Below are 265259 nucleotides of genomic sequence, written 5' to 3' on the forward strand. Positions count from 1 at the left end.
AATTGATCTGGTTCTAACAGATCAAAGTCACATTTGTAGTGAACCGATTACTCATGCTGATTTTGACTCAGATCATCTTCCTGTAACATTCAGACTTTCCAACGAAGCTATAATTAATCCAATTAGTTCTATTTTCAACTATCATAGAGCAAATTGGTTGGATTACAGATCTCACATTGAAAATCATGTGGATCATGAAACTATTTTAGAAAATTCTGCGGATATCGACACAGCAATTGATAATTTGAATCATTATATTATCGAAGCTAGAAATCTTTCAGTTCCCAAAGCTCAAACTAAATTAAATGCTCCTATCATCGATGACAATCTTCAACTGCTCATTCGGTTGAAGAATGTTCGTCGACGACAATATCAACGTTCTCGTGATCCTGCTATGAAAAACATAGTTAAGGATTTACAAAAAGAAATTAAACATAGATTTACTCTTTTGCGAAATGAAAATTTCGCTAAAGAAGTTGAACAAATTAAACCATATTCTAAACCTTTCTGGAAACTTTCTAAGGTTCTTAAGAAACCTCAGAAACCTATTCCTGCTCTCAAGGAAGGAAATCAAATACTTCTTACAAATGGCGTAAAAGCTCAAAAACTTGCTCAGCAGTTCGAGAGTGTCCACAATTTTAATTTGAACGTTGTGAGTCCTATTGAAAATGAAGTCTCACTGAAATATGATCATATTTCAACCCAAGTGTTATCACACGATGACATTATTGAGACGAATTTTGATGAAATTAAATCAATTATTAGAAAACTTAAAAACATGAAGGCTCCTGGTAATGATGGAATTTTTAATATTCTTATTAAAAATCTTCCCGATGTTGCCTTGAGACTCCTGGTTAAAATTTTCAACAAGTGTTTTTCATTAGCTTACTTCCCAAAAAGATGGAAAAACGCTAAAGTAATTCCTATCCTAAAACCTGATAAAAACCCAGCAGAAACATCAAGTTATCGCCCAATTAGCTTACTTTCTTCTATCAGTAAACTTTTTGAAAAAATTATCTTGTTAAGAATGATGACTCATATAAATGAGAATTCAATTTTTTTTACCAGAGCAGATTGGATTTCGTCATGAACATTCAACTACTCATCAACTTGTCAGAGTAACGAACATGATAAAATCAAATAAATCTTCTGGGTTATCCACTGGAGTTGCTCTTCTAGACATAGAAAAAGCATTCGACAGTGTTTGGCACAAAGGTTTAATAGCAAAAATGTCTGATTTCCAGTTTCCTATTTATTTGATCAAAATGATTCAAAATTATTTAACTGATCGTACTCTTCAGGTTAGCTATCAGAATTGTAAATCTGAATTGCTACCCGTACGAGCCGGTGTTCCGCAGGGTTCGAGTGTAGCTCCAATCTTGTATAATATTTTCACTTCTGATCTTCCAAATCTACCCGTTGGTTGTCAGAAATCGCTATTCTGTGACGACACAAGTCTGTTAGCCACAGGTAGAAATCTAAGAGTGATCTGCAGTCGCCTACAAAGAAGTTTAAATATTTCCAGTGATTATCTGTCAAAATGGAAAATTAAACCAAATGCAGCAAAAACGCAATTAATTATCTTTCCTCACAAGCCAAGAGCTTCTTTTCTTAAACCAAACAATAATCACATTCTCAAATTGAATGGCTTGGAATTGACATGGTCTGATCAAGCTAAATACTTAGGTTTAACGTATGACAAAAAACTCACTTTCAAGGATCACATTGAAGGAATCCAGGCAAAGTGTAATAAATATATTAAATGTTTATATCCTCTTATAAACAGAAATTCTAAGCTCTGTCTAAAAAACAAATTGTTAATTTATAAACAAATTTTCAGACCAGCCATGCTTTATGCGGTACCAATTTGGTCAAGCTGTTGTTCCACCAGGAAGAAAACGCTTCAAAGGATTCAGAATAAAATTCTGAAAATGATTCTGAAGCGTCCTCCCTGGTTTAGTACAAATGAGTTACACAGACTCACAAATATAGAACCATTAGATGTAATGTCACATAATATTATAAGCAAATTCCGACAAAAATCGATGCAATCTTCAATTGAATCGATTCGCTCTCTGTATTAGTTAGTAAGTTAGTATATAAGTTCCTTTTCCCCATTACACAATACAAGTAGGTTTAGAATTTTCCCTACACAAAAATCTCAGAATTGCGGAAGCAAATGATGTCTTCATGGTAATAACCAAATCATATATATATTTAACAGGGCTGAAAAGTCACCACTTGTGGCTGAACACCCAATTTAAATCTTAATAATTTTAACTCATATTCCAATAAATAGTTATTTAAAAAAAAAAAAAAAAAAATTGAAGCATAGCAGTTTCATCGCATATTATATACATAAAAAAGCAGTCATTTACATATATTGCTGGGATCTGAGCAACGAAAACAAGCATTTGTTTCCTGATTGTAGCTGAGTTTTTTGTGACGAAGGCATAAACTTCTACGGATGGAAATAAAAACTGACGAGTGATTTTATTCCACATAATTCAATTTTTCTGTCGGCGGATTTGATCTACGAGTATAATTTGCTTGGAGTGCTGGGGCAAATTTCAATTTCGGTGAAGTATAGAACTGATCAAGGTACGTGATTTTTTTTTATACCAAAAGCTTTCGTTTTGTTTTAATTGTATTTTTATTTACCATACAATATTATTTTACACTATCTGACAATTTGTTTATTTGGTGATTTTCTGTTTACATATTTTAAAAAGAATGTCGGTGTCAACGACCGTAGAACCTTACCTACCGAATTCAATACCTTTTGCTCAATACATTGAACAACTTGAATACGTTTTTATCAACAACAATGTGCCTGAGCAGAAATATAAGACTTCCTTCTTAGCCGTTTGTGGTGTTACGGTTTTTTCTGAGATCAAAAAGCTTTTTCCTGGTCATGATATTAAAAATTTGACTTACCAGCAAATAACGGAATCATTGAAGAAAAGATTCGATAAATGCGACTCTGAAGTGATTCATAGTTACAAATTTTGGAGCAGGCGACAAGGAAAGTATGAAAAATCTGAAGATTTTGTAATCGCAGTAAAAGTTTTAGCCGAGCAATGTGGTTTCGGTACATTTAAGGATAGAGCGATTCGTGATCTTTTAGTAATAGGTGTTTATAACCGAGATATCCAAAAGCGGTTATGTGACGAAGATGATCTTACTGCTACCAGAGCAGAGAAACTAATTTTAAATCATGAGATTTCTAATAATAGAACGAGTGTCTTAAAAGAAGACGAAGATCATAACATATCAATAGTTGCTCGTTTGGGCAGGAAAGATATTCGATCTCGTTCAAAACAAAGATATAGGGATAGAAGTAGAAGTCATAATCGAAGTGTATCCTTTTCGCCTAGAAATAAAAAGCACGGATACGACAATCATAGATACAACTCAGACAAACCGTCTTATTTGTGTTCCTTCTGCAAAAGAAGAGGACACACACGAAAGTTTTGTTACAAATTATACTACAAAGGCAAATATCAGGAAGAGGTCAAGTTTTTGAGCCCTCCAAAGAAAAATGGTAGTTCACTTGAACATTTCAAAAGACCGGAACATACCAAAGAAGAAGATGATGATGATGATGAGGATATGTATTGCATGATGATTTCCTCGATAAATCTAATAAACGAACCTTGTTATGTTGAGGTATTAATAGAGAGAAAGAGTTTGGAAATGGAAATTGATTGCGGGTCGGCAGAGACTGTTATTTCTGAAGAACTATATTTAAAGACATTTTCATGGATCAAGCTTTTACCTTGCAACAAGAAATTAGCTGTGATTGATGGCAATAGGTTGAAGGTTCTTGGGAGATTAAGCGTATCGGTACAATTGAAAGGAAAAAAACAGCAGCTCTATTTAATAGTTCTTCGGTGTAACAAAAATTTTGTACCACTGCTAGGTCGTACTTGGCTTGATTGTTTCTATGAAGGATGGCGAAATATTTTTTCAAAGCATGGTGTCCAGAATGAGCATATTCACAAACTTGGTGTGCAGGATGGTATCGAGGAGTTGAAAAGTAAGTTTTCAACAGTTTTTGATGGTGATTTGTCAACTCCAATAGTTGGGTATGAAGGAGACCTTGTTTTGAAGGAAGCTAAACCGGTTTTTAAAAAAGCTTATGGAGTACCGCTGAGATTGAGAGATCAAGTTATTAAACATTTAGATTCACTAGAGAGAGAGGGGATAATTACACCCGTAGATACAAGCGAATGGGCGTCTCCGGTGGTAATTGTGTTAAAAAAAGATCAAAATATTCGTTTAGTTATCGATTGCAAGGTTTCTATCAATAAAATGATAGTTCCTAATACCTACCCATTGCCAGTCGCTCAAGATATTTTTGCCTCTCTATCTGGGTCTAAAGTTTTTTGTTCGCTCGACTTAACGGGGGCCTACACACAACTCTTGTTATCACACGCGTCCAGAAAATTTGTCGTTATAAATACCATTAAAGGTTTATATGTTTACAATCGTTTACCTCAGGGAGCAACATCTAGCGCGTCAATTTTTCAGAAGGTGATGGACCAAATACTTTGCGGCTTGGAAAACGTAGTTTGCTATCTCTACGACGTTTTGAATACGGGAAAAAATTATGGGGAATGTCAAAAAAAGCTTTATTTAGTTCTAGAAAGACTAGCTAGAACTAACATTAAAGTAAATCTAAATAAATGCAAATTTTTGATAAGAGAACTGCCATATTTGGGACATATTTTGACGGAGAAGGGTTTATTACCTTGTCCAGACAAGATTGAAACTATTCGCGAAGCAAAAGCTCCGCGAAATGTTTCGGAACTCAAAGCATTTCTGGGTCTACTGAACTATTACTCCAAATTTATTCCCAATCTTTCATCTCGAGTCCAATGCCTTTACAAGTTGTTGAAGAAGAACGTTAGATTTATCTGGACAGAAGAGTGTAAGCAAACTTTTGACGATTGTAGAAGATTTCTCCTTCGACCATGTTTATTAGAATATTTTTTTCCCAAGAAACCAATTGTTGTTACTACAGATGCCTCCAGTTATGGTTTGGGAGGCGTGATGTCACATGTTGTAGATGGAGTAGAGCGCCCTGTTTGTTTCACATCTTTCAGCTTAAATGACGCACAGAAAAAATATCCAATTTTACATTTAGAGGCATTGGCGGTGGTTTGCGCTGTTAAAAAGTTCCATAAATTTTTATTTGGAATGAATTTTGTGATTTACACCGACCACAAACCTTTGATAGGGATATTTGGAAAGGAAGGAAAAAACCAAATGTCTGTGACAAGATTGCAACGTTATGTTATTGAACTCTCTATTTATGACTATGAGATTATTTACCGACCTTCTTCTAAAATGGCAAACGCAGATTTTTGCTCACGTTTTCCTCTTGCACAGCCGGTACCCAAAGCATTGGATCGTGAATACGTGAAAAGCCTAAATTTTACAGAAGATTTTCCGTTAGATTACAAAGAAATTTCCAAGGAAACCTTGAGGGATGACTTTCTGGTAAAAATTATGGAGTACCTTAAATTTGGATGGCCAGAACGTCTGCATCGAAAGTTCAGGGATATCTATTCACATCATCAAGAACTTGAAGAGGTGGAAGGATGTGTTTTATTTCAGGATCATGTAATTATTCCCGATAGCCTGAAACAAAGAATTTTGAAATTACTTCATAGAAACCATATTGGAATAAATAAAATAAAAAAACTGGCCCGACGAACCGTATACTGGTTCGGAATGAATAAAGAAGTAGAAAAATACGTTAGATCCTGTACAACATGTAACGAAACGACACCTATTACAAAACCGACAGCTTATTCACGTTGGCATCTAACCAACAAGCCTTTCAGCAGAGTGCATGCCGATTTTTTTCATTTAGAGCATAAAACGTTCCTGATAATCGTTGACAGCTATACGAAATGGATAGAACTAGAATATATGAAACACAGTACGGATTGCAGGAATGTGACTAGAATTTTTCTTAATATTTTCGCCAGATTTGGTTTGCCGGATGTGCTTGTTACAGATGGGGGACCACCGTTCAACTCAATGGATTTTATAAATTTTTTCAGCAAACAAGGAGTGCGTGTAATGAAAAGCCCGCCTTATCACCCTGAAAGTAATGGGCAGGCAGAATGTATGGTCCGAGTGGTAAAAGAAGTTTTCAAAAAATTTCTGATAGATCCGGAGATAAAAAAATTGGATATAGATTTACAAGTTTCATATTTTTTGTTAAATTATAGAAATACCTGTTTAGAGGGTGGTGGTATCTTCCCTTCAGAGAGGCTTCTTTCATTCAAACCAAAAACGCTATTGGATTTGATAAATCCCAAACACAATTTAAAGCATAATTTAAAAATAACTGATGATGATCTCTCGCCCAGTGTTTATTCGTCAATTGATAATTATAATGATCATTTCATTAGTCTGAAATGCGGCGACCTGATTTATTATAAAAACGCGAACAAAAGCGACATAAGACGATGGTTACCTGCAACCTTTCTCAAACGAATATCAACTACTATTTTTCAGATTTCGCTCGGTGGCAGAATGATAACAGCGCACAGGCGACAACTAAAGGTACCAATTGATTATCGTCGAGGATGCGATGGCAGATTTGTGGTGCAGGAAGGAAACTGTATGATTGGTTCCAGCAAGAGAAACAGAGAGGATGACGTCGAAACCGAAGAAGAAATTTCCGACCAAGAACAGGACTTTTACGGTTTCGCAGCTGATTCTTTTATTTTTGGAGAAGATACTCCGTTCGAAGATCAACTAGATAATAAACCAAACGCTCAACAGTTCAAAGCTATCAGAAGATCAGGGCGAGAAGTGAAGAAGAAAAGAAAAATAGATTTTTTGTATTATTAGCTAATATTTTGAAAATGCTTGTTCAGGTTATTAAGTATTTGAATATGATATGTTGAATTATGTTTCATTCTTGAAGAATGGAGGAGTTGTTATGTTATACTAGTTCTCAAGAGAGAGTTTGACTCGCGAGAGAGAAAAGTGAAACTCATGTCAGAAACGAAGTGAGGTCTGAGATAATAAACTCATTATTAGTTTGTACTCCAGTTTAACTAGACGCGTTTTTATTGAGTAGATACTCTATTAAACAGTTCTACAGTTCACTTTGTTTTATCGACGTTTCAAGGTTGTTTCAATGGGGTTGCTCGAGCTTTTAATGTGGAACAAGACAACCAAAATTTTGCATGATCGAAATTTTCAATTAAACAATCCAATCGGCACATTATCGCAAAACTGAAATATCAGTAGCGACACCTGCCAGTGAAAAATGAAACCAAGAAGAAGGGTCCGAAAATTTTCATACCGGCAGTCGTGATTTGCAGTGTTTTTTTGGTTTATTCAATAGTACCAATAGAGATCAGCAATAAAAGTAAACCCGGAGTGGAAGAAAATCGATTTAAAAGTGATTACCACTACTTTTTCTAGTGTAAACTACAATTAAACATGGAAAAAGTTTTAAAAATATTTGTAAAATTGGGTGTTACAGCATATGCCGCAATTTGATATCAATCATACCCATCTCATATTGATAGGCAAGACAATCAGTTAAATAAAGTACTTTGAAGTATATTGTTGATTTCTCAAGTAGTATAATATTCAGCGATCTAGTACCATTTGATTATTTGTTATTTCCGTGCATTCTAAATAAACGTTAATTTTCGCACAAATAATTAAGATCAACATTACCACCTCAGAGTAAAAACCTTTTCATCAATTTCTAGTATCATTTTTACCCATTTTTATCAGAAATCGTTGAAAAGGCGAAGTAATTAAACATTGTCCTACCGAATTGACAGCTCTTCCTGAATAAGAAACGTCTCTACATTGTACCAATCAGTCGTCATAATAAAAATTAGAATACCTTTAACCTCTAGAACAGGACCAGACAACTGGCTTCTATTTTCAGAAAAATATCTCTTCTTAATCCGGTTGCTCTATGTTATAAATTATGCATCCCTACGCGACCACTGTGGCCAACAGAGATAGTTTTTTGCATATTCTGAAAATTTTCTCCTCTTATAACATGCGGTTATCTATCAATTGAAACCGTTTAGACATAAGTTATATCACGCAAAAAAATAGCTTTGGATTCATTTTGATCAGATGCTTGTTTTAAAAAAACGTTTAGTTGAAACAGCTAATAGAAATATTTCTAAAACACTTGTTTAAATTTATTAATTTTGGCAGCTTTATTAACTAAAATATCCAACATATGCCATTTAAGAAACATATTAACAAACAGAAGTATCGAAAAATTTGGTGCTATTCTCAAATACAACCAAAATAATCCATATTCTCGTCCATATCACATATCGTGGTTTCAGGCTTTCTCTTTGTATCATCCAATGATTGTGAAATGTAATCGTTACCGATTTAGATATGATTATAAGGAAAAGTTTACATGAGAAATAAATAAAGAAAATAAATTAAAATTATTAACAAATTGAAATAAGAGATTAGAATCATTAAAAGTTGAAAATTATCGATAGAAAAGATGATTCCAATATTTTATTAACTAACTGTCATAAAAACTTTTAGCATTTAGAGTTTCTGACAGGATTTGTCGCAGATTGACAAAACTTGTCCATCAGACCCTTATTCTGAATAAAGACGTATCGTTTTTTCGATCGTATTTTATTCGTATTCCTAATAACGCTAGCAAAATCAAAGGTAGCTAGGATTCGACCGAACCATAGTCGATCAAATAACCAATACATCATTATTCAGAATAAGGACGATAACCTATCGTGAAAATTTTCAGAAGTTAAACTGGAAAAGTTTACTAACGCTTTAATTTTTTACATACCTATACATAATAAAAAAAGGCATATGCTAACTTTTTTTCATTAACAAACGTTTTCCATTGATGCGTTTGATGTGTTCAATATATTTTTTCAAACTCGACCAACCTACCCCGGCTCAGTGTTTGGTTGGACGATTTTTTTCTTAGCATTTATTTGGCAATAACTATTTTCTTGATTTTTATTCTGGAATGCAAAATATCACATATGTGCTCAAAAAGTTCATCTTCATGACAAAGCAAACCGTTTATCAAAAAGGCCAACCAGGAAGAGTATAGAAATTCTGAAAGCAAAACTTGGTCAACCAACCCCGATCTCCCTTACTAGTAGGAGACTCAAACCCGTCAGTCAAATTTGTTGAGAGTTAGGTCGTTAGTGATGCATTAAACATGTACATTAAATGTAACTCATCATTAAATGGTAACTGCCAATTAGTCATTTGCCAGTATCTACTTTGAAGAGCAACAGCAAACGATGACCGCCCGAGTATTAATTTCTACAAGAGATGAATGAAAAAAATGTCATGGCCCGTTAACAAAAACAACGTGGGATTTTTTTATAATGGCGTTCTCGTTTTTAATTTGCACTACACCGATGCAGTGCTACACCGAGGCATGAATAAACGAACAAAAATGACGAAAACATAAACAGTAACCATTGACTACAATAAACGATTCCATTGCACAGAGCTACACCAAACTTTTGATGAGTGCTACACCAATGGTATCGGTGCAGAAAAAGTGTAGCACTGGTGTAGTGCAATTGGCAAAAACGAACGGTTTCAGTGCAGCTTTCGCTACACCAGTGTAGTGCATTTCAAAAACGAAAACGACATAAGACTTATTGAAATAGTCCCCATAAAACGAGTCCCCTCGAATCGTGAGCGCAGCCAAAAGTGGAATCATTCGTTCAGCAATGCAGCCATGTTTCGATAAATTATGTCATCGGCGTCTTCTTCGTATTTCCATCATTCGCCGCTCTAATCATCGCGCGTGTCATCCGTCATTTTTAGTCAAGAGAAATTCTCTTTTCGTTCATTCGTGTTCAGCGGTGGGCTGCGAGACGGTGCCCTGCGTGACACAAAATCCTATTTTCGTGATTTTCGATCTATTCAAACAGTTGAATAGTTATTAAACGCATCGTAAAGTGATAGTAGCATTCAAAAGTGTCCACTAACCTAATTGTGCACGAAGTCGAAACGGATAACAGTACAATGGCTGGAAAATCAAACGAGGAAGTAGAGGTAAAAATCAGTCTTCACGCAACAATTCGTAGCGGTCTAGTGTCCAATCCGGGTTCTTTTTCTTATTGGAAATGTCAATTTATAGAGGTTTGATCCGGGCATTGCATTCGTCAAACTTTTCCAACCGGGTCGGCCTGGTGAAACGATACTAGTTGCACTTTTTTATTTGCATAATGTTCCGTCGCGTTACTGCAACCAAGCAACCATATTGAATAGTCCACGAGACGAATGTCAGTGCGTTTCTTTCCCTTTCGCACTTTGGATTCACATCATTTGGTTTGACAGCAAGACAACGTACGCAAGGTAACGGTCGGAGCGACGAGTATCGTGAGGGGATTTTTTTTTCACTGAATACTTGCTCATTTTTGGGGTAAAACCTGGGCAGATGATTTTTTTTTCAAAACTGGCATCAGTTTTACGGGATGTGCCAAATTTGACTAATGACCTATTTTACTAATTGAAAAGCGGTTAAGAGCAATGCACTACGTAGATAAGGTAGCGGATAATTACACTAGTTCATTGGTTTCACATCATTAATATCTATGATTTTTTTTAAATCGAACAGTTGCATGGTTACTATCCGTCAGTTTAATCCGTTTCCATCAATTTGATGAGTATCGTATTTAAATATGAATCAGGAATTTGAGGTCAAGTTATTTTGTTTTGTTTCTACCCCAACCAATCAACTGCAAAAAAACGATCACAGCAACCCGTGCCTGATCGGAAAATTTTTCTTCTATTCAAATTATGGCCTGTGACCCGTGTTAATGCGTGAGCAGCCAAACCGCCAAAAAAAGTAATCCTGGAGTCTGAAAATTCCGAAATCCCCACGCTTTCATTCCGCATTTAGTGCAGACAATTTGTGGCGCAGCAAAATTCGATTTACTAGAACCTGATCGAAGCAGAAAACAATCGTTTGGGTAGTAGCATGATGCTTAGCAGGAACCGATACCGACGGCAGCAGCTGCACCCGACTGTCTACGATTATGCCCAGATACGGCCACCGATGGATGATTATTATATGTATCCTTATGAAAACTGTGACTATGTAGTTTGGATTCGGCGTGCAAAATAAGTTCTCGAGTGTTCATAGAAATTTCTCTGATTGCCTAATTCCAGAAACAAGCAGAAAGTACTGAGCAGAATCACGCCGATCAGAATGCCGTAGTTGATCCGGAATGTTTGATCAAACACCCGTTGCAGTTCACTTGGACACTTTGGTATCTGGAACCAGATCGATCCAAATCATGGGAAGATACCCTGAACGAGGTGACCAGCTTCTCAACGGTAGAGGATTTCTGGAGTCTATACAATCATATTAAAAGCCCATCCGACGTCAAGGTGGGCAGCGATTATTGCCTGTTCAAAGCGGGCATTCGTCCCATGTGGGAGGATGAGGCCAACAAACGTGGCGGCCGGTGGATGGTGAATGTTCCCAGAACACAGCGTCAGGATTTGGACAAGTATTGGCTTGACACGGTGAGTGGATTGAGTTTAAATTTCATTTCTTATCAAGCTTAAAATGATTGTTTTTTCATGTTCCTGGATCACTTCTAACATCAGATTTTATGTTTGATTGGAGAAGCTTTTGAAAGTGCAGACGAAATTTGCGGCGCAGTAGTAAACGTTCGTCCGAAAATAGACAAAATAGGTAAGTAGTGGACTGGCAGTACAATGCTTTGATGATGTACTCATTTTCTCACACCCCACAGCAATCTGGACAGCAAGTTTCCAGAATCGAGATGCTATTCTATCGATTGGACGAATCTACAAGGACCGTTTGGGACTGAAAAGTACACTGACCTACCATTTGCACAAGGACACCATGGTGAAATCCGGTTCGAGCGTTAAAGCCGTTTACACGATAAACTGATAAACGCTAAAGCACGGTTCGCTCGCCATCCCCAATTTTTCATCGTCGTTTTTTCTCTTTATTTTTCTATTCTCCCAATACCATCATTGTACGACGAACGCGCGAAGCTCAGTCTACCCTACTCCTCTCGCTTTGAACCGGCTCGTAGTAAGGATTCGACAGCTAAACTTAAACCAGGAACACGTATTTATATTCAAATAATAATAAATAAATGAATTTATACAAAATGCAACGTTGACAAAATACGCGCTCGTGTCTCGTGTTTGCCACCTCGGGGGACATCTTGGACGGCGGCGGTACAACAGTGCGGTGCAAGAAAAGGATTTGTTTTTGTTTTCGCGTGAAAGCGAGTCTTCACCTTTGTTATGAAACCATGAAGTCAACGAAATTTAATAGGCTTGGAAAACCAGTTGAACATAAATAAATATAACAAGAACTGCAAGGATCTTGTGTACGATTTTTCTTAGCGCTCCGGAAAGCAGTTAAAAAGGTTGATTCAAGCGGAACAGTTTGAAATTGTTTTAATTGTAATGGATTATCATTTACTATTGTAATAACCTAATTTTTATTATAATCATTATGGAATAATTATATCGTGTAATACCACCCATTATTTTTTTCAAAAAAAAAAAACGATCTACTTCTGGAGAACGCATGAAAAGAAAACCGTCAACTTAACAGTTTATCAATCTTCCGTTTCAAATCTCTTCGCCTCGTGCTGATCAAAGCTGTTCCCAGTAAATCCACGAAATGCTGTTCATCCACTTGATCCCGCTCTGCTTCTTCTAGGATATCGTGAATTCGAGCCTTCACATCCTTGCCACAGCGTTCCTCGATCTCGAACAGCGTCGCAGAGCTCAGCTGGAGATGTCTCCCCAGGGTATTCCAATCGCGACCAATCTCGTTGATCAGTAAGTTGTAGATCTCTTTCCGCCGTTCAGAAAAAGCCGTCGGTGTGGGGTTTGTACTTTCCGAGTGCAGATGATCTCTCGGCTTCAGGTCTCCGGCAGCATAGGCTTCGCCCAGTTTAATATGTTCGATTTCTTTTTCAAGTAGTGTTCTTCTATCACGACGGCGTAGATCTGTCAATGAATGGTCTGTGAATTAAAGTTGGACAAAAAGTAAAGAATTGCAATACCTTCTAAATAGAATCGTCTGATTGAACCAAAATTCTCCTTCAGCATTACTTCGTAGTTACCTAAGAGCTTCGCGAACTCCATATCTCCGATGAGCGGTTCAAGCTTAATAAACAAGTCGATTTTTATCATGCTTAGCAAGTTCCGGGTTTCCATGAGTAGCAACAACTCTTCCGATCTCTTTATTCGGCTCAGTTTCCTATTTGAGCAAATATCCGCTTTGAGAGCATCCTTATATTTCTGAAGGTACTGTGAATCTGCACAACATTTGCAAACAATAGATTTCATAAGCAAATAATCGCTACTCAGTTGATCATATTTTGAACGATCTTTCAGAATACAGGACGTCATTTTAAGGATTCAAATCGGCTTCCGCTTCCGATCAACTTGATTCCAATTGGAATACCAGTTTAAAAAAATGCAAAACAAAATAAAAAACAAAGTATGCAGCCAGAATTAGAGATGACATTCAAATGAGAATGGCTGCGAAAATGTGTGTCTCGACTGGAACCTAACGAAGCATGAGAGCCCTCTCAGCAAGCGGTTCTATTTTGTTGGTCGTTGAGCGCTTGTTGAACGACATACTGGACGAAATATTCGTTCAGTTTGCTGGATCCGGTTGTTGTTGATTTTTCTCTTGTTAAAATAGTGTGAAAATCAGATGTTACCTTCATATAAAAAGAAAATTGTTATTATTCTACGTGAAGTAGAAGCATTGTGCAGGTATGTAGTGTTAGTTTATAAAAAATAAGTGGAAAATCCTTCGAAAACCTCCAGTAAAACTAGTCCAACGGGTCTCCAACTCCCCATATTAAAAGTGGCTCAACCACAGACTAACAGACAGGACACTCAAATTTGATTCTTCAATCATTTTAACGGTCATTTCGAATATTCCATTATTTGGGACAGTACTCACATGTGTCATGATGGCGCCACGTTACCCTATCAAAAACATCATGTCTGTCATCTAGACTGTCTTTATTTTTTTCATTTACCAACAGAGTTGCCATTCATACAGAATTACCTGTAATGTATTGATTTGTATACGTCCATGCGAATTTCATGCAGGATACAGATTTAATACATATTGCCAAAGATAAACTGAAGATTACAATGTTCCATACGTTTCATTGAAAAATGTTGGGTCAGTAATCGTGAACCAGTTGGTTCAGTAATAATGTAATTTTATTGACCCTCCGTTAACAAGCGTCGACTAGTTCCGACAAAATGCCATGGAAACAATACAAGTTAGAAAGGAAGCACACATATGTTTACATTCAGCATATAATGATTTCTTGCCACAACTGATGCTTCATGGGATGAGGCTATAACAAACTAAATAAATTCTAGACAATGGTTCTAAGTAGTTTTCACTTTCTTATTCTAAGAATCACTGATATAAAGCGAAATTTCTCAATATCGTTCATACTGTAACTTGATATTTTTCCAAACATAAACAATCATTGTCATAGTTACGACGCATCTAGTGATCAGACACTTGTTGTTTTGCTTCAAAATACTCAAATTGACAGTGAACCGAGCTCATCGAGGGGTCCTATTCAAATGATACCTAAGAAATCGCAGACTACTCTATCTTGAGTCTTTGATATTGCCTAAACTATATACATAATTGCGCCTACTTCTCATCCTCCAACTCAATAAAAAATCGAACCCGTTTTGTTACAATATTTACTTGCTTCTGGTCTGCCGCCACTTAATTTCGGGTGAAAACTACCAACACAATAAAAAATAGTCTAGATGAACAAATTTGAGTCGAATAAATGGTTACCCTCCAACATCAAGAAAAAGTTAAATATATTATCAACGTAATCCAATAAATCATTGTGACGATTCATTTTCAAATATTTTGATGAAATCAGGCATCCCTGCAAGCAGCTGATCGGTGTTGACAAACGAGGGGAAACCAACTAGTAAAAAAACTTTTACATAACACAAGGGGTGTACAGATAGTAAATAGTTCGCGCAGTACAATATAGGTGAAACTAGTGCATCACGAAAAATAATTTTTATTAGAATTTACTCATACTGTCATGTCTGTTAGTCTGTGGCTCAACGACGGACCTCTGTCTGCAGGATTTGTTGAACGAAAAAATGGCATTCGGTTCAACGGTCTGTTTCAAAATCGACAAACAAAGGTCAACGTGTTGGCCCCCCGTTGAACGATTGATTGAACTTTCATTGGACCAATGATCCAATGTATTGGACTAACGATGGATTACCGTTGAACTTTTTTTTTTTTTCTAAGAGAGGTTTTGAACGCTTCACACCACACCCTCTAAGAAAAAAAAAACGTCCACGGAGGCGGAAACTCGACAGAGAGGTGTCCATCGTCGAGCCATTTTAAAAAAGAGTTGTATCTCCGTTGGACTAGTTTACCGAAGAATTTAAAAAAATTCCATCCGCCTATTTTTTAATAAACAATAAATACCTATAGAATACTTCTATTTCGTTTATAATACCAACACTTTCTCTTTTTATATGAAGAAAATGTTTCTCCATGCTTCGGAAAATCGTTCTTGAACTTGAGCGAATTCTACTCCTAGTTATTATGTCGAATCTTAACAAAAATTTGGAATAATTGCATTTTTCATGATACTGTAAAATTCGTTAAAAATCGCCGATTTTACACACAAGAATTAATATTGCATACGCTCGAACACAAGAATCCATATGCGCCTCTATAGGTGAATTGCTACTTGGTGATTACTTTACCGAACAACCAATATTTTTTTGACACACGTTGAAATCTCAACTCTCAATGAGAAAATGAGCTGACATAAAATATAATCACTAGATTTTCGTTTGAGCTGTTAGTAGAATATTGTCACTAATAGTACTGTTGTATATATAATGTTCCCCATCCTACAAAAACTTTAGTTATATGGAAAAGAAATCAATGAATTAAATAAAATAAATATTATCAAAAAATATTATTTTAAAAATCCTTGTACTACTTTTCACATAACTAACATTAGATGTGTGATAATTTAAAATCAAATCATTAGATGTGTTTATTAAATAATATATGATTAAATTAAAAAAATATATATTAGCTGTTAATACAAAAACGTGTATGGAAACCAAAACACTCTTCTATTAAATTAGCATACACTCATTTTTACAAAATTTTACTCTTAATTACAAAAGTTAACCTTCCAAATTGAAAGAAACTATCAATTTTTAATAGCTCTTAAAATAAGTTAACGCTCTCTGCAAATAAGAACCAAAAATTGAGAATTTTACCAACGTTCTCCTTTAAATAAGTTGTGTTATTTTTCTTGTGTCTACAAACCGGATTTGGATGAAAAAAGCATGTGATCAGTTCGCGACATTCTTGTTTGTCGTGAACTTCCATACATGAAACTTCTTTAGCATTTAATTAATGGAATTTCAATGTAATTTAATGTTAGCATCCTTACTCTTTCCTGAGTTCAACCAATAGTCTTACCAATACTTTAAATAAAAGTGATGCACTGATACAAACAAACCTGAAATAGTTATAAGATTATGTACAGTATATACATGAATAAATGTTTTTTTAAAAGTAATTTATTATAGCAAATCGTTTTGATAAAAACAGTGTTTTTGAGTAGAATAACATACTAATATGATATTTAAGGAAACTAGCAGTAATATGTTTTATTGAATACAAATCGTTGTGCTTGTATTATAAATATATTAGGTATAAAGTGCTATGTATGGTGGGACTACGGCGAAGAAAAAATAGTGTATATTGCCTTATGAAATGAACGTCAAACAGATAAATAAAATGAAATTAATTCGATCAAAATTCGTAAATTCTTCCCTAAAACCAATCAAAGAGATAAAATTTCGCTAGTATGTAAACAGTACCCAATTACGTTTATTTCAAATTGATATTTTTTCACGATTTATCCATAAACAATAATCAAATATACCAAGGAAAGTCACTGAAAGATTCGTGTTTGAGTAAGGAGTTGGCTGGGTTCGTCATTAAGATTTTACCGATATTCTCCGTGAAACTACCTACAGAGTAAGCGGTTAGATCTTGTTGGGCGTTGAACGTTTGTTGAACGACTTGGACTTCTTCTTGGACTTCTTTCAGTCGTAGACCACGTGGGTTGCTGCTGTATACAGGAGGCGTCTCCATTCAACTCGGTTCATGGCTGTTCGCCGCCAACCTCGCCAACCTCGGTAGCGGGTCCGCAGGTTGGTCCTCCCAGCAACTGGTGCAGTTCATGGTTCATTCGTCTTCTCCACGTACCGTCTTCCATCCGCACTCCACCTAAGATGGTTCGCAACACCTTCCATTCAAAAACACCTAGTGCCCGTTGATCCTCCGCAAGCATTGTCCAGGACTCGTGTCCGTAGAGGATAACCGGTCTAATCAGCGTTTTGTAGATAGTTAACTTCGTACGACGGCAAATTTTGCTCGATCGTAGCGTCCTGCGCAGTCCAAAGTAAGCACGATTTCCTGACAATATGCGTCTCTGAATTTCTCTGCTGGTGTTGTTGAACGACATACTGCACAAAATACTCGTTAAGTTTGATGGAACGGTTTTTGTTTTCTTTCCTACAAAAATATTGTGAATAGTAAGTGTTTCCTGTATATGATAAGAAAATATATTGTTAATCTACGCGATGTAAAAGTGTTCTACAGGTATGTAGTGTTCATTTAACAAAAAAGGGAGTAGTTAGAAACTTGAAAAATTCTCCAGAAAAACTAGTTCAACAGGGTTCCAAACCACATATCGAAAACGGCTCAGTAATGGAACTTTTTCTGCCGAATTTGTTGAAAGAAAAAAAAATCCGCGCGGTTTTAAAATCGGCAAACGAAAGTCCTGAATCAGCCTCCCGTTGGAAGATTTATTGGAAATATATCGCACCAACGGTCTACCGTATTGGACCAACGGAGGATTTCCGTGGGACCTTTTTTTTCATAGATGTTAGTCCGTCGACTGCCTGCCGAATTCGTTGAACGGATCGCCATAAATTATTCTCGCTTCAATTATTGGTTTCAAAATCGATAAACGTAAGTTTTTTATTAGGCTCGGTGATTTTTTCTTACAGGGTACAGTGTGCATTTATTGAACGTCACATGGTTAAATCGAGCATCACATGCACCACATCCATTTATTTTTCGTTAAATGTTGATTCCATGGTACCTTCGAACGCTTGATTTTTGTTCCATCGAAAACCAAAACAAAAATCCATGATCTCAGAAAAGTGACAGCCCTCATCGTGGAAGCATCGGTCGCGTAGTTCGTTCGTTCGATCGGTCGTCGTCGTCGTGTGGGAAGTTTTTCAGCTCTTATCACAAATTTACTCAACAATATAAGACAATCATAAATATGTAAAAAAAATAGTAGCTACCCAATTACGCTAGAAGCTTTGCTCATTCCATTCTGTGGCAGATGCAGCAGCCGGAGCTGAATGATAAGATAATAATAAATGGTGCACCAGTGAAGTGGAATCCCCGTAAGTGCGCAAATATTGTAAAATACTGGTTTAGGGCGTAATTCGCTTCTGTGTGGCTTGCAAGAGCTTCTTTTTACATTTGATCGTTTGCCTTCTGCACGATCCGTGGGAAAATAAATTGTTTATGAAGAGATGTTTTATATTTATATGGGGATGAACTGAAAATTTGTGTGCTACGACCATATTGACGGAGGAGCATTTGGATGATGGTGACAAAACAAAGGTAAGTGATAGGTAGAATTATCTTTCGGTTTTTGCTGATAAGTTTAGTCTTTATCCTCGATGGAATTGTTTCAACTTGGTTAGAATGTTCAACCCATCAGTTCTGTGGCCTTTCTTGTTTGTATTAAAACACTATATTGTCAAAAACTTAGCACAGAATGAGAACGAAAACATTTATCACAAAAAAACAAAAACCCACGGGTGGAAGCAAGATGCAGAAGAGCGCATAAAATCGATAAACACCAGTATGTAGAAGGGGGTCAACAAACAGGCTCTCGAGTTCGTGAATGCAGTTTCGTTTTTTTTTTCTTAAGGCCTTCGGTGCAACATAATCAACATACACAAACATAACTGCGAGCTCGTCCTAGATTACATGCTCACTCTGGGCGATCTACACCAGTATGCGGGGCATGGTAAAACGCACATTACTTTCAGTGCAGTATTTCGATGGCCATCGGCACAAACGGGGATTACGTATTCGCCTCACGGCTTGAGATAGGTGTGCAATACCGATCTATTCTGCGGTTTGCTTGTTACGAAGTAAAAAATATTAACTGCAATTGCAGTACTCACTAGGTATTTTGTGTGAATTTTCATTTTTTTCTGAACATCTCGACCGTATTTGCGTTTGCTTTTTAATTTTATTACTTTAATATTTTAATAAGTGCTTAGTAATCAATTGAAATACCTGGTGTCCCATTCCGGAAATACCAGGAATAGAGATGACAAATTCGAAAATAATGAACTCACTTCAATTCATCGGAAACGATAGCACCAATTTTCATTAACTTAAATTCAAATAAAAGATTTTAAGATTTCTTCCATTCCATTTTATACGGATCCGACTTCCGGTTCCGGAATCCAAATTCCAATCCAAACAACGTAAAAACTGGGCTAAAAAATTTTCCAACTTGTTAGTTGATGGTAAAACGAAACGGTTTTTGCTATATTGGTCCCCGGTTTTCGGTTCCGGAAGTACCAGAAATAGTGATCAAAAACTACAAAGAAAACAAAACTCATTTTGATTTCTCAGAGATAGTCAAACCGATATTCACAAATTTAGATTGAAATAAAAGGTTTTAACGTCCCATGAAGTATAAGGTAAAATGTGTTTAAATGTCAAAACAGCATTCCAATAACGATGTAAAAATACGTAAAACATTTTAAAATCTGATTCATTAAATAGGTCTTGTTAGTTCATAGCTATACAGAATTTCTTGGCTATTCTGATGGTGGAGAATTGGCATCGCTGGGAGTACGATGCGGTATCTAAGTGCCTAATTTCAATGTAACTTAAAGTAAAGTAATTGGTCGAAACAATTATTTTCAGTGATAGTTCAGCTGTGGCAAGCACACACATTAGTGAAAAATGTTAAAAGTGTTATTTATTGAATAATGCTGCTTCGCGCAACTAGAATATATTCAAGCAACGGATACTGTGAATTTACCACTCAAAAATAAACGATGTTAACCAATCGAAGCACCATCTGCATATCATTGTAGGTTTTGTCAGATTTATATGGCATGTGAGAAAATTTACCGGTTACTCGTGTGATTCAAGCTGAAAATCTAATATTGGTTCGCGGCAAACCCATTCGCGAGTGTTTATTTAATTTTATTTTTTCATTAATTGTGTGTCTTCTCGCGTTGTTTACAGCAATGCGCATAGGAGAATCCGAATACTGGTAGGATCGTTCCTTAAATATTTCCAATTTTTCTTATTTACAATGTCTTATTATATTTCTCCTTACTAAAAAACGGGCTAGACTAAACTCCGTCAATTATTCGATCTATTTTTTTCGGGTTAAACGCTCAGTTCAAGACAAGCGTGAAGTTTATAATCTTGCAGATATTTCTTGCAACAATGCTAAACTAGGACGTATGTGGATATAGTTTAGACTGCGAGAAAGTATTTTATTACTTTGGTTAGGGAGTAGACATCGACATTACTTCGTATCGCTGTATTGCTGTTCGATTGATGGTGATCGAGTGATATATTGTCAGTATTACGATTATCTATTGAAAAAAATCTACAGGTGTGTAATGTCAGAGACATAACTGGGTGTCGTGAATACGAATAAAACTGACACGATTTCTTTACACTTTCGAATTCGAATTGATAGTTGATCGATTGTGTGAATTGCTTTTTGACTTTCCCCCTTTTCACTACTAAAATTTTCAACGATTTTTGACGTCGATTATCTCATTTCGGATTTGCATATTTCATTGAAAGAAACTATCAAGATGCTGCACAGGATTCATTTCTGCCTTTTAGAAGGACCAAATTGTGGAATTCTCTACGATATTTAGCACAGTTCGGAACATTTTTCTCGAACGATTTTCGCACAGCAAAAAGTGCACGAAGCACATCAAATTATTTTGGATTTTCACTAAACTAATGACTTTTACCTGCGATTTGCAAAGAAGTAATCTTAATAGCTCTTTAGATAACATTTAGAGCCATTAGAACGGCTGATTTTATATAATGTTGTCCACTTTTCTTTTCTTGTTTTCTTTCTCTCCAATGCAAACGACCAGCAGCTGATTCAATTGTTCTTGCTTGAATTGAAACTAGCTTTGCGTAGAAACCGATACATCCGCTCGCAGTGCCAAACGATGCAAAACTGGTTTAATGCGTCTTCTCGCCTTGACGACCGGTAGGCACGTTTTTTTTTGCATAAATATCTGTTTATTAATCTTATTTTTGTGTATTAAATCAACATTTTACATTTTACAGTTAATTATTAATAAAATATCTACCTACTTATAACTATCCCTAACCTAATACGTACAAATTTTGAATTATTTGTATTTCAGAGATTGAGCACCTCTCTTCAAATTTCGTGCAGTATTGTTCGAATTTTTGTTCTAGTATATCCAAGGAGGCCATCTCATGTACTTCACTAGTCCTTGTCCAAGGGGGTAGATTTAGAATCATCTTTAAAATCTTACTTTGAATGCGCTGAAGCCTAAGTTTGTGTGTTCGTGCACAGCCCCGCCAAACAGGGACTGCGTATTCAATTGCGGGATAGATGATTTGTTTATAGACAGCCATCTGATTCTTCAGGCATAGTTTAGATGTTCTACAAATCAGCGGATACAGAGACCTAATGAGTATGCTGCATTTTTGAACGATTTTGTCAACATGTGACCTGAATATCAGATGTCTGTCAAAGGTGAGTCCTAGATAGATAACTTCATCGGACCATTGAATGACCTCATCACCGAATCGTATTCGGCATTCGTCTGATGGAACAAGTTTTGGAGATCTTGAATTTGGAAACAAGATGACCTGAGTTTTTGCTGCATTGATCACAATTTTCCAGATTGTAAAATATTCAGTTAGAGCGTCCAGACCTGCCTGTAGTTTATTCTTCAGAGCATTAATGACACGACCTTTGTAAAGAATGGCAGTATCACCAGCAAATTGTGACAGAACACCACCACCCGGAAGAGGTGGAATGTCTGATGTAAAAATGTTGTATAGAATGGGACCTAGAATACTTCCCTGGGGTACACCAGCAGGAATAGTAAATCTTTCTGAAAGTGCATTATTCAGAGAAACCTGGAATGCTCTATCTGCAAGATAATTTTTGATAATTTTAATAAGATACATGGGAAAATTATCCCTATGCAATTTAAACACCAGGCCATCGTGCCACACATTATCGAATGCCTTTTCAATATCTAATATTGCCATGGCAGTCGTTTTGGACACTGGATGACGTTGTTAACCCTTGTGAGTTGGTGGATGGTGGATCTTCCTTTCCGGAACCCAAACTGTTCTTCCAGAAATATATCCTGTTCATCTGCGAAAGCAAGAATTCGCCTTTGTATGATCGATTTTCGACCACGGTTCCCCTTTTATACGCAGTCAGTTGAAAATATGTGCCTGACTACCTCAAAATCGTCGTCTTTGCGCGAAAAACCCAAGCAAAAGTAAAGAGTTTTCCGCGTTCTTTTCAAAGTTTGAGAAAACTTCATTTTTGAGTTGTTTGTGGTTATCTCACACTGTTCAATATATTATCCTAAATTCCTGATCATATTTTTGATGAAATGGTGAAAGAATTATGTTGCTGCCATTAATACAAGTGGAGATATTCAAGATTAAGTTCTGCCCATACTTCCATATGGCTAATTTTGAAAAGGCACCCCATAGTAAAGTAAGTCGTATTCACGACAAAAGAATCTACCGTGAAGACTTCAAATAACTCAGATAAACCGTTATAGCACGTTAAAGGAAAGTCACATTATAATACGATCACTAGCAGTAGTGGTGCTAAATATATTAAGGAATGAGCCATTGCTCGGACCTTGTGTCGGTTTTCCTTTAATAACTTTTGTATAAATTTCGGATTGTTTTGCGGTCTACGAAGGTTTTCTTCCTCGTCAATTTTCTTGCAAAAATAACACAATAACACAACCTTTTTTGTAAAAAGTCAGTTTCCCCATACTAAATCCCATACAAATTTTAAACCGTGGAATTATAGTTTCACCGATTGAGCTAAAATTTTTCACAGTCCTTATGGGACTCAAAAGAAAAACGAAAAGTTTGGTGGAGCTGAAATCAATATTTTGTCCCACCCTAGTGCACACTAAACTTCACCTCTCCCTCTATAACAAGTTAATTAACAAAATAAAAATTTTCATAATAGCTATTTAGTGAGCTATTGTTACAAAGAAGATTGTTTAAGAAAAATATAATTAATTCGATCAGTAGAACTGGAGATAATATCAGGTGTGCAACTTTGCTCCCGTCGTTTTCCGATAGGTGGCTGTACCGGTTGAGGCTGGTCAAAATACATAGATGATAATGCCATTAAAGTGAGTGTGTACAGTGTCTAACGAATTGTCATCGCCGTTTCAGTGACAGTTGTTCTTGTTTTCGTATTATTCACGCTACGTTAGAGCAATCCGTTCTGCGAAGAACAATGCAGTGCAGGAGGAACTTGCAAGTTGTACTGGCGATTCGAAACGGTTGTGGAAGCGGTTGAAACAGCTCATCAAACCAGGAGGTATTGCTCGTGAAGAAATAAAATTCGATGGAAATGGTGCAGCGTATAGCGACGAAGAGACAGCAGAACGGTTGAATACCTTCTTTATCCAAAACGTTAAGACTATTTATGATTCTATTTCGCCGCCTAGCCAGACCCCATTAGTGTCTGATGCAACAGTGCGTTCTCCAGTTGACGCTGAGTTCCACCAGTTCCAGCCTGTTACCATGCCTCAGCTTGTAAAGGTGGTTACATCCCTAAAGCCTTGCTCTGGAGTAAATAAGGTTACCAAACGAGTTCTCGTCGACGCACTTGACGTGATTGGTGATAAACTACTGGATATTATCAACATGTCTCTGACGCAAGGAGTTTTCCCAGACGAATGGAAGGAATCGATGATAATTCCAATACCGAAAGTGCCAAATTCAACTCGGGCTGAAGATCGCAGGCCAATAAACATGCTGCCTCTTTACGAGAAAGTGCTAGAGATGATAGTGAAGGAGCAACTATCAGCCTACATTGAGGATGCGGGAATAATAGTAGAGGAACAATCAGGATTTCGGAAACAACATTCCTGTGAATCGGCACTGAACCTTCTCCTGCTCAAATGGAAGCAGGCAATCGAGCAAAAGAAGATAGTGTTGGCTGTTTTCGTAGACTTGAAGCGTGCGTTCAGACGATAGACCGGAGAAAGCTGATTGGAGTGCTACAACACTATGGCATAGGAGGAACTGTACTGAACTGGTTCAACAGTTACCTGGAAAATCGGACACAAGTGACTAGATACAATGGGGCGCTATCCTCGGCAGCAGCGGTAGACCTTGGTGTTCCACAGGGAAGTGTGCTGGGTCCATTATTGTTCGTGTTGTACATAAACGATTTGAAAAAGACGTTGAAAAAGGCACAACCCAATCTCTTCGCTGATGATACCGTAATATACGTCACCTGTGACGGTTTTCGTGAATGCTACGACGTGATGAACGATGAACTAAAAGTGTTCGCTGATTGGCTGAAGTGGAAAAAACTGAAACTGAACGTCAGCAAAACGAAGTGCATGGTGGTGACTACGCGATCAAGGAATGAATGCAACGGAGTGGTACAAATAGATGGTGAGATAGTCGAGAGGGTCGATGCGATCAAGTACTTGGGTGTAATGCTGGACGAAATGCTAAATTTCAATGAGCATGTAAACTACACAATCCGGAAGGCTGCCCGGAAGTTCGGCGTGTTGTGTAGAATCAACCGCTACCTCACATTCGACAACAAAGTGATGGTCTACAAAACATTGATTGCTCCCCATTTCGACTACTGTGCCTCTATTTTGTTCCTGGCTTCCAAGCAACAACAGCGACGTATGCAGATTCTCCAAAACAAGGCCATGAGACTGATCTTGGGATGCGATCGACGAACACCGAGAATTTTTATGCTTGACTCTCTACAGTGGATGTCGGTGAGACAACGCGTGGAGTATAATACAATGATTTTTATTTTCAAACTAACGAACGGAATGGCTCCCCGATACCTCTTACACACAATTGTGTTCGCGAGAGATGCCCATCGCTATGAAACAAGACGAGCCGGAGACCTAAGATTGTTGAATTTCAGAAAATCCTGTACACAGAACTCGCTATTTTACGCTGGATACAAAATGTTCAATGAGCTGCCTAACGAAGCGAAGCGGACCAACAATCTTAGAGTATTTAAAGATCTCTGCAAGACTTTTGTGAGACAGAGACCCTTGGATTAGCGATGGAAGAGAAATGGATGGGTACACGGAAGTGCAGTAGACGAAACTAAAAAAATATCGAAAGATAACAGCTGGTAAACCTTCCCTCTACAAATGAAGTGTATGGGTGTGGGTGGGCCATCTAAAAAAAAAAAAAAAAAAAAAAAAAAAAAAAAAAAAAAAAAATGTCTGTTTATGTGCCCAATTCTCGCCATTTGCGGGAAGTTTTACTTTTCTGTTACATTCGAAAAAAAATGCAGCTGAAGCGCATCGAATGTTCTCAGAAACTTACGGTGATGCTGCTCTGAATAAAAGAACGTGTCGGGAGTGGTTTCAACATTTTAAAACTGGTGATTTCGATGTCGAAGACAAACATGGTGGTGGAAGAGAAAAAACCTTCAAAGATGAACAACTAGAAGCATTGCTTGATGAAGATTCGTGTCAAACCCAAGAAGAGCTTGTCGGGAATGATTCAGAAAAATGGAAACTAGGTGCCGTACGAGTTGAAACCGAGGGACATCGAGCGCCGTCTATTTGTATGTGAGCAACTGCTTCAAAGACAAAATCGTAAGGGTTTTTTTACATCGAATCGTAACCGGTGATGAAAAGTGGGTTCGATACGATAATCCTAAACGCAGAAAATCATGGGGAAAGCCAGGGCATGCTACTTCGTCGAAGGCAAAACCGACTATTCACGGCTATGATTTGTATTTGGTGGGATCAGCTCGGTGTGATTTACTACGAGCTCTTAAAACCGGATGAAACCATCACAGGAGATCGCTACCAAATGCAACTGATGCGCCTTAGTCGCGCGCTAAAAGGAAAGCGGCCACAATATCAAGAGCGACATGACAAAGTCATCCTCCAACACGACAATGTTCGGCCTCACGTCGCAAATGTGGTCAAAAAGTACCTGGAAACGCTGAAATGGAAAGTCTTGCCTCACCCGCCGTATTCATCAGATGTCGCTTCTGACTTCCACCTATTCCGTTCGATGGCACACGGCCTGGCAGATCAACATTTTCAATCCTTCGAAGAGTTGGAAAAATGGATTGCTTCATGGATAGCGTCAAAAAAGGACTCCTTTTTTCGAGTCGGGATCCGAAAATTGCCGGACGGACAGTACTTTGAATAGTACATCTGTAAGCACGTTTTCGCAATAAAGCTTTTAATTTTGAAAAAAAAAAACGGCGGAAGCAAAATTGTACACTTCGATAGTCCCACGACAAAAGGGCCTAACTGCAAATGAGAGCCTCTCTTTGTTTACTTTCTCTTTTGATTATTACGGAGCCATTATTGCAAATTCTCTTAAGTTTCCAATATAAATCGAAAGCTTGTAGTTTTACCTTGAATGTTTTGCGAAGAGTAAAGCGTCAAATATAAAATCAGTTTGGTAAATCGCGAAAGAAAAAGTAAACAAAGAGAAACTGTCATTTGCAGTTAGGCCCTTTTGTCGTGGGACGGTCGACTTGATAAATTTCAAAGACAAGGTGATTTTGCATTTTATCTGAATCCAGCAAAGCTTTAGGGAAATATAACAGATTTTTTTTCTAATCAAAAATGCCGACACATGTGTCTAATAATTTATTATATAGAAGCTGAACAATGATTTTAAAATGTGAACTTGTTTTTGGTGTACGGTTGGTTAACGAATATTGCATACGAGGAAAGACAACAACAAGCTTTGTTTGTCGCATAAATCGACCGATAACAAACCGAAGAGAGCTCATAAATATGAATGAAATTCGATTCTTTTGATATAGACTCGATTGAAGCAGAGTAGAAAACTTGTTTTGCAAATTTTCTTCGGATTTGAATGAAACCCCTTAAATCGTTTATAAATGAATGCATATTTTATATTATATTCCCAATTGAGTTTTGACCTTAAATTTTGTGTACTAAACAGTCGAACTAAATTCTCAATTTTTATTCCTTTCCTTTGCAGACATTGCCGCCAAATTATCGGAAAATTTTCAACACCGTCGATTCGGATAGCGCCAAATTACTTGGTCCTCGGGTGAACCGTGGAAGGTTTGTGTGCATAAACAGCGGTGGAAAATAGAGAGGAAATTCCTGCAAAGCAGAGTATGTGTCGACACGGGTGCTTTATGTAACCGAAACACATACCGTTTCGTGTGTGTACTTACGCGCATTAGCAACCAACAACCAGCAGCAGGTAGAGAAGGCAGGCAGATAGAGATTTGCAGTGCCAGAATGCGTTCGGTCGAGGCAAGTGGCTTTCGAGTAGTTCAATTGCAGCCACTGGCACTGGCAGTAGTAGCAGTGGTAAATGAATCATATCGGTATTCTCTGTAATCGCGACAGTGAATGGAAGTGCTTGTTCTATCCCTAATGGAACCAATGACGGATGAAAAGATGTTCTGGTGTTAAACGGATCCTTACAACGTGCAGGATCGTATAAACATACTTTCTAGATTAATTGGATGAAAAGGTTGTGCTGTGCGGTGACTTGTTATGAGAAGAGAAATGTCGGATACGTGCGTAACTAAATTGCACGAGCTAAAAATATAATCAGAAGATATTCCTCCTACCGTTGGCGGCCACGAGAACCGTGTGAGAGGCCGTGTAGGTGGTGGTGGTGGTGGTGGATCAAATATTCATCGTGCTTCCAGCAGCCGAAGGAACGTGACGTCATTCTTTTTTTTGTCTCTACTCTGTCGGAGAAAAGTTCACATAACAGCAAATCACAACGATGTCGATATCGAATGGGAAAACGTCGTCCGACATTGAGAATGCGGAATGGAATTCGACCGGAATGCTGACCCACACCAGGTAAGGGGGGGAATCGTGCCGTGGCGATGCAGAAACAGATTCTACAAGTTTGTTGTTTGCTTGAGAATGTTTTAGACAGCAGCATAACTTAGATAATACGGAAAGTTTTCCCAGTGTTCAGCTTCGAAATGTGCTGCTTTGTGACCCGATAAATTTGCTACTCTCTACTGCTCTACTGTTACTGAGCTGATAGAACTGGATTCATGAAATTCATGATGCTTTCAGTGAAGTTGTAATTCGAAGGACACTTATGTTAACAATCAAAATGAAATCTTTTAATCGATTTTGTCATCCAGTTTTAAGCAATGTCACAAAACTGGACTGGACGTAACAACCAAGTAACAACCACCCAAACGGCCGGGGATCAAGAAGTTACACTGCTACAACACACACATTCACATCGTTTGAATTGCGTAACAGACTGAACCGCTGGTTGGTACCACGCATGTGTTGTAGCAACGCAACCCTCTGGCGGATTAGTTGATACTCGATACGACGGTGATCCGTGCCGGTCTGATCCGGAAACAACGGAGTTCAACGGACCCACCAACGGCGTTCGAAAGTCTTCTGTGGTTTGCGGTCTAGGTTTGACCTACACTCTCCGGGTTCAACTTTCCTATGGCGGTAGCCGGTTTTCAGTGAACGGAACGAAGGCAACCGAAGACCTGCCTTTGCCCTGTTGACTATGGCCTTAACCACTCTGGCGGGGGAATCCTCACCATCGTGTGCTACCATAGCGAAACCACTGTCTACCGGGTGGACCTGTGCACCGTGTGTCGGCTTAGCCTTGCTCAGAACTCTCGATAATGATCAGTTTATGGATGGCTTGTGTACACTCCAAGCCGGTATGCCAAGTTTGCTAGCTCTCGACTTGTGAACGGATACGACAGTGACTGTTCAACTCTTCGCAAAGTTGCGACTGGTTTAGCGCCCATAATCGTCGGTCGGTCGGTTTTATGGCCCAGCGAGAAGCTCGGATAGTTTTGAAACCGTTGAACTCAGGCCAGCACCACCGTGAACCGGATTATCACATTTTGCCGGTGCGCTCTGGTACTAATTGAATTTACTCGCGGCGGTACAAAACAACGACAGTTTTCATCGGAACTTGGTCATAAAGTCGCTTGTTTTGCTTTGGCTCGACGAATAAGTTGGTGCCGATGGGTACAAATTTTCTAGAGCCTGTTAAAATTGTAGAACTGTGTTTGGATGATTTATAAAATGCAAACCTGTATCTTTGAATTTAAGTACTTCGTGCTTAGATCTGTTGATCATTGAATAAGTCAACCGATTGATGAATTTACCTGTTTTTGGTGGTTGATGTTATTTCGGCCTTCGCGAGTAAACTTTTGAAATTTAGATGTAACATGGGACGTCGGCAGCGGGCTACCCCGTAATATCGTTTGGCGCAATGCCAGTTTCGCATAAAGCAATTTTGCATAATGGTTATTTAGCATAATGACAACTTGGCATAAGACCATTTGTGACTGTATTGTCATTCAAGATACTGAGTATGTGTGCGTGAAGGATTGTCGGTATTCTTATCCTTGATTGTATCATCAGCTAAACCATGCATATCAGCGTCTGGAGAATCCATTCGAAATTATTGTGACTGTACCAATAATCATGAAGTCACAAAAACAGCTTTCGTATTCTATTTCAGCAACCTCGGTCATGTTTAGATTTGTTTAAGCAGACTGTCCGGCATTTTATTCAAATCCGGCTTCAGCATCTCGAATGTTCTTGGGATGTGTTTTTGATCAAACTAAAATTTATTTTTTCAGTTTTACTCGAAGTTATCGTCGAACATGTTTTAACACTCAAACGCTCGGGCAGGGATTTTCATCGAACTTATTTAAAAAAAATCATAACTTTTGAAACCGTTGATCAATTTCGATGCGTCCAGTGTCAAAAAACAACCAGATTTTCTTCTAGTCCATGCTGACTCATACGGAACCGCAGCGGTCCAAAAACACCGGAGTTATTCCAGATCGCGTTGGGGTATGTCTGTTCTGCCGATAGAAGTATGCTATGAAGGTGGCAAAAAGTAGTTGATCAAACAGCTCTAAGTGGAAAGTACTTTGAATTTACATCAAAATCTCGAAAATATGCAGATCAACTAAACTGGAGTTCCCAAATTAGTTTTGAAAGTCTTTTAACAACTTGAAAAGTCCTGAGATGAAATGCCATGTCAAATTTCAAGCACAATTCTATGGGACCACAATCCGGATTTACATTGCATTTTATGAGCTCTAGTAAGTCCTTCACATTTTATACAATTTCCGTATTAATCCCATACTAGGGGCTGGGGTCCACTAGGAGATTGATAGTACCTATTAGCTCTCTCCGGACAGTACCAGCCTAGATGCCGTGTGGAATCCGGCGGAAAAAAATGAACCAAGAATAGATCCACTGGGTTCCTGCTTCCATGTCGTAAAAGGCGACAATTGCAGGAGTTTCTTTTTCCTTTCAGTTATCAGATATTTTCAATGTTTTACTTCTGATTACTCTATTTTACTAAATCATCTCTCTATTCAACCTATCAATTTCCGTCTAACTTCGTAGAAAAGTTTTATTAGGAATGATTTCTTCTTCCATGTTATTGATTGTCTTTCAGGATTATAAAATGAATGATAAAAATCAACCATTGCGCAAATCCGTTTATATTACAAAGTTCATAACAGAGATGACATGTATTGAATACATAGTAAAAAACACTTGATATTAATATTTCAAACAGTAAATTAATGTTTTTCTCGGTAGCCGGCTCCCCAGATCAACTAATATAACCAATTAATAATTAAAATAAATAATTAAAATAATAAAGCGGAAATAATAAAGAATCAAGACGCGTGTGAAATTTGTTGACCTTTGTTTGGTGATTTAAAATGATTTTATAATAACTGTTTAGAATATTTCAATGCAATGAATCAACTTTTTTGTCTAAATCCTATTCGCTCGTTTATTTTGTATCACGTAGTTTCATTTATAGAAACTTGCTTAATCCATCTAGCAGTGAGATGATACCTTTTTTTTATCAATCCGAATGTGTTTTTTTTGCATGACTAAAAAAAACGCGAAAGGTAGATGCATAAACGAGTGACTGCATACTCGACAGCCGGCTGTCCGGAGTTTTGTCAATTTCGGAGATTGACTGTTTCGTGCATTATATTGCCAGCACAAAGTAACACTTAAAATGATAACACTTTAAAACATTCTTGGTAGCCGGCTACCCAGAGCAATAAACACATGATAACATTATCAAAACATTTACTAACAAAGTATCCTCTCCTGTGATGCATGTGGGAATGCAGAGGATTCCTCGGTTCTTAGTAGCAACATGCATCGAACTAACAATCCTTTCCCTCCCAAGTAGATCTGCATTCGGACGTGGCCGGCGTCGGTATTGATCAGCATGCATGGTTCAATACAGTTTGCACAGTGTGAAACAATGTGTTATTCCCAAACATGTTACTTCAAAAAATCATTTTGCAATCTCAATTGGTCCAGATCAATAACGGAGTAGCAACACACGGGCGGTCTCTAATGCTAATGCTAATGCTAATTTCCGTATTAATCCCATACTTATATAAAATTTTATGTATCAAAATCTTCTAACGGCAGAACAGACATACCCCAACGCGATCTGGAATAACTCCGGTGTTTTTGGACCGCTGCGGTTCCGTATGAGTCAGCATGGACTAGAAGAAAATCTGTTTTTTTTACACTGGACTCATGAAAATTGGTCAACGGTATCAAGAGTTATGATATTTTGAAAAAATAAATTCGATGAAAATCCCTACCCGAACGTTTGAGTGTTAAATACAGTCTCGTATTTGATATTTCACTCAGTGCAGATTTAAGATTTCATATATTTAGTAATCCATCAACGAGAAAGTAAACATTCGTTAATTATTAAATATTTGCCATGGAAGATCCCTCCACTTTGAGTCATTGAAGACCAGACACATATGGCAAAAATGAGTTTGTTTGTTTGCCAAACTTAATGTACATGCTCAAGCGGGTACCCAGGATTTTTGTTTGGGGGTGGGGGGGGGGAAGTATATGTTTACTTCAACATTTTTTGGTTATAATGTCTTTTGTTGGAGATTGTCCTTTTTTTAATTGACTTAAATATCTAAAGAAAAGAGTTTTCATAATACACTTAAGTCTTTTTTATGCGAGTTTACGTACCGCATAAAAAACCGCATAACTCTGAAACACAAAAAAAACCGCAAAAAAAGACCGCATAAAAAAAGACCTCAGTGTATAGGGGAAATCGGGGCTAATCCGGACACTTTTTCAAAATTGATAAAAACATCCATTTCAACTGAAATGAATTTCCGATCATTTATTGCTAAAATCGAAGCGTAACGCATATTACATTTGTGGATATAACTTCGGGTGTATTGGAGTTATCATGGTATTCTTTGTAGTGCACATTTAGGCGTCATGTCTAAAAATAAGAAATTGCAAATGAACGGTTGTTTTCGAACAGCCAAATAGCGAGTCTCTTCAAAAGCTTAATATAAATTTATGTATGTTTAATCATTTTCAGTATTCAAGCATTGAAATATTGATTTTGAACAACGACGCAAACACAGTGTGTTCTCTAAACAGATAGTTGTTTTGTCGCGAATACGACTTACTTTACTATGGGGCGCCTTTTCAACATTAGCCATATGGAAGCATGGGCAGAACTTAATTGTGAATATCTCGACTTGTATTAACGGCAGGAACATAATTCTTCCACTATTTCGTCAAAAATATGATCAGGAATTTAGGATAATATTTTGAACAGTATGAGATAACCTCAAACGACTTAAAAATTAAGATTTCTCCAAATTTGTTAACAACGCGGAAAACTCTTTTCTTTCGCTTGGGTTTTTCGCGCAAGGACGACGATTTTGAGGTAATCGGGTACATATCTTCAACTGATCGATATTTTCTTCTTGTGCGTTTTATAAAAGCAGATGTCAGGGCGAGAAGACGCATTCAAGCAGCGGCATCGGAGAGCGCACCTTCTGCGTGGTTGAGAAAAGAAACGCACAGGTCATACCCAGGTAACCAGTAAGCACTAAAATGGCATTAAAATGGCCTTTTATGAGCACCAAAAATTCTCATAGCTCTATATCTGAAATCTGAAAGCCCATCTGTTGTGAATCAACTATAATTCAGCTTTCAGAATGCACACCAGTCATAAATAAGCATTATATATGAATAGCCGTATATTTTGCCAAAGTCGGCCTGAATTTAGTCTCAAGTGCGATTGAAATGCCAATTAGCGATTATTTGCTGTCATAATGCGGCATTAGTATGTGCTTATTGGTTACCGGGGTAGTTCTCATTTGCCTTCCGGTCGTCAAGGCGAGAAGACGCATTAAACCAGTTTGGCATCATTTGGCACTACGAGCGGATGTGTTGCGGTTTGTTCGCAAAGCTAGTTTCAATTCAAACAAAAGTGATTGCGCGTCATACAGCAGAGCTGCTAAGTCTAAAAGGCAGAAAAGAATCCTGGACACGGCATCCATCGGAATTCGAACTCAACTCGTCACTCTCCATCACGAACGCTTTCATAAAAGATTCTATTCGGAGCCACCATTATTTTATTATAAAGAACGATACTGGTTATTTCGTAATATTTAATTGTGCCTCAGAATGTTTTATGTAACTAATTTGTACTTAAGTCTAGGTGCATCGTTTAAAATTCTAGTAGTGAAAATGGGGAAAGTTTCACAATTCACACAATCGATCAACTATCAATTCTAATTCGAAAGTATAAAGAAATCGTGTCAGTTTTATTTGTATTCACGACGTCCAGTTATGTCTCTGACATTACACACCCGTACTTTTTTCCACTCCAGATATGCTTTCATACTTTTTTGCACAGATATTTGAGAATCCAGTTTAACGTCAATAGTCAAACATATTTTATATTAAAATCTTGCAAATAATGCGATATTGCAAAACCGCGGTGTAGCTGAACCTATTTTTCGTATAAGCCACTTGAAAAATGATTTTAAAGATATATAGTGTATACCTTTCTAACAAGTTAATTCAGATATGTACAGGACAATATTGCGTAGAATCTGACTGTATTCTGTGGACATTAAACTGAGTAGTTAGGCAAGGACGTTTTTATATATTTTATGAGATATTGTTCTTAATTCATAATCGAATATATTTTTATGTCGAAATGTTTTTCTAACAACAATAAAAATATAAAAATCCCTTCAGTTGTAATTATGAAAAGCATTGCTTTAGTGTTTTCCGAATAAAAGATGTAACCGTACTTAGTTCATTCGTAGTCCTATATGATGTCAATTGTCTTTCAGTCGGACTAACCATAAACACAATTAATTTCAAACTATGAAGTAAATATTTGACCGAATGAAGTACACAATAAGTGCTTTTATTCCACTGCCTATTTTTTGTCGGTCAATTAATCAATCAAACATTATATCACATTGTAACTTAATTCAGAAGGTTCAAAGTGATATCCGGTAAGAAAAGTGGAGTTACGAGTTTCGAATAAAAAACATTCCGCAGGTAACACATATTAGGATCATAAAACATTTTCATAAAAGTAGAGCTATTGTCCACTGTTAGGATTTATGATCGAAATCATGAAAAATCGTCATGATATAATGATAAGACGAAATGATTGGTTTCCTGATTTTTAATCATGCCAAGGATAACGGATTTCTTTCCGTGTACCCAAGTTATATCTACCGTTGTCAATTCAACCTTCAGTTACAATTAGCATTTTTTTATTCAGTTTGGCAATGACTGAGCGGAAACATATATTGGTGAAGCCAAATGAATGAAAAACTCACAGAAAAGATGATTTATTGGAAAAAGATACGCTCAGAGACAGGACTCGAACCTGCGTTCTCATACATTCCGTGCATACGCGCTACCATTTCGCCACTCTGAATCTGGTTATAGACACTCTAAAACACCAGTTAGACATAGTAGAACGTACATCGAACATGGTCTAACATCCTGGCCGTCACCCGACCGATACCTTACATCCAAACATCTTCTTTATTAGTTTTTATTAGTTTTCGTACCAAGTCGCAAAGAGGTGACCAACTCGAAAGCCTTAAAATCACGGGGCTAAACCAGGCTCGTTATGGGATAAAACCAGACTATAATGGTTAACACAAAAATGGAGAACGAATACATCGAGGTGCCTTAATTTCAACCTTTCGTGCCACTGACGTCTCAACTCCCAGCTAACTGTGACGTCTGTCTGTCACATGAAAGCGCGTTTATAAAAATATTCAAGCTTTTCGGTTTACCCCGTGTACGGTCTAACCCCTGTCTCACCTAATAATTTCTTCAGTTTCAAAAGAGGAGGTCGGTGCGAGGGGGATGTGAACCTCTAAACCACCCCCTCCCCTGTTTACGCGCCTGAACATGCAGCCTAAAACAATTTGTTCCAGTTTACTCGGATTTTTAAAATTCATCGGCCTGCTGTCCGACTTCGAAGCATTAATTAATTCGCTCGTTCGGAGGATTGCTCCTAGCTTTGAGTAATCTGAGCAAATGCCCGCAACTAGATATAGGGGCGTTTTCTGCGGAGCGGGTCGCCAGCTCACTCGCGACTTTTAGCCGTCTCGATCGGAATCATATATAACGAACAGAATATTCTGCTGACACTGAGTGAGTTCATTTAGGGGTTAGCCAAATTTTGTGCTAGGCCACATAACCGCTTTTATTATTTTTACATTTCGTCTTTGACTCATCAGTGCCGAGCAGTTCAAATTGAACTGCTTAGTGCTAAACTCGACAGTTCAATTTGAACCGCTAAGCAATGTTGCAAATATTCTTCGTGTAACTAATTCATTCACGCATCCTTGCTGTGATTATACTGCCTTCGAATATGCCAGTCTCGAACAACGTTGAACTATTCACTGCTCGAAAGAGAGAAGGGTGCAAAAGGAATAAGCAATAATCGTAGAGAACCCGAATATACTAATCCATTCTTCGCTGCTGGTATACATCGTGCATGTTCGTTTTATACATTCGTTTGTCATTCGTTCATTTATTTTATTCTTCGAATTGGTTCGAATAGCGTCACGGCGAAGATCGTTGGTTTCCATTCTTCGCGAAGCATTTTTCATCTAATAAATTCATCATATCTCGTTCGATAGCAGTAATGGGAGAATGCTGGAATATGGTTCATCACATACACATAAGACTATGGTAATAGTGCGGGGGGAAACATCTTAATTTGCATGTTACAAAGACAGCACGAACGATCATCGCGAATTAGGTTTGGCGATGATCGCTGTATGAATATTCGTTCGATATTCGCGTTAAGTCATTCGGGGGTATGTCCAATGCGAATAACAACTGCAAGGAATAGATATTCGTGCAAGTAACGAAGCAGCGTCGGCTTCGTTCGCGCCCGAATATACGGACAAGTCCGAATACCAGAACGATTATCGAACAAAGGCGAAGGAAAGCGAGCGATGATCATAGACATTCGTTGTATTTTTGATATTCGAGCAACATTGCCGCTAAGCAGACGTAAAGTTTCTGCTCCCATAATTAATATAAAAATAAAGATAATAGTGGATGCACTAAACTGTGACAAATTACAAATTTACTGTACTTTAAGCGCTTAGATTTGTTGCGTATGGTAAAACTGAATATTAGATTTTTTTTTCAGAATAATTGATTCTATTCTATTTTGATGTTTTTCACAAATATTTACATTGTAAGGAATTGGAAAATAACCCATAAATGGAAGTAAATTAGGATGATTTCAAAGTTACTTAACACATGGATCAATAAGTCCCGAGACTAAAGCAGAGATGGCGCTCGTAGTAAACCAGTAACCACGTATTTCCAGAGTACTAACCTTTGCTTGAAACGGGTCAAAATTTTAAGTCGATCCGACCAGAAACAGCTGAGTTATGGAGGTTGGAGTAAAGTCGTTTTGTGATTTGTTTAAAAAATGGAAAAAACCGAGTTTCGTGTTTTGATAAGACATTGTTTTTTAATGGGTAAAAACACCGTTCAAGCGAAACAATGGATTGAAAAATGTTATCCGGACTCTTGTCCATCAAATACAACGATTTGTCGGTGGTGCGCCGAGTTTAAACGTGGTCGTACCGACACAAATGACGCGGGACGCTCGGATAGACCTGTGGAAGCCGTTACTCTGGAAAACGGAGTGAAGTGACAAAAATTATAATGAAAGATTGTAAAGTGAAGCTCCGTGAGATTGCTGAGATGACACAGATATCATATGAAAGTGTATTTACTATCCTTCATGAAAAATTGAGCATGAAAAAGGTTTTTTTCCAAGTGGGTGCTGCGATTGCTGCAATGCACCCTGCCACAAGTCGATGAAAACAATGGCGAAATTGAACGAATTGGGCTTTGATCTGCTTCCCCACCCCCCATACTCGCCAGATTTAGCCCCCAGTGACTACTGGCTCTTTGCTGATCTTAAAAAAATGCTCCAGGGAAAATGATTTGGCTCAAATGAGGAGGTCATCGCTGAAACTGAAGCTTATTTTGAAGCGAAAGATAAATTTTTTTATAAACATGGTATTGAAAAATTGGAAAAACGTTGGAACCATTGTATCACCCTAAAAGATGATTATGTTGATGAATTAAAAAAAATTGCGATAAAAAATGTTGTTTCCATTGTTAGTCTCGGGACTTATTGATCCATGTGTTAAAAGATCAATTTTTGATACGAACATCCTCAAGATATAAACCTGGACAAATGGAACGATTTCATATCGTAATGATAGTTATCAAGAAAGAGAACGATCAGCGTATCAAGAGGCGAAATCACCTGAAGACCTACTAGAAGCAGAAAATCTCTAAACAAAGTGTAGAATAGAGAAGCGAGCTGCAACAAGGGGTCGGAAATTGTATTCGCGTCTTTTGCAGTGTCCGGATGCATGCGTTTTGATGGACGATGAGATTTATGCAAAGGAGGACGCAAAAACCCTTCCAGGTCCACAATACTTTACTGTCTTCGTTGGAGAGGATGTGAGCGATGCGGACAGGTCGATTCAAGTGGAGAAATTCGATCAAAAGGTACTGATTTGGCGAGCAGTATGCTCCTGTGGTTCGAAGTAAACCATTTTTTACACTACCGGCACTATAAATGCAAAAATTCATCGATCTGTGTCTCCAGAAGAGATTGCTGCCTTTATATAAGATTCATAGTACATCTTCACTGTTTTGGCCGGATTTAGCGTCGGCTCACTATGCCAAAACCACTCTCAATTGGCTTGCGGAAAAGGGTATAAATTTCGTTGAGAAAAATATCAATCCACCAAATTGCCCTCAGCTTCAACCCATCGAACGTTATTGGGCAATCGTGAAGTGGGTCTTCAAGAAGACTGGTAAGTCAGCTGGGAACATGCAGGAGCTCAAAAAAAATTTGGGCTCAAGCATCCAAAAAAATGCGATGCAACAATTGTCCGGAACTTGATGAAGAGCGTTCGATCAAAAGTTCGAAAATTCGTGAAGGAATAACTTGAATTTCATCCGGTTTTCATTATGCTCAAGTTTAACCTCGTATCAATTTTTAGTTTGAATAAAATATCGATTTTTATCATAATTTGAAAGAAATATTTGTTGATAGCTTATTGAATTAAATTAACAAATTAAAACATTCTTAAGCGTACAATATTGAAGCTCTCGAATCAATAAAATGAGGCAAATCCATCAACAAATCACCGAGATACAAGCTCTTCAAATTAGGTCCGAAATTCTATCGCAGATAATTCTAATTTTTTCTGTTAGTTACCGGAGAATCGAAATAAAATACTATACTGAACACATACAAAAGCGACTATCCAGCTAGGGAATGGATGTGATTTTCAACCACTCATTACTCAAACACGTTCACCGGCCCACGAGGAATGCCGCAGAAGTAACAGGAGCGCAGGTTATCGCAACGCCAATTAAAACGATGCGCCTGTTGTGTGTTTGAGACATGCTGGCAATGCTGTGCTCTTGTTACTTCTATAATATAGTAAAAGTGACTACAAGACAAAGTTAAGTAATGACTTCATATCGGTTACCGTATCGTTGTGATTCTACAAAGAAATACGAATACAGTGTCGGTTGAAAGCTTCCATACATTTTCCCGGATAATAATATTAAAGCAATAAGTAGAATAAGTAGAAAATTCCTTCAGTTTAAAAATGGGCTATAATCAAATCTGCGCTTATACGCAAATGTTTGCCGGTATAGTTGCGAAATAAACTTGTTTCGTCTTAGGAAGTACATTCTCTCTACCAGAGATAATATTTGTACGCTTTGTCACGGCAGTGTATGCATGACAAAAATTCATGCAATGGCTACCATTATGACCAGGGATTGAAATATTCTTTAAATAATAAACAATATGCATTTTTATTCATTGCGTTCGGTTAACTGTTTTAACTTTGGTATATGATAAACTAATATTAATTATAAAAAAAATCTTTCTGAACACATTTCGACTTTTTAACTGTAAATTTCATATGACGGGATGAATATTATTTTGATCAATTTCACCATAAATATCGAATAGTACTTAGATTTTGAGTAGATATAGTTAGTTTAAAGAAGATTGAGTTCTATATTTTAGTTCTTTATATTAGAAAATTATTGGAGCGTAGTGGAAATTCAACATCGAAATATCGTCGGAGACTCTTATCCCTTTCGGTTATCGCTTCAGCGATATTTCTGTGGGTGAGAATTCGTCATCAAGTTTCGCTGACACAAAAAATCACTTATGAACTTCGAAGTTCAAGGGTTTTGTGGATGTTTGTTTCATGATTGAAAACCTCAGGAGTAATTTTTTCAGTCACTGAGTGTTTTCAGAAAATTCGGATCCTGATTTTCCCAACACTAAATGAGACTTTTTGAATGACAAGATAAAGGCGGTTGAAATCAGAAATTGAATGATAAATTTGGATCGAAATTGATTTGGTTCGTTTGTTTGTTAGGATTTAGCATCATACGTAAATTTAATTATTTGTTTAAAATTTTTCGAAATGCATGGAATTTGTCAAAAGCATCGCCATCGCGCTATCTCTCGAAATAAACACGACGATTGGATTGTTTAATATAGAAAAGAAGCAATCATTTTTCGAAACGGCGTCTGAACAAATAACTGAACGCAACCAGAGGGACACATTATCTGCTTCACTGCGTAGAAAAGCTTTCACTCACTAATCCCCTTGTCAGTTTTGCTATTCGCTAGAAAGAAAAGGTAGGAGGTATAAATTTTCGATGAAGAGGTTTCGGATTACATCAGTCACCTCCAACCCTTAGCCTAGTCGAATGTGAACCGTGATTTTCGCTGACTGATTTCGAAGTGCACCGTTTCACTGTTCTGTTGTACATCACATCATATGACCTAGATAATACGCAACAGCAATCCGAAAGGCTATCACGTGACCCGTTTCCATAGAACCAGTTTCGCTAGCAACCGATCAAAAGAAGTCGCATCGGTTTCGATGGCGACGGATTTCCACAAATCATAAAGCACTCAGCCAAATAGCATCAGCACTAAAAAAACAGTTTGTTGTGTTTTTGCTCGCACTCTTTCTCTTTCTCTCTCTCTCTCTCTCTCTCGACCGAGCACTTACTGCATTGCATAATTTATTTGAGGGCTTGTTCTGTATCAGTTGGATAGATCGTTCGAGACCGCGTTCTGGCCGTGCTAGCGCCGGAGATTTAATTATGTGTGACCCGGGAAGTGCTGTTTGATGAAAAGATTTTCAATTATTGGTTCGAATGGAAAGTTAAAGAATTTCGAACGTATCGTCTAATTGATAACATAGCTATAATCGAGTTCACTGGTTTAAGGGCGGCTTAAAATTTACTTTGAAGAATGTTTCTGTTTTTTCTCAACGTTTGAGTTTTATTTACCTACTTTTGAGACTTTTTAGATGTCGCTGTTTAGGTAGTTGTCAGGAAAAAAGAGCAGTACCACTTAGAAAGTTCAGTGCGGGAAGTTGAAATTTGGCGAACCACATTCAATATCAAGTTGAATCAATAAAACTTAACTGATAGCCATTTCGACCTCTTTTACTTAATACAAAGATTCCTAGACGCAAAAACTTTTCTGTTGGATGGGAAGCACATAAAATTAAGCAATGTAGATAACGAAACGAGACTTACAATTACACGTTCAAGTATAGTTATGAAACTGTGCCAATTCAGTCTACCAAATCGGTAACAAGTGAATGATGCGACAATGCAAAACTGAAATCATAGCCTCAACGAAATTCAACACTAATCAACGATCGTATTCATTCCGTTTTTCATAACTACTGATTCGTGGAAACATTTCTTTCTGTCATAATGATTTAATGATCTCAGCAGTTACCTCATCGTGGGGGTAGCGTCAAATTGTTTGCATTGTTTAATTGTTTATATTTCGATACTGATTCTGGAAACATTAATAACGCGTAAATCTGATAGACCGATACTCTTTCGGCGAATACTTTCAGCGAATACCAGCGAATACCAGCGAATACCAGCGAATACATCACTGGTAAGTGATGTTCCAACTGACTTTGCTAAAGGTTTTGAATATAGAGTACATTAGATTTTCTCAAAGACCACAAGACTGATAATGTTACACTTAACTTCAAACGAAAAGCCTTATAGTATCATGTTTTGAAATGAAATTATATTCAGATCCGACTTTCGGCGTCGGAGTAACTAGATAAACAATATGAAAAATCTATTTTAATCCACCTAGTGGTGTAATGATGCCTTTCTCGTGTCGTTCAAACAGTCTCGTAAAAAATTGTTTTATTTGATTCGGTTAGCAGATTGATTCGGTTAGCTCACAAAAGCGAACTACACTGCTTACGTCGCATATCTGACAACATTATCGAATCCTAAATTATCAATAATTAATACATTTGAACCGCATTGTTAATCAGTTTCTGAAAAAATGTGCGAAATGTGTGGAACGTGTACTATCTGTACTGTGATCTTTAAACTTGCTCAGTGATTCAGTAGTAGCTTTCAAATAAGCTTATTGAAATTCTTCAATCGTACTGACACTGACAATCCTCCAGGTCGAGGCTCGAACACACGATAACTGTAAGACCAGCGCCATATGCAACCAACCCGGGGTCGGTAATTTATATCATAATATCTCTGAAATCAAAAGTGGTATCAATTTCGAAATTAATTCACATATCAAAATGAGCTTTCGTTGAACTCCGGAACCGAAAGTGCCAGCAAAATTATCTTCTAACTTGTTTCACAACCCAAAAGTAGCTTTCGAAAGAGCCTAAGCTTGTTGAGATCGGCTCAGCCATCTCCGATTAAAAGTCGTTTTTTCAGCAATACTACTACTTTGCTATAAAGAATTGCTAAAATTGTTCATTGAATAGAAACAAGACAGTTTGTTCGATAAGGTTGTATAGCGATGTCTTTCATGCAGCCTATCTGGGTTCGATTCTCTATCCCGAACATTGGGTCAGAAAGTTTTTCTTACTCGAAAAGGTGAATGACCTTAAGGTTAAAACCTCTTTAATCGAAACAAAAAACATGGTAGATGGGATGGGTAATGTCATAGATATAACTGGAGGACGTGAATACGAACAAAACTGACATGTTTTTTAAAACTTCCGAATATCAATAATCGTTCGTATTAGTTGTGTGAATTTCGCAACATTCACTGCTTAGCCTCCAGAATTGTAACGGTGCATATTCTACCACAAGGTAGAACAAAGGAGTGCTAAAAATTAAAATATTATGTACGATACACGATAGATTACATTGCATTAAAATGAAATTTTCAAATTCATTCACAAATATATTCAAATTTGAAAAATCGCAACGATTCGCTTGTCATAATCGGGGATTTCTAAATTGAAGATAGAAATAAACATGACAATAATATAAAAAAAATTCTTAGACAAGCTCAACTCGAAACACACAAATTATGCAGAGATTTAGAAGAATATCTACAAACCGAAAGCTGCCATCTTGGATTTTAAGAATTCCACCACTACAAATAATGATATGCACTCGTAAAGCAAAAAGTATCCATTACAATATTCATAACAAATAACCTAACGTTAATCTACCTAGTACTGTAACGACGTCTTTCTCATATCTCTTATATTCTCGTATACCGTAACCGTTTTCAATATGTTTACGTTTCGTCTTTAACTCGTCAGTGCATAGCAATTCAAATTGAGCTGCATTTTGCAAAACTCGGCTGTTCAATTTGAACTGCTAGCAGACGTAAAGTTTCTGCTATTTGCAGAACACTTTTTTGTTTTTCATCGAAGTGCATATTGATGTGCCGAACGAAAACGAACGAATTTTCTTTGATTCTTGAACAAACAAAAAAGTCGGAATCGGAAACCGGGAGCCAGGTTAACCGGAAACGCTTTGTTTGGTTGTCTACTGGTAATGGTTATCGATTGGAATACACTGAGATCTTCTTTTACACAGCCCGTATCTCCGCGTAAAAGAAAACCTCAGTGTATTCCAATCGGTAACCAAAATCGCAAAAACTTTGGAAATCCGCGTAGCTTCGGAAATACAAGTAAAAAACCGCATAACTATAACTTTGTGTAACCTCAAAAAATCGTTGAAAAAAACTCGACTTTGGAACCTTAAAAAAATTTGAGATCTCCGGAATCAAAACTTTTCTGATGCCAAATGTCTTAGAAATGCATAAAACGTCGAGATCTGATGTAGTCTCAGAATATTTTTTTTTAAATCGTTGACTTTAATTTCGGGATAACACCAGATTTCGACTTCTAAGACAAAACAAGAAAACCGGATAACTTTGATATTCAGTTTAGAATTTTTTCACGTTTTTTATTTTACCGCTTTAAGTGACGATATAAATGTTTTAACACATTTTACCCTACAATTCCGGAACCGGAGGGCGGATACAGGCCCAGGTTGGCGGTTCAATGCATACGGTGCTGGTATTACAAGTCAGTGGTCGTATGTTCGAGTCCCGACCTGGAAGGATTCTTAGTGTCAGTAGGATCGTAGTACTAGACATGCAATGGTCCTATACGGCTATAAATCGGCTGCGAAGTCTGTTGAAGCAGAAAGGCAAAATTCTACAAAAGGAATGTAATGCCAAGATTTTGCTTTGAAAGTCGGATACAGATGAGTTTAATTTGGGACCATGAGACCTTTCATTTAAACCTAAGCTTGTTCAAATCGGTCAAACCATTTCTGAGAAAAGTGAGGAAGTATTTTTAAATTGGAATTTTTTACACTAATCAGTCACCCTGTGACTCCGGAACCGGAAGTTGGATCGATTCTGAACCTTTGTATGAGACATTTAAATCTTTCATATGAATCAAAATTTCTGAGAAAAGATAGTTTTCATTTTTTGCTCATATCACCTCGTAATTCCGGAACAGGAAGTCGAATTCAAATAAAATTTACGAATTTTGTATGGGGTTACAAGACCTTTCGTTCGAATCTATGTTCTTGAAAATGGGATTAACCATTTCCGAGGAAAGTGAGTGCAAACAAAATGTTACATACATACATACATACATACACATACATACACACTCACATACACACATACAGACATTTTGCGTACTCCACGAACTCAGTCGAATTGTATATGACACTCGGCCCTCCGGGTCTCAGTTCTATAATCGGGTTCCATAGTGATTACATAACCTTTCTATATAAGAAAGGCAAAAACTCTTCTTAGTCCACCTTGCGGTGTGATAAAGCATTTCTCTTACCATTTAAACAGTCTCATTCAAATATTTGTCACATATAAGCTTACATCTCTCGAATCGGAAATGTTCGCTATTACCCCTTCCAAATTGGATTGACACTGTTAGCTCCCAAATAAGCCTGAGTGTATCGACATTTGTTGAATCTTCTTCAAAAAAAATTCAGCCGGAGATAAAATGTGTGGTTAGTCGGTTATGTCACTTTTACTATTAAATCTTCAGAACCGGGAGTGACAATTAAATTTTCAAGCTTCATCCCAAATTTAATAGAGCCTATACTTGTAGAAATAGGCTGAGTCATCTGTGAAAACAACGCGTTTTGTCGGTCACTTATACCATTTTATATCCGGAACCAGAAGTGAACCATTTGATCTTTAACTAGAGATGGGCAACTCGTTCGTGTACGGTTCAAAAGAACTATTTCTTGTGATAGAATGAATGATCGATAGTTTTTTTTATGAGAACGATAGCTCTCTCCAGTGCTCAAAATTATGACAGAACTCGACAAGCACAGACATAATAAGTTTTCCTCTTTGATGCTCGATTACACAAAACATTAGCTTCGTAATATTTTTCGTTTGAGCCCAAGCTAGTGAGAATCGTTTATTTTATCTCAAAGAAAACAAAATGACGTCCTTTCTGTAGTTTTTGACCACTATTTTCGACACATCTGGAACCGTATTCTGAGGACCGGTATAGCTGAAGACGGTTCGTATGACCAGCAACTAACACAACCTATAAATTGGAACAGTTTAGAGCCCAATGTAAGAGAATTTTTTCCTGATTTTCGTCGTCACTCTATAGGAAATCGTGGTAAAAATGGTCTTTGAGGACATCATAGGATATTCCATGAGAGAGCCGGTGGTGTTTCGTCGTGCACTGCACAACCAGTCAAATTGAAAGATTTAAATTGTCTACAACACAATATGCACAAATTCGCCCTAACCAATTTGCGCTTGCTGATCAATGACATCCGAACGAATTTTGTATATCGCATTGCCGTGGCCAATACGTGGCGCTCTGAATTGGAGCACTTTGTCTTGTGCGACGAAATCGCGTAAATACACGCACATCTCATATACATTCAACTTAAAATTTCATGTTTCTTTTGTAGCAGTGTTGGTGTCTTTTCCATGCACATCCGTTACTGCACAGATTCAAGAAAAGAGGGAATTACCCAGCTCAGCTCTGAGATTTATTGTTCTCTCTGTCACGTTTGGCTCTGTGAGAAACTATATGCACACATTCCGGATTCGGTGACTTTTGCTTATGGTGGTTGAAAACAAATTTCTGTCTCAGTTGCAACTTCGAAGCAATTTAATTGATGAAGTTATTGACAGGTTTTCTCGACGTGCAGAGCGCCGAATTCTTTTATTGTATCGATGATACGCAATAAGTTTAATAGAAACTTCCCATCCAAAAGAATATTGTTATTTCATTCTTTAAAACAAAGTCTAGAAGCGAATATTCGTTTTGGAATGATATCCGACTGACAATATGATTATGGTTTCTGTACACAAGATTCTTACACTCTGTATTAACTGTAGACCAAACAATATTCGGTCCGACTCATTCTTAAAATTTTAAACAACACAAATTATAATTTCGAACCAAAACTTATGCACAGATGCCCTGACTCCCGTATAATTTTCTTCAGAACAAAATACTTTTCGAAGTTCCGAAATTACAGGGTGAGATGAGTGAATGAAATTTCAAACTGTCATTTAAAAAAACGGTCTTTAAAATAATTTAATGAGAACGAAAAACACCGAAGAATATTCATGCAATAGAACCATGCGGATTGATAAAAAAAATGTATCATCTCACTGCTACGTGGATTAAGCACGTTTTTGATTGATGTTCGAGCTTCGAGAAATCAAACGTTTGTTTCGTGAATCTACTGACAACGTAATTTTGTATAAAGCGGCCGGACTCATTTATCTCTAAACTTAATACAACTTACAATTATTCGTACAAAAGTGCAATATAATCCATATTTTGGTTTTAGTTGATAACAATTTCTTGATCGAGTTCAATCAGCTAAAAGCAACACTTGTGAGACGGTTCTCTAAAGCGTTCCCATGATTACATATTTATCGAGAGGCATTTAACCGGCAATCATTCGGATGGTTCGAATATACAGGTTAGCTTTGCAACCTGGCAATAAACAATTTTCCTACATTCATCCTACACGTGAGCGATAAATTGAAGCCGAACTTCTACCGCCACTTGACTACACACTCAGTCAGTACACGAATCACGAGCATCAATCGGATGAAAACATAATCCATTCGACAATATCCATAATTTAGCAACCCGGCAAATCATCCGGTTGAAGAAGAAACAAAGCACCGCTTAAAAACGGATTCGAATGTAAACTACAACCGATCTAACGAAAACCCACCAACCATGGACCGTGTAGCGCTCGAGTGCATGATGCGAATCTGAATATTCAGTCAAGCGTGATTTTCGATTTTGGAGCCATTGCTGCTATCGATCGCTGTCTGCTAGTACTAGTGGGAACGAACATTTCCACCTCGGTTCTCTTCATCACCCACAAGCACGCACGTGACCATCGGCTTGATGTGGGGGGGGACTACCCACCTTGCCTTCCACCAGCCACCAACCGACATTCGAGAACAAATATTGTTCTCTTTGTGCAAACAATCGCCCGGAGCGAACAGAATAGGTCAGGTATAAGCGGATCGGCTTTGTGCTGTGAACGCAGGATGTAATCACAAAGTTGTATTACACACATTCCGTGGAAGAACCAGATTGCCAGTTGGTCCCATTTGTATTGGGAAGCACTCGGCGAAATGGGACAAACATGCGACCAACAGGCAGTAAATTATCCGACTGCCGAATAAAGGTCATTGTATGCGAATTCCTCGGATGAAATATCTGGAATTCGAAGCATGAGGTTGTTCAGTAAATTTGCGCTATTTGAAAAGTGCAACAATAACTTCAAAACAACTGGTAAAAGGTGTAAAATCGGTACAGCCAAACACGATTTTTATGACTAGAAATCTTGAGCCAGTTTTGAGCGAAATACACATTATTTACGATTTTTGCACCATCTTTTTACATAACGATAAAAAAATTTCAACCGCAAGTCGGACCCGGATTAAATTCAATAGCACGTTCTGAACAATAAGAACTTTCATTCGAATAGATGTTTGGGAAAAGCGGTTTCTGAGAATGAAAAAAAAATTTTTTATGTCATTTCGTACATTTTACCTCGTTACTTTGGAGCCGGGAATCGAATTCAAATGATATTCCACAGGAGACTAAAAAACTTTAGAACCTTTCATAAACGTTTATAAAAATAGGTTCTACGTTGTCTGAGAAAATCAAGAAATCTGAGAAGTCAGATCCGGATAAAATTGAATGGCAGGGAATGGCACCATAGACGAATTTCGCGCCAAATCTTATTCTCAGTTGGCAACATTCTCTCAGGTTTGAATAAAACTTTGTGGACATGTAGACTTTGTCACAAAAAGCAATATGGAAAACTTTTTTTTTTTTCAAAATTGATCTATACGGTCCTTTGAAAAGGGACAAATCTTTTTAACCATTTTTTCAATAGTTATAGTGGAATAACGACAAATCCTACAAAATAGTATTGTACTTTTCAAATCCTACAAAATAGTATTGATTTTCACAAAATCAGTGAAATTATCGAGTAAAAATACTAGAAATAACCCTTAACACTCCTAATACCAAGCCTAAAAAAGTTACGCGAAGCACCAAGCCTCAAAAAAAGTTGGGACGGTAACTTTGCGCTATCATAGCTCAGTTGTTACTTGACCAATTTCGATAAATTTTACACCCTCGAATTTTGTGAAGTTTGTAGATTATTTTAAGTATATCATTATTGGCAATCTTTTAGGAAAAACTAATGAAAATCAGATTTTTCCCGTTTCAAGTTTTTTTTCTAGCTCAAAACGTGCCCTATCTGCATTCATGCGGCACCTGCATTGCGAATCGGATATTGAGAACTTCAAATTTACCGAGTCATAACTTTGTTGTTAGTCAACCGATCTTCAAAATTTGTTCACCATTGGAAAGGTAATATTTCCAGAAATAAAATGCACTGAAAAAAACGAAAAATAGGGTTGTCTACCCAAAGTTATAATGAAAACTGTAGATAGATGACCTAAGAAAAGATGAGACTTTTTACAATGATCGTAAATATCTCGAAATTCAAAGCGATGACATATATTTTTACACATCATTCGATTGCTAGTGGTACCAGCTACAATTTTCGCTCAACTACCATTCTTGCACAATCAAAAAAAACATTGAGAAATCGATGAATTTATAAATATATATGAATTCTTCATTTTTTTCACATGTTTGTATATAACTCAAAAATTAAAGCGATGACATGTACATTTTTTTTATTCAAAATATTAGCATCATTACCAGAAACAATGTATTGATGATCAAAATTATATATCCGTTCAAAGAATCTCAAGAAATTTGGTACAAATACAGAGAATTTGTGTTATTGGGAAAATTTTGCCAAACAACATGAAATCAAAACTTTTAAATTTTTTGACATATAGTTTTTTATTATTTTAGTTGGAAATTTATTATAAACAAAATTTACAAAAAAAACTGAAACTTGGATTTCACTGAAAATTTTAAAATTTTTAGTAAATATCCAAAACTCTTAAAATATTTTTGTATTGGACAAACGATCTAAACAATTTTTATGCACAACCCAAACGCATTTGATAACTACTAAAATTCTGATTTTGTTGTAGGTTTGCCGTAGAATCTCAAAAAATAGGTAAAAGATCGGAAATTTTAAAATTTCCGTGTTAAATTGCATTGCACAGTGGTCCGGATCCACAATTTAGGGGAACAAAAACCTTATGCTTTATAGCTGTGATGTCTTCAAAACAAATGATCAGTGAAGATAATCCATATGTCGATGTACATGGTATTAGGGTGGCTCTTATTATTAAGGTGATCCAAAACTTATTTTCCGGATGTATTGAGATAGAGGACTGCATTTTTCGGCAAAATTGTAGATAAACTTATATCGAGCAGCTTTGCTGAGGACACCATAGTAGTATCTGCAACGGTTTTAGTGTTACAGCTATTTTTAAAGAGCAACTTAGGGTGTTCCTCAAAAAATCAGATTTTTTGCTCTTTTCGTTTTTTAATCTTTGAACATCTTTTAGAGTTTGTTAAAACCAATTTTTTAATGACTGGCGTGTTCAGGTATCGTTTTCTGTACCGAAGTTATGAGCAAAACTAGTTCAAAAACAGGTTATTTTTAAACTGCTATATCTAACATTGAGGAAAACGAAAAAAAATCCTTTCCGTTCTCCGTTTCACGTTATTTTCGAGCATGTTTATAAAAAAAGGCGGAGGAGATATTTTTTTTAATTTTTTTAAATTATGTTCATACATTGGGTTTTTTCGTTGAAAAATATTCGTATCAGTCATTTATTAGCTATATAAGGTATTTTTGTCTTCTGAAGTGTCAAATTAATTCAAGTGCATATTCGGGAAGAAATCGTTCTGCATTCTTCGGGGAATGCAGAATGGTGTCGCTTTTGCAAAATCTCTAACGCCTCTCGGTAGTTGGAGGTTTTATCAACCGTGCATTTTGGCACCTGCAGATCGTTCAGCATCCTTTCGAGGATGCAGGACGACTTATTCTCAATTCCCTTCCCATCAGGAAGTTGATGAGAAGCTACGGCAAGGCACGATTCTCCAAATAACTAGGGGAACATGCCACTTGAGCCAATTAGTTCTGATAACATAGGTGTAGGGTTTCATTCAGTAAAAAGCATTCAAACGGAGAGGTTGTTTTTTGAGACGAAGACAACTGTAAGCTGCAAACAGATTGGTTGGTTAGTGCTAATCGCAAAGGCTGCTGCAAAGCCAATATTCGGGGCGATTCCAGTTTCATAAGTACCTGAAATAGTGGAACTCACTTTACTGAGAAAGATGGCCTAACCGATTTGAGAACTGTTTCATTTTGTAGGTTACACTAGTTTATGCACTAGCCTTCATGTTTTTCAAAAATCAAACAAAACTGTTTGAAGAAAACATTTTTATATGAGAATAAGAGAGATATGAGAAAGGCATCATTACACCACTAGGTGGATAAAAACAAGTTTTACTTAATTTCGTATGATTTTTTGTGCTAAATTCAGAATTCTACTTTTTCTGAATTGTTTACTAATAGAAAATTCAAATAATTTTCGAATTCTATACATTCCGAAATTATTCTAAGTTTGTGATATTTAAATTCTAATATTCTATCGATTATAATTTATGTCGTTTAGGATAGCGGAAAATTTAAGATATATGTTTTTGTTCTTAATTGCTTGTAAAACAAAAATCAAGCAATAATTATTTTTGTAATTGTAGTCGGTTTCTTTTGCCATGGGTTAGTATATGGAATTCATATAATTTTACGTTCTATTTCTTTTTGTACAAAGCCATTGAAATAATTTAAAATTTTCGTGTTGTCACAAAATTTATTTTATTAATAGAAACAAATTCTACGTCTATTTGAAACAAATGAAATCAAAACGGATTCCAATATTTTCACTTTGATTTGCAGAAACGTTGGAACGCAATATATATCAGAAATTGTGAAATTTCCGATCTTCTACCGATTTTTTGAGATTTTACGGAAAACCTAAAACAAAAAAAACCTAATTTTATTAGTTAACAATTCCGTTTGGGTTGTGTATAAAAATTGTTTAGATCTTTTGTCCAATACAAAAACATTATTATTTTTAGAGTTTGGGTATATTTACCAAAATTTTTAAGATTTTCAGTGAAATCCAAGTTTCAGTTTTTTTTTGTAAATTTTGTTCATAATAAATTTCCAACTAAAATAATAAAAAATATATGTCATAAAATTTCAAAGTTTTGATTTGGTTTTGTTTTGGCAAAATTTTCCCAATAATAGAAATTCTCTGTATTTGTACCAAATTTCTTGAGATTTTTTGAACGGATATATAATTTTGATCATCAATACATTGTTTCTGGTAATGATTCCAATATTCTGAATCAAAAAAATGTACATGTCATCGCTTTAATTTTTGAGTTATATACAAACATGTGAAAAAAAAATGAAAAATTCATATATATTTATAAATTTATCGATTGTTTGATGTTTTCTTTTGATTGTGCAGGAATGGTAGTTGAGCAAAAATTGTAGCTGGTATCACTAGCAATCGAATGATGTATAAAAATATATAGATCATCGCTTTGAATTTCGAGATATTTACGATCATTGTAAAAAGTCTCATCTTTTCTTAGGTCATCTCTCTACAGTTTTCATTATAACTTTGGGTAGACGACCCTATTTTTAGTTTTGTTCAGTGCATTTCATTTGTGGAAGTAGTACCTTTCCAATGGTGAACAAATTTTGAAGATCGGTTGACTAACAACAAAGTTATGACTCGGTAAAGTTGAAGTATTCAATATATTCTATGCGACGTTTATGCCAAAGGAAAGAAAATTTGAAAGCAGATAGGGCATATTAGGCGCGTGAAAAAAACTTGGAACGGGAAAAATCAAATTTTCATTGGTTTTCCTTTGCCAATCGTCTGCTACAAAGTTTTGGAATCAATCTACGAACTTCACAAAATTCGAGGGTGTAAAATTTATTGAGATTCGTTGAAAAACAGCTGAGCTATGACAGCTCAAAGTTACCGTTCCAACTTTTTTTGAGGCTTGGTATTTGGAGTGTTAATGAATCCTACACTGAAAAAAATTGACTTAAAAAATTTAAAATCGTTTTACATAAAACATTTTTCAATTTGATAAAATTAAAGATGACTATGTTTCACCAACAATTAATGCATTGCAAGATGGGTACTTTGAAGGAAAAAAGTTTTTCTAACCAAAACTATTTCTTGTACAAGCTGAATTTTTTTATCTAGTGTCTTTTTATCGAAAACTAAACTAAACTGAAAGTCATTATCATCCAAGCAAAATTTTACCCTTTGACTACCATATTTGTGAAGTTACAGTAGTTCTTGTGATTTTCATTTTATTTAAATTTTCCAAAAATCGCTTAAGCAAAAAAATTGAAAAAATCCGAAATATTTTAGATATTATGGGAAAACTTTCCGATTTTTTTCAAACTTTTTCAAAATGTATTTCATTTTTTTTTTCATTCGCACTTACAATTTTGGTATCATTCCAGATTTTGCATCAAAAATAAATATTTTATGAGTACATTACTCTGTCTTATTTTCAGATTTAAAAAAAAATGGACGTGTATTATATCAGACTTTTAAAAAAATATGTCAATCAAGAAACCATGCGTCTCCATCAAATTATCATCTGATGGAGACGCATGGTATTTAGTTCTGAAATCATACACCATTCACCTTCAGAACTAAATACGATGCGTTTTTATCTACAACTTTGGCGTGCGGGCGTGTGTAAATAACATTAGGAATGAATTTCTTTTATCATTATTAATTATTTCAATACCTAAGACATGAACTCTAGTTGTAGATGAAAACGCATCGTATTTAGTTCTGAAGGTGAGTGGCGTATGATTAAAATGAACTATGAACTAAATACCATGTGTCTCCATCTGATAATAATTTGATGGAGATTAAATTTTATAAACACGTCCACATTTTTTAAAAATCTGAAAAAAAAAAATCAGACAGGTTTTCCATAATACCTACAATATTCCTGAGTTTTTTCAATTGTTTTGCTGAATCAGAAAAACCACTCAAAAACTCCACAAATAGGGCAGTTAAAGGGTTCAAATTTTAAGAAATTCATCTCCAATACAAACCCTTTCAAACAGCTTATATCAATTTAATTTATGTTTGGGGGCAGTTTTTTTATGCAAACCCGGCTACATCCTCTGATTGAATACCATATTGCTAGTTGCCCGATATTTGCCGAAAGTATCAGTGCTGAATAAGAAAAAGGTTTTGTTAGAAAAATTTTGTTCTCTTTAAAATGCCCTTTTTGAAATATATAGAGAATTGACCAACCTTGGAACAAAACTTCATTGAATTAGAAAAAGGCCACATTTTACGATTTATCAAAAACCGCTGAGCAGACGTAAAGTTAATTCGATTCGTAAAACACTTACTTAATAAAATAAAGTATGTAAAGTGGATTTTTGTGATGGTTTTCACGTCTAGAAAGTTTCATTCAAATTTGAGAAAGTGCTGTCAACATTTGTTTGATTTGGCGCGAAATTCGTCTGTAAAGCTTTTCACTTGAATTTTGGCTTGTTAAAATCGGTCTATTTTTTCATACATTTTACCCTGTTAAACCCGGTTAATTTATATGAAATTGATATTTTTACACTAATGACCCTGTATCTTCTGATCCGAAAGTCGGATCTGATGAAAACACAGTTCTTGTGGGATCTTACGGTCACTCATTTTAATCTTAGATGAAGAAAATCGGTTCATCTACGTGAAAAAAATGTGACATTATTTTAATTTCATTACACATATCATCCTGTAGTTCCGGTATCAGAAGTCGGATCCAAATGAAATTCAAAAAACCTTGTATGGGAGTACATAACTTTTCATGTGAATCTATGCTGGTAGAAATCGGTGAGGCAATACCTGTGAAAATTGAGTGAAATTAGTTAGTAAAAGGTTTTTTGTACCACATGCATACCGGTTTTGTGCTAATAAGTGTTTTGTAAATAGCATCAAATTTTCGTCTGCTCAGTTGTTTAAAAATCGTGTTACACTTTACTACTAAACATCTGCTGCTACTGCTTAAATAGGGGAAAAATTCGCTTACATGAGAAAATTTGATATATCCGTCAAAACGGACGGATTTTAACAATCTTTGATTTTTTGGATACACTCCAAAAAAATTTAAATTTTACAGGTTACTTAATCCCTCATACGATGTAATTCATAAAGAACTAATTTGTCAAATGACGGAAAATTTCATTTGTGATGATTTTATGTTAGATTAGCTTGAATTTTACTGGTTTCGACTGCAGTTTGCGTTCTGCTAGCAGGTGCGACTGTATGAATTTAAATGCACTTTTTACCACCTAAACAGGTGCATGCTTCTGTGGCTCAGTCGATTAACAGACGTACTTGCGATCCAATGATTCTCGGTTCAAATCGTGGCGGTTGCTATCTCTCATTTTTTTTATTTCAATGGATTGTCATATTGTCATGGAGTTTTAGACACAATATTAAATGTTCTTCCTCGTAAATTTGCGTGAACTGCGACGCTCCATTTATGTGCATATAATAAGATGTAAAATCACAGGGTTTTTTAAGTGTGTAGCTATTATCGAGTGGAATCTAAGTCTCAACACATATTTTGTTTACAATTGTGACAGATATTGTCAAAAACTGAAAATTCACAGCATGAAAGATATCGATTCTGGGAGATAAAAAGTAGGTTGATTAAATATTATCGTTACCCGAAAGATTGAGAAGTTCATCCAAAAGGTTGGAAATTTGATGCCGTACAGCTTGAAGCCAAGAGGTGTCCGAAGCCAATATTGCATGTCCGAGTAACATTGCATTGGTATAAAAATAATGCGTATTTGGACAATATTTTCTCTGGTGACACAGAGCCTGTACAGTAGGGTGTCAATATTTTTGGGTCATCTCTAATTTCGTTAGGCAGTAGTGCTCAAAAGATTAAGCACCTCAAAAAAAGTCTGCATGCAAAATTTGAGCTAAATCGGAACGGGTTTTCGAAATCGAAAATTTTGGCGTCATCTCGAATAAAAATTGGTTTGAATAATTGACTTTCTGGGACGTTTTGAGTTTTCTGAACACGCAATTTTTTTTTGGTGCCAAATGTCTTAAAATTTCAAGAAACGTCAAGATTTTGTGTTATCTCGGGTCCCTTAGGGTGATTTTCTTCTCCTGGGGCAGACTTTCCAAGGCCAAAAGTTTTCAAACGTAGACCGCCGGGCGGTACCTAATTTAGCTCAAATCTTACATAGGAACTTTTAGATGCTTAAACTTAACCGCTTAACGAAATTAGAGATGACCTCAAAATATTGGCACCGTACTGTACAGTCGTTTCCGGTACATTCGTCTAGGTTTTTATATACTTCTTGAGGATTAACTGTTCGTCTTTTGTATTTCCTTTGGTCTTCCAAATTTCATGCTTCATCAGGAATTTTAGAACAGTTTTGTGGCATAAAATCTACTAAAAATCTATTGCCATACATCGTGGCAATGAAGTGGCATGAAACCAAATCAAGCCAATACATCAATTTTTGCTCACCGTTCATGGTGCCCTTGATCACGAATGCCAATTTTCCACAAAATTAGGAAACGAATTCCAACAGATTCTTTTATTTCAAATCATCAAATTTGTATTTACCAGTGAAATACTTCTGTCCCGGCGATTACTTCAATGTAGAGCTGATTATCAATACTGGTAAAAATTAGAGATAGGCAATTCGTTCGCAAACGATTCTGAAGGACAAGTTGATGTACTATAGTAATCCTACGTGCCGAATTTGGCATCTGTTTCGTAAACACGTAAGGGGCTGTCCATAAAAGACGTCACGCTTTTTTGACGATTTTTGACTCCCCATCCCCCCTTTGTCACAAATTGTCACAGAAGCAAAGACCCTCCACCCCCTCTATGTCACATGTCACGAATTCAAAATAAATAAAGTTCATCTCAATACCCACTCAATATGTATGACAAACCATACAAATATGAGGGAAAAATAAATTTATCACATGCTGTCATTAGATTAAAAAATATCCCTAAAACTACAAAATCATCGGAATTATTTTATTAATATCAATTATATAAATTAACAAAAGTATTTGGTGGAATTGATGAAACATTTAAATCATCTGTTTTATTCCTCCTAGGGGTACACACACTCTAAAAAATTTTGAATTTAACAGGTGACTTAATTCCTCATACGATGTAATTCATAAAGACCTAATTTGTCAAACGACGGAAAATTTTATTTGTAATGACTTAATGTTAGAATAGCTTGAATTTTACTGGTTTTAACTGTAACTTGCATTCTGCTAGCAGGTGCGACTGTATGAATTTAAATATACCTTTTACCAACAAAGCAGATGTATGCTTCTGCGGCTCAGTCGATTAACAGACGTACATGAGATCCAATGATTCCCGGTTCAAGTCGCGGCGGTTGCTATCAGTTCTTTTTTTATTTCAACGAATTCCATGCATGGAGTTTAAAACACAATATTAAATGTTCTTCGACGTAAATTTGCGTGATTTGCGACGCTCCATTTATGTGCATCTAATAAGATGTAAAATCACAGGGTTTTTTTAAGTGTGCAGATATATTATTGTTTTAGGTAAAGAATAATATTTCCTTAGTGTAGCATACAGCGCTGAGAAAATAAAGACCAAAACCTCATCAAAACGAGATCACTGCCGGAGAATCTTTTCATGGTCAGTTAATCAGTGAATTTTAAATCACATCGATCAATATCGGTACTGATATTCCGTCACACAATGGGTAGTGATTTTGAGCTGAAATGATTCTTGATTTATGTAAGTTCAATCATTATATGATTCGATAAGCTTTGATGTTGGTGGAGGAAAATCACATATGATCAAAATAAGACATGACATGATCTACGTCTGAAATCGTTGATCTCCCGCCCTTTTTCAAATGGAGTACAATTGAATAAACTGCATCAGAATCAGATAAGAGAAATTCTTATGATATACTATTATCAATGCTAGAAAATCAAATTACTGAAAAAATTGTCAGTGCATAACTTATGTTAAACCGTTTGAAGGCATCTTTTTCTTTTTTACTCATATTAGGCAAAATTTATTAATTTCGCTAATTTACTCGCTCCTCCGTGCACTTTTGCTGATCACAACAGAAATGAAGAATTACAAGAAGAAGCTTCTACATCAACAAATACACATTTTCCTATAGAATGTAAACGTTTATTGTGGAGATTTTTTTTAGGAAATAGGGCAAAGCAGTAATATAACTAAGTATTTCAAAAATGCGCTCATTGAAAATATTGGACGTCACATTCCAAAAACCTCTCCCCCTCCCCCCTGTCACAAAAGGTCACGTTTTATGAAACACCCCCCTCCCCCTGGCGGCGTGACGTCTTTTATGGACAGCCCCTAATCCAGTGACACTCCGATTGCCCAATAAAAAGACATTTATCAAGCTTTTATATATATATATATATATATATATATATATATATATATATATATATATATATATATATATATATATATATATATATATATATATATATATATATATATATATATATATATATATATATATATATATATATATATATATATATATATATTGATAGGTTCTGCTGTCATATTCAACATTTCAAGACGTTAACCTTACAGTAAATATCTATAACTGCGTCAAAGCTTTCTATCATCGTGAATCTCTGAGAAAAAAATCCTTATGCTCCACCCTCAAGTACGCTATTTGTCCGGTTATCCTTCGTGACCAACGATAATTAATGGACGATGGGCGACATGACGAACGCTTTCGATATAATTGTTTTCTACGGCAGAAAAAAAACCAGATTAGCAACGACACGCGAACTGTACCATGTCATAACACTTACACCTACAATGCAGACTGATATGCGTCCAGACCGGTACTCAACCGCTGATTTGCATTAGTGATTTATGATTTGCTGATGGTTTGCCTGTGACGATGATTGTCACCGTCTGATCTGATGATCAAGGCCATGAATGTGTCCAACAGGCTCATTTTTCATTCTGTTTGTCCTGCAGTATGTATCGAATCGATAAGCCGCTTGCCGTGTTCTCAGAAACTGATGTAATTTTTTCGCAGCAACATTTATGAGATTATTGTGACACGATAGAAATTTTATGATACAATTTTTCAATTGGTATTTGTAAAATTTGTTCTATCTAGTTGAATTTCATTGCGATAAAATTTCCAATAATTACAATCTATGGATAAAGTAAAGATTCTCAATGAAGCCACTAAAAGCAACGCACAACCTTGGAAAATCCGAAATTAACAAAGTTCTACTTTGCAACTTTTGGACATGGGATATCAGCTCAAAGCTTGAATTGAATGAATATTAGAAAAAAATAAACAGGTGATTCTAACGTATTCCAAAAATCGGGAAAAACGAAAAAAACTGAAAATTGAAATCGGCAATTCGTTTGCCATCCTGAAAATAGAAAAAAAGCTGTCCCCAATGTGTCACTACTCCCCTGTACGACTACAACGTAATGCAAAAATCATTCACGTAAATCACGTGTGTCAATGCTATTACATTATCTCAATTGTAGCTGGCTTATCCACATGTACTTTGTACTTCACTCACCTCAAACAAAATAAATTGAAGTGTTATGTAGCTCAATCTGAATGGAAAACTGACAAGTCCGTAGCGGGAAATGGCCCACTTTTCGAATTGCTTTTACGTGTTCCGGTAATCGTCACATATATATTACAGCTGGATTTCTAAAGTTGATTGGAAAATGAATAAACTGCCATGGGCTTTGTTTCCGACCGAAAGAGCATCCCGTTGATCAGTTCTGGATAATTCATGATTTTTTTTTGTTGAGTTGAAAACTTTTTTTATCGCCCTCCTGGCTACTACATCACATAAAACTAAATGATATAATGTCCCTTGGAAACGATGGTCAGGCTCCAGGTGGTCATGCACTACCAGAAAGAATATGATATTTTTCCACAAGAATCGATTCACCCTAACTCTGACAACCATCCTTACATCATTGCCGTTTCAACCTTCCGAGCGAACGGACGTGATTTGGATTTACTGCGAAAGCATTGAAAACCAGTTGTGTGTGTGATAAAGTGATCGGACGATATAGTGTGATAGACAATAGTGCTTTTTCCTCTGAGAGGTTTTTTTTTCGCATTATATAATAGAACAGTGCCTTATTGCGAGCGGTCGATCGAAACGGTACCGTTAGCCGATTATTGTTTCGCCGATCAAGGCCAAGTGTGAGGATTATAAACAAGCGGCCATTGTGTGAGGATTATAAATAAGTGTGCCTTTTCCTCTCGGAGGTTTTTTGCACATCATCAAAGCGGCGATACGCCGATCGACGAAGTCCAGCTTGGTGTCCCCCGTTGGATCTTAGTTAAGTACCTTTACTTCGTTTATTTTTATTTCTTTATTATATTTCCCCCCGAATCATTTGTTTTTGCGCGGAAGTAGTTCCGCTATGTCTAATTTAAAACCTGTCCCCCCCGCTCCCGATGTTCAAATGGAGACTTCCCTTGTCAGTAAAAAGTCCCGCATAAAGAGCTATCCTGATGGGCTCGCACTACCGGCCGGGCCTTACGCGGTCTATTTCCGGACCAAATCAAAGGAAAAAAAACTGAATATTTTAAAAATATCGCGGGACCTGAATTCGCGATATAATACCATAAAAAGTATAGATAGAATACGGCCAGACAAGCTCAGGGTCCTGTTTACCAGCTCAAAACAGGCTAATGAGCTTGTTCAAAATGATCCTTTTACGCTGGAGTACCGCGTCTACGTGCCAGCTCGTGAAGTCGAAATCGACGGTGTGGTCACCGATTCGAGTTTGACTTGCGAGGATATTCTTAAGTACGGGGCGGGTTGTTTTAAAGACCCCTCACTTAAGAATGTCAAGATACTGGATTGCAAGCGATTGCATTCAGTATCGATCGCCGGGGATGGAACAAAGTCTTATCCCCAATCAGACTCCTATCGTGTGACCTTCGCCGGCTCGGCATTGCCCAACTACATCCTCTTGGACCGGGTTCGTTTGCCTGTTCGTTTATTTGTACCCCGGATAATGAATTGTACCAATTGCAAACAACTGGGGCATACAGCTACCCATTGCAGCAATAAGCCACGTTGTGCTAACTGTGGGGAAGCTCATGCGGACGGCTCTTGCGGTAAGGATGCTGAAAAGTGTCTCTACTGTAAGGAGGGTCCGCATGACCTCTCTGACTGTCCCGCTTACAAACTGCGAGGAGATCGGATGAAGCGTTCCCTGAAGGAACACTCCAAGCGTTCCTTTGCCGAGATGGTTAAGAGTGCCACCCCTCCTAAACAGGCAACGAATCCATATGCCTGCTTGTCAACTGACGAGAGCGATTCTGACGACCCTTTGGAAGGTCCATCTTCAGCGGTCCTTCATAGCTGTAGGAAAAGAATGAATAAATCTTCTCATAAGCTACCTAGTAAGGGTTCGAAGGTGTCTTCCGAAGGGCTTCGAAAAGTTACAGCTAACGGGAATCGGGAAAAATCACCGAAGCAAAAAGCTCCTGGTCTCGGAAAACTCAATTCCGAGATGGAATTCCCACCGCTTCCAGGGACTAAAAAATCCCCAAGCGTCCCTGAAAATCCACCAGAGAACCAACTAGGTGCTGGACTTATAAAGTTCTCTGATGTTGTGGACTGGATTTTTACAACTTTCAATATTTCAGACCCTCTTAGAAGCATTTTAATTGCTTTCATGCCAACAGTAAAAACATATTTGAAGCAGTTGACTGCAAATTGGCCCCTTCTTTCAGCGATTGTATCTTTCGATGGCTAAATCATCCACCGAGGTCACGGATCTAATCACTGTTTTACAGTGGAATTGCAGAAGTATTATCCCAAAAATAGATTCATTTAAATTTCTAGTATACAATCTGAAATGTGACGCATTTGCATTGTGCGAAACTTGGCTAACTTCTGAAATACCCTTAAACTTTCACGATTTTAACATTATTCGTCTGGATCGAGATAATCCCTATGGAGGAGTACTTTTGGGGATTAAAAAGTGCTATTCTTTCTATCGCATTAACCTCCCCTCGATACCAGGTATTGAAGTTGTCGCATGTCATGTTACAATCAAAGGTAAGGACCTTTGCATTGCTTCCATCTACATTCCCCCAAGAGCCTCGGTTGGGCATCGGTGGCTCAGTGATATCGTAGAGCTCCTTCCTGCACCGACGTTGGTTTTAGGAGACTTTAACTCACACGGTACGGGATGGGGCTGTCTTCACGATGATAACAGATCAACTATGATCCATGATATCTGCGACAACTTCAATATGACAATCTTGAATACGGGAGAAATGACACGGATTCCTGCACCACCAGCAAGACCAAGTGCGCTGGATTTATCCCTTTGCTCGACATCGCTACGGTTGGATTGCACGTGGGAGGTAATTCCTGATCCCCACGGTAGCGATCACCTACCGATCGTAATATCAATCACCAGCGGCTCAAAACCAGCGAAGACAATCAATGTTTCGTATGACCTCACACGAAATATTGATTGGAATAGCTATGCGACCTCGATATCTGAGAAACTTGAAAGAACTCAACAACTTCCTCCGGAGGAAGAGTACACGTTTTTGGCTGGCTTGATTCTCGACACAGCGACTCAAGCTCAGACGAAACGTGTACCCGGCGCGAAAACTAACATCCGTCCTCCCAACCCGTGGTGGGACAAAGAGTGCAACGATTTAAACGCGGAGCGAGCCTCCGCGTATAAAATATTCAGAAAAAATGGAACACCTGATAATTACCGGAATTACGCGGCGTTAGACGTTAAAACTAAGAACTTGATTAGAGCCAAGAAACGCGGTTACTGGCGTCGGTTTATAGACGGCTTAACGAAAGAAACATCTATGAGTACTCTTTGGAACACAGCCCGACGAATGCGCAATCATAACACCACGAATGAAAGCGAGGAATATTCCAACCGCTGGATATTCGATTTCGCTAAAAAAGTATGCCCAGACTCTGTTCCGGAACAGAAGATCACCCGCGCCGCGACACCAAATACAAACGAAACACCGTTTTCGATGGTAGAGCTCTCACTTGCACTCTTGTCATGTAACAATAAAGCCCCGGGATTAGACAGAATAAAATTCAACTTGTTGAAAAATCTGCCAGACCCCGCCAAAAGGCGCTTGTTGAGTTTATTCAATAAGTTCCTTGAGGACAACATTGTTCCACATGACTGGAGACAAGTGAAAGTGATCGCCATTCAAAAACCAGGAAAATCAGCCTCCGATCACAATTCGTATCGGCCGATTGCTATGCTTTCCTGTATCCGGAAATTGTTCGAAAAAATGATTCTCTTCCGTCTAGACAATTGGGTCGAAACTAATGGCTTACTTTCAGATACACAATTTGGTTTCCGCAGGGGCAAAGGAACGAACGATTGTCTTGCGTTGCTCTCAACAGAAATTCAAATGGCATTTGCTCGTAAGGAACAAATGGCGTCAGTTTTCCTAGACATTAAGGGGGCTTTTGACTCAGTTTCTATAAATATCTTATCTGAGAAGCTGCATCAGCATGGTCTTTCACCAATTTTGAATAACTTTTTGTACAATCTATTGTCCGAAAAATACATGTATTTCGCGCATGGTGATTTGTCGACAATACGATTCAGTTACATGGGTCTTCCTCAGGGCTCATGCTTAAGCCCCCTTCTATACAATTTTTACGTAAACGACATCGATAAATGTATCAACACATCTTGCACGCTAAGACAACTTGCCGACGACAGCGTTGTGTCTATTATAGGACCCAAAGCTGGCGATCTGCAAGGGCCGTTACAAGATACTCTTGTCAACTTATCCACATGGGCTCTTCAAATGGGTATCGAATTCTCTACGGAGAAAACTGAGCTGGTTGTATTTTCGAGAAAGCGAGAACCAGCACAATTACAGCTTCAACTAGGGGGTGAAACCATAGCTCAGGTCTTCACATTTAAATATCTCGGGGTCTGGTTCGACTCCAAAGGCACCTGGGGATGTCACATTAGGTATCTGAAAAGAAAATGCCAACAAAGAATCAACTTTCTTCGTACAATAACCGGGTCGTGGTGGGGTGCCCATCCAGGAGACCTGATCAGGCTGTACCAAACGACGATATTGTCCGTGATGGAATACGGATGCTTTTGCTTCCGATCCGCGGCGAACACTCATTTCATCATGCTGGAAAGAATTCAGTATCGTTGTTTGCGTATTGCCTTGGGTTGCATGCAATCGACTCATACGATGAGCCTCGAAGTGCTGGCGGGTGTTCTACCATTGAAAAACCGGTTCTGGGATCTCTCATATCGTTTGCTCATTCGATGCGACATTTTGAATCCTCTGGTGATTGAAAACTTCGAAAGGTTAGTTGAGCTTAACTCTCAAACCCGTTTTATGTCCTTGTATTTTGATTACATGGCTCAGAATATTAATCCTTCTTCGTTTGTTTCCAACCGTGCTCATTTCTTGGATACTTCTGATTCTACTGTGTTTTTCGACACATCCATGAGAGAAGAAATTCGTGGAATTCCGGCTCACGTACGCCCTCGAGTGGCCCCTAATATATTTTATAATAAATTTAGAACAGTCAACTGTGAAAAGGTGTTTTACACTGATGGATCAAACATCGACAGGTCCACAGGCTTCGGCATCTTCAATCAAAACATCACCGCTTCTTACAAACTCAGTGATCCGGCTTCAGTTTACGTCGCAGAATTAGCTGCTATTCAGTACACCCTCGAGATCATTGAAACATTGCCCAAAGACCATTACGTCATTGTCACGGACAGTCTAAGTTCAATAGAAGCTCTCCGGGCAATGAAGCCAGGAAAGTATCCCCCATATTTCCTGGGGAAAATACGGGAACACTTGCGAACTTTATCTGAACGGTCTTATTCAATATCGTTAGTCTGGGTCCCTTCGCATTGTTCCATTCCGGGCAATGAAAAGGCAGACTCATTGGCTAAGGTGGGCGCATTACAAGGTGACATTTATGAAAGACCAATCTGCTTCAATGAATTTTTCAGTATCTCTCGTCAGAAAACTCTCGAAAGTTGGCAAACTTCATGGAGCAATGACGAACTGGGACGATGGCTACACTCCATTATCCCTAAGGTATCGACGAAACCTTGGTTCAAGGGGATGAACGTGAGTCGTGATTTCATTCGCGTTATGTCACGACTCATGTCAAATCACTATACATTCAACGCACATCTCCGACGTATCGGGATCGTGGAGAACGGGCTCTGCACCTGTGGCGACGGTTATCAGGACATCGAGCATGTCGTGTGGTCGTGCGTAGAGTATCGCGACGCCAGGTCAAAGCTACTGGAATCCCTCAGGGCCCGAGGTAGACCGCCTGAGGTTCCGGTTCGGGATGTGTTGGCGAGTCGGGATAGTTCATATATGCTTCTCATATACCAGTTTCTCAAACACATTAATATACAAGTGTAATCTGTTACATCTGGCTTAGAAAGTTCCTCCTATTTATCGACGTTGTTTCAACTGTGGCTAAGAATTATTTCTCAACTGCAGGTTCGACACTAACTTACGCCGATTATCCCGATTCCTCATCTGTCCACCATCTTCATCGGAACTAACAAGATCTTTTTGCTGTCACTAACCTTCGCTTCCCCCCTCCCCGTCTCTTCACCATCTCGATGTCAACTAATTAGATCTCTGTCGTTTTAGTCATTTCATTCCCATATCCCCTTTTTACTCCGTTTTACGCAATATTTACTTCGCTATATTTTTTTTTCATTTTCTTCTGTAACAACACCATCATCGCCCACGGAAACTTATCAACAGCATGCGGGCCACCCGCCGGGTATTCGTAACCTGGGGGTGTTTCCCGCGGACCCACACGGACCGAAGAATGCGGCCAACATGAATATTCACCAACGCCATATGGAAGACTCTCATGAAATATTCAGATCACCGGCCGATCACCACATGAAGGCTGGATCTGCCAAAGTCAACCACTGCGACCCAAATATGACATTACTTAATGATACAACCCTAGTTTTAAGTTAGTCGTAAATTTTAAATTAGTAAAAGCCCTTGGCATCTTAGAGCTTAAGCAGTGTGCCTTAAACATTATATTCTTGAATAAAAAAAAAAAAAAACCATCCTTACATCTCCACAGCTATATATGATAAATAGAAACCGTCCAATCGGTACTCTGAATTCGGTGACCTAGATGGCGTCTTTTTCCATCGCATCATCAGAATATATAGTATTAACAGAAGGACGAAGAAAAAGAAAAACAGCCAGCTTCTGCCTGCCGAGGCTCGTGTTGTCTGACATTATAATTGTGGTGATGAAACAGAACCGAATGAGGAGCGCCATGGTGGTGTTCCTGTACCATGTCCCCACCTCCAACCCTCAACCGAAGACAATCATCTACCATACATCAGTCGAACCGACACAATTCAAAACTAGTTCGGCGATGAATGGCTTCCGTTTGATCGACTGCCTGCCGGAAGGGACCACACCCGCACTGGGGCTTCTCTTCCTAAGCGGATTATTTGGCTTTTAGGGTATTGGCACTTTCGAGCAAGTTGTTTCGAGGACAGAAACGAAACGGTATTGTTCTTTGGATAGACACAGCAGGCGCCGGCTGATTAATTGTCCTCCGATGAGCAATAGAATCAGTAAACTGCGGAGACATGAAAAACTCGCAAAAAAAGAAAATTTAACATCATTTGTTTATTGTGACTTTAGGCAGCCTAAACAACATAAAGACTACCCCGGCTTCCGAGTCTACCAAAGATACGCTTGCTTGAGATGACAAACAGTGCCAACCAATCGTAAAATAATCAACCAATGCACCAAAGTGGGGAAATATGGAAAGCGACGAATGAGACGTTTTTTTTTTTGGAGTCATGATACAGTTAACCAAAAAGTCGTTTTTGATGTGGATCACATCTTTGTTTGCTATATAGGGATGTAAATTAGAAACTCAAGAAAGTAAACGTACAAAGGTTTTGAACATTTACTGCTCAGTCACTTTTATTTCTTTTTGTAATATTATTTCACCAACTGATTAAAAATATTTCTTCGCATCGATTTGAATGAATAAATCCACGTATTTTCATGTACATATGAATGAAACCAATATCAATTTTGCCTGCTAAACATATAAACACTTGATGGCTTACTGGCTTTCCCTAACGGAGACGATAGTTTTGAAGGAGTAAGTGACATCTCGGTTAGGCAGCATCAAAAACAAAGCAAAGAAATTGCGAAAGCACTCGAATCTATAAATATATTCGAAATTGTAGCTAATGTTTCAGTCGCACACTACATTTGCCAGGGGAAGGATGCAAGCTGGTAGCATACGTCACGAGAAGCGATACAAAACGATTGCATGCTCTGACAGGCTTTCTTTGGATCGACTGTAATTTTCTCGTATTTGCTTGTTGATGTGATAAGCTTGGTGATTAAAAGATTTCAAAAAGGCTGGTGAATAATGTCACAGACATGACTGGAGGGCGTGAATACGAAAAAAATATCATTTATATTGGTTAATTGTGTTAATTACGCAACTTTTACTGCTTCGCTTCCAGAATTGTAACGGTACATTTATCTAAAGATTGAATTATTTGCGACAAATATTCTCAACCACAAAATTAGATAACGCGGAACGAATGAGAGTAAAAAATAGCAACAGATCAGAATTATTATATCGATTACATAAAATTTTGATGAGAAACATACAAAATTTTGATGTCACTTAGTATTTGCATATTTCAGTGATAGAAAATATCACAATACTGTGCGGGATTCAATTCTGCCATTCAGAAAAACCAAATTGTGGAATTCTCTACGATATTAAACACTATTCGGAGCATTTTTCTCGAACACAAAGCAGTCAAATGCTGGTTTTATTCGCACTCGTTTGGTGCGAATTTTGCATTGTGAAAAGTGTACTATGCTAATTAATTACTTTAGATTTGCACTAAACTGATGATTTGTATCTCCGATTCGCAAAGAAGCAATCTTTGTTGCTCTTTAGATACCATTTGGAGCCATTAGAAGGGCTGATTTTGCATAATGTTCCCCATTGTTGTACATTTTTTCGTTGTATTTTGTCCCAATACAAACGACCAGCAGCAGGATGACCCTCCCATTGGTTGGTGGGCTTGACGGTATTGCAAACATCATCACATACAATCAATTAGCGTTACAATTTGATAAAGATATGCGTTACAGCTTTTAGTTTCATAATTGAATTAAATGAATAATATATGGAACGACTTGAATAAGATGTTGATTGCATTACGCTCCAACATCCGGGGTTGGAGAGGCCGGTAGGGCTTAACTGAGCTCTTTTTTATGTTTTATTTTCATACTACCGGCCCTTATTACCAGTGTGAAGTGAAAATTAAGTAGAGTAAACGTATCCCAATTGGGTTCCATAAAATGAACGGTAAATGAACGGTAAATCGAGTCCATCTTTGACGTTTATTGGTGGTTTATGTACCATGGAATACTGTGGAATGAAATAGAATATTGTAGAATATAATAAAATAATAATGACCGAACCAATGAGCAAACCACTGATAGCTGTCAAAGGATGTTCATCCAGTTTGTATTGTGAGGATGTATCGTTTATGACCTGATAGGTGAGATGATGTGTGAATGAAATGTAAGAGTAAGTGCATGCAAGAACTTACCGTTCAGCTCAGGACTAACGATCGACCAATAGAAGAGATAGAAATTGGGTAACGGTACCCCCATTCATCTCAAATCCATTAGTCATTTCATGTACGAAAACCATTAGTTAGAGTGAGATCTGTTATCTCTGTTTGATAGATTAATTTCAAGAGTAACATGAAATTTGGAGCATTTTTTTTTTGTTTTTTTCGTTAAAACAGCAGTATTGAATCATTTCCGAACTACTTTTATGTGCCATTGCTTCTTACAGACGAGGCAAAGATTTTGTATTCGATTTTATCTCAATAAATTTATTGAAAGTCGAGTAATCGGTAAAATAACATGGTGACTCTACTATTGAGATGACTAAAGGCACACAAATTTTAGTTAGAATCTATTAGAATAGAAATAGTAACTCAATGTTGTGATGCTTGCTTGTGGAATACATGTAGGTATATATGCATGTGTGTATGCGTGTGTGCATGTATGTGTTTTTGTGTGTACAACATACATTATACCGTTTCCTCGGGTGCGTTGTATCAAATTGGTTGTGACACATTTCGATTGTGAGTCAGTGTACCAGATGTTCAAAAGTGCCTGAGCGGATGGTAATACTGTCAAGGATCAACCGAAGATAACGAAATGTGAACATGCTGTAGCAATACTAATAAAACCCAAGTGTTAATATCATTTAAATAAAAACGCATGTCCTCAGTTCTTATCCGTCAAACCATGATGAGCTGCTCTACAAAGATCAAACAAACACTAATTTTTTTTTTGGAAACGGATGACTGGATGAGGAACAAGAAATACGAAAAAGCTGAAAGAATTAGAAAGAAATATTGGTAAGAACATAAACACCACTGTATACAACTAACTTTTACATTTAAGGCAACAACATAGCATGCCAGCGAAAGTACGGAGTGAAAAATGACAACAAAAGACACTTACGAATGACAGCTGAATAGAACACTGGAATTAAGGTAAAACAGAATATAAACTATGAACAAAGGTAAGAAAACCAACATGAATAAATAATAGAAACTGTTGGGTAATAATATAATTTCCTCATATTGAAAGAGGCGTTTATATGGCGCGCATGCGCTAATTCGGCCTGATACAAATTAACGGGGAGGGCAATACATTTTGGACAGGGCTGTAAAAAGCTGATTGGAACCCTTTTCCCACCAAAATGTAATATAAGGAAACTATAAGGAATACAAACGACCAGCAGCAGGATAACACAATCGATCTTCTTTGAAGAAAAACTGGCTCGTCCCGCAATTGAATCAATACTGAACCTAATTCTTGGTACTGGTGCAGTTGTTTCATCTCCTGCTCGGTGAACTATGCAGGCTAGAACGAACGAATTAATGTGTTAACGAGAAAGGCGTCATGAGTTTTTCTCTTTGATACCAAACACTTCAGAAAACTTTAATTTTGAATTATTTGTGATTATGTCTGAAAATATTATCATAAAATTATGATCATTTTTCCGATGGCATACAATAAAAATGATGGTGATACGTTACATACAACAAACGATATTCACGATCAAAAACTTGTCTCAGAAGGTAAATTTTGAAAAAGCACGACAAAATAGCTCTTGAATACTCAAGATTAGTTTCCAATTTTCATTGCTGCGTTTTATTAGGTAAATATTTTTATAGCTTTCACTAAAATCGCGGACTGATGAAGCCATAGTGCGAACTCGAATCGCTGTATAACGTATTCCCAAGCGAAACTTAACGCTAAAAAAATAATTGCATGCATGCGAAACTTGACCACAAATTTGGTGTGAAGTAAGTAAAATAAGTGGTTGAATACCCAAATCTCATACACTTAGGCAAGCACTATGTATAAATATAATTGCATACATCTCGGCTGCTGGTATAATTATATAATATTCAAGTAATAAAAACAAATATACCATAAATGATTAAGGTCAACATTGTGTCCGGTGTTTTTCAAACTTTTACACAAAAACTGAAAGACTTACGTTTTGACGTTCGTATAAATCGATATACAATTATGGGTAAATGAGTATTTTGACGACTGATTGAACTGTTCTATAGAAATTATCAGTCATTCAAATTTTTGGTAGCCTTGGCTTGAGCAATCCAATGCGGCTGATTATTCTAGTTTTTGTTCCAAAAATTTGTGTTCGATCCAAAGATCGGTGTCCACTTTCCATAAGTACATTGCAAAATGGGATCCATTTGATGAGTGAAATAAAATTGTCTCGGCATTTTCAAGCGTCCTGTCGGAAACACTTTGTCACTGTGTTTTCCCTAGCAAATTGAAGAATTTCAGGCGCTTATTGTCGTCTGTGACCGCTTTTGGAAATCTGTGAAAATATGTGTCTTTTTTTTTCAAATATTTAAAAATATTGAGAATTTCGGTGCATTAAAAACTCGATAGGATTTGTCGGTCACGTCACATACAAGATTACATCTTTCGAGTCGGAATTGTTTGCCATAACTAAAATTCATCAACATTATTAGCTTTTTAATAAACCTAAGTTTATCGAAATTCGTTGAGTCATCGTCGTGAAAATTCAGCCGATGGAAGATGTGCAGTTACGTCACTTATACCAATATATCTCCGCAACCGAATTTGATCAATGATCCAATAGTAACTTTCAAACGAGTCTAAGCTTGTTAAAATCCGTTCAGCCATCTCCGAGAAAATGGAGTGGTCAAAATATCTGGTGCACACGCACATACGTACACATACAGACATTTTCCGATCTCGTCGAGCTGAGTCGAATGTGTCTCTGGAGTTCCGGTCAAAAGTCGGTTTTCCCTGTAATTCTATTGTTGTGCACTGATTATATCAGATGTAACAGTTCATTGTAAGTGAAAACTAAAGATTGAAGAATTGACATTCACCTGTACAATTTTCAATATAATGAAATATCGATATACTTTCTGATGGAACTTTTTTTTATTAAACCTATTTCGTATCATCAATACAGTAGAAGAAATTCGCGCGCTTTACGTCAAGCAAATCTGTCAAAAATGTCATCAATGAAACCGCTTCGACGTTGCAACTGAGATAGCCAAGGATGCCAGATCATTTTTTTACAAGGTCTCACAGCGCCAAACGTGACAGAGAGAGCAACAAATCTCAGAGTTGTGCTGAGTAATTTCCTCTCTTCTTGAATTTGTCCAGTAACTTATGTGTACGGAAAAGACAATAACACAGCGACAAGAGATGCTTAAAATTTTAAGTTGGATGTACATAAAAAAGTCCTGGCATTACATTCCTTTTGTGGAATTTGGCCTTTCTGTTTTAACAGATTTCGCAGCCGATTCTTAGTGTACAGAATATCATTGCATGGCTAGTACTATGGACCTACTGACACTAAGAATCCTGTTGGATGTACATAGCATGTGTTTAAATACACGCAATTTCGGTGCGCAAGTCAAAGTGCTCGAGTTCAGAGCGCCATGTATTGGCTAAAAATAGAATGCGGATTGGGATGCAGTGAATTCCTTCAATTGGACCGGTTGTGCAGTGCACGGGGTGCACATAAGGACGAAACGCCACTGATTCACCTAGTAGTGTGGTGATTCTATTTCTCAAATCAATCGTATATGATACTGTGGTATTCTTCTCTATAGAAAGGTTTTTAAAATTAAGTGTTTTCAGCATGAATCGCAAAGTATTGTTTACAATCGTCAAATTAATCAAAAAGATATTCATATTCAAACATATTCTTTTTCATAATTTTTCAGTTCACGATTCAGCACAGCAGATGCTCGTGTAAATTACACGAATCATGTTATGTCGTATTACCGCAATTCTTTTCATAAGTCATGTTTTTAGTTAAACTTTCTTCCATATTCCGAAAAGAGGTTGATTGCGGTTGAACAAAATCAATTTATATTATGTAGAAAACTTTTCGAAGTAGGTTACAAATAGCTTCAATGACAGTTCGAATCATGTTATACCGTTTTGTTACCTCGATTCTTCTCATAAGTCGTGCTAAAAAGACTAGTGCATTAATTCCTACTGTATGTACTCGGATCACTGAAGTTTTCTACGTGATATGGGTCAATTTCGATAGGTTGTACTGGATTGTAGATCAAAATTCATCTTGAAAAATTAAAATTTATTTTATTTTATGTTTCGTGTACGACTCATCAGTGCATAGCAGTTCATGTTGAGCTGCCACGCTACTCAGGATTTCAACATAAACCGCTAGGCAGACGTAAAGTTATGTCTACTTGAGACAAATATACTGTCCGAGTTACAGAGTTTTTACTGAAGAACGTAAAAGAATACCTCTGAATGGCCACAGTTTAAGGAACGGTACGGTCATGAAAACTATCTGTAATTTACGTTTTAGAGTTTCCGACGTAATATAAATTGTGTTTGATCAACCACAATCAGCCTCCTTCCGGAGAACAGAAGAAAATTTAATAAAGATACGAATCATGAAAATAATTGGGGTAAGCAGGTATTACATGCTTCCTAGAAACTATCTGTAATCTAATTTATGAAGGTTTATACGATACATAGAACCATTATCGACCCAAAAACTCGTCAGTATTTTCAGGAAATTTATTGAAGAATATGATTTGGGGTCTTCGATGTAATGTCTGAAAAACTTGAAAATAGGGAAAAAACGGCCAGGAAAGTGAATTTGGTGACTACTTTATCATCAACCGATTCTACAGGTTGGCCATTTGAAGTGGAAGCATCGGGCAACCCAGTAACTTTTGACAGAATCGACTAATGACATACCGTGTTGGAAGCGTCATCCCAAGACAATTTACACACCAAAAGAACTCGCCGAAACTGTTTAGCTTTACATTCAAAACGAGACCAACTTTTGACGTCATGTCAGACGAGGCACATTTCACGTTAAATGGATGCGTTAATAAGCATTCATTTAAAGTAAAATGTAAAATATGCTGCTAAAAACCCTCAATTATTTGATGAACAACCGCTATACGACCAAAAAAAATACAGTTTGGTATAGTGTTTGTGCGGATATGGTGATTGGTCCCTTTTGTTTCCAAGACGTTGATGAAGCAACGAAAATTGTTAATAGCGATCGTTATCGAGCCATGATAAATGATTTTGTGATGCTCATTGTTCGTGAAAATGATTTGAATGGCTACTGGTTTCAACGGGACGGTGCAACATGCCATACTGCTCAACTAAAAATCGATTTGTTGCGATCATTGTTCCCCGGACGAGTCTAGCGAAAAACGGCGATTTTGACTGACCCGCGAGATCACCCGATTAGACGCCACCAGACATTTTTTGTATGGCTCTTTGAAATTCAAGGTATAAACGATAAAAAAACCGCAAATCGTTGTGGCCATTTACGCGATATCATATTCAAAAAATAAGTGTAACATATCTCATTGAACAGAAATAAATTATAATCGAACATAAAATAAATAAAAATGTTCTTTTTTAATATTTTGTTCAGAAACAAATGCTTCTATTTTAAATTGCCCACCCTGTAGTAGCGAAGATGCGTAAAAGATACCTACATTCAAAATGATTTCATGGATTTTTATTAAATTATTAATAAAAGTCACGTTATTTTTGTCCACTGTGCAATGCTTTCGGAGACTTGCAACCAACAAAATACGTTTCTCGCTCCATTCTCGTCAATAACAAGTTTCACAACGTGAAGCATTTTCGTTCTATTATGGCAGTTATAATGCCGCTATTAAATAATGTCATTTAAAACGGTACCCAATATCGAATGCATGTAAACACCTCACTAGTGTAGCCGGTGTCGACAACAATTGAACTAAGTAGCAATTTTTTTTTCACTCCCGGTGCTTGTTATTAGGTCATTAAAATATAATTTGCAAAAAAAAACCCTTTCCACCTTTTGAATAAACAAACTGATGATGGATGGCAGTGGACAACGAAGCGGATTGATGTGACTGAACAAAAAAAAGGACAATTAGAATGCAATCTAGTGACCGATGCACAGAAATGTCGCAGTTCGCTGGGAGACGGTGCAGTCAGCCCTGCTGCATGTCATTCCGATGGGAACCTGTCATTAATCATTTCACCACGTACCCGGCTCGTTCAGCTGATGTTGGTTGCAGGTGGCGATTCAATAACGCCACCATCCGTCAACGAGGGACCACTCCAATTGAATAAGCACGTTCTCCCGTACTCCCCGGAGGCTCATTTGCCAGCCGCTGTTCCCGGTTTAAAGGGGGTATCAAGATAAATACTTGTTTGCTATCGACGTGTGTTTGACATGGTTTCGAGCTAACTAGCCTTGTGCTAAATGCGTCACAGCAACCGACCGACGACACCTGAGTGAATGAGAAGGCCACTCGGGGGGATGGAAGTCTCTGGTGGATGTATGAAAAGTCGATAAAAAGGGTTCCTATCTTGTGCATATATTCATGCACAAATTATGTCACGTTTTAAGAAATGGGCTGAGGGGTTTTGGCAAGACGTTACGTCATGTAAGTTTTGCTTTCTAAACCTCTTCGATTTTTATATAGTCATATTGACAAATTTACTATTTTACAATCTCAGAAAAACAGCCATTGTTGCAAAACAAAAAAGCAGTTTTCTCCGATGTGGATGAGTGAAAATTTAAAAGAACAAAGTCAGTTCATTTTGTTCATTTTTTCGAAATAAAATGATGTTTTGATGTGAATACGTTTCACTTTACTATCGGGCGCCTTTACAAAATTCGCTCTGTGGAAGAGCGGGTAGATCTTAATCGTAAGCATCCCGAGTTGTACTAAACGCAAAAACATAATTCTTTCACCATGCCATTAGAAATATGATCAGCAATTTATGATCAAATTTTCAACGGTGTGAGATAACATTAAATAACTCAAAAATGAAGTTTTTTCAATTTTTTGGAAACAATGAGGCAAACTCATCATTCCCTTATTCGTACCAGCAATGACGATTTTGAGATAGTTAGGCATATATCAGTCCCGATGTTCAGCTGGACGAATATAAAAGATAATATAAAATCGATGATTCCTTCTTGTGCTTTGAACGAATCTGTACGTATTGGTGAGGACCTTCCACCAACAGCAACAATAACAGAAATTCGGTGTGTCGAACATTTGCCTTCCCAACTAGTAGCAGAAGCAACATTATCAGTAATTGCATCGCTGCAATTTGTAATTGAATTCTGAGAATGTCCCAGGTTCTGAATGTAGTCCTTTAAATTCAGTTTCAGCTTTTAAATCCTGAATTTAGAATCATGTAAATTTTATTCGCATTAAAGACCTCCAGTTATGTCTGTGGCATAACCCACCCACCTTTTGTCGTAAATAAGACTTACGAGGTCTGTTCAAAAAGTTCCCGGAATTTTTTAATTGCGCGCGTCTGGAGAGTCCGGTGGTCAAATTTTTTTTTATTGTGTTGGTACATATGTCCCTAATGTATGGTGAAATTTTCAGCTGTATTCATTGTTTACATTCTGTCTTGTAGCGGCTGGTGTAGACGTGTTTTTTTGAGCTCGGCGATTTTTGTCTGACGTTGGGTGCTTCCACGTGGACGATTGTGCTTTTGTTTCGATATCATAAACGTACACCCATGTTTCATCACCAGTTATGACCCTTTCAAGTAAATTTAGATCGTCGTTGACGTCGTTTAACAGCTCCTGAGCGATGGTAATGCGTTTGTTTTTTTGATCAAAATTCAGCAGTTTTGGAACGAATTTTGCTGCCACTCGTTTCATGCCCAAAACATTTGAAAAAATATGATGGCATGAGCCAACTGATATGCCAACTTCATCAGCAACTTCTCTAATAGTGATTCGGCGATCATCCATAATCATTTTTTCCACTTTTCCCACATTTTCATCGATTATTGACGTGCTGGGTCGACCGGAGCGTTCGTCGTCTTCAACGTCTTCGCGGCCATCTTGGAAACGCTTATACCACTCGCAAACACTTGTTTTTTTCATAGCAGACTCACCGTAGGCTCTCTGTAACATTTCGCACACTTGGTTACACTGTATTTCATTTTTCACGCAAAATTTAATACAAATTCTTTGACTCTTCAATTCTTCCATTGTTTAAACTAACAAAAATCGCCGAGCTCAAAAAAACACGTCTACACCAGCCGCTACAAGACAGAATGTAAACAATGAATACAGCTGCTTAGCGGTTCAAATTGAACTGCCGAGTTTAGCACTAAGCAGTTCAATTTGAACTGCTCTGCACTGATGAGTCAAAGACGAAACGTAAAACTAATAAAAACGGTTATGTGCCCTAGCACAAAATTTAGCTAACCCCTAAATGACCTAACCTGCATCGGCCAGAAATAGTCGAAAACACGTTTTCGTTCGGCACGTCAGAAAAGACATTGCACTCCGTTGCAAAACAAAAAATGTTCTGTAAGTAGCAGAAACTTTACGTCTGCTTAGCGGTTCAAATTGAACTGCCGAGTTTAGCACTAAGCAGTTCAATTTGAACTGCTCTGCACTGATGAGTCAAAGACGAAACGTAAAACTAATAAAAACGGTTATGTGCCCTAGCACAAAATTTAGCTAACCCCTAAATGACCTAACCTGCATCGGCCAGAAATAGTCGAAAACACGTTTTCGTTCGGCACGTCAGAAAAGACATTGCACTCCGTTGCAAAACAAAAAGTGTTCTGTAAGTAGCAGAAACTTTACGTCTGCTTAGCGGTTCAAATTGAACTGCCGAGTTTAGCACTAAGCAGTTCAATTTGAACTGCTCTGCACTGATGAGTCAAAGACGAAACGTAAAACTAATAAAAACGGTTATGTGCCCTAGCACAAAATTTAGCTAACCCCTAAATGACCTAACCTGCATCGACCAGAAATAGTCGAAAACACGTTTTCGTTCGGCACGTCAGAAAAGACATTGCACTCCGTTGCAAAACAAAAAGTGTTCTGTAAGTAGCAGAAACTTTACGTCTGCTTAGCGGTTCAAATTGAACTGCCGAGTTTAGCACTAAGCAGTTCAATTTGAACTGCTCTGCACTGATGAGTCAAAGACGAAACGCAAAACTAATTAAAAAATTCCGGAAACTTTTTGAACAGACCTCGTACTTCGCTATGGGGCGCATTTTCAAAATCTTCCCTGTACAAGAATGGGTAGAACTGATTCTTGAATATCCTTTGCTGTATTTAAGGCAGCATTATAATTTCTTCTCCATACCATCGGTAATATATTCAGTAATTTATGATAAAATTTTCAGTTGTATGAGACAGACAGACTTACTACTCCCTCCTCGTTATAAACAATCTTATGACATCATTATTTCTACGTAATCCTTCAAGATTTTCCATCTGATAATGATTATTTCATAACGAAAGGCTGTTTAACATCATAACTACAGTCGTACTATAGAATAACTTTTTTGTCGTGAATACGACTTACTTTACTATGGGGTGCCTTTTCAAAATTAGCCATATGGAAGAATGGGCAGAACTTAATCGTGAATATCTCGACTTGTATTAATGGTAGCAACATAATTCTTTCACCATTTCATCAAAAATATGATCAGGAATTTAGGATAATATTTTGAACAATGTGAGATAACTACAAACAACTCAAAAATTATTTTTTTTTAAATTTGAAAATAATGCGGAAAACTCTTTACTTTCGCTTTGATTTTTCGCGCAAGGACGACGATTTTGAGGCAGTCAGGCACATATCTTCAACTGAATGCGTATAAAAGGGAAACCGTGGTCGAAAATCGATCATTTCTTTTCGTGCGTTCGGTGGAAGCAGACGTCGTGGGAGTTGAACCATCAACCAGCAGCGACGGAGAGTGCACCTTTTGCGTGGTTAAAACCTCAAACGCTCAGGTAGCAACTCTCATTCGCTTGCTGGCCATCAAGACGAGAAGACTGCTCAGGTAGCAACTCTCATTTGCTTTTCGGTAGTCGTAACGAGAAGTTCAAATTTCAGATATTAGTTCCGCAATATAGGTTTAGTATTCAGAGCCTGCGTGCTGAAACTGTATTCCGGAACTAATTTCAGTTTCGAAATTGCAGTTCTAGAATTCAAACTGGATTCTGAGTCTGTTATTGGTTCTAAATTTAGTTCTTGAACTCAGGGTCCAGTTCTTTATTCCAGACTTCTTCTATTCGGTTCTTTTTAGAACCATAATAATACTCGTAAAGAATTATGCGGAAATTTACTTTACTGTACTCTATACAACTCATTCTGGTAGTCATGGCGGTCTTCAAATTTCAGAGCTTAGTTTCGGAATATGGGTTTAGAATTCAGAGTCTGCGTGTTGAACTAACTCAACTCGTCACTCTTCATCACGAACGCTTCCATAAAAAGTTCTTTTCAGAGCCACCATTTTTTATTATAATGAACTATACTGCTTATTTTATAATATTTAATTGCGTTTCAGAATGTTTAATGTAACTAATATGTAATTTAGTCTAGGCGCATCGTTTAAATTTCTAGTAATGAAAGAGGGGAAAGTTGCACAATTCAAACAATCGATCAATTACCAATTCGAATTCGGAAGCATAAATAAAGCGTGTCATATTCGTATTCACGACATCCAGTTATGTCTCTGACATTACACACCCGTACTTTTTTATATAATTCAATTAACCCCGGCTTTAACTATTCTGGTCGTTCACCCAGGAGGAAAACCTATAGAATAACGGTTCAGTTAATACAAATGTTGTAAACTTTTTTCCATAATCTTCGGTCCACAGTTTCCTCAATTTACATAAAAAATGCACATTGGTTGTATGATTTCGTCAATTCAGATCAATGTTGAGAATCTTTATTCCTTATCATACTATTATATTGAGAATACTTATCTCCTCTTGTGAATATTTTTGTGAACCTTTTTTCATCAGCCTATACTGTAAAATCTAATAAAGATACAAAAACTCGTTCAAGACTTGAAATGTGCGTCTTTTCCTTAGCTTTCAAATAAGCGATTCCAAAAAAACAACCTTTGAAGTTAGTTTGATGGAAAAAGTTAAAAATTATTAAACAAATAAAAAAATTCAAACTTGGGCATAATTTTTTTTCTGTTTTTCAAATTGCCTTTTTAGAATGAACCATATTTGCCCTCCGGTTATCTTACCGAATTGAAACAAAAATGTTTTGCTAGAAAACTAGAGTATTCGTAAGACAGCGCATACGATGAACACATCAAGATATTATGTTACGAAAGTAGGTAATCTCGTGGGAAAAAAGGATTATTGCGATTCCGAGAACAAGTAAAAACTAATTTTTTTAATCAAACTTTTGATGTCTTTATATTAAAGATCATGAATGTTCATATTTTACAGAAAAACAATTTCCCCTGAAATAATAATTAAAGTCATACAATTTTACACGGTGCACACAAAATATCATTTGCTTGCAGAGAATCGAATTTCTCAAGAAGAGACTCGACACAACGAATGTTTTTGATTTTTGAATTCATCTTTACACCACGATCTTAACTGAAACGTTGCTAATAATAAACTGTCAAAATTAGCATTCGATCAGTGGCGCAACATATGTCGACAAGTTAGGCTTGTATTCGAGCGAGTTGCACTGCAGTACGCTCCGCACGTGCGGGTCGTGATTGAAAAATTCACTGCTCCGAAAGTATTAATCTTTCCACTCTGAAACTTTTCCGACATTGAGTTAAACCCCTAAGGCTTCTTTTTTCAACTAAAAAAAGAAAAAAATAGGCCCAAGTTGAAATATTTATTTTATTTGTTTATTAATTTTTAACTTCTTTCATGAAACTAACTTTCAAGGTTGTTTTATGGAATTGCTTATTTGAAAGCTAAGGAAAATACGCACATTTCTTGTCTTGGACGAATTTTTGTATCTTCATTAGATTTTACGAATCCGATCATCTCATAAAATGCAATGATTTTTAAATATTCTAAAAATTTTTGAGTTCAAGGTTTCAAATTCAAACAGCCTAAGATTCTAAGAATTTTTTTTTTCGTTGTATCTTCTCATTTTTAATTTATGAGTTTTGTATACCTGCATGTTTCAGATACAACAATTTACCATAAAAATGTTTTGACACTTTCCAAAGGATACCTCTGAAAATACAAAAATTCAAAATTTTGCGTCATAAATCAAAAATATTCGGTTTCATTTGATTTTTTTACGTGTTATACGTCGGTCGTCGTCATCATTTTATTTGCAGTGTCATGAACAATGGAATTATTCCAAATTTTTAGTAAGATTCGAAATAAATGTATTTCTATTATGTTTGTTTATAATAAATAGGCATAGAATTCGCTTAAAAAAAATTTTTTTTTCGAGGTGTGGAAAGCATGTCAGTTGTTTTATTCATATTCACGTCATTCAGTTATGTCCCTGACCAGAGCTTAAAATTGTCACACATTCTCATTGAAAGAAACCATTCCTGCAGTCTCATTTTCAATGTTTCACTGTCTCATTCGTAAATGACCGACACCAGAACAAACGAAGAGAGACGAAGCATTTTCGTTTCTAATCGAAAAAAATTAGAGAACATAATTGCTAACGTCACTCTTTTTTCTGTGACAAGACGAAACCAAACTAACGTCTTCAAGTAGCAACAGCAGAATTTCAATTCTCATTCTTTCATCGATGTATTGAAAATATGTGACGCTTGGCTATAAAAAGAGACTAAAATATGGCAAATCAAAGTAATTACATCCCAGAACTTCTTTGGAAACCAAAACTACTACAAATTCTAGCACCAACAGATAAAACTTATCGTGAAACCTTTTTCTGTCGTTTTCAATTCTCACAGCTTTGGTTGAATATCGACACTGCATACTATGGGATTTTCACTGAAAACTGCAAATGACTGAAAGGGCAAATGAAAGGAAAAACACAATTTTGAAACTACTGTCCCGTTTATGTCATTGACTGGACATGGATTTCGTTCTCATAGTTTGCAAGCGAAGCTGAGAGTGACAGTAATTTCTTGTCATTTTCGTCTATTTTTCAGTCAATGAAAATTACTTTTATTAACTCTGTCCCTGACATTACCCACCCGTACTTTTTTCACAAAGTTTTTTCTAGTGATAGCGGAGGAAACTGCTTTTGCGTTTTCCAACAATGGCTGTTTTCCTAAGGTTGTAAGTAGAACCTTAAACATTCCATTTCTCATTGAAAATATAACACGTAGGTCAATAAGTCTTCGATCTGTCAGACAGACGGCGAGACTAATAAAAAATCCCTCTAGTGTTCAATAGAAACACCCTGTAGATGTCATCTGTTAAAATTCCATGTCATTGGGTTCACTACCCGATCAGATGCGTTTATATAAATTGTATCAAATTTTGATTTTATAAATAACACAAAATCCATCAGAATTTGATATAAATTCACTATGGATAGTTGTTAAAATATCAAGATTTTATATCAAACATTTGTGTCATTTGTATCTGATTATATCTAAGATTATTTTAATGTGAAATAAGATTGTTATATCTTAATTGATTTGAAATTGGGTACAGTAGATTGAAGTTCATTTAATTTTTCTTTCAGTAAGAGAAAAAAAATTATAATTTAGCTATAATGTTTGAAACACAAAATTTCTTGATCATATTTTTATATATAAATAAATATCACTACTGTAAATCAAATTTTGGTACAATTTACACCGAATTACCTATGGAGTGCAAAACTGTACATCTTAATTATATGTCTTTTTTGGTATAAACATCAAAACGAGATACAATTTCAATACAATTCAGATATGGTTTTCTGATCGGGTAGTGTATTAGTTATTGTGGTTTCACTGATGCTACTTCTGAAATTTTAAAAACAATCGAAAAACAAATGGAATGGGAATGAAACGGATCAAATGAAGAAACAGCCCTACTTAAAACAAATCAATCAAATTATTTGCTGAATTTAAACGTGTACGTGCAAATACCGTTGTTTTGTTAGTTGCCTCGTTTTCTCATAACTGATCACAATCATTAACGTGTTTGGTCATGATTGAGTGTCATAAATTGGAATTTTTTACGTCGATTTATTACAATGGATGAAACGTGGATCCATCATTTTACATCGACAGTCAGTCGAGTGTACAGCAGCTTATGAAAGCCGACCAAATGAACAAACCATTTTCAACAGGCTGGACGATTCATTTCGTTAAGTATGCAGTTCAACAGACGCTCAACCTCCAACAAATTCTTCCCACTTTCTTACTGGGGAACCAGCGATACGGAGTGATAATGCACTGTACGTAAAGTATGTCTTAGCGTACCGGTGTTAATTTTAGAACCAATATTTTCAGTAAGTCTACCAGATGCCAAAGCAAATCCTACGTTATCAATCGAAGAATGACGTGCTTCGTAGTATCTAATTGAAACAGACGTGGGATAACAAGTATCAGCCTATCAGATGAAATATTTTTCGAGAACAGAACATTTGCGCAAATGTGTTGTAATATGTCGATTTTAAAAATCACGATTAGTAGCATTTTTCATCCATTTATTTTTTCTTTCTTTCCCTCAGATACGGTTCCAGCAGTAGTCAAGCATCCCAGAGCAGCGGTGACATCTGCCGCATATGTCACTGCGAATCGGACCCGCTGAATCCGCTGCTCACACCGTGCTACTGTTCCGGCAGTCTCAAGTTCGTGCACCAAACCTGCCTGCAGCAATGGCTCACCGCGTCGGAGACAAACGCGTGCGAACTGTGCAAATTTCCATTCATCATGCACACGAAAATCAAACCATTCAACGAGGTAATTTATGTTCGGAAGCTACTGGATTATCGTCATATTGAATATTCCACCAAATGCAGAACCGACAATTCGAAATTTTAATGATTGATAACACGATTTATCTGCATTTATACTTTTTTTCTGTACTCAATGCCGATTAAGCCGATAGATATCTATTTTCAGGGGCTAGGGTTTTTTTTCAACGTTTCACATCTAGTTCTATTTTACTAAACTATTTCGTCACTTAAAGAACAGTGTTTCCAAAAAAATTCTCTCATAATTGTACGACACACTTTGTAACACTCATGGAGAATATTGTGAAAACTTTCCAATGACACCCTCCATGACGGGTATTTTTGATGAAATTTTGATGGAAGTCACAGAAATTGTTCACTTTACTTACAAAAAAACAAATTCTTTTCGATAGAAGACGAGAACTGATATACTGCAGAAGGATGCAAATAGCACACCGAAATACTGGTATCTGTCTCTGTTACTATTTCGTGACGTTAGTAGCGAAATAGTGAAGACTCTTAAATATAATGGAATCAAATGGAAACAATTTGTTCTTTCGATCGATTTAGTTCATTCCATTAACCGCTGAAAAAAGTAATTTTTGGTTTAATTTTTTCCGGTTCTTGCATTTAAAGTTTTTCTGCCGTCTGTCACTGTGAAACGCAGCATGGATCAAACCGCCCGTAACAAACAAGTAAACCATGCTTCGTCCGCAGCGGCAGTCGGTAAAAAAACTTTGAATAAGTTACAAGAACCGAATAAAAGCATTGGTTTCGAAAGAATCGGGTAATTTTTTGTCTGGTTTATGCATTCAACGTTTTTTGTTTGTCCGGTTCTTGCAAAAAAAATGTTTTTAAACGATTGTTGAATAGCGAAATTAGTGCTTGGTTTTTGCATTCAATGATTTCACCTTGTTTTTGCCTTCCAAAATCGGGCAACGACTTTCTATTTCATCTGAGCTTCTATTTCCATCTCATCCCTTCATCTCATAACTTTGAACCTGAATCATATTTTTCAGCATGCCTGAAAACAATGAACTTCTCATAATATTACGATTTTTTTTTCAATTTCCATCAACAAGTATTTTTTTCCGTGACATTAGTTTCATTATATTATTGATATTTGTATTTCAATAAAACAGTTTCGGCTTCGAATATATGTAGAAAAGTGCTTGTGGAAACACGTACCGCGCAAAATAATACCATCAAAACGTTTCGTGCGGCCAGTGTACACTCTTCCATTCGATTCATTTTTACTTAAAATCAAGCTATTTCATTAGACCGCACTCGATTTCGAAACGCTTTAGTTTGTTGACCTATCTCAATTTGTTCATGAGTTACAAAACTCTTTGCGGGTTTTCATAGATTTTTTCCTACTGTACGCTGGTGAGTGTGTGTGTTTCATCGGTTGTGCATCTGATATTTTTATATTTTTAAAAGGACCACTCCAAATTAAGCTTACAGTAAAATTTTAAATGTAAAACGAAAGAAAAAAACGACCCAATAATTATTAAAAGTCGTACTAATTCCAAATTAGTTCTAAAAATATCGTGTGTTGTCTCACAGTTGGCGTTGGCCCCTTTTAAAAATAATTCTGACTTTTTGAACCTACCTGTTTGTGAGAAAATTTGGCAGCCGGCAGAAGCCTGGCAAGATTCCGGCTGCTGTCGAAATTTTGTAGGCGAAATTACGTCCTTCTCTCGCCACGTCACGTCTTGCAAGATCACTTTTCCTTCCTTGTTTTCTGTTCGACTTCATTTGATATTCGTCAATCCTGCACGTAGGGTAACGGCTCCCTATTTCATCTCATTAGTGAAAACCTTATATCAAACACCTGATTTAGCCAACCAAATCAGCAAAAAGCACCAGTCTGTTCCTAATTTCATCTCAATGGATTTTTATTCCTTCTATCGTTGGCCCTATATTCATCCTATTAATTAGCAATTGCGATAGCAATCAAAACAAAATATTGCACTATTACACTCTCAGTTTCAAAATATCAATACTCTTTGTAAAAGGACTCAAGGTCTGAGGACGCAGGGCCACGTGTTGGGTTTTAAATCGACCACGTGGCTCGCTCGATTTCCTTTGCGCATCGTATTTCTCTTGTACTCTCTCGTATATGAGCAAACTGTACCGGGCATACATTTTAATATTTTGATCAGAAGTTTTATCACATTAATCTATCGTATGGGTTGGACATTACATGGATTTCAATGAACAATAAAAAAAATATTCAACTTTCACAAAGATTGAATCTGTGTGTTTAGCAGCCTTGTCGAGCACATTTTATTTCTCTCTCTTTTTTCAGAATGCTATCAGGAAACCAAAGAGAAAAAAAATGGTGGATGCATTGAAACTGACTTTGTTTCACAGAAAAATACAAGACTTTATTTTTATCGCGATAACATATATGTTTTTATGTACTAATCGCATCTAAACTAAATTATCTAGACTTTGTCACGGTAGATTTATGATGCAAGCCTTCAAAGCCGAGATATTCGATGAACAAGTAGAGGTATGCATTTCCGAGCGTTCCAATTTTCAGCAGTTCTTCAGTCAGAAAAAAATACAACACGACCGCTAAACTCAATGAATCATTCTGAAAATTTCACAGAATATTCTCAACTATATTTCGAAGACATTGTCAGGTGGGTTTTTCTATATTCTGCACTGTTTCCAAGAAAATTGAATTTGAAACGGGAAAATAGCAAAAAACCTACCACTTAACGGTACTGTCCTCAGCCCTTAACGCCAACTGTGAGACAACACACAATATTTTTAGAACTATTTTGAAATCATTATGACGTTTAAAAATTTCGGTCGGTTTTGTTACCTTTAGTTTTACATCCAAAATTTTACTGTAAGTTAAATGTGGATTTTCCCTTTTAAAAATATGAAAATATCATATGCACAGCCGATGAAACCAGAAATGCCAGATTTATCTCTATTATTCAGATTTTTACTTGCGAATGCAGATTTCAAACAGAACACAGATTTTGTTCAGATTTCCTGAACTCAATACAGATTTCACAAAAAATTGGATGGAACAAATTAGAGAGCTCTTTGGTAGCAGTGATTAGATAAAAGTTTCGTAATCAATGGACGTATCACAAATTGATCTGAAAATATTAAAATGGTGATCAAACCCCACATCAAATTACCAAGTCAACAACTTGAATGTATATGAAATTGATATCATATTTTGTTGATTCTGATTGTTGATGACAAATTGCAAACAGGTAATTTCGTCGTCGTAGAGTGAATTATGAATATTGAACGCTTATTGAATTACTCATTTTGAATCCATAAAATGTTGGAATAACATTACCTCAACATATTTTCTTTATAAACATTTCGATTATATAGTGAATACAGATAAACACAGATTTTTCATTCAGGGTAATACAGATTTTCTACGGAAATATCTGGCAACTCTGAATGAAACACACACGCTAAAGCAGTGTTATGTTGGCATTTATCGGAATAAAATCAGTGCTACTAGATTTACCATTATGGTTTCTTCATTCGTATTTAACGCGCTCTTTCTAGTAATATTCAAAGCCGAAACAGTTCTATTGAAATATAAATAACGTTAATATAAGAAAAATTATGTCTAGAATACTAAAAAATAGTTGTTGGTGGTAATTTAAAGAATAAAAGGAAAAAATAATAATATTTTTTTAATAAAATTATTAGAAAACTTGGCAACCTTGCATTACGAAATCAGATGAAACCAAAGCGCAATCAAGTGAATTAAGTGCAAACTTTCATCTTATATTTTTGAAGATATTCATTGCTTAGCGGTAATTTTAGATAATGTTTTGAGACGAATCAATTAGTAAATATTCAGAAACATGACGGATTGTAAAACTTGAGACGAAAATGTTTCCTAAATTGGAAGTGAATTAATTTTTAAATGAAATAAAACGATAACTGAATGATTTAAAACCATTTTTAATACGAAAGTGTGGCTAAAACCTTAATAAACCTTTGAAATATTTCACAGTTTGGTTCAGGTACGTTAAATGATATGATTCATGTTCAAAGCTATGAAATGAAGGAATGAGATGAAATTAGTAGCTCAGATGAAATAGGGAGCCTACATCTAAAAATGAAAACGAGTCTTGAGACCAGGTAAATGAAATGAAAATACTGGTATATTGAGAGAAAAAGCTTTGCATATCATGTTTGTTAGTGCAAAAGCTATGTTATTGCCGTTCATCTAAATTTCCAATGAAAAAAATTAAACCAAAGGTGCCAAAAATTGTAAAACTCGATTCAAAACTGTCCTGGCAGTCTTGTATGGCAAAAATCCGGCAGAACGGTTCTGTGTTAATAACAACTAGGCGAAATTCTCTGCCGGAAAAGCTAACAGGCCACATGCAAGCGGGTAATAATTCAATATTTTGTTTTGATTGCTATTGGCACATTGTCGCAAAGCTGATTTACCTGTAGCGACACCTGCCAATGAAAAATGGTACCAAGAAAAGGAGGATTCTTTTGGAAATTTTCATATCGACAGTAATGATTTGAAACATTTTTATCGTTTATTCAATAGTACAAATAGATATGAGCAATAAAAGTACACTCGGAGTAGAAAAAAATCAATTTCAAAGTGATTACTACTACTTATTTTAGTGTAAACTACGATTAAACATGGAAAATCTTCAGAAATGTGTGAAATATGGTAAGGTTAGGTTTTTTCGGATCAACATTTTTTTAAAACAGAAACCAGTGTAAAGTTGATTTCTTGAGTACTAGAATGTATAGCGATCGAGTATTATTTATTTTGGATACTTTATTTGTTATTTCCAGGCATTAGAAAAATGCTATCAAACCAAGTTTAAGCACAGACTAACAGACATGACAGTATGAGTAAATTCTTATAAAAATAATTTTTCGTGATGCACTAGTTCCACCTATATTGTACTGCGCGAACTATTTACTATCGGTACACCCCTTGTGTTACGTAAAAGTTTTTTTACTAGTTGGTTTCCCCTCGTTTGTCAGCACCGATCAGCTGCTTGCAGGGATGCCTGATTTCATCAAAATTTTTGAAAATGAATCGTCACAATAAATTATTGGATTACGTTGATAATATATTTAACTTTTTCGCGATGTTGGAAGGTAACCATTTATTTGACTCAACGTTGTTCATCTAGACTATTTTTTATTGTGTTGGTAGTTTTCACCCGAAATTAAGTGGCGGCAGACCAGAAGCAAGTGAATATGTATTAAATCTGTATCCTGCATGAAATTCGCATGGACGTATACAAATCAATACATTACAGGTAATTCTGCATGAATGGCAACTCTGTTGGTAAATGAAAAAAATAAACACAGTCTAGATGACAGACAGGATGTTTTTGATAGGTTAACGTGGCGCCATCATGACACATGTGAGTACTGTCCCAAATAAAGGAATATTCGAAATGACCGTTAAAATGATTGAAGAATCTAATTTGAGTGTCCTGTCTGTTAGTCTGTGGTTTAAGGCTCTATTCTGAATAACCGGTAGATTTCGCACAATGAACTAAGATCAACATTACCACCTCAGAGTAAAAACTTTTTCTTCAACTTTTACTATGATTTTTCAAATGAATTTACCCGTTTTCATAAGAAATCGTTGAAAAGGTGGAGTAATTAGAAATTTTCCTACCGATTTGACAGCTCTTGCTGAAAGTATCATCTCTAAACAAGCAGCGCCTCTACATTTCAGTATTGCGACAATATGCCAATTGGGCATCTAACGCAAAACTATTTTTTCCTGACGCGCCATCTAAGTTTCATAATTTGAACCTTTCTTAGGATGACGATTGAATTTTGCACGGGCTGTAATGGGGAACTCATATAATTTCAATTAGATTGTAAAATTTAGGATTTGTTACAAAAACTGTTCATTTTCAATGTAAGAAAACTAATTTTCTTTTATTTCGTGTAATCATTTTTGATTTTATAAGATGATATGTATACAAATTTTGAGATCCGGAATTTGTTTCGGTTCGGTTGAGGTTATTTTGAACTCTAGAGGAATGAATCAATAGGCGGTAAAACACTATTTCTCATCATAATATAACATATTTGGTTCGGTTTGCGCATCTATACGGTCCTTTAAGTAACATTTCATTATGTACGCGACGAATAAAATCATTTGAAAATGAGAGGTGAAAAATGAATTTTCTCACACTTAAATTAATTTTTCGCTTGAACAAATGCAATCATCATCCTCGCACACGTACGCCTAAAACATAACGTTAGATGGCCCATTGACACATTGCCGCGAAACTGAATTACCAGTAGCGACATCTGTCAATGAAAAATGGAACCAAGAAAAGGAGGGTTCTTTCGAAAATTTTCATATTGGGGGTAGTGATTTGCAGTGATGTCGTTTATCCAATAGTAAAAAAAGATATCAGCTATAAAAATAAATTCAGAGTAGAAGAAAATCGATTCCAAAGTGATTACTACTACTTGTTCTAGTTTGAACTACGGATAATCATGGAAAATCTTCAGAAACGTGTGAAATTGGGTAAGATTAGGTTTATTCGGACCAACATTTTTCAAAACAGAAACCAGGGTAGTGTTGATTTCTGCTTAGCGATCGAGTACCATTTATGTTGGATACTTAATTTTTGATTTCCGGGCATTTGAAAAATAGTATTGAATCAAGTAAATGCTTCATTCTAAATAAACGTTAGTTTTTGCACAATAAATTAGGATCAACATTATCACCTCAGAGTAAAAACTTTTTCTTCAACTTCTACTATGATTTTTCAAATGAATTTGCCCGTTTTTATAAGAAAGCGTCGAAAAGGTGGAGTAATTAAAAAAATTCCCACCGATTTGACAGCTCTTGCTGAAAGTATCATCTTTAAACAAGCAGCGCCTCTTCATTTCATTTTAGCGTCATTGTGCCAATCGCAAATAGATTTTTTACCGTCACTGCTAACCCCAATCAGTCGAACACATTTTGACAGTTCAGCAGTACTGTTTGTAAACAGAAGTTTTTTTTTTGCTGTTGACAAATTGGATGAGACCATTTACGGTCCATATAGCCTGAATAGAGTTTTAAAACATTAGTTCATGTTTGGATACGGTTTGTTTTTGAGATTTATTAAATAAAAGTAACTGGTTGCAAAGTGTAAAGATGATTGTTTAAGATGTGTTCTTCGATTTTTGTTTGCGCTTGTTTGTAAACAGTACCGCTGAACTGTCAAGGATGAATGCTTGTTCATTCGTGACGTCACGATAAAAAATCTAATTAGGATTTGCACGAACATGACATAACCTCACAAAATGAACTTTTTTTTTGACAGTCGACGTGTATTTGTTTATAGTTTAAAAGTTCATCAGAGATTCATCGTTTGAATGTATAAATTGCAAGCCGCCTGACACTAAACAGATTTATACAAATATCGCTCCTTGATGCTGCAAACACATACAGGACAATCTTTTTAGTTCTTTTCACTGTGGAACACGTTTTCAGCAGGCCCTTTTCGTAATTTTTTAATGTTTAATTTGCAGTTGCAAAACAAAACAAACACACGGCAGCTGTCAAAGATGAACTTGATTCATCGGCAGTTCATTTGTGTCGTCATCATGCAAAACCTGATATTCATCCTATTAATTAGGTTTTGCACGAACATGACATAACCTCACAAAAATTTTGTTTTTGTTTAAGCTTGTTTGTAAACAGTACCGCTGAACTGTCAAGGATGAATTCCTGTTCATTTGTGACGTCACGATGAAAAAATCTAATTAACACGTATACAAATTAGAATGAACGCAATGAACACATAAACCAACCACTGTTTGCGGTCAAAGTTAATTCATTTTGTTCATTTTTGTGAGGTTATGTTATGTTCGTGCAAAACCTAATTAGGTTTTGCACGATGACGACACAAATGAACTGCCGATGAATCAAGTTCATCTTTGACAGTTGCCGTGTACTTGTTTTGTTTTGCAACTGCAAGTTAAAATTTGAAAAAATGACGAAAAAGTGACTGTTAAAAACGTATTCCACAGTGAAAATAACTAAAACGATTGCCCTGTATGTGTTTCCAGCATCAAGGAGCGATTTATGTATGAATCTGTTGAGTGCGAGGCAACTTGCAATTTTTACATTCGAACGATGAACTTCTGATGAACTTTTAAACTGTAAACAAGTACACGTCGACTGTCAAAAAAAGTTCATTCTGTTCATTTTTGTGAGGTTATGTCATGTTCGTGCAAAACCTAATTAGATTTTTAACGGTACTGCTAACCTCCATCGAATGAACACATTTTGACAGTCCAGCAGTACTGTTTGTAAACAGAGTTTTTTTGTTTGTCTGTTAACAATTTGGATGAGACCATTTACGGTCCATATCGCCTAAATAGAGTTTTAAAACATTTGTTCATGATTGGATACGGTTTGTTTTTGAGATTTATTAAATAAAAGTGACTAGTTGCAAAGTGTAAAGATGATTGTTTAAGATGTGTTCTTCGATTTTTGTTTAAGCTTGTTTGTAAACATACCGCTGAAACAGCTATCAGTGGTTTGTTTACATATCTATTAACACGAATTCAAATTATAATGAACGCAATGAACCCATAAACGAACCACTGATAGCTGTCAAAGTTGATTCATTTTGTTCATTTATGTTAGGTTATGTCATGTTCGTGCACAACCTAATTGGCAATTAATGATCCAAATGGTATGGAGAATTTATCATTAAGCCCTTACACGTTAATTAAATTCGTTCTTTAATTAATAATGACATGACTGGTCTTCGTGTAAGGTTCGCTTTTCACATTTGAAAATGAAGGCAGGAAACTTGTAGCTGCTATAACTATTAAAATTCTCTAACGCTGTCCATTCCAATATACCATATATTAATCCCTCTACTCACAGCATCGGAAAGGGCATCATCTGAAATGACCTGCCATTGCCGAAATGGGCAACTATTGCAGTATGGAACTGTTATCGTAATCAGCTTTTGGGTCCATTAAAATTTATGAGTGTCGCAAAAAAAATGATGCTTGGGTCGTTTTTTTTTGTCTTTGTGCCTCCAGTGAAAACAATTCGACTGATTCGCAATCATCGACGAAACTGGCGAATGAACGATAGGATGGATGGAATTATGGGATTACTGAGCGATTTACGAATGAAATCCTACCCCCCCAGTACAGCAAACTAGCATAATGAAGTTACGGAAATAATGCCGTTCCCCGTCTCCAAGAGGATATACTTAATCTGTTGTCCCGTAATCGTATTAAAGTTGATTAAATTTGTCAACCATCAGCGATCAATATATCATTTGTCAGTCACCCTATAATAGGAACAATAATTCACACGTGCCGCTGTGCAGTAATAAATACGATTCGTTACAATTTCCTAATTACTTATTAACCGTATTTGTATCTCTGTTTGTTTCCATTTCCATTTTCCGAACGCAGTGGCGCAGCCTGGAGATGTCCGGCGTGGAACGAAGGCGGCTGTTCTGTGCGGTTTTGTTCCACTGTGCCGCCGCTCTGTGCGTGATTTGGTCGCTTTGTGTGCTGATCGAACGAGCCGCTGAGGAGGTACGCCGGGGGTTGATTGGATGGCCCTTCTGGACGAAGCTGGTGGTGGTCACGGTCGGCCTAACCGGTGGCGTCGTTTTCATGTACATCCAATGTAAACAGTATTTGAACCTGTGCAACCGGTGGCGTGCACGAAACAGGTGAGAATTGGTTGCAATAGCAGGTAAATAAAATCCGATGACTTGTTGTTTTATTTTTTGCAGGATTCTATTGATTCAGAATGCTCCCGAGAAATTCCATCCGCCACAGTCGCCAGTGATGCAGCAGTTTCGTCGAGTACGCACCGCGGCAAGGTGCGGTGCCGGTGGAACTGGACAGGGTGGCAGTGGAGGGGCAGGTAGTAGTACTAGTAACAATTCGGTCACGATAGGACCGATGATTCGCGGGTACGACCAGCATCTCATCGGATCGATCGGTGGTGGTGGTCATCCGTGTGAACTGCAGATCAACCACCAGGGACAGATTATTGCTGCCAACATAGAGAATAGTTCAATAAGTTACGATCGCGACTGGACACTGGATGATATTAGCCAGATGTCGTTCAAACCATGTCCGCAGGGTAGCGGTAGTTTAACGCCGATGCCGTTCCATGACTCTACACATAACGTTTGCGAGGGAAGCGGCAGTGGCAGTGGCGTGGTTGCGGCCACCCACCGGTATTCTGCAATCTCCGGTTCGTCCCATACTGTTCACGAGGAAGCACAGATGCAGCAGAATGCCAGTATTAATGAACAAAATAGTAGTAGTTGTAACAGTAGCATTAAGACGGCCGATTTAAACTTGTTCAAAGTGCCGCAGAACGCAGAACTGAGTAGTGTTAGTAGTAGTAGTACAGGCGGAGTGCCATCGGTATCGAACAATGCACCACGGTATCCAAACTCAGCGATATTCCTAGAAAATCGTGATATCCTGAATGATCCGCCGTATCACGAGCAACCGGTAGGTCCACCAAAATCCTACAATCGCCGCTCAACCGTACTTGGTGGTATCGGTGGTAGTCACTACGGCGGTCACGAAGATCCGCGTCATGATATGAGACGATATTCCGATACCAAACTTCTCCAGCAACAAACACTAAGCTTCGTAAGTGAACAACCAGCCGAGTACAGTCCTACCAAAGAACAGTTGCTTCTCAATCCGAAGAGTATCATTTACGACATGACAAACCTGCTCGGTCCCGTCATACCGCAAGAATTTGAACAAAGTCCCACGAACTCGAACCATCATCATCAGCGACATCACTACCATCATCATCACATGCTGCCGGCAACGGACAGCCCTAGTCATCTGATCCAAACCACCGACATTCAGTTCGATAGCCAATGTGACGAAGAATCGCCTACCCCTCGACCGTCCCCGTACGACCCGTTGGAGCTCAACATACAGGAAATGCTCGAACTGGACATTGCTAATATTCAACGGCTGCACGAAAAGCAACCCTCACTCGGTAACATTTCGCAGCATTCATCCTCCTCGTACTACCAGGACGACCCGTCCACACCCTGTCTAGGGTCGGCGCAGCAATCTACAGTGTGGCCGACAGTTTCCTCGTCAGCATCCTCGTCGGCTCGTTTGGTTCACGTTGGCGCCACTGCCACCACGCATAACCACAGACAGTCGATGCCACCTCAACAACACAAACAATACACAACCACAGGACAGGACCGGGATACGCAGTTCCAATTAGCACCGCCGCCGACGCAGCAGCAACTACCGCCTCCTCCACCGCCACCGATTGCGGATAGCATCGGTCAATGTACCAATCGACTGAAACTGTTCAAATCGTTGCCCGATCTGAGCGCTAGCAGTGAAAATTTGCTACCTCCACCGAAACGGTTCGACTAATGTGTCCAGTAAGGCCAAGCAGATTTCCGACACTACGTCTATCATGATGCAAATTCGGTTGGTTTAGCACCGCAGTTGTGGTGCGCGTTAGCTAACTTTCGTAGCTATACCAAGTTGTTCCCGTGGAATCCTTTCGATAGTTTTTGCATCTTTCGTTGGGGAAAAGGGAATATGGTACAAATTTGTTGAAGCAAGTATTTTCTTCGAATTTTTCATTTTGCTGCGCTTCCAATGTAAATATGTTAGGAAACGAAAAGTTGATTCCAACTATTCGGTTCCTTTTGTGGAAAGGCGTGAACTTCCAATTTTACGAGCATCTAATTAGTAATGGCAAGAAGCTACTGAAGTAAATCTTTCGAATTCGTAGGCGTTGCAGTTTTTTTTTCTCTCACTAATCATACTGTTCTGAAGGCTGACTAAAAGTAAATTACTACACTCATAAAGACCTGTGATTCGTTACGTTTCTCCTGTTCGAACGAGCGAACCTGCCTGTTAATGGTGCCCACCAGCACCCGCACAATGGAAAACGGACATGAAATCAGCGCATTTTTTCGAACTTTGAGCAACTTAGAGGATTCATTAGTTTGGGGCATACCAAACAGCAGTTACAAATATTGGTCAAAGGCGGATTCCCTTTGTTGGTTCTACAAAATATAACGCACTTCCACTTGCCATACAAACAACAACCAACCGTGCCTTATTCGGGGCTAGAATGAAGCGTCATTTTGAGCATAGACAGAATCACAAATTCAATTGGTGTAGTGACCTTATTTTACAAAATGACGAAAGTAATTCATTTTTGTTAGTCTGGAAATCTTTTCCACTGGGATTCCGCTTTATTTTTATTATTACTAAAAAAGCACACCATGAGAATACAAACATCGTTTTATTATTTTAGATTTTTTTAGCAGTATTTTTGCCCGAATATTTATTTTTTTTTAGCTGAGATTAGCTGCGTTCACTACTAGGCAGCTCACCACCTCAGCCTCACGTTGGCGGTATAATGAGTACTATGTTGGTCCTGCAAGCCAGTTGTCGTAAGTTCGAGCCTCGACCTGGAAGGATTCTTAGTATCGGTAGCATCGTAGTACTAGCCATGCAATGATGCTGTACACTATTAATCGGCTTCAAAGTATGTTGAAACAGAAGGCCAAATTCCACAAAAGGAATGTAATGTCAAAACTTTTCTTTGACAGAACTACCTTGGAGAAGTGGCAGCTAGTTAAATCGCGCCAAAATACAACTTTACCTCTGGGTTTGCGGATGAGCGGAAACACAATGAGGTTTCTTTTTACGCTCTTTTTTGGGATAAGATTCGCTTAAAAAAATCACACAAAAACACCGCGTAACTTCGGAAATCCTCGTAGAAAAAAAAACAAATAGAAGATTTTTTTATGCCAAATATCTTAGAAATGCATGAAACGTAAAGATCCGGTGTAATATAAAATTTTTTTTCTAGAAAATCCACTTTCTATTTTGGGACGAGTTTTAGACCGCATAACTTCGAAAATCCACGTAGAAAAAAAAATCCGTAAAATGGAAGAAATACTTTTTACTATGCCAAATGTCCTAGAAATGCATGAAATGCTTTCCCAGACATTTTTCGATGTAAACTTGGGATATTATCGTCGAGGATGTAACGGAAGGTTCCGTTTTCAGGCCACAACTGCAAATCGCTTGCCAAATCATGGCCTCCTTCGCAAGCTTATCGGTTAGAACAAACTTGAACCTTCCCGGCACGTCCCCGGAAGCTGCTTATAATTGAGTTTGACTTATAACAAATCGTTCAAAAAGTCCCGAGACCAACTAGGAAAACAAAAATAATCTTTTTCCGGCACTTTTCTAAATTTTCCATGTCGTGCTTAAATTATGGTTTGTTCTTAGTCTAAAAATAGGCTTCAGTTGCAGAGTTTAACTTTCTCATTCGAGCCAAACCTTTTTTTTAGTCGCTTGGGGCTAAATATGCAGAATATGGTGGGAGCCCAATTCGAGTTTTTTTTCGATTTCGCTCTTCAAACGCATCAATAACTTAATGTAATTAATAGTAACAATTGATGGTTCTTCCCATTCAAGATTGGCGATATAAACTATAACATGAGCATGCTATAAAAAAAAATTTCTATGACTTTTACATCTGCATGTTGGGTTTTCGGACGCTTCGGACGACTTTTTTCGGCTGCTGCACGTCATTCAGCTTACTACCGATTCGACTACGGAGTAAAATGATGGATCCATGTTTCAACTACTGTCACATATCGAACCAATCGATCTTATTTTTTGCGGCTAAACAGTGCCAAACTGCTCTCTGAATCGTTGATTCGTTGCAGCTTTTGTTTAATTGTGAATTGTTGATTATGTTTGATTGTGAGCGAATGCGGCACCCATTTGAAAAAGATCTTTTCATTCACAGATTATCGCGTTAAATCGCAAAAGCACTTTCTGTTGATGTGCTAACCGTCCCAGCAATTTCACGAGCTTCGAGTTTGCAGTCATCTATCACGATTTTCAAAATTTGCCTGATTTTCTCCGAATTGACTGCTTATTTGGCCTACCTACGCGTTCGGCATCCCTTGTATCAGTACTAGTGATCCTCCAACCAATGAATTGCAGAAAAAGAAACCGTAGATCTGGCAAACGAGATAACAATAACAAAAATTCTGACAACACTTACCATATTTTGAGCGCTCGGATTACCCACCGAATGCCCGATATGTTGGCTGCGATAGCACTTGCTAGAGCGACTTATCCTCGGCACCGGTCTGGGTCAAAATTTTCGAGTCGTTGCTGGGCTAGCACGCTATTTTATCCATTTGAAAAGCACTGTTTTATCACAGATACAGGCTAGAACAAAATTTTTCAAAATCCATGTAAACAAGGGGTTCGCTACCTACTCGACAATTCGCCGCGATATTTCAAAACGTTCCACTTCGTTCCGGAACGATAACAAAGTTCTCCAGCCTGTTATAGAAATATTCCAACTACAACAATTTGAACTCTTCTCACACGAGTTCCCTAAGTATAAAATGCTATTTTATTTCCATGTCGTCTAAATCACATGTCGATTCAATCGGAATGAAACAATAATAAACTTAAACAGCAAAACATTTAGCATGATGTGAAAGCGCCACCCAAAATAATGTTAAATGTGGTGACATCTGCAAATATTCGTCACGATGCTCATTTAAAATTTCACACACAGTTCATACGCGAACCTGTATATCTGTTTTCTGTGGTTTTATCAATGCACGGAATACATTTCTTTCCATTTTTTTCTCAATTGTAAAAGTAACGTTATTTATATGCCGGTAGTTTTTTTTGTTTGTGATCCGATTGACGTGAAAATTTGACACGTGTCATCTGAAGGCTAGTACTTTCCAAAACAAAGTCTGACATTACACACGTCATATCTGAGTCAGTCCCGGGGCTTTTTAAACGATGTATTATTTCGTCAAAGTGCAGCTACTTAAGAGGGAATCGCGTATCAGTTGACGGTAATGACCGTCATGTAAAAATAAATGATGAACTTTGTCATCTATGTGGAAACCAAGCGCAGTTGAAGTGGTTATCAACAAATCAAAATGAATCCTGAATTTGGCTTTTTGTTTCCCCTAAATCTGACCATGCGTAGAACAAACTTTTATGCTAGTGGATTTAGAACACTAAACATTTCGAAGATTTTCTCTGAGTTAAAAAGAACGTTTATTCTTGTTCGATGCGAATGTGATCGTTTCCCGCATCGAACTAGTATAAACGTTTGATTCGCTTAGGCAAATAAGGGTGTATATCTGTGAATAATGGAATACGTAAACAAGATAATGGTAATATTTTTTTTCTTGAAAATAACAATTCTTCGATTATGGTTGCCATTTCACAACAATTTTCAATTAGGTTTGGCACTGAATGAACATCATGTGCTAACGGTGGATTGCTCACGTGTTCATTCTTATTTGATTGTGTTATTGCATCTGTCAAAGATTTCCGATTCCCGACACTAGAAGCGTGCTTGTGACGTGCGAAGGGCGTACCAATTCACATTTAGTCAGCCTTAAATTAACTACTTAATGATGGAAGTTATGGCCCTAATCACTACACGGTTAAAATCTAGTGAACTGATTGTATTGCAGCCGTTCGGTAGGTTCCAGATAAGCTTCAAATACAATGGATGGAGAGGACAATTGGCAGTTTCACGTCGAAATGAAACGCATAACGCTATGCCACATTCCAGTAAATCTGCTGATTCCCCCGTCTTCGATTGGGTGCGCAGTCCGGTCTGCCCCTCACTTATTCGCATTGGTTGTAGAACACATTTCCGTGCATTGCCGTCTAAAACAAAGGACACGTTTTTTTGTGATATATTCCCGCAGCAGCCATTTATGTAGTTCTCTTATCGAAAGCGTGATTGACTTAATGAAAAAATGTATAAAATAATTAATAATACTTTACTAGTGATTTCGCAAACATGACACAAGCGTTTGTTGTGATTCATTGCGCATTGTTTATTTTTTCAAATTATTGAAAAAAGGGAATAATACGAAAATAAGCATTTTAACAGGTATAATGTATATTATTAGAGAACAGAAGTTAATCGAAGCTGAACAATACTTAAAAAATTTCTAAAGGAGCGTAGCAGGGCGTGTCGATAGCCGCATAGGAATCCAGCATCAATTTAGAATGATTGAATTCTGTGAGGGTGTGACAAAAAAACAGATTGTACGTTTGGTGCAAGGTGATGTAATTCAAGACGGTTTATAAGAGGACATAGTTCGTAACGTAAGATAGTATACTGTAAATTATAGAATGCGAAGGTGTCACACAATTATGCAATTTTTAATTGACCGTTTGAAATAGAGCTACCTACCACACGTCAAACAATAAATTTGCGATATCCTGAATCTGCAGTTTTTTCTTCGAAAATGATCCTTTTCCTAAACCGTGTTCGATTTACCGTTCGACTGGAGTGGGGGCAAGTAGTCGTCGGTTGGGGGCTTCACAGGTGTGACATATTCAACTATCTTCTTCGGTTTACTATAGTAGTATGGTACTTTGAGATCTGATCGAACGGTAGACAGCTGATACGCAATTCCGGTGTTTGCATCAATCACAGTTTCAACCGCGACTGGTTTCGTGTGCAGCAAGGTTGGTTCCGGTGAGGTAAAAACAGTGTAGGGTACTGCAACGGGTTGATCCACGATGATACTATCGTACAGGTGAAATCTCGAAGCATGATTGTTGTAGCGGATATTCGGTGATGTGTAGTAAAGCGGTTGTACTTGTGGTGCATTGAACGCATAGGACCGTGCTACAACGGGTTTCACATCTTGAAGCTTTGAACTCTCACGCAAAAGCTCACTAACATCAGCTGAAACTGTTCAAAGCATTAGTATCTACTTTTACTTTTATTATTTCCGCTTACCTAAGCAAATGAGCGCTAAAACTGTGACTAGTTGCAAGGCCATCCCGACCGTTTGTTCCGAAGGATGAGAAGTCGAACTGATATAGAAGAAGTTTAACCGATTCTTTTTATAGCCGAAAAATTTTAACCATTGCCCATAAAAACGTATACAGTGATCATTTGTTTGCTTGTTTGTTATCGATCAACAGAATTATTGGTCGCAAAGTCGCGAAATCGATTAATTCATGATTGCTCTGCCTAAATACGGATTGGGAGGTACAGTCATATGTGGAAAGCTTCAATGTCAGCACGTGAAGGCCAACTAATTCAGAATTCTGCTTAGCCGATTGAGAGTAGCTAAATAAACATAAATGTACATAATTATTCTACCGTTGCTTTAAAGACTTCCGAATTCGTTTGCATACATCAAGAGATGTACAGTGGGTCAATAAAGTATTGGCACACCCCACATTTTCTTCAGATCTAGACTCTCGTACTTATTTCGAAAATTTCAACATCACCACGTAATTCCCCGTTCAAAATAACCCCAAATCACTCATTTTCAATAAATAATTTTATTTCGATTAAAAGAAAATGCAAAAAAAACAAAAACAGAAACCAAAAAAGTATTGGCACACTGCCGGAAAATAAAAAATTAACGCTAAAATTCAACAAATAAAACGGTAAAATGATAAAATGTAGGACTAAAATCGATCTAATACTTCGTATTCAAGTCATTAGCCACGATAACGGCTTCTAGCCGTCGTTTCATAGAGTTTACAAGCGATCGAGTGTAGTCTGCTGAAATCTTCTCCCACTCCTTCAGTAAAACGGTTTTCAACTCTCGAAGGTTGGCTATGGTGTGTTTTCGAATTGCCCTCTCCACCGCTGACCATAAATTCTCGATTGGGTTAAGATCAGGTGATTGTGGCGGCGTGTTCAGTTTATTTTTAACATTGTAGAGTAACCATTCTCGTGTCACATACGCTGTATGTTTTGGATCATTGTCTTGTTGAAAAATAAACGTATCGAGAATATTCAACTTAGCCGCGCTCGCATGTAGATTTACTTTTAAAATATCGATATATTGTTTAGCATTCATTTTTCCGTCGATAAATTCTAAATTTCCGACGCCATTTGCCGACATACAACCCCAAACCATAACGTGACCGCCGCCGTGTTTTACCGTTTTTAAAATATTTTTTTGAAGTAATTCAGTGTTGGGTTTTCGCCAAACCACTTGATGACCATCGGAACCAAACAAATTAAACTTGCTTTCATCTGAAAAAATAACATTATCCCAGAATTCTTGAGGTTTGTTAACGTATTCTTTTGCAAAATTCAAACGTTTTATTCTGTTCGTTTCAGAAATCAATGGCTTCTTACGAGCTGATCTACCGTAATAACCGGCTTTGTGAAGGCAATTTCTGATTGTTTGTGGGTTGACTTTTTTATCTGAAGTGTTTTCAAGTTCGTCGGCCAAGCTTTGGGCACTTACTCGAGGATTTTGTTCGACTACATGTAGAATACGACGTTTTTCTCGTGGCGTAATCTTCGCTGGTCGGCCACTTCTTGGTTGATTGAAAACGGTTCCAGTTTTTTCATGTTTTTTTATGATTGCCCGTATTGTAGAACGACTTATATCCATTGTTTTTTCGATATCACCATAACTGTAGCCTTTTAAGTGAAGATTAATTATTCTTTGACGAGTATCCGACGACCATTCTCCAACTTTAGTAGAAATCATATTAATTTTTTAATAAAAATAATCGAAACGTGACCGGACAGTGTTTAATTAACACGTAGACAAACTTTTTCATGTTTGCAACAAGTGTTTGTGAAAAAAACAAACAAACAATGTGATTTTTTAGCAGGGGTGCCAATACTTTTTTGGTTTGTATATTTGCATTTTTTGTGCTATCTTCTGATTAAAATGAAATTATTTATTGAAAATGAGTGATTTGGGGTTATTTTGGACGGGGAATTACGTGGTGGTGTTGAAATTTTCGAAAAATGTACGATAGCCTAGATCTGAAGAAAATGTGGGGTGTGCCAATACTTTATTGACCCACTGTAGATTAAAATAGATGCTAAAAGCTTAGCAAGGCAGGTTCGAATTCTTTTCCACCAGAATCTATCGGATCAAAATCTATTATCATCCAATCTATACAATCAGTTAAATGTTTCAATTGATATGCAGGCTCGTCGCCCACCGCAGTAAGGATACTTCTTCGGTACCAACTACGGATCAAGGCGTACCGTAGTTTGAGTTTCTACCTACGAGCAGAGATGCCATATATTTTCATAGAAAATCTGTATTGCTTTGTATAAAAAATCTGTATTTATCTGTATTCCCTAATCAAATGAAATTTCTACTATAAAATGATGACGAATCTCTCATACAACTCTCAGTCTGACAATAAAGTTTCATTATAATACAAATGTTTTTCAATGTTCACCACTTGGTTGATCATCAAATATTTTCGGAAAATATTTACATTTTAATTTGTGATTTGTCAATCGATTAATAAACTTTTATCTCGTCACTGCTATCAAATACTCATAAATAGTTCAGACGAAAAAGTTTTTTTTCTCTCATACTTTGTGTGAAATTTGCCAAAATCTGTATTAGGTTTAGGAAATCTGTATAAATTTTGTACTCAATATTCAATCTGTATGCGCATGTGAAAATCTGTATAATACAGATAAATCTGTATAAATGGCATCTCTGCCTACGAGATCTCATCTCAAAACGGTCCTGTTTGTCCTAAGACAAAAAAAAACAATTTTGAATCTTCGAATTTCCGAGACCCCTGAAAAAGTCTACGCCCTTCCTCTCGCTCCCCTATCGGTTGCCCTGGGCCATCGCTCTAATATCTCGCTCATTTTCACTGACCGTTATCGCTACCCATGATGGTGAGGACAGGTTATTTGATTAATTGTATATATTCTAAAGCATTTGCCAGTGTAAATTTCTAATTTGCCACCTACTCGACTATTCGCCGCGATCTTCCAGAAAGTTCCACTAGGTTCCGGAATGATAACAAAATCTTCCTGCCTGTTATAGAAATATTCTAAATACACATACTTCTTATATTTTTCACACGATTTCCCTAAGTGTAAAAGACAATTTTTTTCCATTTCATATATATCACACACTCAAGCAAATTAAGTAGTGAAAATCATGAGGCAAATCTTATGATGCATCGAAAATCACCAAAATTATAATTTTATAAAATAAATATGAAAAATATACCTCTGCAATATACATCTTATCTAACACTATTATAGTTTTCATACGAACAACTTATGAACTTCACAATCTATGAGAGAAGTTATGTTTATCATAGAAATTTCACACAATGTTCCTAAAAATTTCGTATGAATTTCAAAAGGCGTTTTATTGGAATTCCTATTTTCTGGATTTCATAAGGTGGTCTTATGATTCGCTTACGATATTCTTGTGGCTAAAAATCATACGAAATCATTATGAAATTCCATATAGTTTTTGCCTGAGTGCACACTTAAATTGGATTACCGACCTCAGCTGTCAAATCTCGGTAGGTGATTTTATCGGTAAAATTCACGTTTTATCACTTCGGTACCTTGAGGTACTGCTGTCAACAAATGTTCATTTGTGCTGATATATCTGTAGAATGGAAATATTCGTTAGTCGGCTGTTTAAAACTCGTCAAAAGAGGCAAGAATTACCGAACGAGATTAAGTGTGTAAGCCTGTATATCTTTTTTTTTCCCATAAATACGTTTTTTTCTTAAGGCAGTTTACATAAGTTTTTCTTCGCCGTAGCATCACTTTTACATAATATTCTTATCCTAATTTAATTCTAACATAGTCACAACGTTTTGCATTTATTAAAACATATTCTCTTATTACTTAAATATCATCTTAGGTAACTCGTCATTAATTATGAAATCTACTCGGAAATATTATTTGAACCAAACGATTAACTTCTATAAATTATAAAATAAGCTTTTATTTTCAGACATTTTGTTAATAATTTCATAAACTGTTTCGAGTTTGTTTGTATCATTACATTATTTTTATTCTAATTTAGCTATTGGTTGAACTCATGGACGCAGCTGGGATCAGAACTAAGTCTTGAAAGGGGCCTTTATTAAATTGAAACTCCAGTTTTCTTTATGAAATGATAAATAAGTTTCATGTATGAAAGGTCACGACAAGCAAGAATGTCTCGAACTGGGATATTGGATAGTCTACCTTGTGTACGCAAAGAATTTATTAGTTGAGATCTGACATCACGATACTCCACGCATGTCCAAACGACATGATCAATATCTCGATAACCTTCGCCACAAGCACAATGATTAGTCTCGGAGAGCCCAATTCGAAGGAGATGTGTAGCCTGTATATCTGTTTTCTGTGCAATAACAGAATCTTTTTTTTTCTATCGGAAATAAATTTACCGAACATAAAAAAAGTCAAAGAAAAAATAAGAAGAACACACAAAACTTCATTCGGCATCGTTTCCATCTTTTGACGAGTTTAGAACAGTCGAACTACCGGACATTCTTATTTTACTGATATATCAGCAAAAATAAACATTTGTTGACAACAGTACCTTGAAGTACCGCTGTGATGAACTGTTAATTTTACTGAAGAAATCAGCTAACGAGGACGGAACAGCTGACATCGGTAAACCAATTTAAGTGTGAAGAACGAACATTTTCACATGCAGTTCTTGTCACTTTTCTGACAGCAATATGGAAAATGGATGGCAGCCATGTCTCCCTCAGAACCGATGAGAAATCCTTTTGAATACGGTAGTCTCATTTAAGGGTTATGTATGCCAGTTTTGAATTTGACAGCAAAGCTGTTCGAATAAATTACTCTAAAACGGCTTGCCATCCCCACACACTTAATCTCGTTCGGTAATTCTTGCCTCTTTTGACGAGTTTTGAACAGCCGAACTACCGAGTATTTCCATTCTAGTGATATATCAGCACAAATGAACATTTGTTGACAGCAGTACCTCAAGGTACCGCAGTGATAAAACGTGAATTTTACCGATAAAATCACCTACCGAGATTTGAACAGCTGAGGTCGGTAATCCAATTTAAGTGGGCACGTTTGTTCCAGATTTAGTTCTATTAAAGATCTTCCATATAAAACTCCCAGCTGCTGAGTTTACTCTTAGTATGGAAAGTGCCTGAAGCAGAGTTCTTTAAAACAAAACGTTCTTCCAAAATCCTTTAAAAGGCAAGCCTCCAGATAATATGCATTCCATACTAGGGAACGTAGTCTACGTTGCTCACTTGAACACTGAAATCGGAGCTATCATAAAAAAAAATCGCTTGCTACTTTTTTGTGTACTATTTGATGAGCTATTTTTGTGAACTGTTTGATGAGCTCAACTTATAACTATGTTTTCAATGAAGCTAATTTCACAATATTACTATTCCCCACTCAAACAAATTTCTCAGTTGGTTGACCAGTGCACTATGGTCCGAAACGAGAAATTAGCGTGACAAAAATATTTTCACTATCAAATATTAGTTTTTTGTAGTTGGTGTCTTCACAAAAGTTGTTTGTAATCAAATGGCGCTCCCTTTGATGAAAAATGTTACTAGGGTGGTCCTCATTTAGATTGAAATCTGAAATCTAACTTTCCTGATTGAACTCAAAAATGATTTTGTTTTACAATAAAGTTGTAGGAAATTTTATTTTGAGCAACTTTGCCGAGAAAAGCACCTCTCTAGCTTTTCATTTGATCGAGTTACATGAATTTTCCCGAGTAAAAGTAGGGTGGCTCCTGAAAAATCACATTTTTTGTTCTAACTTTTTTGTGAAACGTTCTTCGAAAATGTTTGCTTCAGAAGAGTTGTTGTACTAATTATTGCGCATAGTTTTGCTTAACCAAGCATTTTCATATGAGCTACCAGTAAAAAGTTATGATTATTTTTTCATCAAAAACTAGTCAAGCTTCAAATATCAATATTCATTAGATGTCAGATCGATAAAAATGTATCCTATGTGGTTCCTTAAAGGTCATAATATAAATAAAAATTTAAGAGAAAATTGGAAGGGTGTTACTTTTTTAACTTATTTAAATTTGTCTTAAAAATACCTTCAAAAATCTCAAAAACATTGCATAACTCTTAAACGCCTTAACGTATCAACATACTTTCTTCAGCAAAATCATAGTATAGTTTTTGATGAAAAAATAATCATAACTTTTTACTGGTAGCTCATATGAAAATGCTTGGTTAAGCAAAACTATGCGCAATAATTAGTACAACAACTCTTCTGAAGCAAACATTTTCGTAGAACGTTTCACAAAACAAGTTAGAACAAAAAAATGTGATTTTTCAGGAGCCACCCTACTTTTACTCGGGAAAATTCATGTAACTCGATCAAATGAAAAGCTAGAGAGGTGCTTTTCTCGGCAAAGTTGCTCAAAATAAAATTTCCTACAACTTTATTGCACAACAAAATCATTTTTGAGTTCAATCAGGAAAGTTAGATTTCAGATTTCAATCTAAATGAGGACCACCCTAGTAACATTTTTCATCAAAAGGAGGGCCATTTGATTACAAACAACTTTTGTGAAGACACCAACTACAAAAAACTAATATTTGATAGTGAAAATATTTTTGTCACGCTAATTTCTCGTTTCGGACCATAGTGCAGTGGCGTCTCGTGACAAAATGACTAGTTCTTTGTTAATTTTTCAAAAGGGCGTATAAGCAAGTGACAGTTTCTCTTTGTTTACTTTCTCTTCTATTAATTACCAAGCGGTTTCCACGTTTATCACTCAACTCTTTGCATGAAATGATACCCGAAACTTTCGACTTTCAAACAGAATAGTTATATCAAAGAAAATCTTTTTAATCACATCACAATAATCGAAAGAGAGTGATTAAAGAGAAACTGTCACTTGCTTATGCGCCCTAATGAAAAATCAACCGAGAGTGTGCACTGCGTATGTGGTATGATAGCAGATGTAACAGTTCGTTGTAAGTGAAAAAGTGAAAACTAAAAATTGAGGAATTAAGATTCGCTTGTATTTTTCAGATAACGATATACTTTCGGATGGGACTTTTTATTAAACAAACAAATCTCAGAGCTGAGCTGAGTAATTCTTTCTCTTCTTGAATCTGTGCAGTAACTCATATGCACGGAAAAGACACCAACACAGCGACAATAGATACAATGTCTGATGTATATGAGATGCGTGTAAATACACTCAATTTCGGTGCGATTCAACCTGTTTTTATCGAAGAATCCAAAAAAATAATTGAATTTCGATGGGGTTGGGGACGCAGTTCTACTGGGTTGACTAACACCTCACACTAATATCAAAACAATTTCTTTCATCACTTATTCAAGTTACATGGTTTTCAATAGGGTATAGCTGTTAAAATATTTTCATTATATTCGTGTGAATAAATAAACAACTACAGATGCCTTACTAAATCATTAACTCGAGATCGAAATAAAGTGAAAGCTCAAAAGTTACTTTAAAACTTTCTGAAATTCAAATTGTTTCAACCAATTTCAGTAAAAGAATCTCATGCAATTCTAACAGTAAATAAAATGATTTGGGAATTATGAACGAACAAAATAGAAACCCTGATGTTTGGAAATAATTTGATTTCAACAAATGATATGAGGGTTTCAATAGATTTCCCAATCTAACGGATTGCTATTTTATATTAGTAACCCTTGAAAAAGGTCGAAAGACTTCAGAAAAAAATCTTGTACGCAGCAGGTTTTTTGAATTTTAAGAAGTGAAAGGCTCTGATAATATAACTGGAACCAACATGATATCTTTCCCAAATCTGAATTTTAATCGGTTTTCGTTTCTTAGTAAAGGCCCGAGTCCATATTACCCAATATCTGCTTTTACCGAACAAACTCCTATTCTGAAAGAACAGCAATGCAAAATTTGGCAGTTTGATTTAATGATTTGGTGGTTCGTTTTACGAATTTGATATTTCATTTAACGTTTCCTCCATAAATCTGAAATCAATCATGCCGCAGAAAGTTACAAAATCATTAATCATTATGTTTTTTTATCCAATTGTGTATAGGTTTTTGTATGTTACTAGTCAATTCATGAGAAAGAACATAATAACCAGCAAATTTTGCAAACAATCAGACAAAATCTGAAGATTATCATCATTGCTTTCTTCTAATCTTGCCACTTGAGCAGCGCAGCGATCGCAACAGAGTTGGCCGGATTCCTCAACTCTTCTAAAGTCCCACGAGAAAAGGCCTAACTGTAAACGACAGTTTCTCTTTATTTACTTTTCCTTTTCAAATTTACCGGATTGATTTTATATTTGATGCCTTCTCTTCGCATAACTTTCAAGTTAAAACAACAAGCTTTCATTATTTTCACTTTCGTCTTTGACTCATCAGTGCAGAGCAGTTCAAATTGAACTGCTTAGTGCAAAACTCGGCAGTTCAATTTAAACCGCTAAGCAAACGTACCGTACTCGGCGACTATCTAGATTTACCGTATGAATTGTATATCTATTTACAGAATTATGTAATGAAAACTTACGTAAAACTGATCGTTCGGTAAAAATTTGCATTATTATTGTAAAATAAAACTCATGTACCGAAATATCGGTCATTTCGATTGATTACCGAAAGTTCTCGTCCAAAATATCACCGAGCAAAGGAATTAAATCATAGTGTGTACACACTTAAATTGGTTTACCGATGTCAGCTGTTCCATCTTCGTTAGTCGATTTTTTCAGTAAAATTAACATTTCATCACAGCGGTACCTTAAGGTACTGCTGTCAACAAATGTTTATTTTTGCTGATATATCAGTAGAATGAGAATGTTCGATAGTTCGGCTGTTCTAAATTCATTTATAGATGCCGAATGAAATTTAGTGTGTATGTCCCCTGTGTGAATAATGAAGTTACGCCCTCGCGCATTTTTCGTGCATTTGGCTGGTTTCCGCGACTAAGACAAACCTACAGGTAATTTTAACGTCTCATTTACTATACCTAGTAATGAAAAGTTCTGAAACTATCTAAAAAAAACGAAAATAAATAGTTTCGCCCTTCCTTTCTAGCAATTGAGGTTTCTATGCCCGGTGAAAAATGAACGGCGACCATAATGGAAAATGGGTGGCCAATATATTCCCTGATGAAAACAAAACAATATGTAGAAGCGATTCACACGTGGCATCAGGGGACTATCACTGGCATGAGACGTTTACGGAAAAATAACATTAATTGTAACGATTTATTCATTTTAGTTGGTTTGACGTAAAGTCGCAATAACTAAGTTCAGTTTTTGCAATGACTGTATGGAAACAAATATTGGAGAAACCAAATCAATGAGAAACTCACAGAAAAGATGATTTTTTGGAAATAATGCATGAAAACGCAGGTTCGAATCCTATCTCTGAACGTATAATTTTCCAAATAATTCGCATTCATTTGGCTTCTCCAGTATATGTTTCCACTTAGTCATTGCAAAAGCTGTACTTAGTTATGGTAACTTTACGTCAATTAATCTTGATGCCTACCGAAGTTGATTGATCGTCTGAATCTTGTTCAATGCTGACGTTTCCTGGAGAAAACAAATCTTATCAATCAATCTTATTTGCATTTGTGGTTGTAAATCAGCTGTCAGAAAGGCTAATGGTTCTGTGTTTTACTAAGATTGAGATTGTTGTAGAATCCGAATTTTAATGCAAAATTGTACGATTTCGAAGCGTTTACTCGTAGGAAAGAGAAATAGAGAGTTAGTCGTAAGTCTCTTCCGTCCCGTGTTCATTTTTGGTTCTCTTGCATTGTTCGCGACATTGTGATGAATATTTCTCAATAATAAGTTGCCGTATAATTTTAAACTGTCTAGAATACATACACTGAAATGAAAATCTTATTCATATTCATTAGATTTGTCATATGAATCATATGCAGAATATGATTCATAGAAATTATATGGAAACTTACAATCTTTATTTAATGTGTACGTAAAATCTAAATGGACGTTATCATAATGAAAGTTAAAAAAATATCCCATATAATTTATATGGAAATCCGATGAAAGTCGTGAATAATTGTGTCCTCGATAGTCATCAACTGCTCCAGACCATTTTTTTCAGAACGTTTCGCATCTCAATGTAATTTTAAATCGCTGACAAGACAGCTCATCCAACTTCGTTCAAGGATATGCGTTAACGGACCATGAAATATATATCCGGTACATTTCATTACTCTATCTGTCTAGTAAGATTCATTGTTTTATTTTCAGTCTCGGGATCTCACTTCTCTTTCGCAAATATCATGAGGTGCTCCCTTACCGAATGGAATACTAGTATAGCTTGAATCCTCAAAGAAAAGTAGTAGTTGGCAATTATCTGCTATTCGTATGACCTATATTGAAAGTTATATATATATATATATATATATATATATATATATATATATATATATATATATATATATATATATATATATATATATATATATATATATATATATATATATATAAATTTTATAAAACTGACTCAGACTGGAAATTTCATTCGTTATATGGAAATCCTGTAAAAATAACGTTAAGAAGAGTTTTATGTTTCATAAGATTATCTCATATATTTGACATGATGTTGAACACATCTTGTAACTATGATTGGAAATGCTAATAGTGCAAAATCATTAGAATATCATATAATGTGAAAAAGAAAATTTAGCTCAGTGTATGAAACATGCTGATACCAGCGTAATTTGAACGACGGTGTTCTATACAGATATTCTGTGTGGTTCATTTTTTGAAGTCATATTTAACTCATAGTTCTTCTGCAATCATTGTGAAGAAAAGTTTTAGTATCTTCATATTCAGGAGATAGTGACATTTTCATTTTGATTTTTTATTCAAAATTCTATCATTTTCGTATACACAGTTTTGATTTACCGATTCAATTTACGGATTTTTCTGCTGAAAAAATACAGATTTGATACCTGCCTATAATTTCTTTCCAAAGTGTATGTCTGTTATAAACTGACTTATTGACCGTTATCCTAAAAACTGTGACAGGTCTTTTTCAAAATACGTCCGTGATGCTTTTAGACGGTGCTTTCAGCAAACTGTTTGCAGAGAAGATAACTAAAACTATCACTTTTTAAACGACACTGAAGAAATTATCGAAAAATATAAAACAACTGAAAAAGAAAGAAAATCTGTACTTGAACTTAGGTCGTAATGAAAATGCAGTACAGAATTCACTTGCGAACGGAAAAGTGAAGGAGCGCTGTATTTGATACCAGAATGACGTCAAATGACAGCTCAGTACACTGTCGTTAACTGACATTGTTTTATTTACTCTGTATGGTCTGCTCGCAACACACATGCGCGTAAATGTTTATCAGGCAAGCTGAGAGTCTATCTTGCACACATCGAAAGGTTTCTTCAGATTGAGTGTAATCTCGATAATGCTTCAATGTACAGTCGGTACGGAACAAGAATGATGCTATAGGTGAGTTGCTGTGAAGTGGTATGGCTAAATAATTTACTTATCTACTCTGTTTTGTGTTCATTCATTCAGAATCTGCTCTGCCGTAACCGTAGGAACGGACAGCAAAAGTGACTTTGTATTATCGCAGCGAGCGTGAAAAACACTACAAATCAAAGTAGCCGTGTACGAAGAGTGAACTCAATTGCGAACGGATAAGATTGGTGTGAAGTTCTGAATTGCACGGAATAGTGATCAATAAAACCATTTGTCGTCCTGGGTGTCCGTAGAACAGTGCTTGTGTTAATAACCTCTAGTGTCCCGTTATCCTATCGGCAAGTGCATTTGCGGATGTAAACAAAGGGAATTTTTTTTCTCGATTGGCCCTTGAGTGCTCGGTGTGTTGAATTCGTGGGCCACCGCAGTTCGAATCGCTGTTTGCATGATTCTCGTTTTATCGGGAGTGGAAAACATCAGTTTACTTTGATCAAGTAATTTTAGAACGGTCGTTCTGTGGTTACTGAGCAAAGTACTGTGCATTAATATTTGTTCACAGTAAAGAAAACGATCTGGTGCAATTTAATCGTTGAAAGTTGTGTTGAGCGTTTGTTGTGAAGTGCATTGGGAAGGACGAGAAAAATGAGTGCCGAATCAGAACTACGTCACCGAAATATTGGCGATGAAAATTTTAGCAACGATTCCCAGCTGAAACCGAACGATGGTAGTAAACAACCCGCACAGGAATCGACTACGGCAGAAAGCTCTGATCATGTAAGGAAACTGGAAATTCACCTTACGTATTACTAAGTAAAAAAGGGAGAATCTACTATCACTTAACTTAATGTGCAAAACCGGATGAGTTTATCGATTTTTCTGCAAAAGTTCCTTTCTCTTAAAGCTTTCCTCTCACCCATTTCGATTGATTTGGCATTATGCTTAGCGCTTGCCTGGTGTCTTATGTTTTATATTTCTGGCTGATATCCATCTGTACGATACCCGCGAAAAGAAAAAAAAGTTTATTCTAGGGGCTGTTGTTTTATTATGTAATGTAAGCAAGTTTAAGAGAATATGATGATTACGGTGATTGGTGACTTCGGGGTACTGGTATGGCTTATTCGAAAATTTGAAATGTATCATCACGATGACAAAACACAAATGTTTTGATCCATTAACCCCTGTTAATGGCTGCACAAATTTGATCCAAGATGATCGGTTCCTTTATTGAATGTGTTTTTCTTGGCACTTTCGCTCCAATTAGCCTAATTGAATTTACCTGGACAATGTAGAACTAATCGATAAAATGAAAACCTCCGCGGTAATCTCCACCGGGAGTTTCGTAACACAGTCTGACTAAATCCAATCAACTCTACGGCTACTATCAGAATGACCTTTCCATACTGGAAGTACTATAATTAGTTAACGAACTAATTAGCACTATACAACATGATTTGAAACCGTTTGGGACAACGTTTGCAGACAAAGCAAGCAAGCAAACAGTTGTCAGACCTTATCATCATAATGAATACGATTTACGAACCGCATGATAACTGAAACTCGTCGCTGTTTACTGTTATATGTGCTTCAATGAGTATTGTGATCTCCTTTTGGATCTTGAAACGGGTTATTTAGGATTTTGACTTTTTGGTAAGTTCCTAGAAGGGAGGTGTCCTTCATAACACATCCGTAATAGGGTAAATTTCATTAACAAAATATTGAGACAAAGTGGTACTCAAAGGATTGTCATAGCCTAACTCTATTTTTTGACATAATTCCGAAAACAAAATTTAATCCACCTAGTGGTGTAATAATGTCTTTCTCATGTAACTCGTGTTTTCATAAATTCTACTAAAGAATTTTTCAAATAACTTATTTGAATTTTGAAGAACGAGAAAGCTTGTTTGAGCATACAATAGCATAACTTGATATAATTTGGTTTCGCATTTTCGTTCTACATGTCGGCATGAAATTTAAACACATTTTACACTGTTGTTTCGGAACCGAAAGCGGCATCCGAAAAAAGCTCAATAGACCGTAAAGCCTTTTATTTGAGTCTGAATTTTTGAAAATCTACTTAGCCGTCTCTGAGAAAATGAAGGGAGTTCCGTTTGTGAGTTTTGGACCACTATTTCCGGTGCTTTCAGAACAGGATGCTGTAAACCGGTATAGCTGAAATCGGATCGTTTGGCCTGCACCTAGCAATACGTATAAATTAAAACAATTTTGTGTCAAATTTAGAAGAATTTTCACTTTTTTTTATCGCTCTAAATGACTTCACCCTATTCCGGAACCGGAAGTCGGAGCTATTAGAGAATAATTTACTGCCAAACTGAGTAGGATATTATTACAGTATATTTCCTTGCACCTTTCCCTCGGTTTGTTGTTAACCTTTTTCTTTTTTTTAATAATAAATGTAACCAAGAACAGAATTGAAAAAGATTACTCGCGTAAGTTTTGCTGATTTACTTGGTCCGAAAGTCATCCTGCCCAATAGGTTATGGGCCCAGGAACGATTCCTGATCGCGTATCGATTAATTTGAGTTAGTTTCGGTCGAGGATCGCAGAGAAATGTGCGATCAAGAACGAGACGTTATTAATCGCGTGGCGGTGTTTGACGGTACAAACTTTGTGGCCTGGAAATTCCGGATGTTGACGCTACTGGACGAATACGACTTAGCGGAGTGTATCGAGGTGGAAATTCCGGATATGGCAGGCTGAAAATCGAAGCGACGGATTCAGAAGCTGTAAAAACACGGAAAGAGAAAGCTTTGGAAGAACGGGAGAAGAAGAACAAGAGGTGCAAGTCGATGCTGGTTGCACGAATCCATGACGACCAGCTGGAACATTTGCAAGGACGAGAGACGCCCAAACAAATGTGGGATGCACTAGTTAAAGTTTATGAGCGAAAGAGTGTTGCAAAGCGACTTCATCTGAATAGACAATTGCACGAGTTAAGGTACACGGAAGGTTCGCTTCAGGAACATTTTATAAAATTCGACCGTCTAATTCGTCTTTATCGCAATGCTGGTGGTCAGATGGATGATATCGATGTGGTTTGCCGCTTACTTCTTTCGCTGGGAGGCGAATACGATGCGGTCGTTACCTCTATTGAATCACAGCCGGAAGAGCAGCTAACGATGGATTTTGTGAAATGTCGACTGCTTGATGAGGAGATAAAAAGAAAAAGTGCATCAGCAGACGTCTCGAATGCAAAAAATGAATCGACAGCGTTTTCCGGTACTACAGCGGGGAAACAAAAGCAGAATAGAAGGATTTTTAGATACTTCGGATGCCAGAAGGAGGGGCACAAGCTGCTCGATTGTCCTGAGAGGAAGAAATCTGCAGGAAAACCTTCAGCAAACATCGCGGAAGAAGATGAAACCAGTGTAATGTTCCTGACTGGTGGTCCTGATGATGTCAAAGAAAGCAGCCGTATCTTGTGGTACATAGATTCGGGAGCAACCGAGCACATATGCAACGATAAACGTTTATTCATCAAACTGGAGGTGCTAGCCCAACCGATGAAGATTGCCGTAGCGAAAAGTGGAGAATGGGTGACGGCGAAGTATGCTGGTGATGTTCCGGTTCTGTCGGTGGTCGCAGGAAAAACCATCGAAGCAACGATAGCTGGTGCTGTGTTCATTCCGGAAGCGAGATGCAATTTGTTTTCAATTAGCAAAATCGAATCTCTTGGCATGAAAGTGGTGTTTGAAAGAGGACGGGTGGAGATTCTACGCAACTCGGTGGTAGTGGCCACCGGTCAGAGGCGAGAAAAGCTCTACGAACTCAACTTCTACACACGAAATGGTGAGTGTGATTTATTATGTTTCTCTGGTCAGATTTGTAAAGCGACGGAGTTGTGGCATCGTAGATACGGCCACCTCGGCGAGAAAAATCTTTCATGTTTGATAAAGAGAGGAATGGTAAAGGGTTTGAAGGAAGTTAACAGTGATAAAACTGTAGTGATTTGTGAACCGTGCGTGGCGGCAAAACAAACGAGAAATCCGTTCACGTTGCAAGAGATCCGTCATTCAACCCGGGTTTTGGAGCTTGTGCACTCCGACGTCTGTGGACCGGTTACACCAATCGGTTGGAGTGGGGAGAAGTACTTTGTAACGTTCATCGACGATTGGTCTAGATTCACCGTAGTTTACTTAATCAAAACAAAGGATGAAGTAGTTGGTTGTTTTAAAGACTACGACGCTCAAATGACGGCTAAGTTTGGTGTAAAAATATCTCGTTTTCGTTCCGACAATGGCGGGGAATACACAGGTAAAGCGATGCGGTTGTTTTGTAGAACCAAAGGTATTAAGATGGAGTTCACTGCGCCATTCTCACCGGAACAAAATGGAGTTAGTGAACGAATGAACCGGACGTTGGTAGAGAAGGCCCGTTCTATGCTCTTTGACTCAGGAGTAAACCGCAAGTTCTGGGGACAAGCAGTGCAAACAGCTGCATTCTTAGCTAACAGGAGTCCAGCTAGTGCGATCAATCAATGGATGACACCGTTTGAGTTGTTCGAGAATAGAAAACCCAATGTTTTGAAGTTAAAGGTGTTTGGATCCCCAGCATACTGTCATATTCCAAAAGAGATGCGAAGAAAGCTGGACGAGAAAACATGGAAAGGAATTTTTGTGGGTTACGGAACAAATGGCTATCGCATATGGAATCCGCGGACACGTAAAATTGTCACCATTCGAGATGTTATCATTGATGAAATGTCAAGAGTACCCGATGATGAGAAGAAGCAAACTGGCTGCTGTCCAACGCAACCTATGAACACTGATGAGATCGATCCAGTTGCTGCTAATGATGATCAACGATTGGAAGAAGATAGTGATTGTGAGGAAGAGCTAGTAAGTGATCATAATGAAGAGTCTGAAAATTTTGACAGTTGTGATGATAATATCGAAGTGGAAGCTGCAGATGAGCAGAATATTGTTTCAACACGTAGTGGACGAAAAATACAGCCGCCTACAAGACTGAAGGATTACGATATAACATTCGCTGGTTTTGCTCTCAGTGCAACTGAGTTCGTTGAAAACCTACCGAGCAGCATAGCCGAGATGAAAAAGAGGTCCGATTGGCCAAAATGGCAATCAGCAATTCAGGAGGAAATGGATTCACTCCAGAAAAACAATACGTGGACACTAATGAAGCTTCCAAAAGGTCGGAAGGCGATTACGTGTAAATGGGTACTCCGTATAAAACCCGGTGAAGGCGAGGTACCAGATCGATACAAGGCACGTCTGGTTGCTCGTGGCTTCAGCCAACGTTTCGGTTTCGATTACACGGAGACATACTCGCCGGTTGCACGATTAGATACATTGAGGGTGATGCTAGCTGTAGCCAACCAGGAGCGCATGTTGATCCACCAAATGGATGTACGAACAGCGTTCCTATACGGAGACTTGACTGAGGAAATATTTATGACACAGCCAGAAGGATTTGAACGAGGAGATGAGCTTTTTTGCCGACTGAACAGATCACTCTATGGTCTCAAGCAAGCTTCTAAAGCTTGGAATAATCGTTTTCATTGTTATATTTCTAAGCTTGGGTTCAAACGAACAAACTGTGATCAATGCCTGTATGTTTGCGATGATGGACTAAGGAAGATTTTTTTGATTCTTTATGTAGATGACGTGTTGATTATCGGCCATGATCTGGATGAGATACGAAGAATGAAAAGCTACCTGGCGAAAGAGTTCGAGATGACAGATTTTGGAGAAGTTACAAATTTTCTCGGAATGAAGATAGACAGGATTGCAGACAAACGTATTATGCGAATCAGTCAACGCAGGTATTTGGAAAATTTGCTTCAAAGATTCAACATGTCAGAGTGTAAACCGAGTTCCGTCCCGATGGAGAGTCGTCTTCGGCTACAGAAAGGGGAGGAATCGAATCGAACGTCCAAGCCGTATCGGGAATTGATAGGCTGTTTAATTTATGTGTCTTTAACCACCCGTCCTGATTTGGCAGCTGCGGTGAATTATTTCAGCCAATTTCAAAGCTGCCCGACGGATGAACATTGGACGTACCTGAAGCGTGTTTTGCGGTATATACGAGGATCTACAGACGTAGGTCTGGAGTATTCTGGTCACGATGGCGTGCCTTTGTTGATGGCTTTCTGCGATGCCGACTGGGCGAATGATGTCGTCGATCGGCGCTCAGTAACAGGTTATCTTTTCAAGGTATTTGGGTGCACAACATCCTGGTCAACAAGAAAGCAGCGGACTGTATCCTTATCGTCCACTGAATCAGAGCTGGTGGCACTTTGCGACGCGACTTGCGAAGGAGTTTGGATGGTACGGCTACTCAAGGAATTGGGGTTTCCGATGAAGAGACCGGTGTGTTATTTTGAAGATAATCAATCAGCGATTAAAACAATAGAAGAGCCGAAAAATCGTAGCAAGCTAAAGCACATTGACGTGAAGAACATTTTTGTGAAAGATTTAGTGCAAGCAGGTAGCATTGAACTAAAATATATACCAACAGAAAAACAAGAAGCGGACATATTGACCAAAGGTTTGGCTCTTGGGTCATTTTTGCGACATCGCTCAGCAATTGGTCTGAGAGTTTGTGTAAATTAAGTGGGAGTATTAGGGAATAATTTACTGCCAAACTGAGTAGGATATTATTACAGTATATTTCCTTGCACCTTTCCCTCGGTTTGTTGTTAACCTTTTTCTTTTTTTTAATAATAAATGTAACCAAGAACAGAATTGAAAAAGATTACTCGCGTAAGTTTTGCTGATTTACTTGGTCCGAAAGTCATCCTGCCCAATAGGAGCTGGATAAAATTATACATCAACTTATCGGAACATAATACTTTTCATTTAAATCTGAGTTTTCTAAGACTTGAAGTCTAGCCGTTTATGAGAAATTGGAGTGATTTCCGGTTTGGAGCACACAAGCACTTTTCCGGTACTTCCGGAAACCGGAACGATGATCCGGTAAACCCAGAAACAACGTCTTTGATCATCAACACATCATACCTGCCTAATTGAAGAATTATACGGTATAACGGCATACGGCATTTGAATGTAAGGAGTGTATCGAAAACAAGCTATCCACATACATTGGTGTTGTACGCTTGTATTTGTGATGGTTTTTTATGCTCAGATCACACCATGCTGTGCGTTTGGCTGTCAGCTTTCGTTTGTTTACTTGTTTGTGTGGTTGTAGTGAAAGGTCATTTTTTGTGAGCAGTTCTTCGGTATTTTCCGTTAACTGAGTGCAAATGAAAAAATATCTGATGTGACTTCATCACATCGTTTTAGTTCGTGTGCTGTCCGACCTCGCCACCGCCCGCTCGTTTGGGTCAAATTAAAGCAAAGAAACCTAACCTTGAGTAGACCGTGAAATGGAGGCAACCTTGGGCGTTAGTGTGAAGAGCTTATATGTTATTTTGCATGAACATTTAGTCGTGAAAAAAAATTGTTCACGACAATCGCTCAAAAAAGACGTTCATATCGTTTATTTAGGTTCGGCTTTAACCATTATGGTCGTTCGCCGGGTTCGTTTTTTAGCCAACTGTTGTAAATACATCGAGAATCTTGTACAATCAAGTGGGCTTTGAAAACTTTACTTGTGTAATTCCACAAATCGTATTTCTAGCTCGATTAGGATACGGTCGATTAATCGTCGTCGTCTAAGTCTAAGTGCCTAAGCGCTACAAAACAGATTTATGTCTTAGCGTTCCACAGCTTCCAATCTCTTATCCTTTACATCTTAAGTGACCAACATGATGTCAAACGATTTTCAGACGGACATCATCAAAACCGGTATTTCCGTCGACTTCGACAAAAATAATGATGACATCACAATTGCCCAACTGGATGAATTTGATACGAACGTCCTTTAATGGATACAATCATAATTATGAAATCGTCATCTTGCGGTTAAAATGGACGATTATGTTTCGGAAGATGTTTTGGGGCAACATCCGGACTTCCGCAGGGAAGCCATCTTGGCCTTTTGACCTTCTTGCCGTACTTTAACGCTGTTAATTTTTCGCTGGACTTTCAAATTCAAATTTTGTATTCAAAGCTTTATGATTAGTAGATCAACCTGCATCAAGCATCTTGGTGTTTTTCTTGGCGAGCAGTTGACATTCAAGCAACAGCTTCGTGATAAGGATGACCAAGCATTTTACGGATGTTTACAGCTTGAAATTATGGAACCGGAAAACGTATCCAATTAAAATTCAGCATTGTTATACAAGTATGTGAGATCTTTCATTTGAATCTAAATTTGTAAAAATCGGTTCTGTCATCTACGAGAATATCAAGTGCATATTTTTTGCACACACACAGACATTTTGTGAACTCGACGAGCTTAGTCGAATGGTATATGACACTCGGCCGTCCGGGCCACGGTTAAAAAATCGGGTTTCACAGTCATTGCATAGACTTTTTATATGAAAAAAAAAAACAAAAATAATCTTAAATTGAAATTTTTACACTAATCACCTTGTATCTCTGAAACCGGAAGCTGGATCCGAAGAAAAATCAGGAATATTTTATGGCATCTAAAGACCTTTCATTTGAAGCTAAGATAGTGGAAATCGGTTCATCTCTCTTGAAGAAAAGTGTAGATTTTTTTCTTATTTTTAAACACATCAATCTGTAATTCCGGAACCAGAAGTTAGATGCTGATTTTTATGGAACCTTAACACTTTTTTACTTAATCTGAGTCTGTGAAAATCAGTGTAACAAGAATTAGTGTTGAACAGAATTACATTCTGCGCAGGTCGTCAACACCGTGAAGAAGGTTTCAGTACACGTCAACAAATGGACCGTTTGTGGATTTATTTTGAGCGCCGCTCGTCTCGCGCAAGAAAGGTGCAATCATTTTCATCGAAATTCTGCTGGTTCTTCACATTCGAGAAAGATGATAGATGAGCTGGCTCATCGAGCGCGGGATAATTTTTATCAGCACTTTTCATCACCTAAAATTCTACAGGATTTTTGTTTTCGAAAGTATATTTCGCATAGATACAAATATGTATATAAGGAGCACAAGAAAAAACTAGGAATAGGTAATGCCAGAGACACAACCGCGAGATTGACGTAGGACTGCATTCGAGATGTGTAGAGATATTAATTGATTTGATACCGTTTGACCGTTTAAGATTTTGTAGTGCTGAAAAGGACAATTTGGTTTCCAAAGATTGCGTTTGCATTCTAGGAGGTAGGGCGGCGATTTAAGAGAGTTTTGTTAATACGTGCTTTACGTCACTTGTGGGGTTCGGAAAAGGACCGTTAGTGGCTTTGGAGTACTGGAAAGGAATGTTTGGTTGCGGATGATTACGACGTTTGTATTCCAGGAAGTAGGGAGTAATTTCAAATCATTTGCAACGTTGAGCCTAGATGATCGTGCCACAAGTCGTACAATCGTTCATATGTTTTATTATTTCATACAACTTAATATTTGAGTCAAAGAAACCTTCAAAATGCCGATCCTAATTCATTTTTAGAAGGACTCGTTTGGTGCGAATTTCGTACAGCGAAAAGTGCACAAAGCTTATCAAGTTATTCTAGACAAACTGATGATTTTTGCCTTCGATTTGCACGGAAGCAATCTTAATAGTTACTTAGATATCAGGAATCAGAACTGATTGGCTCGTTCCCCTAGTTATTTGGAGATTTGTGCCTTGCCGTAGCTTCTCATCAATTTCCTGATGGGAAGGGAAGGATAAAACGAACATGGAAGAGAATTGTGAAGTGGGTGAGGTGAGAAACCTGCAACCTCCGAGAGGATTTAGAGATTTTACAAAACCGACACCACTCTGCATTCCCGGAAGAATGCAGAACGATTCGCAGTATGTATGAGCAGAAATAAATTCGGCACCCCATAAAGGATGCCAAACAATCTGCTAAAACCTTTTTGAGGTCAATACAGAAAGGATTCATTCACTCCAGGAAGAACGATGAATCCTTTTGACTATAGCTCCTTACCACATTGGGTGAGAAATGATAGAATATCCTTTAATTTTAGCTCCGCATACACAGTCCTAACCATGTTTGGAGAACCAAAAACCCGGATACGTAGTTGCGTCAATGCGGGACAGTTACATATCGGATGATATGAAGTACCGTAATTGCATTCACACAAATCACACGAATAATACTCAGCACGTTGAATAGTAGCCAATTGATAATTAAAGAAAGACGTAGTCCTACGTTAAAACTTCTGCCTAAATATTCAAAACAAAGATTGACAGTGATTTTGCAATAGTTATGGTCCCATATGGAAAATCGGCATGTCGAGAAAAAGACTTCAAATAAAATTTTGTCTCCGAATTTTTTGATTTATGGTGCTACCTAATGCTAAATCATGGTATTATTACATGAAATATCCAATATTGCAACAAATGAAATGATTGAAATTTGCACTGAATGGGACTGACATGCCGGTACTTTGCTTATGGGACAGATCTGAGTTGATATTTTTTCACATTTCACTGAACAAACCCTCAACTTTTATTGCAATTTCTGAGAGTATATTGAAGATAGATCTCATTCCTCAAGCTAACTTAAAATTGGCGAAAATCGATATGGGACTGATATGCGAGTATTGGCAGTGTAGTCCTACAGTTAACAGTTCGAAACCCTAATGGCTGTTCCTAGTACTAAATTTAGTAGAATTATTTGAACACTTTCACTTTTGTGTACCATTTGATACACTGAAGAAGGATGTAATTAACATTCCGAAATACGTATCTACATTAAAGACTGTTCCAGAAAGTGTGGACGCAACCAAAAACCGCTGCCATTTCGCAATGGTTCAGAATCGGTCAATTTTTATGGCTGTCCTGTTGTTTACACTCTTCTCTAACCACTTGTGCAGTTGTTTATTCATTTTCATTAGTTTGTTTCGAAATGCGTGGACTTTCAGCAGAACAACGTCGAAAAATTGTGTAAAAATGGTGCACAGAACGCGGACTGTCACTGAGAAAGATAGCAAAAATAGAAGGAGTAAGTGAAAAAGAGGTACGAAATGCAATTAGGAAGTTCGGCAAGGATAACACCTTTGAGGATAAACCGAAAACGGGTCGAAAAAAAGGTCCTGCTAACCATCAGTTGGATAAACGTATACTGAAGGCGTTCGAGCAAAAGGAGGAGGTTTCAGTTCGGGATGTGGCCAAAAAATTGGGCACTTCGAAGTCAAATGTTCTTCGTGCTAAAGAACGTTTGAATCTTCGAACCTATAAGAAGCAGAAACAACCAAAACGTAGTCCGAAACAAGAAGCATCGATCAGGCCGAGGGTTCGAAAGCTGTACAATACGATTCTTGCTGTAAATTTGAACTGCATAATCATGGACGACGAAACCTACGTGAAACTCGATCACAAATCTTTGCCGGGACCACAATATTATACGGTGCGAGAAGGGCAAGTGCTAAACCAGTCCGAGACATCGATTGAAGTCGAAAAGTTTGGTAAGAAAGCTATGGTCTGGCAAGCAATTTGTAGCTGCAGTAAGATTTCGGAACCCTTCATCACCACTGCTTCAATGAACAGCGAAATATACATCAAGGAATGTTTACAAAAACGACTTCTACCCATGATTCGAAGCCACAAGGATCCTGTTGTCTTCTGGCCAGATCTTGCTTCTTGCCACTGTCATTTTCGTCCCAAAAGACCCACAACTTCGACCAATTGAGGAATTTTGGACATTAACGAAGGCACATCTTAGGAAACATGTCTCGGCAGCCGAAACTATTTAACAGCTCGTAAAAGATTGGAAAAAAGTGTCAAAACTTGTCGCCAAGAAGTCTGTACGGAATTTAATGAGGAACGTTCGCAAGAAAGTGCGCCAGCTGGTCTACAATGGCTAAACAGCAAATGTTGAGAATAATATTCTGTTGTTGTAGTCTAATATTATCAGTATATCGAATAAAATTTGAATATCTAACATTTTTGAATTATTTACAGCGAAAACAACGTGCGTCCATACTTTCTGGGACAGTCTTTATAACGTTAGTTGTACTTCAGTAAATGTTCAGTGACTTTTGTGATGGTGTAGTGACGTTAAATAAAATTAATACAGTAGAATTAAATAGTACAACAAAGTAAAACTGTTCCTAGTAGTTTTTTACTCCTGAAAAGTTTTCCATTCTATTCTGAGACACACTTTTGGGGGAGTAAGTCACAAACCAAAAATAAAAACCATTGAACTCTGACGTGCCTCGTCCGATCGATGTTATGTAAGCGAACTGTTATTGTCTAGAGGTACACAACTTTTGAATGATTTTGAAACCGCTTCATTCAATTTTGAATGCCGTAATGCTCCCTATAGTATATTGATCGAATTGGGGCTGATTGAATAACTTCCTATAGTTGCTTGAAATTCTTATCAGAAGTATCGGTTGATAAAACGCGAAACCAAAAAAAAAAGCGACAATGTGTTCGCGTAATTTTCAACTACTCATTGATAAGAGCCGTCGAACTCATTCGTGATAAGAAAACTAGATTTTGGGTGCTACCAATCTAAGCTGGAAGTAGAATCGGATGATGCAAAGTCATAGTTCTAACAAAACGTGATTGGGTCTATATTTGTTTCGTTTACTAACATCGTGAAGATGTGCGCCTAGCTTAAAAGCTATGTCTTATATTAGCGGTTTCAATTGCTTTCCATACATGTACTGTAGTAGTACGTCAGTTTACTACAATTGCAAAGTGGTGTGACGATCTAATTGAGTGCTTGTTTTGTTCTATTTTGTACAGGTTGATTCGGAGGAGGAGAAACTACCGGACGAAAAGTATGTCGAAGAATTGGCAAAATCTTTACCCCAGGGCACAGACAAAACTCCAGAGGTTCTTGGACAAGCGCTGAGTGGATTACCGGACAGGTGAGTGAAATCGGACGCTGAGGGACGCAATCCGTGGAACGCAATGATATCCTACGGTTGTTACCTTTGCTATTCTGACGCCCGCAACGCTAGACAAACAGCTCGCTCTTAATTTAATATCGCGGTTAAACAAAAAAAAACTATTTAATTACCACATTTATCGACCTTAACGAGCATTACTTGCTTTACTGGTTATTGCTTCTATACGCGAAAGCTCGAACTTTCCGCTTACATGAGACACCGCGCGAGTCAAGGTCGAGCGAAGCCCGTGCATGTTTTAAACGTTTTAAAATTAACCGGGTGTTGCATTTTACAGTGCGCGGAACGATGATTAATCCTGATTAACCGGAGGGAAGGAAGCGCGGGCTCATTTGTAAAAGTCAACACTGCCGAGTGTCACTTTCGGTGAACTTTTGTCTTTTGTTCGGTAATCGTTCGCAACCGTTACTGCTTTGTTTCACTTTCAAACGGCCATTTGACCGGATTGGTGGCGTGGCCACACAACACCAATGAGTCAAATGAGTGCGAACGTTGAATGGTGCTTCCAATAATCTCAAGGAAAACCATTCTATTTTTAGATTGTTCCTTGGTGAAATGGCGAAATGTTTGTAGACGTTTGACACAGATTGGATGATTGTAAACATTACGAGAGGCGTTCTCCAGCGATGCGCTACGGTACGGCGTCTCTATTTTTAGCTAGTCTTCATATTTTTATTGATTTGATTGAGTAAGCTTTTCTCGGTGCCGTTGGAGTTGCGGAAGTGTTGATGCTTACATTGCAATTTAATTTCTTCTGGGTGAGCAAAATACTCGTGGCAAGATTTTATTTACATGCAATGTTTGAAGATAAGCCTGCTTCTGTTTAACCTTTGCGATCTGAAACTGTGTTGAATGAAAAATAAAGAGTAAATATGATTCAACATTATTTGACAAATCAAACTAATCAGGTCAGCAACTGGAGTCGTTATCCTGACTTGCTAGCCGTACGAGAATGCGTTCCTCTAGGTTCAAGTGTGGTCTCAATCAAAGACATCATATTACCAAGATATTCAATTCTCACATTTCACGAACAAATCGCAAGCAACATACTTTTTTTGCGAGCATGGCGCCCTCAGGCGAGTTCGCACCGAATCTTGTACCTGGAAGTAGGTGACAGAAATGTCAAATTCGTGCGCGCCATAATAGCAGCACTGCGCACCCATACAATTGACATGTAATGTTGAATGTGATGCCGTACGATGTGATGGCGTTGCGTTGATGAACTGAAGATTGATCTCGCTAAAAGCTGACAGGGTCTGTCTCAATCCTATTCAAAATTTCATCTCTATGGATCACTCTACCCGTTTTTTTTTTTTTCAATTATATAATTTATTAAGGCACACTGCTTAAGCTCTAAGATGCCAAGGGCTTTTTCTAATTTTAATTAACAAATAACTTAAAACTAGGATAGTATATTAAGATAATGTAATGACTTTGGCAGATCCCGCCTTCAGCTGGCAATCGGCACCGGCCGGCGTACTGAATGTAACACGTTGGTAAGTATCTTGGTATTAGCCGCTTTTTTCTGTCCGTGTGGGTTCGCGGGGAACACCCCCAGGCTACGAATACCAGGCGGGTGGCCCATATTCATCTCATAGACTACAGCGGCCGTCCGTGGGCAATGATGATGATGTTACGGAGGAAAATGAAAAAAAAAAAAAAAAAAAAAAACAAAATATACAGAGAAGTAAATATTACGGAAAACAGAGTAAAAAGGGGATATGGGAACAAAATGACTAAGAACGACAAAGATCTAATTAGTTGACATCGAGATGGTGAAAAAACGTGGGAGGGGGAAGCAGAAAATTTAGTGACAGCAGAAATATCTTGTTAGTTCCAATGAAGATGGTGGACAGACGAGGGATGGGGAGATTCGGGCGGATGTTAGTGTCGAACCTGTGGGTGGAGTTTCTTCTTAGCATCAGTCGAGGAACAGGGGTAACTAACGCAGATTACACTTGTATATTAATGTGTTTAAGGAATTTATATATGAGAAGCATATATGAACTATCCCGACTCGCCAACACATCTCGAACCGGAACATCAGGTGGTCTACCTCGGGCCCTGAGGGAGTCCTTTAAAACAGACCTGGCGTCACAATACCCCACACATGACCATACGACATGCTCGATGTCCTGATAACCGTTGCCACAGGTGCAGAGACCGCTCTCCATGACCCCAATACGCCGAAGATGTGCGTTGAATGTGTAGTGATTAGACATGAGCCGAGACATAACACGAATGAAATCGCGACTCACGTTCATCCTCCTGAACCAAGGTTTCGTCGATACCCTAGGGATAATGGAATGTAGCCATCGTCCCAGTTCGTCATTACTCCATGAAGTTTGCCAACTTTCAAGTGCTCTTCGACGAGAAATACTGAAAAATTCATTGAAGCAGATTGGTCTTTCATAAATATCACCTTCTAATGCGCCCACCTTAGCCAATGAGTCTGTCTTTTCATTTCCCGGAATGGAACAATGTGAAGGGACCCAGACTAACGATATTGAATAAGACCGTTCAGATAAAGTTCGCAAGTGTTCCCGTATTTTCCCCAGGAAATATGGGGGATACTTTCCTGGCTTCATTGCCCGGAGAGCTTCTATTGAGCTTAGACTGTCCGTGACAATGAAGTAATGGTCTTTGGGCAAGGTTTCAATGATCTCGAGGGTGTACTGAATAGCAGCTAATTCTGCGACATAAACTGAAGCCGGATCACTGAGTTTGTACGAAGCGGTGATGTTCTGATTGAAGATGCCGAAGCCTGTGGACTCGTTGATGTTTGATCCGTCAGTGTAAAACATCTTTTCACAGTTGACTGTTCTAAATTTATTATAAAAAATATTTGGGGCCACTTGAGGGCGCACGTGATCCGGAATTCCACGAATCTCTTCTCTCATGGATGTGTCGAAAAACACAGTAGAATCAGAAGTATCCAACAAATGAGCACGGTTGGAAACAAACGAAGAAGGATTAATATTCTGAGCCATGTAATCAAAATACAAGGACATAAAACGGGTCTGAGAATTGAGCTCGACAAGCCTTTCGAAGTTTTCAATCACCATCGGATTTAAGATATCGCATCGGATTAGCAATCGATATGAGAGATCCCAGAATCGATTTTTCAACGGTAAGACGCCCGCAAGCACTTCGAGACTCATCGTATGAGTCGACTGCATGCAACCTAAGGCAATACGCAAACAACGATACTGAATTCTTTCCAGTTTAATGAAATGGGTGTTCGCGGCGGATCGGAAGCAGAAGCATCCATATTCCATTACGGACAATATCGTTGTTTGGTACAGCCTGATCAGGTCTCCTGGGTGGGCACCCCACCATGATCCGGTTATTGTACGAAGAAAGTTAATTCTCTGTTGGCATTTTTGTTTCAGATACCTAATATGACATCCCCAGGTGCCTTTGGAGTCGAACCAGACCCCGAGATATTTGAATGTGAAGACCTGAGCTATGGTTTCACCCCTTAGTTGAAGCTGTGGTTGTGCTGGTTCTCGCTTCCTTGAAAATACAACCAGCTCAGTTTTCTCCGTAGAGAAGTCGATACCAAGTTGAAGAGCCCACGTGGACAAGTTGTGGAGTGTATCTTGTAATGGTCCTTGCAGATCGGCAGTTTTGGATCCTATAATGGACACAACGCTGTCGTCGGCAAGTTGTCTTAGCGTGCAAGATGTGTTGATATATTCATCGATATCTTTTACGTAAAAATTGTATAAAAGGGGGCTTAAGCATGAGCCCTGAGGAAGACCCATGTAGCTAAATCGTATTGTCGACAAATCACCATGTGCGAAATACATGTGTTTCTCGGACAATAGATTATATAAAAAGGTGTTCAAAACCGGCGAAAGACCATGCTGGTGCAGCTTCTTAGATAGAATATTTATAGAAACTGAATCAAAAGCCCCCTTGATGTCTAGAAATACTGATGCCATTTGTTCTTTACGAGCAAATGCCATTTGAATTTCTGTTGAGAGCAACGCAAGACAATCGTTTGTTCCTTTACCCCTGCGGAAACCAAATTGTGTATCTGAAAGAAAGCCATTAGTTTCGACCCAATTGTCTAGACGGAAGAGAATCATTTTTTCGAACAACTTCCGGATACAGGAAAGCATAGCAATCGGCCGATACGAATTGTGATCGGAGGCTGGTTTCCCAGGTTTTTGAATGGCGATAACTCTCACTTGTCTCCAGTCGTGTGGGACAATATTACCCTCGAGGAACTTGTTGAATAAATTCAGCAAGCGTCTTTTGGCGGTGTCAGGCAGATTCTTCAACAAGTTGAATTTGATTCTGTCTAACCCCGGGGCCTTATTGTTACATGACAAGAGCGCAAGTGAGAACTCTACCATCGAAAACGGTGTTTCGTTTGTATTTGATGTCGCGGCGCGGGAGATCTTCTGTTCCGGAACAGAGTCTGGACATACTTTTTTAGCGAAATCGAATATCCAACGGTTGGAATATTCGTCGCTTTCGTTCGTGGTGTTTTGGTTTCGCATTCGTCGGGCTGTGTTCCAAAGAGTGCTCATCGATGTTTCTTTTGTTAATCCGTCAACAAACCGTCGCCAGTAACCTAGTTTCTTTGCTTTGACCAAGTTCTTCATTTGCTTATCTAGCTCTGCGTAATTTCTATAATTATCAGGTGTTCCATATTTTCTGAACTTTTTGAATGCTAAAGATCTTTCCGCGTTCAGTGATGAGCACTTCCACCACGGATTGGGAGGAAGGATGTTAGTTTTCGCGCCGGGTACACGTTTCGTCTGAGCTTGAATCGCGGAGTCGAGAATCAAGCCAGCCAAAAGCGTGTACTCTTCCTCCGGAGGAAGTTCTTGTGTTGTTTCCAGTTTCTCAGACATCGAATTTGCGTAATATTTCCAATCAATATTTCGTGTGAGGTCATACGAAACATTGATTGTCTCCGATGGTCTTAATCCGTTGGCGATTGAAATTACGATAGGTAGATGATCGCTACCGTGGGGATCGGGGATTACCTTCCACTTGCAATCCAACCGTAGCGATGTCGAGCAAAGGGATAAGTCCAGCGCACTTGGTCTTGCTGGTGGTGCAGGAATCCGTGTCATTTCTCCCGTATTCAATATTGTCATATTGAAGTTGTCACAAATATCATGGATCATAGCTGATCTGTTATCGTCATGAAGACAACCCCATCCCGTACCGTGTGAGTTAAAGTCTCCTAAAACCAACGTTGGTGCGGGAAGGAGTTCTATGATATCACTGAGCCGCTGATGCCCAACCGAGGCTCTAGGGGGAATGTAGATGGAAGCAATACAAAGGTCCTTACCTTTGATTGTAACATGACATGCGACAACTTCAATATCTGGTATCGAGAGGAGGTTAATTCGATAAAAGGAATAGCACTTTTTGATTCCCAAAAGTACTCCTCCATAGGGGGTTTCTCGATCCAAACGAATAATATTAAAATTGTGGAAGTTGAGAGATATTTCAGAAGTTAACCAAGTTTCGCACAATGCAAATGCATCGCAATTCGTGGTATATAATAGATGTTTGAAGGAATCAATTTTTGGGATGATACTTCTGCAATTCCATTGTAAAACAGTGATCAAATCCTTGACCTCATTGGATAAATTAGCCATCGAAGGATACAATCGCTGAAAGAAGGGGCCATTTTACAGTCAACTGTTTCAAAAACGTCTCAGCTACGGGTACAAAGGTCATCAAAATACCTTTCAAGGGGTCAGAGATATTGAAAGTTTTAAAAATCCAGTCCACTATATCAGAGAATTTAATAAATCCAGCATTTGGTTGATTCTTTGACTGGTCTTTAGGGGCAATTGAGTTTTTATTTGTCTTAGGAATTGTTGGAAACTCCTTATCAGATCTCAGTTTTTCTAGATCAGGAGCTATTCTTTGCTTCGGTGTTTTACTAACACTACCATTAGCTGTTACTTTTGGAGGCCCCTCAAGGGCCACCTTCGAACCCTTACTAGGTAGCTTATGAGAGGAAATATTTCTCCTTTTCCTGTTGCTACGAGGGATGGCCGAAGATGTGCCTTCGAGAGGGTCGTCTGAATCGCACTCGTCTGTTGACAAGCAAGCATAGGGATTTGCAGATGGGCTTGGTGGTGTAGCACTCTTTAGCATTTCTGCAAATGTGCGCTTGGAGCGTTCCCTCAAAGAGTGCTTTAGCTTATCTCCACGCAATTTGTAGGTGGGACATGCTGAGAGATCATGCGGACCCTCACTGCAGTAGAGACACTTTTCAATGTCTCTTCCGCAAGAGCCATCCGCATGACGCTCTCCACACTTCGAACAACGGGGCCGATTCGCACAATGGGAGGCTGTGTGTCCTAATTGCTGGCAATTAGTACAGTTCATAACCCGCGGCACGAAGAGACGTACGGGTAGACGAACCCTGTCCAGAAGGACATAATTTGGCAAAGCCGAACCAGCGAAGGTCACACGATACGAGTTCGATTGAGGATAAGATTTTGACCCATCCTCGGCGATCGATACTGAATGCAAGCGTTTGCAATCCAGTATCTTCAGATTCTTGAGTAAGGGGTTTTTGAAACCGCCAACCCCGTGCTCAAGAATATCTGCGCAAGTCAAACCTGCATCTGTGACCACGCCGTCTATTTCGACTTCGCGGGCTGGTACATATACGCGATAATCCCGCGTAAAGAGCTCATTTCGAACGATCTCATTAGCCTGCTTTAAGCTGGTCAACGAGACCCTGAGTTTGTCGGAGCGCATTTTTACTATTTGTGTGATAGTCGGGTAATGTGACGTCAGGTTCTTATTTAATGTCAATAAATTCAATGCTTTATCTTTAGATTTGGTCCGGAAGTACACCACATATGGACCGGTCGATAGCGAGGGTTCATCGGAATATTCCTTAATCCGGGGGGTTTTATTACTGTCAACAACAGGCGGATTAGGATCTGTCTTCATTTCTTTGTCTGGAGGGGGAGGACTCATTTTGCTTACTGTAGCACGAGGTTATATTTAGGCAAGTGGTAAATTATAAGAGGGATGCAACAATAAACTGTAATAAGGGCAGAATAAAGAAAAAAGCAATACTTAGCTTGTTGTACAGTTGCAAGGAACGGTCGCCAAGACCTGCTCTTGGTCGATTGTCACTTCAATTGATGCCAAAAAACCTCTACGAGGAAAAGCACAAAGCACCAGCTAACGGTTCGGTGCGAAGGTGCAAAAAACCTCACCGAGGAAAAGGCACAAATAAACTGTTTATAGTTTGTATGGACTAACGGTATCACTTCACTTCAATGTTCGATCACAATCGACACAGGGAACAATGGCCGCTTGTTTATAATCCGCACACTTGGCCTTGATCGGCGGAACAATAACCGGCTAACGGTACCGTTTCGATCGACCGCTCACAATAAGGCACTGTTCTATTATATAATGCGAAAAAAAAACCTCTCAGAGGAAAAAGCACTATTGTCTATCACGCAATATCGTCCGACCACTTTATCACACACACAACTGGTTTTCAATGCTTTCGCAGTAAATCCAAATCACGTCTGTTCGCTCAGAAGGTTGAAACGGCAATGACTCTACCCGTTGGTTGGTTGTTAGTAGTAATGGAAGAGAAAGAAGGCTAACCTAATAAATAAAAATAAACTGAAACTCCAACCGTCTTAATGAAATGATAAAGAAGTTTCATGTATGGAAGTTCACGACTAGCAAGCAAGACTGTTGCGAACTGGGACATTGGATAGTCTACCTTGAGTACGCAAGGAATTTATTAGTTGAGCTCTGACATCACGATACTCCACGCATGTCCTAATGACATGATCAATACCCCGATAACCTTCGCTACAAGCACAATGATTAGTCTCGGAAAGTCCAATTCGAAGGAGAAGTCCATCTAACGTGTAGTGATTGGACATGAGACTGGACATCACACGAATGAAGTCCCTACTCACATCCAGTCCCCTGAACTATGCCTTTGTTGATATTTTAAAAATAATTGAGTGCATCCACCCGGCCCAGATCCTAAGAAACTTACCAGCTGGCAAGTATCCTTTGGAGAGGTGCGCTATAGTATTCGTTAAAAGAATTCGGTCACTCATGAATCCTCGAGAGCACCACATTTGGCTAAGTTATTGGCTCTCTCATAACCTGGAATGGAGCAATGAGTTGGGACCCATACTATAGTGAATTGATGATTATTATTCCATATGTCGGTCAGATACTCACCCCTATTCTGTATTTCGATCGAATCGGATTTTTTCGAACGAATGTAAAAATTTTGCATTCTGTAATTCGATCGAGTGATGCTTCTGTCTGGAAAACTCGAACTCTTTCGAGCTACAGAATGCAAAATTTCGTATTCGATCGAAACAATCCAATTCGAACGAAATATAGAATCGGAGTGACTGTCTTATTTTGCCCAAGAAAAATTCCCAAAAAGCGATCTTTCAATGGAAGAACTCCTGCCAGAACTTCAAGACTCATTGTATGTGTCGAATGCATGTAGCCTAAGGCAATTCGCAAACAACGATAATGAATTCGATCAAGTTTGATAATATGAGAGTTTGCAGCGGAACGAAAGCAAACGCATCCATATTCCATCACTGAAAGTATCGTAGTCTGTTACAATTTTATTAGATCTTCCGGATGAGCACCCCACCAAGATCCTGTTATTGTTCGAAGAAGATTTACTCTTTGTTGGCATTTCGTTATCAGAAACCTAATGTGTCCTCCCCACGTGCATTTGAAATCGAACCATATCCCAAGGTATTTGAAAGTCAAAACCTGCGCGGTGATTCTTCCCATCATATAAAGCTGAAGCTGCGCGGGATTATAGCAAAGTCCTGGCATTACATTCCTTTTGTGGAATTTGGCCTTTCTGTTTCAACAGACTTCGCAGCCGATTCTTAGTGTACAGAATCATTGTATGGCTAGTACTATGGATCCTACTGACCCTAAGAATCCTTCCAGGTCGGGGCTCGAACATACGACAACTGGCTTGTAAGACCAGTGCCCTATGCATTGAACCACCAACCCGGGCGCGGGATTATGCTTTCTTGAAAAAACGACCAGCTCTGTTTTCTCCGCAGAGAATTCGATACCCTGATGAACAGCCCAAACGGACAAGTTGCAATGCAAGGCAATCGTTCATCCATTTATCTCTACGGAAACCAAACTGAGTATCTGACAACGAACCGTTCGTCTCGACCTAAATATCATTGCATTTTTTAATGCAGGACAACATTGCTATGGGCCTATATGAGTTGTGATTAGAAGCTGATTTATCCGGTTTTTTGAATAGTGACAACTTTTACTTGCCTCCAGTGGTACAATATTTTGCTCAAGAAAATTGTGGTGAACCAAGGTGAATTTAGTTCTGTCCAACCCAGGAGCATTATTGTTACAAGACAAGAGTGCTATAGAAAATTTCATCATTGAAAAGGGGCTGTCATCGTAATCGGTCTTGTCCCCTACACAACCCTGTAATTTTTTGCCCTTGTGTGTTCCTCCTTATAACATAGCAAGTGAAGCATTAAAAGTTTGTAAAATTCACTGAAACAATCCACTATTAAGTTGGATTATCGATTTTCGGAGGTGTGGATAAAGCATGTCAGTTTTATTAGCACTCACGTCATCTCTGACATTACCCACCCTCCTTTTTGCTCTTCTTATATTCACTTGTAGTAATGAATATTTTTTATTTTATATATATCGATAACAATAACTTCAATCATAAACTAGTGGGCCTATTATAATATTTTTTTCCGACGTGGGATCTCTATTTAAAGCTTGATTTGAAGGAATATTATAAAAAACCTGTTTTAATCCACTTAGTGGTGAAATGATGCCTTTCTCATATCAATCATACTATCATATATAATCCTGTGGTATTCTTCAAAATAATTTTCTTCGATTCTTAAAAGAATAATCGAAATCGGTTTGTTTGACCATCTACTGATGGAAAGATTTGAGGTCGATTTAAATTTTTTTTGCGGTTTTCGCCCTTTTCAGGGATGGTATAAATTTTTTAACACACTTTACCGAAAGTCGGATCCGGATGAAATTCAGGAATTACGTACCACAGGACCTTTCATTTGATCCTAAGTTTGTGAATCGGTAGCGCTATCTAAGAGAAAAGTTAGAATATATATTTTCATTTTTTTGCACATTTTACCCCATAACTCCGGAACCGGAAGTTGGATCCGAATAATATTCAGGAATTGTGTATGGGACCACAAGAATCTAAGTTTGTGAAAATCGTTTTTGGTTCCAAGAAAAGTTAGTGCAAAAAAACTTTAAATACTTTCGGACCCGGACCCCGGGAACCGGTATTACCGAAGTCGGTTCGTATGGCCATCAACTAACATGTCTATATATCTATATGTTTTTATTCAAGTCTAGAAGATTTGATATGTTTTTGGAATTATACTCTTAACGATGGTTTAAATTTTCGTTGCATACGAAAATGCACTACTTTTTATAGAAGTTTGGGAATATCGGTTTTGATATCTCTGAGAAAAGTGAGTGAAGATCCATTGTGGAACATAGGTCTCTTATTTCCGTTGCTTCCGGAATCGGAAACCTAGAATCAGAATAGCCGAAATCGGTTTGTTTGACTGTCTACTGATTATGACAACCGATTGAAGTAGTTTCGAGGCCAGCCTAATTTTTTTACGTATTCTACTTTGCCGCTTTGGAATAATTAATTTTATATAAAATTTTAAACTAAGTCGAATGATATTTTTACAAGATTTGTTATGAGAAAGGCAAAACCTGAAATTTTTAATATTTGCAAACCCGGAAATTGAAATCGAAAATCGACTTGCCACTCTGTAAATTATATACTTATTTTAGTGCTATAAAAATGTTAATTCCAATCATTGTATTTGAATATTACCTAAAACAGAATAATGTAAATGCATCATCGAAACAGTTTTAAGTTATCAACATCTTATGTATGATTATTTTTTCTATTTACAGATGGAAAAACTGGGTGATACGAGGAATTTTCACCTGGATAATGATCAGTGGATTTTGTCTCATAATCTACGGTGGTCCACTCGCACTAATGGTTACGGTAAGTGTTTGATATGCCATTATATATACTTTTTGTACACAAGACAAAGGAAAATATCATAGCAATAACAGTCCACTTCCGACTACTTTTGTGTATTCACTTTGCAACAGAAAATGGTATTCATTTATTGTTATTCGTGATTCGTTTAGATTTTGTACTTGCTTATTAGTTTGTGTCGAGGTGTCGTATTTTGTTAGGCGCTTGATTAGAGCTATACCGAAAATCTAACCAAGAGATGACACTCACTCATAGCTAGCTTTCGTTTATTCAGGAAAGCATTACATACTCGCCAGAAAGAAGACAGAATCATCGATTTTTTTTTGTTAGTTCTTATATATTTTTCGATATCGCAGAGTTATTGGTAATAATATCTAAATCATATACAGTACTGGAAGATAAATAGCTAAGTGCTCCCAGTTTCAAAAGTTTCTCGAAGCGAACATTACAGTTCTAAGGCATCCATCATTTATTGCTAGTACATAGTCTTATCCTACGAATATCATAATTTTCAAAGCGGAGTTTGGCTCTTCGTTGTTGCAGCATGCTGTCCACACAATCCTATTTGTAAGAAAACTCTTTCAAATGGTTATCCAGCTGCTTAGCACACTTGGGACAGTTTTCGAAACTATTCCTGAAATGATTTTTAAAAAACCATGATTTTTTCGGCTCGATTCCGACGAAAACTAACCCTTACCGTATTACATTGGTCAACACCTTATTCCTATTAGTTTCGCTAGCTACCTTGGCATGCAGGGCTGCAATTAGCTCGTCTTTGGTCTGAAGCTGCTGCTTGAGATGCGCGATGGTTTCTTCTTGAGCTTCAAAAATTATCTAAAATCAAAAGCAACGATTAAAGTACAGATTTCGGACCGATTTGGGGCTCATACTCACTCGAGATTCCTCCATGCTTTCCGAGTAGGTGGGCGGTTCATCGAGACAGAAGAATTCCCGCACCGTCGGACAGGTCCGCATCGCGTCATCGTCCAGGATGGTGTTGATGAACTTCTGCAGGCCCTGTATCCGGTTGTCGATGAAGCCGCTGTTGAAGTTGTTGCCGAACCATTTCTTCTTTGGCAGTACAAGATTGCAGTGCGGGAAGAGCGTTCGCAGGGTGATGTGCAGCCGGACGAAGTCGGTGTACCGTCGAAGCACTAGCCAACACGTGTGCGAGATACTGTTTTCGATGCGCAGCTTGAAGATCTAGTTTCCGGTTTGTTGGTTGGGTGGGGTGTAAGCGCGTGAGATAAACGAAATAAATAGGTTAAATTAGTGGCGCTAGCGTGAATAAACACATTAGTTTACTTCTAATAAATTAATCTAATTAATTGCGGTTCAATGCACAGGACGCTGGTCTTACAAGCCTGTTGTCGTATGTTCGAGCCCCGACCTGGAAGGATTCTTAGCGTCAGTAGTACTAGTAGTACTAAGTACTATCATTAAAACTAGTTTTATCATTAAAAAAAAAATGATTCCTTGGCTAGATTTTGGAACTGAATTTAGTTCCTTAATTTATACTCGGAGTTTGAATCTAGAATTCTGATTTAAGACTTCAATTTCAGAACTCAACGAAATTCAGGATATGAATTTTAGACCGGAAATGTAAAACTAAATATTAGATCTAAACTCCGAACCTGAATTTCGGAACTGACTTCTGAGCCAGATTTTTTTCAAAATTTGGTTTATAATTTAACTCCTGAATTCAACAAATTCTGAAACTTAATGTCACAATTCATTTAAAATAAATAGAACATGCGCACTTTTTTTTCACCGATGCCTAAAAAAACGAAAAAAATCTAATTTTGGCTCAGAATTATTTTGATTTGTAGGCTATGATAGTTTACGCCCGAACAAATTTTTCTTTTTCTATTCCATTAGCATTTTTTTTAAAGAATTCGATAGTAATATTTTTTGAAAATATGTGTAATATGAGAAAGGTATCATCACACCACTAGTTGGATTGAAACAGATATTTTGTATGTAACGCTTGATATTCGCTTATTTTGTAGTAAATTTCTATATCATGAACATTCGATGTATTTCAAATAAAAAACATCGAAAAAAATGATCAAAACATGAATTTTCGGATTATTTTTACAACTTTAATAGTGGTTTTCTCAAAGGTGTCCAGTTAATTTTTTAAATATTTTTAAAATCAACTAAAATGTTGGTTATATTATTGATATAAAAAAATTAAATTCTATCATTCTTTAACGTATGTCAAACAGAAGTTGAAGAAGAGTAGAAAGGTGATTCGGGATATGACAAAAACAAAGACAAAACAGTGTAGCGAACAATAGTGTCTTCAAACTGTACAAAAACGATATACCACAGCCTGAAATTTGGCCATTGCGACAAAATTCAATTTGTATTGATTTCAAGGGCTGTAAAGTTTGACCAGCAGCAATCGAAGATAAAATGCTAGAAAAAGAACAGATGCATCTAGACGTAAAAGATGTTTATGAAAAACAACTCATAAACAACAACAGAGCTTGTAAATCAGTGTATATTATGCTCAGACGTGAACAAGATGCAATTGCATTCGCTTCGGTTAACAACGAGGTGTGGTAGACGGTGCAATAAAAGTGCGTGTACATGACCTTCCTTCGCAGGTTACTGAACATTACGTTCGATAAAATGTGTCAAAGTCAGTGATGGCATTTAACTAGAGTGATACACCAATGCGCAAGTTTCAATTCTACACTGCGGATGCATTCGTTTTCAGAAAGCACGCTTCTCCTCAGTGTCTATTAGACAGACTATGAGTGTGTGCTTGTGTTGAAGGAAGCTGGTGCGAGAGAACCACATGAACTTCGCATGAATCGCTCTCACGTGCTATCGTCCAAATACACCCAAGTGACCACTGGCGCGTGATGGTGAGCGAACACTTCTGTTAACTTCAATGAATTGAGAATAGATCTGGCTTTGCTATAAAAAACTTGCAGGGAAAAACGTAAATTCAACGATAAATTGTTATATTTTGCTGGTTTTGCTTGTCCCACGCTTTTTCTACGCAAATCATACACCATAGTGTTCACCGGCGTGTACACCTCTGTGAAAGTATCTGCATCCACCTCAGAGAATTTGATAGCTTTGCTCTAGCACTTTGGTGCGATTCAGAGCTAGAGGTAAAAGAAACTAAACACGCGCACTCATAATGCGTGCACACTTTATACAACAGTGTTGTGTATGTGTAAAAGAGAAGAGCTCTCGTTGAAGTTGTCAGTGCGAGGGACGGAATGTTGGGGAGCTTGTACACGGGCAAAAATCCGATTCTAGAAATGAGCGAATCGAGTCATGATTTGGGAAAAAATCAGGGTGGCAAGTGACCGGGAAAATCGGGAAGAACCGGGAAAAAGTCGGGAATTTTAGTGAAAAAACCAGGAAAAATATTACTAGCTCAAGTAAGAGTAACAGTTGCAAGCATCATGATGTTTTTTTCAATAAGTGCAAAGTAGGAGACAATTCCCAATTCCGCGTTTGAGCGAGATGTTCAGTAAAAGTGTTGAAACAACTTATTACCTCATACAGGTTCTATGTTGAACATTCCTTTGGAAATTGGGCCAACACCCCAAACCATTGGACGAGACCAATTATTTTTAAACCCAATTAAGCAATTTTAAATCAATCAGAAAGCATCAGAACTTGCTTAGATGTTATCAAGAATAAAACAATGAAAGCTCATCTTAAAAAAAGGGATAAATAGGATGCTTCTGTTGGCTTTTTAATAAGTTTTAGAATAGGTATTCAACACACTAGCAAAATTGATGGCGTGAACTTTGATCTTATCCACCGTTTTCAGGAAGTATTTGAGTTTCTTCTTTGAGAGCTGAAACTGATTTCTGAGGACCAGTATAAAATCTAGAAAGTTTTAAAATATGGATTGATTTATTTTGTGAATCTATGTTTAGTTTTCTTTTGAAGGTTCTCAACTATTTCATAGTAGGATCACAAGAACATTGATATTGATGTAGATGAGGGAGAATTGAATTTAGTTTGAGCTTTTGGAACTGATAGACTCCTAGTTTCAATAATGTACTGATTTCAATTATGTATGGCTGTATCGATATTTCCTAAAACAATTTCAGGGTTTTACATTGTCTTTGATATGAGATCTGTATCCTGGCCGTTTAGTTCTAAGGGGTTAGAATATACAACTAATTGCATTAATCATTGCTTAATTTGAAACCCTGAATGTTATTGGTAGATGATATGAGTCAAAATCAGTTCACTACAAATGTTACATTGATCTGCTAGAATCAGCTCAATTGTAGATGGATTACTCATAGAAGATAAATTAGTTGGGCTATTTGGAAATAAAACTGTCTAAAACCAGCGGAGAAGAACTCGTACTGTCTGATTATTTCACGAGAGATGCCTAGCATTTAGAATCCTGTTAGGGAAAAATATATCGATATCTTGTGAGTTTTTACAGTTATCATTTTATTTATTTGCTCATCAACGCATGCAACGCATGTCGTAAATATGCTGCATCTCCAATATTGTTTATTGACTAATAGCTAATAGGTACATTAGAAAAAAGTTGGTGTTTTAGAAGAGCAAGTCGTGGCAGCCAAACGGTTTTGCTAAATATTAGATATATGTACATCTAATGATTCAAAATAGAATTTTATCACATGAGAATTAAATTATTTTTGTCTGATAGGACATTGTCAATAATTGATTGTATGGTTTCCATCACAATCTGAGCATGACAATTCATCTTCATTAAACTGATGTGCCTGCCAGCGAATTACTAAAATTTCAACAGCCATATGACAATTTGTTGTACCATGGTCGAAGCCCTGGCAATAACGATATTGTGTTAGGTTCGCTGTCCCATCATGTCGTTTTTAATTTTCCCGCCGAACTAAGATTTTTACTTCCACTTCCGGAAGGAACGAAGAAAGCTCTGTACAAAATGCTTTGAAGGTGCAGGCATAGATTGTTGTTAGTTTTCCAGAGTAGCAAGTATCCATTTTAGGGATTGTTATTCCTTATTAATTTATTTTCAATCATATGTATACCAAAAATAATAAAGCCCGCCATGTGCGCTCCGAAAAAAAACAATTACGTGTAACCGAAACCCCTGGATGACTAGAAAAAGGCTTCATGCTATTCCTGTGTGCACTAGTAATAATGAATGTTCCCTATTTATACATCGAGATTTCCGAAAAGTATTTTAATACTCAATTAGCGGACCTACTATAATGTTCTGTTTTGGACATGGAATATCTGTTCAAAGCTTTAATTGAAGGAATATGCAAAAAAAAACTCATCAGAGGCGATTTGAATCTATTCCAAAAACCGGGAATTTTTATCTCGCAAACCGGGAAAAAACCGGGAATTCGAAATCGGCAATTCACTTGCCACCCTAAAAAAAGTTTATTTTTATGTTATGATAATACATCATGATTGGAAGTTCTCGTATCATGAACTTTTGTCAAAATTTTGCAAATACCAAATATAATACTTTTTTCAAAAATTGTCTGCAAAATCATCTTATTTTAAATAAATTTTATTTAAAATCATCATGACTTCATGAGAAGTTAAAATGATTGGTTTTATGATTTTTTAACCATGACAGCAGTAACGGATATCATTCCGTGTACGCAATAGGCCTGACTATTTTTTTTAATAAATAAAGGAATAATGGCCATTCAGTTCAGGCTCGTTTGGCTAGTGTTCAAAATATGATGAGTGGTATTAGAAGGTAAGTTAGAGATTGTTTCAAAAGCCAATAAATCGGAATTATTCGATATTTTTTCTCTCAAATGAGCTTTATTTCAAGAACTCAACATGAAATAATTCACATAGTTTCTAGATAAATCATTTTTTTGGGTTAAATTCAAGTTAAGGATTCATAAATCTTATATCAGATTATTGGTCTTTTTCATCTTCAATTTCAAACTGTATTGGGACAGTTTCAAATATATCCGCTGATTTAAAAAATGATCGATGATGGAAATCTTTGGAAAAATACAGTATAAAATCAATAGACTTTGAAATAAGTTATAAATCTTCTTGAAATTCCGATTAAAAGAAGAATTTTGATAACTCTCATTTAGAGCTTGGACCAGATTTTAAAAAAAAAATCCCTAATAACTGTGAAAAAAAGAAAATTTGCTATGAACTTCGAAAGACTGCAAAGTACATTCCTTTAAGCCCGTTTTCTATAAATATAGAAACATGAAAACAGATTGCGATAATGCGAATGAAAACTCACGACAGCGCACTAATCAATCGGTTTGGATACACGCTAATACGACGATTACCGTCGCGAGCTTTAGTAATAGCAGATGCTTGGAACGATAGCATTGACTGCCTCGCTCTGCTCCGTGAGATAATTATTAAAGTATGTACACGAGCTCCCGGCAGCAACTGCATCATTTATGACGTTAATCATTTAATCGAGTATCATTTGATTGGGTTCGTCTCTGAGCGATTGTTTAGATCTTTTTTCAGGATAACATTTCACATAGTGTTCGAAATTATCATTCAGATCACTGTGTATAAGTTGATGTTCCACCATAAACACCGCCTCTCGAATGGCAAACAAATTAACATATTGTTGACTACAGTCTGACACACCATTGACTGATACTGTTATTACACGATTGCAAGCTCATTTGTTCTTTATGCTGAAAATATTGAACACGCTATCAGTTTCATGTTCGCTCAGCATTAGCGATGTTTTTTTTTGTTGCTCGCTATTAACAGTAGAAAGTGCTGCTAGATGATGATTACTAAACAAGAAACAACAACATCTTGCCAGAAAAAAAAATGCGTCACTTATGTATGTCGAAGTTTCGGTTCGTTTGAATATCAAAACAAAAACATCCCAAATATCGCCTTCTTCTTTGCCTCCTTTTACAAGCAACCTAACGAAAACAAAAATAGCCAACACTTACCGTGAACCGAGCTCTCTCCTCCATGACCTCATAACCGATGATCGGGATCCGCAGGGCAACGTTGTGATTTATTCCAGCATATTTATCCGTTCGGCCCAAATCAGTGCCGCTACTGTCGGACTGCCGTCGACTGCTTTCGTACATCCTGGGGCGGTTCCCGACGATGGCGGCACTGTTACGAAACGGTGCTGGTGGTTGGTTGGTACTCTTCACAGCCAACGTTTTAAGGCACACTTCGGATTTGGCACCCAGGTACAGATTGTTGGAACTAAAACTATGGACCGGATCGCTGGATGCGACATTTGTTGTGGTCCCACCGGGGGACACGACGTTTTCTAGATCGCTCTCGGATTTAGTGAACCGTAGCACCATCGACGGGTGATGCGTGTTGCGTTTCGGCAGACTCGGACAGGAAATAGAGCGTTTCGTGTGATTCAGCAGCCCTACGATTGCCGCTGAAGATGGTATGCTGGCGGTACTTGAATTTCTCCACTTTTCATGGTTACTACTATGATGCTGGTGCTGATGATGGTGATTACCGTGGCCGCTGCCAGTAGCGCTAGCACTAACACTACCGCTACTACTGCCAACTGTGCCTGTTGAACCCCCGACGAAGCTACGACTTTTGTTGATAAAGTGATTTTGTTTCTGTTGCGCAGATGATAATTTGTTCCTGTCCCGCTTCTGTATAGCTCGAAGTGACATCTTTGCTCCTTGTCGAACCTCTGTGCTCGTTCCTTGAGCTTGTTTGTTTGGTATGGTTGTAGTTACTCAGAACGGCTGTAATCAAGCAAAGACGATTCTAACCTTCCATCCCGTGATGTGTTGAACCAACCTATAAACACAGCTACACTTGAGTTCTATCGTAAGTAAAGTATCACCTTGAGTTTGTAGTTGAACTTCGCTTCTTCGTAACGGAGGAATACTCACCATTAAGCCAATTTGTTTGACAAGTACGAAATACTGAGCTTCTTTGTCTACTGTCCGTAAGCAATTGCCAACACTGTAGAGATGGGCAATTCGCTCCTGAGCTGTTCCAGTGAATCGAATCATTGAAGTGAGCTGACAGCTCACAGCTCTTTTCAAAAGAACCGCAGCTCACCAGCTCACTAATTTGCTACCGAATTCACTGTATTATGACGAAAGGAACACGCAACGAGCTGATCGGATCTTCGGCTCTTTGAAAGATTCAATTTAGTCGACATCAATTAAAGATAAATTAATTCGCATTGCATTCATTGCATCATTGCAAATCAATGATTCAATTTCGATCATGCATATGAAAGAAAACCGGCATAAGAAAAACGGTGCACAAAATGAACCTTAAGTTTAAACTAAAAGAGCTGATGAGCTGATACATCGAATCGATTCACTTTGGTGAGCTGATCGGTTCGGAGCTGTTCACCAAAATGAGCTGTTTTGCACACCTCTACAACACTGTGGGCAATTGTAATTGTATAGTTTCCGTACTATATTGGACACCGTTGATTGGAAGCCAGCCAGACACGAATTAGAAAGCAAAGAAAGACTGACTATTATTGCTTACTGCAGATCGTATGGTACATGACTTTCGAGTTTCGAATGCGACTGCTTTGCTGAGCTCGCTCTCCGCCGTGAGTCACACACAGGTTTCGGTATGTCTGTGAGTGCACAGCGAAAAACAAAAACGAAACAAGTAATAAACAACATCATAAGCAACTGAAGTACGCGCTGTGTGGAAGTGCCCTCTCTATATTTTGTTGAGCCGAGTAGGCCGTGGAGCTAACATTCATGGCTGTTGAATGTTTTCATTTTGAGCTTGCCTTGCACGCGAGGCAAGAAGAAAGATCATGAATCGGAGCCCGTTTCGTAGTGGTGAGTGACTGATGGACGGAATAGTAATGAACACTCACTTTTGAGTGGGTGAGTATTTTGCTTCTTCTGTTTGTACCTATACTTGCATACGATGAGCGAAAGATGTTATACTATGTTGGAAGAGAATTGATTCATTATTCTAGATTTGAATGAATGCAAACCAGAACTCGAGAAGCAATGAAAATCACAGTGTGGAACGAAAGTATTCGAACAAGGCACTAGTCACATGTTGCAACAGTTGGCATCAACTTATGAGATCTACGCATTAGAACAGTTTTGAGCTCAATTTGGAAGATTTATTTACTTTTTATTGCATCAGCGCTACAAATTACGGATTGAAATTTTCAACATTCTTAACCCTACACACTAATATTTAATTCCTTTGTTCGGTAATATTTTTGACGAGAAATTTCGGTAATCTATAGAAATGACAGATATTTCGGTACATGAGTTTTATTTTACTATAATTATGCAAATTTTTACCGGACGATCAGTTTTACGTAAATTTTCATTACATAATTTTGTAAATAGATATACAATTCATACAATAAATCTGAATAGTCACCGAGTACGGTAAAAACCATACTGTCCGTATGGTAAAATTATGTTCCAATAACCGAACTTCTGTGAAAACTGATTGTCGTGAAACAGTTATTAAAATTTTCAGTAAGTGTCTTTTTATTAACCAAACGAAACAAATCTTGAAGAGTTCATCGAATGGATTGAGGTACAGGTGCTAAAGTCTTCAAAACATTAAACCACTAAAAGCCTGTTTGTTTACTCATAGGCAAAAAACAATTTTGTATCATTTGTCCATAGCCACAACAGGTTGGAATTTTCTTCATTCGTTTTTGTGAATTTGTGTTATTTTTTGAAGTCAACAAAACGCTTTCAAACCAATACGCAAAAAATCTGAAAAATTTGCGAAATTTTTTAAATGAAATCTGTCAGAATGTAAACCTTAACTAAATTGATTATTTTCACTTCCGATTTTTATATTTCAACAGATTAGTAATTCTAATAGCGATTTATTAATACAGCTGGTTTGACGAAAAGTCGCCATATAACTAAGTTCAGTTTTTGTAATGACTGAGTGGAAACATATACTAGAGAAGCCAAATGAATGAAAACCTTAACAGAAAAGATGATTTTTTGGAAAAAAAATACGCTCAGAGATAGGACTCGAACCTGCGCTCTTATGCATTCCGTACATCGGGTGGCAACTAAAATTTTGGAATTTTTTCGAGGCCTGTATGTGTTCTCTCTCTCTCTCTCTCTCTCTCTCTCTCTCTCTCTCTCTCTCTCTCTCTCTCTCTCTCTCTCTCTCTCTCTCTCTCTCTCTCTTTTCTGCTATTATTTTCTGTTTTGTTTATGCTTGCTCAGTTTTGCTCAAAATGTCGTCGAAACAAGAAGTATTTCGCGAGCGCGTTGAACAGTTCTACAAACTGCACAGAAATCTCGGCAAAAAGTATACGGTACAACATTTTTAAAGCGAAAATGTTACGGCTTCGACTCTTTATCGTATCCTAAAATCCCCAACAACTGCTCGCAAGCAAGGTAGTGGAAGACCAGCCAAAATTATGAACGCAAAAGGACTTCGTTCTCTTTCTCGTGCCTTCAACAACAAGGATTCACTGAGGCAACGGGATGCCGCTAAAAAAATTCAACTGTTCTCACCAGTACATCTGCAAAACGTTGAAAAGAGTAGGAATAAAGTGCCTAAAGAAGACACGAGCCCCTGGATATACTGACGCACAGTTTTCAACGCTGAAGTCCCAATGCCGCTGGTTAATTAAAAATTATTCCGGAAAAAGCTTTGTTTTGGACGACGAAAGTTACTTCCCTCTTTCGAAGACGTAGATTCCCGGAAACGATCGATACTATTCAACGGATAGTTCTACTGTACATCCGAACATAAAATATTAGTTTAAACATAAGTTTGAACAGAAAGTGATGCTGTACATTGTCATTTCCGAGAAAGGCATTTCTAAGCCATGGTTCAAGCCATCTGGGTTGGCAATCAATCAAGATGTGTATCAGAACGAATGTTTGGAGAAAATTTTGATCCCGTTTCTTCAAAAACATCATGCTGGTGGACGCCAAAAAACACAATCGTTCCTGAATACCCATTCGATCCCATTTGTACCCAAAAACCATAACCCGATAAATCTGGGGTTTTGAGCTCCTTGGTGTACAAAAATAACTTTTATTACCACGAATTGCTAACAGTTGATTGGTAGAATCAAAAGATGCATTCGCAAAGTTGACATGAAGGCCGTACAACGCTCCTGTTCCGACATCAAACGGAAGCTTCGCCGAACATCCGATTACGGACCGTTTTGAAATGTTCACTATGTTTTTTATCAACAATAGACAATGTATCTTTAATTTCAATAAATCAGATCTTCTTCAAATATGTTTGTCTTTTTTTGACAGCTTGAGAAAGAAATTCCAAAATGTTAGTTGCCACCCGTTACGCGCTACCATTTCACCACCCTGAACGTTGTAATAGATACAACTCTAAAACACGGTTAGGCATAATAGAACGTATGTTTAACAGTGTCTAAATCCTAGCCGTCACCCGACCGGTACCATACATACAAACATCTTCTCTGTTCGTCAAACATTAGTCTTCTCGCTCTATACCTATTTTCCGCTCAAGCACTGAGTAGGAGAGTATATTTATAACCGCTTGTCATCTTCTCTACTGGTGCCAGTCGCTGATTAGACATCGTCAACGACAGACACTATGAAGGTTGTATTGATAGTCTGCCCTTTCCTACCAGAAGCAGATTGTTACGGAAAATCAAACCGCAATTGTGTTTAACGATTTATTATTTTGACGTAAAGTCGCCATATAATGCACGGAATGCGTAAGAACGCAGGTTCGAGTCCTGTCTCTGAGCGTATCTTTTTCCAAAAATCATCTTTTCGGTTAAGTTTTCATTCATTTGGCTTCTCCAAAATATGTTTCCACTCAGTCATTGCAAAAATTGAATTCTAATAGTTTCTTAGATAACATTCAGAGCCCTTAGAAGCACTGATTTTGTAGAATGGTCCCCATCGTTGTTCACTTTTTGTTGTATTTTGCTGCAATGCAAACGACCAACAGCTGGATGATACAATCGCTCTGGTTTAAAGCGAAATACGCACTGCGAACGTCCCGCAGCAGAACTGCTTCCTGTGCGGGTTGATTCAATACAGAACTGGATCCTTAATACTGGAATTGAGCTCCAGCGTTAACCTTTTGTACCTACCCAGGTACGAGAAAGACGTCTTGCATTTTCTTCTTTGAAACTCGTTGATACCAAACATTTCAGAAAACTTTAATTTTGAATTATTAGTGATTGTGCGTTCTTTTAATTTAATTTTTTTGGTTTACTTCTAACGATTGGAAAAAAATAGAATCTGAGTTTTTTGAATTTCATGTTTAACTATCTCGAGTACTGGTAAAGTTTACTACTAGTAAATGTATTGCTTTTGGCCAGTAAAATCATTTTCTAAAGTTCAAATGACTTTTTTTCAATGAAAGTTTGAATTTTTGAAAATAACATCACATTGCTTTGCCTTTCTTTATAGAAAGGTAGTAGAATGGCTGGAAAAACGAACTTTTGACCGGAGCTTCTACAGGCCCACACAGAATCAGAACAAATTGGCTCATGTGGAACGTTGGCTGAACCGATTTTAACAATCTTAGGCTCGTTTGTAAGCTACTCTTGAGATGTGAATCAAGTTCGAAGATCAATTGACTTTCACTTTCGGCTCCGGAGATATAATGGTATGAGTGACGTAACCGACAAAATGCATTTTTTCGGGTTCGATTTTTTCATTTGAAAACTACTACCGTAGTAGTCTTGTTGCCATAATTAATGGAGTTTCACAGGGCAGTACTATAGGACAAATAATATTTCCTTTATTTATAAATGGCATAGGGACGTTGAAGCTCAAAGCAGTTAAAAGACAGTTTTCCGATAACACAGCTCTGTATTGTTCTAGGAGTGACATCAATATGAATATCAACTAAATGAATTTATTGTTATTAAATCTCCCTGAACAGAGTTTAATGGTGAAATAATCCTCAAGAAAAATTGCACCAAGGCGACATCACCAGAAGTTGGCTATTGCTTTATTGAAAAATTTCTTTCATACCACAGCAAACGATTTTGATCGACTATTTTACTTACATTCACTTACTGCTCAACTGAAGTTCTTGTCTGGAAAATTACGCACGACACTTCCGTTATGTACTGCAACTAACACATTTATTCATTAGCACAATGTTGACGTTTCTGTTATGGAAAAACATACAAGCAGAAATTTCACTATAACGAATTCTGTTTGGATGGTACTGACATGGCTATCATATTCTCCAGGAAAATAATAAAAATCTAAATATTAATCTCATTCTCTTCCACAGGCACTAGCCGTACAGGTGAAATGTTTCGAAGAAATCATTTCCATCGGTTATTCCGTATATCGGATTCATGGACTACCCTGGTTCCGCAGTCTGTCATGGTACTTCCTGCTCACATCCAATTACTTCTTCTATGGCGAGAATCTCGTTGATTATTTCGGCGTAGCTGTCAACCGATTGGTAAGCAATCATTTTCGGATGTAATCGGTTCAAATAACTACATTCGTTTCCTTCTTTTTCAGGATTCTCTCCGATTTCTAGTCAAATACCATCGCTTCCTTTCGTTCTGTCTGTACTGCATCGGTTTCGTGTGGTTCGTGCTTTCGCTGGTCAAGAAGTACTACATGAAACAGTTCAGTTTGTTCGCGTGGACCCACGTTGCCCTGCTGATCGTTGTCACACAGAGCTACCTAATCATCCAGAACATTTTCGAGGGACTGATTTGGTTCATAGTTCCGGTATCGATGATTGTCTGCAACGATGTGATGGCGTACATGTTCGGATTTTTCTTCGGTCGGACGCCGCTGATTAAGCTTAGCCCAAAGAAAACCTGGGAGGGTTTCATTGGGGGAGGCTTCGCTACGGTGGTGTTTGGATTGGCTTTCTCGTACTTGCTCTGTCAGTATCAATACTTCGTCTGTCCGATCGAGTATTCCGAAAGCGAAGGACGGATGACGGTTGCATGCGAACCAAGCTATCTGTTCCAACGGCAGGAGTACCAGGTTCCGATGGTAGGATGGTAGATAATACGACGAAAGTGGCACTGACTGATGATGATTTATATTTTAGTTTGGATCAACATATACTATCACTATGTATCCGTTTATGCTTCATTCGTTGTCACTGAGTATCTTCAGTTCCGTTATTGGACCGTTTGGAGGTTTCTTCGCATCTGGATTCAAGCGGGCCTTCAGAATCAAAGTAAGGATTAGTTTGTGATGATTTCTGTTTATATTCTAAAGTTTTTTACACGTTCGTCGACATCAGTAAATTACTAGCTAGACTGTCAACAACATTCTCATTATTTTTGTGTTCTTATGAAGAAAATTGTTTTGCGTTTCTCATAAACACAAACATTCAATCACTGTAAAAACCGACTGTAGAACCGCTGAGTGTCATATACAATTCGCATCAGTTCGTCGAGATGAGAAAATGTCTGGGTGTGTGTAACAGAAATATGCACTCAATTTTTTCCAAGATTTAGAGATTTTTTTTATTCAATAGTATAATATATATTTTTAGGCACACTGCTTAAACTCTAAGATGCCAAGGGTATTTCCTAATCTTAATTAACGACTAACTTAAAACTAGAATAGTATCATTAGATTATGTCGTCTCGAATTTTCGAAAAAAAGCTTTTAACTGGCGTTCGGCAGTGGTCGGTGAATTGAATATTGCATGACTTCCAGATGGCGCTATCTTCGCTTCCTTTCGGTTCGTGTGGGTTTGCGGGAAACACCCCCAGGCTACGAAGGCCCGGCGGGTGGCCCGCATGCTGGTCATCGACTGGAGCGTAGGGCCGTAGGCGGTGATGGTGATGTTACGAAGAGAATGAAAAAAAAAGTAAATATTGTGGAAACCGAGGTAAATAGGGGGTATGGAAACAAAATGTCTGAAAACTACAAAGATCTAATTAGTTGCCATCGAGATGGTGAAAAGACGGGGAAAGGGGGAACGAAAAGTTAGTGACAAAAAAAGATCTTGTTAGTTCCAATGAAGATGGTGGACATGGACGGTGATCGAGAGAATCGGGCGGATGTTAGTGTCGAACCTGTAGGTGGAGATTATACTTTCTGAGCGAGGTATAACCGATTACACTTGGATATTAATGTGTTTGAGGTACTGGTATATAAGAAGCATATAAGAGATATCCCGACTAGCCAACACATCTCGGACCGGAACTTCAGGTGGTCTACCTCGGGCCCTTAGGGAGTCCTTTAATAAAGACCTGGCGTTACGATACTCCGTACACGTCCATACGACATGCTTGATGTCCTGATAACCGTCGCCACAAGCGCAGAGACCGCTCTCCACGATTCCAATACGCCGGAATGTGTAATGGTTTGACATGAGCCGAGACATCACACGAATGAAGTCACGACTCACGTTCATCCTCCTGAACCAAGGTTTCGTCGATACCCTAGGGATAATGGCATGCAGCCATCGTCCCAGTTCGCCATTGCTCTATGAAGTTTGCCAACTTTCGAGAGTTTTCTGACGAGAGATACTGAAGATTTAGAGATATTATGGTACTATAAATTGATGTAGAATTGGTCGAGATTCGATTTACGGTTCCGGAATTGCAGGGTGAAGTGCGTTTTAAATCGTTACGCGTCATTTAGAGTGACAATGCAAAAAGCGGAGAAATTCTTCTAAATTTGGCTCAGAATAATTTTAATTTGTAGGCTGTGTCAGTGGCTGACCAAGCGAACCGATTTCGGCTATATCAGTTTCCAACTTCAGATTCCGGTAGTACCGACCAAAAACTTAAAAAATGGATCTCACTGCAATGTCTCACAGATGGCTGAATCGTATGTAAGTTTTACACGTTCAAAATGTTACTGGGGTGGAATAGACAGGCATATGGCAGTCCTTATTACCGTTAATCACTACACGGTGAAAATTTTGTGTGTGATACTGATAATACCGTCGTTACCGTTGCTATTAGTAACATACACAATCGTTGCATTTGATGTTTTTCTGTTCCTCACGAATATGGCACATTTTTCCAACGAAGACTTGACCGTAATTGCTCTGAATGACGAAGATAATTAGTAATTTAAAGACAAAAAAAGGCGGGTGGGTAATTTAAGAGACATAACTGGATGTCGTGAATACGAAAACAACTGACATGTTCCTTAACACTTCCGAATATCAATTAGTTGATCAATTGTATGAATTATGCCAGCATTCCCTTTTTCCACATTCTTCGCAAAAACAAGGAAGGCTTCACTTGATTTAGATTACTGTGAATTGCACACAGCGAAAAGTGCACACATTTAACCAAACTGTGCTTGATTTGCACTAAAATGAGGATAATTACCTTCGATTCGCGAACAACAAATCCTAATAGTACTTTAGAAAACTTTTAGAACCATTAAAACGGCTGATTTTGTGTAATGCTCTCCACCGTTGTTTTTTCACCAATGTTAATGACTGGCAGCAGTGACGTAATCGTTCTTGTCGAAAGTGAAACCAACTGTGCAGACGACACAAAAAATATCTGCTCGCAGTGGCGATAGAATCCAAACTGGTTCAATTTTTGTTAAGAGGTTTCTTTTTATGTGATTTCGTTTGTAGATTTTTCACTAATGGGCGGTCCTAACAGCTATAAAAATAGCCGAATACAGAATTTTAATATCGATTATTTTATTTCGGATTTGCATTTCATTGAAAGAAACTATCAGGGTGCTGTACGGGACTCATTCCTACCTTTCAGAAGGACCAAATTGTGGAACTCACTACGATATTAAACACTGTTCGGAACATTTTCCTCCGATTTTTTGTACAGCAGCAGATATTTTGTTCTCTTCCTCAGAACGCGTTCTGATTGGCTGGTTTTGACATAGGTCAAATGAGACTGGTTTTTCAATAGTGTACTATTGAAATACTTCAATGCTATTGCTGTATACGTTTAAGTTGAAAAAAATTGATTCTATTGGTAGTTAGATTCTATAAATCCTTTCACAGATCACTGAACTATGAGCTTTAAAAATACGAGAAAGGCAAACGCGCCTTATGAATTTTCCTCTTTGATACTCGTTTATACCAAACATTTCAGAAAAGTTTAATTTTGAATTATTTGAGATTATGTCACAAAACTGAACATTTTATCATAAAATTGTGATCATATTTCCGATGGCATGTAGCAAAAATTATGTTGATTCGTTAGATACAACAATAGATATTCACGATCAAAAACTTATCAGTCTCTCAGAGGGTAAATTTTGAAAAGGCACCCCATAGTAAAGTAAGTCGTATTCACGACAAAAAAGAAAGAAGATTTGGATGCACGAACTTTGGCGAAAAAGAGCAGTTGAGGGTGAATTCACCACCTTATATAAGCAGCTTGTGAATGACGAGATCAAGGAATATTTCCGAATATCAGAAGCCTGTTTCAACTCGCTGTTGAGTAAAATTTATCCGTGTTTTAAAAAGCCTGACACTACATTCCGATGTCCCGGGTTGGCGGTTCAATGTATAGGGCGCTGGTCTTACAAACCAGTTGTCGTATGTTCGAGCCCCGAAAGGATTCGTATCGGTCAGACATGGAAGGATTCGTAGTGTCAGTAGAATTGTAGCACCTGCCATACACTGTACACTCTGAATCGGCTGCGAAGTCTGTTGAAACAGAAGGTCAAATTCCACTACAGGACTGCAATACCAAGGCTTTGCTTACATTCCGATTAGCAGTGACTCCCCGAGTGAAGCTGGCAGTTTGTTTAAGATATTTTCATTGATTTGTTAACAAGATTTCTTTGTAAACGTCAAGGAAATTCCAACCAAAAATGGTATAACGATCATTGAAATGGCTTATAGTTTGTGTTCGTCTCATGATTTCAGATATTTAGCAACAGGAGACGCGCAAAAAACCATAGCATTTAGTAACAGACTTGGGTGTCTGTCTATCAGATTGGTTACGAGATATGTCGTGTAATTACCGAAAAATTAATCGACGATGCAATGCCGAAACCAACAGAAGATATGTGGAAGAAGATTGCTAACGATTTTGTGGAATTTCCCGCTGTGTCTTGGAGCCTTGTATGGAAAGCATGTGTCAATTCAAGTACCTACCAATAGTAATTTTGAGTCAACGCATGCTTTGACCGTGCTTCGGACGTGTGTCGATACAGACACGGGTACAACACGGTCTAGTAAGAATATTCACATGGAGCAGCATTAAACAAATTTGAAGCGTAACCCGGACGGGATCCGGTCCAGTCCCGTTCCGGATACGTCACGGTCTAGTGTGAATAGCGCTTAAATCAAATGAAGATGATATGAGAGCAGGGTTCGGAATATTCCTTCACCGGTGAATGAACATATAGTTTCCATTGCATTGTGAGCGAACAATTCCACTACTCTCAAAGAAGATGCCTTGCCAGCCACTCAAAAAAAAAAGCTTGTAGAAGCAAATATATTCCACATATACACAGATGGTACAGTGTGGTGGTATGAGAGTTTTCATGAAGCACATGAGCCAATATAATTTTCTCTCTCGTGTTCTGAACGTTGTACTTTTCATAGAATAATTCATAACAAGCAACTATCTTCACGAGGCTAGATAGTGCTGAAGATTAAATATTCAGTTTTCATCAATAGACTGATGATTGGCTCTTAACTGTCGAATGTTTCTGCAAACTCCGATCGCTAACTGCTATCAATTATGACTTTATGCCACGAAAACTGTTGCTTATCCACTAATAGTACTGTTGTTGTACTCGAATTCCACTTGATTCCGGTTCTGGAATTACATGGTTATGAGTGTCCAAACCGTCTTATAAAGTGCACCGGTACTACGTACATGCGGTGGTACGGAAGAAGAAAACACAACACCCCCTCTATGAACGAAGCACGCTGTGTGTTGTGTTTGATTTCGTACACGCGTTAAAGAAAACGAAAACCAACACCATGCTCGATTTTGAAAACACAAGCGAGTCCATCGGCACCGAGCACACGTGAATCCGAGTTTTCAACCGTTTTGAAGAAAACAGAATAACGACACGGGCTCGAATGTCTGTTACCGGTGTGTGATAAATGATGAAGATAGGATAATGAAAGATAAAAATATCTAATCTTCATATAGTAAAAGTACAAAATTTTCGAAACAGACTGTAAAACTTTTCGAACCTGTAGGCCTAGCTTTTAATGGCCCTAAAAACTTACTGCAATTTCAACAGTCCCCCGATTTCGGTTCCGGAAACAGTTATTCAAAATGTCCAATATGAAACTTGCGTGTATGTGACAAAAAATGTCACTCGATTTTATCAGAGATGGCTGAACCGATTTTCACAAACTCAGGTTCAAAGAGTGCTATTGAATTTTTCTCCGATCCGGTTCCGGTTCCGGAATTACAGGATAATATGAGAAAATGCGCACTCAAGCGTCTCGAAAATTTCTTAACCGATTTTTACAAACTAAGATGCAAATAAAAGGTCGTGAAATTCTTTAAAAAATTCTCGAAAAGTTGATCCAGATCCGACTACCGGTTCCGGTATTACAGCGCGATAAGTGAAAAATTTTCATTTTCATGAGTATTTTTTCACAAGTGATGGCGAAACGAGTTGCGAAGTTAGATGGCGATGAGTGTCAAAACATTCAAACTGTCATACAAAATGATGCAAAAGCGGTACGCATCGGTACGTGCTGGCACGGAAAAAGTAAACACCATCGCCTACAAGGTTGCGTGCAGGGTATGTCACATTTAAATCTATATTAACTTGACACAATTGTCTACAAATTGAAATGGTCATGGTAGTTTATACCCAAAGAAAGATTTTGATTTTATTCAAGTTTGAAAGGAAACATCTTGAGAGAATCTTCTAGTGATGTTTTTGAAAATATAAGTAATATGAGAAAGGCATCATTACACCACTATTTTTTTATCGAATTGTTACTGGCGATGCGAAGGGGGTCCATTGCGATAATCCAAAACGTCCGGCACCGTATGGATACCCCGGCCATGCAACATCATCGACGGCCGTTCAGAATAATCATGGCCTGGAGGATATGCTCTGTATATGGTGGAACTAGTAGGGTGGAGTGTATTATGAGCTACTGAAACTGAGTGTTATAATCACGGGAGAGGTCTACAAACGACAATTGATGCGTTTGAACCGAGCATTGCAAGAAAAACGGCCACAATATGCCGATAGACACAAGAAAGTAATTTTGCAACATGACAATGCGCGTCCACATGTTGCACAGCCGGTAAGACATATTCAGAGTCGCTCAAATGGGAAGTCCTAAACCCAGTTTCAATTTTCGAATAAAAAACTTATTTATACCCCTGTAAACGTTCTGCGCACATTTTGCATCGAAAAACCGGGGTGGGTTCAACTACAATCGCAATCTGACAATCCTTGAAACCTACGAAAGGCGTACCAATTTACTTTTAGTCAACTTTTAAGCTGTTTGTTTTGATTGCATGAGCCATTTTCAACGTGTGGAATATCCATATATCTGGAGCATAATCAGGAAATGCCCACGGAACTCGACTCTCAGTTTTGTCATCCTACTTCCGTGAAGTACGTGATGCTTTCATTAAAGATGAATGTGATTTTGTTCTCAAAAGTTAAAATATACACAAAGGCAAAGCAACGATTAACTTCTTATTTGGGCAGATTAATCAAGTATTATTTTCGCAAACATCATGATGACTTGGATTTTGTTACCGTTCGTAAAAATCTTGTTTACTGATTGAAACAAGAATGTATACATGTTGTACCACGCCATAAAGTTCATAGAAGTCATAGAAGTGAAACGTTTTAGTTATCTGTGAAATAATTCAAAACCTACACCGAAAGAAAAGTGTCCGAAATTTAACGTGGACAAGGTTCACAAAACTATCAAAAATCATTATTTCTAGCTTATTGATTCCATTTCAGTACACAAAGCCACGTTATTACATACATCGTTTGCTATCGTTTCAGGACTTTGGAGACATGATTCCTGGCCACGGCGGTATAATGGATCGTTTTGATTGTCAATTTTTGATGGCAACCTTCGTTAATGTGTACATTTCCAGTTTCATTCGCACCGCATCGCCGCAGAAATTGCTGAACATGGTAAGTAGTCATCAGAAATTCTTGTTTTTTATATACAGTCATCATACTGAAACTATCAATGGTTCTTCTAGGTTTACAGTCTGAAGCCGGAACAACAGATACAGTTATTCAACCAACTGAAAGACAGTCTCGAGGAACGAAATATTATCAATTTAAACTAGATTACCAGCACAGTTGTGTAAAATAATTATTAAAAAAAAAACAACTTCATCCAAACCGCAACCGATCTAAATTTGCAATATTTACGTAACTTGAATTTGAATTTTTGATAATATGAAATCATACTCAAAGCAACAACAAAGTATAAACACAGTCAAAACTATTGAATGATTGTCGTAATCATATATGAAAACCATAGTTGATGTAAAGATGGATGGATGGATGGATGGGCTAAAACAGAACCGTCTTACCCCCATTACGAGAACGATTGTTTTAGGACAATGAGCAGAATGATTTTTAAAAATCGAAGTTTTCGCGATCTTTGGATTATTTACAATACCAGTGAACAACAAGAATCGATTTGCTGAATTATTTATATCGATGTATAGATTGAAGACGACCTACTAGTTGACAAATGATACCAACAGAAAAACGATTATATCACCGTTACTATCTCTGGTAAGATTTTATGATAATCTCTACTTTTTAAGATTACTTCTCCTGACAATGTAGCAGAAAGCGTCATCCCAGTCTCCAGTTAGTTGTATTAACAATCAATCAATCATGATTTAGAGCTATGTAGCGAACCAGAATAATACTAGGAATTGTTGGTAGTTTCTAATTCTTACAAACGCAGTGTTAGGTGTAGGTTACAGCCGATATGTGTATGGAAGGCAGGGTAAGTCAATTTTAGTGACGTAGCTTCTACATTCCGAGTTCGCTGTTTATGATTCTTTCCAAGCCGCTTCGGTGAACCTGAAACTCGCTTCGAAGTAGAGAAGGAAATTTGTTGTGATTATTACTGTTATTATACTTTCGGTTCTAGTTAATAATTTTATATTACTTTCGTTGATGTTTCATTAAATGGATTTAAAACTCATATTGTATGTGCAATGTATCAAGTATACTTTATTTGTTCTTATCACACCGGCAAACATCAGATCAACTTAATTTAAACATATAGAAATACTAGATTACCGACTGTTTTCCGTTATTACTGTTATTCATTTGGTTTCTTTTTGCCGTTCAGAGGGTCTGCAGAAAACTGAGCTCTTCCCATTTTAATTGTAAACAACCTGAACTGACAGCCTAATGTGGATCTCATCACACATGCGTAATCCATCGTAATGTAATCGTTAAAATGGCACCAAAATTTGTTGTTGTACGTTATCCGAATTTACTAATGAAAAATGGTCAGAAAACATCTTGATGCGTATTGAAGAACTTTGACAAAAAAAATGTTACAAAACTGATCAGAATCGACCTGAACATTAGAAAACAAACCTTAAACATTATTATTAATATTATTATTGTTAGAAACGAGCAACATAAGTGCAAGTGGACAGTCACAAAATCATTCAAGAGAAAACAATATTTAGAGAATCTTAGAGCATAGTCTTTATTCATACAACTAAACAGGAACATAGTAATACCATTGATGTGACCCGTAGTAATAGCATGAAACGACGAAGGAGGAGTAACCCTTTTTCTAGCTGGAAATGTTTAGTATGGTCGTGATTTATAGCTTGTACTGACAATGGAACGATCGAAGTTGATATTTAATAAACAGAACCCCATTAATGTAAATGTGTATAAGACGGGTGTAGTTTTGTCCAGTCCTGTGTGAAAGTCCTTTGTGCTTTTCTCCATAGAAAGGTAATAGAATTGCTGGGAAACCTGTCTTTCGAACGGATCGGAAAATGTGTGTGTGTGTGGGTGGGTGTGTGTGTGTGCACCTTTCACCAGATTTTCTTTGCTCGGAGACAACACAGAAAGAAATAATGAAATTTACACGACATGTAAATCAATAGTAACATGGAATAGATATGGGTTGAATCGAGATTTTGATTGAAAACCGTCATCAATGCAAAACTAAATTGGATTGCATTGAGTTTTCAATGAATAGCACTGTATCTTTCAATTGGCGCTTACTTTTGCAATTAAATTATATTCAAACCTACATAGTTGTAAAGTAACTTTATGTTTAATTACATGCTCCGAATATGTGCATGATAATAGATGTAAATTCACAAAATATCTTTATCTGTGAAGCTTAGTTGTTGTTGAACTAATTATTGCGCACAATTTTGCTCAACCAAGCTTTTTCATATGAGCTACCAGTACAAAGTTATGACTGTTTTTTCATCAAATACTAATCAAGCTTCAAATATCCATATACATGAGATGCCAGATCGATAAAAATGTATCCTATGCGGTTCCTGAAAGGTCATAATATAAGTAAACATTTAAGAGAAAATTGGAATGGTGTTATTTTTTTTAACTTATTTAAATTAGTTTCAAAAATACCTTCAAAAATCTCAAAAATATTGAATTCTTTAATTTGTTGTGGATACTACTTTCGGTTCCGGAACTACAGGTTAAACAGGATTTGTAGAGTTTGTGAGATTAGGTCCGAAAAAATTTTCCTATTTCTATTCAATAAACAGTTGTTTTTTGCGAATTTCATTTATTTATGATGTAATGAATAATTTGAGAAGGGCATCATTACACCACTAGGTGTTTTAACTTATTTAATTTAAGTTTTAAAAGTACCTTCAAAAAACTCAAAATCATTACATAACTCTTAAACGCCTTAACTTATCAACATACTTCCTTCAGCAGAATAATAGTATCAAATAAGTTCTACAAGGGGAACGGGTATAGCGTGATGGGTAAGTCGATGCCTTTCATGCAGCCCGCCTGGGTTCGATTCCCAACCCCGCACATAGGGTCAGACAATTTTTCTGGCCCGAAGAGGCGAATGACTTTTAAGGTTAAAACCTCTATAATCGAAAACAAAAAAAAAAGTTCTACAAGTGTTCCATACATTGTCCTTTCGAGAAATGAGACACACAAAAACTACAGCCGAAAATAGATTTTTTGTAAGTCAAAGCACTTCCTGAAACCCAAGAAAATCATTAGTTTGTTAAAATGAGTAAAGTGTATTTATTCGAACCAAAACTCATTGTGCGTCGTTTTCCGACTTTTACAGGCTATTCGGTACACAAGTGGATGAGAAAGAAGGGCCAGTGTCATAGGCGTCTTGGCACGATGTGGATAAAAATATTTGCATTCTACTAACTTGCACCAGCTTGTTGGAATGGTTGTCTAGATCATGAAAATTTCGGTTCATAGATTTATCATGGCCAACTTATTCGGAATAACCATATTACACAGTCTCTCTAATCCTCAGTGGCTCAAACACAATTGAAGTAGTTATTTTGATAATAAATTAATAAAAATTGTTTTGCAATATATTTTCGGCTGTAGTTTTTGTGTGTCTCATTTCTCGGAAGGACAATGTATGAAACATTTGTAGAACTAATTTGACACTATCATTCTGCTGAAGGAAGTATGTTGATACGTTAAGGCGTTTAAGAGTTATGTAAAGTTTTTGAGTTTTTTAAGGTACTTTTAAAACTAATTTAAATAAGTTAAAAAATAACACCCTTCCAATTTTCTCTTAAATTTTTACTTATATTATGACCTTTCAGGAACCACATAGGATATATTTTTATCGATCTGACATCTAATGAATATTGGAAGCTTGACTAGTTTTTGATGAAAAAACAATCATACCTTTTTACTGGTAGCTCATATGAAAAAGCTTGTTTGAGCAAAATTGTGCGCAATGATTAGTTCAACAACTGTTCTGAAGACAACTTTTCCGTAGAACGTTTCACAAAAAAGTTAGAACAAAAAGTGATTTTTCAGGAGCCACCCTACTTTTATTCGGGAAAATTGATGTAACTCGATCAAATGAAAAGCTAGAGAGGTGCTTCTTTCAGCAGAGCTGCTCAAAATAAAATTTTCTACATTTTTATCCTCCAAAAAAAATCATTTTTGAGTTCAATTAAGAAAGATAGATTTCTGATTTTAATCTGAATGAGGACCACCCTAGTACCTTTTTTCATCGAAAGAAGCGTCATTTGATTACAAACAACTTTTGTGAAGACACCAACTTCAAAAAACTTATATTTAACAGTGAAAATATTTTTGTCACGCTAATTTCCCGTTTCGGACCACTGTGCATTGATTGGACAATCTTTATTACTTCTGCTTCCGGAGATATAATGGTACACGGAGAAAAATTGATTTTAAATTTTAAAATATTGTGCTGCGAATTAAAAATATTTTTCATCGAATCAGCGCCTATTGCCGTGAATAAGACTTACTTTAATATGGGGTGCCTTTCCAAAATTTACCCTCTGAGAGAGTGATAAGTTTTTGATCGTGAATATCTCTTGTTGTATCTAACGTATCAACATAATTTTTGCTACATGCCATCGCTGCCTGCGCTATTGACTGAGCAAGAAGTAAACCAAGTGCATCATTCCGGTTGGACTTCAGCTCAGTATTGAATCAAACCACACGAAGCAGTTCTGCTACGGGACGTTCGCAGTGAGAGTTTCGCTTCAAAAGAGATGGAATTCGTCATCATGCTGCTGGTCGTTTTCGTTGGAGCAAAGTACAACGAAAAGTGGACAATGATGGGGAACATTATACAAAATCAGCCCTTCTAATAAAGGGTGATTTTTTGCTGGTATTTTTGGCAACACTATTTTCGATAGATCGCGAATGAATCGTGTAATTTAATTATGGATCGACTTAGGGGCTGTCCATAAAAGACGTCACGCCGCAAGGGGGAGGGGGGTGTTTCATAAAACGTGACCTTTTGTGACAGGGGGGAGGGGGGGGAGGTTTTTGGTATGTGACGTCCAATATTTTCAATGAGCGCATTTTTGAAATACCTAATTATATTACTGCTTTGCCCTATTTCCTGAAAAAATCTCCACAATAAACGTTTACATTCTATAGGAAAACGTGTATTTGTTGATGTTAAATCTTCTTCTTGTAAATTCGGAAATGAGTGATGCAGGGAATCATTTCTGTTGTGAACAGCAAAAGTGCACGGAGGAGCGAGTAAATTAGCGAAATTAATAAATTTTGCCAAATATGAGTAAAAAAGAAAAAGATGCCTTCAAACGGTTTAACTTAAGTTATGCACTGACAATTTTTTCAGTAATTTGATTTTCTAGCATTGATAATAGTATATCATAAGAATTTCTTTTATCTGATTCTGATGCAGTTTATTCAATTGTACTCCATTTGAAAAAGGGTGGGAGATCGACGATTTCAGACGTAGAACATGTCATGTCTTATCTTGATCATATGTGATTTTCCTCCACCAACATCAAAGCTTGTCGAATCATCCAATGATTGAAATTACATAAATCAAGAACCATCTTAGCTCAAAATCACTACCCATTGTGTGACGGCAGATCAGTACCGATATTGATCGATGTGATTTAAAATTCACTGATCAACTGATCATGAAAAGATTCTCCGGCAGTGATCTCGTTTTGATGAGGTTTTGGTCTTTATTTTCTTAGCCCTGTATGCTACACTAAGGAAATATTATTCTTTACCTAAAACAATGATATATCTGTGTACTCCTAGGAGGAATAAAACAGATGATTTAAATGTTTCATCAATTCCAACCAAATACTTTTGTTAATTTATATAATTGATATTAATAAAATAATTCCGATGATTTTGTAGTTTTAGGGATAGTTTTTAATCTAATGACAGCATGTAATAAATTGATTTTTCCCTCATATTTGTATGGTTTGTCATACATATTGAGAATGTATTGAGATGAATTCTATTTATTTTGAATTCGTGACATGTGACATAGGGGGGGTGGAGGGTCTTTGCTTCTGTGACAATTTGTGACAAAGGGGGGATGGGGAGTCAAAAATCATCAAAAAAAGCATGACGTCTTTTATGGACAGCCCCTTACAACGTCTAACATTTGGTGAATAAGTGCTGGTAAAGTAGGAAGAAGATCCACTTGTTTATCGAAAAACTGTGTTCAGCGACGAAGCTCATTTCTGATTGTATGATTACGTCAACAACTAAAATGGCCGCATCTGGAGTGAAGACCAGCCAGAAGCATTGCAATCATCCCAAAAAAATCACTGTTTTGTGTAGATTATGGGCCGAGGTGACAATGGGCGGTACGTTATTGTGAATGGCGAGCGCTACTGTGTGATAATTGATGATTTTTTTTGTTCAAAATGGGAGAATTGGACATGCCTGACAAGTGGTTTCCACAAGACGGTGCCAAATCCCACACGGCACGCGAAACGATGACCATATTATGTGCCGCCTTCGGTGAACCGTTTATCTCACATTTTGGGCCCATCAATTGGCCGCCTTGATCGTGTGATTTATTGCCTTTGGACTACTTCTTGTAAAGTCATTGTAAGGCTCATGTCTACAAGGATAAACCAGCAACGATTGACGCACTGGAGCATTTATTCGTGAAATATCGGCCGATATATTGGATAGAGTTTGCCAAAATTGGACCATCTAAAGCGGAGTCGCGGTAAAAATTTGCATAAATTGATTGAATGATGATGAATGATAGAATATTTTCTCTACTTTTCAAACATCTCTATGCGATCCTGCGTATTTAAGCACCTTAAAAGTTATTTTCAGTTGTTTGCGAGATCGACAATAAAAAGCAAAGACAAAGGCTAAACTTTTGTATTTTTTTATATTATTTGACAATTTTTTATTTTTATTTCTTAATTTTAATATTCTTAACTTTCTATCAATCAAGTTCCGTTTGAAAAAGCAGTTTTGATTGATTTGAGTCATTTGATAAATAAACTTTTATCTAGAGTGTACATTTATTCGGTGATTAGGAACTTTTAAATTCTTTGAGCTGGATTAGATTCTATTTCTTTTTTTTTTTTGTTGCTCGATTTATTATATAACTATTCGTTGGAAAAAAACAAGGCTAGTCGGATGAACGAGAATTTGTATCATTTTTTTTGTGTAGCCGAAAACTGTTTTTCGATAATTATATGCAGGGCCGACTTGGCCATACATCCCTTAACTATTCCTTCCTTATTTTTTTCTCTTTTTGATTTCTTCCTTACTTTATTTCTTCTTCAAACATTAAATTATATTGATCGTTATATCGATTCCAATAAAATTTCATCAATTTTCAATTTTTTGTATTTTTTTGTGTCAATTTGTTTTTTTTTTGAAAATCAAATCATATACCTCTTAAAAAACCATTCTTATCAATATTTATGGCAATGATTTGAAAATATATATTTACCATTCCAACATCGTTGTCTTGTTTATTGTTTTTTTTTTGTAAAATGTTGTATAGAATCATTTGAAATGTTGATTTTGAATTGACAGTACGCACAAACAGCTAATAACTCAACTACCTGATTATAGAAAAACGATAGTTGAATCAATAGCTTTTTAGTTGATACAGTCAAGGCAAGAATCAACAATTGCCATTTTGTGATTGATGGGCTCTCCGTGTGTTGATTGTAAAGTCAAAAAGGCGGGTGAGTAATGTCACAGACATAACTGGAGAACGTGAATAGATATAAAAATGATAATCGTTTGTATTAGTAACAAGAAACGATCAAAATGTTGATATTAGGCACTGTTCGGAGCATTTTTCTTGAACGCTTAGCAGCCAAATACTGACTTTATTCGCACTCATTTGGTACGAATTTCGTACAGCGAAAAGTGCACATAACTAATCAAATTACTAGATTTGCACTAAACTAATGAGTTTTTGTGCCCGATTTGCAAAGAAGCAACCCTTTAAGTCTTTAGATAACATTTGCTGCTAAGGGGTGATTTTTTAAGAGGTATATGATTTAATTAAAAAAAAAACACACAAAAAACTACTTAAGAAAATTGATGAATCTTTATTAGAATCGTTAGAACGATGAATATAATTTAATGTTTGAAGATGATTTCATGCAAATGTTGGCCGCGGCTCCACTGTAGATGGTCCATGCGCAAGGTCCAACATGAGCCATAACATGGCTCCACAAGAAATAGTCCAAAGGCGTTAAATCACTCGATCTAGGCGGCCAATTGACGGGCCCAAAAAGTGAGATTAACTGTTCACCGAAGGCGGCTCTTAATTTGGTCATTGTTTCGCGTGCCGTGTGGGATGTGGCACTGTTTTGTGGAAACCTCATGTCAGGCATATAGGCATATACAGTTCTTCAATTTTGGTGAAAATAATCAATCATCACACGGTTGCACTCGCCATTCACAGTAACGATCACCTTTGAAGAAGTACGGCCCGATGGGATCAGGGTCATTTCGCCGAAAGCCATTACGCCGAAAGCCGTTTCGCCGAAAGCAATTTCGCCAAAAGGGTTATTTCACCAAAAGCCATTTCGCCAAAAGGGTTATTTCACCGAATCCTGAAATCATCTTAAAATCGTAACTGGAATTGATTTAAAATGAAGACAAATGAAAGATGATAGCGTTAACGTCCGTTTTGTTGACCTACAATTTTATTTCTTGAATAAAGATTGCTTCATGAACCTCAGAACGGAATTCCCAGGAAAACTTATTGACTATTAGCTACTAAGCATCAAAGCAATTGCATAGGTGCATCTACCAGGCAAATGTATGTGGTATTTTCCGCTTATTAAGTGAAAATGAAAAAATATCTAATGCGGCTACGCCACATCGTTTTGGTTTATGTGCTGTCCGACCTCGCTACCGCTCGTTCGGACCTAACTAAAACAAAGAAACCTAGCTTTGAGTAGACCGGGCAAACGAGGCGGCTACAGGTTTGTATGCAAGAGGCCGGCGCTTCCGACGCCAGGTCGGCGGCCGACTCAGCTGGCGGCACTTTGGCGGCTTTGTGCCGCCGAGCAATCTTGGCTCCGGTTATGTGGCTGCGCCACATCAGTTATACAGGAGACATGACCGTTTCGGCGAAATGACCATTTCGACGAAACGACTTTCGGCGAAATCATCTGCTTCCGGCCCGATGATGCCACTGGTCCATAATCCATACAAAATAGTGATTTTTTTTGAGATGCATTAGTAGCTCTTGCAATGCTGCTGGCTGATCTTCACTCCAAAGGCGGCAATTTTAGTTGTCGACGTAATTATTCACCCAGAAATAAGCTTCGTCGCTGAACACATTTTTTCAATAAAAAATATTCACCAAATGTTAGGCGTTGTAAGTCGATCCATAATTAAATTATAGACCAAACTGAACGAGTTTGACAATGACACAAGACACGATTCACGCGTGATATGTTAAAAACAGTGTTGTCAAAAAAGATACCAGCAAAAAATCACCCTTTATAGGCAAAAAGAAAAATTTGCATTACCGATAATATCGTATAGTTATGCTGACTTGGCGTGTGTTGGATGGGTAATCTAATCTAACATTAATGAAAGACAATCAAGATTGTTTTGGACCGTTTTAAGTTTCGATTTCTTGCCAAAGTGTAAAATTTTTTGGTGAACTTGCAATAGAAGTTACTAGTGTTCATTCGGGTTCCACAGCGTAGTCCGTCTGGTATGAAAAATGTGGAACCTGAAAGCCCGTACTCTCAACCAGAGTGGCCCATAAAGGGAAATGTGAAAATCCTATTTTGTGCTTGCTCGATCGACATTCAAGCTATTATTAAATCAACAGAAATGTTCGAATCACATTTAAATTCTAGTGCACTCAAAAGACTTATGTAGGCGATTATAAGTGTTAGCAAATCGCCGTAAATTTTGAATCGACTTCAAACATTTCTTCCTCAAACATCGACTTCTGATTTCCCGATTCTATCCGAAAACACCGACATTCTTTATCGTCATGATTTAGAGATATAGCATAAAATATTTTCTATCGTTAACTTGCCAACTCACTAGCTCCTTTCGATCGATGAGTTCTTAACTGACATGTTATTCATAATGCAGACCAGAACATCCCGAAAAACTTCCAAGGCAACCAAAATGCTCTAAATCTTTTAGTTTTCGAATAAGAGCCACATTTTGATGATATGTTTACGTTTCGTCTTTGACTCATCAGTGCATAGCAGTTCAAATTGAACTGCTTTATGCAAAACTCGGCAGTTCAATTTGAACCGCTAAGCAGACGTAAAGTTTCTGCAATTTGCAGAACACTTTTTTCTTTGCATCGTCAAAGACGAAACGTAAACATATCAAAATCTGCTATGTGCCCTAGCACAAAATTTGGCTAACCCCTGAAAGATACATATTGATGTTTTAAAATAAATATTCAAGCACACTTACTTCATCTGATGAGTGATTCCGAAAAAATATTTTCATCGTTTGACAAACTTCGAGTTCCTTGAAAACTGGATTGAAGTTAGCATTTTTCAGAATAGTAGCATTTTTGTGATACTTCATGTTTAAACCATTTTTTCTATTGCAAGTTTGGTTCTAAGTTGTAGGACGTACGGTTGCTTCAGCTACATTCAGAAGCAGACATTTACCGAGTGTTTTGTTCATAAGAGACCAAAACAACGTTCGACTATATGTACTAACAGGCATTAGACAATCAGATCGTGTGACATCATCGTTGCGAGAGGGCAATCGAGCAAATCATGACACTCATTATGTCTGTTATAGCGCAATAAATAGAATTGACATTTTGCGGTGACTCTCCCGAAAATCTTTCGAGAAGCAAAATGTAGTTAACATAAACTCTACACGTGCCAATCATCTTATGTCTGTGCCTTTGAGTCTTTTGATGCGTCAAAGATCCGGGTTAAGAACCTCCATGAATTGTGTCTCGTGTGGTGCCCTGTTTTTCTTCTGTTCCATCATGTTACGTTTGGATGAGGCGCGTAACAGTTAGTATCTGAGACCGATATTGATGATCGCACGTTTTCGGGGGAGTAAAATGAGAGTTTCAGGAGTGGTTTGTTTTATTTAACATTACAAAAATAATTGATTTGGCGATGGAGAACCCAGACTAATTCAAAAAACCTATTTCAATTCACCTAACAGATCGGCTGAAAAGTTCGTATCGTTTCTATGAGAGGGCGCCACTAGAATTAAATCCATACCATTTTCAGTTAGTACCAACCTTCAAAAGATACGTGTATAAATTTGGCAGCTGTCTGATTATTAGTTTGTGAGATATTGCATTTTGTTATTGTGAAAAAATGGAAAAAAAGGAATTTCGTGTGTAGATGAAACACTACTTTTTTATGAAAAAAAAGTGCCGCCGATACCAAAAAATGGCTTGATGAGTGTTATCCAGACTCTGCACCGGGTGAAGCAACAATTCGTAAGTGGTTTGCAAAATTTCGTATTGGTCATATGAGCACCGAAGACGATGAACGCAGTGGACGTCCAAAAGAGGCTGTTACCGATGAAAACGTAAAAAAATACAAAAAATGATTTTCAATGACCGTAAAGTGAAGTTGATCGAGATAGCTGACACCCTAAAGATATCAAAGGAACGTGTTGGACATATTATTCACGAATATTTGGATATGAGAAAGCTTTGTGCAAAATGGGTGCCGCGTGAGCTCACAATCGATCAAAAACAACAACGAATTGATGATTCTGAGCAGTGTTTGGAGCTGTTAAATCGAAATAAAACCGATTTTTTTCGTCGATATATAACAATGGACGAAACATGGCTCCATCACTTCACTCCGGAGTCCAATCGACAGTCAGCTGAGTGGACTGCACGCGATGAACCGAACCCAAAGCGTGGAAAGACTCAACAATCGGCCGGTAAGGTTATGGCGTCTGTATTCTGGGATTCGCATGGTATAATTTTCATCGACTACCTTGAAAGAGAAAAACCATCAACAGTGACTATTATATAGCGTTATTAGAGCGTTTGAAGGACAAAATTAAAACAAATTCGAATTGCTCCCTCATCCACCGTATTCTCCAGATTTGGCCCCCAGAGACTTTTTCCTGTTCTCAGACCTCAAGAGAATGCTCGCCGGAAAAAAATTTAGAAGCAATGAAGAGGTAATCGCTGAAACTGAGGCCTATTTTGAGGCAAAGGATAAATCGTACTACAAAAATGGTATCGAAAAGTTGGAAGATCGCTATAATCGCTGTATCGTCTCTGATGGCAATTATGTTGAATAATAAAAACGGGCTACTTATAAGAAAAAAAAATCTTGTTGATGATAGTTTCTGTATCAGTTTACCGAGCATTTAGTATGTTTTCTGTTGTTTCGTGGAAGTGTGGCAAGGGCAAAAGAAGAGTGTGAGCACAGATTGAAGAGTATGTATAAATAATTCATATAAGACGATTAAATCATATAAGACGATTTATTAATCGTGATCAAAAAACTAATCTTCTTAATTTATTATCTGATAAAATATCGATGACTTTGGCAGGATCAACTGCAATATCCCAGTGAATCGAAAGCATAGCAAGTACGCTGAGTCTTTCATCACTCATCACACTTCGAGGTAGAGTTTTTATTCTTTTCATAGTAGAAAACGATCTTTCTACGCTAGCCGTTGTTACAGGAAGTGTAGCCAAAACGGTGAGAAGTAGTTTCATAGCCCGGAAGTACGTTTCATCACAATACTCCAAAAGTTTCAAAACTTCCGTCGAAGAGTCAATCGACGATACCTTTGCGCACCATAATCTATATTCTGCTTTCACCGCAGATGATGACATCCGATCTTCGAAGTATGGAGCCAACTTTTCCATCTCATTTGCTTTACTTACATCAGCGTAACCTGGAATAAGCAGTTGAAAACTTGGCAAAATATCTTCGTTTTCAAGAAATCGTTCTTTTAAATTCCGTAATAAAGCATCGATGCAGGGGATGAATACTGTTATTCTGAAGTACGCTTCACTCGACGAACTTTGCAGATTGGCACGATTCTTTTGTCGGGATACTACTATTGGTGCCCGAAGCTCTGTACTAAAAAGTTCTTCAGCAAGCTGCGAGGCATATTGAAAAACTTCGCTGAAAAAATCATTCGCAGTTTCCCGAATTTGACCAAGTGAATGTATAATTTCCTTTGTGCGGTTGATTGCGGAAACGAAATCCAATGACTTTTCCTGTAGAAATACAGATAATGGAAGAGTTAGACTAAGCAGCTTCTCACAAACTGCGAGGCTCACGATGAAATCACTTTTTTGAATTGCAGCGAGAAGAGTGGATGCTGTAGAAGATATGGACCAAGTTTTGCCTGCGATTTCCTCCAGACTTATAGCAATGCATTCAAACAGTTCCATGAATGTAATTATGCTTTCGTGTCTCTCAACAAATCTGGTCTCACAAAGGCGTAGCAGTCGTTTCTTTTTTATTTCTGGAGCGTATACTTCTATATTTTTTTTGAAGGTCTTACTAGCATTCGATGAGTTCCTGAACAAACTAACAACTTGACCAACTATTCCATGACAGTTGAGTATCTCAGGTGTTGACATCGCATTTGACACCGCAAGGTTTAAACGGTGACTGGCACAATGATAATATCTCGCTTTGTGATATTGGTTTTTAATTCTTCTTTGAACTCCACTCAAGTGACCTGCCATGTTTGCTGCTCCGTCATATCCTTGGCCAACACACTTATTCATGTCTAAGTTGAGCTCGCTGCACCGCTTCAGTAAAACTTCGGTCAAATTCTCGGAAGACTGATCATCGATAGGAACGAAGCCAACAAAATCCTCTCTTAGTACAGGGCACGACGGATCTTGTGAGAAATCAACATACCGCAGACATAATGAAAGCTGTTCAGTACCCGATATATCCATGGTATGATCACCGAGCAGACTGAACCAACCACTATTATTGACTTTATTTAAAATTCTCTTTGTAACGATTTCGGATGATGTCTGAATAATTTCGTTTTGAATCTTTGGACTCAAATAAGTAGCGTTTTTTGCGCTGTTCATAATATGTCTCTCAAGGTTTTTATCGCCAGAATTGATTCGAAAACGTAGAAGGGCCCGAAACTTTCCATCCTTTTTTTCAGGACGTGTCAAAGAAAAAGCACCACTATCACTGTCTCCTCTCAAAGGCAATTCCTGCTCTGCACAAAAAAGAACTGTCTCAATAATGGGTCTAAGAGCTGCTCTGTTATCTTCCTTCTCTTTAGCACGTTGGGCATCTAGTTGAGTCGATATATCGTGCTGTTTACCAACTAATACTTCAAGAAACTCTGTGGCTCGTACAACGCAATCTTTGTGATATTCCGTGTCAATATGCTTTCTGAAAACTTCTATGGCCTTTTTCCAGTCTCGAAATCCAATACTGACTAATTTTCCAGGATTTTGATGGTATCCTTTCCCGACACCTTCGTGGAAAAATAACCAGCATGGTTTACAGTACACACTATCTTCACTTGTTGAGTATGCCAAGAAAACAAAACCATCTTCTGTTATCCACTTCGTTTGGAAACTCCTTCTATGTGAGTTTACTTCAGTGACAGGATAATTGTAAGGAGATTTAGGAAGAAGAAGCGATGAAAGTATTTTTGTTTTCGTAATATTATCTAGAAATTCGCGTTTAGTCTTTCCGATGTCGAATTGGTTTTCTTGCCATAGGGGATGAACTATTGCGCAAGATCCAGTTCGGTTGATATGTATTGATTTGCTGTTACTAGATATTGAACTCAAGATTGATTCACTGTCTGCAGCATCAAAATAATTGTATTAGAAAGTTAATTATTCTTGTTGTATGATAGGTTTTTATAAAATATTTAAGTGGTAATAAAGCAACTTACTTCCATCTGGAACAATCTTTTCAGAAATGTCAATCTCAGATCTCACGTCAGTTTTGGAACTTTCGTCACTTCTTTCATTTCGTTCGCTGTGGTTCGGTAAATTTTCTATAAAACAATAACACATGAGTAAACACTCTAGTAATAGTCACAAAGTTATTGGTTTTTAGTTTTAGCATAACTACGCAACACTCACCAAGATTCCCTTCTCCGGAACAACTCTGTGTTTTTGGTTTCTTGATAAAAAAGCTTGTTATCGATTTTTGTCCTTGATGACGTTTCATTGTGAATTTAAGGCCTTAACGAATCAACAATCAAATTGAAGTAAATCATATAATTCTTCCTCGACAAGATAGCGCAACTCAAATAATAGGCGAAAAAAGCGCGGTAGAGTAGTTACGATGGCAAAGTCAGCAGTACTTCGAAAACGAATGAAATAGAAACGAACAAAACTGCTTCACTCGTCTTTCCATTCTTGAAGGAACCAAAACTGAATCGTTCAACACCCCGCTGTAAACAAACCGAACGCGCCTTTTTTGCACTGAGAGTTCTCATTCTCAAAAAACAACACTGCGCATGCGGTAGGCAACGTATTTCAGTCGCTCGTACGAAACCTCGCTCGCACATTAACGCAACAGAAACCGATATGCGCATCTTCGTACTTTTTTATGAATCTAGACAAGAGAGAGGTTCATGTGTTCTAGCCGCACCAAACAGTGCGGCGCGTTTGTTTTGTGTAGTGTATTATACAAACCCTGTTAGATTTTTTTATGGTGACATCACAAATTAACAAGCATTCATCCTCGACAGTTCAGCGGTACTGTCTACAAACAAGCTTAAACAAAAATCGAAGAGAACATTTTAAACAATCTTCTTTACGCTTTGCAACTAGTCACTTTTATATAATAAATCTTAAAAACAAACAGTATTTAATCGTGAACAAATGTTTTTAAACTCTATTTAGACCATATGGACTGTGAATGGTCTTATCCAAATTGTAAATAGACAAACAAAAAACTGTCAAAATGTGTTCATTCGATTGAGGTTAGCAGTGACGGTAAAAAACCTAGTTATAGTCAGAGTCACGCGGAGAGAAAATTTGTCAAACTGTTGTCCCGGCCACTGCACGATGTGTGATCTTCAAATGACTTGATTTGAAATTTAAAAACATGATCTCGTTTCGATATTTGGTTTGATTTTTAAGAGTGACAATATAAAAGTTAAAAGAGTGTGTGCCAAATTTTGCAAAAAAAAATCGTTTCGACAGAGCGTTTACCGCTGTTCATTGTATTTTTCAATTTCTTTGAAATTCAAAGTAAAGAAATAAATTGGAGGAATTTTGTAAACTTCATTCCGATGAATGAGAAAATTTTAGGCTGCACTTCAATAGTTAACGTAATTAGGAAAATAACCTCACGAGATTTGTGTACATGCTTATAGTTTCATCTCCATCGGGCTTTTCCCTGCTCCCAAAAAAAAAAAAAACAAAAAATAAACAAAATGTAAAAAAAAAATAAACCAAATGTAAACATTAAAATTCTATTTACTGTGAAAAACACAGTCTGCAATACAGGTGTTTTTGTCAAATAAGAAATGGCGATATGTTCAAATCGGTATTATCATATATCGATCGAATATATCGTTCAAATGTGCGATATTAGCATATATCGATCAAATACGCACAATATGTTTAAGTTTCTGTATTAGAGTTCACAATCAAAAATGATTCTGACTTTTTGAAAGCTCAATAATCGCAAAAAAAATCAACTGCAATATATCACCAAACACGATTTTCCATTGATAAATTCAATACTACATTGAATAGTTTCTTTCCTATTCATTCTGTAGAGTTTAGTTCTACAAAATGTTATATTCTCCATTAAAATACTAAATACCAGCCTCAATCCGTTATGGTAATCATCATATATCAATCATAAATGTTGATTTATTGAACTTAGGTCCACGATGACAACTTCATTTATCTTACAGCAGGACTGCGAACAAGCTACTTATTTGTAAACAATTTCAGAATATTTTCTTCTACCTACAACAGTATAGATAAAGCATTTATACGGTAAGCATTCATTTATTAAGGCTTTTGACAATCAATAAGTAAAATACAAATAGTATAAAACAACTCGTTGCGCACCAAACGATTGTTTTACTAAAGATCTAATTATTTTTTCTTCGGCGGCAAAACAAAGAGCACCTTTTAGCGTACTAAAACAGTTTTCTTGGGTTTAACATGGTTATATTTTTATATTCAAATCTCAGGGTTTCATAATTGTGAATATAGACTTTTTTTCAAATCTATTTGTAGTATATGTATAAGTACTGATTAAATAATATATACAATAATCGATGGAAGTTTCCGATTTCGGGGGGGGCCAGGGCCCCCTGGCCCCCCCCTTGGGTACGTGACTGATTATCGTCCTATATCTACTTTGTCTGTCTTCAACAAAATCTTCGAAAAACTATTGGTTAATAGACTTCTTGAATTTTTAAACAAACATAGTGTCCTTTAAAAATTTCAGTATGGCTTTAGAGAAGGTTCTAGAACACATACCGCAACTAGAATTAGTAGACAATATAATGAGCAAGATTGACCTAAAAAACATGATTGGTGCCTTATTTTTAGATCTCAAAAAAGCCTTTGACACTATGAATCACAGTATTCTCTTGGACAAACTTGTCCTTAAATCTTATAAAAACTGATTTTCCGGTCCATAAGGAAAGCAATACCAATCCATCGTCATCCAAAATTGGGTAATTATATTATTAAAAACGTGGACTGTTTCAAAAATTTGGGTGTATATTTTGACCCCACGTTAACCTGGTTTCACCATATTAAATCTATTGAAAAACATGTGGCATCCTACTGCAGAATTTTGTGGAGGGTCAAGTCATATGTTCCTAAGCGTGCACTTCTAAACTTTTATTATGCTTACATCCATTCACAGCTCATTTATTTGGTATCGGTGTGGGGTCGCGCCGCTAGCTCTCATCTAAAAAAAAATCAAACTCTACAAAACAGGCAAGGATGGCTTTTATCGTATCAAAGAACGCTCACTGGCAACTCTTCACACGATTGAGTCAGTGCCATCAAAGAGAGACGGATATCATCGCAACAGCAAAACCTGGCATGGCTCATTTAACATAGAATCGACACCAGCGCGAGAGCGAATTTCCCTCGATGACATTTCTGAGAATCAAAGGTTAGCACGCTGCTGTGGGGATTCTCTCTAAAAGCAACAAACGGTCGCTTATTTTCGTTTCGCGATCCGATTCTATACAGGCAGTGGGTAATTCCGATAGAATCATTTTACTATTACCGCTTATTCTTAACTATGTGCATATAACCTTTGTATAAGTTGTGCCTATGAAAATGTATGTGAATGCTCTACAAAAGGGTTTTGAAATATTGCAACCTAGTATGAGAATCATCAAGTTGAATCATCGATTCGATTTTCTGCGATAATTGTCAACTTGCGATTCTCTCTTGGGAAATTCCACACAGCAACGATTATTATCAGACTGTAGTTTTTTTTAAGGGCGTGAAATACTCAGAGTATGAAGTTAAGCCAAGAAATGTAGCAAAATTCTCTCACGGTTCATGCATTGAGAGACTCGAGTTCTTGTAGCATCTTCTACCGGATTGAAAATGTTGTATACAATATAGATAGCAATAATCAGCTTCTGTCAAATTTTCGGCAATCACCAACACTGAAAACAGGCGTCTCAAAATCATCTTCAATAAACCCCTACTGTTTTCAAGCTTATTGTTATACTCCGATAATACCCATAACATCTTACCTCTGGCATACTTATGTGATGTTCAAACATTACTGTTCGTTCATGATATCCTACACAACTCCTCAACACACCATAATTTAAAGTTTCCAACTTTAACTCACTCTCGAACTACACGTCGTAGTAACAACCAATCGATTGAACATTCCATGAGATGTCGAAGTAAGTTCTACTTTAGAGTTTTTTGTCATTATTTATGGTACTTCCAGAGCCGGTATTCAGAAACTAGCAGAACCCAAATTGATTCGTATGGCCATAAATGAATACGCCAAACAATTACATCTTCTATATTTCGGATAAAATTCACCAATTTTGTATGGGACCATAAGTCCATTAATTTGAATTATTGTTTTTGAAGTTCGATTTGGCCTTTTTGAGAAAATGATTGAGGTTTGAGAAACGATTCGATACTGGAACTGCAATTCTAAAATCGGTGTAGCCGAAATCAGTTAAATTCACCTGAGGAGTGTGTAGACATCTTTGAGAAATTGTAGTGCAAATTAAATTTTAGAATACCTTCCGAATCGAAAACTGAATACCGCTTAAACTGAAATAGATTTATTTGGTAATCGACTATCAAAATATGCCAACCCGATAAGCCTGATTAATTTATGCGAAATGGACATTTTTATACTAATCACCCTGTATCTCCTAAACCAGAAGTCGGATCTGACTAAAAAGTAAGATGTTCTATAAGATTTTAAGACCTCTCATTTGAATCTTAGATCGGTTTAGCCATCTACGAGAAAAATGAGTTACACAGTTTTAATTTCGTTTCACATATCATCCTGTGGTTCCGGAACCAGAGGTCGGAACCAAACATAATTCAGGAACCTTGTTTGGGAGTATACGACTTTTCATATAAATCTGAGTTTGTAGAAAACGGTTGAGTCATCTCCGAAAAAAATTGAGTGAAATTATTTGCCACACACATTTGCTGATCTCGACGAACTGATTCGAATGGTATATGACTGTTATGTTCTTCCAGCATTTATTGCTGTAAGTAGTTTAAAACAATATAATTATGGAATTGCTTTCAACTCGAATATTCTGCCATCATCTGGTTTACATATGTCATATTCGAACGATTATGTTGCCAAAAACAAACCGTGCTAAAATCGATCCGAGGCAAAATGCCACAAAAAGCTGCTTTTGGTACTTAGAAACAATTGTATGTAACAGCATAAAAAAACGTGTTTCATTTGTCTCCGAAACAGCGCTTTATCATCAGACGCGTGAAACTCCTACTACTGGAATAAGGCGAAAAGTCGTATACACAAAAAAATCAATATCTCCGTTAAAAATGAACGGATTTTGACAATCTATGGTTTGTTGGATAGCTATTACAGTGCGGAATCTAAGTTCTATTCTGTTTTCAAGGTCAGTTGTGACAGACATTGTCAAAAAACTGCAAATTTTGACATAAAACTTTTTATAACTCAAAAAGTAAACATTCGATCTCAAAACCATTCAATAGCGTTCAGGGTGACGGGAAGATCTTTTATTTGCGACTAGTTTGATCAAAATCTTTCCAGCAATCTCTGAGATCTCGACCTCTTTGTTGACAACACACACAAAGGGACATTTGCTTAGTTCGTCGAGGTGAATCGATTGGTATATGAAACTCGACCTTTTTCTAAAGTTTGAGCGAATTCTACTATACCTATTTTTTATATTTATAAAAATATGTAAAACAGAAAGGATTGTCGATAAACTAGTATACAGAGTGAATCAGTACTCAGATCGGTTAGGCTATGTCTCAGAAAACGAAGTGAGTCCCACTATTGCAGGTACTTCCGATACCAGATTCCGGGAACCGGTTTAATCAAAGTCAGTCAAAGTTGGTTAATCAAAAACCGGGAACCAGGAAGGCCGAATTTAATTTGTTTGGCCGTCTACTGACAATGACTACCGATTGGAATAGTTTTGTGACGTGCTTAGAAATTATTTTACGTTGTTCACTTTACCGATTTTAGTGGCGGTACAAATATTTTAACAATCTTCACCCTGTAATTCCAGAACCGAAAGTCGGATCCGGACGAAATTCATGAATTCAATATGGAATCAGGAATCAGGAATCAGAACAAATTGGCTCAAATGGCACGTTCCCCTTGATATTTGGAGATTTGTGCCTTGCCATCAATTTGTTTTTAGCATCATTTTCCCGATATATAAGAGGGAAGGATTGAAAGGAAATGGTAAGGGTTGGACTAGGAGGATGGGAAAAATTGACGACACAAAAACACATAAAAGCAGAAGTAAATTCTGCACCCCTAAGGGATGCTGAACAATCTGCTGAGGATCACATTTAGTGGAAGCAGAAGGAAATTCTGAACCTCTACGAGGTCCCGAACAGTCTGCTGTTAATAAAACCTCCAACCCCCGAGAGGATTTAGAGATCTTACAAAAGCGACACCATTCTGCACTCCCGGAAGAATGCAGAACGACTCGCAGTATGTACGAGCAGAAGTAAATGCGGTACCCCCCAGAGGATGCCAAACAATCTGCCAAACCCTATTTAAGGTGAATACAGAAGGGATTCATTCACTCCAGGAAGAACGATGAACCCTTCTGACTATAGCTCCTTACCACATTGGGTGAGAAACGAGAGAATATCTTTCAATTTTAGCTCCGCATACACAGACTCAACCATGTATGGAGAACCAAAAACCCGGATACGTAGCTGCGTCAATGCGGGACAGTTACATATCAGATGATATGAAGTACCATAATCTCATTCACACAAATCACACGAATAATACTCAGCACGTTGAATAGTAGCCATGTGATAATTGAGTTTGCAATGTCCAGTCAGAGCTCTGACCAGAATACTTCAATGATACTTGGAGAAATGCAGTAGACACTTTGACATTTTCAGATTTAAATCTGGTAGAAATGCTTTTGTCTGAGCGCAAGTTTGCAAGCTGCGCCAGTAGCCGGCATGTTTGGATGCAGCCCAAGAACGTATCTTGTGCTTTATCCAACTAGTTGAAAGTGGTAAAGCTGGTTCAGGACCAACGAAATCATTCGTTGCACCAGCTCTAGCCAACTCATCAGCCCATTCATTTCCAGTAATACCAGAATGGCCGGGTACCCATATGAAGTAAACAGCATTTGAAATGCTGAGGTCTTCAATTTGAGTTCGACATGCGATCACTAGATTCGACCGTGAGTCATTCGAACTGAGTGCTTTTAAGGCTGCCTGACTGTCGGAACAAAAATAAATACGTTTACCACAGATCCTCTGCTGAAGTGCCGATTGTACTCCACACAGAATTGCGTAGATTTCTGCTTGAAACACAGTACAGTATCTACCAAGTGAATGAGACTGCTCCAGCCTATTTCACGACAGTAGATACCAGCACCAGCACGACCATTCAACAGAGAACCGTCCGTAAAACAAACTATGTGTTCATCAAGTTGTCGTTCCAGACAACCAGACAATCATTCCTAACGAAGAGGATAGCTCTCATTGAATGTTTTAAAAGGAAAACTGCATGTGAGAGTTAGGTCACTAGGAGCGAGTAAATACTCATCCCACGGAACCATTTGAGACCACAAGCGAGTGTGACTGGTAGCATATTCTAATGGGTTACTGTTCCAAAGCCCTGTAACCCTAAGACGGTATGCACAAGATAATGCTTCTTGTTTTAGGAACACATGTAGTGGTTTAATGCACAGTAGCGCCTCTAGAGCAGCAGTAGGAGTTGTCGTGAATGCTCCTGTCATCGCCATTAGGACCATCCTTTGGAGATGATTTAGCTTTGACTGAACTGTCGCGACTTCTCCTTTCTGCCACCATACAAGACATCCATATGCTAAAATTGGTCTAACGATAGTTGTGTAGATCCAATGAATATATCTGGGTTTGAGTCCCCATGATTTTCCAAAAGCTCGTCTGCATTGGCCGAAAGCCATGCAAGCTCTTTTAATCCTGAAATCAATGCGAGCAGACCAATTCAGTTTTGAGTCAAGAATAACCCCGACGTATTTAACTTGATCGACCACAGTGACCCCTGAACCAAAGAACTGCAACGGACGAGCTCCTGTAATTATCCTACGATGAGTGAAAAGCACCATTGATGTTTTGCCCGGATTTACAGATAATCCAAACCTGACAACACCATTGTTCAACAGATCGCAGGGCTTGCTGCATTAAATCAAAGAGAGTGTTAATGCTTATACCGGTCATCAATATATGATAATCGTCGGCAAAACCATAAGTCGGAAATCCAAGGTTATTAAGTTTCCTTAACAAACTATCAGCGACTAGGTTCCATAAAAGTGGGGATAGTACACCACCTTGAGGACACCCACAGACACTCAGCTTTCTAATCTCTGGCCTGCCGAAGCGATGATCAAAGAAGTTGATTGCTAAGCATTGCGTGTATCCAGTAAGGGAAAAGCCCAAGATATTCCGTTCACGACTGCAATGTTTAACCTCCTGCAGCCATTCAGCCATCGGCACGGAAATACACCTTGACTTAGGAGTTCCTATTTTTGTGGCCTTTTACGACATGGAATAGGAAACCAGTGGATCAATTCTTGGTAAAAAATAATTCCGCCGGATGCCACACGGCTTACCTGTTTGGTGGACTTATACCACCGGTACAGGTGGACCGTAGCGTTATTCTTAGCAGTTGGGAAACCGCTACCGACACTACACGGCTATCTAGGCTGCTCAGAGAGGGAAGTTAACATTGATGGTCAACTTCCATGGATGGCCGAGCAGCCGGTTCCGATACCAGATTCCGGGAACCGGTTTAATCAAAGTCAGTCAAAGTTGGTTAATCAAAAACCGGGAACCAGGAAGGCCGAATTTAATTTGTTTGGCCGTCTACTGACAATGACTACCGATTGGAATAGTTTTGTGACGTGCTTAGAAATTATTTTACGTTGTTCACTTTACCGATTTTAGTGGCGGTACAAATATTTTAACAATCTTCACCCTGTAATTCCAGAACCGAAAGTCGGATCCGGACGAAATTCATGAATTCAATATGGAACTGTAAGACCTTTTATTTTAACTTTTATTGTGCGAATCGGTCAAACCATCGCTGAGAAAAGTGAGGAAGTAATTTGAAATAGGAATTTTACACTAATCACCCTGTATCTCCGGAACCGGAGGTCGGATCCAAATGAACTCAGGATCTTTGTATGGGGCAGTTATACATTTTATTTGAATTTAAGTTTGTGAGAATCGGTTAAACCATCTCTTAGAAAAATTAGTGCACTAGTTTTCATTTTTTTGCACATATCGCCCTACAATTCCGGAACCGAAAGTCGAATTGGAAAATTTTAGGAAGTTTGTATGCAGTTACAAGGCCTTTCATTTGAATCTAAGTTCATGAAAATCGGTTTAGCCATCTCCGAGAAAAGTAAGTGCAAAAAATGTTACATACATACATACATACATACACACAAGCATACTAGATCAACTGAGTCGAATGGTATATGATACCGACTTCAAAAGTCGGTTTTCACAGTGATTGCATAACCTTTCTACATGGAGAAAAGAGCGTATTCTCAAAAAAATATTCATTTTCTCGATTTAATTCCTCATATATCTCGAAAATGACTGCATTTAGGAAGTAGATTTCTATGAGCTTTTTCATTGAATGTAGCTTGGAGAATAATATTTCATTGCTCAGAAACATATATTCCTATAAAAACATCATTTTACGATTTTTTTTTAATTAGTTGAAAAGCAAATTTTAAACAAATAAAAAACAAATTTTTAAAAAGTTTTTCCTTGTTACTTGATATTTTTTATGATATAAAATTAAGAAAAATTGCACGGTTAAGTAACTGAAAATTTTGCAAAATAAATTTTATTTTCGATCTCACGAAAAATCAGAAGATCATTTTTTCTTTGTATATTTTTCTTGGGAAGTTCAATTGATTACCTATTATTTTTTTTAGACATATTTTTTGTAGAAGCTATAGGTTTCCAGTTATAATTGTTTGAAAATAATGTGGCTAAAACACATACGCCTTCTTAAAAAATTAGTCTAGAGTGAAAAAAAACTTTAGACCAGTGAAAAATACTTCGTTTGCTATAACGAACACGCATGCAAAGTTTCATGCAAGGTGGTCGTGCCAACAGTCAGCCGATTCTGTATGGCATTGCTCTATTTTCAAAATTTCACAACACGAAGGTTTAACGATATTACTCCAGATTTGATTTCCTAATAACTTTTTCCTTGTTCGAGTATTTTCTCTAATTCTTTCACGAAACGAAGGGGTGTAAGATTGTTGTTAATACCACGTTTATTACGAAAAAATTGCCTTAATAGTGAAAAAAATTGTCTAAACACGAAACATCATAATCAACCGAATCTATAAATAGACCCTGTTGCACGTTTGCTAACTCCAGTCTATGATAATTCATGAACGGAGACACATCGAGTGCGCAGGCCTCAATCAAGACAATGGAACTATGGAATCCGGCATTTTTCAACTGGTTCTTCAGTTTATTGCGAATATGAGGTTCCATTACTCAAGCCTAAACGCAGAAAAACAACAACTAGTTCTTTTGTGAGCATATCCGCTGTTGGACGTTCGCAGTGTGAGTTTCGCTTTAAACAAGAGCGATTGCGTCATCCAGCTGCTGGTCGTTTGTATTAGAAAAAAGAAAACGAAAAGTGGTCAACGATGGGAAATGTTATATAACATCGAGCCGTTCTAATGACTATAAATGATATCTAAAGATTAAAGATTACACTTCTTGTGTAATAAAAAAGTGTCTTGCAAATAGCATTAACTTTACGTCTGCTCAGCGGATTATGTTGATCCGGGGGCTTGCGTCAGCATAATCTGCTGACGCACTGATGAGTCGAAGACGAAACGTAAACTTAAGAAAATGGTTATGTGCACCTAGCATAAATTTGGGGGTAAAAGCAAGCTTTTTCTCCTTCAAATTACCATCTAAAGATTACATTCTTTACAAATCGAAGGTAAAAATTAATCAATTAATCAAATCTAGAACAATTTGATTATCTTTGTGCTCTGTGCGAAATTCGCACCAAACGCGCGCAAATAAAGCTAGCATTTGACTGCATCGCGTTCGAGAAAAATGATTGAAAAGTGTTCAATATCGTAGAGAATTCCACAATTTTCCCTTTCTGAATGCCGGAAATAAATCCCATACAACATTTTGATAGTTTCTTTCACTCATCTTATTGAGATGTATGAAATATTGAAATAACACATGGGCTGCAAAGTCCCGGGCCTAACACATAGATGGCGATAGTTATATTGCATTCACCTTTTTTCAGTTGATACTAACCTTTAAAAGACAGCTGTTACAATTTTATGACATCTTATTCGTTAGTTTGTGAGTTAGAGTGACGCTGCTTTCGTTATTTTCAGAACAATGGATAAAAAACAATTTCGTGTTACAATTTTACACTGCTTGTTGATGGGGAAAAATACCGTTCAAACGAAGCAACGGCTTGAAAAGTGACTCCGCTCCATCAGAAACAACAACATTGGTTTGCTGATTTCAAACAGGGTCGTAAAATCGTTTTGAATGATGGAAAAGTGAAGTTGCGTGAGTTAGCTGACATCGTAAATATACCAAAAGAACGTGTTGGCTTAATATTGCATGGGCATTTGAGAAAGCTCTGTTCAAAGTGGGTGCCGCATTTACTCACTGTTTACCAAAAAAGGAAACGGTTTGATGATTATGAGCAGTGTTTAGCCATGTTTAAACGTAACAACATTGTTGAGTTGTGACACGGTTTGTTTACATCGTATCTCTAGTTGCGAATTTGTAATCTAATTTACCGCTGTTAAACCCTTTCGTTTCGTATATTTTGTTGTTTGTGACGAATCCGTGATTGTTTGCTCGCTGCTGTGCGTTTTCAATAGTGAAATATAACAAAATAAAGATGAAAAAAAAGTCTGCGGAGAATGCCAATTGGCGATTAATAATTTGGAACCCAGTGCGATGTGGCTTTTGCGATACATTCTTTCACATTAGTCAGCAATGCTGTGGTTTTAATAACCGTTCTAATAGAGATCTCTTCACGCAAGGAAAAGCAATGTATGTTTGCTCCAAGTGTAAAGCTGAATTGAACGGCCGCAGTGTGTTTGCCTACATCAAAGATGTAATTGGCTAAGAGCAGTCTAATCCATCGAATTTGGCCAGTATTTCCACCCAGGTGCGCCAGCTTTTCGGTTTGATCGAATCACTTAGTAAACAAGTTGATTATTTAGCATCTGAGCGGTCCTCTAGTATATCTACGAATGCTAGTGGCTGGCCAAAATTAGGTGTGAAACGGCGCCGTGGAAACAATGGTCAGCCAGTGCAAGCTGCCGTTGAACATGGAACAAAGTTCATTGACCTTAGTGATTTGTCTGTTCCGTTTATCGTTACTCCTCCTGCAACCAAAAAGTTTTGGCCGTACTTTTCCAGCCTTTAGTGAGCGCCGAAGATGTGCAGAAAATTGTCTCTCGCTGTCTAGATGCAGCCGTTTCTGCCGATATCGTGCGGCTTGTTCCGAAGGATGCAGATGTGACGAAACTATCATTTATCTCGTACAAAATCGGACTAGACCCTGCGTTTAAAGAGAAATCGCTTGACGCTTCAACCTGGCCCAGTGGACTTCTATTTCGTGAATTCATCGACCAACCTAAAACACATAGTGTTGCAAGGGGAGCACCGATTATCCCTTTAGACAACACTGCAGAGAAGAACTAATCTCGACTTCAGTTGCTGACCCGGGACACCCCGTATTATGCATTAAGGAAGTCCCTGATCCCCCCGACTCAGTCGTGCTCGCTGCTGACATCCGCCATCGTCATCGTCCCGGTCCTGCGGTCGGTGGTGGTAGCAGGGACTTCCAGTTTACTATCTCAGGCGAGTACAATAGTTTTTGTGAGCCCGCTGTTCCTGCAAATTCTTCACATTGCAGTGCTACTTTTTTCAATAACCTTACCATTTACTACCAAAATGTGCGTGGTTTACGGACCAAAGTAGAGACATTTTTCTTGTCTGTATCGGAGGCAGAATACGATATCATAGTTTCAACGGAAACCTGGTTGAACGACCAAATTTACTCCGCTCAACTTTTTTCACTTCACTACGCTGTGTTTCGAACCGATCGGTCACCGTTAAACAGTGGAGGAGTTTTAATCGCTGTTTCCAAAAATCTCAATTGCTACATCGAACCTGCATCTATCTCCGACACCCTAGAACAGCTTTGGGTTGTCGTTAAGTTTTCTGAGATAAATGTTAGTAAAGGTGTTATTTATCTACCACCTGATCGAAAAAATGATTGTACGAGTATTAGTGATCACGTGAACTCGCTGGGATCGGTTGCCTCCCAATTGAGCCCTCATACACCTTCGCTTCTTTTCGGCGACTATAATCAATCTGGTCTTCACACATGTCTGCTGCATGCAGCACTCTTTTTGATGGTTTGCATTTTCACGGTTTTAGTCAGATTAACAATGTACTCAACAGAAATGACCGCTTACTGGATCTCGTTTTTGCAAACGAATCTGCCACGCCGTTATCTACTATCTCCTTGCCAATTGAACCTCTAACGAATCTCGATGCTGACCACCCAGCAATCAAAGTCATATTCAGATTGCCAATTCCAGTGGTTTATGAAGAGCCCACCATTTCACATGATCCCGATTTTCGTCGAGCTGATTACAATGCACTGAACGAGCTACTTTCTTGGACTAACTGGAATACTATCGATTCCTCTACCAACGTTAATGAAGCTGTTGAATATTTCTGTACAGTAATAGATCACGCTGTTTCCCGTACTGTTCCTGCCAGACGACCTCCGCAAAAAATATGACAATGGATGAAACATGGATTCATCACATCACTCCGGAATCAAAACGATCGTCATCTGAGTGAACAGCAACGGATGAACCTCGTTCAAAGCGCCCAAAAGCACAGCAATCGGCTGGGAAAGTTATGGTACCGATATTTTAGAATGCGCGTAGTTTAATATTTATCGACTATCTTGAGAAAGGAAATACCATTAACAGTAAATATTATTTATTGGAGCGTTTAAAGGCTGAAATGGCAAAGAACCGACCGCATGTGGCAAAGAAAAAAATGTTGTTTCGTCAAAACAACGCACCGTGTCACAAGTCAATCAAAACAATGGCAAAACTACATGAATTGAACTTCGAATTGTTCCCACATTCACCGTATTCGCCAAATTTGGCTCCCAGCGACTACTCGCCGGTAAGAAATTTCGCCCGAATGAAGAGGTTATCGCTGAAACTGAGGCCAATTTTTAGGAAAAAGGTAAATGATTGCGTTGCTCTTGACGGATATTACGTTGATGAATAAAGTTAATTTGAGCCAAAAAAATCCTGTTCTCTTTGTTAGGAACGGGACTTTTCAGCCCATGAGTTATATGAGCAATTGTATGACATATATGACATTTGCTACAACGAACACACATGCAAAGCTTCATGCAAATCGAATCCGTATGGAATTGTTCTTATCAATTAAGAGCGTAAAATAGGGCTTTTGAACCATTGCACATTGCAGTGCTAAAAACAAAAATGACATTATACTTGACAACATTTTCAATTTGCGCTCCGTTCAAACGGCGATCCGAAGGAACCCGTCATCCAAAACAAGCAATCGGCCATTGCTTACTATATCGAATATATCGACTCAACAGAGCAATGTCATTGACTGCTTTATGAATTTCCCATACAAATCAGACTACGTGCAGACCGACTTCTAAATTTGTAGATAATCATTGAGGTCACTACGCATTAGCCCAGTATTAACTTGAACCAGCCCTCGATTTGTCCAGAAAAAAAACACCACTGCTGAGATCAACGCCTCCCAGACGAGTTAAACGATACTTGAGCTTCGTGTCAATGATAGATTCTTGCGCACCTTTCGCCCCATTAATAAACCGAGTTCATACAGATGAGTCATATCTGCTCAGACATCGTACGAAAGTGCGATGCTGGGGGGCAGATCCAAAGCAAAAAAAAAATGAAACGGAAGTTTGCTCAGATGTAGAAATAGAAATGTGGAGATCAAGCGGTCTGTCGATACTTATCTCAATGTTTCGAGAGGTTGTACTGGTTTGCCAAAAAAAAAAAATAAACTAACATCCAACACTGCTCATCGATTGGGTGATTATGGTGGGTGGGTGGTGGCCTAGTCTGTTTCGACGGCACGTGTAAGACGACCTACCGACGGAGTGTGTGCGTGTGTGAGAGCGAATCGGCACGAAGCCAAAATGGGTTCGTCCTTTCTCGTGGCGCGAGCTGATCGCGAGGTTTTGCGCGGTTCGCGAGAAACAAAAAGAGAAGAGAACCGAGATTTACGCCGCGCATAAATAAGACGCCCGGTCGGTCGAATGCTGTAAATCTCTGAGAAACTGCCTGCCGTGCCGGCCGGGCTCTGATGAATCAAAGTGTGCGGCGCGCTTCGAAAAAAAAAAACACCGACATCGCGTTTGTCAAACTCGGACAGTTGCTGGTTGATTGTTTTCACGATTGGTTGCAATTCGTGGTATTTCACGCGGTTTTGTGCTGCGGGAAGATTATTTGCAAGTGACAAAAAAATTGTGGAGTTGTTTTTTTTTCGCGGCACCATTTATACCGTGATGATGGAGTTTCGTCGAATGAGTGAACTATGAAAAAATGTGAGCCCCATTGAGAATAAGTTTTTATGTTGAACAACAAAAGTGATCCAACGATGATGTTGTAGAATGCGTTGCTGACAAGATGTGTTTCCACAAATGGATGTGAAAAGTGACTTCTAGAATGCCATAAGCATTGTTATTAATTCTGGTAATTTATTTGGCACCTGTGAGTGACGGAAACACAAACTACCTAAAACACAATTAATGCCTAATGAAAGTTAAGGAAAATGTTTTGCGTCATTTTATCTTGAGACATACATTGGAAAGTTTTTAAACTCATTTTCTTTCAAGCTTTAGCAATGCGGAATGAATACTAATCTTCAAGAATGCAGTCAAATTTGAGCAGCCTTGTTAAACTAGCGTGCGAGTTAATTGCTTTCTGACTAGTCACAATATGTGAGAAGCTACATTCCACTGTGAATTGAAACATTGACCTTTTCGAATGTTCGAGCTTCTTTCATAGATATTAAGGCTTAGTGCAGTTCAATGATGCTACGGATTTATCGAGAGGCAAATGATGAATAAATGAATGAATAACACTTGTGATTTTAATTCTTACGACTTGTGTCATGGATGTTCCACTAGAATTTTTGGCTAGGCTTCTATGATATTTATTACGAAAGACATCGGCCAATGCGTGTCAAATACACATACCCGGGTTTTCTGTTCTTTGCGTTTCGTCTCCGGTTCGTTAGTGCATGGCAAAGCAAGCGTAGAGCATACTCTCTGAATTAGTATTGCAATCTTAAAATTGCGCCATAACGCAATGTCTTACTAGTGTCTCGGACCGTGAGACAAGAGGTTTTTATCTAAAATGTATTATTTATTGCAATATGAATTAAATTCAAATTTTTGAAACTTAAGTTTGGTGTACAAGTGGTGACTTTTCATCCCTATAATATATTTGTTTGGGTTATTACCCTTAGGATATCATTTGCTTCCGGGACTCTGTAATATTTCGTAGGAGAAGTTGTAAACCTATATGCAATGGAAGAAAAAAAAACTTATATACTAACTTACTAACTAATAGGAGACAAAATGTGAATCGTCGCTTAATGTTTGCTTATCGGGTTAATGATGAAGAAATTATGCATATTTTATCCTTATCAACTTTTACGATCTCCTCAAACGAAAAGAATAACGAAGTCAATCCAAAGTCCAAATATCAATGTCAAAATCAGTGGTTTCAATTCGAGTTCGACTAAGCGAACTGACGAATCAAAATAGCATTATTAAATTTTGCGGATCGTTCAGACCCCCCTGAAATTACACGACGGTAAGTGTATACAATTTCAAACCGTCGCACAGGGGCTCAAAACTGCATGTTGGATTTTGATTTTCGGCATTAAAAATGCCTTCTCTATACGGGGCCGAGTGTCAATTAAATGTTTCAAAAATAGCCGCGTAACCTTTTTCTGTCATAATTTTGAACGTTTATAACTCAGTCATTTGTTGATGGATTCAGGGCCGGTGAAAGAGGTGGGTACGGTGGGTAGCACTAACCACCCGAAAATTCCAAAGGTGGGTAACTACCCACCTGAAATTTCGAACAAAAAACAATGGAAATATTAACATTATTCATAATAATATGAATATTTTTATTGTAATTCGGAATAATAAATAAAATCAAAATTATTGAATGCTAGTTCTCAAGGTAGAGCAAGGTTGTGAAGATATATCGCAGAAGGGGTCATTTCAGCAGGTAGAAATCTTTTGGTAACTTAACTTTTTCCTTCCAGCAAAGGTGCCGAGCTTAAGCATCTCATCAATGCGAATCACTCGGGTCTCTGAGATACAGGAAAATACCGATAAAGGTCTTTTACTCTTTACATTCCCAACCGGCAAAAGAAGAATGCAGTAGCAAGTAGAAAGTAACAACTTTTGGTAGCTTTGCCGGAATAGTAATAGTACAAGACCTTCATCGGAATTTTCCGGCAGATGTTCAAGGTCGACTCCTCTTGTAAAAAGTGAAAGTTAAGTTACTAAAAGATTTCTGCATGATGAAATGAACCTTGTCACATCTCACCTTCTATATCTTCATGAAGAAAATCACTCAAAATCTTTTGACGTAGGACTACGATTTTTTTATTTAATAATATAATATAATTTTAAGGCACACTGCTTCAGCTCTAAGATGCCAAGGGTATTTTCTAATCTTACTTAACGACTAATTTAAAACTAGAATAGTATCATTAGGTAATGTCGTATCGGGGTCGCGGATTCTCGAAAATTCAACTTTCTGGTGGCGATCAGCAGTGGCCGGTGAATGGAATATAGCATGAGAGACTTCCAGATGGCGTTAGTAAATATCTATGTTGGCCGCATCATTCAGTCCGTGTGGGTCCGCGGGAAAAATCATCAGGCTACGAAGACTCGGCGGGTGGCCCGCAGCCTGTTCATCGACTGGAGCGGTTCTCCGTTGTCGGTGATGTTACTGAAGAGAATGAAAGAGAAGTAAATATTGTGGAAAACGAGGTAAAAAGGGGATGTGGGAACAGCATGTCTTAATACGACATATATCTAATTAGTTTCCATCGAGACGGTGAAGAGACGGGGGAAAGGAGAACGTAAAAGTTAGTGACAGAAAAACAAAGATCTTGTTAGTTCCAATAAAGATGGTAGACAGGGACGGGGATCGAGAGAATCGGGCGGATGACTACGTTTTTGCTTTCTATACCGGTGTGCAAATTCAAAATACTGAGAACCGTACAAACAGTGTTCAGGTTTTGCACATCTATATCTCAATCATTTTTAATTTATTCTCCATATCATTACATAAACTGCATGAAAAAGATTTCTACACTTCGATTGGAGTAGAGTATCATATTTCAGATAATTGGTGATCGAAACTTCATTTAGTAACGAAAATCATTGTCATGGTTTCTTCTGCGTTTCAATGAGTGTGTTCGCTTTTAAGAAAATCACTTATACAAACCAAGATTCTGTATCGAATAAACTTGAACTCTGTGTGGTTCAGAAAAGAAGTAAAAGTTGCTAACACGTCGTTCAAACAGTCCAGGAACTAACCAGAAAAACATTATTTCGCAGGCATATTTTTTATTCATCAACATTATCGTCTTCAAATGACATACAATCGTTCTAGCTCTTTTCATAATTTTTCAATACCATCCTTATAGAATGATTTGTCACTGGTCTAAACATCGGCTTCCTTTGCGGCGATGACGGTCTTATTCGAGCCAAATATTTTTCTTCGGCGTGTCTTTTTCTAATCCGCAAAGGACAAGCAATCGCTGGGTCTAGGTAATTGTGAACAAGGTGGATGAAGATACAGATCGCAGCCCAATTCGTTTAATTTTGTCGTGAATACGACTTACTTTACTATGGGGTGCCTTTTCAAAATTAGCCTTATGGAAGAATGGGCAGAACTTAATCGTGAATATCTCGACTTGTATTAAAGGCAGCAACATAATTCTTTCACCATTTCATCAAAAATATGATCAGGAATTTAGGATAACATTTTGAACAGTGTGAGATAACCACAAACAACTCAAATTTTAGGTTTTCTCAAACTTTGAAAACAACGCGGAAAACTCTTTACTTTTGCTTGGCTTTTTCGCGCAAGGACGACGATTTTGAGGTAGTCAGGCACATATCTTCAACTGACTGCGTATAAAAGGGGAACCGTGGTCGAAATTCGATCATTTCTTCTTGAGCGTTAGATGCAAGCAGACGTCGTGGGACCAGCAGCTTCGGAGAGTGCGCCTTCTGCATGGTTAAAAACCTCAAACGCTCAGGTCGCAACTCTCATTTCGACTTCAGTCGTCAGGTGGAGCAGTCGGCAATGAAAGCAGACCTTTTGCGTGGTACAAAGCCTCAAACGCTTAGGTCGTCCTTTCATTTGGACTTCAGTCGTCAGGTGGAGCAGTCGTCAATGAAAGCAGACCTTCTGCGTGATTAAAAGCCTCAAACGCTCAGGTCGTAGTTCTCATTTGCTTCCGGTCGTGAAGGCGAGAAGACGCATTAAACCAGTTTCGCATCATTTGGCACTGCGAGCGTATGTGTCGGTTTGTACGCAAAGCTAGTTTCAATTCATGCAAGAACGATTGCATCAGCTGCTGGTGCTTTGAATTGGAAAGAAAGAAAACAAGAAACGAAAAGTGGACAACATTATATAAAATCAGCCGTTCTAATGGCTCTAAATGTTATCTGAAGAACTATTAAGATTACTTCTTTGAAACCGAAGGTAGAAATCATCAGTTTAGTGAAAACCCAAAATAATTTGATTCGGTTCGTGCACTTTTCGCTGTGCGAAAATCGTTCGAGATAAATGTTCCGAACTGTGCTAAATATCGTAGAGAACTCCACAATTTGGTCCTTCCAAAAGTCAGAAATGAATCCTGTACAGCATCTTGATAGTTTCTTTCAATGAAATATGCAAATCCGAAATGAGATAATCGACGTCAAAACTCGTTGAAAATTTTAGTAGTGAAAAGGGGGAAAGTTTCGCAATTCACACAATCTATCAATTATCAATTCGAATTCTAAAGTTTAAACAAATCGTGTCAGTTTTATTCGTATTCACGGCATTCAGTTATGTCTCTGACATTACACACCCGTACTTTTTTCATTGTTTTCATTGACTTATGGCACGGTGCATTGTCTTGGTTAACGGTGAATCACTTTTAATGCTACTTTCCTGTTCAAGATAGTCGATGTTAATTATACCTTGATCATCTATAAAAACTTATGCCATGATTGTTCCAGCTACCTGTTACGTTTTCAGACGGCTTTCCCAGTCTGAATGCTGGTATGACTCCGGATAAAAATAGTGGATTCATGTTTCGTCCACTGTTTCATACCAACGCATTCCATTTTATTGCGGCAGACTTTTGTTGATTATGAGCGGCCGTGTTCGAGATCCGTTTGGTGACGATTTTTTTATGCTCAGATTTTCGTACCAGATCGTAAAAGAACTTTCAGTTCATGTGCTAACGATCTCAGCATATCTAATCTCACGAATTTTGATTTTGCGTTAATACATCACGATTATCAAAACTTAATTTTTTCCGGTTGACTGCTTCATTTATCCACGTTTAAAATAAGAATACCACACACCTTAATTTTTAATGGATCCTAGTGGGGAAAACACTTCTCAAACTATAGCTAAGCTTGCGCGTTTTTCCCCTTTAAAAAGCAATGTTTTAGCAACACACGGAATTCGTTATTTCCATTTTCCATAAATGAATTAGTAACATCACTTATATATCGATAGATTCAGTGTTCGTGGTGCTATTGATGTTAAATGTTCTTTGAAGGTTGGTACTTCGAATTGAAAACAAATATTGACAGTGATTTTGAAACCAGGTTAAACCTTAGATGCGAAATTTTGTTTTAAAACTTAGTACCGAAGACTTTTCAAATTTCTAATTGACGCGTTTCATGAAAAGTTTTATAGAATCAATATTTTATTTAAAAAAACGACTGCAGTTTTTAGAGATAAATATCATTTCCATTAGAATAGAGAAATACTTCGAAATAGTGGGTCGTTCTCCGCAGTATGAAAAATTACCCACCTGGATTTAACATGTTTCACCGGCCCTGGATGGATTGATATAATTTAACAACCAATCGATTCGAAAACTTTTAACTTACATACATGTGGTCGTTTCAGTATTTCAATAGCATACTATTGAAAAAATGGTTAAAATCGACCTATGTTTTCATCCATCAATTCCAGTTGTCCAAAACGATGTCATTTTCGTGTACGGTATAGGAGGCTCTGCGTCATGCATAAAAACACCGCATCATTCTGCGTAGTATGAAGAGAAATCTATAAATATATGCTGCAAATCATTTCTTTGCCTAGTTTTTTTTTTTTTTTCAATTATATAATTTATTAAGGCACACTGCTTAAGCTCTAAGATGCCAAGGGCTTTTTCTAATTTTAATTAACAAATAACTTAAAACTAGGATAGTATATTAAGATAATGTAATGACTTTGGCAGATCCCGCCTTCAGCTGGCAATCGGCACCGGCCGGCGTACTGAATGTAACACGTTGGTAAGTATCTTGGTATTAGCCGCTTTTTTCTGTCCGTGTGGGTTCGCGGGGAACACCCCCAGGCTACGAATACCAGGCGGGTGGCCCATATTCATCTCATAGACTACAGCGGCCGTCCGTGGGCAATGATGATGATGTTACGGAGGAAATGAAAAAAAAAAAAAAAAAAAAAAAAATATACAGAGAAGTAAATATTACGGAGAACAGAGTAAAAAGGGGATATGGGAACAAAATGACTAAGAACGACAAAGATCTAATTAGTTGACATCGAGATGGTGAAAAAACGTGGGAGGGGGAAGCAGAAAATTTAGTGACAGCAGAAAGATCTTGTTAGTTCCAATGAAGATGGTGGACAGACGAGGGATGGGGAGATTCGGGCGGATGTTAGTGTCGAACCTGTGGGTGGAGTTTCTTCTTAGCATCAGTCGAGGAACAGGGGTAACTAACGCAGATTACACTTGTATATTAATGTGTTTAAGGAATTTATATATGAGTAACATATATGATATATCCCGACTCGCCAACACATCTCGAACCGGAACATCAGGTGGTCTACCTCGGGCCCTGAGGGAGTCCTTTAAAACAGACCTGGCGTCACAATACCCCACACATGACCATACGACATGCTCGATGTCCTGATAACCGTTGCCACAGGTGCAGAGACCGCTCTCCATGACCCCAATACGCCGAAGATGTGCGTTGAATGTGTAGTGATTAGACATGAGCCGAGACATAACACGAATGAAATCGCGACTCACGTTCATCCTCCTGAACCAAGGTTTCGTCGATACCCTAGGGATAATGGAATGTAGCCATCGTCCCAGTTCGTCATTACTCCATGAAGTTTGCCAACTTTCAAGTGCTCTTCGACGAGAAATACTGAAAAATTCATTGAAGCAGATTGGTCTTTCATAAATATCACCTTCTAATGCGCCCACTTTAGCCAATGAGTCTGCCTTTTCATTTCCCGGAATGGAACAATGTGAAGGGACCCAGACTAACGATATTGAATAAGACCGTTCAGATAAAGTTCGCAAGTGTTCCCGTATTTTCCCCAGGAAATATGGGGGATACTTTCCTGGCTTCATTGCCCGGAGAGCTTCTATTGAGCTTAGACTGTCCGTGACAATGAAGTAATGGTCTTTGGGCAACGTTTCAATGATCTCGAGGGTGTACTGAATAGCAGCTAATTCTGCGACGTAAACTGAAGCCGGATCACTGAGTTTGTACGAAGCGGTGATGTTCTGATTGAAGATGCCGAAGCCTGTGGACTCGTTGATGTTTGATCCGTCAGTGTAAAACATCTTTTCACAGTTGACTGTTCTAAATTTATTATAAAAAATATTTGGGGCCACTTGAGGGCGCACGTGTTCCGGAATTCCACGAATCTCTTCTCTCATGGATGTGTCGAAAAACACAGTAGAATCAGAAGTATCCAACAAATGAGCACGGTTGGAAATAAACGAAGAAGGATTAATATTCTGAGCCATGTAATCAAAATACAAGGACATAAAACGGGTCTGAGAATTGAGCTCGACAAGCCTTTCGAAGTTTTCAATCACCATCGGATTTAAGATATCGCATCGGATTAGCAATCGATATGAGAGATCCCAGAATCGATTTTTCAACGGTAAGACGCCAGCAAGCACTTCGAGACTCATCGTATGAGTCGACTGCATGCAACCTAAGGCAATACGCAAACAACGATACTGAATTCTTTCCAGTTTAATGAAATGGGTGTTCGCGGCGGATCGGAAGCAGAAGCATCCATATTCCATTACGGACAATATCGTTGTTTGGTACAGCCTGATCAGGTCTCCTGGGTGGGCACCCCACCATGATCCGGTTATTGTACGAAGAAAGTTAATTCTCTGTTGGCATTTTTGTTTCATATACCTAATGTGACATCCCCATGTGCCTTTGGAGTCGAAATAGACCCCGAGATATTTAAATGTGAAGACCTGAGCTATGTTTTCACCCCCTAGTTGAAGCTGTAGTTGTGCTGGTTCTCGCTTCCTTGAAAATACAACCAGCTCAGTTTTCTCCGTAGAGAAGTCGATACCAAGTTGAAGAGCCCACGTGGACAAGTTGTGGAGTGTATCTTGTAATGGTCCTTGCAGATCGGCAGTTTTGGATCCTATAATGGACACAACGCTGTCGTCGGCAAGTTGTCTTAGCGTGCAAGATGTGTTGATATATTCATCGATATCTTTTACGTAAAAATTGTATAAAAGGGGGCTTAAGCATGAGCCCTGAGGAAGACCCATGTAGCTAAATCGTATTGTCGACAAATCACCATGTGCGAAATACATGTGTTTCTCGGACAATAGATTATATAAAAAGGTGTTCAAAACCGGCGAAAGACCATGCTGGTGCAGCTTCTTAGATAGGATATTTATAGAAACTGAATCAAAAGCCCCCTTGATGTCTAGAAATACTGATGCCATTTGTTCTTTACGAGCAAATGCCATTTGAATTTCTGTTGAGAGCAACGCAAGACAATCGTTCGTTCCTTTACCCCTGCGGAAACCAAATTGTGTATCTGAAAGAAAGCCATTAGTTTCGACCCAATTGTCTAGACGGAAGAGAATCATTTTTTCGAACAACTTCCGGATACAGGAAAGCATAGCAATCGGCCGATACGAATTGTGATCGGAGGCTGGTTTCCCAGGTTTTTGAATGGCGATAACTCTCACTTGTCTCCAGTCGTGTGGGACAATATTACCCTCGAGGAACTTGTTGAATAAATTCAGCAAGCGTCTTTTGGCGGTGTCAGGCAGATTCTTCAACAAGTTGAATTTGATTCTGTCTAATCCCGGGGCCTTATTGTTACATGACAAGAGCGCAAGTGAGAACTCTACCATCGAAAACGGTGTTTCGTTTGTATTTGATGTCGCGGCGCGGGAGATCTTCTGTTCCGGAACAGAGTCTGGACATACTTTTTTAGCGAAATCGAATATCCAACGGTTGGAATATTCGTCGCTTTCGTTCGTGGTGTTTTGGTTTCGCATTCGTCGGGCTGTGTTCCAAAGAGTGCTCATCGATGTTTCTTTTGTTAATCCGTCAACAAACCGTCGCCAGTAACCTAGTTTCTTTGCTTTAACTAAGTTCTTCATTTGCTTATCTAGCGCTGCGTAATTTCTATAATTATCAGGTGTTCCATATTTTCTGAACTTTTTGAATGCTAAAGATCTTTCCGCGTTCAGTGATGAGCACTCTTTGTCCCACCACGGATTGGGGGGAAGGATGTTAGTTTTTGCGCCGGGTACACGTTTCGTCTGAGCTTGAATCGCGGAGTCGAGAATCAAGCCAGCCAAAAGCGTGTACTCTTCCTCCGGAGGAAGTTCTTGTGTTGTTTCCAGTTTCTCAGACATCGAATTTGCGTAATATTTCCAATCAATATTTCGTGTGAGGTCATACGAAACATTGATTGTCTCCGATGGTCTTAATCCGTTGGCGATTGAAATTACGATAGGTAAATGATCGCTACCGTGGGGATCGGGGATTACCTTCCACTTGCAATCCAACCGTAGCGATGTCGAGCAAAGGGATAAATCCAGCGCACTTGGTCTTGCTGGTGGTGCAGGAATCCGTGTCATTTCTCCCGTATTCAATATTGTCATATTGAAGCTGTCACAAATATCATGGATCATAGCTGATCTGTTATCGTCATGAAGACAACCCCATCCCGTACCGTGTGAGTTAAAGTCTCCTAAAACCAACGTTGGTGCGGGAAGGAGTTCTATGATATCACTGAGCCGCTGATGCCCAACCGAGGCTCTAGGAGGAATGTAGATGGAAGCAATACAAAGGTCCTTACCTTTGATTGTAACATGACATGCGACAACTTCAATACCTGGTATCGAGAGGAGGTTAATTCGATAAAAGGAATAGCACTTTTTGATTCCCAAAAGTACTCCTCCATAGGGGGTTTCTCGATCCAAACGAATAATATTAAAATTGTGGAAGTTGAGAGATATTTCAGAAGTTAACCAAGTTTCGCACAATGCAAATGCATCGCAATTCGTGGTATATAATAAATGTTTGAAGGAATCAATTTTTGGGATGATACTTCTGCAATTCCATTGTAAAACAGTGATCAAATCCTTGACCTCATTGGATAAATTAGCCATCGAAGGATACAATCGCTGAAAGAAGGGGCCATTTTACAGTCAACTGTTTCAAAAACGTCTCAGCTACGGGTACAAAGGTCATCAAAATACCTTTCAAGGGGTCAGAGATATTGAAAGTTTTAAAAATCCAGTCCACTATATCAGAGAATTTAATAAATCCAGCATTTGGTTGATTCTTTGACTGGTCTTTAGGGGCAATTGAGTTTTTGTTTGTCTTAGGAAGTGTTGGAAACTCCTTATCAGATCTCAGTTTTTCTAGATCAGGAGCTATTCTTTGCTTCGGTGTTTTACTAACACTACCATTAGCTGTTACTTTTGGAGGCCCCTCAAGGGCCACCTTCGAACCCTTACTAGGTAGCTTATGAGAGGAAATATTTCTCCTTTTCCTGTTGCTACGAGGGATGGCCGAAGATGTGCCTTCGAGAGGGTCGTCTGAATCGCACTCGTCTGTTGACAAGCAAGCATAGGGATTTGCAGATGGGCTTGGTGGTGTAGCACTCTTTAGCATTTCTGCAAATGTGCGCTTGGAGCGTTCCCTCAAAGAGTGCTTTAGCTTATCTCCACGCAATTTGTAGGTGGGACATGCTGAGAGATCATGCGGACCCTCACTGCAGTAGAGACACTTTTCAATGTCTCTTCCGCAAGAGCCATCCGCATGACGCTCTCCACACTTCGAACAACGGGGCCGATTCGCACAATGGGAGGCTGTGTGTCCTAATTGCTGGCAATTAGTACAGTTCATAACCCGCGGCACGAAGAGACGTACGGGTAGACGAACCCTGTCCAGAAGGACATAATTTGGCAAAGCCGAACCAGCGAAGGTCACACGATACGAGTTCGATTGAGGATAAGATTTTGACCCATCCTCGGCGATCGATACTGAATGCAATCGTTTGCAATCCAGTATCTTCAGATTCTTGAGTAAGGGGTTTTTGAAACCGCCAACCCCGTGCTCAAGAATATCTGCGCAAGTCAAACCTGCATCTGTGACCACGCCGTCTATTTCGACTTCGCGGGCTGGTACATATACGCGATAATCCCGCGTAAAGAGCTCATTTCGAACGATCTCATTAGCCTGCTTTAAGCTGGTCAACGAGACCCTGAGTTTGTCGGAGCGCATTTTTACTATTTGTGTGATAGTCGGGTAATGTGACGTCAGGTTCTTATTTAATGTCAATAAATTCAATGCTTTATCTTTAGATTTGGTCCGGAAGTACACCACATATGGACCGGTCGATAGCGAGGGTTCATCGGAATATTCCTTAATCCGGGGGGTTTTATTACTGTCAACAACAGGCGGATTAGGATCTGTCTTCATTTCTTCGTCTGGAGGGGGAGGACTCATTGTGCTTACTGTAGCACGAGGTTATATTTAGGCAAGTGGTAAATTATAAGAGGGATGCAACAATAAACTGTAATAAGGGCAGAATAAAGAAAAAAGCAATACTTAGCTTGTTGTACAGTTGCAAGGAACGGTCGCCAAAAAACCTCTACGAGGAAAAGCACAAAGCACCAGCTAACGGTTCGGTGCGAAGGTGCAAAAAACCTCACCGAGGAAAAGGCACAAATAAATTGTTTATAGTTTGTATGGACTAACGGTATCACTTCACTTCAATGTTCGATCACAATCGACACAGGGAACAATGGCCGCTTGTTTATAATCCGCACACTTGGCCTTGATCGGCGGAACAATAACCGGCTAACGGTACCGTTTCGATCGACCGCTCACAATAAGGCACTGTTCTATTATATAATGCGAAAAAAAAACCTCTCAGAGGAAAAAGCACTATTGTCTATCACACAATATCGTCCGACCACTTTATCACACACACACAACTGGTTTTCAATGCTTTCGCAGTAAATCCAAATCACGTCTGTTCGCTCGGAAGGTTGAAACGGCAATGATCTTTGCCTAGTTGATGCTTGCCTGTGAAGAAAAACAAGTAGCTCGTCCAGTGAGGTGATGACTGGATTGTATATGCGTTCGCTCGCTGGATTGTCGCTTCTGCATTGTGTGTTGGTGCAATTTCCTGCTGTTTGCTGCACACCGTATTCGTTCGAGTATCTTATATATAATCCAGCTATTGAAGAACCGAATCAGCGTGGTTACCGGTCCTTTTGAAATATCCCATGTATTTAGTAAATTTTTGGTCGATTTTTGGCATTAAAAATTAACTATACGAGGCTGCAAAACTAACCGCGTAACAGTCATTTGTTGATGGATTTATATAATTTAACTACCAATCGATTCGGAAACATTTAGTTTAAACTTATGAGGTAACGTAGTTTAAGTATTTCAATTGCATACTATTGGAATATTGGTTTGAATTGACCTATGTTCTCACAAGCCAATCACAGTGCGTCAATGATGTCATCTTCTCGTCCAATTTGTGAAGTATGAACTGTGCACAAAAGGAATCTATAAATCTATAAATATATGCTCGAATACATTTCTGCTTTAGTTAACCCCTGGCTGTGGGCGAGCTTTCCTCGTAGGCCGGTGAAGGTGTTTGAGTAGTGAGTGGATGAAAGTCATATCCACTCGATCACAGGATAGTCGCTTTTGTATGTGTGCGGTGTGTTCAGTACCCAAGTAGCACGATAAGTTGCTGTCCTGTATTTTTCTACTGATTGTGCAATTTATCAAATTAGTTTATATTACTATTCTGGTAACTGCGGAAAAAAAACTGTTGTGTTATGGAAAAAGCGCAATTTTTCTTTGTTGTGCAAAATATCTTTAAGTTCTTCCGTTGCTACGGACATTTATTCACAATTATTGTGAAACTGATACAAAAACTCATGCACCGATCCCATTACAAATGCAGCAATTAAATCAGCGAAAAAACAATTTTGAAACTCATGGAAACTACTACGTAATGTAAACAAGGATTGAATTGATGTTTAAAAAAACATAGCAAACATATTTCTAATGAATAAGTTTCATATTTGATTTTTATTACAACTGCTCGTAACTCAAACATGAAACTTTAAAAATTATTCTGCACATAAGTAAATGGTAATACTACATATTGTAGAATTGATCTCTTATGTTTTAGTAAATAGAAAATCGACAACGAACTGCATTTTTATGGTGAAACATGTTTTTGTACGCCTGAAATTTGCAAGCCCCTTTGAACGTACCTGTTTTGATAATTGCACATCAATTTCTATGAAAATAACAATCTATTCATTTCAATGAATATGATCGGGATATTGTTTGAAATATATATGCGTAAGCTATCAATCATTCATACACCTTTTCAAACGATTTTAATCATATCGATGGTTCAATTAAACTGAAAAATCTCGAAATGAATTTTTCTTCAATATTTTCCAATATGGCATCGAATATAACAGTGTGTTGAAAAAAAAATGGTTCACCCAACGCAATGCTTTATTTTATCTAAATAAAAGGATATATAAGCATGTAAATATTGAAAAGAAAAATTTTTGTTTTTATTTGTATCAAAATAGTTGTTTTTATTTTTATCAAACTAGTTGACTTAAACAATAATACAGTTTAGTCATTCATCTTAGTGAATCCGACATTTGTGATACGCACTGTAGATATTTTTTTGGTGAACCCATGTGCTTTAGTTGCAGAAACAAGTTGCTCTAGCGGTAATATATAACTATAAGAGTAACTATGATGAACTTAACTTTTCGTTCAATATCTTTAAAAAGTGATCTGTTAATTTTTTTCGCGAAATGAAAACCGAATACAAATTATCTGATTGATTTTTGTTTTCATTGCATATGTAATGCTGTATTTCTGAAAGTTTTATAATATTATTCTCATGTCGGCAAGTTTGGCGTTTATTTCAAGCAGATAAATCTGGTACAACTTATTTGAAAGTTTCGAATTGTTTTTCTTAAAATGAAGAAAACAGCACACGCTGACCTAAAATTTCATGAGTCAGTCGAGACTATGCGGACTCGCAGCAAATTGTTTTTAATGCGAGGTTTTCAATTCGACATATCATTTTTTGCCTTGCTGAGAGCATAATTCTATAACTGTTAGTGCAACGTGGGCAAGTTGGTGATTTGCTGCATAATTGTTTTAGATGTACCTTAAATTGTTCTATAGTGATTTTTTCGGTAGTATTGTAAAACTTAACAGTGATAAGTTGCACAACCGATTTTAATATATTTAAAAATCTTTCTGGACTTATCTAACATAAAAAACCAATTCTAAAACAATTGTAGAATTTCAATGAGTTACATTTGCTACTTGGGCATAGTATAATAGTATTTTATTTTGATTCTCCGGTAACTAGCAGGCCAATTTAGAATTTTCGGCGATAGATTTTTCGGACCTAATTTGAAGCGCTTGTATTTCGGTGATTTGATGATGGATTTGCGTCATTTAACTTGATTCGAAAGCTTCAATACTGTACGTTTATTGCTGTGCAATACTCAAATGGAACTTCGAAGATTCTTTTTTAAGTTTGTGGGCATGGAAATATCATCGAATTAGGAGATTTTTAAATATACTATAACTTGAAATAATTCACATGTCAAATGAGTTTTTATTTTTAATATTTTTCATTATGAAGAATAAATCCCAAGGCTTTGGATGATGAGCTGCAGATCGCGTACCCCCGATTGGCTAATGGGGGTAGGAGTCAATTTACACTTCTTAACATACAAGGTAAAGAAGTTGTACTCAGTAGGACCATACCGAAATCGATCGTTCGCTTATAAATGTAAAAAATTACAAGGTTGTATGCAAGACACGACCGAGCACAATTATATTAAAAATGAAACAGTTTAAAGATTCCCAAAATAAGAACAAAAATAAAGATGATGGTGGATGCACTGAACTAAAAACCTATTAAAGTAACCGATTAGAATCTTAATCTGCAGTGCATAACAGTTTATGTTATGTTATGTGACCCACAGATATGTCTATCTCCTCTGTGTGACGAAGAGCAAGCAAAATTTCTCCCCTCGCACTGACAACTTCAACGAGAGCTCTTCTCTTTCACATTTATACACCACTGTTGTGCAAAGTGTGCACGCATCATGAGTGCGTTTGTTTATTTCCTTTTACCTCTTCCACTGAATCGCACCAAAGTGCTAGAGCATTAGCTAATAAATTCTCTGAGGAGGATGCAGATACTTTCACAGAGGTGTACACGCCGGTGAGCACTCTGCTGTATGGTTTTCGTAGATGAAGCGTGGACACGCAAAATCAGCAAAATAAAACAATTTATCGTAAAATTTTCGGTTTTCCTTGCAAATTTTTCATAGCAAGGCCAGATCTACTCTCTATTAATTGAAGTTCACAGAAGTGTTCGCTCACAATCACGCGCCAGTGGTCACTTGGGTGTATTTAGACGAGAGCGCGTGTGAGCGATTCATGCGAAGAGAATGTGTTTCACTCGCGCCAGCTGCTTTAACCACAAGCACACACTCAAATGCTGTCTATTCGACAGAATAGACACTGTCTGACAAGAAGTGCGCCTTCCTCTTTGTACGGTGCTTTGTTTTTTTCATCCTCGATGTGGCAAAAATCTGACTCTAGCGTGTATAACTCTGGTGAAATGCCATCTCTGGTGACCCAGCAGTTCAACATAAACCGCTAGGCAGACATAAAGTTTCTGCTACTTGCAGAACACTTATACCGTTTTCGTTTTAGAACCTACACGCGGGCAACTCTGAATCCGAGTAAAACGAACACGTGTTACGCGCCCTAGACAACAACTCATATAAAAAAGAAAAAATAAACAAACTCACATGGATGCGTGATGCGACCCGAGAAAATTTTCAGAGCGAAACTACGCGATTGGAGTCCGATCTAGAGCGATACCAGGTTGCTAAAACAAACTCATCAAAAGTTGTTTTGGCGACTCTGGGTCAGCTCTCGGGCTGCTCTGATCAATAAACGAAAACGGTATTATTTTATTTGCACCGAGTGCAACGTCTTACCTGACGTGCCGAACGTAAACCATTTTCGGCATATACTGGCCGATTCAGGTTATAGTCATTTCAGGGGTTAACCTATTTTTGTGCATAGGGCTGCTTGTGGAACTGCTGGGTCACATAACAGTTCAACATAAACTGTTATGTACTGACGAGTCGAAAACGAAACATAAAGTATATAAAAATGGTTATGTGCACAAAAATAGGTTAACTCCTAAAATAACCTTAATCTACAGTTTTTGCAATGACTGAGCGGAAATATATATTGGAGAAGCCAAGTGAAAGAAAAACTAACAGAAAAGATGAATTTTTGGATGAAGATACGCTCAGAGACAGGACTCGAACCTGCGTTCTTATGCATTCCGTGCATACGGGCTACCATTTGCAAAAACTGAACTTAGTCATGGAGGCTTTACGTCAAACTAAAATTAATAAATCGTTAAAAACAATTGCGGTTTGATTTTCCGTAACAATCTGCTTCTGGTAGGAAAGGGCAGACAATCAATACAACCTTCATCTGTCGCTGACGATGTCCAGCCAGCGACTGGCACCATTAAAGAAGGTGACAAGCGATTATAAATACACTCTCCTACTCAATGCTTGATCGGAGAAATAGGTATAAAGCGAGAGGACTAGTGTTTGATGGACAGAGAAGATGTTTGGATGTAAGGTATCGGTCGGGTGACGGCCAGGATGTAGACCATGTTAGATGTACGTTGCTACTATGTCTGTTTCGAGTTTTAGAGTGGCTAAAACAAGATCACAGTGGCGAAATGGTAGCGCGTATGCACGGAATGCATAAGAACGCAGGTTCGAGTCCTGTCTCTGAGCGTATCTTTTTCCAAAAATTCATCTTTTCTGTTAGTTTTTCTTTCATTTGGCTTCTCCAATATATATTTCCGCTCAGTCATTGCAAAAAACTGAACTTAGTCATGGCGGCTTTACGTCAAACTAAAATTAATAAATCGTTAAAAACCTTAATCTAGTTTATTGTTTGCGAATGATAAAACTGACAAATGATTTTCTTCATAATAACAGATTTTTAACCCTTCTCACATTTTTTGTATTGGATTTTGTATTAACCACTGTATACGCAACAAAGTTACACAATTTCGATCATATTGTAACTTGATGTTAATAATATATGAACGAGTATTTTCATAATCACAACACATTTAGCGATTAGACGCTTTTTATTTCGATTCAAATAATAATTGAACTAAAACTGGCGGTAAACCGAGATTCTCTAGGGGTCCTCTTAAAATGAAAAGCGCAGATCACCTTATCTTGAGTTTTTCTTTGGTACTGTATGATATTGCATCTAATAATTTTATATATGTGAGTCTGTGCAACTCATTTGTACTGAACCGAGTAGGTTGCTTTAAGATAAATGTGAGAATTTTGTTCCGAATCTTTTGAAGCGTTGTACTCCTGGTGGAAAAACAACTTGATCAAATTGGTGCTGTTTAACGATTTACTGTTCTTGTTATACTTAGTCTGGATTTTACTAGATCGAACCATATCAGTTTCTAATTATTATTATTATTAATTGTGTTTTTTTCCATACTTAATGAAAAATAAGTATCTATAATTATCTTTATAACACAACTTCGAAGTGAAACCATTTGCAACCCTAACGTCAATATCTATTGAAGAATCCAACCTACTCTTCTGCGATCGCACGTTCCGTGGTTTGATTAATATTTATATAAGAATCAGAATCAGGAATCAGAACAAATGGGCTCAAATGGCACGTTCCCCTTGGTTTCAAATCAAGGGAAAGTTTTTGAGGTTGTAGTTATGTATTAATAAATAAAATTTTAAACGAAATTGATTTCATAAATCTATTTGCTAATGTTTTACCACCTAAATCAAATGTGTATGTGAGCTGAAAATTTTCATCCGATTATATGGGGCAGTTTTAAATCATACATTTGATTACAATACATGTATAATCAGTTTGTTATCTATATTTGTAAGGTTTTACTACCTGCTTTCGTTCAAACTCAAGTGAATTGAAAAACAATCGACAAAAAATTTGCTAAATACATGGGATGTTTAAAAAAAAAACTTGTAATCACGCTGATTCGATTCTTCAATAGCTGGATGATATATAAGATGCTCAAACGAACACGGTGTGCCGCAGACAGCAGGAAATTGCACCAACACACAATGCAAAAGTGACAATCCAGCAAGCGAACGCATATACAATCCAGTCATCACCTCACTGGACGAGCTACTTGTTTCATTCACAGACAAGCATCAACTAAGCAAGGAAATGCTTTGCAGCATATATTTATAGATTCCTCTTCATACTACGCAAAACGATGCGGTGTTTGTATGCATGACGCAAAACCTCCTATGCCAAACAAGAAAATGTCATCATTTTTGTCAGCTTGGATTGGTGGATGAAAACATAGGTCGATTCTAACCATTTTTTCAAGTGGAAGTCAGAAGGGGCGACATCTGGGGAATACGGCGGGTGTGGCAAGACTTCCCATTTCAGCGTGATGGTTTCACCCTGTTTTAAGAGCTCTTCATCAAGCAATGCTTCTAGTTGTTCATCTTTGAAGGTTTCTTCTCGTCCACCACCATGTTTGTCTTCGACATCGAAATCACCATTTCTAGAACGTTGAAAGCACTCCCGACACGTTGTTTTACTCAGAGCAGCATCATCGTAAGTTTCTGAGAGCATTCGATGCGCTTCAGCTGCATTTTTTTTCGAATTGTAACAGAATAGTAAAACTTCCCGCAAATGGCGAGAATTGGGCACATAAACAGATATTGTCGAGCGTGAATAATACGAAAACAGAAACAACTGTCACTGAAACGGCGATGACAATTCGTTAGGCACTGTACACACTCATTTTAAAGGCATTATGATCTATGTATTTTGACCAGCCTCAGCCGGTACAGCCACCTATCGGAAAACGGCGGAAGCAAAGTTGTACAGCTGATAGATGTTGATCCTTTTATTTGAGTCTAAGTTTGTGAAAATCGACCCAGCTGTTTCTGAGAAAATGAAGAGATTTTGAACCAAATTTAGAAGAATTTTTACTTTTTCGGATTTTGTACATACTACCCTATACCGTAGTATGTACATACTACCCTACTACCGCCCAAGTAGCAATCCGCAACTAGTTCTGATGCGACTAAGTCCAAACTATGTTGCAACAAGAGTACGAATATGTTTTTTATGTTATACTGGTTAAAACAAGGTGACAGCAGTGTTTCTTTATAACGTAAACATTGAACTAACTATCATTTGTAAGTTATCGTCACTTGATTCTAACATATCTTTAATCACAACTATGCTTTTAGCTACTAGTTGAAAAAGGTTTATTTACCGTTGCGGAACCATTATAATTACGTAAGCTTATATGTAAATCGTTACTATGTGAATTAATCGTACTTGAATATGGCGAACACAATATGGAGTCTCAAAAAGTGTACGAAACATAAATAAAACCAGGACATTACTTTTTTCCAAACTACTTTTTGACGAAAATTGTGAAAGGCAGAATAGACATTTTTGTTCTATGCACTGTCATAAACACGAAGAAAATAATATAGGGATAGAACATCGATTGTGATAATTCTATAATTCTCATGATATATGAATTTAAAATGATGAGAAATCACTCTACTTGGAATATTTTTGAGCATTCTGAACATAGGGTTATTTCGTTGTTTTTTTAATATCTTTATAAACAGATTTTTATTGAAGGCGCATAAAAGCAGTTAAGTAAAATTGAATTCCGCTCGACAGTTTTAAAATCGTTGTGAAATTTGTACCTTGTATCAAGTTTGTGATTTGAAGTACTCTTCTGCTTTTTATTGATGATAGAAAAGTATTTTGGATTCATTCAATGTTTATAATGTCGATGGTGACTAAGATTCAACTAGTTTACTTAAAAATAAGTTATTTTCAAGTCATGAAAAGATAAGTTATTTCAGTATGGCATTACAACGTAACGACAACTTATTTTTAGCCGACTTAACAACTAGTAGAAACTGCGCTTTTTGAGTCATGCAAGTGATTAGATGTAAGTAGATGTAACTAATCACAAATAAGCTAGCGTAACAAAAATTGTTACTTGGGCGGAAGCCGGATCTGGATAAAATCTACACCTATGGAAACATAATAATTTTCATTTGAATCTGAACTCGCGAAGATCGGTACAGCCGGAACCAGGAACGATGATCCAGTTTTCTTAAAGTCACTGTATTTGGTCATAAACTAACCATACCTGTCTAATTGAAGAATACGGCTATTTTAATGTATTTGGTTCGATTTTCCGTGTCATGTATGAAAATACGCTCCTGAAAATAAAATTTTTATTGCTATATTAGCCTGTAATTCCGGAAACGGAAGTTCGATCCGGATAAAATTCAAGAGACCTTTCATTTGAATCTAAGTTTGTAAAAATCTTTTCAGCCATCTGTGAGAAACTCGAGTGCACATTTTGCGTACTCGACTAATTGCGTCGAATGGTATATGACACTTGGTTCTCCGGGCCTCGGTTCAAAATTCGGTTTTCACAATGGTTGCATAACCTTTCTGTATGAGAAAAGCATAAGTCTCGTTTTTGCAAATTAACAAATTGTATTGATTCGACATATTATTCAATTCGAATTCGTTGATTAAAAGTCGAGTAATCCACAAAATAACTGGTCGTCCCGAAGTGCAATTAGAAAAATATAAAAAAGGTTGTAGGGTAAGGGCTCCCTATTTCAAAAAGGGCTCCCTATTTTTCCCTTAAAAACCTGATTCAGCTACCAAAATCACTACGATTTTTTCATATTTCTGCTTAAGTCGCCTTGCTCCACATTTGGAATTGATTCACATTCCTTGGAAATTAAACTAATAATAAAAAAATCAGCTAAAAACACTTCTGATATATTCACTACTGTGCTCCTAATTTCATCTCAAAGGTTTTACATTCATCCTATCGTTGGTCCTTTATTCATCCCATAAATTAGCAATGGCGACGGCAATCAAAACCAAAATATTGCACTATTACACTTTCAGGTTCAAAATTTTCGTTAAAAAGGGCCTAATGCCAACTATGACACAACACACGATATTTTAAAAAACAGTTAGGAATTATTTCGACGTTTAAAATTTTTTGGATCGTTTTTATTACCTTTCGTTTCAAATTTAAAATTTTACTCTGCAGTTAATTTGGAGAACTAAAAAAAACAAAAAAAGAATTGTTACTATTTAGGCATTAGCCCTACTTAAAACAAAATGCAGAATCAAAGATGCCATTCATACAGATTTATCTGTATTGTATAGATTTTTGCGTTCGCGTTCGTTAAATCAGATTTTCTAAATTTAATACAGATTTGTAAAGGTTCATAAAAAGTGAGAAGTAAAACGTTAGACTTTTCTCTCTGAGTATCTATTAGTATTTGATTGCAGTACTTCTTTAAAAGTTTATTATTCAACGGACAAATCACATGTTAAAATGGAAAATCCTAAATCAAAAAGGGAGTTTATTTTAAATGAAAAAAGCGATCGTTGAAGGTTTTTTAACTATTTTTTTGGAAAGTTTGGCAAAACCTAGAATAAATGTTTTAAAACGTTTCACAGTTTTGTTCAGATACGTTTAAAGATATGATTAATGTTCAAAGTTATGAGGTGAAGGAATGAGATGAAAATTGGAGCTGAGATGAAATAGAGAGCCCTTACCCTACTTTTCTATCAATGGGTTTCACTGGGGATCATAGTAAAACTTTGTAAGCTATCACACTGTGTTTGGACAATCGATGCGTTCGATGCAGCGCACCGCACTGAAGCCGCTATTCGCCACACAGTAGCGCTTCGGGAGATGCGTAGTTGGCGTTTTGCATTGTTTGAAAGATGCTTGCTGTATGGCTGCAAACTTCTTTTGACGTGTTTCATGTGAGACTGTAGTATTAGCAATAAATTAACCTATATCGCATGCAAATATTAACGTTGTATCGAAGATGGTATCAGGATTACAATTCCTGGCAAAAGATTTATACTGCCGAAATGAATTTCATGGCATTCTTGAGAACAATTAACTATTTTTTAACCACTCTAATTCAATAATTGTTCGAATTAGCGCGACATTGCGTATGGAATATCATACATCGCCATCTCCTTTACGATGGCTTCAAGGCTCCGCAAGGGACGCAATAATTACGAAGCAAACAAACTTTTCACGTATGTTCGCTGCAAGTACTGCTTCAACAAACAAGAACTACACGTCAAGAGGCAGACATTTGCATACTGCACTTTGTTCTGTGCTGCAGTCATCGCCCGTTTCGAGCCGAGTGTTAGTGTAAATAGAGCATCGCAGAAGATGCCGCGAATAGCCTGCCTAGTGTAGAAATTAGTAGGTAGATATATCGGACAGACGTTCGAGTATTCCAATTGTTATGCAATAAAATTACCTACTAATTGTATGTCAGTGTGCCATTTGAGATGATTCCACGAGTGCAATTTTCAGCTACTTGTCAATTTGTGCTTGAATGTGGGCTTCAATGAGCGCTTCGCTGGAGTTTTCAAGTTCGTCGCTTGCGCTTGCACGGCCAGGCGAACCGCATTCAAGTTTCCGCGGTAACACAAGGCAAACCCCCGAAGAGGGGAAATAAGTATATTTTAGGAGAAGTATGAACCGGCCAACGGAGGTGCGGATCGAAGCTACCAAACTAACCTAATAATTTGTACTTCAGCGGTGCTCCATCGGCGACGCGACCAGAATGCATAATCAATCGCATCGGTAGTATTTAGAAGGTGAATTGCGAGGGTTTTTTTTTCTTCTGTTTCTGGTTTTGATGCGGTGGCATAAATGAAGACATTACCTTGACAAAGTTCCGACGGTTGTGACACACTGATGGATTAATTATTCCACTGAACTCCTCAAGAAGGTCTGGTAGAGGTGAATCTACTTGCTGTATTCTTGTTTGGCAGGAATGACCCCTTATAATAGTATCTACGTGAACTAGTCAAGGTGTGAACGATCGGCCGATAACATGCTAATGAGAGTTTATTGCGGAAACAATCGGTTATTGAGTTTGACGAGCCATGATAGATAAATTAAATACCTCATGCCCGTGCGCAGGGGGGGGGGGGGGGTTTAACCCCCCCCCATGAAGAATTTTTTTAAAATTAAGTTTCATGAACAATGGAGTACTTATTATATTAAAGTGCAAATAACTTAACAATTCATATTTTTCGTCAATTTATTATCAATTTATAAACTGACATAACTTTAATCCCACCGCCCCCCCCCCCTCGCTTTAATGATCACTGCGCACGAGCCTGTCAGAATTCCTTTTACATTGTCAATATAGTGGATGAGGCGCCTTTTCGCATTTTGGACACCCCCCTCTCCCCTTGAAACCCCCCCCATGGATGATTCCTGCGCACGGGCCTGAAATACCTCATCTGCTAGCGTCTGAGAGGATGCGTATTTCAACTGGGTGCAGATGCAAAAGTGATAGATGAAAGCTTTTACGCGGATGCGGATGGTAAAAGTATTCATGCGTGCTGATTAAGACGTTTCATCGGCTTCGTTCGATTAAATGTACGGAAACCTTGTAGCTGTTGTTGAGCCGCACCTAGCTTAGTGCTATTAGCTTATCTTCAATTGCCTATCAGAAGTAAAGGGAAAATGTACGTTTGATTAATATGTTCTCTAACTCGAAATTTTCTCTTTGATAAGTGTTAAGCGTGTGTTATTTGGAGATAGCATTGAGCAAAATATTTTGTTTTGAAAATGAATCTAGAAGCAAGTTTCTTGTGTTTTTTGAAGTGGAACACATCTTTGTTTTCTATATAAATTTTAGTATGAAAATGTGTTGCAATGTGATCTAGTTTCATACATATATAATAGCTCTCTCAATTCTGTTTTGATAATCAATATCATTGCACCTACAATATCAATTGGTGTGGCACCTATAATTCGAATCATTTGGAACGTTTGGCTGTTTTGTTCATTTTAAAACAGAAAGTTTTCGATTTTACCGACACAGTAGAACTTTAATTGATCCGTTTTATTCTAATTTTTTAATTAATTAATTGCGATTCGAAGATTATGAAGCAATAATAAACTATTTTAACAATAATAAATGTAATAATAGAGATGTAAATAAATTACAGTGCTGGAGAATATATTCGAGAAAAGCAGTTTCTAATCTTATCGAAAGAAGCGTGGATTTTCATACGAATGACAATTCTTTAGATAACAAATCATCTGTTCTAATGAATGTTTTAAAAACCTGTACCAATAAATTAGTTTGTACCTGCAAAAAACTCAAAGAGCTGGTACAATTTAGACCACTATTGTGTGTAACAGTTCGGCTGAAAAGTTTGTATCGTTTAATAGAAACACATATTTTTTGCCAAAATTCGTTTTTATTATTCAACATAATTGCCATCAGAGGCGATACAGCGATTATAGCGATCTTCCAACTTTTCGATACCATTTTTGTAGTACGATTTGTCCTTTGCCTCAAAATAGGCCTCAGTTTCAGCGATTACCTCTTCATTGCTTCTAATTTTTTTACCAGCGAGCATTCTCTTGAGGTCTGAGAACAGGAAAAAGACCCTGGGGGCCAAATCTGGAGAATACGGTGGATGAGGGAGCAATTCGAAGCCCAATTCGTTCAATTTCAGCATGGTTTTCATCGACTTGTGACATTGTGATTGTGAGCTCACGCGGCACCCATTTTGCACAAAGCTTTCTCATATCCAAATATTCGTGAATAATATGTCCAACACGTTCCTTTATCTTTAGGGTGTCAGCTATCTCGATCAACTTCACTTTACGGTCATTGAAAATCATTCTGTGGATTTTTTTCACGTTTTCATCGGTAACAGCCTCTTTGGGACGTCGTCCACTGCGTTCATCGTCTTCGGTGCTCATATGACCAGTACGAAATTTTGCAAAACACTTACGAATTGTTGCTTCGCCCGGTGCAGAGTCTGGATAACACTCATCAAGCCATTTTTTGGTGTCGGCGGCACTTTTTTTCATCAAAAAGTAGCGTTTCATCAACACACGAAATTCCTTTTTTTCCATTTTTTTCACAATAACAAAAGTAGCTTCACTCAAAATGCAATATCTCACAAACTAATAATCAGACAGCTGTCAAATTTATACACGTATCTTTTGAAGGTTGGTACTAACTGGAAATGGTATGGATTTAATTCTAGTGGCGCCCTCTCATAGAAACGATACGAACTTTTCAGCCGATCTGTTAGAAGGGACGCGCTGTACAAAAAGTTTTGTAGACATAATAGTGATTATCGTTGAAAAAGGTATTAGGTTGCGAGGAACAAATATTCGCAAAGTTTGAAACGTACATCTCGCGAATATATTCAGAGGAAAATTTATCTTCATTAAAGTTAGCTGGAGTTTTATTTGACAAGGTATGAGAATTGTTTTGGAGAGTGATGTCTTCGACACATACTGCTTAGGGACAGACGAATTGAAAATTTATTTTATAGGTGGCAGCAGTAAGCCACTAGTATTTTATTATGAATTAGCTTTAGGTTCTGAGATATTCAATATAACACATGGGCTGAAAATTCCCGTGCCTTACAAGACGAACAGGTTTTTTTATATTCAAAAGTAACTTTATTCATCAACGTAATCTCCATTAAAAGCAACCATTTTTGTAGAACGATTTATCTTTTGCCTCAAAATAGGCTGTACGAAATTGTCTGCGTAGTCGCTGGGAGACAAATCTGGCGAATACGATGGATGTGCGAGCAACTCGAATTTCAATTCATGTAGTTTTGCCATTGTTTTGATTGACTTGTGGCACGGTGCATGTAACAAAATTTTTTTCTTTGCCATCTGCGGTCGTATCTTTGTAATTTCAGCCTTCATACGTTCCGATGACGCTATATAATTTTCACTGTTAATGGTATTTCCTTTCTCAAGATAGTCGATAAATATTACACCACGCACATCCCGAAATACTGAGGTCATAATCTTTCCAGCCGATTGTTGCGCTATCGGGCGCTTTGGACGGGGTTCACCAGTTGCTGTCCATTCAGATGAAGATCGTTTTGATTCCGGAGTGAAGTGAATGAATCCATGTTTCATCCATTGTCTCATATCGACGCAAAAATTTCGGTTTGTTACGTTTAATCATGGCTAAACACGTTCTCGTTTTTGGTAAACAGTGCGCAAACGCGGCACCCGCTTGAACAGAGCTTCCTCATAGTCAACGAGTTCTTTTGATATCTATACGATGTCAGCTAACTCACGCAACTTCACTTTTCGATAATTTAAAACGATTTTGTGAATTTTTAATTGCTTTCTGGTGTTACCGCCTCATTTGGACGTCCACTGCATTCTGCATCATCGGTGTTTCTACGACCACGTTTGAAGTCAGCAAACCAACGTTTTATTGTTGCTTCTGATGGGGCGGAGTCTCTATAACACTTTTCAAGCCAGTGCTTCGCTTGAACGGTATTTTTTCCCATCAAGAAGCAGTGTAAAATTAAAACACGGAATCGTTTTTGATCCATTGTTCTAAGAATAACCAAAATAGCGTCTCTCTTAGCAGAATAATTTACAAACTAATGAGCTGTCTTTTAAAGGTTAGTATTAACTGAAAAAGGTGACTGCAATAAAACTAGCGCCACCTATGTGTTAGGCCCGGAACTTTTCAGCCCATGTGTTAGTAATAATTCAAATTTTGTAAACAATGAATTTTCTATCCTGTTGAATATAATGTTATGAGTATTTTTAGAACGTAAGATTTATATATTGAATTAATTTTAATTACATGAACTGAACATAAACATTACTGACACTTTAACGGTCAAAACAACAACCGAAAATAACATTCAACATTTTATAAATCGAACGTGAAAACTGTTAGAGAACCTGATGCCTAACGTACCCCACCAGAAGGAAATTGTTGACGTCAAATGTATTTCTCATATCATGTTCCTGCAGAAGGTCCTTCGGTAGCAGACGATCAGCGGGATGAGAATACTTAAACCGCTATTCGTCATCGAAAAAGGTGTTTTTGGCGAGACGCGCTATAGAACTCGTTGAAAGCAATCGGTCTCTCATAAATCTCACCCTCAATAGCACCACGTTTGGCTAAAATATCGGCTCTTTCATTGCCTGGAATGGAGCAATATGCCGGGACCCAAACTATTGTGATTTGATAATTATTGTTCAATATGTCGTTCAGACACTGTTTTATTTTGCCCAAGAAAAACGGTTCATTTTTGCCAGCAGCGTTTGAACGAATGGCTTCAATTGCACTCAGACTATCTATAAAGAGAATATAATGCTTTCGAGATTATGTAACGATTACACTCAAACTATAATGAACTGCTGCTAACTCTGCTATATAAACAGATGCAGGTTCTTGAGGCCTAAATGAAGCCGAAACATTATTGTTGAATATACCAAACCCATTAGCCTCTTCAATTCGTGATCCGTCCGTGTAAAATATTTTCTCAGAGTCAATATGCCAAAACTTACTTGTAAATATTTTTGGGATTTCCATCGAGCGTAGGTGTTCCGGGATTCTACGCACTTCGTGCTGCATGGATGTGTCGAAAAATAAAGTTGAGTCAGGGACATTTAAGAGGCTGACACGGATAGGAATATATATTGATTCCTGTGACATACTGTCGTGAATCTTGTTTGAGATTGAAGCTCAACTAGCCTTTCGAACTCATTAATAACCAGAGGTTTCAGTACCTAACATCTTATTAGCAATCGCGATGAAAGCTCCCAAAAACGATCTTTCAATGGAAGAACTCCCTTCAGAACTTCAAGACTCATTGTATGTGTCGAATGCATGCTATCAAACTACATTGTTACCGACGATATTGACAACACGCTGCAGTAATATAAAGTAAATACCGTAATGGAATCTGTCACTTGGGTTACAAACTATCCTATCATCTCAATAGAAGAGAACCTTTTATCTCGATGCTAGTGTTCATTTGGGCAAGCATAGCCTAGATTGTCTGGTATGGAAAGTGCGGAAGCTGCAAACCCCCATCCTCGATCAGAGTGGCTCATAAAGGTAAAAAAAGATTAGAAGATTGAAAAATGTCCATCGGCTTCTGAAACATGGCCAGTCTTGCCTCAGTAAGCGCCCCAACTCTTTTCGACTGTGACGATTCCTACACTTTATTCTTGTTTGTTTTGCCGTACACTTTACCATTTATATCATAATGAAAAATTACTGACCCATATTCGGTGTTACATTCTGACAGTTTTTCATTTAATACCAATCTTCCACATCCATTTTGGGAATATTAATTTTAGTGCACTCTTTGATATATTCAGATGCCTTATTTTTTCAAAAAGTCAACAAACTTTGAAAGAAACCAGCGCTAGGTAGCAGTCGCTAAAATAAAAAAAAAATCAAACAGTTGTAAATTGTGATAATCGATACTATGGCAGAAAACACAGCTTCAGCTGTTCTGTTCGCAGCAGGAGCAACAATTTACGAATTGTGCTAACAAACATAAACACGCAAAAAACTCATAATCGCTTGGCATTCAGCGAGACTGGACGGCGTGCCAACTACCAATCAAACACAAATCGTTTGCGAAACAAATCAAAACAAGACACGACGTCATCACCATCATCATCATCAGCGTCAGAAGGAAAGGAAAGGTCACATCATGACAAGTAGCTGCAGTTTTGCGGCGGCACTCGTAAGTTCTCAACCAGTTCTCGCATTGCCTTTGTTAGTCCGAATATCAATGTTTTCATTGCTAACATTATACATTACTTACAGATTTGCGTAATACATTTGGTCGCAGCTTCCGCACCGCCGCCACCGCCTCAGCAGAAAAAGTGTGGCCTGTATGGGCAAGCACCATGTACCTTTGTTCCGGCTCCGCCAGGAATGACACCCAAGTGTGCATCACCCGGGAGAACGTACTGCGAGCATAACTCCGACTATCCTACGTGAGTATTCATTTGTCATTTGGTTTATTGGTTCGGAACACAGTAAAACACTTTCAACTGCAATAGAAATTAGGATGTGAGTTTTATTAGAAATAAAGAAGCAACTTGAAGATGTTAGCTACCTTCTTAGCTTGTTTGTACCAAAAATATTACGGTAACCGAATAATCACACATTCGAAGAAAATATATCAATAAATATAGAAATTCAGCTGTTTGTAAAGTCAGTAGTCCACTTTTTTGTTTGGAAGGGAAGATAGGATTTATTTTGGCTGTGAACCTTTCAACGATTTATTAAAAATCGTAGTTAAATCAAATACTTCAGTAGTTATTTTCTATGTTGTTTAAAATAATACTGCATAGGAGAACTTTTTTCAATAGTGATTTTCTGATCCTGAAAATTCGGCAGTTAGAGAACAAAACATTATATCAAATAGGAAAATCAATTTTTCGGAATACTTATCATTGGTGAAGAAGAAAATGTAATAAAAATCGAATCACTATTGGTTACCTAGTTCTCTTTATTACAGAGACTTTCAGTCAATTTAACTGATTCGTCTCTAGAAGAAAAATTATCATCGACACGAATGATAGTATTTCATCATATTTTCTGTCAGCTCGATCGAATAAATCTGGCGGCACGCTGGCCGTTTTTTCTTCAAATCGGTGTCGTTACAAAAATGTCGGCGGTGGCAATGCACAGATCTAGTTATATCAGGCCCGTGCGCAGGGGGGGGGGGGAGGTTGGTGATGTTAACCCCACCCCCCATGGAAGATTTTTCAACATGAGGTTCCATGAACAATCGAGTACTTATTATATAAACTTGATAAACCTTCCCTTGAACCCTCTCCTCCTGAACCCTCTCCTCCTGAACCCCCTCTTCAATGGTTCTGTTTGCACGGGTCTGAGTTCGGTGGATTTGGTACGTTTTCACAAAACTCAAGAGCAATAAAAAAAATCTACAGAACAATAAAAAAAATCTACAGAGGTCGGATGAAAAAGCTAGAGAATCGCTCGATAAATTGTATCAACATAAAAGAAGACTACATTGAATAAACTGAACTGAAATCAGAAAAGATTGTTCCTGTACCTTCTGTAACCAAGGATGGCTTTTATCGTATCAAAGTACGTTCACTGGCAACTCTTCACACGATTGAATCAGTGCCATCAAAGAGAGACGGATATCATCGCAACAGCAAAACCCGGCATGGCTCATTTAACATAGAATCGACACCAGTGCGAGAGCGAATTTCTCTCGATGACCTGTCTGAGAATCAAAGGTTAGCACGCTGCTGTGGGGATCCTCTCTGAAGCAACAAACGGTCGCTTATTCTTGTTTTCGATCCGATTCTATACGGGCAGTGGATAGTTGCGATAGAATCATTTAACTATTGCCGCTTATTCTAACTATGTGCATAAAACCATTGTATAAGTTGTGTCTATGAAAATGTCTGTGAATGCTCCACACAAGGGTTTTGAAATATTGCAACCGGGTATGAGAATCATCAAGTTGAATTATCGATTCGATTTTCTGCGATAATTGTCAACTTGCGATTCTCTCTTGGGAAACTCCACACAGCAACGATCATTATCAGACTGTAATTTTTTTTAAGGGCGTGAAATACTCAGAGTATGAAGTGGAGCGAAGAAATGTAGCAAAATTCTCTCACGGTTCATGCATTGAAAGACTCGAGTTCTTGTAGCATCTTCTACCGGATTGAAAATGTTGTATACAATATAGATAGCAATATAGCAGCTTCTGTCAAATTTTCGGCAATCACCAACACTGTCTGTAACTATTCCCGTAGTCTGTATCTTTTCTTGTATTATCTTTACTTGTGTCTGAAATTTATGTACTGCTCATGTAATTTCTGTTCCTATGTCTGTATTTTCCTCACTTTCTGTATTTGTTCCTATACTTTATATACATGCTTCTGTTCCTGTACGTGTATTTTCTGTACCTGTTCCCGTACTGTCTGTACCTTTAATTTCTGCAATTGTTCCTGTATCCTTCATTTTCCTGTACTTGCTCCGGTATCTTCGGGCTTGTTCCTGTTATTTCTGTACTTGATCATGTACTTTATGGTAGAGATGTCCATCTCCTCTGTGTGACGAAGAGCAAGCGAAATTTCCCCCTTCGCACTGACAACTTCAACGAGAGCTCTTCTCTTTCACATATATACACCACTGTTGTATAATGTGTGCACGCATCATGAGTGCGCGTGTTTATTCTTTTTCACCTCTAGCACTGAATCGCACCAAAGTGCTATAGCAGAGCAGTCAAATTCTCTGAGGTGGACGCACATATGAATACCGGTTTGCGCAGAAGAAACGTGGGGCACGCAAAATCAGCAAAAAACAATTTATCGTTGAATTCTCGTTTTTCTTTGCAAGATTTTCATAGGAAGACCAGATCTACTTTCTACTACACGCCAGTGATCACTTGGGTGTATTTAGGCGAGAGCACGTGAGAGCGATTCATGCGAAGAGAATGTGGTTCTCTCGCACCAGCTTCTTGCAATACAAGCACACACTCAAAGTCTGCGCTTTTCTTTTTGTGTGGAGTCCACCAAATGCATCCGCAGTGTAGGAATGAAACTTATGCACTGGTGTTCGCTCTAGTGAAATGCCAGCACTGCTTTATGGACGTGTTCCTGTATTTTATCTATTTCTGTACTTTCTACATCTGTTCCTAAGCTCTCTCTACTTGTTCCTGTACTTTTTGTACTAGCTCCTGTCCTTCATGTACCTGTTTCTGTACATTTCGCACTTGTTTTTGTACTTTGTGTGTTTTCTGTACCTGTTCCTGTACTTTCTGTATCTGTTCTTGTACTTCCTAGCCTTGTTACTGTATTTGTTCCTGCACTTTCTGCACTTGCTGCTGTACTTTCTGCACTTGCTCCTATACTTTCTACATTTGTTTTTTTTTCTGTTACTTACCTAACAGCTATAGTACTGGGGTGTCCTTTGCTGTATCAAGCATACGTCTCCACATAACTCGGTCCATGGCTGCTCGTCGCCAACCACTTAAGGCACGGATGCTTCTGAGATCACCCTTCACTTGATCGATTCACCTTGCTCGTTGCGCTCATCTTCTTCTTGTACCAGTCGGATTAGATTCAAGAACCATTTTCACAGTGCTGTCGTCCGACATCCTTATGACATGCCCAGCCCATCTTTGACATCCGATTTTAGCTGTCCGTACGATGGGTGGTTCTCCTAGCAGCAGTCGCAATTCGTGATTCATACGCCGTCTCCACGTTCCGTCTTCCATCTGCACTCCGCCATAGATGGTCCTCAGTACCTTTCTTTCGAAAACAATGAGGGCGCGTTGGTCCTCTGCCATCATAGTCCAGGGCCATAGAGAACAACCGGTCTAATGAGCTATTTGTAGATGGTCAATTTCGTGCGGTGATGTGCTTTTCTCGATCGAAGAGTTTTTCTGAGTCCAAAGTACGCACGATTCCCTGCCAAAATACGTCTATGAATTTCTCTGCTGGTGTCATTATCGGCGGTCACCAGTGAGCCCAAATACACGAACTCGTCAACCACCTCGATATCGTCACCGTCTATCAATATTCGTGGTGGGAGGCGCAGTGTTTTTTCTCTAGAGCCTCTTCCTCTCATGTATTTTGTTTTTGATGCATTTATGACCAGTCCGATACGCCTAGCTTCAGCTTTCCGTCCGATGTAGGTTTCCGTCATCTTCTCAAGGTTACGTGTCACAATATCAATATCGTCAGCGAAGCCAAAAAGTTGTACGAACTTTCGGAAGATCGTGCCACTCGTGTCGATCCTCGCTCTTCGAATCACACCTTCCAAGGCAAGATACAAGAAAGTTCATCACCTTGACGTAGCCCTCTCCGAGATTCAAAGGGACTCGAGAGCGTCCCAGATACTCAGACGTAGGACATCACTCTATCCATCGTTGCTTTGACCAATCGCGTCAATTTATCCGGGAAACCGTATTCGTGCATTGGGTGCGTTGTATTCATGACACTTCTGGAGTACTTGTCTTATCGCGAATATGTGATCCGTAGTGGTGCGGGCTCCAGTAAATCCCGCTTGGTACGGCCCTACGAATTCCTTAGCTATTGGCGCTAGACGACGGCAAAGGATTTGAGAGAGTACCTTGTAGGCGGTGAGGGAGGCTAAGAACCACATTGGGGCCTGAATTGCGCATTGTCCGGTCGTTCACCAACCAGTACTTTCTGTACTTGTTCCTTTTCTTTCTGTTCTTGGTTCAGATCTTTTTGTACTTGTTTCTGTATTTCCGTATCTTCCGCACTTGTTCTTGTAATTTCTGTATCTATTCCTGTACTTTCTTTACCTGTTTCTGCACTTTCTGCACTTGTTCCTGTATTTACTTAACACAGTCTCGTACTTCCTGCGCTTGTTGCCTTCTTTTCTTGTTCCTTTTCTTTCTGCTCTTGGTTCTATACTGTTTGTGCTTGTTTCTGTGCATCCTTTACCTTCTGCACGTGTTCGTGTGCTTTTTGTCCTACTGTACCTGTTCCTATATTTTCTGTACCTATTTCTGCATTTTCTGTACCTGCTCCTGCACTTTCTGTACTTCTTACTTTCTGTGCTTGTCCCTGTTATTTCTGCTCTTGTTTATGTACTTTTGTACTTGTATTCTGTCATAAAATGAAAACAGGTGCCCACTTTCGGTTCCGGAATTATAGGGTGATATGTGCAACAATAATGGAAATAAGTGCACTTATTTTTCTCAGAGACGGCAGAACCGATTCTTACAAACTTATGGCGTTTTCGTTTTTAATTTGCACTACACCGGTGCAGTGCTACACTGAGGCATGAATAAACGAACAAAAATGACGAAAACATAAACAGTAACCATTGACTACAATAAACGATTCCATTGCACAGAGCTACACCAAACTTTTGATGAGTGCTACACCAGTGGTATCGGTGCTGAAAAAGTGTAGCACTGGTGTAGTGCAATTGGTAAAAACGAACGGTTTAGGTGCAACTTTCGCTACACCGGTGTAGTGCAATTTAAAAACGAAAACGACATTAGATTCAAATGAAAGCCATAATTATCCCATACTAAGATCCTGAATATTTTTTCGATCCGACTTCCGGCTCCAGAATTACAGGGTGATTAGTGGAAAAACTCCTATTTCAAATTACTTCCTCAATTTTCTCAGACAATCCTTTTTGTTTTTCAAGAATCAAAGAAAATCCACACATTTATAAAGACTGTACCAGAAAGTATGGACGCACTTTGCTTTCGCTGTAAATAATTCACAAGTGTTAGATATTCAAATTTAATTCGATATACTGATAATATTAAACTACAACAACAGAATATTATTCTCAACATTTGCTACTTAGCCATTGTGGACTAGCTGGCGCACCTTCTTGCGAACGTTCTTCATTAAATTCCGTACAGACTTCTTGGCGACAAATTTTGACACTTTTTTCCAATCTTTTTCGAACTGTTGAATGGTTTCGGATGCCGAGACATGTTTCCTACGATGTGCCTTCGTTAATGCCCTAAATTCCTTATTTGGTCGAAGTTGTGGGCAATTTGGTGCATTCATGTATATTGGGACGAAAGTGACATTTTTGGTAGTATACCATTCTACCGTTGATTTCGAGTAGTGACACGAAGCAAGATCTGGCCAGAAGACAACAGGACCCTTGTGGCTTCGAATCATGGGTAGAAGTCGTTTTTGTGAACATTCCTTGATGTATATTTCGCTGTTCATTGAAGCAGTGGTGATGAAGGGTTTCAAAATCTTACCGCAGCTACAAATTGCTTGCCAGACCATAGCTTTCTTACCAAATTTTTCGACTTCAATCGATGTCTCGGACTGGTTTAACACTTGCCCTTCTCGCACCGTATAATATTGTGGTCCCGCAAGGATTTGTAATCGAGTTTCACGTAGGTTTCGTGGTCCATGATTATGCAGTTCAAATTTCCAGCAAGAATCGTATTGTACAGCTTTCGAACCCTCGGCCTGATCGATGCTTCTTGTTTCGGACTACATGTTGGTTGTTTCTGCTTCTTATAGGTTCGAAAATTCAAACGTTCTTTAGCACGAAGAACATTTGACTTCGAAGTGCCCAATTTTTTGGCCACATCCCGAACTGAAACCTCCTTTTTTGCTCGAACGCCTTCAGTATACGTTTATCCAACTGATGGTTAGCAGGACCTTTTTTTCGACCCGTTTTCGGTTTATCCTCAATGGTGTTATCCTCACCGAACTTCCTGATTGCATTTCGCACGGCTTTGTCACTTACTCCTTCCATTTTTGCTATCTTTCTCAGTGACAGTCCGCGTTCTGTGCACCATTTGTACACAAATTTTCGACGTTGTTCTGCTGAAAGTCCACGCATTTTGAAACAAACTAATGAAAACGAATAAACAACTGCACAAGTGGTTAGATAAGAGTGTAAACAACAGGACGCAGCCATAAAAATTGACAGATTCTGAACCATTGCGAAATGGCAGCGGTTTTTGGTTGCGTCCATACTTTCTGGGACAGTCTTTATATGAGAATAAGTGAGATATGAGAAAGGAACCATTACACCAATAGGTGAATTAAAACAGATTACAGGTATCCGAAATTGATTCGAAAAATAGATCTTCGAATAGACACGAATGTGAAACACTCCATTTTTTCAATTTTTGTCCCACTTGGTGCTGTGCTGTGAGTCGGTTGCGAATTAACTCCACTGGTCCGTGCCAAATGCTGATGGCTGTACGGCGAAGGTGAAGGTTTTTTTTCCATACCTTTTTAAAGTCCGGTTGGCTGGTTTACTCATCACTTGGCAGGAATTATAATGCGCATCACAGCGTAACCTAAACGAGCCCATAAATTAGTGCTAGCATGATTCTCATGAAAACGAGCCTTAAAAACGAATTGAGCAAGAACGAAAATTACCTTGTCTCTCAACTTATTTTTTTCTTCTTCTCTAGATAATTGTGTGAATTGTATAGCCGCGAGAATAGTTGTTCTATTTATCATATGATTATCTTTTTTTCGGCGCAGCTACCTGATCCAGCAGCTGGTCACCAGATTCGGCTTGCAACGCATTTTGGCCAACGAAGAACGCATTCAATTTAACGCCGATCGGCAAGGGGACGAACAGAGCCGCCATCTTCACTATCAGCACTTCTACGGTCCCGACATGCAAATCGGACAAGCAACCAATAAACCCACAACCCATGAAGGTTACACCTACGACCTTCCCAAACAACAACAACAACAGCAACAACAGCAACAGCTGCATTATCAACCGAATGCCATTACGGCTAGGTACGATCAGAAGTCGCCATCATCGCTGGTGCCCCAACCCATCTTCATCCCGAAACCGCAACATTCGTTTAATTACAACACTTACGTGCGACCTCCGGTGGTCCATAAAGTCGAAACCACGGCCACATTCAGCGGGTATTTCTATCCTCGTCCCGCCACTCAGTACAGTCCGGCCGAGTGGTTGAAAAGGTTCGCCCGTGATCTCAGCGATAAACGGGTGGCGGACAAACTCACCCGGCTCCATCAGCACCAGCAGCAGCAGATCAATCCTAATGAACTGATCCCAACACCATTCCGACTACCGACGGAACTGGAAATAAAACCATCGCCGTTCCGGGCGCCATCGTTCGGACTGTTGATGAACGAAACCTCCTATCGAGACAGTTTGGTTCGATCCCGCCAGAAGCGACAGTCCACGGACGGACGGATTCAACTCTGCCAGACGCGGGAAATGTTCGTTACGCCTCAGGCAGCGCTGAACACAAAAGGTGAGTTCCGCAAATGATGTACATATCTTCGGTGGATCTTTCGCACCAAAGTGGAAGCGTTTTTTTTCTTAATTTTTTTTTTTTTTTGGTTTCGCAAATTGCATGCACCAGTGCGTATCATTGACGGGGCTATTTTCAATTTACTCTTTCAGGCAACTGGATGTACATCGTCAATCATGACGATTCGCGACAGCTGGTCAAGGCGGAAATTTGTTCGTAAGTATTACCGGGTGACGTTGACGTTGCTATCTGAACCTCTGTACTTTTTACGCCTGTCTGCTCGTTGAACCATCTCAATCTATGTCATTCAAAAATTTGCAATTTAATCAGTCCAATATAAGTGACGGACAATCTATAACGTTCTAAAGTTACACGGTGGATTGGTTTTTTTTTCAAGCGGATGTAGATTAAAAGATAATCTGAATGAGGAAAACTTTTTAGTGAAGACTGAAATCCTGAAAAAAAATTCCACTCGTAAACATAAAGCGAGAAGCAAAACAATATAACTGAAGAGAAAAAAAAAACAATTTCAATCCGTTTGCGCACTTAAGTAATTGAATTAACTTTGGTTTTGACAAAACAATTACCAGGTATACCGATAAAAAGTGAGGGTTTTTTTGTTTAAATAAAATACTAATTTTGAATTAGAAAAAAAAATATTCAAAGTATTAACCATTGCTTTCTAGGCATCTCGACCAGCTTTTTGGCAATTTATTGATACCACGCCAATACAAATGTGCGTCTTTTGAAGCAAACCAATCAGACATCTTATTTTCGACTTTTTCGTTGCAATCGAATAGCTGCTCAACCAATGCGTGGCTCATCGATGAAAACAAATGGTAGTCGGAAGGGGCCAACTCTGGTTAATACCGCGAGTGAGGTAACATCTTCCCCAGTCAAGTGATTTGATTGTTTCCTCAACCGGTGTTTTACTTTGTGTGCAGGAGCACAGTCGTGGAACGAAAATATATTGCCGTATTTTTTGGCTCATTCTGATCGATTTTTGATCAACTCATGGCTCAAATTGATTGTTTGTTGTAGCGATTAGCAGTGTTGAGAAAAACTCATTGCAGAAAAGTTCTGCACTGATTTTTTGCAACGATTCTCACTGAAACTGATTTCCCATTGCCAAAAATCAGTTATGAAAAGTTCACTAGCGAACATCCCGCTCGACGGTAATTTAGAAAACAAACATTGAACAGATTTGATATTATTCTCGAACAGAAAATTTCTGGGAAATGCATTTTCATAGCCGTTATATCTCGACCCTTTGCCGAATATATGATGAATAAACATCAATAAAAACAATCACAAAGCATGTTATGAAGCTGATTAAAAATTATTTGCCAATTTAGCTTGAAATTCATACGCAGAAGCAATATGAGCTCACGCTATCGCTATATCAATTCGAATGCGAAATTCGAAATTTAAACGCTGCGCCTGTTGTGTGTTTGAGACATGCTGATAGTGCTGCGCTCCTGTTACTTCTATGAATAAAATTCATGCTGAATGACGTTGTATGAATTCAATCTTAATAGTGCAGTGTAATCAATCAGCTGGAACTATTTATTATGAATATATTTGCATCGACAATATTGCAGTAATTATTTCTCAGTTGCGATTCAGTTTCAAATTTGTTCTGTAGAGATTTTTTATTTATGAGAATATCATCGGAAACTATACCGATATTTTTTTGGGCAAGCACGTGCCTGAAATCAGAAACAGAAACAAAAAAAAATGTTTGATACGAAGCGAACAGTGTCAAAACTGAAAAAAATGGAAAATAAATACGGGGCAAAATAAACGATAATAATAATAAGACACTTGATGACTGGAAAGAGAAAGTACGCGAGCTTACCATAGTTGGGCAAGATTCTGCAAATGACAAATATATCCTGCCGCTGGATCTCGCATATACTTATTCAGGATTGAAAGGACGAAGGCAAGCGCACTTCGAGTACATGTTTGGCTGGACCAACTATTATACGCCAGAGAAATAAATGATTACACGAGTGCCTGAAAGGGAGGCTCAATGGGTCGAAAAGATCATGATGCCGGTTTGCTGGGATTGTCATAGCTAAAATCAAAATCAACGGTTTAGTGCTCCAATTACTTACCCATCTACCTAGTTCACCTTATTTGTCCTCCTCGAACTGTCATCTGTTCCCAAACCTCAAGTCATTTCTGAGAAATCGATGTGAGTTTTGTTTTGGAATTTTAGACCGCTACTTCCGAAGTCTGATACCGAAACCTGTATAGCTAAGGTTAGTTTGTATGCCCATCAACTAATATGACCTACAAATTCAGAAGATGCTCTCCGTTCTCCACGAATCAAAGTAAGTGAGCTATCTCGGACCACTTCTCAAAATCTATCACAAGCCTTATGGATTTTTGTACTCTAGAAGTGGACATTTCGAAGGTTTTAGACATGTGGGATTGAAATGGCATGATAAATGGAAATGGCAAGTCACAAATTTTGTTTAAATACCTAATAATGATAATTCCAGTGTAAAAGTTTAACGTGTCTGTTGAAAACGCCGGTAATAGGCGCACCGGAAATTATCTACTGAGGCAATCTTTATTAACATTATTTTTTCATCTGAGGGCCCCTCCCGAAATGAAAACCTGGGTACGGACCTGTCTGTGGGTGGAAATTAAACATCAAGCTCATTACACACCACACCATTCTGAGCATTTCCTTCTTGCCGAATCGATTTGGTTTTGCTAAAATTAAACCATTTTGCTACAATTGTAACAATTCTAATCAAAACCAATTTTCTTTCGTTTTTTTCTGAAGCAAAATTCCACAAGTGTTTTTACGGTTTTCCATTTGTCTTCCATTCGGAAGTGCGGCTCCCATTTTCCACACTTTTGAACTTTTCTCATATCTTTCAAATGTTCAGAAATTGTTTGTTGTGCAACATTTAACATTGCTGCCATTCACTTTTGACTAGTAGTATCATCTTCATCCATTCGGCGTCTTCAAACATTTTTGATGGTCTTCCACGTTCTTTATATTTCACGTCAAAATCAATATCTCTAATCTATTTAAACCATTTTTAACATGTTGCTTCTGATAGAGCATAATAAATATATGGCTCAGAAAGCATTCGATGCTACTCTGCAGCACTTTTCTTCAAATGTAATCTAAAAATTGCTTTCCGCAAATCAAACTTCACGTCATTTTTAGCACGGTTAAAAAATATGATGTTGTTTTTTTCAATGACTATTAATGTATATTAAAAATGTTTGGCAGATGTCCCCAAAGCAGTAAATCTTCATTCAATTCAATTGAAACCGAATGTGAAACACACTGACGTACCGAACATGCAGCATTCAGTTCTTCAATCGATTCCCTTCAAATCAAACCAATTTAACCACCGTCATCTCTTGAAGTAACAAAATATCTCTTTCAATAGTGTAAGAGCGGCCTTCAAATGAGGTTTATGTAAACATTCGAATTGGTTCAAGATAATAGATGAAATACAAAAAAGGGTAGCTGAAATATCAATTGCAGCATGCATATAAATTAATAGTTTCCTCATTCAGTTTTCATTTTTAATACTTTACTACATTTCTAATTCTATTCATTTGAACTTGTTCACTATCAACAGCGAAGACAAAGAAGCAGCTAGACTATTTGGTACTTGAAACTGAGCAAGCAAAACTGTCAAATGACTAGGTACGATTATTCAACTGACGATGAATTCTGGGAGCTTCACTTCAAAATGGCAGCAAAATCAAATGAATTTGTGTCGACATGCTGACGGTCGGTGACCATAAATTTCATTTTCATCTGATATTCTTCGATTGAAAATAAAATTTTACCGCACTGGATGTCACACCAACAAAAAAAAACAAAATTGAAGCTCGTTTACACCAAATGTTTTTTTTTTTTTTTTTTTTTTTTTTATAGAGGTTTTAACCTTAAGGTCATTCGCCTAAACACCAAATGTTCATTATCGACATATTTGTAGCCGGTAAACCTGATAGGACGAAGAAACACATTTTATTCATTAAGTTTTTTCGGTTAGTTTGCTAATTCTTAAAGGTATTCAACTTTTATTCAGTGCATAGTTTTAGAGCACACTGAGGTCTTTTTCACTCGGGGGATACGTACCGCGTAAAAAAACACAAAGCTACAGAATTTAATGCCAAATCTCGTTGAAATATGGTGTTATCACAAAAAAAATTTTTTTTGAAAAAAACAATTGGGACTTTGGGATTTGAAACCGCGTAACTTCGGGAATTGGCGTAAAAACACAAAATAGAAGCATTTTTTTGCATAATGTCTTAGAAATCCAGATCTGGTGTAATCACAAAAAATTTTTTTGAAAAAAACGACGAAGTCAGAAAGACATTGCGCTTCGGCGCAATATAAAAAAGTATTTCGCAAATAGCGTTAACTTTATGTGTGCTTAGCGGTTCAAAATTAACTGTCTAAGTTTTTGCACTAAGCAGTTCAATTTGAACTGCTCAGCACTGACGAGTCGAAGACGAAATGTAAAGAATAGTAAAAAATCAAATTTTTGAAAAAAAATCAGTCAGTTGAGTTGAGAGTCAGAGAGTTGACTTAAACAAATTTTGGGATAACACCAGATCTCGACGTTTCATGCAATTCTAAAACAAAAAATCGCGTAACTTCGGAAACCGCATAGAAAACCTTGTAAAAAAGACCTCAGTGTACCTAAATCTTGATGAACATTACACTAGGTCCGAAGGTCAAACAAAAGTTTCTCTTTGTTTTCTTTCTCTTTGAATGATTACGGCATATTCCTGTATTTTTCGATAATTTCTTCAGTGTAGATTAAATGATGTACCCGTCTAATTAAATGATGATGGTTTTAGTTATTATTTTTTACAAATAACATAGTTAAGGAGTAGGATTGCTTTAAGTACCGTAATAATCGTAAGATAATGTAAACAAAGAGAATCTGTCATTTGCACTTAAAATCTAATTTAATTTTCATCGAGAATTGGGATTTAATAGAATTTCTCCTTGGATTCAAGTAACGGTTTCCTAGTTACAAGGATATACAGAAAGTGCATGTCAAAACTACATTTGCGGTTTTTACAAATATTTTTTAAGTTGAACATATAATGTACACGGAATTGCAAAACTATTTAATTTTGAGTATTTTCCAGCTATCTTCGGGGTTTCGTTCAATAGTATAATTTTAAACAAAGCGGTTCTAAGTAGTTTCCATAAAGCATCTGCAAAAGCATACTGAAAAGTAAAGTTTATTAACTGAACGGTTGAGTCGTATTGGCTAATTTTAAGGTTAAATACGGTTTACTTAATTTTACTACATGGAATGAAAAGTCCCTGGCCTAACAAAGAAAAAGTCGAATTATTACCGTGAAAACTTTTTTATTCTTCACCTCTTCACCTTTGAAAAAGAAAAAAGGTTTTTTGAGGCCTTCAAAATAGGCTTCCGTTTTTTCAGCGACCTCAGCATTCGACTAAAATTTTTTTCCCTGGAGAAACCTTTTCAGATTTGGAAATAGATAATAGTCGCTGGGGACCAGATCTAGAGAATACGGGGGATGATGGACCAATCCGTACCGCAAATCATTCAATTTCACCGTTGCTGGTGCGACCTTTTCTATACTCCATTGAAAACTAGAGAACTCGTCTGATACGATCAGGTGTTATTCAAACACTAGTGGTATTGGGTCATCTAGAGGCTTTTTCTCAACAAATATGCACTGTTCGAAACTATTCACGTCTTTTCTGTGAGAGGCCCGGGACTTTTCATTCCATGTAGTAGCTTATTGAACGAAATTCTCGCTGTTTGGTGGTTTTGATCCTTATGTTATGACATCAATGGAAAGAACGAACGAAAGGAAGAAATCAAAACCACTCAAAATTAAGTAAAAGAAGTCAAACAATAGGTAGTTTTTATGTTTCGTTTAGGCTTAGATATAAAAATCCTATTAGGCTTTTGACCGCTTCGGGAATCATTAAAACTTTTAATTAAAATTTGACAGTCGAGCAGTTACTTTGTCATTGTCGAATATAACCCTGCTCGAACCCTCATTATCAGATCCAAATGAATTCTGAATCGGCGAGAAATTTTCATTCGGAATTTCATGTGGAAATCATAAAGGATTCCGAAAAATTTCGCCTCCAAGCGGTTGATTCCAAGATCTATCGGAATTGAGCGAGAAGATGCTGACTGAATTGTCAATTCGTTTTTTTCTTATTCTTTCCCGATTTTGCACGTTTTCGTGCGAATTTTTAGTTTATATCTAAATAAAAAAATTATATAACAGAATATATAAATTTAAATCTTCAAGTTTTCGCCCAAAAATGAGCAATTAATTAAAAATTCATTGCTCATTCCGTCGTTTCGATAATGTGGGAAAGCATGATTGTTTTTGACAAATCGTTAGTTCTTTTCCGACACTGAAAAAAAGTCTTACAGAAAAGATTCTATTTTTATACCTTTAGTGAAAATTTCTTCTGTGTAATTTTTTTATACTGTTCAAGGAAATACCGTAATAAAAAGTTTCAATACATTGTCAAACGAAGCATATTTTTCTCGAAGTTCTTCTTACGTTCTCTGTATTGCAATTATTATATTGCTGCCACTAAAATTTTTGATAATAAGTAAAACCCTTTAATATATGCAGCGTTAATCAGATATATATATATTTAAAAAAATCTGCATACGTGGAATCAGGAATCAGGAATCAGAACAAATTGGCTCAAATGGCACGTTCCCCTTGATATTTGGAGATTTGTGCCTTGCCATCAATTTGTTTTTAGCATCATTTTCCCGATATATAAGAGGGAAGGATTGATAGGAAATGGTAAGGGTTGAACTAGGAGGATGGGAAAAATTGACGACACAAAAACACATAAAAGCAGAAGTAAATTCTGCACCCCTAAGGGATGCTGAACAATCTGCTGAGGATCACATTTAGTGGAAGCAGAAGGAAATTCTGAACCTCTACGAGGTCCCGAACAGTCTGCTGTTAATAAAACCTCCAACCCCCGAGAGGATTTAGAGATCTTACAAAAGCGACACCATTCTGCACTCCCGGAAGAATGCAGAACGACTCGCAGTATGTACGAGCAGAAGTAAATGCGGTACCCCCCAGAGGATGCCAAACAATCTGCCAAACCCTATTTAAGGTGAATACAGAAGGGATTCATTCACTCCAGGAAGAACGATGAACCCTTCTGACTATAGCTCCTTACCACATTGGGTGAGAAACGAGAGAATATCCTTCAATTTTAGCTCCGCATACACAGACTCAACCATGTATGGAGAACCAAAAACCCGGATACGTAGCTGCGTCAATGCGGGACAGTTACATATCAGATGATATGAAGTACCATAATCGCATTCACACAAATCACACGAATAATACTCAGCACGTTGAATAGTAGCCATGTGATAATTGAGTTTGCAATGTCCAGTCAGAGCTCTGACCAGAATACTTCAATGATACTTGGAGAAATGCAGTAGACACTTTGACATTTTCAGATTTAAATCTGGTAGAAATGCTTTTGTCTGAGCGCAAGTTTGCAAGCTGCGCCAGTAGCTGGCATGTTTGGATGCAGCCCAAGAACGTATCTTGTGCTTTATCCAACTAGTTGAAAGTGGTAAAGCTGGTTCAGGACCAACGAAATCATTCGTTGCACCAGCTCTAGCCAACTCATCAGCCCATTCATTTCCAGTAATACCAGAATGGCCGGGTACCCATATGAAGTAAACAGCATTTGAAATGCTGAGGTCTTCAATTTGAGTTCGACATGCGATCACTAGATTCGACCGTGAGTCATTCGAACTGAGTGCTTTTAAGGCTGCCTGACTGTCGGAACAAAAATAAATACGTTTACCACAGATCCTCTGCTGAAGTGCCGATTGTACTCTACACAGAATTGCGTAGATTTCTGCTTGGAACACAGTACAGTATCTACCAAGTGAATGAGACTGCTCCAGCCTATTTCACGACAGTAGACACCAGCACCAGCACGACCATTCAACAGAGAACCGTCCGTAAAACAAACTATGTGTTCATCAAGTTGTCGTTCCAGACAACCAGACAATCATTCCTAACGAAGAGGATAGCTCACTTTGAATGTTTTAAAAGGAAAACTGCATGTGAGAGTTAGGTCACTAGGAGCGAGTAAATACTCATCCCACGGAACCATTTGAGACCACAAGCGAGTGTGACTGGTAGCATATTCTAATGGGTTACTGTTCCAAAGCCCTGTAACCCTAAGACGGTATGCACAAGATAATGCTTCTCGTTTTAGGAACACATATAGTGGTTTAATGCACAGTAGCGCCTCTAGAGCAGCAGTAGGAGTTGTCGTGAATGCTCCTGTCATCGCCATTAGGACCATCCTTTGGAGATGATTTAGCTTTGACTGAACTGTCGCGACTTCTCCTTTCTGCCACCATACAAGACATCCATATGCTAAAATTGGTCTAACGATAGTTGTGTAGATCCAATGAATATATCTGGGTTTGAGTCCCCATGATTTTCCAAAAGCTCGTCTGCATTGGCCGAAAGCCATGCAAGCTCTTTTAATCCTGAAATCAATGTGAGCAGACCAATTCAGTTTTGAGTCAAGAATAACCCCGACGTATTTAACTTGATCGACCACAGTGACCCCTGAAGCAAAGAACTGCAACGGACGAGCTCCTGTAATTATCCTACGATGAGTGAAAAGCACCATTGATGTTTTGCCCGGATTTACAGATAATCCAAACCTGACAACACCATTGTTCAACAGATCGCAGGGCTTGCTGCATTAAATCAAAAAGAGTGTTAATGCTTATACCGGTCATCAATATATGATAATCGTCGGCAAAACCATAAGTCGGAAATCCAAGGTTATTAAGTTTCCTTAACAAACTATCAGCGACTAGGTTCCATAAAAGTGGGGATAGTACACCACCTTGAGGACACCCACAGACACTCAGCTTTCTAATCTCTGGCCCGCCGAAGCGATGATCAAAGAAGTTGATTGCTAAGCATTGCGTGTATCCAGTAAGGGAAAAACCCAAGATATTCCGTTCACGACTGCAATGTTTAACCTCCTGCAGCCATTCAGCCATCGGCACGGAAATACACCTTGACTTAGGAGTTCCTATTTTTGTGGCCTTTTACGACATGGAATAGGAAACCAGTGGATCAATTCTTGGTAAAAAATAATTCCGCCGGATGCCACACGGCTTACCTGTTTGGTGGACTTATACCACCGGTACAGGTGGACCGTAGCGTTATTCTTAGCAGTTGGGAAACCGCTACCGACACTACACGGCTATCTAGGCTGCTCAGAGAGGGAAGTTAACATTGATGGTCAACTTCCATGGATGGCCAGATATATATATATTTAAAAAAATCTGCATACGTGACTAGTGTTCTGCGAGAAACGAACTGCGCAAACAATTTTCTCGCAGGAGTCTAAACAAATATGAAATGCGCAATATCACTTGAAATCATTTTATTTTCAGTGCAGTGCAGTGCAAAATAACTTTCCATCCGCCAATCTTTGAAATGGACGGCAGTTTTAGTGATATTTAACTACTCGATAAAAAATAACTGCTCGACTGTCAAATTTTGACTAAAAGTTAAAATAATTCGTGAGATGGTCCACAACCTTTCCTAGCATTCAAACGTTTGGTTGAGGAATAGCCGGTGTGGAAATATGGAGCGGAAATAGGTGTTCAAGAAAAATAGTAACGTAATGCTGTTATCATAATAGACACACGTTTATCTCCAGGACAGGACCAGACAACTGGCTTCTTTTTCCAGAAAAATATTTCTCTTCTTATTCCGGTTGCTCCCTGCTGTAAATAATAAATGCAGTCGCGATCACTGTTGCCAGTAGAGATAATTGTTCATTCTGAAAACTTTCTCCCCTTATAACATCTAATTATTTATCATTTGAAAACATTTAGACAAATGTTATATCGGTCAAAAATATAGCTCTGGATTCATTTTGATCAGATGTTTGTTTTGAAGAAAACGTTTAGTTGAAACAGCTTAATAAAATTTTTCTAAAACACTCAATTTTGAGTAATTAATTTTTGCAGCTTTATTAACTAAAGTATTCAACATATTCTATTTGAGAAAAATAATAACATACAGAAGTATCCAAAGATTCTATTCTCAACCTACATAATCAATATTGTCGTCCATATCACACTTCGAGATTTCAGGCTTTCTCTTTGTATCATCCAGTGATTGTTAAATGTACTCGTATACTTTCCGCATTGACAGAATTTAAAAACAAATTGAACTTAAATCCTATTGAAATCAATAATTTTGAAAAGATGACCCGAAAAATAAAATATCCAATATCAAGCTACATTGTTACCGACGATACTGACAACACTTTTTCTACCACCCTGCAGTAATATTGATTTCAACAACTTGTACTTGCTTATGTCAGTTTCAACCAATCACGAGCTGGTCCGAAATTGGTCCTAAAAGTGGATTAACAATTGTCAGGTCCTGTCCTAGGTTTATCTACATACCGGTGCGTATGGTCTCAAAAATAGCCCTACTCTAAAGCATGCTTATTTTTGACAATTTGATAGTTACTTTCCGATACTGAAAAATATCTTGAGCAAAACTTTCTTCTGTGTTATTTCTTCTTATACTATCAGTCAAAGAAAACACCTCAATAAAAAGTTTCAATACATTGTCATTTTCATTGTCATTGTTATCTTGAAGTTAAGTTCACAGTATTGCAATCATTATGCCACTTGATTTCATATTATTTTCAGTGAAAAACTTTGAAATCAGTCGCCGTTTTCCTTAAATTTAACTATTCAATAAACAGTCCGAATGTAAGCTAAAAGTTAAAATAATTCGCGAGATGATCCACGGCCCTAGTACCTTCTTCTTCTTCTTCTTCCTTTCTGGTTGGCGTCACCTCACTTGAGATGACGCCGAATTGATGGCACAGCAACTAAGGCTATATTGCCAGTTAATTTTCGTTTATAGTCCAGTGGACTTTCTTTTCACTTGACTACAAGCGAAAATCTCGCTGTGTGGCTGCGTCGAATCGTCAAAGTACGGCTGAAAATCCTTTCTTTCTTGCGAAATACTCGAATTTTCCCCGGACTAACACGATGCAACGTGCTCACCCGTTGAGAGTTTCACCGGAAGTCGGCCCTAGTACCAATTTTCTTCCGAGAAATGTGTTTGCATCAATAATATTTACACATTGGAAACGAGCTCTCCAGAACATTCTGGTCTACTCTGTTGCATTGAAACCCACAAGTGTGAGGTGCAGTAGAAATGAAATGGACTGGTAATAAAGCTTCCCCGGCAGCGCCTAGCGATGAGTAGCGAAACTAACCGGTGGCCGCAAGGAGATCGTGTTTTCCGTTTGCTTTCCACCTCGACTGCGTAAAGCAAATAAACGACGGAAATCCTTCGTTTTCTTCAAAGCAAGCAGTTTGTATACTTGTACTTGCCACCAGCTAAAATTACAGCCAACACACGTAGCTCATTGCACTGCAATAATACCGTAACTGACCTATGCAAAATAATTATTTGTCATGGTTCAATAACGTAAAAACTTAAGGCCCTATACTATCTATTTACGGCACTTCGACATCAATGGCACATGTTTAGTGCCTACTGGAGTAGGGGTTCATCCCCATTTCGATTTTCTTCTCGCACTTCTGCCTATTATGTGTATTCTTCAAAAAGACAACCGCGACCAAACTAGGGGAAAGGCTTCCTGATGGTTTGCATGTCATGTAAATTAAAAATGGGGTACAATTTTTCCAAACAACGCTTTCACCATTGATAAACTGTGCGTTTTCATTCAAAAATTCCAATGGACGTCAGAAACGGTGATGCTAATACGGCTTGGTCCGTGCTGGAAATCAAGGGCAATTTTTCAAGTTCACCGGAAGAGAACTGTTTCGGAACTTTTCGTGTACATAAAAATAACTGGCAGTACAATGCAATTTTTCTATGGGGTGTGACGCAATAGCGCTGGAAGGCGTACAAACAGTGAACGGATTTCAGGTGATATTCTCCCCTTAGCCGGTGCGCACAGTTCTATGGAACTTGGATTGTCACTTCACCGGTGAAAAAGTTCCTCCACGAGAAGGGTTGCAGAGTAGATCCTAGTGACACACTCCCGGCGGTGCAACCCCTCTCGCGGATATTTTTTTTATCCCGTTCTTTGAGGTTCATTGAAGTTATAAAGACCGAATTTTTCCACTCGAGCAAAACACTTTGTATTTTTCTCCTGCTGTAACAAGCATCGTAATTAATCTAGAATAAAGACCTGACGGGTGCCTTTATCTTCTATTTTTCCCCCATTCCTAACAGGTCAACGGAGTGCTCCAATCTATGCAATTTACCAAATGGCTACAACTCCCGGTGCGAACAGAAGTTCTCTCAGAAGCGGTTGTTGACCCTGGACAGCGACGGACAGAGCCTGTACGTAGACACCTATTGGTTTCCGAGCTGCTGCGTGTGTACCCTGGCGGAAAACAACTGAGGCGGGTCCCACCGCGACACGACTGGCTTGGTCACTTCAGGGAAGTTGCGGAGGCGTGGCGGCTCGATGACTCGATGAGATTATCGATATCTAACGTGTAGGAACAATCAACTGTGCGAATTTTAGCCCAAGCGGAAAACCTGTTATCACTGCTAGAAGAACTTGATTACCTCGACGCTAAGCTAGACCGTAAGCAAATGCAATTGTGATTTTTAATAATAATTTTTTTTCTTTATTTTTAGTCCTTGTCAGTAGTTATGTTATGTTAAGGCTATTTTACTTCAGTATCAGTGAAGCTACCAACTACCAATATCCTATTTGTAGTAAATGGAATACTAATTTATGTTAAATTCCGTCTGTGTTTTAAGCCATTCAAGATGACTCCATATTGATGCAAAGGTACGATGACGAAAAAATCCCACTACCTTGGTCAAACAGTTTTCGGAATCAACACCGTGTGGCGCTCTCAGTCACCCGATTAGATTTTTTGTTTTGGGGTGCCACATCTGTCATTGATATTCTATCAAATTTTCAGTTTGATACTTGAACATTTGTAAGAGTTACGTTGTATTGAGTACATCTGCGATTGTGCGTGTCCTCGATTTTGTACAATTTTCAAAATGGAATTGAATTTGCAACAAAGAGTTTACATTAAATTTTGCGCTAAAAACGGCTTCAATGGTGCGACGACATTGCAAATGTTAGAAGAATGTTTCGGCAACGATACTCTGGAGAAATCAGTCGTTTATCAGTGGCACGAACGTTTCAGAAGTGACCGTGAAACTGGGGAAAAAAACACATCGTGTTTTGTATCATGAATTCCTTCCACAAGGCCAGACCGTCAAAAATTAGTATTATTTGGGCGTTATGAGACGTTTGCGTGAAGGAATTCGCCGAAAAGACCAGATTTGTGAGCAATTTGGGGATCTTACACCGGCATAATGCACCGCCACACAATGCCACAATAATCCGTGAACATTTGGCTAAAAACGAAACGAATACCATTCAGCAACCACCGAATTCACCTGATTTGGCTCCCTGCGACTTTTTCCTATTCGTTCGAATAAAGAAACTAAATATATATAATAATATATATTTAGTTTCTATATAATAAATAAAGAGATGAGGTTATGGAAAAATCGGAGATGGATCTGATGGCCATACCGAAAACTGAACATAAAAAATGTTTCGAGGATTGGATCAAGCACTGGCATAAGTGTGTTGCAGTCGATGGGGAGTATTTTGTAGGCGACAATATCGATTTTGATGAATAAACTTTTCGTTTAAGGTAATATAAAAAATGAAATTGACATATGATCGCAGGAAAACTATGTGTTTTCATAATAATATGATAAACTATTTTGTGGTGTATCGTAAAGTTATTAACTCATCTTTAATTTATGGTTCTAATTATCGGCTTATGTAAAGGGAGGTTTCGTGTGTTTTTGACAAAATTTCAGGAGCTGATTTTTTCAATGTATCTCAAATCATATTATATTTCAGTAGAACATATTTTTAGTTGAGTTATCAAACACAATACTTCAAGAAGTGTTACGAAAGTCGTTTGAGCGTGATTCAAGATATATCAATTTTGTGCACTCGAGGATGTACTCCAAGAAATACTCGGAAAATTCTAATTCTGTTGTACCGAAAGTTTTCATCACTTACGTAGGATATTTTTCCAAAACACTCCGTTTCCGTTTGGTAGGTATTCATTAAGTCAATTCATCCAAAAGCGGTGTGACATGGCTTAGGCTAGATGCGTCAATCGGAATGCATTATTATACGAGCAATTCCAGGAATGAGTAGACGAAAAAGTAACAAAATCAGAATCGACCTTCTCCGATTTGGATGAAACTTTGCACATGGCTTCAGTATGGCAAACCATAAGTTTTGAACCGATGGAGAGTTGTAACTCGTTGTAACTCGGAAACCGTATATTGAATAAAAATGGCGTTCAGGAAGAAGTTGTAGGGAATCGATTGGTTACTCTAAAAAAAATATACACCGAAAAAAAATTTTGATTTTTTTTCTCTATAATTACAAAATAATCCGAAAAAGTTAAATAAAAAAATCTGGATTTTAATTTTTTTTTTGATAATTTCAATTTTAAAGCTGTTATTAAAACCTACAGATTGATGGCTTTTTGAAAAATGAAGAAATTATAGCTAAAACAGTTTATGGGTGCATGCAAATGATCAAGTTATTCTCGTTGTAATTCGGAAACCGTTAATCGTACAGAAATGACGTTCAGTTTCATCCAAATCGGAGAAGGTCAAGTCTGATGATCTGCTAAGCATTTCTGGAATTGCTCATACTTGAGTCAGTCCACGGATAAGTGTTGTGCTTTCTCATTCGTGTCATCCAACAGAGTGTAAGCTAACGATCGTGCATTCAATTGTTTAGTGAAAATAACACCGGATTATCCCACACAATTTTATCATTTAAAAATCAGTAAATCTACTAGACGCATATCAGAAAACATAATATTGATTACTGATTATTCAGCAAAATTGTGTGTTGCCGATCCGCTTTGGAATTTTACTTTACCGAGCTCGAGATTTGGTTATAGGAGTGCAAATTTTTATTTTGGCATTACGTTTTCATCACAATTGATCCGGACTGAATTTAAAAAATAAACATTTTGTTTCAGATTTTTGTTCAATATTTTAGTTCCTTCAGCGAATTACTTTTTTATGTTCACGATCGAGTCATGGCGCGTTCTCGGAGTGGTTAGTTTAAAGCTTGCTTCATTTAGAATTGGAACAAACTTTTGCTCATATTGTGGCGCTCCCGATGGACGGATTTGGAAGTTCTTGACGTCCAAGTGTCGGCAATTTTGCCAGCTTCACGTATGATTTTTAACATTCCGCAAATCGATTGTACTTTGTAAACAATTAACATGGAAGCCGAATGAAGGGAGAAAATTGTGCACAGTTATTTGGAAAATCCATTGTGGTCTGCATCTAGGCTAGCTAAACAGCTGAAATTGCCCAGATTTTATACGGTATAAGGAAATATTGACGACGATTCGGAAGCCTTAAGCCAATCGTCGGAGTGGAACTGTCGACCGGAAACTGCGTGGTAAAATTTTGAAAACGATTAAGAGGAATCCTAATCTGTCGGACCGTGATTTGGCCAGAAAATTCGGTGCTGCTTATAGTACCGTGAGAAGAACTCGACTCCGGGAAGGAATCAAGTCGTATCGAGCTAGCAAACAGCCAAATCGTACCATAAAACAAATTCGTGCTCGGAAACTATATGACCAGGTGCTGACCAAGTTCGACGGGTGTCTTCTGATGGACGATGAAACCTATGTCAAGGCTGACTTCGGGCAAATCACAGGTCAAAAATTCTACTTGGCAACGGCTCAGGGGGATGTTCCAGCCAAATTTAAATTTGTTTTTGTCGACAAATTTGCAAGAAAATTTATGATTTGGCAGGGAATTTGCAGCTATGGCGAAAAAACGAAAGTTTTCGTTACAAATAAGACAATGACATCGGAACTATACCAAAAAGAGTGTCTCCAAAAACAAATTTTGCTGTCCATACGATCACACGACCATCCCGTAATGTTTTGGCCAGATTTGGCAAGCTGTCATTACAGCAAAGTCGTTCAAGAATGGTATGCAGAGAAAGGGGTCCAGTTTGTTCCGAAAACCTTAACCCACCCAACTGCCCCCAGTTCCGCCCTATTGAGAAATACTGGGCAATCATGAAGAGGAGACTCAAGGCAAAGGGAAAAGTTGTCAAAGACATCAATCAGATGACGACCTGGTGGAATAAGATAGCTAAAACGATGGACGAAGAAGGTGTGCGCCGGCTCATGAGCCGTGTTACAGGAAAAATTCGAGAATTCCTTCGAAACCGTGACGAATAATTTCATCCGTATTTTTTCTTAAAAGTTTGAAGAAAACGCTACATTTGTATAAAAAAAGATACAACAAAATAACTGAAATACAGGCAATTGTCTTTGTTCCAATTCTATCTGAAGCAAGCTTTAGTTTTGGAAATAGGGAAAAGTCACAGGAGGCCAAATCTGGCGAAAACGGTGACCGAGTGATGATTTTCATTTCATGTTCGGCCAAAAATTCAGTCACAATCATGCTGGAATGCGATGGCGCGTTCAGTTCTTTCGGTACGAACTGGGCATCGACGCGTTTCATACCCAAAACATTAACCAAAATGTGCTAAGTCGATCCATAAGAGATGCCAAGATCCTCTATCTATCTCTCTAACGCTAAAATGACGATTTTCAAGCACAATTTTCTTCACTTTTTCGATGTTATCGTCGTTAACAGAGGTGAATGGGCGAGCAGCAAAATTTCTACGATCTCACGACCCTCACTGAATGGTTTATGTCACTCAAATACCTACGTTCTCGATAGAGTAGACTCCCCAAAATACTTTTGCAACATTTTAAATGATTCCGTTAACGAAATTCTATTTGAAACACAACATTTCAAGCAGATTCCTTGCTAAAGTTTTTTCCATAGCAAAAAAAAATCAGTCAGACAAATTTAAATGGTTTAAATGGACCAGTCCGGGTGAATTTTGATCAGAAGGTAGAGCTGTTCGAATTAGTAAAATTAGAACGGCTTTCTGGGAGTACGTCCAGTTCCTGTTGAATCTTCCATGTACAATTTTGAATTGCTGAACATGTTTTTTTAGATTTTGTCTGTCGATCTAAAACAGCTTTGAATATACTCTTACAACGCTTGCCGATTTGTCGATATTCTAATTTATATTCTTGTAACAATAATTTAGCCGACCAAAGACTGTACCAGAAAGTATGGACGCACTTTGATTTCGCTTTAAATAATTCACAAGTGTTAGATATTCAAATTTTATTCGATATACTGATAATATTAGACTACAACAACAGAGTATTATTCTCAACATTTGCTACTTAGCCATTGTGGACTAGCTGGCGCACCTTCTTGCGAACGTTTCTCATTAAATTTTTGGCGACAAGTTTTGACACTTTTTACCAATCTTTTTCGAACTGTGGAATGGTTTTGGCTGCCGAGACATGTTTCCTAAGATGTGCCTTCGTTAATGCCCCAAATTCCTCAATTGGTTGAAGTTGTGGCCAATTTGGTGGATTCATGTTTTTTGGGACGAAAGTGACATTTTTGGTAGTATACCATTCTACCGTTGATTTCGAGTAGTGGCAAGAAGAAAGATCTAGCCAGAAGACAACAGGATCCTTGTGGCTTCGAATCATGGGCAGAAGTCGTTTTTGTAAACATTCCTTGATGTATGTTTCGCTGTTCATTGAAGCAGTGGTGATGAAGGGTTTCGAAAACTTACCGCAGCTACAAACTGCTTGCCAGACCATAGCTTTCTTACCAAATTTTTCGACTTCAATCGATGTCTCGGACTGGTTTAACACTTGCCCTTCTCGCACCGTATAATATTGTGGTCCCGGCAAGGATTTGTAATCGAGTTTCACGTAGGTTTCGTGGTCCATGATTATGCAGTTCAAATTTCCAGCAAGAATCGTATTGTACAGCTTTCGAACCCTCGGCCTGATCGATGCTTCTTGTTTCGGGCTATGTTTTGGTTGTTTCTGCTTTTTATAGGTTCGAAGATTAAAAAGGTTCTTTAGCACGAAGAGCATTTGACTTCGAAGTGCCCACTTTTTTTGCCACATCCCGAACTGAAACCTCCTTCTTTTGCTCGAACGCCTTCAGTATACGTTTATCCAACTGAGGGTTAGCAGGACCTTTTTTGAGGTTTAGCAGGACCTTTTTTTTCGTTCTGCTGAAAGTCCACGCATTTCGAAACAAACTAATGAAAACGAATAGACAACTGCACAAGTGGTTAGAGAAGAGTGTAAACAACCGGACGTAGCCATAAAAATTGACAGATTCTGAACCTTTGCGAAATGGCAGCGGTTTTTGGTTGCGTCCATACTTTCTGGGACAGTCTTTAGTATATAAGTAAATAATGAATATGTAAATGCAATAAATAAATAATCGAAACCCTACTTTTGATACCAACCCTTGCTATTAAGCAGAACTTAAACGTGACTCAAACGGGTTAACACGGAGTAGGAACGCAATTAACGATTAAATTCTACTAAGACATTTACTGATAATGAATATAAACAAAAATACGCAATATTCAGTAAATATATACAGCTGGACACAGTGACCAAAGAATAACAGGTCACAATTCCAGGGTGTAGAATAAAGAGTTGCAGATTTTAAAGAGCTTTCTGAACAGAAATATTCAATGGCAACTGGAAAACAGATTTTCAAATACCTTGAGCTATAGAAATATCGTGTGTGGCGAGCCATCTGTTATAATCTATGCGGAATAATCAACCTAAAAATGTAAGTGCCGGAGCGCCTGGACAACATTTTGTTTCCTTTCCTCCAGCAGTACAAGTTTCGGCCGGATTTGTAATCTCGGCATTATGGAATGGTATTCCACGCACAACGTCCTGCTCAAGGAAGATAACCCTCCTTCCAAGATGCCAGAGCTATGCCAAATAGAAAAATTATGGAACATGTGCAAACTCAAGAAGAAGCGACAGGTTGCAGTTCAAGGCGAATTGACAAGATGCAATTCTTCTGATAACAGAAGTTGGGGTACAAAACTTGGTTGAAAGAATCAAACTAAAGGCCCGGAAAATTGCATTTTATAAGAAGAAATCATGACTGAATATTGTTTCTATATTCTTTCTTGACCAACTTTTTATCATAACGTTATATGTCTATTGCCCATCTGTTGATCACCTAGAGTTTACTGCCCACTAAAAATAAGCTAGCGCCCACAAGTGGGTAGTAAGGACCAATTTGGGAATCACTGAGTTAGGCCAACGATAAAACTTAGTTTTATTTTTACAGGTAAGGGTTTTCGGGTTTTACACTTTCCAGTTCGTTGACTCCTCACCCCCCCCCTCCCCCCTGCATTAACAATTCACCGATTTCCCATGTCAGCCAGAAACCACAGAAAGCCGAATGAATTCGGTTGCGAAAAGATGAATGGCCGCCGCTATAAAAATATGCGCATAAAGGATAATAAATTTTATTTTTAATCAGCCTCGTGCAGGCAACCACCTTTTGGCTGTTTGCTACTGGAGCATTCTGTTCGGTTCCCTGCTAGGTCCCGATAGGGCCGATCCAATTGTCCTACCCGCGGCGGCATGCAAATACATGCTGACCGGTCAAACAATCAGATATGCGCAAAGGACTTTCGGCCTTCAGCGCTCAACCGAGTTCCAGCCGATGGAAGTCTGGCCGCTCAAAACGAATACGCGCAAATTTATTGACGTTGTAATAATTCAAGCGATACGAGTTGAATGTAAAATAAAATAACGAAACAGAGAACTTCCAACCAAAAATAAAAACACACATACGAATGGTTCCTTTAGTTTTTTTGCAGACAATAACTTCTATAAAGGATCTCTAGTTTAATGTCATTTTACGGATGAATTCCTAACATTTTCTTGCACCCAAATATACGGCATTGAAATCATCGTGAACCTACACCGTTGCATGCATCGTGGAAAGCCAGTCTCGATGTGCGTACGGCAGCAATCCTGCCGATGGCAGAAGTTTCCTTTCTCTTTCTTTTTTTTTATGTGTTCAACATATCAAATAAAACGGCAGCAATGCCGAAAGGTGTGCCAGGAGGGTACATCGGTGGACACACGAAGGAAGAGGAGAAGGAGGAAAATAAAAAATCACCATCTGCTCCTTTTTACAAACATCAAACACATTGAACCATACTTACACTATTAACTAGGTACAGTGCCATTGGGAACACCGTAATAAACCGATGGCGAACGAAGAAGGACCAGCCGCTATAGTTGGTTGGAGTTTGGGGTGTTCAAAATTCCATGACATTATAGATATTTATTGAAGAAAAAAATAATTTCATACTTGTTATTCAAAATACTAACCTCTGCCACTGATAGCATGCGAATTACACATCTGTTAAGTCGAAGGAATTTCAAATCTGACAAGTGGTAGTCAGATGGAATGTTAAACCCATTCGCGACCTGGGTATGAGCATTGTTATGCTCGAGAGTGACTTAATCATGTCTTTCCTTGTATTAGGACCGTTTATCGTTCGGGCTCGATTAAATTTGCGCATCTTCTTGACGCAACATTTATGGTCATTTTCCTTCAAATTTAGATGCAAACTTTCGTTTCTATAAGGTATGTCATCGTGCTAATTTTGATCAGTGTATTCCAAGTCATTGTAGGTTCATTTCTAAACGTTTCGTGATTTTGACATATCCAGTAGATTTTGCAAATAAGTGACTCTTCAATATGTTAAAATTAGGATGCCAAAACGCTTGTAACGCTTTTTAACACCTGTAACTTACAAAAAGTTACACACTTAAGGCTTCGTAACATCCAAAACTTGTAACGCATGTAACGATTTGTAACGCCTATAACTTACAAAAGAGTAACCTATGTAATGCTCCGTAACGCTTAAAACTAATTGAAAGTAATGAATGGAACATTTCGTAATGTAATTTCGTTACAAAACATAACGTTACACTTCTTAACGCCTGTAGATCACAATGGAGTAAACACCGAAACCTTATAAAAGTAAGTAACATCGAAACCTTATAAAAGTAACTCATGTCACGCTTGTACCTTACAAATGAGTAACGATAATGCTTCGTAACGTCTTAACTCACAAATAAGTAAGAGATGTAACGCTTCGCAACATCGTAAAGCCAATGACTCACAAAAAGTAACACATGTAACGCTTCATAACGCCTTTAACTTACACAAATGTAACAGTCGTAACGCTCCGTACCGCCAATATCGTACAAAAATGTAACGCATTGAATGCTTCGTAACGTCCAAAACTTATAGAAAGTAACGCATGTAACGCTTGTAACTTACAAATGAGTAGCTTCGTAACGTCAGAACTAATAAATAAATAACGCATGTTACGCTTCGTAACGTATATAACTTACTATAAAATAACGCATGTAATGTTTCGTAACGCCTATAACTCTAAAAAAAGTAACACATGTAACGCTTCGTAACGCCTATAACATACAAAAAGTAACGCATAAAACGTTTCGTAACGACTATAACCTACTAAAAAGTAACGCATGTAACGCTCGTAACGCCTATAACTTACTAAGAAGTAACGCATGTAACGCTTTGTAACGTCAATACCTTACGGAAAAGTAACGCATGTAACGCTTCGTAACGCCTGTAACTTACAAAAAAGAAACACATGTAACGCATCGTAACGCCTATAACTTACAAAAAATAACGCATGTAACGCTTTATAACGCCTATAACTTACACTAAAGTAACAGTCGTAACGCCTATATATTACAAAAATGTAACGCATTTAAAGCTTCGTAACGCCCAAAACTTATAGAAAGTACCGCATGTAAAACTTGTAACTTACAAATGAGTAACTAACAAAAAAGTATATCTTGCCTCAATGTAACGCCTGTAACGCTTTGAGAGGACAATAACTTACAAAAAAGTAACGCTTGTTACGCTTCGTAATGCCTATAACTCCTAAAAAAGTAACACACGTAATGCTTCGTAACGTCTGATTCACAAAAAAGTATCGCATGTAACGCTTCCTAACGTCAATACCTTACGAAAAAGCAACGCTTGTAACGCTTCGTAAGCCTACAATTTACTAAGATGTAACGCATGTAACGCTTCGTAACGTCTATAACTTACTATAAAGTAACGCATGTAACGCTTCGTAACGCCTGTAACTTACAAAAAATAAACGCATGTAACGCATCGTTACACCTACAACCTACAAAAAAGTAATGCTTCGTGACGCTCCGTAACGCTTATAATCTACTAAAAATTAACGCATGTAACGCTCCGTAACGCCTACAACTTACTGAAAAGTTACGCATGTTACGCTTCGTAACAACTATGATTCACAAGAAAATAACGCAGGTGACATTTATTACTTATTTAAGAGTAACGCATGTAACACTTCGTAACGACTATAACTTAAAAAAGTAACGCTTTATAACGCCTATAATCTATTGAAAAGTAACGCGTGTAACGCTTCGCAGTACCTTTAAATTACAAAAAAAAGTAACGCATATAACGCTTTGTAACGCCTATAACTAACAAAAAAGTAACGCATCATGACGCTCCGAAACATTAAAAACTTACTAAAAAGTTACGTAAGTAACGCTTCGTAACGCCTATGATTCACAAAAAAGTAACACAAATAACGATTCGTAACGCCTATAACTCTAAATAAAAAAGTAACGCTTATAATCTACTGAGAAGTAACCCATGTAACGCTTCGTAACGTCTTTAACTAACACAAAAGTAACGCATCATAACGCTCCTTAACGCTTAAAACTCACTGAAAAGTTACGCTTGTAACGTTTCGTAAAGCCTATAATTCACAAGAAAATAACGCACGTAACGCTTCGTAACGCTTATTACTTACTTATGAGTAACGTATGTAACGCTTCGTAACGCTTATTACCTTTTCAAGAGTAACGCATGAAACGCTTCGTAATTCCTATAACTTACAAAAAAGAAACGCTTCGTTACACCTATAATCTACTAAAAAGTAACACATATAACGCTTTGTATCGCCTATAACACAAAAGTAGCGCATCATAACGTTCCGTAACGCTGAAAACTTACTGAAAAGTTACACAAGTAACGCTCCTTAACGCCTATGATTCACACGAAAGTAACACTCGTAACGCCAACGGCTTACTAAAAATTAAAGCATGTAACGCTTCATAACGCCGATGATCCACAAAAAAGTAACGCATGTAACGCTTCGTAACACCTTTAACTTACAAAAAAGTAACGCATGTGACGCTTCGTAACATCTTTCACTTACAAAAAGTAATAATAATGCAGCACAGCGCTCCGTAACGCCTAAAACTCACTGAAAAGTTACGCATGTAACACTTCGTAACGCCTACGATTCACAAAAAGTAACGCATAACGCCGATGATTCACAACCTTTAATTTACAAAAAAGTAACGCATGAGACGCTTCGTAACATCTTTAACTTACAAAAAAGTAACGCCTAAAACTTACTGAAAAGTTACGCCTACGATTCACAACGCCTACGATTCACAAAAAAGTAACGCATATAACGCTTCGTAACGCCAATTACTTACTTAAAAATAACGCATGTAACACTTTGTAACGACTATAGCTTACAAAAATGTAACGCACGCAATGCGAAAATGAAAGTATTGATGTAGAACACATCTTTATACTAGTATGGGTGTCGTTTCGTAATATGCCGTGCGAAACAGGGTTGCCACAAATACAGATTTATCTGTATTTCATTTCTCCGGAAAAATACAGATTACAATGTTGAGAAAGGAAAGAATTTCTCAACAGCCCTAAAATTCTACATTTGGTTAAAAAGTGTATTTCTCATGTATCTATTCGGATCGAGAAATCAGGTACGTCCCATTTTTATATAATCGTAAAAATACGCTAATAGTTGTGTGGGATTTCAATATAGATGCCTCAAAACAAGATAATATTAAATTCATTGATTTCATGAGCAAATATTTGAAGTTGAATACAAATCTGTTCCTTCACAAGCTACTACGCTTGTATTGAGCTCGTATTTGCTAGAAATATCAATGTAGAAAGCCATATATTTCATACTTTTCATATCATAGGTCTATTGTATGATTGATCAACTCGGCGAATTAATGTTTTCTTCATTGGTAGATTATTATCGTTTGTAAACGCTATAACTACGCCAACCATATCAATATCTCATCTACGGATACGGATAGCAGGTCAGCTTGGAAATAGATGACGGAAGTCAGCGGCATACATCGGAATTCGAAATTAACCCGTCACTTTCCAACACGAACTCCTCCGTAGAAGGTGCTTTTCAGAACCACCATTATTTTATCATAATCATAAAGAACTATAAAAATTACTTCGTAATATTTAATCCTGTGTAAGAATGTTTGATGTAACTTATCCGTACCGTGTAAAAGCTTGGTTTCAAATTCTAGTAATGAAGAAGCGTTCCAGTTTTATTCATATTCACGACATCCAGTTGTGTCTCTGACATTACCCACCCGCCTTTTATTGTTGAACTAAGAAATTATACTTACTGCTTCAATTGCCCATTCGATGAAAAGCTACACGGGCAAAGTTCCGATTCTAGAAATGAGCAAAACGAGTCATGATTTGAGGAAAAGAGTATATTTTCATGTTATGATAATACACCATGATTAAAAGTTCTCGGATCATGATCCATTTGGACTGATTTCGCTGAAATTTAAGCGTAACGCATTTGACGTTGATGGGTATAACTTCAGGCGTGTTACTGCTACGATGGTAATCTTTGTAACATAAATTCAGGCGTTATGTTTCAAAATATGAAAATTTTAAATATGTATTAAATGGAATGGTGTGATGAACGATTTTTTTGGGCGATTTTAATTAAATAAATTCATTGATATATGTTTGAAGAGCCAAACAGTGAAAAGCACGACAAATTTCTTCTAATCAGAATAATAAACAATTAAAATATTATGTTTTTGAAAAACGACCACGCCTAAAATAACGTGTTCAGTTGCGTTCATTGCTTCAGTTTTGATTTTTTTGTTTCAGAATTTAATTACTTAAACGAACTGCATGAAAAAACACGAGTGAATCAACCCTCTTAAAAAACAAACTCTATGTCGAATTCTTGCAAATACCGCGGAATGATTTTGCTTTTTTTTTCTTTGAAACATCATTTGCAAAATCGTCTTATTTAAAATATTTAGGTGAATCAATACAGCTTGTGTTGGTATATCTATGAAACAAATTTTTCAAAGTGGTTGAATTTTTTTCCTCTTATTTTCGTTAGCTCTCGAAATATTATTCTAACAATAGTCACATGAAATATGTTAGAATACATTAAGATATATTCATACAAAATGTAACGTGTTTAGTCTCTAATAATGTAAATTTTCGGTTCATTATCTTTATGTAAACATTTTCAGTACTTCTTGCTTTTCGCTGGCTGCTTTTTGCCTTAATCTATTAAGCAATCCATCACATCATTGGAGGCAGAGGGTTTAAAGTGATATCCGGGTAGAAAATTGGAGTTACGAGCTTTGACAGAAATACATTCCTCAAGTAACGCATTTTCGGACCATGATTAATTTTCATGAGAGAAGACTTTTTGCTCATGGTTTCATGAGAAAAAAAAATATTGGCTTCATGAATTTATAATCATGACATAAGTAACGGATTTCTTTCCGTGTACTATTCACTGTGTGGTACACAAAACCAAACCGTTATTCCGTGCATTCTTAGCATCCCTATCGCACTTACATCGTTCCTACCATCGTACACTAGGAAAAGGAGACTGGGAAAAAAGGAGGCATACAGAATCGGTGTGCATTCGGAATGAAATTATGTTCGCAGTTCTTCGCACTATGCGCCGTCGGGATTGAAGGCAGCGTTTAACCACATGTTTGAATTCACTTTGTTTTTTTTTTGGAATTAGAGCGACGTACACACTCATAGAAACAAAACATAATCGGTGAAATTAAAACAGAACCGAACCGAATTTCGAGGCTCTGCTGCATTTGAACCGATTCCTCAATATAATTACTAAATTAGTGAAGAAACTGCTTCAGGGTATGATAAAATCGACAACATCAAGACAACATTTGGAACGATAATTGGCACTTCTTAGAACAATAATAACGATTGATTGACCTTCGTAACACCAAGCAACAAAGAAGTACGGATATTCTCCATACACACTTGTACTTATCAATAATAATAACACACAGACCCATACCGACACGAGTACCAATCTTACCTGCCGTGATCCCTTCTAGGCATCCTAGTGGCGGCCCATGTGAACAACAAAAACAACAACGAAAAATCGAAACAATTGCATCCGTTCTCACTGCAGCAGCAGCTGCTGCACAATTTAAAAGGACACCTTTTTTTTCGTCATTCGACACCTTGGAAAAGATTTCTCTGCCGTCTTCTATCGGGTCTTCTACCATTGCAGCGGATGATGGTTTTGCATCTCGCCTCGCCGTTGACACTTTTTCCCATCAGGTATTGCACCAGACAGACAAATTGTCTTTTATCATTTTCGGGTTACTCTACTCTTGTCGGTGTTGGTTCGGTTCTAGGTTTTGGGATGGAAGATACACGAGATACTCTGAAAAGAGGTTCGTCTCTGGTGGGAAAACGAGACAGCATGCTTTGTAGGATAGTTAATTTTTGCTGGAAATTCTACGTATATCGTAAAAGTATTTGAAAATGACCGATCGGATCATAAATCATACGACTTTTGTCTTCCACATGTCCGGTGGATGATTAATACATTTTTGGATTAAGGATTTTAATGAATTGGGAAATTCGACTTCCCGTTTTAATAAAGTTGGCATATGCTTCAATAGATTGACAGTCAACAGTTTGGCAGTTTGTCGTTAATAGAACATTTTGAAGATGATTTTCTTAGCATCACATCAATATATAAGCTAATTATACTGCAGTATGCCAAGACGTATACTACTTCTTCTATAAGCCCAGAACTTCTTTTTATAAACCAAGCAATAATCACATTATCAAATTAATTAACTTGGAATCGATATTCAGGTTTAACGTATGAAAAAAACTCACTTTCACGCATACACACATTCAGGTGAAGTGTAATAAATGAATAAAATGTTTATATTTTCTCATAAACAGAAATTTTAGGCTCTGACGGGTAGGGTCTAACACTTCATTTATTTTCTCTTTGTGTTTTCGTATAGCTAAACATTTCAAGGATATTTTGTCAAATTTTCAAGAACTTTAGATGTTATGGGCCTTCATCTTTTATTATCTCATACTGCGAAGCTACGATTGGCTTGAAAATTTGACAAAATATTCTTAAAAGGTTTTATTATAACAAAATACAAAGGAAAAATACGCGCCTCCTAGGAAAATAAATGGTTTCCTATGTAAACTTTTACTGCGTTTTTCTCGAAAGCAGGTTTTGAAAGTCCGTGTCCATCGTAATTCCAAAAGTACTTCACCAATTATTTACATTTTTCATATAAATTACCCAATCCCAACGTTTTCTTATTCGTTTTTTTATTGTACTTTGAATATACAGCTACAAAATGGCGGAATTTTGCGTGAAATTGCAGTTTTGACTTCAAACAACCACCAAAAATTCAGAAAAATAGAAAAATTTAAATAAAAGCGTAGAGATTTTATTTAATATTTTTATCGACTATAAAGACTGTCCCAGAAAGTATGGACGCAACCAAAAACCGCTGCCATTTCGCAATGGTTCAGAATCTGTCAATTTTTTGTTTTCGAAATGCGTGGACTTTCTGCAGAACAACGTCGAAAAATTGTGTACAAATGGTGCACAGAACGCGGACTGTCACTGAGAAAGATAGCAAAAATGGAAGGAGTAAGTGAAAAAGCCGTGCGAAATGCAATCAGGAAGTTCAGTGAGGATAACACCTTTGAGGATAAACCGAAAACGGGTCGAAGAAAGGTCCTGCTAACCCTCAGTTGGATGAATGTAACCAGAAAAGTGGGCACTTCGAAGTCAAATGTTCTTCGTGCTAAGGAACGTTTTAATCTTCGCAGAAACAACCAAAACGTAGTACGAAACAAGGAGCATCGATCAGGGCGAGGGTTCGAAAGCTGTACAATACGATTCTTGCTGGAAATTTGAACTGCATAATTATGGACGACGAAACCTACGTGAAACTCGATTACAAATCCTTGCCGGAATCACAATATTATACGGTGCGAGAAGGGCAAGTATTAAACCAGTCCGAGACATCGATTGAAGTCGAAAAATTTGGTAAGAAAGCTATGGTCTGGCAAGCAATTTGTAGCTGCGGTAAGATTTCGAAACCCTTCATCACCACTGCTTCAATGAACAGCGAAATATACATCAAGGAATGTTAACAAAAACGACTTCTACCTATGATTCGAAGCCACAAGGATCCTGTTGTCTTCTGGCAAGATCTTGCTTCTTGCCACTACTCGAAATCAATGGTAGAATGGTATACTACCAAAAATGTCACTTTCGTCCCACAACTTCAACCAATTGAGGAATTTTGGGCATTAACGAAGGCACATCTCAGGAAACATGTCTCAGAAGCCGAAGCCATTCAACAGTTCGAAAAAGATTGGAAAAAAATGTCAAAACTTGTCGCCACGGAATTTAATGAGGAACGTTAGCAAGAAGGTGCTCCAGCTAGTCTACAATGGCTAAGTAGCAAATTTTGAGAATAATATTCTGTTGTTGTAGTCTAATATTATCAGTATATCGAATAAAATTTGAATATCTAACACTTGAGAATTATTTACAGCGAAATCAAAGTGCGTCCATACTTTCGGGGACAATCTTTAACTATATTATTTGGATTTTTTGACTTCTGATAATTTTGAGCTGAGATACAGTGGACACCGCTAATCATGATTGCTGAAACAAGCCCTCGAAAATACATTTTCACCGTCTGATTTCCACGAATCAGCTTACAAAATGTTGTTCGAATGATGTTTTGTATTATGCAAAACATTTGGATGTAGTTTTTTGTATATGTTTTTGTTTGAACCGTACAATAATGACGTCAGCAAATTGACTGATTTGCACTCCAAAAAAATTTGAATTTTACAGGTGACTTAATCCCTACGATGTAATTCATAAAGACCTAATTTGTCAAATGACTGAAGATTTTATTTGTAATGACTTAATGTTAGATGAGCTTGAATTGTACTGGATTCGACTGTAACTTGCGTTCTGCTAGCAGGTGCGACTTTATAAATTGAAATGCACCTTTTACCAGCCAAGCAGATGCATGCTCCTGTGGCTCAGTCGATTAACAGACGTACTTGCGATCCAATGATTCTCGGTTCAAGTCGCGGTGGTTGCTATCAGTATTCTTTTTTTATTTCAATGAATTCCATGTCATGGAGTCTTAGACACAATATTAAATGTTCTTCGACGTAAATTTGAGTGAACTGCGACGCTCCATTTATGTGTATCTAATAAGATGTAAAATCACTGGTTTTTTTTAAGTGTGTGGAATCGACATGGTCTGATCCAGGAAAATATCCACGGTTAGCGTATGGTAAAATACTCACTTTCAAGGATTACATAGAAGGAATCCAGGAGAAATGTAATAAATATATTTAATGTTTATATCTTTCTATGCATAGAGATTGTAAGCTCTGTGTTAAAGGCGGGTAGCGTCTAAAACTTTAAAAAATCATTGCTTTATGCCATTCTCAAGGCTATGAAATCACTGTGAAACCCAATTTTTTTAACTGATGACCAAATGCAATAATTGTGGGCATACCGAATTTAGATTCCAGAGTATCGAAAAAAAGTGTACAGTAAGTGGTAATCGTGCCCTCCAAACCGGAAAGCACCAAAACTTCATAGAAACGGTCGATTTTCATAATCTTAGATTCGAATGAAAAGTTTCTTGGTCCCATAGGTTGCTATTGAATATTGAATATATAGTAACATGGTAAAATAAGCAAAAAAAAATTAAAAAAGTGCACTGGAATTTCTAGGAGACCGGTCAACCGATTTTGTCGTGAATTACCATGTGGCGTTTTATCAAGATTTACGCTTTGAGAGAGTCTTAAACATATGATCGTGACTATCTCTTGCTCTATATAACGTATAAATATCATTCTTGACTTTCTCATATAGGAAAGTTATGCAATCACTGTGCGAAAACCAACTTTTGAACCGTGGCCCGGAGGGTCGAATGTCCAATACCAGCTTGACGGACTGAGAAAATGTATGTGTGTGTAATAACAAATATGCACTCACTTTTCTCGGAGATGGGCAAACCGATATTCACAAACTTAGGTTAAAATGAAATGCCTTACAGTCCCAGAGCTTACTATTGAATTTCATTTGGATCCGACTTCCGGTTCCTGAGATACAGGGTAATACGTGAAAATTAGAAAAAAATGTGCACTCAATTTTCTCGGAAACGGTTTAACCGATTTTCACAAACTAAAATTCAAATGAAAGATCTTATAGTTTCCTGAAAATTTTAGTGCATTTTATCCGGGTCCGACCTCTGGTTCCGGAACTAAACCGTGATAAGTGGAAAAATACAAATTTTATGAGTATTTTTTCACGAACGATAGTCACAAACAGGTACGAATCCTATAAAACTGTCTGATAAATTCTTCTAGTTTTCAGAACTTGTTAGTTTGTGGGCATATAAACTCAAGTCGGCACTATTGATCCCTTCTTTTCTTGTTCCGGAAGCACCGAAAGTAGTTAAAAAAAAACTCCAAAAATAGAACTCACTTTGATTTCTCAGCGATGCTTGAAGCGATTTTCATAAACCTTGATTTAAATTAAGTCTTTAAAGCTACTGTGATATTTCATCTGGATTCGACTTCCGGTTCCGCAGTTACAGGGCGATGAGTGTTAAAGTTTTCAAACCGCCATATAGAATGACAATATGTACAATACCGGTACGTGTAACGTGGAAAGAGAAAACACAACACGAACGATGCGTGCTTTGTTCTATTTCGTACACCCTGTAAATAAAACGAAACGGTACGTTTTTTTTGCTTTTTTTTTCAATAATCAATGTTGCTAACTACTTTTCAATACACTCCGTAGCCTAAAAATGAAAACAGTATTATATTTAATCGGAAATGGTTCTATTATTTTAACTTGAACCAATTTTCATAACATTTTTACCACTCTTTTTGAGGTACCCCCAAAACGCGATTTTTAAACGCTTAAACAGTTTCTTCAGGAGTAAGGAGTAAGGCAGTGTTTTCTTCACGGAAGGAAACAAATAGAAGTCGTTAGGTGTCAAGTCAGGACAATACGGCGGGTGGTCCATAAATTCGCCGTTTTGGGTGCTCAAATATTCGGCTGTTTTAGCCGATGTGTGAGAGCTTGCATTATCGTGATAAAGAGTGATTTTACGTCTTGCGTTTGTTTTCCTTATTTCACGAAAAACTTCTGGCAAACAAATAGTGGTATACCAATCAGAACTGAGGGTCCTAAAATACTCTAAAGCTGTTCATGTTTCGTCACCTGTGTAGATGTTATACACTAAATTTGAAGCACCACTATTGAATTTTTACAGCGTTTCTTTGCACCGATCGACACGAGTCTTTTTTGCGCGTTTGTCAAATTATGTGGGATCCAACGTGAACATGATCTTTTACGACTAAATAATATAAGCTTTTCACACTAATCGTTTGTGGCAAAACAACTGATTTTGGACGACCTTCTTTGATTCATCGACAAGCAAACTACGACCACGATTGAATTCGTTATACCAGTTTTTTACAGTCGCATAGAATGGTGCTATACTATCAAAAGTCTAACTAAATTGATTGAAGCACTTTTGTCTTGATAATCCACGACAAAAATCGCAATAAATCATTGCATGAAATGTTCACGATATAATTCAATTGGTTTTGTTGAGGTAAAATTTTCCACTCACTGTAAACAAAACAAATAGCGTTCAAATGACAGAGTGTTCTGAAGATGGTAATGGTTAAAAATGTCAAACTTTACGATGGAAACGTCAAATTCACCGCGCAATACTGTGGCAAGTGTTGCAAAGGCTAAATACATAAGTAACAACCTACGTAATAATCGTTTAAAGCTTATTGAACTGAATTTAACATATTTAACATAGACAGATTTTTTAATCGCTAAAACAAAAATTTACAAATGCTTGAAAATCTTGATATCTTTGACACATATATGAATCATTCTTGTAACATCCAGTCATTTTACAAATAACGATATTATGAAATGAGTCATATGTGGATTTGTCACCAGGAATTCTCATATTCTTTTACTGTATTGATTAAAGATAATTGCGTGAGTCCATGGATCGAGTGAGAAAATTAAAATCGTAATGACTTTTTTGCTTAAAAAATCGAACTGTTTTTCACATGACACATGTTCTATTTAAAGCAAAGTCTTTGCATTACATTCCTTTTGTGGAATTTGGCCTTTCTGTTCCAACAGGCTCCGCAACCGATTCATATAGCGTACAGAATCATTGCATGGCTAGTACTATGGATCCTACTGACGCTAAGAATCCTTTCAGGTCGAGGCTCGAACATACGACAACTGGCTTGTAAGACCAACGTCCTATGCATTGAACCGCCAACCCGGGCTAATAAGTTCTATTCAAGGCCTACTAACTAAGTTCTATTCAAGGCCTACTAAATCAAACCAGTGCATCCAAACCGTACCCGGTAGAAATCATCGACATCAGTGCTAAACTTAGAGGCAAGGTTCACCGCATTTTCCCGCTCGTATGGAACAGCTAAAATTGGATATTCACCAATTTACTATCTGATAATTTCAACATATTTTACGTTGCTTCGTCAGTAACTCTCCATTTCAGAAAGGCGAAAAACTGCATTGCGACTAGAAAAATGGTCTGCGAAATCGTTCGTCAGTTTGTCGCTTACCGACAATCATCATCATCATCATCATCGTTGTCGTCGTCATCATCACAATTCAACGAAAGAACTACGTGGCTGCATGTATGTGTAGGCACAATAATGTTGGTGCCACCATCAGAGAATTGATGGTATCCTTGTTTCAGTTGCTTCGTGTTCAGCAGGATTTTGAATCCTATTTCTTTTCATGTTATTCGTTGCTGAATGTGCTGATTAAGGATATGTAGAAGTGAACTAAAATTAATCGAAATGCATAATGTTTCGAGTTGTGCTTCATCTTCTAGGGAAGCGTTGTTATGATGATTCTAACTCGAACGTGTTCGTTTCTGCGGGATAGAATCCGACGTGAAATCACGTTTAACGGCCCTAGCTGCACGTGCAGTGTTTAATCCTGTATAGTAAACCAATACACATGCAGCGGAATCAAACACCCCGCAGCGTACCTATTTTATGCTACGATGTTTGCTTCAGGCCATACCAAAAAGAAAAACCACACTAGAAGGATATTCGCGTGTACGAAGGAGCACGACAGAAAGAGAAAGATAACGAACAAGTAGCAGCGTGGCAGAAAACCAACAGTGGCACTTTCAAGAGAGAAAACAGTTTTTCGTTTCCTAGGTAACCTGGCACATGTAAATACCAGCGGCTATCAGTTAAACCCATATACGTTCTCTGAAAGTTATTTTTATTCTTTTTCATAGGAGAAATATTTTAAAGTAGTTTTATTAACAAGCACTACGATGTTTTCATTAGGATTTCTTTTTTATCTAACTCGCACAGTCCCCATTAATTGCATGTATTCATAAACTGCATCGTGAAAATAAAAAAAAAACGCAACCACTTCTGTCGCCAATCATCAAATGCATGCACAAAAACAGAAATAATCGAGTCTTCAGCACTTACATAAAATTAAGCGCAGCCCCGAGAGAACCCCCTCCAGAACGCACTCGAAAAGGCTTTCGCATCCGTAAGATTTCCCCTTCTGCTTGCTGGTGCTTCTACGCAATAACCACCACTAAGGATACGCATTTCTCGTTGTTGGTCGTTCGAAGGATGCTTTGCTTCAGAACCGCTTTCGACTCCTCCTCTCCCCCCAATCCAATTCCACTATTCAGAGACACGGCTGAGAGTTGGGGGTTTCCACGATGACGCATTATTTTCCGCTTCCTCCCGTTCGGCGTTGGGCACGCCGCAACTATTGAAGGACTAACTGCTGTGCGTCGTCGTCTGATTCATACCGTGGATGGACGACGCCTGTTCTCGGAACCTGTGTGTGTTCTTCGGGAAGGTTCTTACTTTTACCGACGGCTCTAGTGCAACGGTGTTCTAAGGATTGTGGGTTTTTTTTTTCCGATGACACATTGCATGCAGTGTGATTAACGCTGTGCTCCTTTCAGGAAAGTAGTAGGCGAGCTTACGCGTTGCTAGGCTCGGGAGATTTTCTCGTCAATTAAAATTCTGTGTTACAGATAAAAGGTTTTATTACTGAATCGTTGATTTTCAATTCAAATAAAAAGATAAAAAGATTACAATTACATGCTGTACTTTTTCACACTTCTATGCGTGAAGATTTAGTTTCTAATCAGTTTTATTCGCCGAATAAAAATAAAAAAATTGCCAAATACAACGAAGGATAGCTATTTGCAACAGCACAAATCGAGATAAAATTAATTAAAGTCACACTTCACTACTACACTCTGGCCCTACCAGCATCCAAAACATTTGAATACATGAGCTGTTGTATTACAATGGGAGATGACGATTGAATATACGAGTTGTGATGGGAGTTATTTTAAGAGATGGCAATCGTTTTAAAATTAACAGATGTTTTAGTTGATTTTGTGTTTCGATTATTTCATTTTTATTTTATTTATTGATACAAAGCAATTTTGGCATCTCTTTCTCCAGCAAATGCCAGAAAAGTAAATTCCGTGAGTGTACATTAAAAAATGCTACCAATGACTCACCTAATCCTGATTACAACGACGCTTGTATCAAAAATTATTTTCTACAGCACTTAGGATTCGAAATAGTAACACACGCTCCCTAACTTTCATAGCATCAAGATTACAATATTCAAATTGTGGTATTCTACACTTTGTTTCCTCATCAACACTAGTTCTGCATCTTCATAGATGAGGACTAAGCCGACGACACGACCTGCCACTCGTTTTCGAAACTGTATCGCAAATTTAACAACCCCTCTGTAACTCGTAATGTCAAAATGGAATAGTTTAAAATATGTATGAAGCTGGCAACCCAGCTTGATAAACTGTTATTTTTAACATAATAGTAACCGTAACCTTGGATACTGTTTCCTCTGGAAGTAATTAAGAACAACAACAAAATGAATTTCTCGAAATGACAGGAACTTCTATACTTGGCCATACCGACTACTTGAAAGTGTTACTATTTCGATTCCTAAGTGCTGTAGAAAAATGCATACATTAATCTTTGATACGAGCGTCGTCGTAATCAGGATTATGTGAGTCATTGGGAGAATTTTTTATGGTACTAACACTCACGGAATTTACTTTTCTAGCATTCGCTGACTTCATACCAGAAACGGTTTCAGCGAAAATTGCTTTTCAATTTATGATAATACATCTAGTCGATATTAATGATTTTAAATTTTACCACGAAACTGATTAATGTAACTGTGGTCGAAGCATTTGCTGGAGCTTATGTCAAAATAAATATGTACGGAAAGCATTGCGCTACTCTGGTTATGCTTCTGGGCGCTGTGATACTGTACGGATTGGTGTATGTAGCAAAATAGAACATATGTTTTCTCATCGTGTAAAAAACAAAACGTTTTATTTATAAAATTGTCCATTTATACAATAATTAAATTTATTTTCATAACGATTTCGCACGGTTAAGGTCTCATTGAAGTTGATCTTTAGTTTATGCATGGTGAATGTTCGCTCAAATAATTAACTCGTGCTGGGATGCCTAGTCTTAACGAATAACTGAGTTTGTCAGTCTCGATAATTGAGTACCTTTTTAATAGTCCGGATGTGTTACAACTGATTGAAATAGTTCCTGCGTTAATCTACGTTCTCAGTTCAAATTCAAATACAGTTTTAAATGCGGAGCTTTTCTCAAAAATCGACTGTATAATTGTTTATTTATTTTTATGTGGTAACTTGGTAACCACTTCGTGTCGTACAGCAACTAAGACAGTGATTCTTGAAAAATATATTTTGTTTCATTACAAGGGGTCGTTCCATCTATGGTAACTAATGGTAAATCGCTTGAGAACACTTTCGAAGCCGATTTTTGTTCGGAGTGTCTGGTCGTGTCGTCGACTAAGCCGTAGTGAGCATTTCTGGCACCCGAGGAGAACTCAAAAATAGTTGCCCCGCCAATTATTAAGTAACAAACATCATGAAGTACACACATTTTTTCGTTTTTCTATTTGGTTATCTCAAGTAACATTTTCAATTTTATTAAATACTTGTGAATCCCTTAAGTAATACATCATTAATCTCGCATTGAAACTGTAAACTTCACAAAAGCCTACTGGAATCCATTATAAGATCATACTGCAGCCAACTGGACAGTTCTTCATAAGGTTCATAAAGCAAAATGAACCCCCGCGTTAAATCTATTTTGAAAAGATTCGAAATTTAAGAAAGTTGTAAAACCTGCTCTACGATCAACATTAAAAAACCTCGGATGAATACCATAGTAAGAATATATTAAATTTCATTTACGACTTTGAGGCTCTTCCAGAATTGAAAAAATGCGCTTTCATTTTCATCGTGAATAGATAAAAAATATGAGTTGACTGATGGAGAGTTGGCATCACTGGGAGTACGATGTGTAGGGTAACAGAGGTATTTTGGCCACTTCATATATTTTGGCCCACCTAACAAACTATATGGATTCAATCGATCTTAGGTAACCCATGTTGCATTAGTTTGAAGCTAATCACATTAAATTACCTATTGCGGAAGGATTTTTCAAAGATATTAAAACATTTGGTGGATATTTTTACAAAGTGGGCCAAAATAAAATCGATCCTAAAGCGGGCCAAAATACCTCTGTTGCCCTAGCCCTCGAAAAAGTCATATTTCAATGTGTTTAATACAACTTATAGTAAAGTAATTGATCGAAACAGTTATTTTAAGTGATAGTGCAGCTGTGGCAAGTGTGTGTTGATTAGTGAAAAGTTTTAATTATTGAATACTGCTGATTCGCGCAACTAAACAATGTTCAAGCGACTTACTTACTCTTACTATTTTAGTGGTAGACCACGCGGGTCTCTGCTGTATACAGGAGGCGTCTCCATTCAACTCGGTTCATGGCTGTTCGCCGCCAGCCTCGGTAGCTGCGAAGGGTCCGCAGGTCGTCCTCAATTTGATCGAACCATCTTACCCGCTGCGCGCCTCTTCTTCTTATACCGGTCGGATCATTATCGAGAATCATTTTAACCGGGTTGTTCTCCGACATTCTAACAACATGCCCGGCCCACCGTAATCGTCCGACCTTGGCCGTTTGGACGAGGGTTGGTCCTACCAGCAACTGGTGCAGTTCATGGCTCATTCGCCTTCTCCACGTACCATCTTCCATCCACACTCCGCCGAAAATTGTTCGCAACACCCTCCGTTCAAAAACCAGGGTGGTAAGTGAAATGCCAATTTCAATTTCCCGGGGTTTTCTCGTTTTTTTAGATAAAAATTCCCGGTTTTTGAAATAGGCTCGAATCGCCCCTGTTTATTTTTTTTTTAATTTTTATATATTTTTTTATTCAAACTTTAAACAAATATCTCATGTCCAAAAAGGATCATTGTAATAGGTCCACTAATTGAGGATTCAAATACTTTCCAGGCATTTTGATGTATAAATAAGAAAAAAAATTGTTACGGGCTGTGAAATACTCAGAGTATGAAGTGGAGCGAAGAAATGTAGAAAAATTCTCTCACGGTTCATGCATTGAGAGACAGCGAGTTCTTGTAGCGTCTTCTACCAGATTGAAAATTTTGTATACAATGTAGAGAAATATCGAGCCGCTTTCTTCCAAATTATCGGCAATCACCAACACTGATGATGGCACAGCGAATCTAACCTAATATCGTCATTGCCAGGGCTTCGGCCAAGGTACAATAAATTTTTCTATGGACATATACTATTTAAATTATGTCGCTTACAAGCACATCTGTTCAATGAACGATACCCTCAGATGAATTATCATGCCGTGATTGTGATGAATACCATAAAACCAATTATTAACAAAGTCCTGTCAGACCAAAAATTTGAAATTTTCATGTAATAGAATTGAATTTAATATCATTAGATGTACGTATACATAAGATTTGGCAAAACCGTTCGGCTGCCACGACTTGCTCTTTTAAAACACCAATTTTTTTTTCTAATGTATCTGTTAGTCAATAAACAATGTTTACGATTTCAATGCGTTGATGGGCAAATAAATCAAATGATAGCTGTTAAAATTCACAATATATCGATCTGTTTTTTTCCTAATAGGATTCTAAATGATTGTATAGTAATCAGAAAAATAATCAAAATGTACGAGTTTTTCATGATGAACTCTCCGCTGGTTTTAAACTAGTTTTATTTCCAATAGTTTAACTAATTTATCTTCTATGAGAAATCTTTCTACAATTGATCTGATTGTAGCAGATCAATCAATAATATTCAGGGTTTCAAATTAATCTATGATTAGTGCAATTAGTTGTATAGTCTACCAGCTTAGAACTAATCGACTATAATACGATCGAATGTAAACCCTGAAATTGTTGTGGGAAATATAGATATAGCCCTGCATAATTTAAATCATTACTTTATTGAAGTTCCAAAAGCTCAAACTAAATTAAATTCACCTTCATCTACATCAATATCAACGTTCTATTCCTACTATGGAATAGTTGAGGACCTTTAAAAGAAAATTAAACATAGATTCACTGAACAAATCAATCCATTTTCTAAATCTTCCTAATATTCTATACTGGTCCTCAGAAACCAGTTTCAATAATTTTATTAAAAATTTTCCCTATGTTACCTTGGGATTTTGCCATAAATTTTGCAGGTGTGTTGAATACTTATTCAAAAATTTAATAAAAATCCAACAGAAGCATCCAAATTATCCTTATTTTTCAAAATGAGCTTTCATTTTGCTGTTATTGATAACAACTAAGAAAAACCCTTCTTAATCCACCTAGTGGCGTGATAATGTCTTTCTCTTCTTTCATAACAGTCTCATGAAAATATATTTTATACTTTTATTAAATAATTTCGGACACTAATTTTGACACAAATTGATTCAGATTGATTCGATTAGTTCACAAAAGCATGCTTCAGTGTTTATGTCACACAGTCAGCCTCATTTTTCCAAACTAGTGCTTGACATTTGCGATTCCTATTTGTATGAGAACAGTGATGCTAATCTAAAAAAAACCCTTCTCAGTCCTCTTAGTGGAATTTTCATATATCTTGAAAAATCACCATAGGGGGGAGTACATGAAATTTTCGAAATAGAAAAAAAAATTAGATGCAAAAAGGCTTAGAATTGCATGAAACGTCGAGATTTAGTGTCATCTCGAAAACATTTTTTTTTTTTGAAAAAATCGACTTTTTGGGACTGGGAAAATATCAAAATTTCAAAAGTCTCAGAAAGTCAATTTTTTCGAAAATGTTTTTTTTGAAACAACATTAAATCTCGACGTTTCATGCAATTTTAAGATTTTTGACATGAAAAAAAAATTTCAATTTCGGAAATTTCATGTACTTTCCCCTATGGTGCTTTTTCAAGATCGAAAATTTTCAAACTTTAACCGCTGGGCAGCACCCCTTACCCATGTCCAATTTAGCTCAAATTTTGCATGTGGACTTTTTTCGAGGTGCTTAAACTTTTGAACAGTAGCGCTTTGCGAAATTAGAGGTGATCACAAAATAGTAGTACCCTTATATACATTAGAGCGGTAAAAACAACGTGTTTTGTCGGTTACGTTACTTATACCATTATATCTCCGGAACCAAAAGTCACAGCCATTTGGTCTTCGAACTTGATCAATGGTCCGATAGTAGCTTTCAAACGAGCCCAAGTTTGTTAAAATCGGCTCAGCCATCTCAGAGAAAATTGAGCACGTATAAATATCTTCGAAAAGTGCACACACACACACACACAAACATTTTCTGATCTCGTCGAACTGAGTCGAATGGTATATAATACTATGGGTCTCCGAGGCTCCGTTCAAAAGTCAGTTTTTCCAGCAATTCTAATACCTTTCTATAGAGAGAGGCAAAACTCTGATGCTTCCTGTTTTATTGAAAACTGCCTGCAAGCCTCTAAAAATCGCTGGACGAGACATGGGGTGTTGGCCCAATTTCCAATGGAATGTTCAACATAGAAACTGTATGGAACAATAAGTTGTTTCAGCACTTGTACTGAACATTTCCCTCAAACGCAAAATTGGGTATTGTCTCCTACGTTTCAATTGTTGAAAAAAATCATTATACTAACAACTGTTACTCATAGGTGAGCTAGTAATATTTTTCCCGGTTTTTCACAAAAATTCTCGACTTTTTCCCGGTTTTCCCGCTGAAATCAAATTTCCGACTTTTTCCCGGTTTTCCCGATTTTCCCGGTCACTTGCCACCCTAATTCCGACACTTGTTCCTGCTTTTTTGGCCAAATCACGTATTGACATTGATTTGTTCTTCATGATTAGAGATACCACTTTCTGGTCCAGTTGCGGGTTTTGTGCCTCTTCCTGGTAGCTCATGCAAAAAAATAGTGTTCCCCAAACTTATTAATGATGTTTTTAACACTGCCATGATGAATTCCAAACCGCTTCGCCAATTTTCGCATAGTAATACCCTTCTCGCTTAGCCCTTAATTTTCACTTCCGTTTTCAATATGCGACATTTTGAAAACGCAGAATTTCAACCGCACAAACAAGTAAACAAACGAAAGCTAACAACCAAACGCACAGCATGCTGTGATCTGAGCATAAAAAACCATCACAAATACATGCGTACAACACAAATGTATATGGATCAGTGCGGTAAAATTTCATTTTCAATCGAATAAAATAAGATGAAAATGAAATTTATGGCCGCTGACAGTCAGCATATCCCTACTAATTCATTTGACTTTTGCTGCCATATTCAAGTGAAGCTCCCGGAATTCATCGTCAGTTGAATAATCGTATCTAGTCATTTGAAGTTTTGCTTGCTCAGTTTCGAGTGCCAAGTAGTCTACCTGCTCCAATGCCTTCGCTCTTGGTAGTAAGCAAATTCGAACGAATAGAATTATAAATGGAGTAAAGTATTAAAAATGAAAACTGAAGGAGGAAACAATTAGTTTATGTGTATTCTGTGATTGATATTTCAGCTATCTGGTTTATCTTTCATCTATTTTCTTGAACCAATTCGAATTTTTACATGAACCTCATTTGAAGGCTATCACACTATTGAAAGAGATATTTTGTCATTTCAAGAGATCAACTGACGGTGGTTAAAATGAGCTTCGATTGAAGAGAAACGAGTGATGAATTGAATGCTGCCCGTTTGGGCCGTCAGCAAACATTGTGTGTGTCAGAGAGTGAAGTTTACTGCATTAGAGAGATCGTCAATGTGTTCCACATTCAGTTTCAATTGAATTGAATGAAGTTTTACAGCACTGATATGGATAGCTTATTTTCGATACACTCCTTAGAAGAAAATCTGGTTTTTTGACACTGGACGCATCAAAATGGTTTTCATTACATTAGTTGTATCCGCATGTTATTTTTTATCTCTTTTCTCGTTAGATACTATTCAAATTTATTGGCTTTTGTTGTTTATCCTCTATTTTTAGTAAAAATGCGTACTGCGAAACGAACTGTTTTTTTTTCAAAATAGATGTATTTTCTTGATTTTTATGCTTTGTGTCGAAAAAATATACGAATATTGTCAAAAAAATATACACAGGATAGGTCTACCGACGACAATTGATGCGTATGAGCCGAGTATTGCAAGGAAAATGGCCACAATTCATCGATAGGCATGATGAATAAATTTTGTAACATGTTGCACAGTCGGTAAAACATATTTAAAAAAGTTCTGATGGAAAGTCCTACTGCACCCGCTGTATAACCCAGACATGGTACCTTTCGA

The 265259-nt window shown here is 37.7% G+C and overlaps 8 protein-coding genes across 19 annotated transcripts; 5 read left to right on the plus strand and 3 right to left on the minus strand.

Moving 5' to 3' along the window:
• Window positions 1-2325: 2325 nt before the first annotated feature.
• LOC131437661 (uncharacterized) lies at window positions 2326-7082 on the plus strand. 2 transcript variants are annotated; one of them, XR_009230801.1, is made up of 2 exons: window positions 2326-2601; window positions 6535-7082. XR_009230801.1 is itself a non-coding variant. In XM_058607153.1 (2 exons), exons 1-2 carry the CDS (start codon window positions 2734-2736, stop codon window positions 6591-6593), a joined length of 1365 nt encoding a protein of 454 aa, XP_058463136.1. In that variant the 5' UTR covers window positions 2684-2733; the 3' UTR covers window positions 6594-7082. The 2 variants fall into 2 exon arrangements, 1 of the variants encoding a protein (XP_058463136.1); XM_058607153.1 differs by lacking the exon at window positions 2326-2601 and adding an exon at window positions 2684-4039.
• Window positions 7083-9851: 2769 nt separating this feature from the next.
• LOC131436754 (eukaryotic translation initiation factor 4E1) lies at window positions 9852-12179 on the plus strand. Of its 2 annotated transcripts, none has more exons than XM_058605644.1 (4): window positions 9852-10074; window positions 11194-11553; window positions 11638-11725; window positions 11787-12179. In XM_058605644.1, the coding sequence occupies exons 1-4, from the start codon at window positions 10045-10047 to the stop codon at window positions 11945-11947; spliced, it is 639 nt and encodes a 212-aa protein (XP_058461627.1). In that variant the 5' UTR covers window positions 9852-10044; the 3' UTR covers window positions 11948-12179. The 2 variants fall into 2 exon arrangements, with proteins under 2 accessions (XP_058461627.1, XP_058461626.1); XM_058605643.1 differs by lacking the exon at window positions 9852-10074 and adding an exon at window positions 10808-11122.
• Window positions 12180-12493: 314 nt separating this feature from the next.
• LOC131436753 (fas-associated death domain protein) lies at window positions 12494-13488 on the minus strand. 2 transcript variants are annotated; one of them, XM_058605642.1, is made up of 2 exons: window positions 13146-13488; window positions 12494-13044 (listed from the first exon to the last, which is right to left on the minus strand). In XM_058605642.1, the coding sequence occupies exons 1-2, from the start codon at window positions 13432-13434 to the stop codon at window positions 12617-12619; spliced, it is 717 nt and encodes a 238-aa protein (XP_058461625.1). In that variant the 5' UTR covers window positions 13435-13488; the 3' UTR covers window positions 12494-12616. The 2 variants fall into 2 exon arrangements, with proteins under 2 accessions (XP_058461625.1, XP_058461624.1); XM_058605641.1 differs by having other exon boundaries at window positions 12496-13029; window positions 13086-13488.
• Window positions 13489-18318: 4830 nt separating this feature from the next.
• Window positions 18319-99397, plus strand: LOC131439367 (uncharacterized). Its single transcript, XM_058610290.1, has 5 exons — window positions 18319-18784; window positions 27449-28296; window positions 82869-83100; window positions 92535-92800; window positions 92864-99397. The coding sequence occupies exons 2-5, from the start codon at window positions 28217-28219 to the stop codon at window positions 94503-94505; spliced, it is 2220 nt and encodes a 739-aa protein (XP_058466273.1). The 5' UTR covers window positions 18319-18784; window positions 27449-28216; the 3' UTR covers window positions 94506-99397.
• Window positions 99398-99430: 33 nt separating this feature from the next.
• LOC131439368 (uncharacterized) lies at window positions 99431-100224 on the minus strand. Its single transcript, XM_058610291.1, has 2 exons — window positions 99919-100224; window positions 99431-99870 (listed from the first exon to the last, which is right to left on the minus strand). Exons 1-2 carry the CDS (start codon window positions 99959-99961, stop codon window positions 99431-99433), a joined length of 483 nt encoding a protein of 160 aa, XP_058466274.1. The 5' UTR covers window positions 99962-100224.
• Window positions 100225-111277: 11053 nt separating this feature from the next.
• LOC131434417 (phosphatidate cytidylyltransferase, photoreceptor-specific) lies at window positions 111278-158034 on the plus strand. Of its 3 annotated transcripts, none has more exons than XM_058601099.1 (10): window positions 111278-111381; window positions 111451-111848; window positions 111914-112128; window positions 124085-124209; window positions 135220-135316; window positions 148496-148672; window positions 148735-149223; window positions 149282-149413; window positions 156145-156279; window positions 156351-158034. In XM_058601099.1, exons 3-10 carry the CDS (start codon window positions 111997-111999, stop codon window positions 156438-156440), a joined length of 1377 nt encoding a protein of 458 aa, XP_058457082.1. In that variant the 5' UTR covers window positions 111278-111381; window positions 111451-111848; window positions 111914-111996; the 3' UTR covers window positions 156441-158034. The 3 variants fall into 3 exon arrangements, with proteins under 3 accessions (XP_058457082.1, XP_058457083.1, XP_058457081.1); XM_058601100.1 differs by having other exon boundaries at window positions 111451-111692; XM_058601098.1 differs by having other exon boundaries at window positions 111451-112128.
• LOC131434418 (uncharacterized) lies at window positions 135759-143400 on the minus strand. 3 transcript variants are annotated; one of them, XM_058601101.1, is made up of 5 exons: window positions 143155-143400; window positions 142225-143059; window positions 136208-136516; window positions 136011-136147; window positions 135759-135947 (listed from the first exon to the last, which is right to left on the minus strand). In XM_058601101.1, exons 2-5 carry the CDS (start codon window positions 142927-142929, stop codon window positions 135875-135877), a joined length of 1224 nt encoding a protein of 407 aa, XP_058457084.1. In that variant the 5' UTR covers window positions 142930-143059; window positions 143155-143400; the 3' UTR covers window positions 135759-135874. The 3 variants fall into 3 exon arrangements, with proteins under 3 accessions (XP_058457084.1, XP_058457087.1, XP_058457086.1); XM_058601104.1 differs by having other exon boundaries at window positions 142225-143071; XM_058601103.1 differs by having other exon boundaries at window positions 142225-143084; window positions 143155-143238.
• A 28121-nt stretch (window positions 158035-186155) lies between the features above and the next one.
• LOC131435338 (protein spaetzle 5) lies at window positions 186156-236057 on the plus strand. Of its 5 annotated transcripts, none has more exons than XM_058603106.1 (6): window positions 186156-186570; window positions 214810-215183; window positions 215267-215439; window positions 222457-223211; window positions 223364-223427; window positions 235536-236057. In XM_058603106.1, the coding sequence occupies exons 2-6, from the start codon at window positions 215151-215153 to the stop codon at window positions 235705-235707; spliced, it is 1197 nt and encodes a 398-aa protein (XP_058459089.1). In that variant the 5' UTR covers window positions 186156-186570; window positions 214810-215150; the 3' UTR covers window positions 235708-236057. The 5 variants fall into 5 exon arrangements, with proteins under 5 accessions (XP_058459089.1, XP_058459092.1, XP_058459091.1 ...); XM_058603109.1 differs by having other exon boundaries at window positions 214831-215183; XM_058603108.1 differs by having other exon boundaries at window positions 186156-186422.
• The last annotated feature ends 29202 nt before the right edge of the window (window positions 236058-265259 follow it).

This window comes from Malaya genurostris, chromosome 3, assembly GCF_030247185.1.
Source record: "Malaya genurostris strain Urasoe2022 chromosome 3, Malgen_1.1, whole genome shotgun sequence".
NCBI lineage: Eukaryota > Metazoa > Arthropoda > Insecta > Diptera > Culicidae > Malaya > Malaya genurostris.

What these genes read in the sequence shown, in the direction of transcription:
- LOC131439368 (XM_058610291.1), bottom strand. Translation starts at nt 99,961, where the DNA reads ATGGCCTTGCAACTAGTCACAGTTTTAGCGCTCATTTGCTTAG. An exon ending in TTTAGCGCTCATTTGCTTAG is followed by an intron (nt 99,871 to 99,918) that starts GTAAGCGGAAAT and finishes TGCTTTGAACAG; the next exon opens with TTTCAGCTGATGTTAGTGAG.
- LOC131439367 (XM_058610290.1), top strand. Translation starts at nt 28,217, where the DNA reads ATGTCGATATCGAATGGGAAAACGTCGTCCGACATTGAGAATGCGGAA. An exon ending in GGAATGCTGACCCACACCAG is followed by an intron (nt 28,297 to 82,868) that starts GTAAGGGGGGGA and finishes TCTTTCCCTCAG; the next exon opens with ATACGGTTCCAGCAGTAGTC. An exon ending in AAATCAAACCATTCAACGAG is followed by an intron (nt 83,101 to 92,534) that starts GTAATTTATGTT and finishes TTCCGAACGCAG; the next exon opens with TGGCGCAGCCTGGAGATGTC.
- LOC131437661 (XM_058607153.1), top strand. Translation starts at nt 2,734, where the DNA reads ATGTCGGTGTCAACGACCGTAGAACCTTACCTACCGAATTCAATACCT. An exon ending in TGGTATCGAGGAGTTGAAAA is followed by an intron (nt 4,040 to 6,534) that starts GTAAGTTTTCAA and finishes ACTATTTTTCAG; the next exon opens with ATTTCGCTCGGTGGCAGAAT.
- LOC131436753 (XM_058605641.1), bottom strand. Translation starts at nt 13,434, where the DNA reads ATGACGTCCTGTATTCTGAAAGATCGTTCAAAATATGATCAACTGAGT. An exon ending in CAGACGATTCTATTTAGAAG is followed by an intron (nt 13,030 to 13,085) that starts GTATTGCAATTC and finishes ATTCATTGACAG; the next exon opens with ATCTACGCCGTCGTGATAGA.
- LOC131436754 (XM_058605643.1), top strand. Translation starts at nt 11,003, where the DNA reads ATGATGCTTAGCAGGAACCGATACCGACGGCAGCAGCTGCACCCGACT. An exon ending in CTTATGAAAACTGTGACTAT is followed by an intron (nt 11,123 to 11,193) that starts GTAGTTTGGATT and finishes GCCTAATTCCAG; the next exon opens with AAACAAGCAGAAAGTACTGA. An exon ending in ACAAGTATTGGCTTGACACG is followed by an intron (nt 11,554 to 11,637) that starts GTGAGTGGATTG and finishes TTCTAACATCAG; the next exon opens with ATTTTATGTTTGATTGGAGA.
- LOC131434418 (XM_058601101.1), bottom strand. Translation starts at nt 142,929, where the DNA reads ATGTCACTTCGAGCTATACAGAAGCGGGACAGGAACAAATTATCATCT. An exon ending in AGGAGAGAGCTCGGTTCACG is followed by an intron (nt 136,517 to 142,224) that starts GTAAGTGTTGGC and finishes ACCGGAAACTAG; the next exon opens with ATCTTCAAGCTGCGCATCGA. An exon ending in GTGTTGACCAATGTAATACG is followed by an intron (nt 135,948 to 136,010) that starts GTAAGGGTTAGT and finishes AAATCATTTCAG; the next exon opens with GAATAGTTTCGAAAACTGTC.
- LOC131434417 (XM_058601098.1), top strand. Translation starts at nt 111,997, where the DNA reads ATGAGTGCCGAATCAGAACTACGTCACCGAAATATTGGCGATGAAAAT. An exon ending in GCGTAGCTGTCAACCGATTG is followed by an intron (nt 148,673 to 148,734) that starts GTAAGCAATCAT and finishes CTTCTTTTTCAG; the next exon opens with GATTCTCTCCGATTTCTAGT. An exon ending in CGCAGAAATTGCTGAACATG is followed by an intron (nt 156,280 to 156,350) that starts GTAAGTAGTCAT and finishes TGGTTCTTCTAG; the next exon opens with GTTTACAGTCTGAAGCCGGA.
- LOC131435338 (XM_058603106.1), top strand. Translation starts at nt 215,151, where the DNA reads ATGACAAGTAGCTGCAGTTTTGCGGCGGCACTC. An exon ending in GCAGTTTTGCGGCGGCACTC is followed by an intron (nt 215,184 to 215,266) that starts GTAAGTTCTCAA and finishes CATTACTTACAG; the next exon opens with ATTTGCGTAATACATTTGGT. An exon ending in GTCAAGGCGGAAATTTGTTC is followed by an intron (nt 223,428 to 235,535) that starts GTAAGTATTACC and finishes CATTCCTAACAG; the next exon opens with GTCAACGGAGTGCTCCAATC.